We start from the raw sequence: 288,358 nt of genomic DNA on the forward strand, positions 1-288,358 counted from the left end.
TGGTGAAACATAGTGTATAGTGCAGGCACTGTAGTATTCCACAGTATTGGTTTTATATGTGATATGAGGTGATGCTAAAGTGCTAATCCCACCACAGATGATGCAGCAGCCCTGCTGGTGGGCAGATGGGTCTGAGCCATCGAGATTTCTCTGTCTCAAACCTGGTCCTGGTTTTGCCCCTTGTTAACAACTGACAATGAAAATCCACAAAGTGGGAGTATAGTAATTTCTACTACACTTCTGGAGACACAACCTTAATAGATAAAAAGTTCATCAACAACACTCTCTCCCTGCTGGGAAGCATGACTGGAGGGAAACTAACAGCTTCTGGATACCACTGAAATCTTCCAGATTTCATCAGGATTTAGGCCGCTGATTCTTAATTTGACACTGAGCACTCCGTATTATTAGAGTTTTTGTGTAAGTACGTAGGTGGATATGAAACAGCTTCATAAGACAGCTTGGGACATCTGACTGTGGTGGTTTGTTAAATGCTACTAAAATTGTCTGAAATGCTCAATGTAGGGTAAACTCATTGACTGCCAGGGCCTTCAGCACATGTTTTCTCCTGTCCAGAAGAAGTTGCACAAAACAAAGGAGAAGTCATTTCTTTATGACAGGGCTCTTCCTGAATGGTAAGCAAGAAAAGCAAGTCCATGAATAGGAAAAGACACCCTATACCGACTGTCCAAAAGAAGGAAGGGCTGAAAAGTTGAAAAGTCCCCGAGCAGAAAAACACGGACTTGAACTTGTAAAGGAAGAGTACTCAGCACCAAAGGAAGCTTGGGAGGTAGAGAGGAACTAGATGACTCAGTTGCTTAGCAGAAGACAGTCTGTAAGACCAGACAGGAAAGAAAAAAGTCTGCTTGGTAAAGACAGAGGCTTTGTAATTTGGATCAGACTTCATATGTAGGAAAAGAGGATATTTGCTTAGGGGGCTCTAACTCCTAAACTTCAAGGAAGAAATGGAAATAACTATGTACAGAGCATTGGAAAATGGCAATAGTTCATGCTAATTTCTGCGTGGTCTGTGGAAAATAAAACCCACAGCTTGATGCAAAATCATTGTATTATTTGAAGGCCCTTTAAAGGGCCAGCTTCATTATCTGTTGCCATCTTAGGGTATTCCTTCAGATGTTGACTATTGGATGAGGGCTGGAGGACAGGAGAACAGAGGTTTGCATGTAGAAAAGACATGAAATGGCATAGGAAAGAGAAAAACCCAATAATAAATAAAACCAAACCCAGTAATTTAAAAGAGAAAAAACTCTGGCTTTAGCTCCTTGAAATATATGTTTCCAACTTCAGCCTCTGGCTTCCTCTAAACAGGGCATTCTGTGGATTTTCTAGAAGTTCCTTTTTGTCTTAGAATGAGCCCTTGGAACTTGAGCAATGACTTGCCATGTCAAACATGTAACACTCACTGGCTTCTAAACATGCAAAACTAATGTAACACAGGCACGGTGCTCTGCTGCTGTCTGAAAAGTTAGCCATACTCAGGGGTGATTTAATCTGCATTCATTGTTTCTGCGGGAACAATCCATTTGTCGGATGTTTTCCATGTTCATGATAACATCTGAGAAACTGAAAATGAATTGCCATCGAACGGAGATGACTCCTCAGGAAGGTTTGCCAGTTTAGCTGTCATCATATAAGCAAAGCAGAATCATTGACCCTCCAAGAATCAATACAGCCATACTAGTGCAAAATTATTTATAACAGTTCTGTTTAGGCCATGTCTACAGTACAGGCTTTGGAAAGCATCAGTCATGGGTGTGCTGGGCTGCAACGTGTGACAGACGTAACAGAGTTGGCAAGAGCACCCAGCCTAAACTGACTGCCAAATAGCTGTACTTCAACCTGCGCAGAATACTACACTAAGCTATAGAGGCTGAAGAGGAGTTTTGCCCATATAACCTGCACCCCTTTTTCTATGCCAGAAAGATGCTCCTTGAAATGACCTCATCTTATTGTGGTGTAAAACACTTTTTTAATAGTATAGGTCTCATTTGTGCTGACATAAAAAGCCTTATCATACAAGATTGTGGAGGCGCATCCTTTTTTGATTTCCCCATGTGCAGGGCAATGACTTATGTCTTCACAATCCAGGTTCCTCCTTCCACCTTCTCAGGTCAGCAAGAAACGTGCCTAGTGGGCAGGTCTGCAGGCTCAACACCTTCAAATGGGTGAGTGCCAAGCAGGGCATCCCCCAGAATATCTGCTGATATTCTACTGTCGCTTCTGCATTTGCATAAAGTAGGGTCCAACAAGACAGATGAAACAGCCTCTGCTCTGTGTCCAGATTAACCCAGCTGATTTTAATAACATTTTAATAATTAATTTTAATAATTTTGTCTGAGGCATCAGTAAATACCAGCAGGAAACCATGACAAATACCTCAGAAAAGTAACCTCTTCTACAGACACGACTGACCTGGAAGGATATCTGTCCAGTCCTCACCGGGTTTTCCTTTGTCTCTCTGTGTCAGAGCAATATGTTATCATTGCTGTTGTTTTCTTTTAGCCTTCCTTCCCAAGAGTATGAAGCCTATGTAATCACACTGTGTACAATTGGGTATACCTGTATGCTGGCCTTCCCTTGGATAACTTTAAAACCCATTATCAGTTTAAAAATAATAAATACATTGATAGAGAGGTGGAAGGCTCAAAGATAAAAATTATGCAAATATGAAGATGAGGAAGAAAAAAAAAAAAATCACATAAAGAAAATACCTATATTGTGTCTTCTTTTGGGACCACCACCCCATTATAAGAGGGAGATAGACTGGAAGGCAGCCAAGCGAAGAGCACTAAGACTGTGAGGGCACTGAAGCTCATAATGTACAAGGAGAGGCTGGGACAGCTGGCTTTGTTCAACCTGGAGAGGAGAAATTTAAGGGCAGGGGGATTAAGTTGCTGTTTTCTACTGCCTGATGGAAGGAAAATAGGGAAATGGAGCCAGCCCCTTCTGAGAGATGCACAGTGAAAGGACAAGATGGAACAATTGCAACTTGCAACAGGGGCTATTCCAGCTGGACAAAAGAAAATAGTTTCACCTTCAGAGGGGTTCAGTGCTGGAACAAGAGCCTTGAGAGGGTGGGGACAGTCCAACCTTGGAGATCTCCAAACCTGGCTGAACAAGATGCCAAGGAACCTAATCTAACTCCAGAGTTAGCCCTGCTCTGACCATGATGCTGGATTAGACACCTCAAGGAGACCCTTCCCCTCTAAAGCAGCCTCATATTCAGCTATCATTAGACACCAGCGAAACCACACAAAAATTCAACCTCAGGATACAGATCTATAGGAAATGAAACTTCCTTGGCTTTGTTACTCATGGAACTATCTGAGCTTTTCCATACTGCTTTTCTCTTGGTTTGCCTTTATTAAGAGGAAGTTGTATTAAAGAAGTAGTGTGGAAAATAAAGAATGGAAATATGTGTTCAGCTTTTCCTTCAATAGAGAGAAAAAGAAAATGCATCTTTTATCATAGTGAAAATCTGCTGCTTAAAAGATGAAAGGAATTTTGCTGTACAGCTTTGAATTCTGGAGACAATATGTAAGTCTCTGGAAAATTAGGTGCATGCCTTCATTTCCAGTGCAGGAAAGGAAACAGCATAACAGCAAGGTACCAGATATTGTTAGTGGTCTATCCCCAGAATGGTTTTTCTCTCTCTGTCCCATCAGATGGGCCCATTGCCTCGGTTTCCCCTCTGAAATCACTGCCCTTAACTTCAGGTTATCTGAAATGTGATGCCATACCTGGCTCCAGACAAACTGTATGTTATTGCTTTTGCCCCAGGACAACCAGTTGCTGAACAGAAACACTAAGTAAAACACTTGACTTTACTTTTCCCCAGCAAGATAGACCTTTGCTTACAGTAGGATGTCTAGCTCTGACCCATGAGGGCATAGAATAGAAGTGGAGCAACTCCACAGTCCTTTCTTGGCACTTCCAGATGAAAATAATTGCACTCAGCACCTCATGGGCTCTCATGGGGTAGCCAAAATCTCATCAGTCTAGAAAGAATAGGGCTTCCACTCCAGAAGGCTTTCAAAAGCTAACTGGATAAAGCCCTGAGCAGCCCAATCTGACCTCAGAGCTCCCTTAGCTTTGAGCAAGATTCTGAACCAGAGACATCCTGAGGTCCCTTCGAACTTGGGCTGTCTTGAGATCATACAGATATTTATGCAAAAGATTTAACGCTCAACCGACAACAGTCTAGTTGTCTTGCACATCTCCATTCCCCTGCATTCACCAGTTTCAGAAAAAAAAAAAAAGATAAATAAAAAATTCAGCCAAATGTGGGGGTTTTGGGGTTTTTAACCAGCAAAAAAAAATATAAATTGGGGCTGGCAACTCCTTTCTTACGAGTTTCTATCTAATCCACTGAATTGCTTTTGTTTAAAAAATGACCCCCAGCTCTGGAATAATTTCATTTAGGGTTTTTTATTCAGAAAACACATCATCTTTAGACAAGATTTTTAACAGCCTTTAATTATTTTTAATTGAGAATTATTTGAAATTACTTTGTTTCATTTATTTTGACCTAACAAGATATTTGTAGCCCTCTACCAAAGTTTGTTTATATGGCGATGAAGACTGCAGCCTTGAGTTTTTAAGGTGTGCATTGGGGCTGCTTGTTAGCTCACCAGAAGTAGAGATTAATGTAATTTTTGTCTGTTTGAAACAAATGTTTGTCAGAGACTTTGAAAGAGCAGTCAAACCAAGAAGTGGTTATTCCTGTGCCCTGAGCAGTTTCCTTATGTCTCCTGACCATCCCCAGCTTGTCATGGGTCCTTCTCTCCACCTTGGCCATTTCACTAGAGGAAGGCTTCTAGGGCTGTATGTCTTCCCAGCTTTCTGACAAAGCTCCCCTAGATAATTTATCTGGAACAACCAAACAGTGCCTGCTATGGCTCCAGCTTTGCTCTCCCAAAAAGATTCCTCAGCAGCCTCTTGGTGGGGAAAAGGACCCTGCTGCTATTGCATATCATATCCCAGCTGCTGCCTGGAGCTAACAGCAGGACCAGATCACGCTGGACTTATTACTCCTCTGGAAAGGGCCAAACCCTGAAATCCTGACATAATCCCAGGGGGATGGCTAAGTAGGTATGGTTACACAACACACTGTAAAAATGCCAGCAGACCTCTAGGACATTGCCTACGCTTCCATTACCTCCCCAGAGATAGCAGCAGTCATCAGTCTGGAAGAGGGAGAAGCAAAGTGTCCCTGAGACAAAAAGAACAAAGAAAGTCTGTGTTGTTAGATAAAACAGGAACTTGCTCAAAATAAGGCCCTCATGTCAATTTTCATGCATTGAGTGAGGCGTTTGCGTTAGGTGAGAGACTGACCACAGCTGTGTAGCTTGCAAGGGACAACAACTCCTAGGCAAGACATCTGACTCCTTTAAATTTTGCTGAAAAAGCCACACGTTGAAACCTAGCCAGCTGGTGTGCCTTCCCACCTAGAAAATAAACGTGAGCAATCTTATATAATTATAATAATTAGCATTTGTAGTATGATGATGCTTTGATGTAACCCATTTTATGTGGCTTTTTATCATTGTTCTTTAATTAAAAAGATCTCCAGCTATTGAGATCAGCACAAGTGCGTCACACCCAAATGAGTGAGAAAGCAACTTTACCCCAGAACCTAAAAATAAGGGGTATTCAGAATTTAGATTACCCCTGAAGCTGGCAGTACTTGTAGCTGGGGTTTTGGTTTGCACTTGTGTCTCTAGGTACTAGCCTATGCTTGGCAGATAAGGAAAAGGACCAGAGCCAGTCAGTTTCCTAAAGCCACAGCTGGAGCTGGGATCTGCCGTGCTGGGTCTCGGTGCTCTGCCAGATCCAACAGACTGTGCACCTTTCCTACTGCAAAAGTTGCAGATGTGAAAAACAGACGGTGAAACAAGACAGATTTTTTTTTTCTTTAATGTGTTTAAAAAAGAGAATCCATTAAAGGAATCGCTATGTGGTGTATTCCAAAATGTATAGATTTCATGGCAGCTTGTGAAGTACAGTCATGGGACTGAAGCACGCACCAAGTGTTTGAAGGTGCTTAACATTCATTCCATCTTTGTTCTGATTTAATTAGTAAACATCTTCAAAGGGAACTGGCTGACTGCTCAGGCAAAGGGCACAAGCAGTCCAGCACCTCAACAAGCAAATAAATGTTTAAAGGAAGATATTTGGAACATACAAGAGCCTGGGGTTTGTCCATACAGAAATGAGAACCACAGCCTTCTGTGACTCACAGCCCTAGTTAAAGACATGGCAAATCTGTGCCTTATTCTGAAAGGAGCCTGCTATGGAAATTCATTTACAAAGAAAGGACTGTGTCTATATGCAGATTTGAACTGAAGTGCATTACGGATTTGCAACTGCATTAGCTACATCAATACTGTTTTCCATGTAAACAGGGGTTTTGTCACTGGTTATCATAACAACCTAAGAAATATTGACCTATTGGAAAATAGTGCCCCAGGCTCATGGTAAGCAGTAAGCTGTTTCCAGGCTTCTGAAGAATATTTCTATGCACATCTCGGCATTAAGCGGGCTGCAGAAAGGGCTGGAGAAAGCCATCATTGTGTAAACCAGAGACCTCTTGAAACCAAAGAGTTTCTAAATGGAACTCACAGGAGGACAGTGTCAGGCTTTGACCTTTAAAGTTAAATAGCAGTCTGCTCTCCTCAGTGCCTAAACGTCCTGAGAAGTCTGGTTTGCAGGCTTGGTGACCAGGTCCCAAGTACCTGTGGGGATCGGTGGAAGGCAGACACGTTAGCATCCCTATGGATCCAGTTGGTGGCCTTTCCTGGCAGAACCACATGGTACATCTCCAGCTCCAAGCTGGCATGGGGCACTGGTGAAGAAGCTGCTGTGGGGCTGGGGTAGGGAAGGGAATCCAGGCTGTGAAATAAAGGGGTGGAAAGACAGGCATCTACTCCCACACACCACTCTGCCAGGGCCAGGAGGGACCAGGTGACTGTTTCTTAAACCATCCCAGAAACCCTCAGCAGAGGCCTTTTCATCACCACACCAAAAGGGATCAAAGGGCACTGCCCAAAGAAACATCGCCAAAATTAGGTTAAACCCTTTCCCCCGAATACTATAGCTTGATATGAAGACAAAATACCATAGTGGAAAGAAGAAGGAGGGATGTTCTTCCATCATCTGACTGTCATGGTAAATTCAGTCCTGAATGACCACAAACTTTCCCTGGGCTTTTGAAACCTTTCAGTGCAATCTGGATTCACTCTGCAATTCATATTCTATAATCCTTCCTCTTTGCCACCTGTCAATCGTGTCTGGTTTGAATGTGTGTTCTTTTTGGCAAAGACACTTTTACTACATAGGAAAGTGCAGACCTGCCACACTGCCCCAGCTGGAATGTCTATATACCCCTGAAATGCAGTTTTAAAAATCAATGGGTTTGCAAATCCTGTGAAAAGAGCATTTAAGCAACCGCAAGGCATTTTAGGACTCTTAGATACTGATGATGCAAGAATTAATCATTGCTGATGGAAAACATTTTAGAAGACAAAATAATGGAGTAACAAAAATCCAGAGATTCTTTACTTCAAAACTATTATCATGTAGCCTTATTTTATAATCATATTAACATAGCACACACAACCTGTATGGAATCTGAAAATAGGGCTTACATTTGTAATTAAAAAATACTAATAAAAGCTAGTCAGGAAGTTTTGTGTCTTAAAATGAATAGTTGCAGGGGATTTTTCAGTACCTCCTCCCCTGAGATAGACCCATAGCAAAGTAAAAATTTTCAAACATTAAAAATGTGAAAAAAGTGGGGACTTTTCTTTTTTAGGCTTTGTTCTTTTAGTGGAACTTTCCCGTGATTAAAGGAAAAACAGAACTGTTGCAAATGTTTCCATAGGAAGTACTTATCATTTCCCAAACACCTCGCATCTTCTTTCTTCTTCATACTTTAGATTGAAGCTGACTAAACTCTGAGTCCTAAAATGATACTTAAGCACCATGAAAAAAGGGGAATAATAAAATAGTGCTTGGCGGACTATATATAACTCTATGTGACTTACTGGCTAATATCTGTCCTGTTTTTACTTCTCTGCTGTGGGTAAGCAGATGACCTCAGGACAGCAGTGAGTTAACTAAAATAATCCTTTCCTCTCCAAGAGTTAAAACCCCACTTCTTGAACATACAAACCAGAAATGAATTCAACTTTTGCAGCCTTCTGTTTGCTATAAAACAACTCCTCTCTGCAGCCACCAGAGTCCATTAGCTGGGAAAGCAGGCAGGTGGAAAAGAAGTTCATGTTTAACCTCACTGGGTTTGAAAGCCGGCGCTGAAGTTTATCAGTTCACAAGTCCATGAAGGGAGGAGGAAAGGCAGAGAATGGGATTTAGTCAAAGACTTACTCAGAGTTAACACAGGCCACTGGCGCTAATAAACAAACATTGCCAGACATCAAAAGGAAGTAAGTAAATCTGGGAAGGTTTAGTCCAAACAATGGAAGGGCAAGCTAAGCCCATTGCAGGGTGGGCAGCAGGGCGGGTGACTTTGAGATATTAACCCTTGCCTGGGCCACAGTGGCATCATAAAGGGAGGGTTGGACCCCAAATTTGTTCTAGGGAAGCAAGAGATGGTTGCCCTCAAAACTGGAAAACCTCTACAGTGATAACTTCAAATTTCTTTGGTTCTCCAGCTTAAATTAATCAGCTCATGTAAGCTTAGGAGTCAGCCTGGTACAGCCAAGAAGTTACTCAACCAGTGATTTGCCAAAAGATTTGCAGAGATTGATGAACCAAACCTGATTTCCAGGGTTGAAACCTGGCAAGTTTCACACAGTGCCTGGATAAGCGGTGGGCAATGGCCTTAGAGCAGAAGGCATGGCTGCTCAGCACACAGGAGCATGGAGGTTTTCTGTATTTGGGAGACAATCTCCACTGCTACCAGGTAGTGTGACTGCAACACATGGAGCTTGGGGATGGGGAAGCCATGAAGATGTAGCAGCACTGCCTTTTGCAAGCATCCCCTGAGGTCTTCAATGGCTTTTTGAAAAGCACAGGTCCCAAGTCTTCCTCATTTAAACGGCATCGCTTTACCCTAGGTGATAGCGTCTCTACCCTAGGTGGGGGTGATTCAGCACAACCTAATTGCACACCTACACACACAATTCAGCGGAGAGGCAAAAGTGTCATTCAGTCATCTGAAGCTTCCTGATCTGTGTAACTCTGTCTTTTTTTCTTCTTTCAGTTTCTATTCAATTATCAGTTTTGCTCTGCTCATAGCATATTGCCTTGTGAACACAGCTGTGATGGAGGCTCCATGGATGACATATGTACACCCACCCTCAGAAAAAGACTCTTGCTGAAGGAAAAGGGTTTGAGGAAACACCCAGAAGGTGGAAGAAGGGAAATATCTTCTCTTCAGGTGACAGCGCTCAAAGAGTTGGGAGTCTTAGAACTACGGGTGGTCTCTGACCCATCAGGCTTGGCCAAGGATCCCCTTCAAAGCCCAAGGAGCAGGAGCTGCTGCCTTGCACGGGGTACCCTAAGGCTAACCATCTTTCTGCAGAGCCAAACCTCTTTGTGATCACTTGGCAAAGCTGGGAGAAGCTGCTTCTCACTGAGGCACAATCACACTTTTTTTGGAGGCAGCATCTCCAGCTGAGGGGGAACAGGAGGCACTGGGGTGAGTAGAGCATTGCTTGCTGAGGTCACAGACCACCTCCCTGAGCACAGGGTGCAGGAGCCTCAGCAGAGGCAGATCTCTCATGGGGTCCTGCTGTACATCTTCCCAAAGGCTTTTGGCATCACCTTGTTCCTGAAAGAAAGACCACATGGGGACAACTCCATTGTAAGAAACAGAAACTTGCCCCTCCACTCTGTACTTCAAGTGGGCAGATCAAGAGCTAAAGAGGGATGCCTTTGATGCATGCTTTTCATCCAGAAGGGTGTTCCTCTGGCTGGAAGCACAGGCACTACCTCCTGCAGGCTGCCTGCAACATATCCCTTAGGAAAGGACAAGTGTACAAAAGGGAGAACAGAGGAGAGAGCTTGAAGGATCCAGAAAGCACAGAGGCCCCAACAGGACAAACAGCCAGACGTAATCAGGTAGGTTTTTCTGATCACCGTGGCATTGTACCTGCAGGGCTTAGGGCTCCACTCCCGTAGCTCCCTCTACCCTTTCGCCAGAGCAGTGAGGACAGCTGAACCAGCACTGTCTTTCTCCCAAAGGCAGGTGATACATTTAAAAAAAAAACAAAACAAAAAAAAACCCACCCATAGAAACCATGATCAACACAGAGGTTTAAATAACATCATGCATAATACATTGCAAACTCCCACCTCTGAGTGAGGGAGAGATGGCTGAAAAGGAGTGTAAAATGAGCCAAAAACAAAGCAAGGCTTTTTCCAAAAGGCAAGGGCTGGCAAATCTGTAAAAGCCTGCAATCTGCCATCATGCAGGTTGTTTGGAGGCCAGGATGAAGAATAGCAAGCCAAAAAGGCCCCAGTGCCTGAGGATTATTAACCTTGTTTTCTTTCTTCTTTTTTTTTATTTTTGTTTGTCATTCCTGCTTAGTCAAGGCTCAGCTTGGCACCTCACGGACTCCCATCTGCTGCCGGGAGTGCAGACACGGACCACCCAACACAAAGGAACCAGCAAGCACTGAGCCACAGCTCCGGGTGGTTCCAGCCCCGCTCCCTTCTCACATTCCCCACCTCCCAACTCCCTTTCCATCAACTGGGATGCCTTGTCAGGCACCATGTCACCTCATATCTCTTCAGATCATGGCATGCCACCTTCCTTTGTCAGGCAAGGTAGCGCAATGACAGAATGATGTGCAACGGGTCCATGTTTCTTTTATTAGGATTGTGTACCTGCTGTCACTTTGGATAAGGTCTATCTATTTCAAGTGGTTTCCTGCAAAGCCAATGGAGCTGAGTTTCTTTGAGAGGTCATGAGAATTATCTGGAACCTCCAAGTGTGTCTATTCAGACCTGTATCCTCCATCATAGCTCGGCCAGCTTTGTTATTTCAAGACCATGTCAGGCACATAAGCATCTAAAGCAGCCACAAGAAGGCCAAAGAACATAAGCATATATTTAACTTTGAGCTAAAGGATTCCTTTAGACTTCAGTTTTACTACCCCTGTGCTTAAAGCTAGGATGGATCCTAACAGCATCAATAATTTACATTATGGAAGCAGCTAGAGGCCCCATTTAAGTTGAGTTTGTTTGTTGTACAAACAAAATAATTGACAGTCCCTGCCCTAAAAATCTTTCAGACTGGAAAGTGAGTCTGCAATTCCCTTTGTAGCTTGCTCTTCCCCGATTTATTTTTCCCTCATATTTAATCCAACTTAAACACTTCCATGCAGCAACATCAGCATGTTATTTTTAAATTCAGCTCCTACTGACTAATGAGAAGAATTGACCCTCATCTTTATTGTTAGAAGAGGGCAGAGGCAGCTGGGTGCAAATGCTGAAAGATTTACTGTAGAGCTACCGGTTCTGCTGAGGCACTAACTAGATATAAGACATGAATTAAGATGCTTCTGAAATACTTTTGTGAGCTTTCAGCACTAGCAGAGGCTTCTTGTCAGATCAGCTGTTTGCCAGTCAAGACAATAAAAACCACCCTCCAGATGAACTCTTCCCCAAGGAGTTTGGGCTTAAACCACCCAGGATGGTTTTCTGACTGTATTTTGCTGTGTAGGAATTGGTATCAGTCCTGCAAGTTGGATCAGATGCAAAAGCAAAATAATAAAAAGAATCAAGCAGCTGGGGCTCCATTTTCTGATTGACAGAGTCTTGTGTATTCAATGTATTTTTGCATTTCTAATCCCATACAGAGCAGGGTCCTGGAGATAAAGCACCTCTGATTATCAGGTGGCTTGCTGCAGAGTCTGAGTATTTCTGTGTGTAATAGTCATGAGCTGTCCTTGCTCACTTCTCTTCCCGTTGGGCCAGTGCCCCTCCTCTGCAAAAATACTGATTCTCATTTTCCACAGCTGCTGCAGTCTCCTCTACAGACTGCCCCTTGTCCTCTTCTATAACATGAAGACCCAAACTGAACCTCATGGTCCAGCCACTGCTGAGAAAAGCAGAAAATTGAGTGTCTGGGTACTTTTTATTTGGTTTTTGAAATACACCCCACACTGCCTGCAGCCGAGTAGAGCAGCTTCCTTTAGCACCATGTTGCCCCACTGACTCATAATGGATTTGTCATCCTCTAAAATCCCCCAATCCTATTCCATGATAGGAAAATACTGGTTAGAAGACAGCAAGTTTCCTCTTTTTTTTAGGAAACTGATAGAACTATTTAAAGGTTTTTACAGTAGCTGTTGTTTCTATAACAGCCTTAGTGTGCACAAAGTTGACCACATCCAATATTCTTCTTAATTAATAATTCTGTAGCTGCAATATAATACGAGCTGAGAGAGGGAGCCGAGGTAAAACAATAAATAGACAAACAGTTTTATTAGATTCCAAGTTTTCTATGGAAAAGGACAGGAGCACCCACAGCTTTATTACAGATTCCCCATCACTCCTCTGTGTTAGATCCAGTGTACTCCAGGCAGACACAGATACCATCCCCAAAAGCTAACATCCCACTCAGCACAAGGAGATGAAAAGAAGCCCTTGTCCTTATGCTATATAAGCATTTCAGTACCATCTAGAGGTTCCAGTCAGGGGTTTTGAGAGCGAGACACAGCTCACATGTAACCCCTCTGCCAAGCCTTGAATGGGTCAGGTTTAGTCTCCAAAGGCCCCTGCTGAAGAGCAGCAGTAAAATCAGCACCAGTCCCAGCCCAGATGCTTAGGACAACTGCTGAGATTTTCTCTGGCACAAGCAATATTCATCCTAGCAAGTACTGAATCAAAGACATGAAACCCTTTCTTTACAGAAAGGAGGGAAACAACACACAGCCACAGTCCCTATCACGCTATCTGCTGCCCCTCAAACCTGCCATCCACCCCATGGAGTTGTCCTTATTGAAAATTTTTCAGCCCAAGCAGAAGCTGAGTTTGCAGCTTTCCCGGCTTTCCCTCTTCCAGTGGAGGTTCCTGAATGCCCAGGGCTCTCAAGAAGCCCCATCTGATCCTCAGATCAGAACCACCCTTCATGCATGACCCATCTGGCACCAAGAGGTACAGCTCAGATGGAGAACAGCTTAAGTTTTAGCTATCTCTGTTTCCAGCTCAGGTACTCCCGCAGCAGCTGAACCCATCCACCTGGAGTGACTGGTGGTAGCTGTCACTTTTGCCAGCCACCCTTGGCCAGGAGCTGTCATGAGCTGTCCTCTGTGGTAGTTGCCCCAGGGATGCTTTGCTCCCAAGTCAGGGTACAGTTGCACATGCCATCCATACATAAACCCTGACACAGAGGAGGCACCCTGGAGCTTGCTCCTCAGTCCCTCCAGGCTCCCGCTATGCTTCCTGGGTCCCCAGTGAAGCCACCAAGGACCCTCTGCCCTTGTGCTGTTCCATCCCTTTGGGACTTCTCAAGATCGGCTGCTCTTTTAATTTAGACCTGCAGCCATAGCTCAGAAATAAGTAAAACTTCTATCTCCATGAAAGACACCTCCTTAGAGACAAGGGTATTAAAAAAAAATAAAATCACTCATTGCTGGTTCTGAGGTAAGATTTGAAGCCCATTTCCTTAGTTCCTGCAGGTATTTGCCAGTACTCATTCAGACTCTTTGGCCCACTTCACCATGTTGGCATATATTAAATGGTGAAAGCTGACTACTTTCATAGGCCTTTTATTACAGCAAGGATGATTAAAGTAGGGGTGTAAGAAGTTGGTCTAGTGGAATTTGTCCATGGGGCAGAGGAAGCAAGCTGCATAAAAAAAATATTTCTTTGTCTTCTATGTTTTTCAATTGAACTGTATTTAATAGAAAATATTAGAAATCATACTATATCCTGGAGAAAATCCTTCCTTTGTCATCTCTTTTTTATCTCTTTCTTTGGGATGAGCAACCCTCTGACAGATCTTTTCTAGCAGGCCATTCAGGTGCTGCATTGAAGTTATTTGATTTCTGCCTTCCTGAGATCAGCTTTCTAAGAGTAAATTAAATGTGTGCCTTCTCATTTCCGAAAGGGGTGCAAGCAGAGGAGATGATCAAAACCCAGCTGACAGTACTAGAAAGACTCCCCTCAAACTGAATGGGTTTTGGCAGACCCAAAGCCACTTGGTCTGAAGAAGAGGAGCAGAATTTGAGTTTTCCCCAAGTGTCAGAGACATAAGCAAGGCTGCGTGTAATGGAAATAAGGAAAGGCTGGCTGATAAAGATAGGGCACCAGTTTCCTTACAAGCTTTTCTTTGTTCCTATGATTTAGGACAAGGCAGTTTCTGACAGATTAGTCAATTATCCATTCCATTTTTCTTCTAGGACAAGCTGTGGTGAGCATCAGTAAAGGCTGAATATACCACACTGCAGAACAATTCTGCTGTTTGCAGTAACAGCCTTCAGCAAGGAGACCAGCCAGGTGGTCTGACCAAGCGGCAGGCACACAGGCAGCGTGCTGCCAGACACGCAGCTGTATTTGCAGTACACAGTTACCTGCAGTACCAAACAAGAGGTACAATGAAATTTCTCTTACCCAAATGCTGATCAAAGGGCACTGAGATATTCCAGGCCAAGGTAATGATAATCCAGCAACATATTCCCACTGTTGGTACAGAAGCAATAACCCCAACACAATCCTAAGGTGACTTTACAGCTGGTGCTCTACAGCCCAACCTGCACAGACCCTTAAAAAATCCCATAGCTCTTTTACAAGAGTGAACACAAAGTTCTGATAAAATTAATTTTTTTAATTACATGCTGCCTACCTACATCTTCCCCATTGCTGTCCCCTGAAAAAAACAAGACAGACCTGTTCCTTGGTGGTGATTGCATTTCAGTGGAAGAAAAGCATGAATCAATTACTATTTCTAAAATGCTTTTAAACCCTAAAAGTCTATAAATCCCTCTATAATCATATCACCTTAATGACTGATGAACTTCTGGGCCAGAAATGTCATTTTGATCAACTAAGTCAACCTTTGGAACAAGACAGGTCAGACAATTTCCTGCAGCAGGCCTTATAATCAGATTAAAACATGTAGTTATAGCTTAGAATCATGGAATCAATTAGGTTGGAAAATACCTTTAAGATCATGAAGTCCAACCATCAACCTAACACTGCCAAGTCCACCACTAAACCATGTCCCTAAGTGCCACATCTATACCTCTTTTAAATTCCTTCAAGGATGGTGACTCAACCACTTCCCTGTGAAGCTTGTTCCAGTGTCTGACAACCCTTTCAGTGAAGAAGTTTTTCATAATATCCAAACTAAACCTCCCCTGGTGCAACTTGAGGCCATTTTCTCTCAACCTATTGCTTGTTACTTGGGAGAAGAGACTGACACCCACCTCACTACAGCCTCCTTTCAGGTAGCTGTAGAGAGTGATAAGGTCTCCCCTCAGCCTCCTCTTCTTTGGGCTAAACAACCCCAGTTCCCTCAGCTGCTCCTCATAAGACCTGCTCTCCAGACCCTTCACTACCTTTGTTGCCTTTCTTTGGACACGCTCCAGCACCTCAATGCACCTCTTGTACTGAGGGGCCCAAAACTGAAGACAATATTCAAGGTGCGGCCTCACCAGTGCCAAGTGCAGGGGGACAATCACTTCCCTACTCCCGCTGGACTGGACTGACCACACCATTGCTGACACAAGCCAGGATGCCATTGGCCGTCTTGGCCACCTGGGCACACTGCTGGCTCATGTTCAGCTGACTGTCAACCAACACCCCCAGGGCCTTCTCCGCTGGGCAGCTCTCCAGCCACTCCTCCCCAAGCCTGTAGCGTTGCATGGGGCTGTTGTGACCCAAGTGCAGGACCCAGCAATTGGCGTAGTTAAACATCATACAACTGGCCTTAGCCCATCAACCCAGCGTATCCAAATCTCCCTATAGAACCCTCCTACCCTCGAGCAGATCGACACTCCCACCCAACTTGGGGTCACCTGCAAACTTACTGAGGGTGCACTTGATCCCCTTGTCCAGATCACTGATAAAGATACTGAACAGAACTGGCCTCAATACTGAGCTCTGGGGAACCCCACTTGCGACCAGCTGCCAACTAGATTTAACTTAACTTTGTTGTGGCAACAGAGGTAGCAAACAGGAATGTTTTTGTTTTTTCCCAGTGAAAGAATAGACGTTACCTGAAAGTTTTAGCATCAATCTCTCAGTGATTTTAATTCTGAAAAACATTTCAAGAGCTTTACACTAGGTTTTCATTCAGGGAACATAGGTCTGTATTGCATGTTGTAACTGTTTCTGTTTAGGGTAGAAGGTTTTTATCCTTCTTCTTCCATGGCCCAAGAACCACAAAATGTCTTTTCCTGGAACAGCTCAATTGCCTGTAACTATAAATTAAAGATGAGCTATCCCTATACTGAAGCCCTGTTCAAGACCCACATCAAAATATGTGTGTCCCACATTTACAAAATGCATTTTTGCTTCATGCTAAGAAAAACTGACATTTGCAAGCAGCTGTGTGCTTTGTGTTTCAGTGAAAAAACAAGTTTTCACTGTGGTTTGTGAAAGGTGGGCTTCTCTCACCAGAGGTGCATTCTCTCCCAGAAAAGGAAGGACTGGTCTCATTAAGATCCAGTTGAGAATGAATGGCCCTGCTAAGAGGTATGTTTTGCAAGTTCAGTATCTAAATAACGAAGAGAAACACAGAACACTCAAAATAATAAGACCTGCCATTCATGCACAAGTTTAATCTGGAAAGCTGAAGAAGGCAGGTAGGAAAAAATGAAAAGCATTTCAAAGTGCCAGGCAAAACTCTAAATGTGTGGCATCTGCCCACCCCTTGCCATAAAGGTAAGGGTGTCTCGATCTTATAAATATTTTCCACAAGTCCTCCATGCCTACATACCTATAGGAAAAAAAAAAATGTAATTCAACTAAATGTACTGGGGTTGAAATTCAGATCTCTTAAAATCAATGGCAGTTTTGCTGCTGATTTCAGCAGAGCCAGATTTCACATACAGCCAACAAAGCAGGTCACTGATGTCAACATCAGGCCACTTCCAGATTCCGTGCATGGAAACTCCTCTTGGGAAATGGAGCTGTCACCCACCTTTCTAAAGTCCTATTTCAACCTGGTACTTAAAGCCCTTGAGAAAGAGATTATTCACAGCTTTACACTAAGTGCTTATCTTGTCCGACTGCAGCCTAAGATTATATCTTCAGGGAAAACACACAAGTGGAAAGGAAGGGACATGTCCTCACTAGAAGGATGACAAGTCTGAGTTCTCCCTAACCATTGCTCTCAAACATCTGTTTCTTTCTGGTATTTGAGTGACTGAAGAAAAGGGTTTTCACTTTTCCCCAGTTTGGGGACAAGTGGCATTCCTGGATCCTAGATAATGGGGGGACTCAAGGAGGAAGTGTCTCCAGGCTCTCTGCTGAGTGTCACATTTGTATTAGCCATGGCACCCTCAAAGCTTGGCAACAGTCCTCATACTTTGGGAGTCCCAGAGACCTGGAGAATCCTCTGAAGCCAGAGGTTAGCTAGGTATGACCAGAGGCCAGGGTGACATTCAGATTGGCCTCTTCCAGTCTTTCCAACTCCTCCCACACTGAAGCAGCCATCACCTACTCCGTCTCTAAGGACACCTGACCTTACTCTCTGCAGGAGCCTTGAAACCTGTTCTCTCCATTATTCCCTTCCTCCAGAAGGAAAAAAAAAGTCCACAAAAATTCTCTTTTGGTTGAAAACACCTCGCTGCATAAGACAGCACAAATTCAACCTTTTGAGCTGAGATGGTTTAGAAAAGATCAACCAACACCCAACAAATGAGCAAGCTGTTCTTCTTTAGTGTTTCAAGTTTTAGAAAGTTTCGGTCAGTTCTCTGGACAGAGCACATTTTTAAAGAAAAAGGGCCAGAAAGTCCTCTACAGATGAGTCACACTGACTGAATATCAGAGCGGAACAACGAAGCTGTTGTCCTATCAGGGCTGAGCCAAAAATAGTTGTTTTCACAAGCCTTTTACCTGATTCTCATTCTCATTGTGCTGAAGTCCAGTGGGGATGGGAAAACCAGTTTTACTTCAACTCTAAACTCTTTCAAGATGTGTAGCAGAAGTGTATTACTGAAAAGGATGTAGCGAATGCGGTTGTTGGCAAATGACTAAAATGTTGGCAGAAGAGGTGTCCTTAGAAGGTGGTAAGCAGGACATGGCATCATTCTGGGTTTCTGCCTGCCTAATAAAATTTTTTTATGTGCATCATAAGTATTCTTCTTTCCATGTAGATACCCCAACATTTGCTTATTAGTATAACGAAAAGCAGGACCACTCTGGGTATGACTACTGACCCCAGCAGTCACATCGCTCCTGAAATAAAAATCCATAATGACTGCAGAATTGTCTTCAGCTGTCTTTTTATTTCCAGTACTTCATGCTTACACACGCCTTTCATAAAGAGCAAAACTCACTGTCTCGGAGGAACATATGAGCATGGCTCCAACTAATGTACACAGGACAAACCTTTGTTATATCCTTGCAGCCAAGATATGTAACATCCCATCTTCTTATCACTCTCACCTCCGTACTCATTTGTGCTGAGTTAGGTTGTTTGCACAACCAAGAGAAAACTGTGTCATGCCATGGCAGGGGTGTTTGGCCTAAATTCAAAATGGGCCATGGTTTTAAATGCCTGAATTAAGACACAATAAAAGGAGTAAATTTTCAGAAGTATTAAATGTCTTTTCATACAGACAGAAAGAAGGAAAAAAAGGCATTAATTTTCAATTTGAACATTAAAAAAAAAAATCACTAAAGCCTACATTAAGTCTCTGACATGAAAAGACCTTCAATAAGCCACACAACACTCAAAGTTGTCAGATAAAGAGTACAGTATTACAGATCAACTGGCTGGCATAGAGAAATCAAATGATTTGCTCAAAACTGCTGTGGAGATGAGGGCAGAGCCCAGAAGTTAGATATTTCAAGTGGTTACCACATATCCCTCCCCTGGAAGCTGGCAGCTAATCCCATATGCATTTTTTAAAAACCATTATGGAAGTTGTCATGTTCTGTGACATGTTGATCAAGCTTTCCCACCAAGCAAGGGGCTTTACTTAACCTCAGACCTGCTTTTGAGTTGTGCACACATCCAAGCACAAACATATAAGCACAAGTCAACAGACCCGCAGTATCATGGAGCCAAATGTTATTCTTTCAAAGCATCAGGCTGGGAGAGGGGGCCAGAATCCTTTGGCAGTGCTCAGACCTCCCAGCCTGAGAAGACAGGCTCTCAGGTTGCTTTGTGGCTGCACACATTTTTTTAAACGGATTTCAGACCTTGGGAACATGACAAGAGCCTTATAACCTCCTCCATCTATCGATCCCCTTCACCTACCTTGGTGAGCATAGTCAAAGGATGGAATGTGAGATGATGCAAGGCAAGGAGAGGGGGCATTTTTCCCATCCTCTCAATTTATCCCAAAGTGTTTGTTTTCAGCACTTTAGGGCTACTAATTTATTCACTTCAGCATAAACATTGTAAACCCTTGTGCAGTTCCACTAGCTAGAGCAGTTCAGCTATATCAAGATGCCTGAGTCAAGTATCATGCCCCTTCATTCAAGGCTAGTTTTGTTAAAAAGCAGAAGATACAAAAGCCTGGATGGATACAGAACCATGTATGAAGACCATTCAGAACTGAGAAAGGACCATCCTACACCCTAAGCCCTCTGAGATACCAGACAAATCCCTCCTACCTTTAGATCTTGTCACATACTTGGCTCTTGACCACACACCCTATGCTCATGGGACTCCATTTTAAGAGGTCATGCAGATACAACTACGTATACAAGCAGAACCCAGGCCACCTTCTACTTTTCAAGTCATATTTCTAGCCTTAGTGCCTTAGCCAAAGACATGCTAACTCCTCTGAAGGTAACCTGGCATGGTCAGTGTAGACAAGCAGAGTGCTGTTAATCTTTTGGCTGTCCAGCCAGGCTACCTTCTATGATGAGACAACTGTAAGTTGAAAGAAGGCATCATTCCCTTTTTTCTGACACTCATAAGATTGCATCTGGAGCATTGTGTCCAGTTTCAGGTTCCCCAGTACAAGCAACACATTGACGCAATGGACCAAAATACATTTCATCTATAATTCAGCTGTGCTGGATTCCAGGACTAATGGTTTATACAGGATGAGCTTTGCAGCATTGATTCAAATCACAATACAGTTTTTTCCCCAGGAACATCATTCCTTAGAGGCAAGGCTACTTATTTATTTTTATCAATTTCAGCTGGGAATTTAAGGGCAGAAAAAGAGTCATTTTTTCAACAGGTTCTACAGGTATGACCAGTTTGACTACAGTGAATTGCTATGAGTTTATGCCTAATAAAGAAGTAGACACGAGTACAGATGTGTACAGACAAAGCCTAGACATTTTTATGTGACAAGTAAGACCCTGTACATGAGATTGACTACCATTTCTGTTTGGTATTTCCATGTTTTTGAGCTGTCTTTACTTCTGTTCTCCATCTTCTCACAAATAGGGAGATACAGCGTGCTTTTCAATTGTATCAGCAGCAATCTATCAATCTCCTATAGTTTCTCTGTAGATCAGAACAAAACTCCTCCCCAGTCGTTTCACATTTCTTTCACACTATTTTATGTCTGTTATCTGAAGTTGAAGGATTTCTTCCCTTCCTTGCCATATGGGAGCAATAATAGGTATTCAGCAAGTGCAGGGTTTTTGAGAGAGACAGTATCTGAAAGCAGTACCTGAAAGTTCAACAGAAATATGTATTTCAAAACCGCATCTAGAATTGCAAAATTCACATATGTTGTCCCTCACCACTGAGGCTCCTGTATCCCAAAGCCTTCATCTTGTCCACGCATGTAAATAAGACAAGCCAGGGACTGTTCCCTGGCACTGGAGTCAACTGCCCAGCAGCTCGTATCCAGACAGCTAAGCCCTTTCACCTCCCCAGAACAAGGTGCCTGCAGCCAAATTACTACTGGGGATGGCCCCTGGCCAGTGCAAGTCCCCAGACAGCGCTCGGGCGTTGTCTGGAGAAGTGCTAGCCTGTGTGGGCTGGAGCTGTGCTAACAGCTTACAGTGTGGACAGGTATACAGCACTGCTCAGGGCTATGCCTTGTCCCTGTTTAACCTGTTGGGATAAACCTTGCCACAACCTCCTGTGGCTCTTGTATTTGCAGGTTTTTCCTCTCTCTCTTGGTCATCGCAGGACAATGGCCTACATTCAGCCAAAACTCAGCTGCAGTTCAAGAATCATGTCAGCAAGGGCTGGAAAATAGCGGGACAGTACATAAATTCTTAGCGTTTATTGTTAGTATTTATCAGAACTGACTGTATAAGGCATCTTTTAAGGGCTAGGATGACTCTTGTTTTTCAGGAAGCAGATTGGTAATCACACAGGGGCAAATCGGGGGTAAAACCCGAAGTATCTGTCAAGTTCTGGAGATACAATATTAGACAAGAGGTGACAGATGAAATACTGCATGTCTGTCACTTACAGCCTGGTCTGTAAACCTCCAAAAGACACAGCTCTTATTTTAAGGTCATGTTTCCACACCCTTCTAGAGTATCTTTGCAGAACTTGATGGAGACACATCCCTGAGGCACCAACCTTGTACGCACTGGCCCTGCCTGCCATTTATCATTGCACTGGAAGTGCTCATGAATTACTCTCCACATATACTAGTTTATTTAGAGATAATTCGAGTTGCCGCATGTGTGAACAGGGCCTTTCATTCAAAACCTGTAAGCAGCCAGACGGAGGGAGGGCTCGTGGGGAGGCATGATAAAGTGTTTCAAGCAAACGACACCCCAAACAGTTCCTCCTCTGCAATGCCAGCAGGCAGCCTGCAGCACAAGGGAAACACCAGCACAAACAGCTGTCACTTTTTGCTCGGTCAAAAAGGGAGTTCTGTGTATTTGTTTAAACTCAGCTGACTATTAAAGTACACACATGTAATACTGACCACGGGTACAGCAATGACATGTTTCAGTGGTATCTTGTTTTCTATTGACTCTTTCCAGCCAGACCAGAAATGGATAATTCTCGTGAAAAAAAAAAATTAAAAGACTGGAAAAAGGGAGGAAAAAAGCACATTTTCCGTCTTATGATCTTGAAATAACTTGGGGTTTGTATTAACAGAGCCTGGGTGGATGCCAGCTTTCCACCCTCCTAGAGGGAAGGCTTGAGGATATGCTTCATTAGTAAAGACATAAGAAGTCTAACACAGCTCAGAGCTACCTGCTCTGTGAATATTTATAACAGCGTTAAGCAATGTCATGTCAATTGCCTTACAATTACAATTGTAATTACAATTACACCTTAAAATTTGAATCCATAGGTGTGGAAGAAGGACACCCATGTGCAGCTGCGCATTGGCAAATCACTGCCTTGGAGGTTAGTACCATTCACTGGCCTCGCGTGAACCTCCCTGGCCTTTCTATAATTTCCCATTCAGCCCTTGCTATTCTCCTCTTACTCTTCTCAGAAGCCAGATCACGAGCCACCAACAGCTAATATATGAAGGACATAGTCAGTTGTTGAGCTGGAGCAGAAAAACCTATCCTTTGGTAGTGGAGAGCACATATTTCCTAGCTTAGTCAATGCGGTGGTTATTAAAATGTAGAATTAGCAGGTTCCAACGCAACTATTATGGTATCATTGGATAACTCCTGGTATTCCAAAGCTGGAAAGTCTGGGCTAAAGATGTGTAGCTTGTTTTGCAACATGAAAGAAGCATACAGGTCTGACAGTGTACGTTGCTGTACAGCTGCTGTAATAGTGCTGAGTAACTGCACTGCCTAAACACATACTGCTATCTATAATTATTGATATCAACATCAGTCCACTTACTACGCTGGTCTGTACAAACTTTACCCAGACCTTTCAGCTAATAACTGACCTCTAAAAGAACTCTATCCACCTCTCAGGTGGTGATAGCTCCATCTAATGACCCCCATCGCGGTACCAGACACCAGCATGCAATATCATGATTGCATTGTGAAACCAAGCTCACTCCTTCTTGGAGAGATCTGGCTTCCAGATACTGGCTGAGAGGCCAAAATCCTGACTGCTGAATGCATGCTAGACCAAAGACCAGTCCCTGCTAAATAAAACCTGCAAGAATAATATTAATGATAGCTTATGCTACACAGAACTGCACTTTACTTCACCTAGATCTGCAGATGGGATTATTCCACCATCAACAAGGGCATCTCTAGATCTAGACTATATGTCACCATGAACCATTGCCATTTACAGCCCAGAATTTGTCCTGTTTAACTAATTTGGACTGGTATCACTACACACAAGGACCTTCTGTTCTTTGCATGTTGTCATCCATAGTGCTTTAAGCAATTTGTCTGGTGTCAACCACATTATTCCCCCATGCAGGGAAAGTGAAAAACAATGAGTAAACAGCTTTGTGTAGAGAGAGGTCTTCCAGTCTGAATACTGGTGAAGGAAAAATAGTATGTCCACCTACAAAAAGGGCAAAAAAGGAAGACCCAGGAAACAGCAAACTAGTCGGTCTTGTTTCGGTCCCTGAGAAAACTATGGAACAGGCCCTTACAAAAGCTATTTCCAGGCACACAGATGACAAGATGCTGACTGTGAAAAGTAAACATAAAGGGTCCGTCATGCTTGACCAAGTTGTTCAGTGGATGAGGGGAAAGTTGTAGATATCATCTACCTTGATTTTAGCAAGGTGTTTGACACAGCGTCTCTCAAAATCCTTTTTGACAAGCCATTAAGATATGGACTGGACAGATGAAACAAAAAATGGTTGAGAAACTGACTAAACCTGCTGAGCTCAGAGGGTTGTTGTTAAAGGCTCAAAGTCATGTTGCAGCTGGTCATAAATAAAGTTCATCTGGAGTCAATGCAATTCAGCTTCATAAATGATCTGGAAGATAGGATTGAATGCACTGTCACCAAATTTGAGGACGAGCCTAAGCTGGGAGAGGATGTAGATGTGCTGGAAGGAAAAGCCACCATATAGAGAGGTATCAGAGGTTCAGCAGAGACAAACATCGAGTCCTGAACCTCGGATGGAATAAACCCAAACAGTAGCACCAGATGGGCACTGGCTGGCTGGACACTTGCTCTGCTGAAAAAGTACAGGGTGTCTTGGCAGACGGCAAACCGAACACGAACCAGCCATGTACCCTGGCAGCAATGAAGGCCAGCAGCATCCTGGACTGAAGTAGTAAGACTATTGTTGGTAGATGAAGGGATGTGATTTTCCTACTCTGCTTGGCATCTGCTAGGCCACACCTGGAACACACTGTCCAGTTTTCCTTCCCCCAGTTCAAGAGAGATATTGAAAGCCTGGAGATGGTTCAGAGGGATCAGCAAGATTAGGGGGCTGGAGAACTTCACAATCGAATGAACTGTGCTTGCTCATCCTTGAGAACAGAAGGCTTAGGGTGGGGAAATCAAATCACTGCCTTCCAATACCTAAAGGTTAGTTGTGCCAAAGATGTGCCTTTCACAAGGATACACTATGACAGGAGAAGCAGCAATGGGCACAAGTTGCTTCAAGGGAAGTTCCACCTGGCTATTAAAAACGTTCTTTGCTGTGAGAGCAACTAAAGAGTAGGATCAGTTGCCTGAAGAGAGTGGACTCTTTCTCACTAAAAATATTGAAGACTTGGCTGGACTGGGCCTTGAATTACCTTGTCTAAGGCCCTGCTTTCAACAGAAGTTGGACCAGATGGTCCTGGGAGGTCCCTTCCAACCTAGACTTGTCTGTGTTTCTGTATTTCCTTTCTGTTTCTTTGCTATATACTTTGCTATGTATTTATGTCGGGGGGAAAATTGTCCTGAGCTTTTGAATTGTGAGCAGAAAGCAGGATGCAACAGTATTTGTTTCCCATGAGTGTCCAAGATATAAAGAGTTAAAGATCTCTTGTGAGCTCAGACAGCAGCTCCAGCTCCCACATACCCAGACTTTTAATGGCCTGGGTTGCACCCTAACCATGGGCAGACCTCCTCCCTGCCAGGTTTCTGCCCAGTCTAACCCTGCCCAGAGGGGCAGTGAGTCTCATGCTTTTCGCTGGCCATGGTTGCCCTGACTGCTGACTTGTTTCATGCTCCACATTGTCTGCCAGCCCAAAGCACAAGCCCTGCCCTTCCGCCTCCTGGACATGAGCTGGCATGCATGGCCTAGCTTCTGAGTGGGTGCAGCAACCTCCCATAAAGGTGAGGAAAAAAAGGTGACTGTTGCCGGTAAAGGCAAAACTGGCTGCAGCCAAAGGCCTCAGCCCACCAGAAGCCCCTGTCATGGCTTGAGCTACAAGCCCAAGAGATAAACAGAGCCTCACAGATAAACCACCTCAGGGCCAGTAACTGAAGGGTTAACTGAGGTACAATAACGAGGCAAACCTATCAACCTCTGTGATTTTTGGCTGAGCATCTTTGAACTTGCCATCCCACCACCATTTCCTTGCTAGGATCCATATTGAGGGGGACACGATAAGGAGGGTGGGTTTGTCATTCACGCCAATGCTTTGCCATCCTGCATGGGGAGGGCAGGAGGAAAGGAGACCTGGCTTTGGCAGGAGCAGCCAGCAAGTGAGGCAGCGAGCAGGATGGCAGTGAGCTGGGGCAGCACCAGTGGCGTGTGCCTGGGGAGGCATCGGGTCCACCAAGCACCATGGCACACCTTTGGAGTGGCTTCCGCCAGTGTGAAACTGTCTCCATTGCGGTAGCCACACCCGAAATACCACTCCAAAATTGCTTCAGATAAGCAGTGATTCCTACCCGGAGGAGCTGGAGACATGTCTAATCCCAAACTCCTCCCTTCCCTGGCCCCAGCTCCTAGCTTGCCATAAGCAAGAGTGATACAGACACCTCCGTCGCTATGAAGAACAATGAGATGTCTGAGACAATGGGACCCGCTCGGTGCAGCAATCCTTGAGGTACTTGGGGTGATGCCCAGCTGTGTTTTGCTTGGCCCCATCCACAGGCTTCCAGGAGACCCTACGTCACTGCTCCCTGTCCCAGCAACATGCCAAGGGCAACCACACAAGCCGAGGAGGAAAGCGGGACCATTAGTAGCAGAGCAGACAGCAGCCAAGCAGCCACTGCGGAGCCACTGGGAAATTAGAAAGTAGGCAGAGCAGGCACCTATTTTTGTGAAAATTATCTTCAATTAAATTGATACTGTTTCATGCACAGGAAGATAACATAGGCTTGAAAACAGGCATGAAGCACAATTTCACAAAGGCAGGAAACTGATGTATGCTCGTATTTATACCAGTTTCCCACAGAACGCAGTCCAGGAGACGTCTGTCTGTCTGTCTTCCCTCTGCTGACTACACTGGCACCAAACATGCCAGAGAACTGAAAGATTATAAGATTTCAATCCATTGTGTGAAAACAGCTGAGCAGAGGAGCAAAACCCTAAAGCTGCCAGCCCAGCCTGGGGATGAGTTCATGCACTATCAGAGATCAGAGCCTTTGGATGGGGACCAGCTGTGGTCCTGGGGCTGTGAGTGCAGGGAAGGCACAGATCCTGTCTGGGGATATGAAATGGTGGTCAGATGTCAGGACAGGTGACTGACTTGAGTGGGAGATGGGACATGGGCCTCCTGTGTTAGAGAAGAACTGCTCAGTGCTGGTCTCTGCAAGCTCTCATGCTTAGTAAAACATGGAAAAAGCAGGCACACCCAAAGAAACAGCCGAGTTTGGTAAAAATAGCATTGCAACTTCCTCCTTACACCGACCTACACCCCCAGTGGGATTCACTGGGCCCTACTTTTCACCCACCAGTTTCTCAGCTCCTGAACATTTCCAATATTTCAAAAGTTTTCCTATGTTTCATAAAATCAGAAGTCTTCAGCACAAACACAAGCAAAGAGAAATACGGGATGGCCAGAATGCCCAGTGCTCACCCAGTGCTCTACCCCTCTCCCTGCAAGCACAGGGGTGGCCATAGGCAGTAGGGAAGACCTTGGGCTGCCTGAGGAAGGGGCAGCCCCAGCTCCTGCCTCTTCTCTTCCCTACAGAAGCAGCCATAACTGCCGAACCGCCTGGGGTTGCAGTAGAAGCATTTTGTGAGAAATTGCTATGGATCAGGGGCCTCCCCCAAAATACTTAGTGAACAAATAGTGATTTGGGAATACTTTTACGCCCTTGGATGTGGGTATCTGCAATTCAGCTCCTTGGTACACCCAGGCATTTTAGGTTCTTCACCTTAAAAATTTTCCAGAGCTTTATTGAATTCCCATTCACCACCTGCTAACTGGTTGCTCTGGGACCAGGGCAATCCTCTGATTTTTATTAGAAATCTCATCCTGTATACACAACTTTGCACAAAAGAGGGCAACACCCCAGAAGGACCAAGTGTGGATGACAAGCCTGACAGTGAGGACGATAAACACTGCAGTCCTGGTTATAAAGAAATTGTAGTGGGCAATGCAGTTGTCTTTGTGGGCTCCCAGTTGGTCCAAGGCTCAGCCATAATGCCTAAAGTATGATAGAGACACAATATAATGAAGACAAACAGTCTGGTGATGTGGGAATGATAAGAAGTTGTGAGGATTATTCCTCTTATCCAAGCAAATCTTCCTGTGTCTTGTCTTAGGGAACTAATTCAAATATCTCACCTATGATGAAAGGGGGACTTCCTAATTGAGGGTTAAAAATAGGAAATCCTACGGCTGAAAGAAGAAACATCCATCACAAGGAGGCATGCAGGAGATGGCACCTCCACATAAGAGAAATATCAACAGTTTCACAAAAGCTGCAGACTACTCAGAAAGTGCTACATTTTAATGCTTCTCCTGAACCTGGAATGCTTTCTTCTTAACTTAGCAGACCCTGAGGTCCTTATCAGTACTGGATGTTTAGATGACTTGGCAATCTTCCCGAACATTTTCTTTAAAATGAATAAACCTGACAAGCACAATGCGAGTTACAAACTGCCTTGACTTCCAGGAATAAGAGGATGATTCAAAGAACACAACCCTGGAGTCCCTGATGGAAAAAAGAGCATATCTTACGGCAGAGCCTTCCCATCCCCACCCGCATTTTTTCATTCAATTTTCTACCCCCTGCACTTTTGCTACGAGGCAGTCGGGATGTCTCTGTGCAGCAAGACTCATTCCAACTGGCAGCTCTGGATCAAAGAGCACTGGAAACATTAATCAGTGTGCCTAATCATTTCCAATCGCAAGAAACTTTTCTCTGTGACCTGGCATATAAACACCGAGTCATTTCATTCACTGGTTGACGGACCAGAAACCAAACAATCCTTATCGTACCTAATTCATCTTACTCCTCCGGGTTATAGATGGATCAGCCTGCAATCCTCCAGCAGCAGTGGCAAACTTTAGGTGCTTTACTTAATCAAACTGATTAGCAACCTGTCTGTAGCACCTTTTATCTGTTGGTGCCAAAGTAGTTTACAAACATTAAGTGCATCTAATTTTGTGATAGCAAAGCAAGATGTGGTTACTATTTTCAAAAGCACCTCCAGTAATGAGGGAGAGCTCTTGTTTTAAGGGGATGGGGAGGTTCAAGGCAGCAAGTTTTGCTGATGCATAAAAACTGCTTTGAAAATTAAATGAGCGAACGGTGAAGTCAGGGAGGGAGCCCAGGAATTTTGATTGCCAGCTATCTGTGCTGCCCGTACTGCCATATGGTTTGTTCCAAAAAGGAAAAGAATAATCAAACCAGACATCTGTGCCCAGAGCCTTATCTCTTTGGGCACCATCCTCCGGACAGCCACACTCTGAGCACAAACAAAGGGTGATGAGATCTCCTCTCTGCTTGGCGGGTCTGCAGGGGGACGTGGTGCCTCCTGCTCTCGTTCAGGTTAATTTGTGTGTGATCGCCACCTGTTTGGGAGTTTGCTCCCGCAGTAACATTGATTTCTTGCTTAATGCCAAGAGCGGAAGAACAGCCCTGTCACTGTTACAAGGAAAGCTGAAAAATTCAGGTTGCTTTAGCCCTCTTCAGTTTTCACTCAAGTGCCCCTGACTTGGGGAAAAAAAAAAAGAAAGAATTATGCTAAAGGTCAGCCTGTTCCAGGGCAGCTTTTTTCCCTCTTTGAAGAGGAGAGAAATGAGGGTGGCACAGAAACCTGCTGCTACACCTGACAGGCTCTCACGGACAACAGCCATTGACGGAGCCCTGCAGGAGCACTTTGCAAACCTGCACGACCTGCCTTGAACCTTGCCCAAAACTGTCCCATTCCTTCCTCTGGTGCACAGTGCCAGAGGCAATCCAGATCCCTTTCTGCTCTCTCCTGGGCACTGAGTAGTATTTCTTTTCCTTGAGAGTAGGTGCCTTCAGGGAGAGGTGCGGGTAGGTGAAGAAGGGCTGGAAGAGATGCGCGAGTGCACGGAGACTTCCCTCCTACATCGATGCAACCCCATCCACTGTGGTGGAAAGTTAAACGAAGGATTTCCTGGTGGAAGGGCTGCCAACCCCAAGCTTGGGAGAGCTAGATTTCAACACCTGCTCAGCCACAGGCTTGCTGCCTGGCCTTGCACAAGTCACTCAAAAGCCACATGTATAATGGTACTGACATATCTGGCTCCCAGAAGAAAGTCCACGACACCAAGCTGGTTGGCTGAAGAGGATTAGGGATCTATGAATAGATTTGGCATGAGGCAACACATCCAACAACGGCTGCCAACCAGGGCAAGAGAAGGTGCCAGAAGACAGGAGCAAATCTCCCCCAGGTGTCCGCTGTTTGAGTCGTTCGGCTCGGCAGGAGCCTGCTGTTGGTGTGGGCAGCAAGGGGCTGGTTCACCCTCCACTGATCCAGCACCTGCAGTGGCTTAGCACATTATCACTCCTTGCTCCCATCTCCCTGCCCCAGGTTTCTGCAACTGTTCACAGACCCCAAACTGCGTTTTATCCCTTTGATTCCCAGTCCCAATCTGCTGCAGAGGCTAATAAACACGACTGGACGGGCAGGGCAGCTGGAGGCAGTAATAGCCTCACCAGCTTCAGGGAGCAATGCCAGGGCTGGTCCCTGGGTACCTCTTCTTCTCTCTCTGCAGACGGCTGGGGACATGGATTTTGTACTTCTGCTTGTCACCTGGTGCTCGGGCACTGGGAGGAGGGAGACAAGGCTTTGGATAAGGAGTCACTCACAAACTCTGGGCAGCTCTGAAGAAGCAAAGCAGAGCCATATGTCCCTTCAGTTACAAGCAGTGAGTGGTTTTCTTTATTGACCTGGTTGAGACAGCACTGCATTGTGGTAGCATCTCAGTACCCTGGGGCTACAGAGCCCCAAGTGGGTAGGAGAGTCCAACGGTGTCACTGCCATGCTCGCCCCAGGCTGGGCACTCCCAGCATCGCTCCAGGCACCAGGGCAGCTGTACCAGCATCCTGTGCACCTCTCGGGTTCGCTGCCCAAGACCTTTTCTGTAGCTGCTCAGCTGGCCTTTGTCCTACCACCAAAATGGGAATAAGGACAGAAAGTTATAAAAAGTGTCTCAATCTCACAGTGAGAAAAGCACAGACAGGCAGAGGCTGGAATATTCCCACATACTGACCATTCTAAAGACCCCTCCTTTTTCATAGGTAACAAACCTACGTTGCAGCTTTCCTAGCATTGGCTGATGCCTGTTAGGAAGGTCTCAGGAGCTGCAAACCAAGTTCACCCTTCCCTGCACCTGACAAGCACCAAAAAAAGAAAAATCAAGGACTTACAGAAGGAAAAGTGCTGCTACTCCTGCTGTAAGACTGAAACTTGGAATGCCAAAGTCATCAGAAAGTGAACAATTTTGATAATGATGAAGAAGGGCCACTAAGGCCTCCTGAACAAAACATGAGCCAAACAAACCATGCAGCCTGTGTGTGCTGGGAACAGGCTTCAACAGAGCTCATCACAGCAGGGCTGCTTCATCTGGGCTGTCAGAAAATACCCTGTGCAATGCTAAGCCTATCGTGAGTAGCCATGAAATAATTACATTGTAGATAAATACAAATACCTGGCTGCAAAATCAAGTGCACAGGAAAGAGTCTGTTCCCTGGCATGGAAAACTGTACCTGGAACAGTGAAGTTTCCCAAGCACTAAGCAATTTAAAACAAGGTCTTTTAACAGGATGTATCAAGCAACCACCTACCAGCTGCCTCTAACACACACTGAAGGTCAGCTTCTCAGCTGGCACAAATCAACCCAAATTCATCAAGGTGATTGGAGATGCATTGATTTCCTTACTTAAATAAAATGTGGTTCTCCTGCTGGTTCTTCAGGAAGACACTAACTCTGGGATAGACTTTTTCAAACCCTGCTGAAGCTGCTGGTGTGCTTTTCCTGGAATTAGAAAGGCAGAGCTGCTGTGGAGAAGAGAGCTTTGCAAAATCTTGGATCAATCACAGCTAAAGGTCCATATTCCCACAGGCCAAGCAAGCAACTGGTGAGTTTGCTCAGACTGGGGAGTATTGAAACCATGCTCCTGCACTGCTAATTTGAGTTGATATATCCTTCCTCTGGGCAAGGCTTTTGAGTTCAGCCTTGGTAATGATGGCAGGCTCCAGAGCCCAGGGACTAGAGTGAGCACGTGTCTGTCCATCTGCACTTATGTGCATTGATGAGTCCTACATGAAAATAAAGACCTTGATGCAACCATGGTGACTGTGAGATGCAGGCTGCTGTCATTTGGAAGGGAGACAAGGAAAATGGGGAGAGGAGCGCTGGTGGCTCCTTCCTCCTCATCCCCTTTCACTCACTGGATGTCTTCTACTGCTAACACAAAAAAAGATGAGATACATTAAAATAGCGGGGTCTGGGCTGACCATCAGAGCAGGATTGCTGTTAGTCTCTCCTGTCCTGATCTGCTGTATTTTTGATGTTCCCATGATCACACCTCCCAGCCTCTCTTCATTGACTAATGAGATTTGAAAGTAGGTCAAAATGAAATGCTTGCCATTTTGCTCAAATCTAAATAAAATTGAAAAAAACGCGGAAATAACCAAAACCCAACGCTTGTCTTCTCCTCTGTTTCCTTTTGCTGCCAACTTACCAGGAACCATTTAACATATGGAAATCTTCATATGTGAGTAAACATTTTGAATGAAAAAAAAAAAAACCAAACAAAACCCCTACACTGCAGCAAGAATGGGGGAAAAATCCCAGTTTTTTCAGTCCCATGAAACATGTTTGATTCATTCCAAACTGAGACTGAAACTCAGGGATTAAAAAAATGTATCCCACAAACCCCACCATTCTCACATTCTCTGTAACGACTCACGCTTTTCAGATGGCACCAAAATATACCATGAATGTTAGGCTTATAATTACATCATCACCCTACCAATTAAAAAAAAACAACACAAATCCTTTAGTCAACCACCAGTGAACAAATGACAAACAGGTGAAAGAGGTTTGTACTTCAGTTTGTCAGACAAAGAAAAAGAGAACAAAAGATCAGAAAATCAAGGTGTGCTGTACACAGGGAGGAGGCGGTTTGTTCTCCTCTCACTTTGCTGGACTGTTGTCCACAGGCCCTGGAGCGTCGCTCTGCCGGGGGAGTCAGCCAGGCCTCGGCATGCCGGCGGGTGCCAGCACCTCGCATCCTCCCAGGGTCTGGCGAGGACTAGTGGCATCCCAGCTGCAGCTTGTGGGACAGGTACACACAGGCGGGTGAAAGACCGGTGCTCATTTGGCAGCAGAGCGGCCCTTCCAAGGAGCATGTGGGAACCATCTTCCCAGCAACACCTTCCTGGAAGGGGATGTGGATTACAGTTTGCTGCATAGTCCACTGCTATAATTTTCTCAAAGCCCAGAGATTTTGGATTTGAGTTTTACCCACTGTCGCTTTTTTCACTTAGATGCCCCAATCTGAAGCCATTGCAAAGCGGTCACATCCCTTAGAGACCTTACGGATGGGAGCCTGGGTTCATCCCAAGCCTCTGCGCAGGCAGGCTTGCCTGCAAGCGCGGACATCTGGCAAAACAGTCATGCGGCTACTTGCTGGTGGCAAGAGCCCTTGCTCCGTCACCGCAAAGCGGGCTACAGCCTGGGGTGGGGGCAGCCAGTCACAGTGCTGGAGCTCAGCCCCGAGGACACACGCTCACAGCAGCTTCCCCAGCATGGTACGGCTGGAGAGACTGGGATGCAGCAGGCGGGTGCACGGATGGAACTGGGAAATCATTTGATCAGGCTGAAAACAGATCTCTCCGAACACCTCCCTCCTTTCTGAGCAGCTCAAAAAAAGAAATGCTGCAGAAGGTGGGTTTGCATTTAATAATGATCAAAATACCCCAACTAGTTCTTAAAAAGTCTTACCACTCACTGCCTTCCCCTGTGCTCCCGTCTCTTTTTAGATTGCTGTCCTTTCGTTCCTCCGAAGCCAGGCGGAATGCCCAGTGCCGCGCTGCTGGGGCCCAGCAAGTGGGTCAGGCTTGGTATGGGACCTCCAGGGACCGCTCGGCTTGTGAGAGCTGATTAAAGTTTCTGTATTATTTTCATCTCGGACGGTGTCAGATGGATCTTCATTAGCTGCTTTGTTCTAGTAGCTCCTTCTCACTCATGCAGGTGGTGAGAAGGGGTTCATCTCATGGAGCTTCAGACATCCAAAGTGCAGTAGTCCATATCTCAACCAGCTGTCTGGCCTCCCCTCAGAGTCACTGGAGGCAAACAGCCATTACCAGGGGGCAACCTACCTATTTTAGATGCCTGCCTTAGGAGGAGATGGCTCCGAAGCCTTTTGACCTGATAGTTTAAACTCTGCCCAGCATTGTCCGGTCCCTGTTGAGGTCTGGTGGAAGTTTTACTATAGGACAAGAAAGGCATCGGAGCTCTTTCTTACAAAGGGGAGTGGGTCCACGCTGCCGCAAAGACAGGCCAAACCTGGGGCAACCAACCAGGGATGTCCACTGAACTGCTAAAACCGCTGAGTGCCGGGTGGCACCATGTCACAAGTCACATTTGGCAGGGAAGAAAAGGCTGCAGATGGCAAGTGCTCTGCTCACACCTGCATTTTCATCCCAGTTGCATAAAGGGAAAGAAAACAAGATTATTTCACATTATTTTTATTTTCATTACATTTCTGGCTCATGATTTTCCCCTTCTTTTCTCCAGCTATTGCATTGCTCTGGGCTTCCCCAAATTTCCCTGTTTTCACAAGGTGCTGTGTAGAAGTGTGGGTGCTGAGTTCAGCTACTCTTACACATCCAGGCAACAAAAGTGTCTCTTTCCTGCCAGTTCTGGCAGTCCCAAGTTCGGTGGCTTGCAGATGAAGTAACTGGACACTAACAAAAGCACATACGCTGCCTTTGGAGCTTTCCTCCCATCTTTGCCTCATTGCAGGATCCCATGGTGCACAATTCCCATGAGGAACAGAGAAAAGCCAGTTGTTGGCTTTGCTGTGGTGATGAGCCGGTCCTCAGATGTTTGTTAAATCAGGGCTGGCATTAGGTACCATCCGTTCCTGTGGTCATGGGAGGCCCATAATAGTCAAGGTAGAGTTGCCTTTGCCACCCATACTGAAATTTGAAGCCCAACAAGCCCAACTTTATCCTCCTCCTAGGACAATTCGAAAGCAACACAGTATGATGAAAGGATGAGAGAACAGATGGGGTTTGTTTTCTGCATGCTACCAAGGCAAACTTTTCAGGCAAACTCAAAAAAAACCCCTCACTATGTGATTCATAAATTCTAAAAGCTGAAACCAGCTAAATGATTTTGTCTGACCTTCTGCCTAATAAAGACCACAGAATTTCATCCAGTGATTTCTGCCCAAAGCCCTGTAATTTGTGGTTCAAACGGAGCATCTTGACCAGCGTGCTGTCCAGCTTTGATGTGAGGACGTCAAATGAGGCGCTAACCACTTCCCATGCTTCAAAAACCGGCTCTTCTACAGGTTGTCAGCATCTCTTCACCACTGCATAACTTGCCATAGCCTTCCCAAGGACAAAAATGTTTATGTTTTTGCCATCTCTATTAAAACTCTCAAACCATCAAAAAGAGGGAAAATGGAAATTCTGAAGCACAAAATATCAAGTGAGGACACACCAAGAGAAGGATAACAGAGCATCTCAATTTAACCTGCTGCAGTCAAATGGATTAATTCTATATTAAAATGAAACTCAAGGTCCACTCGTTTTGCCACACTGGATGGCACAGTGGAAAACTTATTTTGGTTCAAAACAAAAATTTTCCAAACATGCACCTATGTGAGACTTGTAAGTTAAACACAATTATTTGGTTACAAAAGTAGTTTTTTCTGCCACTTGTAAAGTGTGCTACAGTTTCACAGCAATAAATACTTCCACAGCAGAGACCCTGAGTGGCCAGAGAAAAATGCACTTCAGAGCTATCCCCTGCAAGACAGGCCCAGTAAAAAGGTAGCTTACTGCTGACTGCACCTTATGACCTTTTGTTTCCATATGTCTCTGGTTGGAAGCACTGATGGGGAAAAGAAAGCGCTTTTTTTTTTTTTTTTAAGGAAACAAACACAAAATGGCAAGCAGCCCAGAAGGCTACAAGACCAGACTTCTGTCAGGTGAAAAATACTTACGTTGAGCACTGAATTAACACCAGCTCTTCCTTCCTTGTATCTTGCCAGTGCGGCATTTGATGACAAGCAAATGATTAAAGTGATTAAAGTTCCTCCACCCACAGACCCACAACAGCCCAGGTGACAGCTGTGAGATTCCTCTGTAACATCAGCCTGTGTTAGAGGGTGGGAAGGGGTTTCAGGCACCACATCCTAAATCCACAGAATCACAGAATGGCAGGGGTTGGAAGGGACCTCTGGAGATCACCTTGTCCAACCCCCCTGCTTGAGCAGGGACACCCAGAGCAGGGGGCACAGGAACGCATCCAGGTGGGGTTTGAATGTCTCCAGGGAAGGGACTCCACAGCCTCCCTGGGCAGCCTGTGCCACTGCTCTGGCACCCGCACAGGGAAGGGGTTTTTTTCTCATATTGAGGTGGGACTTCCTGTGACAAGGGGCCCATTGCCCCTTGGCCTGTCACTGGGCACCACTGAAAAGAGCCCAGCCCCATCCTCTTGATACCTACCCTTTAGATATTTATAGGTATTGATGAAATCCCCCCTCAGCCTTCTCTTCTCCAGGCTAAACAAACCCAGGCCTCTCAGCCTTTCCTCGTAAGGGAGATGCTCCAGTCCCCTGATCATCTTGGTAACTCTCTGCTGGACTTGCTCAAGCAGTTCCCTGTCCTTAAACTGGTGGGCCCAAAACTGGGCACAGTACTCCAAATGTGGTCTCACTAGGGTAAATCCAGTCCCATTCCTGTTCATCATGAAATAACCATATTCACCTTTATGTAAAACCATGCCAGAAGGTTAATTCCTAACGTGTCTCCTTTATTGCCACTTTCAAAGACGCTTTCTCACCCTCTGCATCTCACCCTCTGCCTGCACTCACGCCGTGGCCAAACCCAGGCTGAAAAGTGAATTCTCAGGGTGGGTATCTATGGCCCCATGGCTCAGCCTCTGCCAGGATGACCCTGGCTCAGTTTTCTGCTCCCCCTGCAGAGGGCTTAGTCTCATCTGCAGAGAAGGTGAAGGTACAGTTCCAGCTTGCCAAAGTGCTGAGCTGGCTGTGGCCAGCACGGTGCTGCTGATAAAGGTACTGAGTGTTTATGCAGGGTGTCTCACTTCCAGACATGCTCCTTTTGGCACCCAAGCTAGCAAGGTGATGGCAGTAACACCTCTGGTCGTAGCTTTCTCAGCTATCCATGAGCTCCTGCTACCTACACAGCTCATAGGACTATGGCAACAGGAGCAGCACACATGCCTGGAAGAACAGGCTTATGAATTAGACACCTATCTAACAGGTCAGGTCTACACGAACCATCTAGTGCCTTACTGCATGTGAAACTTCAGACTCTTTTAAGGCACAGTTAAGGTGCTCTTTAAGGTTGAAGGCACTGTCATTTTGTGCGTGGAAGCTCTCAAATCAATTAAAATCAACTTTGTGTTGAAGTGTACAGGTGCAAACCAACCTGGCACAGTCTGCTTGAAAGCAAAATAAGTGCACTTGAAGCAAGAGTAGCTGTATCCCATTTCTGTACCCATAGATCTGCAGAAATCAATGCTGCTGGTACAATGTAAAGATGCTGTATATCCACATAACTGCACTGACACTGAAGGGTTTTATACTTAACAGTGGTTCTGCTGAAAAGGCATAGCTTCTGAAAAAAACTAAAGCGCTGTTTTTTGAGGTTCTGGGCAACCAACAGTTGAAGCTCTGCTTTTAAATCATCCATCCTGAAGCAGTCATAGCAGGCAAAAGTAGTAACCCCAACAGCTCAGCAGCGTAGATGATGGGGTGAAACCCCACAGCCAGTTTAAGTGTAAGCCTCACAGTTTCCATTACTGCTACTGTAATGATTTTGCAACTCTCATTTATTTTTCACTATTTCAGCTGCTAGTTTGTGGCAAATATTTTGCCAAAAAAAAAAAAAAGAACCTAAAACCCCAGAGACTGCCCCTCCTTGACAGGAACAGTCCTGGCATGCCTGGAATGTGTAAAACCACAGAAGAGCCATTTCTGTTCATATTACTCCTTATGAAATCCCCTTTTAAAGAAGACTCAGCATTGCAGGCTTCAGCCACTCGACAGAGCCCCTTCAGGATTGCCTTTTGCTTTGAAATGCGACTTATCAGTTGGAGCCCAGGCGGGTTTGGGTGCCTGACTGTTGTGTCCTTTGCTTTGAACTCCAGGACCGTTAAGTGCACGGCCACCAAACTGGTCAAGCCATTTTCCTCTCCTCCTTTGTCCCCAGGTTCGGGGTAGATAAAAGCCACACCAGGCTCGCTGCCCTACCAACGCCAATTTGACTGTTAATTTTACATTTAAGAAAAACCAAAGAATAAAACCCAACACCACACACAGTGATTATCACCGTTACCCACACAAAGGCCAGAGCAACCACAGTGTGATTCAACAAGACCCGGGCTGCAGTGGGTATCTCTGGACTCACACGGGAATACTCTCTAGTTTTGTAGCTCCTTCTTGCTCTGACATGTCCTTTTCTTGCTTTGCTTCTAAAAGTCTTTTTTTCACCCTCACAACCTGTAGCATTGATGAGCTGCTGCTGCTGGCAGCAGGGTGGGAGCCCAGCTCTGATCAACCCCTTGCACATGTAGTGATACCTATAGGGCACAGGCTGGGCAGATGGGAGTTTGTTTTGCTGGAGCAAGGAGATGACCAATTCACACCACTGCAGTGCAGTGTTGAGCACGACATCTCTTGAAGTGCCTCGGGAAGGTCAAATCCTGCTCCTGTTTAAGTTACTAGACAAACTCTTGCTGGCTGCTTCTTGTTTCCCTCCTCTCCTCTTTCCTTTCCTGAGGTTCCTGAAGGTTTCTGGGCTCACCTTCCAGGTCGACCATCACTACAGGCACGTGGCAATCTGCAGTATGAGGTTCATCTCTTTCTTGAACACCAGAAAGCACCAGAGCAATGCAGGGCAAAGGTGAAACACAGTGACTGTTAACCCCAATTCCCAGCACTTACTGCCTCTTATTCATGTAGACTGACATGGAGCTCTGCAAAATGCAAGAAGCACTGTATTTTATAAGCAAGAGGTCTGTCAGAGCAAACATTAAAGACTGTAAGAAAAAACAGGCAAAGAAGTATCTAGTACAGAACTGAAAAAAGAAAAGATAAAAAATGATAAGCAGGAATTCCCCGGTGGTCTTAGTTTATCAGTGTGATTGCTTTCAGGACTTTTTTTTGTTGTACCGCCTTGATTTGCATACAAAGCATCTCTAACAGGAAATATCAGCTGTCCTGGAAAAAACCACAAGAAGGATAAGGATTTTTGCTGTCAAGGGTAGCATGGCTTTCAGCACCGTATAACATGCCAGAAAGCCTCTCTCCTTGCTAAAGCAACTCCCGGCGGCACATTGTAGTTCATCCTCACTCCCAGCTCTGCATCCCATCCTTGGGGCCAGCAGTGCATGATGCAGCTCCTCAGGAGAGCTTCCATAGTTAGAAAACCTGAAAATGAAAGAAAAACAAGCAGGTGAGTTGATTTGCATCCCAGATTCACAATTAACACAGCACCGAATTAGCTGGTAGGAAGTGGAAGAGTAAAAAGGAAAACCGCCAACTTGAAAATGCAAATCTTCACCCTACTACAATTGCAAGCCACAGCCAGGATTCCTACGGGCTGGGAAGGCGCTGCGCTAGTAAGAACACATTTTTCACTACTTTTTCAATGTGGTCACTTCATGAACTCAACAGTGGCTTGTGATATGTGGTTTCATTCCTATCCCATATATAGTCAGTCTCATTTCCTGAAAAGAACATGAATGGAAAAGCAGAAGACCTTTAAAACGATTGTATCGGTCTTTCTGTCTTTTCTTTATCCTTCTTGTCTTTTATTTCTACCATGCTGCACTAAAAAAAAAAACAAACAGCGTTTTTTAAATTAGTACAGGATAAAAAAATGGATCTTTTCCCAAGGCTCCTGGATCTTAAAGAATATAGGTTGATGGTTTGAAACTCACACACTAACTGTTGGCAGCACAGAACGAAACCACGCCATTTTGTTTCAATAGGGTATACATCCATATATAAATACAATTCCTCCACACATGACTACCAGGAATCATGCTTCGTCCTGAGCAGCAAGCACAGCAAGTGAGATTTGCTCCACAGCCCTTTGCACTGGTATTGCAGGACCTCAGCTCTCTGTGGCCATCAGCAGTTGCAGCCCCACGGGAAGCACAGCATCAAGTAAAAACTTGCTTTTCAGATGAGTAAGTGAGACAGTGGTAATTATAACGCTACACCTCTTTGTGTTTTTCTGCAGAACTCAGTTCATTGCCTTATCTGTCCAGGCTCGGTCCCTTTCCCTGTGGGAGATGTCATTAGCAGTGAGAAGAGGTCTTTGTCACCCCAGGGCTCCTCCACGCTCCTCTTCCCTCCTGCCTGCAGAGAAACACTCGAGCTTTCCAAGGACAATGACAGGTCCTATTTAGAATATCATCTAGGCACAGCCCAGCATCCCAGCTGAAGAGCTCTGTTACTGCTCAGTTGTTGGGCTGGCATTTGTTGGGACCACGGGCCAACTGGGACCTTAGGAAAGAAACTGCAGCAAAGACCAACAACATCCTGGGCTGCAGGAGCAGGAGCACAGGCAAGAAATCTCAGCACTCATTAGACCACATCTAGATGCTGCATCTGGTTTTGGGTGCCTCTGTAGAAGAAACACATTGACAAACTAGAACAAGTGCCGTGGAGGAGCACCAAGATGGCCAGGGACCGGAGGACTTGCCTGGAGAGAAGAGGCTGAGGGAGCCAGGCTTGTTCAGCCAGGAAAAGAGATGGCTTTGAGGGATCCAGCAGCAGCCCCCAGCACCTGCAGTGGGGTTACTGAGGATACAGAACTAGGTTCTGTGTCTGGCAGAAGACTGAGAGACACTGTGCATTAGGTGAGAAAAGAGTGGTTCAGACCCGATGTTAGGAGAAACTTTTTCCATGTGATGACAGTCAAGCCATGGAGCTGTCTGTGCACTCTCATCCTTAGAAGTCTTCAAGACTTGACTGAATGAAGTCATGAGCAACCTGGTCTGCTCTCACAGCTGACTCACCTGAGGTCCCTTTCAGCCTGAGTTAACCTACAGTCCTGCAAACCACCTTCTAATTGCCACCAGTGCAGTGACTTTGGAGGAAAGGGTGGGAATTGCTCAGTGCTTGGGTACGGTGATATCACCCAAGAGAAAGAGTTGAAAGAACCACTTACAGCCCTAGACTGTGAAGGCCCAGGTCCCCCTAAGCACTGTAACTTATGTTCTCCTTGGGACATGACAAGCCCCACTTCTACATCCAGTCCCATGGTGACCCAGACACAAACTGGGCATCAGTGGCCAAGGAACCCCTGCCCATGTCCCACCCGCAGCACACACAAGAGCACTATTGGAGGACAGTTATACCTCCTTCCTCCCCCATACACACACGTATTTACAGAACAAGCAGGATTTCCTCAACCCAGTGAATAGCACCGACTATACAAGGGCTCTCTGTACTGCCCAAGGCTGCAGCCTCTGTTCCACAGGGTGGAGATGCCTCAGGAAGCCTTCCCTCTGCCCTGCAAGCTGCAGTGCTCTGGTGCGGAATGAGCAAGCTACACTGCCAGCATGGCCTCCCCCCCACTCCATCCCTTGTGTCGTAAAGGGTATTGGAGCAATGTCTTGCTTCCAGTCAAAATAACTTATGTGGCTAAGAGACAGGAAATGTCACAACTGAGAAGATGAAAAGGGAGCTTACAGAGAGAGCTGTTGAGCTCTGGCTTCTCGGAAGAATCCATACAAACCATGAGGCAACTGTCACATGTGCTGGGTAGGCAGGAGAGGAGGAGGTGGAAGAGGAGAGGTTCATCAAGTGAGGAGGAGGGTCACCCAGGAGGTCAGTGGCAGAGCCGTGAACTAACCTACTCCCCTCTATCCCAGAGTCTTGATGCTCCCTGCCCTCTTCATGCCTCTGCGTGACAGCCAAGCTGTGCTAGGGGGTAAAGCTGACTTCCTGATAGTGCACATAACCACACTCCTTTTTGGAGACCAAAGCCTAAGGGATGCCAGCTCTGCACCAGAAGTCAGTCCTGACCAAATAACATCTTTTAAAAATGCAAACCTGCATTTGCATTAAGAAACTGGTCCAGCTTTGAAAATACGCTCACCGACGTGTTTTGAGATGTGGTCTATTCTCACAGGGCCTTAGAGGGCTCACATGTGGGGTTTTTTTTGTACTTGGAAGTGAGACCAGTAAGCATTTTACACCCACCTATTCATAGGCTTTTATTTTCAGTACAGGAGAGGGTATCAGATCACTCAGTTGCAATTTCTGCTGAAACTCCTGCGCGGCCCAGGATGGCTAATTTCAAGCAGTTTCAGAGCCCCCGTAGTGACTTGTGCTGGCCTAAATTTCTGTAACTGCACCCATACCAAGCTCTGCACAAATCAGCATGAGAAACCACAGCTTCAGCCAAAATTAGTACCTTGGTACAGAAATAAAGATTAAAAACCCCACCTCCTCCTCCTCGTTGATAGGTGAAGTGTTGAAGCCAGATATGCCTTCAGAAACATCCTCCCCCTCCTCTTTCCACCCTCCTATTCCTCCATCCTTCAAGCAAGGTCTCAGGGCAATACTTTGCAGCCTTGTTTTGCTGGAAGAGAAGGATGCTTTCTGTCTGGGAAGCCGGGAAGACTGTGTCAGAGCAGAGCAGACCCTGGGCATGCAATTACCCAGGCAGCAGCAACAATATGTTAATTCACTGGATCCCTCTGAAACGAAGCACAGTGCAAGTCCCTGGAAAAAGTGAAAAGGAGCCTGTTAAGGAAACTGTGTGAAGGCCTTGTGCACAGCAGCCCCTTGGAGTCCAGACAAGGACGGACTTTGCACAGCCATCGTTTTTAGAGCTGAACTGGCAGCCAGCACCTCTTCTTCCAACCGCATTGCATCCAACAGGAGCAAGGGGAGCACCCTCAATGCTGACAGGTTGCTCCTGTCCATGGTACAACATCCTTATTTTGAAGAGTTGCAGACACACAGAATAGCCCCTGCAAGGGATGCCTCATCTGTGGTGAGTTCACCCTGGACAGATCATGGTCATACGGCCATCATGCCACACACCCTCTCTGTGTCCAGAGCTTTTTCACACTTCCAGGAGCACAGTCTCCTCCTTGGTGTCTTCAGATGCCAAGTTCACATCCTGACCTCTGCCCCTCTGTTCAGGGGCCCAGAGCCCCTTAGATAACTCCTGTCCTCCAACAACAAATAACAAAGCCAACACAGCAAGGACAGAAGAAAACTGAAACGGTGTTTTGATGAGTTTATTGTCAGAAGTCAGTGCCCTCAGAAGGTCTGCACCGACCAACCACCTCCTGGTGCATCATCCTTTTGACTACTACTAATTCCTCTAACACCCAACTAGAAAGTACAGTCTTATGCCAGCATCGTGATGGAAGTAGTCTTCCACTCCTAAACCAGAGGGATGCCTTGCTGCAGCAGGACAATTTGCCTTCCCTCCTCAGCGAAATGGGGCAGAGGAAAGGTCAAGAAGATCTCTGCTACCTCCTTATGTTGGACAGGCTACCCATTCGCATGCTTTCAGTGCAGCTTTCAGTTGACTACAAACCTCCTTGAGGAGCAAGCAATGATTTCCATCAAAGGCAACCATGGCTTTAAATCTGTCTAGCCTCTTGTAGAGAGCTTTCTGTTGTAACCCATACAAAGATTAAACTGCCAAGCAGAAGGGTTGCACGCAGAAGCCCTTTCTGCATAAGGCTGTTGACCATTGAGCTGATATACTGAGTTAAGAGGCTCATCTGTGCTGACATACTTCAGCAGGGACATAAGCATGGCTTTCACGCACGTATACAACTGTTACCCTGAGGAGCAGGGAGCAACCAGTTTATCTACAAGAAGTTTAAATTAAGCCCTTAGGTTGCACCAAAACTCCTGGGTTCCTTCAGAAAGAGGATCAACAGCAGTGAACATCTAGAGAAAGCGTTTACCAGCTCCCGCCACGCACTGGCTTTTTTGGAGAGGTTGTTTTCTGAGTGCAAGACTAAGAGAAATCACACTGTTGGCTCTTGTTTAAAAATACATCTGTTTTGCATGGACTGACTTTTGACTTCCAAGGAGAAGATGGGGAAAGCAAAGCACAACACTGAGCTGCAAAGGCACTCGTGCCTCACCATGAGCTCTGGCCTTCACAGGGCTCCTGGTGGCTGTCCCTGAATTGGAGCACTTCACCGCCAGATGACGTGTCTCAGATGAGATGAGTTTCCTGAAAAGCACTGACAACATGTAGTTAAAAGCTCGGTTCAGACAAGCAGCGAAACAAGTCCGCTTCTGGTTTTTCAGCTGAATATTCAATGCTTTCCATATTTGCTCACTCACAGGTTATCTGGGCTGCATAATCAGCAAAACTCCCACAAAAACACTTGCCAGGGCTCAGCTACTAGGCGGTCTGTAACAGAGCTGTTCTAGAGAAAAACAGAAGTGTTATTGCGCCCGTGGCTGTCCCAATACAATTAGTCATACCTGATGGAGAGATACGCATCCTCACAGGGCTCTTACCACCTTGTCAACAGATGAAGTCAAAATGAAAACATCCTAAGTATCAACAACCAACTTGAAAGCTGAATCATGAATCCTGAAAGCAGCCTCAACACTACAGAGATGTCTTATCCACAGAAGCAGGCAGCTGGGTTCCTTCCACATAGCTTCTGTTTCCTTTTCCCATATAATTTCCTGACGTTGCTCAGTGAAATAGTATTTTTTCTTTCATCTCCCCACTCAAGTGACCCTTCTCTGCTCTGGCTGAGGGGTGCTGTGGCATCAGGAGAAGGAACCACACTTGAGGCAGGCAGAGGAAAAGGCCAGAGCTTCAGTGGTGGGAAACGATGTCCGGTCGTCTCCTTTACATGATCGCGGGACAAGTTGCCCAACACTACTTTGCCTCATTTCCCCACTGAAATAGCAAGTTCCCCACCACGCTGGGTGACTACCACTAGGATCTGTGTGGTAGGCCTGGTGTTATCAACTGGGGGTTAACACTGATAATAATCAGGGGAGGCTGATGGTGTGTCTAAGCTTCCCTTCCGTGTTAGCGTCCTGTTCAGTCATATGTCAATCTTCAACACAACCTAGACCATGGCTTCATTCAGCACTTCTCTACTTGTATACTTTGCAAAGGTCTCTGTTGGCATCTTCTAGTTCCAAAGGTCTTGAAAAATGTTCCCTACCAGAAGAGCACCGCTGCCAGCCTGGTGGTTCAGGAAATCATAGAACCACAGAATGGCAGGGGTTGGAAGGGACCTCTGGAGATCATCTTGTCCAAACCCCCTGCTTGAGCAGGCACACCCAAAGCAGGGGGCACAGGAACGCGTCCAGGTGGGGTTTGAATGTCTCCAGGGAAGGGACTCCACAGCCTCCCTGGGCAGCCTGTGCCCCTGCTCTGGCACCCGCACAGGAAAGAAGTTTTTCCTCATATTGAGGTGGAACTTCCTGTGTTCCAATTTGTGCCCATTCTGTGCCCATTGCCCCTTGGCCTGTCACTGGGCATCACTGAAAAGAGTCTAGTCCCATCACCCTGACACCCACCCTTCGGACACTTACAAGCATTGATGAAATCCCCCCTCAGTCTTCTCTTCTCCAGGCTGAACAAACACAAGTCTCTCAGCATGTCCTCATTAGGGAGATGCTCCAGCCTTCTGATCATCTTGGCAGCTCTCTGCTGGACTTGCTCAAGCATTTTCCCCATCCTTCTTGAACTGGGGAAACCAGAACTGGACACAGTACTCCAGATGTGGCCTCACCAGGGCAGAGCAGAGGGGGAGGATAACCTCTGTTAACCAGCTGGCCACACTCCTTTTAATGCAGCCCAGGATACCATTGGTCTTCTTGGCCACAAGGGCACAGTGCTGGCTCATGGTCAACCTGCTGCCCACCAGCACTCCCAGGTCCTTCTCAACAGAGCTGCTTTCCAGCAGGTCAGCCCCCAGCCTGTACCAGTGCATGGGGTTATTCCTCCCCAGGCGCACCTTCTCTCTTCCCCTTAACAGACATAATTCCACGGGACATTTTTTTTGCATTGACACTAATGACAGATGGAGAGGACTGCCAAACGAATGGGAGGAGTTTGGCTCATAGCTGGTACCGGAGGCAGAACATCAGGATGCAACTCAGTATTGAACCACAGGTGGGAGGTTACCTGGCCAGGAGGCACTGCACTGACCTCACAGGGATCCTATGGTTGCTGTCTGCACAGAGGACCCCGCGCTCGGCAGGGTCTATGCACGCATGCATGATGGTGCGGCTGGGAGCAGACACCCAGCAGTTCCTCTTGATCACCATTATGAAATTCATTTGGAAATGAATTGATTTTTCAGAAGCCTCCTCCCCAGTGCTGACAACTCTTTTGAGATGCAATCTGTACCGCCAGGGCACAAGGGGAAGCACACTCTGCTTCGAGGGGTGGCCAGCAAGGCTAGGAGCTTCTGAGCAGATCCACATCCATGGCAGAGCTCATAACCAAAGCCAAATCCTCCAAATTTGGGTAATTCCCAGGCACGTCTCAGCCACAACCATACATCTGTGCTCACACCAAAGAGCAGAGACACATAGAGAGCGAAGAGCAATTGCTGTAGGTTGCCATGGCAGCGTGCATGGATGATTTTATCACCCTTATCAGCTGCAACAGCATTTAGACCCATTATCAGAGGATACCAGAGTATTTTTTAAGGGTGGAATAGGTGGGAGAAGCATAAAATCAGAGTCAGCCAGAGGCCAACAGTCAGCACACAAAGCAGGAGTCCTGGCTTCAAGCAAGCTGCCTCCCTTGGGCACACGGACATCTATGGAGCCCTGGGCTCATGCTGGAGTCCATGGGTGATGTAAGGCGCCCCAGCAGGCCCCCAGCCCAGGAAGAGAGCTCTCCCTTGCACGGAGAGATGTGCAGCCCTCCACGGAGTGCAGTGATGGCAAGCGGAGGGCGTTTGCCTGTGCTCCCCACAGAGCCGATGGAAGTAGGTCAATCCTTCTGCTTTGCTGAACCTTTTGGCAGGTCGGTGCTTCACTGCTGTTGCTGCTCGCAGCTCGTCATTTGTGCCGCACAGCAGCCACATCGTTCAGAAGTTAACGAATTCAATACATCTAATTAAATCAACCTTGGCAGCAGTTCAAAACCCATCTCACTGCTTTTTTTTTTTTAACTTTTTCCTTTTTATTCCCTACTGTTGGTGGCAAAGAGACACACGAGAGGAGAGATGCAAGAGAGGGCTGCTAAGGGCTGAGCCAGTTTAATCTCTCAGCTATGTCGCCACTGCTCTCCCATCACCGCAGATATGCTTTGTTTTCCTTGAGGGAACATGACAAACCCACGTACCATCACCCCTTTTTCCCCTTTCCTCCTCCTGCCCCCCACAATGAAATGACCTTTCCTGTCTTCTCACAGGCTACGCAAGGAGTCCAACGCAGGCTGGCGATCCTTTGGCTCTGCTGCTGATACTCACCACGCTGAACGCGGGCTTGGGAAGCAAGCCAAGCTGGCACAGCCAGCAAAAGGAAGGCACATCAAAGTGTGGCCTGCAGCAACTCATCTGGGCTGGACATGTGGCAAGGTGTGAGCACCGTCTTCCACCATCAAACTGAGCAAAGCCAGAAAGCAATGGGGAGGCCAGAGGCCACCAGAGATGTCTCACCCCAGCCACAGTCTCCTCCCCCCGCTCTCCTGTGCAGCTCCCAAGCCGTTCTGTACACCAGCGCTGCTTGATGGATGTTGTCATAAACATGGGCTCACACTGGAGAAGCCATGCAAGACGTGCTAACAGACAGCCACGGTGCTCTTGCCGCAAAGCACTGCAGGATGGGGAGCCACCATTTGGACATCTTCGGTGCCATAGGGATGCAGCCAGCGAGCTGCCCACGCCTGCTCTCTTCCGCAGTGTGACGTAGACACGGGGTCCGCCCTGTCCAACCTCTCTTGCCTCTTCACTGTGGCACCACCAGCTCTTCCACTTCTGCCATGTCCTCCCTGCCCCGAGACCACCGCCTGGAAGGCAAGACGGTGGCACAGCCTGCCACCTTTCTGTGCTGTGACTCGCAGATCCCAGCAAAAGTGCCATTCTGGCTGCTGAAGTTTAATTAAAGGCAGTTTGATCATACCAGAAGAGCACAACTCTGATCCTTGGAGCAAACTTGTTGTGTTTTCCATATCCTTCAGGTCTTCTACAGCCTGCCTGGGCTGGGGAACCAGGACTAGGGAATATTCCAGGTGCCATCACACCGAGGCTATGTTGTTTCCTCCAACCAAGTGTTGTTTCCTCCTTAGCTTGATATGAAAGATCTCTCTGGCAAAGAGAGAACAGTATTATATCTGAATGACAGCACTTTGCACAGCAAATTCATCTACAGTCTGTTCCCTGCTATCAACTCAAAGCCAACACTGGCCTCCCTGCTCAAAGCGCAGTTGTTTACCTTCCCATACCGGTGCTATTTCCTCTCCTTTAACCCACCCTCCCTCAAAATAATTCCTAAAATACTCAAAACAGTCCTGGGCAGCTCTTCCTCTGGACTCCTAAAATGGCACCGTGCTGGGGTGTTGCTTTGCTCACCAGCAGAAGTGGGGGCATTTGAAGAGCCCCGGCTCCCTGCGCGGCAGCTGCAGCAGTTCGGTCCTGCTCTCCTGGCAGGGAAGGGCATTTCGTGCAAAACCTTGTGCTCGACCCTCTCTCAGCAATATGAAAGTAGTCTAAAAAGCACTTTGAACTCCTCTGGGATGAAAGGAGAGTGTAAAATATCCCTCCCTCCATGGTAGCGGATGTTACAAGACTCTTGATGAGCGCAGAAAGGCATTTCTCTGTAAGCAATCCCCCCCCTCGCACAGCGATGACGACGTGCGATGCTCTGCCAGGCTCAGGGCCAACTCTCTCCTGTGTCCCCTTCCTCGGCTTCTGCATGTGGGCCACGCACACCCAGGCTGCACACCAGCAGAGGAATACTCCTGGATCAGAGGAAAGGAAGGGGAGTAGAGGATACCAATTCAGGGCAACTACCTTGGCTGCTGTGCATCAGCATGCCTTCCCCGACACCGCCACTGCCAGCGCCTCTCCCATGCGCTGACCTGCTCTGCGAAAAATGCATTTACATGTTTATTTACATTTCCTTAATACTGATCAGAAATGAGCAGGGCACTTACGTCTCCTCTGTACTACAAAAGCCTGACCCAGCCGTGCTGGGGGCGCTGGGTGCTGCAGGAATGCAGAGGAAGAGGCAGCCTTGGAGGAGATGCTGATGACCCCAAGAGCTGAGAGAGGCCAGAAAGCCCAAATGCCACATGGCACTGAGTTTCAAGCAATGGTCTTTCATACTGGTGAACTAAGGGGCAACTGTCCCTTGCACAGCAAAGGCTAGTGAGAGAATCTGGTGAGTTTAGCACCGGGGTTGATGGGAGCTGCTGTGACTTTCAAACTTAGAAAGAAATAGGAGGTGGCTTGTTGAGGAGTACAAAAGTTCACACACGTGTTGCATTAAGAGATGGATATCTTTCCTGCACCCCTTCAGGCAGGCCAAATCCGGAGGAAGGCTGCAATTGTGGAGGTGGGCTTCCATATTTTGGCTTGCCTGCTTCTCCTCACCCTGCCAAAGGCCTGCAATAATCACCTTCTGCTGCACGGCAGCTCCTTGCAAGATGACCCAGAAGGGGACGTGCCCAGGGTCCTCCTTGCTGGACCACGTGCCTGCGGTGGGACCACAGCAGAGACCCCAGTTTCCTACTGCAAGCCGTTGGCACACCAGGTCAAGTGCTGCCTTTGTGAAGCCACGTGGCTACAACCATGACAAGGGGCATGGAGAGGGGAAGGAGCTACAGCTCCTATTGCAAAAGTGGAGAAGGAGCTGATTCCAGGTGCTCTGCACCCAAACAACAACCTTCTCTCTATTCTCCTTTTCCTCTCTACTTGCCACCACCTCTGGCAGGAAGGGGCTTGTTCAGCTGCTCTTTTGCTGAGACATTAGATGGGTCACCACTAAGCACAGAGCAAACACCAGGGCTGATGGGGTTCTGGCCTCTTTGCAGTGGGTTTTGCAATTGAGGTGGTACAGTAAAATCCCACCTCCGCATTGCACGGCATTGCTCCATTAGCTATTGGAAAGGATATAGTTTACAATTATGTGATCTGGACTGCTGAAACACATCAGGTTCAGTCCCCTACAGCACGGACCTAGGAGCTGTGGGAGCACACACAGGGTGAGAGAAAAACCAGAAGCTGCCTCTGGCACTAGTGAGCACACACTGCATGTTAGTGAGTACATGTGAAATACTGTCCTCGGAGGAGCGGCCATCAGCTCAGCATCTTCTTTGCACTCAGCTGTTTTCATTTTGCACAAACCTCTTGTGCAACCAAGCCAAAAAAGATAAACTAATTCTCACGTATTTGCTCTTTTATCACATCTAGGTAAATGAGGGGTCAAACAGTAGGACAGGTGAATAGCCCACATGCCCTTGCAGCTAATAGCACCAGCTAGGGAACTTCACCATGCCTTCAGCAATTTCTCTCCCTTGCGTTTTCCTCTTGCCCAGTGCTAGACAGTGAGTCTAAAGCAATTTATTGGCAGAGATGGGAGGAAAATCCAGAGGACCAATGTCCCCAGTGTTCCCAAATCCTGTGCACTCTTTCAGCTCTTCTAGATACCACAAAGCAACAAACACCAGCCTGCCTCAGGGCTGGCCTGGGTCTCACCATGGCTTCCAACCCCAACTCAGCCAGGACCACCCCACATGGGTTCTCTACACTTCCCTTCTTCCTAAAACAGGATCCTCATCGCCTCCCCAAGCACAGCCTAGCATGCTCACCAATGTCTACGAAGTACTCAGATAAGTAAGCAGCTTAGGAGAGCCTGTGAGTGATTCAGCCAGGCCAATGGCTGGGGCGTTTCACACCGCTGCTGTCGATGCCACCAACGTCTCCATCACTGGCGGGAGCCCTGCGGGGCCACGACAGGAAATCGGGTCTTAATCACTGTCTCACTTTTCACTCCCCACTTCAGTTCTGCTATTTTAGCAGCTGCTGCGAGCTGGCTCCACACTTTCAGACTAGCAACCGTTAGGGCACAGGGTTTAGCTTGAGTGTTTTCAGGCTGCAACTCCAAATGCAGAGAAAAATGTGAAGCTGGGGGAGGTTGGGGGAGAGAAATCATGCGGCGATCAAGGCTTTAAGACACAACCAAGCAAGCACCAGCCTCCTGCCCAGGTTGACATTGCCTGCACTGCCTGGAACAGGCAGCCAGGCTGGCAAGTCCATATGGGCAGGACACTGGCACTGTGCGGACCTACTGGCTGGGGTTCCTTCCTAATTGGGACAGTCCTGCGACATGGTCTGATGCAGATGTGTCTCCAGGTGCTTCCCCTTCTCCTTGTTCATGATACAGCTATAGATCTGTTGCGATACCAGGGTTGGGCTTTATCAGTGTAACTGCCCAGCTTCTGCGGCAGCCAGGGAAAATTCCCCTTGCAAGGGGGGAAGTCTGCTGCCACCGTAACCCATGCAGATGGCAGAGCCAGCCTCTGTACACCTGCACCAGAGACCATCTAAAAGACACAGAGGGCACTGGGACCCAGAAAGGGATGTGGTGAGAGCTCACTGGCACAACGATCCCTGTGAACCAGTGCAGGAATGCTCGCCAAGTGCCCATCAGCTCACGCTGCCCATGCTCACACAACCCATGGACCTCCAGAGGCAGCAGCCAGCCCAGGAAAACAAGAGGCTGCATTCTGTGCCCAGCTTCGGTCACCTTCTCCTTCTGCAGCCCCTCAACCTAGGCACAACAGGAGGTAATGAGAAAGCAACCCCAAATCTCCCCAGTCCTGAACATCCAGACTGGTGCAGGTGACTCCTGAAGATAACAAACCACCTGTGCATTTTCATGGGTGCTCACACATGTGCTAGTATGACAGGTCCCTGCCATGCCCTGGGGAATGAGGAGCTGTTTGCAGCCTGTGTACCCAACAGCCCGCCTCCTCCCTCCTCTGTCTCCCCCTGCCAAACACTGCCTGCAGTTTGGTGTTCAGCCCAGCAACCCCCCATTCCCCACCCCTGTTGGCCTTCCTGGCATGAAGCAGGTTCGACAGTGTGTTATCAGGAAGGCAAAAATAGCCCCTGCCCAGCTCCCACCGCCACTGCCACTGTCATCCTCACCCAAATAAACACCATGCCATATCCTGGGACAGGCTGCTGTACATGGAGGCAGAGATAACGCCAACAAAAAGGGGATGAAAGAGCTGGTTTTTACAGCAGGACAATGGTCCCAGCTGAATCAAGTGCAGGATGAAACCTTCCCCACCTCTTCCACAACAGTGACCCTAAGGTGATGCTTTTGCTGCAGCAGAAAGACCTCATGTGTTTATTTTTTCCCCTTCTGACCCTCCTGATCCCAGCGGCTGCCTCCCCCTGCGCCATCAGTCCTTACAGCGTGAAGAAATCAATATGGGCAAGCAGAGCCCAAGCAAAGAGGTCCTTTCCCTCTCATTTCAAGCTGGCAGTATTAAGTGGCATCCTGTGGAATCCCCCCAGTTTTGTGTTAAAACTGTAGATCCACAGAATTACTACCAGAATAGCATGATGGCATTGGCCCAGTACATGAAGGACTTGGCTTTCCCAGGAAGGGATGACCAAAGTGGCAGAGCTTATGGGGACGCTAACACAGAAGTGGGTCCTGCAGCCAGCATCACTGCTTTCCCTCTTCTGGGAAACCATCCCATGGCAAAGTGAAAATCATACAATCACAGAACGGTTTGGTTTGGAAGGGACCTTCAGAGATCATCTAGTCCAACCCCCCTGCCATGGGCAGGAGCATCTTTCACTAGATGAAGTTGCTCAAAGGCCCATCCAGCCTGTCCTTGAACGCTGCCAATGATGGGGCATCCACAACTTTGCTGGGAAACAGGCTCCCATGTCTCACCACCCTCATCACTTCTTTATATCTAACCTAAACCTACCCTCTTTCAGTTTAAAACCATTCCCCCTCATCCTGTCACTACAGGCCTTGGTCTCTTTCTGTCGCCTCTCTTGGGCCCTTCTCTTCTCCAGGCTGAACAACCCTAACTCTCAGCCTTTCTTTATAGGATCACACCCCAGGAGGATGCAGCAACCTCTGTGAACCTCGACTGGGCAAGCAAAGCCACTGAACGTCTCTCTTGAACACAGTTCCCACAACCCTAGAAGTCAACAAAACTCTTCCCTGTTCATTGTCACTACCAAGATGGAGGCACTGCAAGACTTATGCTTCTCTCCCATTAACACAGGATGTTTCTATCAGAGCCCAACAGCACGATGCCTCATTTGGCAAACCCAGCTCCTCCAGGATGCAACGGGAATTTCACCATCAACTTATCAGGGATCTTAAGTTCACCCTGCTGACTGAGCGACCATCTGGGCAACAGTGGTTGACCTCCCAGGAGCCCCATGCCAAAGGGGGAAGTGGGAGCAGAGGAGCTTGCGACCTTTCCCTTGGTGAAAACACTGAATCGATGAGCCAAAAGGAAACCTCACACCCTCTCAGGGTGCTCCTCCATTGTGATGAGTGTCCTGAAGTTCATGAGGCCCCTTCCACAGTGATTGATGGTAGGTCACAAGAATTTCTACACTACATTGATGCAGCACAGCAACACCCTGGAAAGAGCATAGGAGAGGGAGTAGAAGTGACAATGAGGTTCTCATGACTGGGCTAGTGCCTAGAAGATGATGTGTGCTGGGATCAGAGGTCAGGGCAGACTCTGAGCCTGTCATTTTCCTTTGACTGAAGTGTCAGTTCCTCTGTTGGCTTCCCATCAGTTGCAAGGTTTTCCCCTAAGGCCATCACACAAAGCTGGTGCTGTTTAAAATACACTTCAGATGTCTGCTTCTTAGCTGGCCACCGATTAGCCTATTCATGATAAACCACTCTGGTTTCATCAAAGCATCTTGTGACACTTGCCCAGCACAATTTACCCAGACATGGTGAAACACCTGGGGATCTCTTCCGTGTGACTTAGGTACCAATGTCAAAATAGCAAGTCTTAAAATTATGGAGCCCTTGAGCCAAGACCCAAAGCAGCCTTTGCCACAAAACTAACTAAGTCTTTGGGAAAGAGGATAGTATTTACCACCTGCCTTCCCCATACTGCCTCAAGCAACATTCCTCCTTAAAAAACCCCACATGGTCCTTGTGCCATGTCCTCAGGTCCTACCCTTGATTCCCCACCACCTTCACGTATCACAGCTGCAGTGGGTGCGGAGCCGGTGGGTGACACAGCCACAGCCAAATTGGCAGTGCATGGGCAATACAGGCCCATGACCTACAGGAGTCTTCCCTTCTCCAAGTTGGCCTTGGTCTGACCACCTTCTTCGTCAGAAATGGATGGGAATGAAGTCTTGCTGCAAGAGGGGCTCACAAAACTTGCTTTACAAATCCTCCCAAACAGCCCACCATAGCCTGGGGTGCGAGCATTGCTATAGCAGGTGTACGATTCGCCTCACCTACCCTATAGACATCTAAAGTATATGTATCTAGTCTAAACTAGCTGGCATGGGGCAAACAACATCTGATCAAAGAAAGGTGTTTGCAGCTGAAGGTGCAATTCATCTCATTCATCACATCCATAGCACCTTAAACCCCACGGACAACGCTGACTAGGTCTCCAGTGACTACAGCAGAAACCAAACGCTGCGCTGCTGACCCACACGGTGGGTACCATGCAATGACTCCCACCATGCCAACGAGTCAAACGGGAAGAAGCAGAGACTTCTAGAGTGCAAAACTGCTCTTCAAAGCCTAACTTAAGCATCTGAGATGCTGCTGCACCCACCCTGGTGCACTTCCAGCAGCTAATCCCCTGTCCTTCTAGCAAGGGGAGGCAGAACAGATACACCACATTTTGGCTTCCCTGCCTTGGACTCTAGCTTTTCCAGTAAGCGAAGATGGTTTTGTGCTCATACGGAACAATGGATATGGTGCAAATGCACTTGTAGCCCATCCCATAGCCCTGCCTCTGTGGGTAACAGCTTTTGGCAACAGGGCAGGTGGGAACCGGGAGCGGCAACGTCTCAAATGGCTCCATCAGGATTCCTTTCACCTCAGAAAGGTTATCAGAGCATGCGGATTCGAGTGATACATTCAGCATAGCTGTATTAACACAACTCAGTAAAACACCCTGAGACCCCAAGACAGAAAACGCTGCATGGGCAGCTAATTTGCTCCTGATATCGCATTTACCTCTGGCAGAAGTTAGAGACTGCGAGTGCTTCATGAGCCATTCACAGGAACATTTGTAGGCATTACTGAGTAACTTGGGAACTTAGTTACCTCTTTTAAAATGACCTGTGCAATTTAAAAACCTATTTGGATTTTGGGTGCCCTGGGATCTGTGATCTCCCATCTAGTCGCACACCTGGCACAATCTCAGAGTTACCAGGCAGGCCACTCATGTTGCTCTAAATTGTTCTACCTACCTACCAAACCCACAAATGTGCCCCCAGATCCTCTTTTCCAAATAAACAGAGAAGCAAAACCCCAGCAACCACTTCTTTATCCGCTACCTGCTCAAGCTTCCCAAACGAGAGCCAGCGGACACACCCCATCCTGGGCTCAGCAAACTTTCAGCATGAATGTATGCCTGAGCATCTTTAGATGTGAAATATATTTTTAAAATATTTTTTTTAAATATTTTTAAAAATATTTAGGGAAGTCCTTACATTTCTCAGAAACTTTTTGCAACATTATTTACAAGGCTCAGCAGCAGTTTTTAGAGTCCACTGGCAGTTCAGCCTGAACCAAAAGACACACCACGCGTGAATTCTCTTACTAATAATGGCCCACGGGGCTGGAAAGCCCCAGTGCATCTCTCAGCCCCCTGCAGCAGGGAGGTGACACGCCTGGGTGCTCCATTTGAATACGTATGGCTGAGGCCGCCCACGGAGGGAAGCACCAGATCCTGCCTCTGAGCTGCAATCCTGACCCCAGAAAAGCAAGGTGAGCAGGGCAGGGGCTGGTGTTTTCATATCTCTACCCCAAAAGTATTTCCACTGAGCGATGGTTAGGAGCAATCATTGGGCTTTTGGGGTTTTTTTTTAGGCATATAATTATAGGAGGACATGCCCAAAGTGGAAAAACGTGACGGTAAAATTCCCGATTCCCTCCATCGTCGCATTCACTGGCTGATGCTACACCATCCCTGAGAGCCAAACTCCCATCCCTCTCCCAAAGAGCAATGCCAGATTATCACTCAGAGCAATTTAGTCCTGAGATCAGTTCATGGCACATGAATATCTGATACAGAGTCTAAAGGGAGAAGGCCTTAAAGGCATTTTCTGCTTTACTGGCCAGGGACCTAACTGAGCCTACATTATATGCCATCACACAGGGGCTTCTGCTACAACAGTTGTTCCTGGAGCCAGCTGAAATGTAATTTATTTTTATAGCACAAGCAGGATACAGCTCTTTACTCCAAAGTGGCGCAACAGCCTTAAGAACAGAAGCTTTCATATAGTCCTCAGCACAAAACACCTTGCAAAGTAGATCCCTCATCAGTTCTTGCAATGGGAGTAACAAAGCATCAAAATCATAGAATCAAATAATGGCTTGGGTTAGAAAGGACCTTTAAAGATCATCTAGTCCAACCCCAATGCTGTTGGCAGGGACATCTTTCAGGGACAAAACCCCATCCAACCTGATCTTGAACACTTCCAGGGGTGGGGCATCCACATATTCTATGTGTAACCTGGTCCAGTGTCTCACCACCCTCATAGTAAATGCAGAGACCCAAATCACACGATCGGGACACAAGCACAGATCCTCAAGCCTGATTTCTCTTCTGTATTAATGCACTGGGGTTCTAGTTCACATTCACTGAGAAACTGAGTGCAGCACCTAGTATAATGCCACTACTCTAGAGGAAGCTCCTGCTCCAGGTTGGCACTGGTGAAAGAGACGTGCTCCTCGTGCTGCAGCTATTTGGGGTCACAGTCCAGCATCTTAGTGGAAACCAAACACCTTTGGCAGTTTAAGCCACGGTGTGAAGTGCAGGAGATGATGTCCAAGTGTGTGGTCCAGGCAGGGTATAAGCTGTCCCCAGTGACACCGCTGGCACATCCTTCAATGCCATGCTCTCCATCAGAATGTTTCCTTTTGACTCCGATTTTCGCTCATTCCTGCATGGACCCTTTTCACCCCTCCAAGCTGTCTACCACCTTCGACTAGTGCCACCACAGCCCCCTGCCAACCCACTCGGCTTAACACCTCCCCAGCACCTCCTGCCATCTTGTACATACCCCACTGTCACAGCTCAGGCCCTCTGCATCTCCCCCAAAGGCAGGCTTCTCCCCCTTGCTCATCACTTCTTAAATCTCATCACATATCGCTCGCACAGCTCTAACGCCAGTGTTTTTGGAAGCAGAGGGAGGTTCAGGCACACACTCCCAGGTAGCCTGTGAATTTGGGCCTGAACACAGTTATTCCAGGCAGTTTCATGGGGCTGAGCATGTTGGGTACGACTCTCACTGCCAGGGAGTCAACAGGGTTTTCTTCCTTTGCTGCAACCAGTATTTTGCCCTTAACGACTCAAAATTAACACGCTGCAACAGCAGTTGCCTTACCTGTTTCTGCACCTTCTGGGTTGTCCTGCTGGAGAAGGGGAGTAATGGCTCTGGAAAGAAAACAAAAACAAAACCCACAAAGAATCGAGGAAAGCCACTAACGGCATCTATTAAAAAGACAAAACCTGCGTGCTGTCCTGGAAAACAGCTACAGGCTGCAGCCCTTCAACACTAGCTTTCATTTTAAGGTGACATCCTGAAGTGTGACTTGAAATGACCTGAGCTGCCCCGTACTCTGTACCCCATCGAGGGATGGAAAACCTCTTCTGTGAACCCTTGAGATGGGCAAACTAAGGGGAAAAAGGTGCCAGAGACCTGAAGCACGTTTGTGGAAACGCATGGACAGTGGAATTAAGGTTCCTGGCTCTTGGCATTGTGCTACAGCTGTTATAAAACAACATATTCATCTCAGCCGCACAGCTATCAATACTCTAGCGTGAGTCATCCATAATACTTATCTAACGGTGAGTAAGCTGCTCCCGCCGGTCATACTTTCCAGATAAATCTGTAAAGAAAGCAAGAGGGGAAGAAAACTTATCAGAACATGTTATCAAAGAAGTGAAAGGAAGGGGATGGTACCTGGGCAGCAAGACAGCACCCAAAGTGGCACAGGGGAAGTTGGCTTGGGGTCATCAGATGAAACACGCACACCGGGAGGAGCAAGACAACTATAAGGGTCCATATGGGGTATGCGTGATGTACCACTAAACCAACCATAATGTGACCCTTCCTGCTGGCAGATGCTGCAGCAAACACCTATGGCAGTGATGGTACATGACACAGTTTTGGGGATTGGGACTCAAATTTAAAGAAAATAGGGCAGTCTGGAGGTCTGTGCTCATCACTTCCTTGAGGAAAGCAGTGCTTGGCAGGGAGTGTGGGTCCAAGTAAGGACCCGGCACCCAGGAAGGAGATGCGTGGGTCAGTGTCTATAAAATCCCAAACAGCAGAGAAACCCCAACCTGCCCATGCACAGGGTGCAAAGTGTTCCCGGACATGGGGGATGCTTCCTTACCTAACCCTGTTTTTACTAAAGCTCAGCAACTAGATTGCAAATAATTTCATGGTGCAATTAATGAAAGAAAAAGACAAAGGTGCCTTGTTTCAAATCTGTCTGATGAAAGCAACCCTGGATGACCGTGCTTGCTCTTTCGCACCTAGCCGTACATGACCTTTACATTCGCTGCTTGCCTGCGCCTCGGCAGGCTCTGGTGAGCCACAAGAGCAGAGGCCAAGCTGTGGAGGACTTTCTCACCAGAGAAATTGCTACTGGGGAGACTGGGGAAATACCCCCAGGGTCTCCCAAGGGGGCTGAGTCATCGCATGGATGTCTCACTGAGATTTCAGAGGGGTAGCTGGGGAGTGGGGGCAGAGGGGTGAGAAAACTCCAAACACCTCCCCAACTTCACACAGCAGAAAGGAAGAGAAAACCTCAGGTATGAATCACACTGCCCTGACATCTCAGAGCCACCAAAGCATTTCACACGGGCTGCCGCAAAGGATTCTGCCAGCAGAGAGCAGCTGGACTGCTGTCCTGGCACCCCAGCTGCAAGGCTTTTTGGGGCAAGAAGCTTCAAGGGTGGGCACAATGCCTCTGTAGGCTTGCCCATAGTGGGCAGCAGGTGTGAGAGCACAGCCATGGGGACAATCCAGCCCTCAACACCGAACCCTGAGACCTCCACGCCCAAGGGTGAAGTCCAAGATGTCCACCTCCATCTTCTCCCACCTTCTGGGAGTAGAAAACAAAAGCTCTGTCTCAGCTAGGAGAGCATTTTGTAGAATCACAGAATGGTTTGGGTCAGAAGGGATCCTCAAAGATCATCTTGTCCAAACCTACTCCCATGGGCAGGGGAATCTTTCATTAGATCAGGTTGCTCAAAGCCCCATCTAACCTGACCTTGAACACTACCAGTGATGGGGCATCCACAACTCCTCTGGGCAACCTGGTCCGGTGTCTCACCACCCTAATCATAAAAAATGTCTTCCTTACATCCAAATTAAACCTACCTTTTTCCAGTTTAAAACCATTGCCTCTTGCTCTGTCACTACAGGCCTTGGTAAAAAGTCTCTCTCCATCTTTCTTACAAGCTCTCTTTATACAGTGAAAGGCTGTGACATAGTCTTCCTGGAGCCTTCTCCTCTCCAGGCTGAATAACCCCCAACTCTCCCAGCGTGTCCTCACAGGAGAAGGATTCCACCCCTCTGAATATTTTGGTGGCCCTCTTCTGGACCCACTATAACAGGTCCTTGTCCTTCTTGTACGGGGGACCCACTGCTGCGGCAGTTTCACACTGCACCCTCCAGCACTGCTCAGGGCTACCTCCATCTTCCATATCTGCCCTGAGGATGGGGGTTCTTGTAAGGCAAGTGCAAGAATTTACCGCATCAAGAACAAGCTTGACTGTACTTTTTTCTTCTGGGTTAAATTTTGTTTAAGTCAGTGTTTCGACCCAGGTTGCTGCAGGGTCATGTGACCCGTAGCACCAACACCAGGGATGGGCTGGAAACCAATCTGGGAGAGGAGACTTGGCGGGACCAACGTCTTTGGCATCAGCACACTCACACCAAATGAAAAGGGCCATGTAAACGTGGCCTTGGACAGTCACTTTCAGCACTTAACCATCAACCTCAGAATAAAACTGATTCTTTCATTTGAGCACAGGCTCTGTATGGGGACAGGAATTTAGAAATAAAACCAGGCCAACTTATTCTCTCCTGAATCCTCAAACTAATTTTTATTATATATTTTTTCTTCTCTCATCCCCTCCCCTCCACAGGATTGAGAAGGCCTCCCTGGAGCACGGTCTCCATCTGCATCTACCTCAGGCAAACACATAATCCTGCCCAGAATCCAACCAAACACTTCACTCCCACCACTCTTACTAAAAAGCTTCTCCAAAACCTCTCTTCTGACACAGTTAGAGCTTTCTTATCATTTCCAGCCTAAGCACAGTCATGCCAGGTGAGATCCATTTGCTCCTGAAACAACAGTGTCCTCCTTGCTTCAACAGGTCATCACCTCCCTGACGCACCTGGACTGGGCTAATCAAGCCATGCTGCTCCAGGCTCTACCCTCCCAGGCCTTCCCGTCCGCCTCTTGCTATTTGAATTTATCTGGACAACACAAGAACTGGATCCAGTCAACGGCCGTTTTCAGGAGGGTGAACTGTCCTCTAGGAAACCTCCCCTACTTTTCTAGGTGCACATCTGCGGCTCTGAGACCTTTCTAGTAGAGTCTTTAACTCTGCATTTTGGCTTTGGTAATTTTTTTCTTTTTTGAGCTGTATGATCGAAATTGAATAGGCCTTTTAAATGCCTAAATATACCTTTCATAGGAAATCAGTATACAGGGGAAGAGGGGGAAAAAACGCCACATCTTACTGTCAAGATGCAAATAAAGTGCTGGGTAGGAAGTGAACCGGCCACAGCTGTAATCTAGCCCTAGCAGTGCTTTTGCAGCACGTGTGATACAAAATTAGACACAGATTAGGAGATTCCTGAAAAAGAAAAGACCGTTTTGCCAGCCATAAATAATTTTTGGTGAAAAATAAGAGGAGAGGTCTTCAAACCCAAATCAGTTGAACACTTGGTCTAACACAGCATTTAGCCTAGCCCGTTTTTCTGGGGAAAAAAAAAAATCAATAATTATCTATGTATCAACCTATCACAGCTCTACACATTTCTATCAGTAAATAAACGTAGCCGTATTACAAGGATTGCTCATCTGTATTGTGATACAAAGGCAAATAAATGCACACTGCCAGCTTTGGACCAAGGCTCTGGAATTTACAGAAGCAAGGAAAAATCAACAGGGGCTTTGCCTGAATACAGACCGCTGCTTTACGCATACATGGCTTGTGCCGATGTTCAGTGAACCGGCTTGGCGTGCATGCGTGTGTGCACAGTTAAAGATAACTATCTTGATATATTTGTATCAAAGAGGGAGAGAAAAAATATCTTGCATGCAAAACATGGTGACGTTTGCACAGATCTTGCAGATCTGGAGGCAACCGAGCAGTGCTCTCACAAGAGGTCACAGCTCTGGAGTTGATAACCTCTCTGACGTGGGCATTTTCTGAAAGGTGAGCTCATTTGGCTGCCCCTGCAACTTGTGCTCTACACACCATTGGTGCAAAAGTCACATAGGGAGCACGCAATGAGGTGACGCAGCACTGTGGTCATCCAGCTCCTTGTTTTCTACCATTTGGGTCCTTTATTTTAGGCTTGGAAGTTTGGAGACTGGATTCTTAAGTAAAATGTGTCCGTTACTCTTAACCACTAATGTGACCATTTATTTAGATAGCACCTTTACCCTGGAATTGGTGAAGCATTAGTGTTTTTTATGGAGCAAAATCACAGCCACTGGTGGCATATCAGGGAACTGCAGGTCAGCATCACCTCCTCTACAGTCAACTTCTGCATTTGCATCTGCTTTGGTCACCCAGCTTCAACCAGCTTCTTCAAGCGCACCTCCCAGTCCTACAGTAGCTAATAATTCCTATTGTACACCAGGGTGTAAATAATGCCGTCATCTAAGACGTTTGCAGCCATTAATTAAATTTCCGGCTCTAGGTAATGAGAGATGCTATCTGTCTTCGAAAGCAGCAGCCTTGACTCAGCATACGGTGCAGAGGGAAGACTGCTTCTTCACTTTCTTCAAAGGTCAGCAAGGCAACGCCCCGGAAACCCTGAGTAGTAACAGCTCATCCTTAACCAAGGTACAGGAGCTGTATTTAGGCAGCTTCCTGAACACAAGAACTACAAGGGCACGTGTCTGCTCAGCAACAACCAACTCCAAATACGGATGCCTTTTATTAGCCGCCCTTGTATTTAGCTTTGCTGGGAAGAGCGTGCTGCTCTGCTGGTGGGACCTGCAGCGTACGGAAGAGCAGTTATTAGTGAAGCTAATTACAGACAACGTGGCTACTTAAGAGGGCTAAAAATAGCATCGGTGTATTAATAGATGGAGCACAAAACTGGGACACGGAAGATGAAGATTCTCATCTTGAGCGTGGCAACATCCTATACGATCTCGGGTAAATCTCTTCATCTGCGTGTTTTGTTTTCACGGTTTACAAAGCAGGCAGAAAAATCACTTCTCAGAAAGGCTGCGAGGATGAATTCCTCAACATCCGAGAGCACCAAGAGGTCCTCTCCTTTATCTCCATGCAAGTGTAAAGCATTCCTCTGTCAGCTGGACTGGCTCCCTGACAATAATTTCATGCCGTTTATGTGGCAACTCAGGTGACAGTTCCCAGAAAGCTGTAACATTTACCTTAAATAGCTGAGTTCACTAATCGGTGATCAAAGAATCGCAGGCTTTGGAGCCGTTTTGCAGTTGACCCAGAGCTGCTGGAGCAGAGCAGCAAGCGAAGCCCTTGGTGCACTGGCTCGCACCCAGCACCGATCTGCAGGCAGGAAGACCAGGGTGAAGGGGGAAATGTCTGACTCATTTACTCCATGCAACATTTAGCCATTTTAAAAATCTTATGATTTGCATCTAGCTAATGACCAGAGACACAAAGACTTGTAAAGACATAAAACCTTCTGCCTCCCCACCAGACAAGCACAGTCTCAGCCCAGCGCCTGAGAGCAGACAGCAGAAATCAAGCCCCTCCTTCCCCCAATTTGCAACCCCTCAGTCAAACTAATTACAAAAGCAAACAAGCCCCTGACTACTCTTCCAGGCTGGACAAATGCTACCGCCGTGCTGGAGGACATCTGAACAATGGCCAGGCAGCAGGAAACCATACCAGCCACGAGAAGAAGGAAAGGACATGAGGACCCACAGCTTCTCTTCCAAATTCCTGATGTTCCAGAGAAGCTCCGATGCTCAAACCCTGACCAGCCCTGCAGGGGTACCAAGGCACCCTTGTACCGCTCAGGCTGCCATCTCCCCAGCTTCCAGGATAGGTTTGAAACCACACTACTGATGGCTACGTGCAGGGCAGCCAGATGTGAGCAACCTCTGGCCCACCTGTGCAAGCTGCAGTTGCATGGATGCAATCCTGACATTGTCCCAGGATGCCAAATAACCCCTCTACATCTATGCCTCTGATGCAGCTGTTTGCGCAGAAGAATTTTTAAAATTGTCTTTAATGATGATGCAACTGCTGTGCTGTAAGAGACCTGTCTCCTAATAACTATAATGCAACATACCCTAATGAGTGAGAAAAGGGAGTGGAAAATTATGTGCTCCAGCATTTGCAGAGGGCTTCATTTCTTTATTTAAAAGAGAGCCTGTGTCTGAAAATGAGATGATGCAATCCCACGGTAAATGACAGTAGTTATCCTACCTTTGCACTGATGTAGGAGAGATAAGATTCTGCCCTTAAGTGTTTTGTTAGCTTCTGCTCAAGGGTTCAAGATAAGAAAAAAAATCAGCAAAAAAACATAAAAGCCACAAACCATACCAGTTTCAAAACAAACAAACAAGGATATTTTCTTTAGCCATTTTTACCATGGCAGGAGTGAGATAAGCAGACCTTTCATATGAGTATTGTGAAAATAGCTGCAGAAAGATATCAAAAACTGAAATATTTGCTAGATGTAACTGTCAGTTACCATCATCTCAGGCTGCAACTGTACCCACACTTCATCTTTAAGATGAGCAAACAAAAACACCTAGCAGGGCTTCAAAAAGTCACATCCATCAGCTGCACAACTGGCTTCCTAACCAGGAGGGGTGGTGGGACCCACTGGAGCAGAGGCTGTGTCCTGGAGGCAGAGCGCAGGGCAGGAATAGGAAGGTAGGAGGGATGGAGTGGGGAAGGAAGAGACACAGGAAGGAGGAACAGTCTCTTTTCTCCTCCATGTTTCCCTTCCTCCCCCTCTCATGGTACCAAGTTACTTAAGGCTTCTGCCACCCGACGTGTTTCGTAGTGGGCATAAAGTCGTTTACCACTCTCAGGACCAGGCACTTGGAGGAACCAAGTTGCTTCAAGAGTCAAGGGTGGGACCAGGAGCTTAAGCTGCCTGGTCCCAGCAGAAGCGGTGCCAGGAGAAGACCCAGCTCAAGGCTAAGGTGCTGGGCCATCCTTGGTCAGCAGTGCTTCAAGCCCCAGCTTTACCGTGCGGTCAACTCCAAGTTTGGGTGAGAAGTTTGATCTCCCACAGGGCTCTGCAGCAGAAAGGGGGATGACCCCTCTCTTCTGTACTTCAGAATTCTTCACAGTAATTCAGCTGTAGGACAGCTGCACCCCAGGACCTTGGCAGATGCATGGGGACTGTGCAGCACAGCAGGCCTTTGCTGTTGACGGGGACTCAGGGGCGATACTCTGCAAACCACCAATGGGAACATGAAAAGGAAGCAGCACCAAGTTACGACCCTGGGAGGAAAGAAGTGACATGCCTGGTGCACGCTTCTTTCTTCGTTTTCAAGCAGATGGAACGTTTTCAAATCTATGACCTAAATTTTTCTAAAATATCCCTTTATGTTGGAATAAAGCAATTCACTGAGATGGAGGTGCTCTCCAAAGCCAATATCCAGTGCAGCTCTGATGGACAAAAGGATTTTTATGTACTTAAAGGTAGAACAAGACACTTCAAAGTGACACAAATACATAAACTGTCAAAAAAAAGGTTTTTTTTCCCCTTTTTTTAAAATAATCACCTAACTCATAAGCAAAGTGAAATTAAATTAAGAAAAGGGAAACTTTAGCAAGACGTTGGGAAATATTTAACAATTTCATGCATCTTCCTGTTGGGCAAAGCTTCCCATGGGAAGGTTGTCGGCGGGGGAGAGCAGTCACCACCAGCTTCCCAGCCCAGCTCTGCGCTGCCTAATCCGGCGCTGGCAGCATCGCGAGCGGCGGATGCGGCGGGTCCTTCCCAGTTCGCCTGCTGCAGCACAGAGTTGGGCTGACTTCATCGGAAGCGAATCCCCCCCCTTTCCCCTCCTCCCCCTCCGGCCCCCCATTCATGTTGGGAAGGAGCCTGGCAAACCCTGGGGAGATTACAAGGCAGGGGAAGCAGGAGGTTAAAACGCTCTGAGGCCCCTTTCAGTCTAAAAGACAAAGTAATCGTGAAGCTAAAACAGATGCTTTGCTGAAAATAAAGAGTGGTTTACCCGAGTCTCAAAGAGAAGCCAAAACTCAAAAATACCGTAGAATCCCAGGAAACTGTGAGCATCCTGCTCTTATAAATAACTGTAATACTTGAGTCTACAATAATATTATTGCAATAGTTTGAAATGGTGCTGAAAGATTGCATGTGTTGTTTGAAGGATAAATCTGAGACGGCACAAAGAGGAGACCATGCCGCTGTGTCTGATGTAATGAAAGCCAAGTTTAAAAATATGTATATTTACAATTAACTTCCATGAGTGACACTGGGAAGACTGACAAGACTAGCCACCCAGGCACAGGGATGATCAATTGCCCATCTAAATGAGCTCTCAACAATCAGAGCAAGAAATGCCAAGAGAATGCCCATGGAGACATAAGCCAGCACACGCCACTTCTCAATATATCTATGCTCAACTCCTGCCCCATTTGGTGGGCTGACCTGTTTCCCGGAGACCCAGAGAGGAGCGATATTTTGAGAGAATATTTCTGTAGGTTCACGGACATTTGTCCATGATCTTTTGTGGTGTTTACCCAGCTCACCTGTGCAGGCAAAGGGATGCTCAGGCTCTGGGCTCATCCACTCCTCCACCTTTCTTCTGAACCTGCACCTCCAAGTCGCAGCAGCTGCAGCAGTTTCTTGGTATGAGCACATCTCTGCTGCTGAATGGACTGACACTGCCGTGGTTCTTCTGTCTCAGTTAATGCAAATGGATCAATTGCAATAGGGGATCATAACTTGCAGGATTTGTAGAGCCACACACAGAGTGGTTTGGGTCAGAAGGGATCCTCAAAGATCATCTAGCCCAGCCCCCCTGCAATGAGCAGGGACATCTCCCACTAGATCAGGTTGCTCAAAGCCCCGTCCAACCTTACCTTGAACACTGACAATGATGGGGCATCCACAACTCCTCTGGCAACCTGGTCCAGTGCTGCAACCCTCACAGTAAAAATTTTCTTCCTTACGTCCAGTCTAAATCTACCCTCTTTCATTTTAAAACTGTTGCCCTTGTCCTACCACTACAGGCCTCAGTAAAAAGTCTCTCTCTGCCTTTCTTATAAGCCCCCTTTATATATTGAAAGACTGCGATTAGGTTTCCCCGCAGCCTTCTCTTTTCCAGGCTGAATAACCCCAACTCTCTCAGCCTTTCTTCACAGGAGAGGTGTTCCATCAGTACACCAGGGTAGGTAAAGGCAGCTTTCCTGGAGGTGAGCCCAACCCTGGAGTTTGGGCTCTATTTATTTTATCTATCTTTCTGATGAACACCTCTGGCTCCTGCGCTTGCTAACTCAACCTTCCAAATGGCAAAAGGACTCTGCATTGTCTTCCCCCAATCTCTGGAGCTCCAGGTGAGGAGCAAGTCTGCCAAGCGAGGGAAAAGCACAACTAGCAAGGTTTGGCTCTGCTTTGTGCTGCTTTCCAGAATGCTTGAAGCACCCGTGCAACTGTCCTGGGACCTGGCAGTTAAACTCTGATGCAGCTGCACCACAGGTATTCACACTAGACCATGCCCATTGCCTCCAGATGGGTTTTACATTCACTGCCTACTAATATACTCTGAATTCAAAGACAGAGATAAAGCTTCCTACCTAACTGCCACCTCAAGCCATCTCTCATCCTGCTGCCAGTGTGGATTTCTGCAGACTTCCCTTTTGCATCCACAGGTGAGTTTTCATCCCCAAGTTCAAGCCAGACCAGTACAGAAGGGACAGCCCCCCTCGTTTAGTTCTTACTTGGCCACAATACCCATAGCTCAATTACAGCCAAAAACTCCTCCTGCCTCGCAAAAAGAGCTGCCTATTTTTCACATGCAGAATATAGTGGCAAATGGTGGAGAAAAGTGAAAAACAGAAGGGGAAAAAAAGGGAGGATGAAAAGGATGAAAAAAAGGAGAAGAAAAGGAAAATGGGGGGGGGAGGAAGAGACATGGAGAAAAGGATGGAAAGAACAAAATGACGAGGTGGGGTGACTTTAATAAGGCTCAGGCACTTGCTCACCTGCCATAATGCCCATAAAGAACAGGCAGTGCATTAGGTACCAGGTCCCCTGCATGCTGCCAGGCCCTGGGCTTTAGCCTTCCTCCTGCACAGACAGCCCCATGATCATGTTTCGATCCTTTTAAATTATTTACATCAGATAAGAGGAAGCAGAGACATTAGAGACGGAAAAGATGCACCAGCCCATCCCCTGGGGAAGCGAGCTGGATCCTTCCCTGCGTCACATGAGCGAAGCAGTGATGCTCTGTCTCTCCTTGGGAAGGTGTTTTGCTGCTCAATGCCCTCACCAGGCTGAAATTCTTCATGATAACTTTGCATAAATTGCCTTTGTTCTGACCTCTAATCCCTTCCTCCTAGCATTACCACCTGCCTGTATCCCATGCAGTCCTCTGGATTCTCACAGCATCACTGGGACACTTCCTCCTTTAAATTTTTCAAAAGGAATGATTCTGCAAACCCCAGGGAAAGATACCTTAAAGAATAACCCAGAGATCAAGTATTTAATAAAATAATTAAAATCAGATTGATTTTGAAAAACAAGGACCTTCAGCTAGCACTTCACTCTTCCTGCCTTCACCGCCCAGAGTGGGAGGGCAATCGCTAGCTAGGGATGTGGTCAGCAGAAAAATATTTCCTGAGCTACAGACCAACTACTTTGTAAAGCTACTCCTGCAGCACCAAAGGAAATGAGTGACTCCAACACAGCTTCATCCTGCATCCCGCGATGCTCAGGCAGCTGGAGTTCGTGGGACAGTGCAGCACCCACCTTCCTGAATGCTCAGCAAAGTTCAGAAAGCACAAAACAACCCCGTCGCCATCCCCAGCATCACATTTTAGGAGCTAACTCCCTCCTGACAACTGAGACAGGGTACATAAAGGAGCGTGTCATGCTTTGAACTCCACGGTAACTCACCTCCTTGCCAGGATTTGCACATTCTTTCTTTTGGCTCCAAGAGTTATCGATGTTTCCTTCACTTGCACAGAGTTTCATGCAGATGAAAGACTCATGCCGCAAGTCATCAAGATTTACTGTAATTTTGGATCAGATCAGGAAAGCACTTGCGCGTGTGCTTAAATCACTGCCAAGCTCAAGGGCACCCGGTTGCATGCTCCCATACTCCAAAGCAATCAAGATGAAATCCCTTTTTTTTCTTTGAGATAAAAAGGCATGGAGAATCTTAATTAAAACTAGATGGCAATTACCTAAATGAGCTGTTTGTTACTGTAACAAATCAGGTGGGAAGATGATCAAGCACAGTTTGCACGTGAAGACAGAAATTGGATGGGGAAAAGCCAGCACTGAGAGTTTGCTCAAGCAAGCGCGGGGAGCAGGACACAGCGTTTGTCTGCAGCACCTTTGAAAATGGGTTCTGTGTTTTCAAGACACCAAAGCTATAGAGGAGAGGCTCCCAGTTAATTTTTGATGAAGATTCCTAACAGATGTTTTCTGACCTGTTCAAAATGAGAGGGATCAAGCTCATCTGCTTCTTCCCCATGGTGTAGTGCATTTCTGCCGGCTTGCCCTGCTTCACATACACGAGCCTATGCTAGTACTGGGAAGCCCTGAGCACGGAGCAGATGTTTTGGAGGCTTTTCTAGACTCAGTGACTCCCATCTGGCTGGCAGCCATCTGTGCAGAACAGATTTGGGGATTCAAGTATTTGGGAAAATTTGGTAGTTCAGCCCTTCCAGTCCACAGGCCTGCACTCCCAGAGATACACGTAGGACAGCTACTAGCCACAGTCAGACACAGTCAACCACAGGCCCAGCAGGTTGCTCCGCAAGGTCTCTGCTGCAAAATCACCCGAGGCTGCGCTAGAGCAGGACCAAAACTGGGCACTGACAACATCCTGGCCATGCACCGTAATCACTTCAACCTTCCCCCTGTGAATGTGCAAGCCTAACCCAGAAAATGGTTTCTAGCAGGAGCACTGTGGGTTCCATATTGACTGTGCCCCGGGGGCTTCTAGGAAAAAATTACCTCAGCTGACAAATAAGGTTTGGGGTTTTCCTGCAAACTCAGTCTGGGAACTGAAAGCAAAGATGTGAGCTCTCCTCATCACCTCAAGCACTGCTACCTGCCATGTAATCTTGACATGCTTGAGATGCACACGCTATGGGTACACCGGTGCGTGCGGTGGGTATGCGGGGTACATGCCAGGATGCCATGGGTGCGTGGGTTGCACGCCATGGGTATAGGGGGTGCACGCCATGGGGATGCAGGATGCTTGCTATGTGGATGCAGGGTGCACGCTGCGAGTATATAAGGTGCACACCATGGGTATATGGGGTGCACACTGTGGGTACTCTGCGTGAGGCCAACTGAGCCATGGTCAGCTACAACAATTCAGAAGCCACAGCAAGACTCAGCGCCTGAGACAATGCTCAGACAGAGCACATGGTTGGCAGTTAGAGGGAAACCCCCCTCCTCTCTTTTAACAATCCAACATGATCCTGCAATAGGATGAAGAAGAGGCACCCGGCAGGACAAGCCAGGCTGACTCAGCTGTGAGAAACCTGGCTGTGCTGGCTGGTTGCCCCAGCTGGCCACCAGGCCTGAGCATTGCTCTTCCCCATGACCATCCGCAATCCCCCCCCCTGAGGTAACGACCCATTTCCACAGGATGGAACAGCCCTGCACCCAAAGCCAAACTGGTGATAAACAGATACATCAGCAGGAGCTAGGTAACGGGGTAAAACCTGACTGTGGTGTGATTTAGTGCAGACCTGGCCAAGGAGTGAAGCCCAAGGGCTGGCTGGTCATCCACCGTGCCAGAGACCTCCAGCCCAGTGTGACCTCAGGGCACCAGCATTTGGGCAGCAGTTGCTCAACTGGTGGCACAGGGCCAGGGGTTGATGGCTGGCCCGAGGTCACTGTGGTGAGGCTAGGGTGACTTAGTGCTTTTCGGGGAGGAAAATGGTGAAGAGAGAAAGTCTCAAGGAAGAGGGACCCAGCCCACATGTGACAGCACCCGGAGGTGCCTGGGACTCCCATGCTGTGAGCTATGATAGGTGCTGGGCCAGCAACAGAAAGCAGGAGGCAGAACACAGAAAAAACCTCAATATCAGTCTGTGGACGTGGTTTCAGGAGAAAGAGCAAGGCTGCATGTCCCCAGGGATGGTGCCACCCATGAGGAGGGTGGCACTGTCCTGCTCTCTGACCCCTGCTGCCCTGCCTGAGGGACCAGGCTCCCTAGGGGTGCTGCACCCATCAGCCCCAGCATTTCTTGCAGGTCAACAAAGAGCATGGCTGCTACAACTGGCAGAAGAGCCTCCCTGAGGAGTCACTCACGGTGCAGTCTTGGCCCACTGCCACACCACAGAGGGTTGTTATCTCCGGGCATCTCAGGGGGCACTGCAGCAAGTGGTGCCAGTGGTTTGGCTCTTCAAAACAAAGTGGTCCTCTCCAGGCAGCATTGCTCCAAGACCCACGCCATGCTCCCAAGAGCATGACAGGGCTGAGATGGCAAGGGTGCTCACAGTGGGACCTTCAGCCGCAATATACTCACCGTACCTGGCATGGCTGTCAACCTTACACCAACCTAAAGAATGTCTTTTGCTGGACACCTGGGACTTGACCTCCTGCTGTGCATTATGTGGCTGCCACAGGCAAGCTTGAAGATACTTGTAATGAAAGGGTGAGAGGCGTAACTTGCTATGGTCACAGGAAAACTGAGAAACTCACATGAGACGATTCAGCAGAAGAAACCCATGGTGCACATTCAGACAGTCTCTCTCAGTGGAAGAGGGCATTTTACCAGATTTATTCTGAGCTGAGAAGATGACCCTGCCCTGTCCAAAGGACAACACTGTAAGACAGTATTTACCTGGCGAAGACAGCCCCCTGCAAGGAGAAAATAGAGATGCCAATACAGAGCTGCCTTTTCAGGGAAACTCTTATGATGAATTTGACCACAGCTGGGTGGTCGGGTGGGTGGCTGGTCTTGCTTTCTGCCCCAGAAGGGCTCCTAGGGACAAACTTGCCTTCGTGGACAAAACCCAGCTAGAGAAAAGGACAGTCCACCAATAGGTCCCTCTGCTCTCCATCAAGGCCTTTGCTCGGATGCGCTGCAGAAGCCAAACGCCCCATGCTGTCAGTTCTGCACTGAAGAGGCAAAGAGAAGGCAAAGGGAAGATGCTGTGTGGGAAGAAACTATAAGGAAGAGGAGCTGTTTCTCCCCGGCTCTCTCCTATCTGTTAAACACCCAGAGAACACCTTGAATCATTGGCAGCTACCAGATAAACTCCAAAGCACGCAAGAAAGGGAAAGAGAGGAAAGAAAATAGCCTGTTCATTAAAGAGGCAGGAGGATGGGGAGACAAAGCTTTTTGCAAGCTGTGTAAGTCCAGAGAAAAGCTAGGGCTGCTGTCAGAAGGGGATGGTTACTCACACCACCTAATTTGAAGCAAAGTCTGCATGCGCAGTGGGAGAAGAGGGTTCCTGGCTCCTACTGGCTGCGAAGCCTGAAGTTATCAGCCATGCATACAAGGACCTTCCAAGCGAAGATGTGTTTGCACAGCTGTAGGCCCCTCCATTTTAGTTAAATGAACGGCCTCGCTTCCCCTCCTCAATCCCATGTCCTCCCAGGCACACTGACAATCCTCGGATCTGCAACAAAACCTTTACGCAAGTGCCTCTGACCTACAGACACAAATCCATTTACTGCCGGGCCAGGAGGCTGGACAAAGAGGAGCGGTGTCTCAGAGCTGGGTGCCAGGGCCACTCTCTGATTCAGCAAAGCCCTTGATAAGAAATGTCATCCTCCATTGAGTAATTTTAGCCTGAGAGATAAGAATCTCTATCAGGCTTAAACATATGGCTGGCTGCAGAGCACGCAGCAAAATGAGACGGGTAATTTATTTGCTTGTGCTAAGAGCACTCCCAGACTCAGAAAAGCTGATGCAATGAAATCGTAAGTGCCAAATTACACTCCATTCTTCTGTGGAGACCTGAAAGAGGCTCCTGCAACACACAGGGGGTTGTATGTCTCCGAGCATCAAGCCACGGAGGAGACAACAGTACAACACGACTAATGAAGATGGGGCTGCATGGGATTTTCTAAGGTCTGTCCCTCTTGTTAAATCCTACTTGTTACACAGAAACTTACACCCACAGGTATGACCGGTGCTTTGTATGAAGTGCCAGTAGATGCAGGGGAGGAAACAGAGGGGTTAAGTGACAGAACTACACGGGACCAAGGGCTGAACTCCAGTCTCCTGAGATAAGCCCTAGTCTTACAGCACAGTTTAAAATTCATGGCCTGCAGCACCATCAGTGCACTTGGTGCAGCAGTGCTGTCCTGCCAAGTCCAACTTAGCACCTCTGATTTAGGTGACCTGAGCTAATCCATATAAACATGACATTGCATGGCTTGGGCTGCTTGGAGAGTAATGAATTCCCTAACCTGAGCTGCGGCAAGAGCATCTGATCCATGGGGACAACTCAAGGACACTCCCAAAAAGCACTTAGCATGTTCAGCCGCTGGTTGCTGGGAGGATCTGCTGGGGAATTCTCACCCATAAAGAGCTTTCTTCCTTATATTCTTCTCTCCCTTGGTTATCATCAAGGGAAATACCAAACTAGATGGTCTTGCTCTGTACAGCCACTTCTACTCCCTCTCATCTTCATTGGCATGGCTGCTTCATTGGCATGTATGGATCACATACTTCCCCCCCATCACCTTTAAATGGGGGAATTTCACTCAGACTGAAGATTAACAACCCGATGTCCACTCTGAAACAGGAACTCATGCTTAACCTGCAAATATTTCAATTTGGTGCTTTCAAGTAACTGGACCAGACCCAGACTTTGAAAGTGTCCTTCCTCTCTCTGATTCAAACCTGCTGTAGAAATGTAGTAGCTACACATTTGGTCATAGAGAGACTCTTCATTGACGTGAAATCAATGTTGCTTCCTGGCCAGCATTATCTTCCCATCACCAGATCTACCCAAGTCATTGGCATTCTCACTGGAAATATCAGCAGTTACACCAACGACTGAATGAGTCACAGAGATTAAAAACTTCTCACTAATACTAAAAGACGGTCCTTCCAGCTCAGTACTGAGACATGGGGGTGAGGGGGAGTGGGGAAACTTCTGATCTGCAAAAAATGAGGGGATTTTAATCTCAAGGGAGTTCAATCCAGCCAAATTTCATCACTGCCGAATTTATTATGGAATCTTAACATGATGATACAGGTCTACATGCACACGCTGGCATGGCCTTCATGGCAACATCACGCACAGTAACCTCTGAGGAAGAGTCTGATGAATACTTTCCACCCTTACTACCACACATCCTTCATACAAACCAGCCGGACTGCACAAAGTGCAGCAGTGGAAAGCCACATGTCCCTCATGCCCACTGAGTTGTATCTCTAGAACAGACAAAGCCCAAGACACCCTCTGCCACCCTGGCTAGCCTTCTCCTCCAAGGAATGCTTCCAGCGCTCCTGAGCCCAGGGCACAACAAGTGAGGAGCCCCACAGGTTGATGAGGAAAAACATTTGCAGCAGGAGGGAAGCTAAAAAATAAGTCAAGCTTCAACTTTCTTTTCTGCAATCAATGTTTTTCAATTCTCCAAAGGTGGTAAATTGAAACCAGGTAACTTTGCTCTATTTTTTCCAGTTCCTGCTTTCCTCCTGTTGTGGTTTTGGATGAGGCAATGCGATAAGCTCATTTATTTCAGCTCTCTTTGAATCTCATCAGTTTGAAAAATACATCACTGCCATACTCTGGAGCCTGAGCCACAAACAGTGCAGATGAGTGTGAGGGACTTGTCATCCTCACTTCCAAAAATAAAGCAGCAAGTTCCTTTGGCATAAAGTAAAGGCACAAAGCTTCCTCTGGAAGAGATATATTTAATGTGTGTGTGTAAGCAGAGATGCTTGAAAAATTAAGTCTTAGATACACAGACAAGTCAGATTGTAGAGATTTGCCGATCATTTTTATATGAAGCCTGCACAGGTGTCTGCTGGCCTCTGCGATGGGCTCTGCAGGCAGGCACAGGTGACATAGGACACAGGAAGTAGGGAAAGGAACAGGAGGGAGGTTGTGGGCAGTAGGAGAAACTATTCAATCAAAAACCAACGCCTGGACTCATCCCACCTCTTGTCTGACAGATATTCCAGTGAGGTGGGAAGAAGGGAAAATGTTTGGTGGGTTTGGGGTGCTTTTTACCTTGTTATGAAGCTTCAGTCCCACTCTGGAGGTCAGGAAGCTGGCTTGTAGTATCACCTCTCCTCCTTCCTCCTACGTCTTCCCTTGTGTCCCCTCCTCCCAGGCAAAATCCATCTCTAAAACATGGGCTATACTCCAGGCTTTTCTCATTTTGAAGGCTCCCAACAGCAACACAGCAACAATTTTGTTTACTTGTGCGAAGCAGCCAACTCCCTTCTTTCCGCTTGTATGATACTGGAGATAGGAACTTAATCCCACCCATCCCCACAGTCTGGGAAGGGTAGCCTGGAGAGTTCAGAAAGTCTTCTGAAATACGATAATCCAAGCCCAATCACAGCTCATCAAGCTTCATCATGCAAACAGCGGATGCACCTATAAAGAGAATACAATTTCAATATCTGGATCGGGACAGACTGACAAATTTCAGGCTTTCTACACGATTTCTATTAGTATTAAAAGAGATTAGATGTTTACCCCTACAGGAGAATAATGTCTGATTCACCCTTAAAGGGATACCCTGACCTTGCAGTACTGACGGAAGAACACCTTGTTCTTGCCTGCACATTCAGCCACCAGAAGGTACTACTCAAACAGAGATGAATAAGGGATATCAAAGAAAGCTGAAAAAAAAACCTGATTCTATCATCCTTGGAGGGTTTCAAGATCTTGATTTTTTTTTTCCCCATTCTACATGAGTGCAAAAAAAAATATAAAAACCTTGAAATTTTGAAGGTTGCTAAATTCAAACTCATTTTGATTCGAAGCACTTTGTTTCAACAGTTGAAAATTTTCCCTTTGGCATCCTAAACTTTTACACTTTTCATTGTAACTTGCATTAGAAACACAGAGTCATTTCAAATACAAACCAACATACAAACACGGTAGGAAAGTTGACAGATACTGTCAGCAGCCAACCCTCTCCAAAATTTTGCTGCACTTTTCCCAAAAAGGAGGACTTATTGAAGCCGATTCAACTTCAGCATGGTAGCATATTAGTCAGCTCAAATGCCGACAAAGGGAACGTTGAGCTCCTTTAATCAAATTAAATTGATTTTAATATACAATGCAATACAGTTAGTTTTACATGCAAATTATATCCTAAAACAATTTCAGTGCTCAACTACAGATTCATATAGACTAGCAAAACTACTACATTGTATGTTGTATGTTGTTTAATACCAGTGCAGACATTGCACCACCGGGTATAAAATACTGGTCCAATAAGGAAGTAGAAAAGACTCCAAAAAACAAATCTAGATTAAATTCTAAGTTTTGTCAAAAATAGGTTTTTTTTGTGTACAGACAGCAAGAGAAACACAGGATCTAGGTACTTTATTGGGAACTAAAGGTTTTCAGAATGTCCAAGAGGCCTTCCTGTGAACACTGGCCAGGCACAAGCCGTCCAACGTAATGGTCCTGAGAAAGGAATAATAAGCCTTCATCTGCTTCCAGAGGACGTTTGAAAGAGATGGAGAATCAACACAGTGGAGAGGGCTACAAGGCTTATTTAGATGGCAAGACATGCAGAAGGAACCATCAGCCCCATCTCACCAGGAATGAACTGCAAACAAACTCCAGTCCAGCAACGAAGGAGGACTGCCAGGGCAGGAGACACAGAAACTAGTTCAGGTTTAGGAAGTAGCTGGGAATAACTTGTAATTTAGCCTCATAAAAGAACAGATCCCTTCTATCAATGGATGTTTGTTCTTACCCAGATTTAATGTTATTAGTTATGGAGACCCACCATGAAATGACAGGCTGGCAGGAGAAGCAGGAGGGCTGGTCCATACTGCTGAAGGAATTCCTCCCTTGGCTGCAGAATGTGGCACAGGAGGCATAAAGCCACCAAAGCTCAAACACACTTTCCCTGGGGAAGTTGGCAGGTGAGGGTCAGGGAAGCTAAGGGAGATAGATCACCTCATAGCCAAAGGAAACAAGGTCGTAACTGCTGTGGTAGAAGCAAATGGCTTTGGCACTCCCTGGGAGCACCGGAAGGACAGCTAGGAAGACAGGAATTGGAAACAGGGCCCTAAGCCCTGTGGCAATACCAACCACAACTCCATAGAGATGTGTCTGTGACCACCTCTTGCTGCTTTCTGTATTTACATGTCAACCGTTTACATGCCACACTGTCTCTCTTGCTCCAAGATCTGCTGTGCTGTTTTGGGGGCCTGGCTCTCTAAAGGCCCCACACACACACATACCAAGTCTCTGCAGGCTCCTCTTGGGCTGTACAACGCTATTCATCACATCCATCTCCATCCTGTGAATCACTGGGCCAGGCCTGCTCCCTACCGTGTAACCAAATGCACCTCATGACCCATCCTTGGCCAGGTCATGATGCTGTGTCATGCATTAGAGAGGAAGAAACATGAACGGGATGAGATCTAAGCCTTTGGGCCATCCATCTCACACGCACCTACCACATCAACGTCTCCTCCCCACTGAAGTGCTTTCCACGACCCAACCACACGCTTCCACCTTCTTCCCCCACTTTAACCTGCACAACCTCCGACGTCCCCTCACCATCCCTGGAAAGAGGTGACACACTAGCCCTAATTTTGAGTGATAATCGAGGTTCTTTTTTTTATTCAAAGACACTGTGGCTGCCGAGTACCTTTCAAAACCAGGTATCTACATCAGTGCTTTCCAATGAGCACCAGTCTGCTCTGAAGACATGCGCTCTGGGACGTTGAAAATTAGCCACCAGCAGGAGTCATTGAGGAAGAGGGAGAAAGAGCAGTGTGGCATGAGGAGCTCCAGCGCACACTAGGGCCTGGTACGTATCAGAAGGGCTGTGGCCATAAATCAAGGGTTTGCAATGTGCAGTCTATAAAGAGACTGCATAGCTCAGGGCATCTGGAATTACGGAGTGTTGTCCTCAGGCTGCCAGCGATATTCCCCTGGGTAGGGCATGACGCTGACACAGTGACATTAAAAGCACAGCTTCCAGTAGCATCATGGCTGCCCAAAGCCCTGGCACGAGGCAGCCGAGCTGTCCCAAAGCTGACCCTCCCTGGGAGGAACACTGCATGCTGACAATCCTGGCAGAGGGATTAGCAAGGCAGTGTTGAAGTGCTAAACACAGATACAACCAGGGAGCGAAACAGCTTCCTATGAATAAGGGGGCAGGCAGGAATATCTTTTCACACATCGGTCGCTGCACAAGTGGAGCTTACCCTGTTCTCAGCTTAAGTCAATGTTCAGACAGACAAATGCCTTGCCCACATGGCTGAGCCACAACAGCACAGGTACACAGTGACCTGTAACCAGGCAAACCTGGGGTGCAGTGCTCACAACAATTACATGCAAGACTACCTCCAAATACACTAGCCGAATGGTAAAAGCAAGAATAATTTGTGTTACGGTCTGGATTGCCTTCCTCTCCCACACCTCCTTGGCAGCTGGTTGTCCCTGCTTCTGCTGCTGCCTAAATTTCCCCCTCCTCCATTTCTGCATTACCAATAAATTAGCATCACACACAGCAGCAGGCAGTAAAATGTATGAGCAGGGCTGCTGAAGGCACTGACTTCAACAGGGGCTTAAGCAGATGTACTAAGGAAACATCTGGATGTTATTACCAAAAGGCTTTCTAGGTTCCCCATCAGATCAACACCTCTGTTTCCTCTGAGTCATTAGACGCAAGAAACAACATAAAACTGATAATAAAAGGTGCCCAAATTGGAAATACAGTCAGCCCTCTGTGTCTAACATCTAGAAATACACGAGCACTGACCCAAAACCTCAGTGAGGGCAGCCAACCCATGACTCCCAAGCAAGGAGCTTGGTGCTACGCTCCATAGCCAGCAACAACAGGTTTGGCTGGCACAGGGCTTGCACGTTAACCATCTTCACCATTAATCTGCATGGGAGAAAGCGATCTGTCAAGAGCTGAAGAGGTCAAAAAAAGTTGCAGGACTCTGGAGCCCAGTGACACGCAGTCTGTCCTCTCCCACCATGCACTGGAGATACATCTCAGTGTTATTTCCCTCTTGCGAACCACTTTCCTTCCCCCAGCTCTGTAAAATACATTCCTAGCAGCTCTCAGCTATATACAGATTTTTGACATGTGGCTGGTACAGTGAGAAAGGTTGGACTAAAACTCCTTTCAGAATACAAACCAAGAAAAAAATACATCAAAAAGACTAATGAGATGCTTGGCGTACTAAAGAAACGGCTACATGGAAACTTTTCAAACATACGAGACCTACAGGACTGGCTGAGTTCAGAGGTGTAATTAGCCCAATGTGAGATCCCAAGGCAGGCCCACAATGCTTGGATACGCAAACGAGGGATGTCACGTACCAGCCGAGAGGCCCTGTTATCTTTGGGCCTTGGGTTGGCACAGTCAATGGGAGTGCAAGCTTTAATACTTGTACCCACTCTTCAAGAATAATGCTGGAAAAACTGGAGAGAGTTCAGAGGACAGCCGCAAGAACAAAACCAGGCTTGTACCAAGGAGCTCAAGGAAGTCAATCAAAGAGAAAGTTAAAAGGTACCTCGCAGCCTGTAAGTACCTGTCAGGAAGAGTGCTCTTCAGTCTACCAGACAAAGGCATAACAAGGCCAAAGGTTGAAAGTTGAAGCTCAACAGAAAACAAACCAGAAACAAAGGTACCGTTTTTCAACACTGCAGATAATTAACACAGGGAAAAGTCCTCCAACTGGCATGGCCAACGATCCAGCACTGGCCATTTTTAAAGTAAGATGGGATTCCACCTTGCCTCTCTTGCTTCCCCCAAAACGGACATTTGGGTCCATGCACAACTGCTGAACCCAGAGTGGAAACTAATTCAAGGAATCTCTGTTATACACCATGTTGGACTAAACAAGCACCATGACCTTAAAACCTAGAAATCAATGAGGAACAAAGAACAAGAGGCCCAATTATCCGTGGTTGGGCCCCTCCAGCCCCAGAGATCCCTGCCCCATCTGCAGGTTCTCTGCATCCCATCACTACAAGGACATGGATTTTACCAAAGAGCAGCAAAAGTGCCAGACCCCCCCCACAAGCAGCAATGCGAAGATGCTGTTAAACCACAAAACTCACACAAATTTTTTTTTTCCAGCTAAGGAACTGGGAAAAAATCACAACCAGACAAAAGCAAGCCAAAAAATTACACCGACGGGGCAGAAACAAAGCACGATATAAGAAAAAAGTTTTTTACAATGAGAACAATCATTCACTGGAACAACCTCCCCAGAGATGCGGTGGAGTCCCCATCACCAAAGTGTTTCAGGATACAACTGGACAAGGTGCTAGATAATCTCATCTGGGCTCTATTTCCCATGAAAGGTTGGACCAAATGATCTTTCAAGGTCCCTTCCAACCTGGGCTGGTCTGTGACTCAATGAAAGGCACACAAAACTTTCCTGATTTTTTTTTTAACTCCAAGAGAGGAAGACTTAGATTCTCTTTCATAGTCAGAAGGATTTCTTCTCCAGTGGTTTTCCAGCACACCTATTTCCTTCCCCTCCCCAGGAGCTGAGGAGATGGGACAATTGCGGCTCTCCAGCACTAGCCATCGTTTGGAGGGATGTCCCTTCAGTTAGCTTCTGGCAGTACTTGCCACAGTCATTTGGCAGCCAGATTTACCAGTTGATGTGGAAATGGAATGGAAATTTAGAAAGCAATCACTTTCCCCAGATGCTTACACCAGAAATTCCTGTCATGGAACATGGTCCTCCCATCCCAGGCAGCGGGAACAAGCCAGGGACGCCTCTGCAAGTGTCATGCCACTGTGGGCAAGAGGACAGTCATCTACCAGAGCAGGGTGACTTTCTAAGCTTGTTAAAGCAGCAGTTAAAACCAGTGGAGACCAGCTGTGTTTTGACACCATTCCTTAATTCCTGCTTTTGAGATTTCACCAGTTATTGGTAGTTTTTCTGGACAAGTTACCTGAGAGCTGCCGGGCTTCTCCACTTTGGACGTAGCTAATCCGTTTTCCCAGACACGGTTGTGTTTTAGCGCAGAGCTGTGACGCCTGCAGACTGGCACTGCAACCTAATGTATGACACACTGGACCAGGAGCCTTTTTCTCTCTTTCCTTGTGGTCTGGCTTATGGCAGTAGCGATTCAATTAGCTTGTGCCTCAGTGCCCCATCTGCTAATGGTTTGCTCTCTCACGCAGCGGCCACAGCGATAAATATCAAATCATGCCTCTGGGCTAGAGACGATGTTCAGGAGGATCATATAGAAGAGCACAGGCAAAACGGCAGACTGCCCATCGCTCCAGCACTGGTTAGCACAACCACATCTTCTCAGTAAATCTGTGGCTCCCTGAAATTCAAGAGATGGAAAGGGGAGATTTGAGGATCCCAAACTGGCATCTCTGATGCCCCTAAATCAGGGGTCAGCACAGCGACTCGAAGGAGCAGTGCCAGCGATGACTGCGATATGAGTCAGAGCTGGGTGCATTTGTAAAAGCAGCTGTTAAAGAAAACCCATTAATTTCTGCTGATCCATGTTCCTCCAAGCTAGTTTTACATTACATTAATACAGGTGTTTCAAAGTCACTCTGCTCAAATGCTGTGAAGCCCACAGGATTACAGAACTGTTTTCCGGCATCTGGCATTAGAAAGGCTCTAAATATTTTAATAACGAGATTTACTTCTGACCACACTTGGTCTTAATGGCTTAGGAAGAGGGTGGGGAAGAAAAGGTGGAAGTGGGACGGCTAATTAACCTAAACTGGGAATGGAGGCCTGCCAAAACTGTCTCCAACAGCAGCAGTAATGACACGTTGTCATCATCATCATCATCATCATCAAAAGGCAAACCACCACAATCCCCGTCAATGTTATGATAAGGCTGGCGGGAGGCCAGTTTGGGATCTGAATGATGCAGACGATCACGTTGACCTGGTTCCCCCATGCCCATTTTGGAGGAGGAAAAGAACCTACTCTCCCCTGAAGAGAGGACACAGCTCTACTTAAAAAGTTGTTCACACGATGCATAGCACATAGAGCTCCACCAGCTCTGCTTGGCAGAGAGGGCGATGTTGTCTTGGGTTTCTTTCTTTCTTTCTTTCTTTCTTTCAACATGAACCTCACCAAATAACACCATGCAACTGCATCCAGACCTGCACTGTCTCTCAAGACACCCAGTCTCTCAGGATTTGGTGCACTTCTCAAAAGCTGTTGCTTCTGAAGTCATATGAAAATATTCTTTCCTTCTAAACAGGGGAGAGACTTTCTAGATTTTATAGATTGGGAAGTGTTTATAAATCACAAAAAAATATTTAAGAGTCACAGGTATGTAAAAGTAATCTTAAATATCTAGCTTTATGTACATATGCATATATGCATATTATGCATACACACACACACACTTTTTAAATCTGTTGTCTTTTTATACCTTGCTGATGATTTTGCTTTGCTTCTATTATTGTCACACCTTAATTTCTCTGTACACACAGGCTGAATGAGCATAAGGAAGTCCATGCTCGTGGACTAAAGGCACTTGAGCTAAAGGAACAAAGATCCCAACTCTGAGGTTCTAAAAACCCTATTGATATTAATCATATTTAGGCTTCCATGTTACTTTTGTGCTTCGCAACTCCAGGATTTTCACATCTGCCGGGTTCCTCTAAGCCTCAAAAGCATGTCCCAGGATGTGGTCCCTCACTGCATCCTCCATTAGAGAGCTGAAAAGCCCTAAGGATGCAAATGCCGTGCTCCAGCCCTTCCTGCAAACAGAAAGCAAATTCCAGCTCCTGGCTGGTTTGTATGAAGTTTTCATCACAATCGTGTTGGTTCGTGGCTGTGCATTTGCAATACTTTTCCTCACCACTGTCTCTTCTTCCTTCAGAGCCCCACTGTGACAGCAACAGGATTAAGAGGGTGAACTAAGCTGTGGCACAAAAACCAAGGAGTTGCTATCGTTCCCTAAGAAACCTGGAGGCTGCAGTCAAAACCCAGCCTCCTCCAGCCCCGGGCTTGCAAGTGGTAGCTGGAAAATATGGGGGGAACTAGGGATAGGGATGAACTTTTGGGGCTGCAAAGCATGGGAATCATTTCCTAAGACTTTAAGGGCCATTGGGTCACACAGGCTGAACCTTGCGTAAGGGAGGTCACAAGTTTCATTCATTTACCTTTGATTTCAGCTGTATTGCTAGTGTTTGCCTAAGCCCCACCTTCCAGGGAGGCATGCAGGCTCCATGCTAAGATCTCAAGATATGGAGATCGTAAGTCACCTTTTTGATGACTGGCTCGAATACTTAAAAGCCTTTGGTATTTAAAAAAGGCACTTTAACTCTGATTTATTTGCATTGCATTTGCAGCTAGGGGTGCCTGTGATATAGCTGCTGGCTGTGGGAGGTGCTTTGCCTGGTGATTTCCTCAGCTGCTCACAAAATCCATCTCCAGGAGAAACTCTGGGGCCCCTCAGCTCTCTTCCTCTGCAGACAGCCTGTCTTCTGCCCCCACCCTTTTTTATTTTTTTCTAATTGCCAAAGGAGAAGAGGAGCTTTCAAAGGATTTAGCACAAGTGCCTGGCAGGGAATCATTGCTGCAGGTGGCTGGGGGTGACACCGCAGTAAGAAGGAAAAGGGGGGAATGGAAAGCCAAGGCAGAGCAAACACTTTCATCCCCAATGTTTCCATACCAAGATGAATACACACATTTCTCCACACCCACTTTTCTTCCTGTTTCCCAACCGTCTCCTGCTCTCTACCAGCTCTTCCATATATGCACACATATAAGGATACTCACATGTAAGGATGCCCTTCCCCAAACATCCTCCCCGGATGCCTCATGACCACAAAATCCTGTGACCCCATGCCATTCTCCTACAGCCTCTCATTAATAATAATTATTGCCCAAGTTACTAAACCTTCTCCTTAGTGCTCACATCTCAAAGGGCAATTCTAACCTGTCTGGGTAAGCAGCGCTCGCCACTGAGCAGGGAAACCTGGGCTAAAGAAGATGCTTGTGGTCACACCGAATACTTCTGATAGAAACAGGGATCTCATTCCAGTATCCAGAGCCACATCTGCACAGTGAGCTCCTCCTGCAAGCCCAGCTGCTGCCTGCAGCATCTTCATCCCATGTGCAGGAGCACAAGTTTCGAGAGCTTCAGCACTTCCACAGAAAACACTCTCTGGTATTCAAAAAGTTTATTTTAAAAATGTTTTGGTTTATCTCAAAGCACAGACTCATTTCCAATTTATGTCAGCAAAATAAAAACCGAAACACAAAACAAACAAAGAAAAAAGACACCACCACCCCCCAACTTGGAAGCCTAAAAATAGACCTGCATATCACAAATAGTGAACTGTCAGGTAAAGGCTGCGGATTGAAGGTTCAGATGAATAATGTGTTTGCTTTTCCTGCTTCAATACTTTCCTGCTGTTATCACTGTACAAATAAGTCAGCACACGCTAATTACTCTGATGGCAATTTCCTGGGATCTTGTACTTAAGCATCAGGCCAAATTTATCCCAAGCATCACGGGCTAGTCCTCCCCACGCACTCCCAAACAAATAAACAGCCCAGTTGCCAAATCACCCCATCCTTTCCTTCCTTGCCACAGACCCAGCGCTGCCAGCGTGGTCCCATTCCTGACTCCAACACCGGCTGCAGGATCTGCCCTGAGCAACACGCCATTCCCGACAAGCCTGGCAAAAGCTGAGATGCTGACATAGATGGGTCTGGCAGAGCCTGAACTTGGCCTTATCTCATTTGAGGTCTTCAGTGTATGTACACATTGGGGATCCCAAGCAGTATTCATGCAGTAAAAAGAGCTTAATCCTGGGAGCTGAGGGTACCAGTGCCTTTTCTGCAAGGCACATGCGTTATGAGAAAAGGATGAGAAGGGAAACTTCTGTGAAGTGTTTTTATAAGGAACCCAACCAACTAGTCTCAAGCCCCTTTTAGCCCAAAACCATCCCACAAGGCTCACAGAGTTTATATTCATGGCTGAACTACATCAAAGAACTGCCTAAACAATGCCTGTGGTTTCTGCTGGGTTTTTTTTCCCCTACTTGGTATTTATACAGCCATGGATTTGCACTGTAATTCGGTCAAATGCATTAGAGCAAAGACGAACGGATGAGAGAGGAGAGGAAAAAAGTGCTGTTACCTGTGTTACATCCCAAACAGCACTGAATTTCTGTATAAACCTCTGGTGCAACCCCAACCCAGATGCAGTCTTTTGCTGAACAGGCAATACAAACCCAGCATCCTCCTTTGTGGGTTTTTTCAGCCTTTCAGTGTCTTTTTTGGGGATGGTTGGCTTGCTCTGGATTTATTGCATTATCATTCCTTTTTGCTTTCACTGCACGGCAAAGGGTAAAGCGACCTTTCATATCCTTCCTGGATGCAACTCCATGCGTAAAAAGAAAGCTTCCAGCCCAGTGAAAACAACTTGAAAGAAGGGCAGTGACCCAGCCACAGGCTTAAGTTTCGGGTCACAACACCCCTGCTCAAAACCATCCGTCTTCCTCTGGCCACAAGTTTGCAGCGAGCCACCTCCCATTAGTGCGATTTGTCTCCAGGATTTATAGGAAAACACCTTTTTGGGACCTAACTGGTGTTAGCATCCTCTCTTGCACCAGGGGTAAGATCTGTGAGCCAGCGAGGGACACAGCAAGTATGCACTAATGCAGCATCCCCTTGCATCCAGCAATAAGTGCTAAAAACACGAGCCATTAGGAAAAAATAAAATAACAAAAAACCCCAAACCTTCAATAGTGAGCTTTGGTTTCATTTACTCTCAACTTCTGCAAGGGAAACTTCTCAAGGAAATGGGTGATTATAACCCCTGTCAACCTGGACACATGCGCACCACATTGCACAGCAAAATCAAAGCCAGTTGGCTAGCACAGGAGCATCACGCTGCTCTGTTAAAAGCCCTGGATCAAAGAAAAGAGAAGGTTTGGTGTTACCACACACTGCGCCAGGGGAAATGGTGCATCTCAGAAATGCCACGTGCTGGAAGCAGGCTGCAGAGGAGAAGGACGTGCCTCCTCTCTCCTTTTCCAAAAGGGGCTCCCTCAGGCTGGTTAGAAACAATCACCTGCTGGACCACAGTATTTGAAACCATAGAATCATAGAATGATTTGGGTTTGGGTTTGGAAGGGACCTTTAAAGGTCATCTAGTCCAACCCTCCTGCAATGAGCAGGGACATCAGTGACTCCATCTCCACGCTGCAGCAAGCATGCTGGCAAGCAACCCACTGCTGAGAAAACAGCCAGCAAGATGTTAAAAACCCAGCTCCACACAAGCTGTACAGAAACATGGCTGCTGGGAGGGGGATCTTGGCTCATATGGGGCAAGAAGGACAAAAAAGGCCAGTGTGGGCATCCAGCATCGAGCCCGGCACTCGGAGCAGCTCCTCCCAACCTCACACCTACCAGGGGGTGGTCTTGCTCTGGACTGATGGTGGTAGAGAGTTTCAGGATGGGATGCAAATACGGAAAAAGATGAGGATGTGAAAAGAAATACCAAAAACTCTCCCAACCTCCAGCTTTGTGCTGTTAACTCTAAAAGCAAGAGTGTAAAGGAACAAACTGTGTGTGCAGGTACTTGGGTGTGGAAACTTTCCCATTTATCATCATTTAGCAACCGCCCCAGGGAGCGGGGCAGAGCGGAGAGGCAGAAAGCCCAAGGAGGTTCCTGGTTTAGCTGCAACTCCCAAGGTTTCGATGTGATTACGCCTATGACTCTCCCCCACAAGCTTTTTGGCAACACAACCAACCCATGATATTGTTTCCATTTGTTCCTCCCTCTCAGCCGTGCCAGCACACGCCGGTTTGCCATGAAAGACCACAAACTGGATTGGGGAACTGAATCCATAGAATAACAACCTGAGGGAGAGAAAAAATATAGTCATGTTGGCCGGATGGGCTCCCTGTTGTGAGGCGGTTCAGCGACATCCTTTGCTGTCGGCAGCCTGAAATGGTTTTGGGTACATCAGTGCAGAAGGATGCCTGGGTTTCACAGTAATGCTGCTCGGCTGCTGAAGGGATGAGCCACCAAACATTGCCACAGGCTTTTAACATGGCCACAGGCTTTTATTTGTAGTGACTAGCCATATTTATGTATACTCTCCAAAAACCGGACTGAATTTGGCTAAGTGGTCCCATTTCTCAGCTGACTGGCTTACCATACAATCCCGCAGCACTGGAGGAACCAGCTAGAAATATCAGCTGCAAACCCAAGGCAAGCTATTTCTGACTAGGTGCTAAAGAGTAAAACCCACGGTTGAAGCTTGGTACAAACTGGGGACAACGCAGGCACGAGCTAAAACACCATCAAAGGACACAACAGCTTCACCAGTTTCCCTGACCAACAAGCAGTAGAGGAGTAACAAGATGCGGATCCCTTCAAGTGCAGTTATCTTGTACAGCCTTGTATATATATATTCATGTGGGGCAGACACGCGTATTTATTTTATTACTTGCTAAAAGAATTCATGCTATGTCTCAAAAAATGCAAAGATGCCCTTTGGTGCCCAGAAAGGCGTGTCCTGTGGGAAAATGCAAAAAACCCCTTGTGCTTTGCCTCTGCAGCCAGCTTTGAGACTGATGCAACCCACTATCAAAGAGCAGGCACAGGCAGGGTCTGCACTAATTAGCAATGGCCTTTAAAAAGGCCCTGAGCCACCCATTTTCAGAGGAATTCCTAACTGAGCAGCGTGAGTGCTCAGACCTCCCCTCCATGCACACAACCATCCCTTTGCTGCCCACACCACCCGTGCTGGGTCAGCCTCTGTCCTCCACGCCCACAGCTCCTGCCACTCTGTGCCGAGGCCGGGGGATGCCCTGCACCCCACTTGCCCCTCTGGGTTAGCCAGGCTGGGGGTTGCCCTCACAGAATCATAGAATGGTTTGGGCTGGAAGGGACCTTTAGAGGTCATCTAGTCCAACCCCCCTGCAGTGAGCAGGGACATCTTCAACTAGAGCAGGTTGTTCAGAGACCCGTCCAACCTGACCTTGAATGTTTCCAGGGATGGGGCATCTACCACCAATCTGGGCAACCTGTTTCTCCTCCTCCTCGAAGGAGACAAGTGAGCAATGCACACACCCTACCTCTTAAAAGCACCCGAGCCACTCCGATTGCTGCACTTTGATGGACCTGAAGTATGAGTGACAATGACACAAGTCAGTGGGAAGATGTGAGGACAGGACCATGGCTTTTCACCCAGTAACCCCAGTAATGCTGGGCACTGTCAAGCTAGGAACCATTCCCCGGTGGCTTCTGAAGCCTGGCTCTCTCCACTTGGTTTGGAGTGGGCAGAACAACTCAATCCTTGGCTCTGGCACTCATCGCCACACCTCTATTTCTATCAAAGTACCCAGTTTGGGTTTTTGAGCTACCCCAGGGCCACAAGCTCTGGGAGAACCCTGGAGGACAGCAGCACCAGAACTGGGGGCCATGACTTCTGCCCAGGAGATATCTTTCACCACCACAAAATGCATGGGGAAACTTGGGACAAGGGGTGAGACCTCCACCCCAAACCACAGAGCGGCTCCGATGGGGCACCCACCCAGAGGTCCAGCAGAAGAGCCTGTAGTGCGCAGGAAGGGCTTGGCTATCCAGGGCATGGCCACCATGCCAACGTTAATCACCGCTCCGCGCCATCCAGGGCTGCCAGCCAGGGCGAGCACCGGTGAGAACAAGCCCTGGGGAAGAAACCCAGCTCTGTGTCCTGGCTTTGCAGCCCGGCTGCTACACAGCGAAACAAAACGAGAGGCACAGCTCACCCTCCCCGAAGCACACGCCCTTCCTAATGAGAGTCGACCCAGGAGCTATGCGGGAGTCGCGCCCATTCTCAGGCAGGCTTCAACGCCACCGAGAGCCAACGCTGGAGCCAGGCAGCCTCCAAGAAAAGAGACACAGTTGGAAATTTTGCTTTGATGCTGGCTCGCCAGCCAGCTCCGGCACCGGGGAGGAGGAGGAAGGACTGCCGGCGCTCGCCCCGCTCCCCTGCATGTGCGTACACGCGGGGCTGAGCTCAGCCGGAGATCCCAGGAGAGGGATGCAACAACCGCTGAGCAAGTGCAGAGTCATCAGCTGTGCCCTGCCTGACCAGGCACAGCCCAAGCCCCCGAACGGCAGCCGAGCACCTGCCGCCAGACAAGAAAGCCTGCGGAGGAGGGCTGGCGTGGCAAGGAGGCTGTGAAAGGATCGCCTTGTACCACCGTGCATCACCCTAGGATGTCGGTAGGAAAAACTCCATTATCTGCAGCTAAATATGGGCAGAGCACTGTGCCAGGACCTCTTCTCACCCTAAAGAGGTTGTGTTCCAGGAGACATGCATGTTTTTTATCAGCCCTGTTGCTGCTGTTAGCACAGTAATGATGTCAAGCATCACCCAGCAGCAACAGCAAGGTTCAGGGCCTTGCAGTTACCACACTCTTGATCTAGCTCTAGAAAATCAACAGCAGAAATGGGATCAGAAGAAATACAAAGGTGATATGATGAAAAAAATTTCCCAATTAAAATTCCAGACACTTGCATCCTTTCCCTTCCCCCACCCCCTCCTGCATCTCTTTTAATTTGCTTCCATAGATCTCAAAGCATTTAAAAGACTACTTAAATGCTGTTAGCATTGTCATCCCAGTGGAGAAACTGCAATTCGGAAAGGTTGAGCAACCCATCCAACATTGCCCAACAACCTGCTGGGAGAGGAGAAGGCAGGACTGGTTTAGCACAAGTCCGTCCATCCCACCGCGCTGCCTTGCCGCAGGGTACGAGTTACGGGCAGGCGAGCCGGGGCAGTTACGTGGCACTGCCATATTTCCCAGGGTGGGGCGTGCCCCATCATCACACAGGGTGGAAAGCAGTGGCCACCATCCTTGCTAAGAGGATAGTCCAAAATACATGACTTGTTTCTTTTCTTCTCCTCCCCTCCCAGCCCCCCCAAAAGGAATTCGTTTTTTTTAAAGCTTAAGAGTGCTGACTTTGTAGAGAGAACAAGAGCTGGCAGAGGAGGTGGCAGGTGTGCCTCAGTTTCCCCATCCATGAAATAAGATTGATGCCTGCAGGCCTTTGCAAGCAAAACAAACACCAAAAAGGGCTGAGGATTTCTGTTCTGTTACCACTGTCCAGTCCCAAACCCTCCATGTCCAAGGTCCAGGTTAAACAACAATGCGCCAGGGTGACTGGGAGAGGGCATTTCAGAGAAATAGGAGACACATGGTGTGGAGTGGACCTCAGTGTACAGAGTCCCTATCGAAGCAAACAGGACCTTAGAGTTGCCTGAAGGTTGCAAAGCTGGATCATTCCAGCAGCAGGAGACACAAAGCCAGAGGCTGCAGCTGTGATGGTGCCACTGTTTGAGTATTTGAGCCACTGGTACAGGTGACCATGAAGAACACCCCATGGTCAGCAGGTCCATCCTGACTGGAGGACCACCAAGATATAAGAAGCAGCAAAGCACTTCTATTTGCCATATGTATTCTCCAGCGCGCTGTCAAGCAACTGCTTCTTCTCAGTCCAGGGCAGTGAATGGGCCAGGTGGAGAGAGCAGCCAGAAAAGTCTCTCACCTCGCCACAGACTTATTTCCCCTTCTTTAATTCCTCCACACTTGCTCTAGTGACCCCATCTTGTCAATCCTATCCCCTTACCTTCCTCATATTAATTAATCTGGCCTTCTCGTAACCTCTTAAATTACCATATAATTAAACAATTAAAGGATTATCGTCACAGCTACTAAGGATGATGTGTCCAAAGGTCACACCTCTTGAGAAGTCCACCAACTTGACCATGAGAAAACTGGACAGGAACTATCTACCAGCGACACAACCAAAAATGAGCCTGGTACAGAGCATGGAAGACCATCTCTGCCCTAGCTCTCGCTGTACAGCTATGGACCATGGGCACGAAGCAGCTTAGGGGCTGGGCCTAAAATCCAGAGGCTGAGTACCGAATTACTGTACCTGAGCATCCCAAACATGGGGCTGCTACACAAACCTCTTTACCGCTCAACTCTCCATCACCCAGTCCTGCCAGAAAAGACGGTTTAACTAAAAATGTCACAGTACAACAAGTGCAATTGATATAGTCTGTCCAAATGCATCCCAGCTGTTGAAGCATGACTAATTTTATCTCATCTTTTAGGCACAGGCTGTCTTCTCTTCAGTGCTGTGCAGCATGAGAAACCTTGGTTAATGGCTGGTCCCCAGCTACCTGCCTGGATTAGGCTGCTTCCATTCTCATTACAGACCCGCCAAAACAGTGGCCTTTAAACACAGACCGTAACACTATCTTCAATAAAACCTTCTACGTGTCTCTGTGGCTCAAATTCAACTGTACCAGCTTCTATTAGGTCGCCAGTGCTATCAGATCCGCACCGCTCGCTTCTGCCAGCAAACTCTCCAGCCGCCCAGCCTGTGCATCCACAGCTAACACATAATGCTCGTCTTTGCATTACGGATCCAGCACTACCGGCTTCCCCAACTTCCCAGGCCCTTTATGTGAAACTCCAGCAGCGGAGCCGAGAGCGGTGACAGCAGCAGCTGCCGCAAGCAGCCGGGTCATGCACAGCACCGCATTCCTCCCCTGGGAACGGACAGCGTGAATAAACCTAAAAGCCGATTTTATTGCATCTTTCAAATTCTTAACAAGCCAACAAAAATTACTGTTATCTTCTTTTTTTTATTTCCCTTTTTTAAAGTGACATGGCTTTTAAAATTAAGTTAATTTTTAAATGCCAGGATATTTTAGATGCATCTGAGCACAGTTAATCAGAGGCACTAAAGAAATAATAATAAAAAATTGCAAAATAGGTTTCCCAGCAGGATACAGAAGAGTTCGGCAGTGACTGTCCTGCTCCTCCCTGCCCAGACTCGGGAGCAAGAGAGCATCCACCCTTCTTGCTGCCCGTGCCGGCTGAGGGGCAGCGCGGTACAGGCAGGGCAGCCCAGGACTTGCAGGACAGGCTCTTTGGGAAGGAGGTAGGAGCCATTCAAACCTCGCCAGAGGCCGTTTGCAGGGCTGAGGGCTTGCCAGCGAGGAGGTGCCAGCAGGTTTCCTCTCCCTGGCAGAGGTAGCACCAAGAGGAGCACAAAAGCCTTTTGGAAGCAGGCAGCTGCCCGCAGCAGAGGATCCTGGGACGGGGTGCAATGCGGGACGCAGGGCAGGATGAGGGGTGTAGGAAGGACAGCCTTGCTCTAAAGCATCAACCTAAGCTCCTTCCCAGCTCCAGCCATCCTTCCCAGCACGGAGCCACACACATCTACGCAGCGTGGCAGAGTGCCAACTCAACAACTCAAGAGGTGCAATTATCATTAAAGGCAAGCAGGCTGGAGCAGGGGAGAGGAGATGCCTCCCCGCCAAATGAATAGGTTTAATGCTGCTCACATTCCTGCATTCCTTTGCCGCTGTGTAGTGAATAAACCCTCACAAACTGCTAAAAACGAGGCGGTTTTGGTTAAGCCGTGCGAGTGTGCGGGTGTGTGTTTTGTAACCTTACACCTTTGCAGACAGAGCCCTGCTATGTTTGTAATCTAGGAGCTGAGGTTTCCCAGAGCCAGCTTGTGTAACCAGGCAGAGACGTCAGCACATGCCTGTTTTATGGGAATAGCATCCCCACCACAAGTGTGCGGCGATGGGAAAGTGCATGGAGCCAGGCAGACACCTCGCTGGGCAGGGGTGCAGCACAGGTCCCTGACCAAAGCACACACACAAAATCACTTATGATGACATTACATCCAAAGCTTCTCACTATCTGCACAGGTTTATCCGCAGAGAATCTGGAAGCAACAGTATTATTTAGTCATGTTTTTACTAAAAAAATTAGCAGCTCCTTAGCCAAAGGTCAGAATCCAAAGGTCCCTCTGCTTGGCCTTGGCTCCTCAAACCTGCTTCTGACTGCACCACCTCTTGCCTCTTCAGAAACTCCAAAAACTGTCTCTTCCTACCTCTTCATCATTCTCCAGTTCAACCTCAGGCTTCCCTCCCATGGGTCCTGTGGCTGCAGCCATGGTCCTTCCCTACCTCCCCTTCACCTCCAATAGGAACACACATCTAGCCCTCCTCCTCACAGACTCTCCTCTCTACTCCACACTGGTCTCATTATGTTTAAAAATTACGTCTCAGGGCATCTTTTGGATGTTCTTTTGTCCAGCATCCAAATCTGCTGTGGCCATCAAAGCTCTTATTTTCCCCCATCACAGCCAACACAACTAAACTTCCCTGAGAAACGTAACTTCTCCTGACCAAAGGGTATGCCACCACATAGGTCATGTTTTCTATCCCACTTCACCTTCTCAAGGCTCCCCCCTTTCCCTGTCTCATACACAAGAACGCTCTAACTTTCAAGGCATAACCCATGCCCTACAGTATCCACTAGGTGCTGTTGACTCTTACAACATTGACTGCTACTTAGGAAGCTGGTCTTCTGGGCCATTCAGTAGAAAATGTCTTCGCTATCGAATGATATTTTCTCCCTCCTGCCCCTTTCTTGCCTGGTAGGAATTCATCTCTAATGTCTGCCAAACCATCTCATCAACCTCATCAAAACTCTCCTTTGCTTTGACATTTACAAGAAAACTCAATAACTGTGAGGCTGCTGGTGTCCTGAGATGCATCTGTCAAGATGATCAATAGTGCCCTAGCATTTTCATTTTACTCCCCCATCTGCATGTATCCAACCACAACCTCCCATCATTGATCCAGACCATGAGCTCCTTGGGGGATGGGCAGCCTTTGATTCAACATTTGTACAAAGCATGATAGGCTCTGGGGGCATGGTTAGTGCTCCAGGTGTCACAGTGGTGTAAACATGTTTAAACACCCATCAAGGCTGAGATATCCATTTGTCCTAGGTATGATCCTGAGATTTAAAGCACAGAACACAGCCAAGAAGTCCACTCACATAATGTTGCCATGAAGTTACCTGAGGGCATTTCAGCGTGCACCAAGATCCAGGTGCCCTGTTGTTGCATCTATTTACAACAACATCCTATTTGTTTCCAAACAAATCACAGCACAAAGCATTCCCACCAGTTGCTACTAACATCTCTTGACACACCACTCTTGGTAGCATGGAAGGCATCCCATGATGATTTTTTGCACGTGTGGAAGAACACAACGTTACCCTTGCTTGCAAGCACAAGCTCCACGCTGACTACTCGACTGTGACCGCTTGACCATGACTGCGCTTCCGTGACATTCTCTCTACTAGACTGGAAATCATAAAATCACAGAACAGGTGGGGTTGGGACTATTAAAAGCCATCTAGTCCAACCCCCCTGCAGTGAGCAGGGACATCTTCATCTAGACCAGGTTGCTCAGAGCCCCATCCAACCTGACCTTGAAGGTGTCCAAGATGGGGCATCTACCACCTCTCTGGGCAACCTGTGCCTGTTTCACCACCCTCATTGTAAAAAATTTCTTCCTTATATCTAGTCTGAATCTACCCTCTTTTCCAGTTCAAAACTGTTATGCCTTGTGCTACTGCAACAGGCCCTACTAAAAGGTCTGTCCCCATCTTTCCTATAGTCCCCCTTTAAGTATTGAAAGGCCGCAGTAAGGTCTCCCTGGAGCCTTCTCTTCTCCAGGCTGAACAACCCCAACTCTCTCAGCCTGTCCTCATCAGTGTCACTGTGCTCCCAGAGACCAGATGAGCTGGTCCGGGTCTCTGAATCTTAGCCATCCCTCCACTTCTGTCATCCAAAGGTGACAGCTACCAAGCAGCCCCTGCTGTCGTTCAGCCCCAGGCATGGGGGCAGCCCTGAGCAAGACCTCAGAGGGCTCTGGTTCAAACTCTGCCCACAGCTCTGGCCCGCGCGTATGCACTGGCATCTCTACTCACAAATCAAGGACATACCCAACCAGCTGGGACCACAACCTGTGGGCTCACACCCCGGGCAGCTCTGACACAGAGTCACAACTTTGCATGGCTCTGTGGATGCTTCCTAGTAGATTGAAAGACACTGGAAATAAAAAAGCAAGCCCACGTGGAAGTGACTTTCCCCCCTGCTGTCCAGAAGAGGCTTGCAAGGCAAGTTCTTCCACCAGGCTCCAGGGCTGGCCACGCAGCACGGCACCGCCGGCTTGCTGACTGATGAAAACCCAATAGTCACGAGACCTGTGCATTGCAGCACAAAAAGGAGATGCACACACAGCAGGGTTGGGTTTTTTTCCCCCTTTCTCACTCATCCTTTATTTGAACCTGGCCTGAGCTGTCACTGTAATGAGAGAAGGCAGACATAAACCACAGGCCTTACAGACCTCAGACATATGAGTGCTCTCCTATCTCTTTTAGTGCTTTTCACCGGGGCTGAGCCACATCTCTGCAGATTCGGGATGGATTGGCCCCATGCAGAGGGAGCCCATGGCATCTGCACTGAAGGAGGCACGCTCTGCCTTCCCCGGTGGGAAGCATCTCCCATGGCCTACACCAGACGTTTTTGCGCATATGCATATGAAAATGTTTCTTAGGCAAGAGCTTGTGCCTATCACCTTGCAAACACCTGTCCTCTAGGTCAGCTACCAGCGTTTTGGATCAGGGTTTCTCCAAGGAGTGCAAGGCTGAGAAAACACTGTTCTCTGAGAAACAGCAAGATTCTGCTTGGTTGAACACAAACAACTCCCTTTGTTTTTATTAACATAACAATTCCACATTACAGGCATTTTCAGGCTCACTTTGATTATTTTGTACATCCAGTGCTACACAGTTCACAGGTACAGCCAAAGGCAAGGTCCCTATAAGGCTTTGACGAGCAGGGTTTTCACATGATCCAAGTGGGATGTGTCTACCTAAACATGTGCAGACAGACCTGGGCTTGCTCTGCTTGCGCCCAAAGCTGACTGGGACTCAATCCAGCCTAAGACAAAAGCCACGGAACCGCATTAGTACAGCACTCTGCCCAAACTCATATGCCCAACGTGGGTACCCTGGGCAAACGCCAACCAGACCTTTGATTTTGTCCTCCACAAGAGTTACATGGGAATGGAAAGGATATAAATCATCAATGACCCAGAAAATTCCTAATAACCATAACTAGTAACTATTAGAAAGAACAGATACAAGTGTACAAGTGTACTACTCTGCCCTGTTCAAATGGTGCCTTTCAAGCTATTTGGTCCTTGGGGAACCATGTACCATATTGTATAGGCCTGTGGAAAATAATACAAGAAATGCAATTCTATTGTCAGAAGACTTAAATTTCCTTGAAAGGATCCCACACCTCCATTGAAAAAAGTATTTAGGAACCCACAAGGTGAGAAGGGTTTGGCGCATCAGTTGTAAGGTGCATAATAATGGGAAATCCACCCTTGGGTAGAAACAGGTGCTAAAAACCCGACCAAACAAAACCCCCACAACAGCACTAACCTCATTGCTACGGTTTGTGAGCAACAGTTTATTCAACAAAAAGGAAATTGTTCACAGGGAAGAAAGTGAGTTGAAATTTAGCCAATACAAAGATAAATGTGAATGTACAAAGAAAGGCTTTAAGATCCTGAGTGATCATCAAAAGGCACCTCCAATAACATGTGTCCCTTAAAGCTGGGAAAATAGCCATTTGCTGTATCACCAACGTCCTTGTGCACAGATGGCACCTGGAAGTGCCTGATGAACCATCCAAACAGCCACCAGGCTCAATCACATTTAGCTTGAGCGCCTCAGTAAACACGAGAAGAAAGTGTATTTCTAGATGCACATGGGTGACAAGACAACCATATACTGAAATAAAAGGAGCCGATAGTGTACTAGACTTTTCTCTTCTGTTGAAATAAAATTACACCCTATGCTGTGTTTACCTATGGAGGGCTTGGATTAGTTTCAAGATAGTTTAGAGGGAAAAAAATCAATGACCTTCTACACCTGGGTGCTTTCATGACTCTTGAAGAAGTTGAACTTTTTGGAGAGAGAAAAAAAACAACACACATTTTTTTAGCTTGTAAAATCATATAGATGCAGCCTCAAAGGGTGAGGTGGACTGGGCTGAAACTCCACGTTCAGCTCCACAACGTGGTGCAAGTCTAACACCTCACCACTGCCAAAAACCAGGTACCCTTTCCCCACCTCCCCAGAGCCACATCTGGCCCTGGCGCTCACCAAGCCTCTCCAGAACCTGATGCAGCTCACCAACCAGCAGAAAGCTCACCCAGCATGGATACAAGCTCATTTTCTAATAGCACAGTGAGCTGTGGATGGATCAGTGCTGGAGCCAGCACAAGGGTTGAGGAGGGCTGGAGATGTAAGCACTACTGTCCCCTTCAGCAGCAGGAATAGTGACAGCCCAGCACCCCCCAGAACAGCCCACCACCTGGCCAATGAGCAGCAGAAGGGAGAGGTGGACAAAGAGGAGGAGGAGGAGGAAGGGAAAATGATAATATATAAAAGGCTCGTTTTGGCTTTGGGAAACTACCTATAATTAAAACCCCAAATCAGATGCAAATTTGGCAGCTGAAGAGAATGGTGCTGGGTTCGGTTTTGGTTTTGCTTGGGGTTATCAGAGGCAACACCTCTGATTTTCCTTAAGGATTCCAAGCTGCTTCAAACAAAGAGCAAAACCTATTGTCAGGTATCACCCAGCTGGATTCCCTGACCGGACAAACACTTTTGTTTTATCTCTGAAAAAACTACTTTGCCACTCCCTACCTCTGCATGAAGAAACCAGCTAAGAAAAAGGAGAAGACAACTGCTTAGTCCAGGAGAAGAAAAACAGAATATGTACGTGATGCTTTGAAAATTGCAGAAAACACTCAAGCAGGAAAGAAGAGCAAGTGAGCACACAGGAAAGTGGCTCTCGCCCCTGGTGCCCTTCATGTCACAGGACTGGGTATGGGAACATGAAGCTCTGAATGCTCCTACAGATGCCTACAGCTGGTAACTCCTGCCTTGCAACCTGTGCGTGCCCCACGCTGGGCTTTCTCTTCTGTTTATTAAACCACACTGAAACACCCTTTTTGAAGTGGTTTGCCAGAAAGGGCTCCGACAGATTTGAGGTGTGGCTCCGCCGCCGCTCCGTCGATCCGAATTAGGGATGCTGCCCTCTGGGCTGCACTTTGCCTTCCAGCACCAGTGCTGCTGCCCGTGAGGAGCACGGCCACGACACAGCTCTACGAGCCATCTTCTCCAACAAATAATCTCATTTCATTTTATTTATGATTTATGGTATTTATTTATGATATTCATATATCATTTCATTAAGGTTGCTTTTAATTGAACTAAATTCATCAGAACAACTCTATCAGCAGTAACATGCATTTGCACAATAACCCCACTCTGTACAACCAGGGTTCATTCCAGCCATCGCTTGTAAAACTGGCGTGATGGTGCCGTGCATCCCACCCCCACTCAAGCTGGCCCACATGTCCCTTGCACGGCCAGGCTCAAAGGGACAACGCGGAGGCTGCAGCTGTAGGGTACAGACAGCACCAGTGATGGCACGGGGAGACCACGCTCCGTGCTGGGTTGTGGAGGGTAGGGATACAAGGACCAAGGCAGGAGTGATGAGTTTGGTGCAAAGACTTCACCGGGCATCGGAAATGGCCTTGAACGAGCACCCAGAAATCCACAGCCCCGGGCACTGGAGTAGGGATGTTTCAGCAAGGCTGAGTCAGGGCAGGGGCTGGCACACAGCTCTGTGCCACGGCAGTGCAGGCAAGGAGCCAAAATTAAGGGGAAGGACAGAGGGGTTGGAAGCAAACAGCAGGTGCTCAACAGGAGGAGAGGAGGCGCAGGGGCTGCGCCGGCTCCTCCTGCCCACAGGACGCCAGTGGCCCTGGGTGGCGGAGGGAGGACGAGTCACTGGTGGGAGAGCATCAGCTCTGCGCAGGAAGCAAAGATGGATGTACCAACCTGCAGCACCCAGAACCTCATGGCCCAGCATCCCTGCCGTGTCCTACGTGCAGCTCCTGCTCCCTGAACATCTTTGTCCCATGGACCACATTAATTCAGACATTGCAGACTCTGGAAGATTTCTGGTGGGAAAGATTGCCAGCTGTCTCATTCTTTTACGCAAGTTTTGGTGGTCCTCTATATTTTGGCTTCACTCAAAGATATTATGAGTATGCAGAGCGTGCTTCAAACACAGAAGGAAGCATTGCAGAACAAGAGACCTGCAGAAAACCAAGCAGTAAAAAAAAAAAAGCAAGTATGTTTCCAAACCATCAGAAAATACCACGAGGATGGCAGATTCCTACAAGAGGTAGAAAAGCGGCAAGAATTAAAACACAGGGATAAATGTCAAGGGAATGAAGGAGCCTCACTGCAGCGTGGGGATGTCACAGGAATGGGGGAAGGCAGTTAGATAAAGTGAGTACCACGGGGGCAAATCAGGCAGCGTGCAGCCATGATTCATTGGATTAACAATCTGAGCTGGGATGGAAATACCTTGGTAATTGACACTGTAAAATCCACTCAGTCACTTTAAAAAAAAAAAGTGTAATTTGTGTATAATAATGTCACCTGCTGCTGACACAAGACCTGAGGCCACGGTTCAGCAGGACACTGGCACAGGCTCTGCAGCCCCTGCTGCTACTTTAGGACCTCTGCGAGGTGGCGCAATGTGGTGATGCTCAGCCTGTCCAGCTCTGCTCAGAAACAGTGCCGGGTAAAGCCACATCAGGCATCGTCCCTGATGCGGTATCATCTGTCCTGCAGCCAGCGTGAAGCCAGCCCAAACACAGCAAGCCAACATAACCTTCGTGGGGCGAGTTCAGCCCGATCCCCCGGAGAGGCAACTGAACGCCCAGGGCTGATCTGGATCAAAGCCACGCTGCTGACTCACCCCATGGTGCCAGCAATGGGTTATAACCATCGTGAAACCAGTGCCTGAGAAGGGCACAGGATCGGAAAGCAGCACAGCACCTAGTTTTGCTGCCCGAGAGCAGGTTCACGCAGAGGAGGAATGAGACAAGACGGTAATTGCTGCTGCTGGTTTACAATCCGGAGCGCTTGGGGAACAGCAGGTGTAAAACAAATTAGGTTACAGTTTTGTTGCTTTTTATTGTTTTCTGCATAAACCAAGTTTGAGTATTAAGAAAGAACAGAGGAAAAAAAAAAAAGAAAAAAACAGCAAAAAATGATGAATGCCTTGTGTTTCAAAGAAACAGTGCTGCCAAAATAAGCCACGTACAGTCCCACTGCTAACCTAACTTTGTGGAGAAATATATACAGCAACCAAAAAAAAACAAAAGAAATGCTGTATTCCCCACACCTCTCTTGCTCTTTGTTTTTCAGTGAGACACTGACTCCAAAGACCAGCTGGAGCCATTTGGATGCTAATAGTAGGAAGCATCTACAACCTAAGAAATAAACTGTTTTGTGAACCAATGCACCCACCCAGTCTACTCCCTCCTCTTGCTTTTTCACCAAATGGTTTTACACCCACCTTTCCCAAGGATAACTCTTCTATCTCAGTGTCCTTCTCTGGACTTGGACCCATTCGAACTCCGCCTCTCCCCAGCTCCCTTTCCCGTAGGCACTGCAAAATGCCGGAGGCTCATCCCCAGGCAGGAGCAGCTGCAAGATCTCAAAACACTTCAACATTTCATTTGTATTTTCCTTTTTTTAATATTATTTTTTCAAATAGAATTTTCTTTGGAAATTATTTCAGTGGGGTCACAGTAGACCTGTTTACTGCTTCACCCACCTGAAAAAGCATCGCTTGTCTCTGAACACAACAATGCACATGGGGCATCTCTGCAAACCCTCTCACTGGCACAGCCCCCAGCATTTCAGAGAGCAGCACGTGAAGAGCCACCAAGCCCCCATGTGTAAGGGAGGAGATGCTGGAGGTCACTCACTCCAGCCACCTTTGGGGTGACACCTCAGCCAGGGAGCCTCTGCTGGCAGCACTGGCAGCCCCTGCACACCACCCACTCAATACTTGTTGACCTTGCCTACAGTGGGAGCTTTCAAGCTGTGACTCCCTGAAGCTTCCTCAAAGCAGGAATGCCTTCCAAACACGACAGTTTGGAAAAGCTTTGGACCTAACTTCAACCAACCTTCATGTGCAAGTTCATGTCCAAAAGAGCTTCTACCTGGATGAGGTGATGCTCGGGCTTTGAAGGACTCTGCTGGCCAGCAGAGTGGGCTGTGCAGGGTGGGCAACACAGCCAGTGAAGGAGAGTTGGGCTGAGAGGGGGTATCACTAGCTGAAAGCGGGGATCTATCGCTATCTGTATCCCTCAGGGTATCACTGAGGAAAGTCAGCATGGTAGCACAAGGCCAATGTGTTGCGCAGAAGCCCATGATGCTCCTACCCAGCCCACATCAGCTGCAGGGCTGGGAAACGGAAAGCAGTCTGGGATAAGAGAGGAGAGGTCGCACAGGGAGAAAAGGTGCAGCAAGTGGTAAATTTGGATCTATTCCCAGTTTCCAAAGGAGGGGGCTCAGCCAGGCAAAGCATACATTTCCCCTGTAGAGCCTCTCCAAACCTCCCAGCCACTGCTGCTGGTCCCCCCAGGGGGCCGCTGCTTCGATGCTTGCCTCTGTGGTGCCCACAACAGGCAGCGATGCTGCAGGCTCGTGTGCATGCCCGAAAGTGCCTGCAACCATCATCAACCAGTCTGCTGGACATACAACTACAAAAGTAGCGTGCATGCAAAGCCACACATGTGCAATAAAAATGGCTGAAATCAGGATTCCTGCTCCTTTAATCAGCTTTTAATTGCTACGGTAAAACAGGATAGATGCTCAACAGGAGTTGTGCTGAAAGTGTTGGAGGTGTAATGGGCGTTTCTGTGGAAATCTTCCTTTTTTCAACAAATATATCTTTGAAATCAAAAGCAGCCTGCAGGAAGACATGGGGAAACCTGAGATAACATCAATGATCCAACCAGCATGCACCACTCAACACAGCAAAGGCAAAAGCATTTAAATTCAATAAAGTTAACAGCACACCATGGAAGTTTTTAAGTGAACAAAAAGTTAAAGAAACACGAAGCAGAAAGACTTGAAATTATCAACAGACGTGGACAGGAAACAGAAAGAGAAACGGAGAGAGTGGACAGTAAATCTTCACCGATCGCACCAGCTGTTTGCAAGGGGCTACAGGGAATATTTCAGCACCTTCCTTCAAATAACAACACTATTTTATGAACGCAGCGAGTAAACTGGCACAGCTCTGCCGCCATGAAACCCTTTTATAAACCCCTCTTTTACCATACTAAATACTGGCAGTTTATGGGCAAACTGCCTGGTGGGCTCCTGCCCAGGGAGCAGCAGCCTCAGCGCTTCATCCAGGGAGCTCCAGCAGATGCTCTGGCTGTGGGTCTTTATCCTGACTCCAGGCTCCTGGAAAGACATCAGCCCATGTAAGTGGAGTGTTGTAAAAAAAGCTGAGCTCATCCCAGGAAGGCGAAACCCGTTTTGGTCTGGGAAGGCTCCTGCCACAAATTTTTAACTCACGGCCACGCATGGAGCGGCACCCAGGCGCAGGGCTGAAGCTTCAGCTCCTGCATGTATTCTCCATGGCTGAGCATCGTGGGGATGAGTAATATCCCTGGCAGCCTGTTACACAACACCAGGCTGTTTATGTTTTTTAACTAAAATGCTGAAAACAAAGGGAGGGGGGAAAAAATTCACTGCAAGCTAGCATATTAACCAGCCAGAAAGGATGCATATGATGCCTGTCCCCTCCACACCATATAGTACCCCAGTATCCTTCCAAACCCACATGGTTTGGATTAGCAATGCATCCTCTGGAGAAACAGCCCCGGCTTGGGGTGGAGGCGGGGCACAGTGCTCCCCTTGAGCATGGCAGAGAAGGGGAAGCACATCCCAGCTCCCAGCCCTCACCTGCCATCAGATGGGCATGGATGTGGGGAAAGCACAGTCCATCTTCCAGACCTCGAATGCTGGATAATGCAGGTTTGATGGGATATCCTGGGAAGCCCTTCACTGGAGCACCCCGCCACCCCTGTGCCAGCCGAGTCGCTTCATCTACCCACTGTGCAGTGCTGGCCATGTGTGTTTGAACTGCAGCCCTGCAGTATCCCAGATGGGACGGATGAGTCCCATGATCAGAAAACAGCTCTGGTCTGGCAAAACTCATCAGCCAAAAAAATCGGTGCAGGATTCTACTTTTTGTCCACAGGCTTCTTTCCTCCCCTCTCAGACTGAACCAAAAAGGCACGGGGGTTAAGTCCAGTCTGGGATGCTCAGCAGCCCAGCCCTTGCAGAGGGGCACAGCGGGAGATGACGAGGGCAAGCACTTCTCTGGTCCACCTGAACACACAGGTACCGCACTGCTGCACTCCCACTACTCCTCTCAACAGCTTTATTCACCAACTGCAAGGAAAGCTCCAGAGCAATTTTCAGCGCAGATTCAGAGGCCTGTGAGATATTTCCAGATGATTATTCTTTCTTTTTTTTTTTTTTTTAACTGGCTGCATATTTCTGGGTAAGTCAACAGATCCAGTCATTGCTGTTACACATTGTCCTCCGTCTGAGAGCTATTTTTGCTCATGGTAAAAGAAACTGCAGTTCTTTCTGATTAACTCCACAGAAATGTCCATTGCTCACACAGGAGTCTGTAAAGCTGGCTTGAACTAATTATCAAATTAGTTTAAAACAATTACATTTTGAGGATGAACATCCTCTGGCATCCGAAGTATCACTCTGAGGTTTTTATTCACTTTTAATTTATTTTTTTTTTAATTGTCACCATCAGGTTAATCACAGACAGAACAGAAACATCATCAAAACCAGTCAGCCCATCATGGTATAACCCAAAATAACACAATTAGTTTCCGTAACTGGCTTCACTGCAGAAACAACGTATCCTATTCCAGTCTTGGCTCTGTAAGTGCCTCGTGATTCAGTTTTGAGGGGAAGAAGTCCACAAAGAAGCTGCATGGATTAGTGCAAAACCCAAAACTGCATCATGCAAAAGGCAGTATAAAGCTGACGCCAAAGGTGATTCGGCAAGCACGGCGCTTTGGCTTGCAGCAAGCTTGCCCAGCTGGCCAGGCGTGGCCGCTCGCTGGTGGTCCAGTACAGCGTAACTCATCCTTAGGACTGGAGGAATGGGTTTCTGCAAGTAAGCACACACTACCTGACGGACGGGCACAAAAAGACCCTAAACAAGACTTACAGCATAAAGAAAAAGCCCAGGCTGTCAAGCCAGAGTTGCACAGTGCCCCTTTGTGCTCCGTTCCCCTAGATTTGACAACTTAAGAAAAGGAGGCTGCAGGTACTTCCACCACCAGCTGGACTTTCACAGGAGCACAAAGCCTGAGCTGACAGTTTCAGGCTGACCCAGGGTCACTGCAGCTCACCAGTGGCGAAACAGCCCTGGAGCAGGACTCTCTTCTTTCCCTTTTGTCAAAGCACCACTTGAAGCAAAAGCCTGAAAATGCATTAACCAGGAAAGAAAAGCAAGCACATTACCAAGCGCACAAAGCACACCATGACATTTACAAGTGAGGTTGGTCTTACTCATTTGTATTTCAAAGGCCAGGTTGACACAAGACATTTTTCTTGTTCTAGCTTCACCTGTAAAGGGAATAATACATATTTTCAAGTGCTGTTACCACAGTGTCAGCCAGAGCCTTCTTGCAGAGGCAGCTACAGTGACATTCAGCCTGCCTCGCTTAGAGAACCTATGGTCCAACCTGGGAAAACCCCCTTTGGCTGATGCGACCCACACCGATTTCAGGAGGCTTGCTCATGCCAATACACTCACCAACCTGTCCTAAACTCCCTATAGCTTGAGTGAATATTAAACTAATCATGTTAAGTGTTCTTCCTCCTTCACACTGCCAAAACCTTTCCATCGTCAGAGCTCTCGCCAACTGAAGATGATATTTAGTGACAAACTCAGGCTCAATGTTTTAACACCTTTGTGGCCTCTATCAAACTGTAAGGTCTCCTCTTTTGCAGAAAAATGTTATTTTTGATCCAGCCACCAGTAACAACCGCAGCAGAGAGGATGGAGGACCACCAGTGGTGATCAGAGTCACAGCCCTGCGGGTGGCAAGCTGCAGTGCTCCTTAGACCAAGAGCTGCCTCTTCCTACAGCCCAGCAATCTGATGTAAAATCAAGCTGAAATCCAGTTTACAGACTGCCCTGTCATACCAGACCTACCAAGACCCTTGTTGGAGGTGGCCATACCCTGCTCTGGTGTAACACCTGCCTCAGCTGACAACCTCAAAGCTCGCAGTGAAGGTACATGGCACATTTACCTCTAATAACTTCAGTCTCATATACTACCCCTAGCAAAACCCAACTGTCTCAGAGGAACAAACCATCCTTTCCACTCCATACCACACACATTTTTATGCACCCATTTCAGTCATCAATCTAGAAACTCTAGAGCTTCTTGGAAACCTTTACTTGCCTACAACAAAGCCCATCACAATTTAGCTGGACTGTGATTCACATTAGGCAAATATGTAAAACTGACAGAGTCACAACAGAACAGGTCTCCATCTCCTTGGTAGATGCCATCACGACCATGCAGAGGCCTTAAAGAGATGCCACCATAATAAATGCCATGAGTGTCCATTCAAGGAGAGCATCCTCTTCCAAGCAGGACCAAAAGATTTGTGCATTAAGTAGGCATCTTGTTGCATGAGCTCCTTCAGGTTGGAGTTGACCACGAGGCTCCTCTTTTCCTCTGTGACTCGACCCGTGGTTAACTCCAGCTCCTCTTCTGCTCCCAAAGCATGTTGGCTTTGTCGGAGTCCTTCTACCCTGTTCTTAAGTTCATGCACCTAGCGTGAACCCTAGCAGGAACACTAAGAAAGCAAAGTAGCTGCAGTTGCTTCCCCCCCAGCCAGCTCCCCCCAGATAATATACTGAGCATGAAGTTACATGGTATGGAATATCCCTTTGGCCAGTTTGGATCAGGTCTCTTGGCTGTGCCCCCTCCCCTCCCGGCTTCTTGTGCACCTGGCAGAGCATGGGAAGCTAGAAAAGTCCTTGACTAGTGTAAGCACTACCCAGCACCAACTAAAACATCCATGTGTTATCAATATTATTTTCATACTAAGTCCAAAACACAGCACTGTACCAGCTACGGTGAAGAAAATTAACTCTATCCCAGCCAAAGCCATGACAGGTGTATAAGAAACAACGCAGGAACCAGCTTGCCCCTATTAATGATCTCTGTATCCAAATCAAGATTTTCTGTTTGTTTCCCACACAGTGTAGAGTTCTTCCCCATGACCTTCTCCTCCACCCACCACCACACATTCCACCTCTGCCCCAGCTGCTGCCTCCAGCCTTCATCCACGCCCATGAGGCTGCAGGCATCCTGCTCACAATCCAGCATGTTTCCCCTCTTCTTTCAGGGCAGTTTTATCCCAATTTGTAAAGCCATTTTCCCCATATATGCTTTGACCTCGTTTGCGGACCCATGCCCATTTGCACACGTGGAGCTGACGAGCATCTGTTACTCAGAGCTCTGGGGGCTTCTACCTAGCAGCTACAAAGCCCACGCACTCCTCACCTACAGGCAACTGAAATGCCACTGGGTGGTTCATGTCTCCTCTTGCCTGAGTGGAGCACTGGTCTTATTTGGGGATGAAGGGAAGCAAAGTGGGACAGCTCTCAGAGAGGTCTGGCAATGGACTGGTTGGACCCAACACATGTGACCTGAGATCCCACCACAAAAGTGAGTATGATTTCCTCGTGACAGCGCAGGCAAGACAGGCTGTATGTAAATCACATACAGTAACGCATACACGCACAGAGCTATATATAAGATATATATAGTACACACCAAAATAACACCAAGGAGTACAGATGCCAAAGCAGGGATAAAATTAGCTTATTAGAGAAGCGGCAAAATCATGGAAAAAAAGCCTATTTGGAACAGTAATGATCACATGTCAAAAACAGTGGATATTCTTGGCTTGGAGCCCCACATACCACAACAGACGACGATCAAGTCAGATCTCATGAGAGAAAAATCAGCCAGAAGGTCCATGGGAGATATCCCAGGAAAAAACAAGGATTGTATGCATTTGGGTGCTGCAGCAAATTATTTCCTTGACACAGATTATTTCCTTGGCTGTCTAATCAGCCTGCTGCTGAAATGCAATTTTCTTAAAATCACACAGCCCTGACATGGCAAAAATCAGCAAAACCTCAGAAATAACTTTTTGAAATCCATTCCTTGAAGGCTAGACCAACATTAACTAGATAACAAGTAACGTTGGCAGGGAGTGCCAGGATGCCATCCTTGAAACTTAACCCAGATATGGCAAAAATGTCAATAATGTCAAATGCATATAAAATAGACAAGAGTAGCTCAATTACTCCATAAAAATCAAGTTACGGTGCAAAGCAAGGCTGAAAATGAACAAAAATGGGTCGGAGGGTTTTTATCGCAACTGAATAATGTGCCCAAGGGCATCAAAGGGGGCACATGAGCATCCCAGGACTGGGAAGCATTTAACAGCTCCTCTGGAAAGGTGAGACTGATAAATACAAGGTGGTACTCATCTGTAATAAAGCACACTACAATATTAAACAACAATTAATCAAATTCAAATAAAGACAATGCTTCTATTGAGCAATAATAAATGCAAAACATAATCAGAATCACTGCCCCCCAAAATTGTTAGCACGAGGGGCAAGCACAGCCCATCTGAAAGAACCATGCTCTGCTCCATGCTTTATGGACGTCAGGACTCTTATTGCAAAACCTTGGGTAAAATCCCTCCCAGCACTTTCTGAAGAGAAATCCGCACCCAAGACATGCGGCTCTGAGCATCATTTGCCCAGCTCAGCTTACAGAAAAAAGTTTTCCTAAGTTTCCCATCCTTTTTGCTGACGTTTTACTGGACTATTAGGTTGTGGGCACAAGGGATGAATTACAGGCGAAGGGTAACTCAATCCCTCTCTCCTGTGGAGGAGCTCTACTAGCAGCTTGAAGTGAGGTGCTGACCTTGGTTATCTTACCCTCTTTTTTTTCCCCTGCAAGCGACCACAACAGAAACCTCAAGCGAAATTGTCTTAATCTCTCCTGGAGATTTTGATTTCTGTCCGATGTGAGTGCTATTTGAAGCTTCATGAAAGGAACATCTTAAATAAAGAGGTTTGTGGTGGCGTGTGGCAGTAAAATTGCTTTCAAAGCCTTAACGAATCAGTTCATTAGAAGAAACCCAAGTGTGGTCATTAACCCCTGGCATGCTGGCAGTTTCAAAGATGCTGCCCATGGCCAAAATCAGCCTTCTACCCCAAATGCAGTCACCCATCCACTGCTGTAGCCAGGCAACAGCTCCAAATTTTATATTTATCCTCTGTTTCAGGGAAACAAGGACTTAACATTAAACTCATTTTTCATACAAGCAACACAGACATCAAAAAATTAAAAGGTGGGACTGCTCACTCCGAAACCTTAGCTGTCTAGAAGTTAGGCATCTAATGTAAGCCAACTGTCTGGAACCTTTCCATGGTCCATGGAAGAACAGGCTGCTCCAAAGCATCATTTGTTCCCCCTCTTCTCACTGAATGTAGGTGGAGCTTATATTAGAGATCAGGTTTCTTTCGACGTCTCACTTAACCTCACCTGAGTCCTACCCACAGCCATTCAGGAGCTGTAAAGTCCACCAAATACCAGCCCCAACTGGCACGGTCATGTCGGTCCAACATCTCCAAGTGGCCAGCATGTTGGCTGCCAAGTCATCCTTTTGGACACTTCTGGTCCAGATGTGAGGCCTGTCCGAGGTCACATGGGAAGTTGTGGCCACATCAGGACCGGGCTGCCCCACGCTCAAGCTTGGGCTCTTGCCCCTTTGGAAAATGAAATTGCTTTAAAAGCCTTCATTTGTGCTCTCAGAAAACACAAAAAATGAATCCCATGAAACATCAAGATATTTTTTTTCTTTTTTGGCACAACTGTTACAGAAATATGAAAATTCAGTTCAGCAAGAGAATCCATTTTCCCCCACACCAAGACATCTCTTCCCAGGTAACCTATGTGGTACACGACTTCCCAGCAGTCGGACATGAGGAATGCCCATTCTGCCCATTCCCAGCTGGTTCTGCTCAACTGTCCAGCAACTCTGCCCACACCAGCAGCATTCCCCACAAGCAAGAGCACAGGGAAGGGCTGCAGCTTCTGCTGTTTATCCAAGATACCAACACATTTGGGAGTAACATAGAGTAGCCAGAACAATCCACTTTATGCTCTTTGGGACTATGCCTGGATAGGAAATCTGCCCAGGAAAAGATAATTTGTAAAGCATTATCTATACAGCAAGGCCTAATGAGTTAATCCCCATCACAATCTATATCTGATGCCTTCCCACATACAAGGATGCAACCCAGTAAGGAGGTATTCCTGGCATGTCACTACGGACTGCCAATTGGCAGGAACATCAGCTCTCCCTGTTGTGACCACAAGGAACGACAAGATGGGAAACCACCCCCCATCTCGTTCTGAGTAAGCAGCTCCCCAGCGTGCCTGCCTGGGGCAAAACACCCCCTCTCACAAAGGTGCCCCTTTCCTCCATCTATTGCTGCTAAAGACCTCTCAGGTCCTCTTGTTTTGGGAATCCAGTAGACAAATTCAGACAAACACACTTGAACAAGAGAAAAAAGATCTAAGCCCAACACATGCAGCTGTTTGGCAGTTCGGTTTGTGTGTTTTGACATCAGTTTTTAATCTCTCCTTCCATGAAGGTATGTTGGCTCCCTGCACCCTCCAGTCCCATCAACATGGACCCCTCCAGCCTCTTGGCTCCAGCCAGCATGCCACCTTCTCCAAGCCAATAGTGATCTGGGCTGCACATTGCAATAGAGCAGGCAGTTATGACTCAGGGTTATCATTAAGAAACATTACCCTCAGAGCGCTTGGGGATTAACAGAATACACCCCTGGTAAAATAATTAATCCTTCTTGGCCCCCTTTACTCCATATTGGTTTTCCATACACAGCTTCGTAATTCAGAAAATTAATACAGTTTTCTGCAAAGGGGTCAAATTTATTAAGGACAAACATCCCCACAAGGACAACATCTGAAGAAGACGTCTCTGCAGGACACACTGCACATGCATTTGCTGCCCACCCATGCCATCACTTGTTGCCCACAAGTGGCCCAGAGAAGACCTCTCTCTGCCTTCTCCCAAATCCTCCAACATCCACCCCATCGCAGCCAAGAGAGTAGACTATATAACAAAGGGCAACATCCACAAGTTGTGGCCCGGGACGATCGTGTAGGACACGGGGGAAAGCTTTCCTACAAGCTTTCAGTAGTACAGTGCTGAAAGGGATCACCTGGAGAGGTGAGGACATCTCCATCCCTGGAGGTGCTGGCTGCCCTCCCTCCAGTGCTGGTGGCACTGAAGACCTCTGGCGGTCCCTCCTGGCCAGCATTTCCGGGGCTTTCCCTTGGATCCTCTTGTGCTGTAGGAGATACTGATGGCCAGGTTGCTCCCCCGGGACTTCCCTGCCTCCCCCGCAGTTTTGCTCCCCTCAGGTCCCCACCATGGACTACATCTGGATGATCTCCCTCAACTCCCTTTGTTACATCCCCAGGCTTGCCCTGGGGTGACACCAAAATCAGGGCAGCTCTGTGCATGGTGAGGAAGGCAAAGGCATGGAGCGGGTGGGAAGACACTCAAGAAAAACATACAGATGATGCAAACCACCCTATGAACAGCTTTTTATATGCCTGTGATTTAACCATCCATAGACACCATTAACTTTAATGGGAAGCAGCAGAACTGAACAACTCTCATTGATGCAAAACCTAAAAAAAAAAAAAAAAGGACCAGAAAACACCTGGTTTAAGTAAATATATGCAGTTTGCTACTGGACACCCCCCACAAACACACAAGACCCACTCAGCCATACACACCCTGCGATTTGCAAAGGAGACTGTACAAATCTGTACCGATCCCGTGCTCTCTCTAGGCATGGACACGTGCAACCACTGAACGTGGCAAGTCGCCGTCTGGCCCAGATGATGCTGGGAGCTGCTGACGAGGAGCAGCTGAATCCTGAAGAGGAAAATGCAAGGAGCTGAGAGAAGACCAGCCTGAACAACATCACCATTTATTTGTTCCAGATTTATAGCAACAGTTCTGGGAGGATGTAACGCCTCAAAACCTTTGATCAAAGTTCTGGGTGCCCATAGGAGTGAGGATGGAGGCTGCAGAGCGTGTGGGGCTGCCCAGCCTGCTGCTCCCTCCCCACCTCCCCCGCCCAGGCATCCATGCACACACTCATCGCCCCACACAGCTAAAGTAAATTATTAAAGTAAAATAGCCCGAGATAAGAGACAGCTCAAATGGATTGTATCATCACATCCTGCACATATCAAGTGAAATCAGAAAGGGGGAGGAGCAGCCACAAAATAAAAAAAAAAAAACATTTAACCCTTGTGGTGAAAAAGCCAGCATCTCGGCTTTGGGGGTGCTGAGGAAGTGCTCATTAATGCCGGGAAAATCAGTGAAACTATCAGTGAACTGAAGCAGGACATGTTGCACCGCAGGAGAGCACAGGCGAGAGATGACGGGTGGGACCAGCCACCTGCGGCCACGGCTGAGCTGACAGTGCCCGAAGGGACACGTGTGCAGCTCCAAATCACAGCAAAAAATATTAACTTCATTGAAAACCCCAGTTAGGTGTAAAATTTGGCTGTAGCAGAATTGTGGGGCAGCACGGGAAGAGCGACAGCTCAGCACTGCTCCCCACCACACTCAGCATCGCCACACTGGTCAAGAAGGGTCCTAAATCTGCAACGGTTTCAGGCTAAGGGATGCTATTGCTTAATCAGTTACCACTTGAGCTGCGGCAACTGGTTAGGTTTGTGTGCTGCACCTACATCAGACATGACGCGAAGCACAGCCTGAAAGCCCTTCCAGGTAGGTTTAAACTAACTGGTCTAATGTTGTACTTGCAACAGTCTAATGGGCAGCAGCTCAGCAACCCAACACTCAGACTGCATTAATCAAAGAAGGTTTTAAGCTGTTACACACAATCCTATATTGGGGATCAGCACTGATTTATTTAGCTGAACTACTGCGAAACCTGGAGGAAGGTTCACTGCAGGGACCTCACAAGTGCCAACTAGCCACCGTTCGCAATTACTTGCTGCCAAAGACGCTGCTGGTGCCTGAGCACCCTGCTCACAGCCCACCCTTTCACATTTCTTTAGCAACATGGATCTCCCGGCCTGGCCTCCGGGCTTTGCCGTTTTTGCCTCTTTACAAGATCCTTAGGCTCGACAGAGTCGTCTAGTCATGTTGGACCCAACTGCCTTTTCTGAGAACTGATCAACTTGCATCATGCAAATCACTCAGGGTGGAGTAAAACTTTGTTACTGACAGAAAGGGGCATTCGGATGGTTGCTTTTATGTTTCACAGGTCATTTGCATCCGTATTCTCTGCCTTTAGGGCAACTCCCAGTTGACTGAACACCTGCTTTTAGCTGCTGGGAAGCAGATAACAAACCTCCATCTCCACCCACTCCCAATTCACACCCTTTCCCAATATTTAGCTGGTGTCACTGAGACTTGCAAAACCTTCCCCATTTCAGGCAGGCTGCTCATTTTATTTTGGTCAAGATAGAAATGAGCACATTCTTCTGCTTAATGCATGCCAGAATCCCAAAGCACCCCAGCAAACCAAACCCAAGGAAATCAAAAAGCCTCCTATCACGTCATGGGCTCGGTGGCTCCGCATCTCTAAGCCCTGAACTCTCTTGCTGTCTGAGGTGTCAGCCTGGCACAAAGATCCTTCCAAAAAAGGAGGCATGGAGAAGGGAAGCCAGCTGGAGTGAACGTTATTGCGGAAAAGGCAGCCAGATGGCCAGACTCCAAGTGAAAAAGAGGCTCTTCGCTGGGAACCACTGATACTGCAGAAAGCATCACCCCTGCCTAGACACAGCACAGGATCTTCTGTTATATCGCTTGCCCTTAACATAATCATCACCACAACTCCAAAGGCTCAGTTTATCCCTATTCCCTGGATGGAGAATCGAGGCATGTCCTAAGAGCAAAGAGGCCAGTGGCAGAAGCAAGCATAGAACCCAAGAGCACCATGAGTCCCTGCAATATCTTCTCATCCCCAAGGTAGACAGATGGAAGGCGGAAGACACATGTGTCCCCCATCTGGACGTGGCCAGGACTCAGGCAAAGGGCAGTCACCACTCAGTGTCACCATAACAGTGTTTCCCTCACTATAAAAAGGAGTGTTTCCTCTCTCCAGGGCTGCAGTGAAAATACTCCAATGAGTAACACAGAAAACCTAACAGTAAACTAAACTGCAGAAGAAACCCTGTATATAACAAACACATGCGCATTTTCTTTGTCCACTTAAAACTGAACAGGAGTGATATACTGCAGCGAATGATATTTGTTCCTTGATTTAAGGTGACAATCTTGAGGATGCACTACCAACATCAATCCATCTTTCTTAATACAGGGCAACGGGCTGCACCTCAGAGAGCATAATGAGGGCATCAGCAAAAACAAGCATATCAAAAATCCTCCAGGCTTGCAGCTGCTTAGGCGCAACAGCTTGTACACCTAAGTTTTAACCTTTTCTACTGGATATTTATCCACACCACACTATGAACTAGCCAGCACAGGCTGAGCAGTCTGCAGAAAACAACGTTCCTGTCCCTCAAAAACTAAAGCGTATGATGAGGAGGTGAAGTGGAGGAGGTGGGCCAGCAAAGCCAGACAGATATCTGGAGGGGAATTTCCCCTGCACAGGAGATGCAGCAAAGTGCACAAAAGCTCTCAAGGGCGATGCTAATCAACATAGCAGGTCTCGGCTCTTCACATTACCACACCTGTGGGCTGCTGCACAGTAGCCAAGTTACTGGGATGCAGATGCTCCCGCTACAGGTGTCAGTCTCCCACAGGGACAGGGTAAGCTTCACTCCAAACCTTCCCGTGGCTGAAAAGCCACAAGCCACATTACTTGCAAAGCCAGAGTGGCTCCAGGAGGTTCGTGGGCAGCCCCAGCAGCCTCCCCAGGCTCTCTATGCAACGGCTCCTGGGGCTGGAGTTGTCTTGCTGGTCCCCACTGGGACTGCTACAGCCAGCATGAGATGACCCAGTTGGACTGAAACTGCCTTGGTGATGATACCCTATGCTTCAGGAATGTACTTACGCTGCCAGTCAGGGTGTATAAACGCTGAGAGCAGGCTCAGACAAGTAGCTCACAGATTTAGGCTGTGTCCAAACATTGAAGAAAATTTAAGGGCAGCTTAGGAGAGGCCCAAGCTTTCATCCAATGGGTTTGGACACCCCAAGCCACCAGTAAGCACCCTGAACTCCAGTCCTCCTACGCAGGGTGCAGACATTACACATACGTTGCAGACCCTATATCCAAACAAGCCGTCCTGGCTACACTGTCAGTGCAGAGAAGCAGGTATTGTAGGGAATGATTCATACCATGCAGATGCCTACAGCAGGTCAGGGTCAGGCGCTTCCTAAAAATATCTATTTCCCTCCAGCAACTGTAAAAGGAGGCAGGGGACTGGTTCAGTTGCAGGTAATTGCAGCAGAGGTCTCTAAATCTAGAGAAGCAAAGTTCCCTGCTGTGAACCCCAAATACAGCCAGAAATACAGCCTGCGTGATGCACAGACCTCAGCATACTCGAGACAGACTCATGGGTTCTACTTCTGAGACGCCTGAGCACATCAGCAGTCTAAAATCATCCCCTCAGCCCTGAAGAGGCAAAATACAGGGAAATCCATAACAAAAACAAAGCCTGGAGGTTCAACAGAAGTGGTCTCACCCAGGGGGTGCAGGGAAGCCCAGGAGGGCTTGTATCTCCAGGCTTACAAGTGCTGAAAGCCATCACCACTCACCTCATTTCCCAGGAAACCCTGGCAGGATCTGACCTCCCTTCCACACGCTCCTCCTCTCTCCTTTTTGCAGTCAAATGAGACCTATATGACATTACAACAAAAGAAATGTCAGCAAGCCCAACCTTGTCCCCTCCCTCCAACTGAAAAGCCTAATTTCCTTAGTTCTTCAAAATGAGGCTGCACTGGAAAGCAATTATATATAAATAGCAGCTTATACATTTATTTAAATATTCATATGTATATTTTTATATATATATAATCTATTTAAATATATATATAAATTGGGGAAGGAATAGGAGCCCCCCACGAGCGGCCGAGGCAGCAGCATGGTGCTCTGTGGTAGCAAACAGAGCAGCATCAGGGATGGAGCCCTAGAGCCTGTGCCATGAACACCCAAGATAGCCCAGCAACAGGGCACCAAAGCGAGCATGATGAGGTCCTCCTGTGACGTTCACTGTCTGCTCTAAAGCAATCCCTCAAACACTCCTAAAGAGTAATGGGAGGAAACACCGCCAGGAGGGTCAGGAAGCTAAGGACAGTGAAGAGACGCCCTTCTTGTGGTGCTTACCCAGGACTGGCGAAGAGCTGTGAGGAAAAGGGGTAGAGGCGGCGGATCCCTGCTCCACGACCCAAACGTTCCCAGCAGCATCACCAGGAGGATGTGGGCTTTTCCCAGCAGTGACCTCCAGGCCTTGCTGACACCCCACGTTACAGCCTGAGGGCTGCACAGGACAGTCAGAGGGGCATCAGGCTGTTGCTCAGGTCCCCAGTGCCGTGCTGGGTAGGGGTCCCAGCGGTCTGTTTTCTCCCAGCATCTCCATCCCCATCCTCTCTCTTCTCTCCTCTCAGGCCATGAGACTCCTTGTCATATATCACACAGTCATATATCACACAGCCACTCTGGCAGCGTAAGCTTGAGGCAGAGCAGGGTAAGGGGACTTTTATTACCATCAGAATAGCCTCATCACTCAGCTTACTTAACCCAGCCACATCTGCACTGCTAAATTTGGGAGAGTATGAGAAGAATTCCTGCAGAACGGGAGGTGGGGGAGGGACAGGCAGGCTTTTGGCCTCCTTTAACTCCCTGCCAAGCACTTTGTAATTCAAAGTCCACGTCAGGGATGCCACCCCAAACTGCACAGCAATGGTCCAGAGCCAGCAAACCTGGAGATCTGGTGCCTTAAACCCTTCTAGTTGGCATCTGAATTTGGCTATTTTAAGAAAATAGTTGAGCTGGGCTCTCTGAAACAGAGAAACAGTGAAACAGCTCCTACTGAAATAACAGGTTTCCAGAAGGCACGTGAGAGGAACTCAGAACACCTCCATGCAGGAAAGGAGGCCCTCAACTTCAGATAGCCAAGTCTGAAGGCCCTGCCCTAAATGGGTGCAGTGCTCAGCTTGTTAACAGCTAGCAGCAATCCTTACACTCAAACTAATTTAAGAAGTTGTGGATTACTATTTTTGGGTGCAAAACAGATTTAACTCCTCAGGAAAGGCAGGATCAATAGCAGCAGCAAGGGAGGCCACCATCCCTGGCAGCATGCAGAAACATCGCCCTGACCTGCAGCACAGGCACCTAAAAACAACTGATCACCAAGCTTTGATTTTGAGATTGTAGAAGGAAATTAAACCTCTATTTTGCTCTTGTTGCTGGTGGGTATGGTAAGGAAATGCAGGTTACAGTAACCTTTCTGGGCCCGTTTTCCATAAACACCATCAGCACCTGCACCCTCCTGAGGGTGCCCAGAGAAATCTCCCCCTGGAAACCCAACCCACGAAACATCTTCGGGGGAATGTTGCTGCCCACATCCAAGAAATAAACACGGTAATTAATCCCAGAGAGTGCCAAGTCCAATGGTGTACAAGGTGAGCCAGAAATTTTCCGCGGCACCCACATCGAGATGTTCGAGGGAGCTTTTGAGGAATCCAGGCGTGAGCCTGCGCAACTGGCTGCAGTTAGGGCTGCTCTCCCGGGACCTTTCCCAAGTGATTCACATGCACACCAAAAAAAAAAAAAAAAACCAAAACACAAAACTAGGCTTGTTTGCTGTAAAAGTGGGCATCAAACGCTCTGACATCAAGAAGGATGATTAAAGACAGTTGAGTTACAAGGAAAGATTAAAAGAACTAAATATGCCCAACCTGGCTAAGCAATGAGCAAGAGGAGACGTGATAAAAGACTCCAGGCATCTGAATGAAGGGAGTGGCATGGCATTAAAGGACTGAATAAAATATCTTTCTGAGAAATGGATCCCTCAACGATCTCCCAAGAGATAAGGTACAAGCCTCATTTTTAGGCATTTATAAAACAGGTTGCTAGAACTGAGGCTTTTGAGGAGAAATCCACATTGCCCCAAAGGAAGCACGCACCAAACCTTTTCATCTCTGGTATGAGGTGCTGCGAACGAAGCATGCGATGCCACAGGGGAGTGCAGGAAACTTGGGAAGTGGCAAGTATTTCATTCTCCCCCATCCAAGAAACAGAGATACGCTTTTTCACTGTAAACTTTAAAAAAAAAATTCATTTTCACCCCTTCTTTTTAATTCAGCAGCCATAATGTTGAGGTTAAAAAAAAAGGGGGGTGGAAATAACCACCAAACCCACTCAAAATAATCAGTTCTGGGGGTCTTATGAGTACTTGACCTTTTTCCCCAGTACTTAAAGATACATGGGGTACCGCAGGGGCAAGAGCCCAGCTTGAGCTGGGCAGTGGCGCTCCCGGGGACCCGGAGCCTGGCAGCCCTCCAGACCCAGCAAGACCCAGCACACACATGGGCAAGATGACAAAATCCTGAAAAGCATTTCAATACCTTGCTCTGCTGAGACTGTACCCCTCTGAGAAAATACCCTCTGAAACCCAGGGACCCGCTAGGCTTTATAAAGATTAGAAGTAAGCCCTAAGCCCTGAGAAAACTGCCCGGAACCGAGAGCTAAACCTGTTACGCTGGCTTTACCCCAAAAATCCATGTATAATGCATGCAACATACATACCTATCTAAATACCGAGCCTGTGAAGCCAAAGCAGTGGATTCTGTGTAATTTCATATGATCTCCAGGCATACAAGGGTCTCCTGAGCATCTCCCCCCAGCATGGACAGAGGGGTGGCCTGAGGGAAGGCCCCTGACCTGGCCAACAGTATTCACCAAATACAGACATGTGCAGGGTGAGGTTTCCAGCAACACCAACTTATCAGTTCTAATGATGAGCCTGGGTTGCAATTAACTCCCAAATGTTCTTTCAGGTATTTCTGCCCCAATATTTTTGATGCAACTTGGCCACTGGGTATGAAGCTCAGCAGCATCGCAGGTTTGGGTACCTGAGAGACTCCTTCATCCTCAACAGGGAAAAGCCAAAAGCCATTTGCTGATGGCACAATTTTAAATCACAGTTAAATTCACATAATGGCCATAAATCAAGAAGATGGTCCTGCCCGAGCTCCCCCTGGCCCCCCTGACGTGGTGAGTCAATGCAGGGCTATTGGGTCTACGAGAAACCTATCTAGGGAAAAAAAAAAGGTGAATAATTTTCTTCTAACCAATTCCCTAAACCAGTTCAGTGGGGTTCAGGCAAGTACTAGAAATCTTTCCCCTTTTGGCATGAGCAAGATCAGCTGAACTGCAACATGTGACCACAATCCAAGGCAACCTTTGTTTGCAAGACCAAGAGTGGATCTTTTTGATTTATTTTTTTCCCTTTCCCACAACAAGCTCTTAAGTCTGCAACTGCCTTTCTCCATGGGAACAGGAGATCCACCATTTACTGACCAGTGAGCTTTATTGCAGAATTGAAACAGGATGTTCACAGAGGATTTTATTATATTTTCTTTAATAATTGGAGCAGTTTAGTACGCAGTGAATCTTCTTGCTTTATGCTTGTGCGTCTCTTTGGGAGTCTGAAGTACAACACCACGCTGCCAGATTCATTTCATATATTGAAGAAACATGGTTCTACCCAATCTGAAAGGCAGGCCAACATAAAAAGACCTGTTCAAAGTAGAGGAAGCTCTGCATTTACAGTTTGGGATGAAAAGAGGAAAATTAAAACATCTAAAAGAGATTATTATACCTTCCATCAAACCTTCCTCTTTCCACACAAAATCAGCTGCTTCCATCACTGCAGCAACAGCGATGCTTGAGATAACCAGGCTCAGGGTATCACTGTCACAAAGAATTAAAGGCTTGCAGGCTGTATTCAGAGAACTCCTTCCTTTCTTTTTGAAGTTAATTTTGGGTATCCCCACTCTGGCCACGACTGCAGTTTTACTCTCCTCTCATCACGCATTCAGACAGACAGACAGCTCTTGCAGGAGGGCGAAGCCCCTCTCTGATGCACAACTCATCCTTACGTGAACAGCTTTGGGGAGCTGAAGAAGGAAATGTAAAATTTTGTCTCGTGCAATTCTTACTACAAGGAGTGAGCGATATTTTTTTCCCAGTTCAGCTAGTTAATAAGAAACAACTGTCTCCCAAACACAGGCAAGTTCCTACTACTTAGAACAGTGGGTTGGGGTAACCAATGTGTAAAAAAACAAATGGAGAGGAGCCTGAAAGAGCCTGAAAGAGCAGCAGGTGCAGGTGTAGCGGTGCATCTCCTGCATCACTCACCTCACGGTGCGGTGCTCCAGCAAGGAGCGACGGAAGAAGGTGAGCCCAGGTGCAGCCCACGTACCCCACCACGGGTGAGGGGGGGCAAGGGGGAAGGTGTAACCCAGAGAAAACAAAAAGCTGGATCCCTGTGGCTGTGCACAGACAGCGCGGATGCCCTGGTACGCAGCAGGGCTGCACCTCGCTCCTGTGCAACGGAGCCCTGGCACCTCCGTGGAGCGGCACAGAAGCCACTCTGCACCAGGAACAGTCCATCTGAAAGCCAGGGGAGAGATGACTGTACAATTAACGACCTATAAAAAAAACCCACTTGCTGTTACTCTTTTTTACTTGCAAAGAGCAGCAGAACCCAAACCTCGGTAACACAGCTCTGCAGGGTGCAGATGCTTCACCGCTCACACACTTGCCCAGCCTCCCCCGGCGCAGAGTCCCGCTGCCAGCAGCAGTGACTGCTGCCCCAGCCGTGACAGCCATTTCTGTATCCCTCCCTTGCTAAAATAATGTAGCAGGGTGCCTTCTGGTCCTCAAGAGAGGCAGTTGCCAGCACAATCTTGGAAAGCATCTTGCTTTCCAACAGACCAAGCCTCAGGATACCTTCGGAGCTGCCTGGGAAAGACAGGCTAATGTATTCTGCACGTGGGCTGCGGAGCAACATGCACCAAACCCGGCTGGGTAGGCAGGCGGGAAGGGAAGCATCTTCTGAGAGATGTTAGAAAAAATAAAAAGCAGGAACTGGCAAGGACAGCCCGTTCAGCACCGAAGCACAGAAGACAACCAGCCGGAGCGCCACCTCTCTGGGTTCCCACAGGATGCGCCCCAGGAGGGAGGTGCGTGCTGGGAAGCTGCCAGTTCCCTGTGTCCTTCCCGAGAAATGCGTTTCTCACCCTGACACGTGCATTTTGGTACCAAAGTCAATCCCTGCTCCCACTCAGCAGGGCCTTTGCCAGCAGCTGTTTTCCCTGGTTATTCTCCAAACACTTCTCCAGAGCTTCCCATCCTCACTCTCTCACACGACAATAACTGCTATTCTATTTTTGCTCCAGATCTGAAAAGGTGCAAGAGAGAAACGAGTGGGTTTTGAGTTTCATGAAGCCGATGACCTCTGCCAGCACAGGCAGCTGCTCCTTTGCTGGGGGAGAGGGGATGCACTTGCCCTGTGCACAAAGCTCTTGGAGAGGGAATGGAGCGGGATGTAAGTGCCTGGACCACTGCTGGCAGCCTGGAAAGAGTTACCGCCAGGCTCGGAGGGTTTCTGCCTTCCCAACAAGGCGGACAGGGTGAGGAATGCAAGTGACGCAGCAGCATCCTGCTGGGAGAGAGGGAAAGAGTGAAAAAAAAAAAGGAAAAAAAAAAAAACCCCACTAAAGCTCTTTGGATGAGGTTCAGGATGACTACACTTTTACGGTAAGTGTTTAGTAACTCAGAGTCACATAACCCTTCTCTACCCACTTGAGGCCATGACACACAGATTACAAGCTACAAGAAACGCTTCACACACACACACGCCTGGCCGAATCCCCCATCCAAGGGAGGACAAAAAACCTTTAACAAATTTAACAAATTGAGCTGCGTTTCCCATTTAAGCAGAGCCCGATTGCTATTTATTTAACAATTTAAAAGTGTTATTTTAGCCTTCCTGGTTTGTGTGTGTTGAGAGGCTGTTCCTGGGACAGGAGCCAAAGTCGATTAGAGCAACCCGGCAGCCAGAGAGGGAGGGAAAAGCAGGGTGGAAGAGCAGAAGAAGGTGCCGGGGCAAGGCTTCACTGCAGGGACGGTCACTGGCAGCCCCCAGCCACTCAGCCAGAGGGAGGCAAGCAGAAAACTGGGGACAGCAAGTGAGAGAGGGAGCCAGGGTGGAGAGAAGCACCCAGTCCATCACCATTCGGTGGCTGCCAGCAGAGGCTCCCTGCTTTTGGCACACCGATGCCTTGCCCTGAGCAAGTGTGCCGGGAGATAAGCAGGTAGAAGCAAAGCCACCGCAGACCTGCACGCACAAGCATCCATCCCAGGAGGATGACACAGAGCTCTCTGCAGTGGGGTTGCCCCACGTGGGTAGTGCCCAGACAAGGTGCTGAACCTGCCTGAGAGATGCCTTCACAGGAGAACCAACCAGAGGATGGATGATCCACTCGGGTATGAATGCTGTTTGGTGTCCATCTGCTCAGCACGACCTGCAGCACCAACAGCCCTGGGACAAACACATCAAGGGGAGAACAACATTAAACATCCCCCCAGGGTACCAGATGAATCCCACTCTGGGATCCTGCATCCTGCCATCGCTATGCTTCCAGGTCAGCCTCCAGGAACGAGTTTTGGAGCATGCAGGCAGAGGTGAGACGGATGGCAGCTAAGCAGGATGGATGCTGCCCACAGATGAGCAGCTTTTCTGCGTGGATCAGGGGAAAACCTACCTGGTACCCACTGATGGGGGCTGTGAAACACATAGCTTGGACCCTTCCACCTCCACACTCCCAAAGTGAACCTTTTATCAGTTAACATGAGACCCCCTCTTTCACCTGTATCGAAGCACAAAATAGTGCTCATGGGCTCCTCACCCATGGTAGTTCCAAGCACAGGCACTTCCTCAGGCTCACATGCCCCACCACCACCGCTGCCATCAGCCCGGGGCTGGCCGGCGGTGAAACCATAATGGCTCTTCTGCATCTGCAGCACAGGCGGAGGGCGATGCGAGAGGGAAACCCGGGCACCCGCTCCCACCCAGCTCCTCTCCTCCTATGCATCCCTCTGCCCATTAGACGTAGGTGGGTGGAAGGACGGATGCAGATGTGGGCTCTCCACTGGACCAAACAAGAGCAGACTCTTCCACATGGCTTCTCAAGCCAAAGCAGACAGAGGAAGAGCACACATGTAAGCAGGAGCCCTGTTAAAACATGCTGATAATAATGATTATGAGATGCAAATCTACAGATGAATGGAGCCAAAACACAGGGAGCACCAAAGAGGAGCCAAAACACACTGACAGGTTAGAGGAGCCAGTGACAACCCCTGACACATGCAAGAGCCGGGCAAAAGGGCTGAGTGCAGCCAGAGATCTCAGCAGACACAGCCATCAGGACTACCTCCCAGACTCATTAATACAAGAACAGCAGCGTGCCAGGGCGTCATGACCCCATCCTCCAGAGACATCCCCAAGCAAGGTCCCCATGTGAGAACTGGGAGCAGAACTCGTAGCCACGACGGTGCGTCGGGCAGAGCAAGATTCGGCGCAGACCCAGCGGCACCCTGGCCGGCAGCATGCAGCCAGTGCTCTTTGCCAGAGGACTCGGTCACCGTAGCTCTGTAGGAAGAGTATCTGCTTCCCATGCTGGCCAGGCAGAGGCAGTGACCCAACCCAGCCCAGACACCTCACAGCTCCTGCTAGTCCCATTTTATTTTTTTTTTTTTAATATGACACGTGTTATTGCACAGAGAAACACCTGGAGAACACAGGGCAAGGGTGATGCTAGCAAGTAGTACGTCCATGCATGAAATGAGTGACCAGCGGATACAGGCTCCCCACAGTGGCTCTGCAAGCCATGAGCCTGCCCTGCATCTTAAGGCCAGTGCGCTCCCCTCCAGCCCCCCATCACCAGCTTGGAGCTAAGCTCAGCACCCTCCAGGTGCTTATTCTCCTTTGCTCTCATTTTAGGGTAGTACATAGCACTGAGGAAGGTAACAGGTGGGAAAAGGAGCAGGAGGCAATCCTAGTCCAAAATCCATCGGGTGGCTGGGGAAGCAAGCAGCCAAAGGGAAGAGAGCAAAAGTGAACCAAGAAAGAGGCACAGCAAGCCCGAAGACAGTATTCTGTGTGCTCCAGTGCAAACCTGGAAGGAGCCATGGGGGAAAAAAAACTCAGCCCTGGTGCTCAAGCCTCACCTGGCCCATCCTGAGCATTTGAGAAAATAGACTTTCAGCATCACCCAAACCACCACTGCATTTTGTAGAAGATGCCTTTTCTGTGTGCCCAAAGACACGTCCCCGAGATGCCACTACAACCTGACTGACCATACTGAAGAGCTCCGAAGCTCCGCTGTCAGCAGGCCTGCCACACCAGCCCTGCCACAAGCTTGCCATCCAGCAAACCTCAACTGGTGGTCACTCCTTTTGATATTATTTGGTGTGCAGCAACTGCCCAGGGATTTGTCTTCTTCCCAGTGTAAGCCCCAGCCTGTTAGCCTTGAAAAGGGAATGAATAGCAAATTGCTTGTTCTCTTCTTCACTTTCTCTGTACCCTTTTTAAGACAAAGTACTATGCTTCTTTTATTTCTTAAGCAACCTTGATCAACACAAGTCAGATTCAGCGCCAGCATGTCACACATGTCACAAACAAGCACAGCAAGATTTTTTTTTTTTAAGGGGAATTTTAGCATCAACTAAGCTAGAACCGAGCCTAGATTTTCCTAGCAAGGCTCACATCTACATCCTCCAAGACAGCAGGCACAGGCACTGTGACCTGCGCTGTGCAGGGAGGCAGCAAGGCAAGGGAACCTGCAAACCACAGGGGAAAGCTGTGCACCCTACGACAAAAGACCAGACGTATCCAAGTACATCTGCCTATCTATGATCTTCCTCTTCAAGGCACTTTTATATCCTCCTGTGATTTTAAAACCCAGCACACACTGTTCTGGCTTTGATGCTATGCATTCTTATTATCAACGAACCAATACCAGAATATCCTTTCTTCTTGCAGTAAAATCCCTCTTTTCCCTTGGGGGTGCAGCTGGTAGGGCAGAACAGACCAGGCATTTAGCATTTAATCATAAGCATAAGTATCAGCTTGAATCATCTAGGCTCCCATGGCTCCAGAGCATTCCCACCGGCTGCAGACACCAGCCGAGTAACATCGCTGTCAGACGGCAGTTGCAGGGGTATTTGGTTTAGCATCCGCAGGGGAGGAAATAATCAGCTTGCATCACAGCACAGAGTGACCAATTTGTGGTCAACCAAACTACTCCCAAGAGCCCAAAAACCAAGTGCAATGCAGTAACATCGGAAATTTGGATTCAGAGCAGCAGGAGGTGTTGGGACACTTGGCCTCAGCAGGACTGACGGGGTGGAAGCTGTGCCAAAATCTGGATGCAAGGACTGCAGAATTGCTGGGTCAGAAGCGACTTCAAACAGCCACCCAGCCCCAAACCCTCTCTTGACTTGTTTGTCTTCATGCCGCTCTCCAAGGCAACACCGGCGCGGCTCTGCCAAGAAGGAAGCAGGACTCGGCTGCACTTCCCAGCGACGAGCACCGCTCGCCCCACCATCCGGGAAGGGCTGCTGTGCTGCTAACAAAGCAGTTTCTAACGCTTTTTGGGCCAGCTCCAGCATCACTCATTCTCCTTCACCACCAGGAGCTGGAACCTACGCCTTGAGAAATGCCAGCCCACCCCGCTGCTACCAGGCACGACGGAGGTCATGCGCTGGAAGACAGCATCCGGAGAAGCACTTCCCTGTATGCAATTTCCTCCTAGTCCTGTCCTCAGACATGGAAAGACATGGGGTGCTGCACTCCTCACACCACCTTCCTGGATGTCTCAAATCTGCTGCGTTCCTTTCAAGTCTCAGCTCTACCACGTGCTCAAACAACCCTCCTCTCCCTGCTCTCCTTCCTTCCTCCTGCATGGCATCTGTTGTCCAGGCAAAACTGCATAGCCATACTTTGAAATAATTCTGGGGACACTTTTCAGCTTTTTTCTATATTAAGAAAAGTTCCTTGTCCCAGCTCACAGTGTGGACATACAGGTTGTGGCCACACAACTGACTGCATGGTGAGCCGCAGTACAGCCAACATGAGGAGAGCAGAGATACCTGGCTCCAAAATTACTGCTGAAGACAGCATCCCATCAAACCATGGCCTGACACCTGTGGGTCGGGTCCCCCCACCGCACTGGGTTTTTCATATGCAAATCTTCCAGCTATTCCTCATAAATAAAGTTTCCCAAACAGAAGCTTCACCTTCCCAAGCCACCTGCTTTCATATGAAAAACAGAGGGCTGAGACTGGATGCTGTATTTCAAGCGAGGTTTTATATGACAACCAAGATTGAATTATTACCTTTGCCATCTTTCTGGGGGCTATTCGAGATCTGCCTTTCTTGTAACAGCATCTGACTGTGGATTCACAACCAGCCTGTAATTCACTGCAGCTCCCAGATCCCTTTCTGCAGTTAACCTGTTACAGCTCATTTTGGGTAGGTGCATCTGATTTCCAAGATCACTATTTTGCACTTGTCTTTATTGAATTTATTTTTTTTGTCTTTGAACCATCCCCGCAGCTCATTAAGACGACTGTAAGAGAAGATGCCATCACCTAAAGTACCTGCAATGTCTCCAGTTGCATTTCATCTTCTGTATCCTCTGCAGTCGACCATTTAATCTGCTACTGACCCTCAAAATGCCTTCCTGATCCACCAGCAAACCATTTCTTTTAGCTTCTTAAGTACCCACTTCTGAAGATTTCATCTTCAGCACATTTCCTGAGTTTGTTTACCGAGCTGTCCGGATTTTCTCAAGAACTACTCAACAGCTTTCAGCACTTTATTTTCTGTAAGGTCACTAAAATATCAGAATTGGTATGAGTTTGCCCAGTAGTTCTGCAAGCCCTCCATCCTTCAGGAGAACTTGCTACACCAGGAGGCATCACAGTTAAGAGCTGGCAACTCAGACAATACCAGTTCTGCAGTTATCTGAGGTTTTCTTTGAAGTCAGATTAAGCAGATCATCCATTCTGCATTCAGGATCAGCATCACCGTTTTTCTTCAAGTCTCACCTACCCAGCTGTCTCTCCGTTGCTATTTCCCTTGGCTGAGCTACGACTTCAGGGCTGCAGGAGCTTACACAGAAAAGCTCACGCCCAAAGGGTTAAGACTTGTTTTTTCATGATCTTTAAGTCATAAATATGATTTCCACTTGAAAAGGGAACACCTCATTTAGCAGACACAGTGGCTCTGAAGAGTAATGCAGGGCTTTGAAGGAAATTAAAAAAAAAAAAAAAGCAAGGGGAGAAAGCAAAATAACACTTCCAGAAAGTTTTCCGAAGGAAATGAGTAACCACTTGTTATTAAATTATAAATCAGAGTCCTTGGGAAGTGGCATTGTCCGTGGTCTATTTTTAAGAAGAGAACACCCCTGTCACTGGCACGAGGGCTGAACGTGCTGATGGGACGTGTCTGTGGACAGCAGCAGTGTTCACTCGGAGCCATCATCTCAGTCCTGTCATTCCCATCACTCATCAGCAACCGAAACGGCACAAAAATAAAGTGGCTTAGAGCAAAAAAATGCACCCAGGACAACGAACAAGGGCTCCTGTTTTCCATGGACGGAGGATGGGAGGAACCGCTAGAGACCAAGCAGAGGAACCAGAGACCAAGCAGAGGAACCAGATCCCAGGAGAGTCTTAGGCTTTGCTTTTGTTTTCCGTGTGTGAGGGACGCACACAAAGCCACCAGCAAGCAAATCTGTGCTGACCTCAACGTCCCCGTAGGGGTTCAGGTAACCTTCTACGTGCACTAGCATCCTCTGTGTCCCCAAGATGGGGACACGTTGGGGACGCAGCCATGAGTAAACCCCTCAGCCTCTTTTCCCCGGGGTCTGCCACTGAGACAGGGCTTTCTGAGGCAGCACCTGATGCTGCAGCTCTGCTGATACTGAGCACTTCAAAGGCGTAATTAGCCTCATTTTATCCTGATGAGTCCCAGATTCCTGTGAGACTCATTGACAGGGAATAAGCACACGGTGTCAATGGAAGGGAAGCAGAAGTCAGCACAGCTAGCTGGAGGCTCAGCTACAGGCACAGCCTCAAAACCAGATCGGAGGGACCACAAGCTCTCAGACACCCCACCATCACACAGCAAACCTCCTTGCATACTGGCACAGGGACTATTTTTGGCACCTTGGGCCAGGCCCAACCAAGCATTGCTGAGCCTGAGCCACTGGGTTCAGCTGCAGACCCATGTCCTGGGCAAGCTCAAACCAACTCAAAACCACACGTGCACCCCCACACTTTCCAGGCTGCACCAGGAACGAGCAGGAACCTACAACCGGCTCACTGAAATACAGCACACTATGCCTAATTTTACTGTGAGGGTAACTGAGCACTGGCACAACTTGCCCAGGGAGGTTGTGGAGTCTCCATCTGTGGAGATATCCCAAAGCTGTCTGGACGTGGTTGTGGGCAACGAGCTGTAGGTAGCCCTGCTTGGGCTGGGAGGTTGGACCAGATGACCTCCAAAGGTCCCTTCCAGCTTCACCCACCCTGTGATTCTGTAATTGCAAAGATGTACTGCACTGCAATCCTGCACATTAAATCAGTTTTCACTGACCTGGTGCAAAAAAGACTGTAATTATTCAACTTCTCAACTATTTCTGACATTCTTTCCACAGATGAGGTTTAAGCCTTTTTTTCCCCTTCCTTTTAATAGGAACACAACCCCACAGTTTGCAGATTATATAACACACACACACATCACTCTTCTAAAACAGCATCTGAAAGCGTTTGTTTGATGATTTTTTTTCCCCTCCCCCCCATAAACCACCACCCTGCTGGTCTCATTCATTGTGCGGCATTTTGCAACGAAACGTAAAAACGGTATTAATCATAGCTCTGAAAAAACACAAACTTATTTTCTGAGGTTTGAAGTAACCATTTGGAAGGAAAACTTCCAGGAGCCAGAGGGACTGACAGGGCTGGAGACTAAAGTCCTTCTTTTCAAAGGCCATGTGTATCCCAATATATCCCTTGGACAGCTGCCCCGAGCCAAAGTTACAATACTTTATTCTTCAGTTCAAGTAGCAAGAAGGAGATTTGGTACAAAATCAGGACAAATACCCAAAGTGAATGGGGAGGTTTAGCGGGCAAATATGTTGTAAATCTAACCAGAGGCTTGAGCTCTAACCACAGCTTTGGTGAGGATGAATGTCTGAAGGCTCAGCTGTCTCTCACCTCCAGGATGCTGCAGGGATTGGGGCCAAAATGACCAGATAAGGGCACCCTCCCTCACAGGCAGCACCCGAGCATCCCAGACCGAGTGCTGGCACTCATCCGCAGCAGAATGTTGCTTCAGCAACAGTCAGAAGCACAGAGATCTGTAAAGGTTGTGCCAAAAAAAAAAAAAAAAATCATTATCATCTGTATGTTTTCTGGCCAAACACCATTGGAGAAAGTTACCTTCTACATAAATCAAGCTCTTTGTCCACATCCACAGATTTAGTGCTCCTCGCTTCTCATGGACACAAGGAGGGGCTTCTGCCAAAGACGGAGTTGGGAAAAACCACGAGGCTCTTTTCTACATTAGATGCTTTACCAGAGATTTGCCAAAGGCTTTGGAATCCCTCTGATTCAGAGGTAAAACATTAATAATTTAAACCCTTCCTTTTAAAATAGGAAGGGCACTAAAAGAAACTATTGAAAGAGAAAAACCATCAAGTCCACCACCACATCCAACTCAAACACCGACATTTTCTCTCAAACCCCAAAAGTGGTTTCAATGAGCTGGCAAACGAGGATTTTACCTTTTTCTTACCCATCCTTCCTTGACATTTTCCCCTCTGCCATTAATCTTCCAGGCAAAGCAGTCACCCACAGGGACAGGGCACATTAAGCACCCCATCACAGAAAGTCCCAGGATGCTGCAAGCAGGGGCAGGCGTCCTGCAAGCAGTTGCAAAGCATCTCACAGGGCATGGCAAATATTTTGGCTTTATTGTTTTACTAGTAGGATAGGATAGGATAGGATAGGATAGGATAGGATAGGATAGGATAGGATAGGATAGGATAGGATAGGATAGGATAGTTCAGTTGGAAGGGACCTACAACCATCATCTAGTCTAACTGCAAGTACTTTGTATGAGAAAAGCAAGCAGAGAGAGAAAGAAAATAATCGATGATGGATCCTTTTTTTTTTTTTTTTTCCTTTTTTTAATCAATAATCCCAGACTCTTGTGTGCGGTGAAGTTCCCTGCTTATTCAAAGCACACATGCCTCTGCCCATCTCGGCAACTGATACCATTTCTTATCAGCACGTTTCATTCTTTCCCATTCTTGCAAGGTAAAAAAAGGATTTTATCTTCATATTTAAGAGGCAAAAAAGGCTGACAGGGATAGGTCCACCTCACTATCGAGGCTTTTGCAAGAGCAGGAACAATGTGGCAACCCAAGATCTAGTGTTGTCTACACCAGCCCCGCTGGCAACCCCAGCTCCTTTGTCAGCAGCCAGCCCAGGCGCAAGCTGCTGCCCTGGTATTGAGGTGGCCAGATAAAACCACGCTCTCAGAGACACATCCCCCTCTTCCACACAGATGTACGTACTTCAGATGACCAGTCCAAATTTGCAAAGAAAGACGCGTAGGGCCAGGGAATATTACTCATTTACTCCATACCATGGCTCCTCTTGGGCACCCAGCTCAACCAGCCAAGCCGAGGAAGACCTTTGCAGCCATGTAAACACTGCAAGAGTGCAACATCATGCCTCTGCAAAGGATGCTTAAATACATCCCTTTCTTGAGGAAAAAAGAAAGAGGAGGAATAGCTATTCAAAACCTCCGTGCCAGCCAATCCAGTGATTGAGTGCCACTCTCCAATAGCTTTTTTAGACAGTCATGAACTTTAAATTTATTTTGTCTCCTGCTCCTGGCAGCTCCTAAACAGTGCGAGCTAAATATTTACAGAAGAGTCACTGTTTGTTTAAGTTTCAGTCCGTACTCACTGAGGTCCAATATGCCCAGATCCTGAAATGACAGCTGATTACAGAAGAGCCTGAAAACACGGCAGAGGGGACCCTGACGCTTACCAGACTTTTCATCTGGACACTTTCTCCAGTGGTTGTTTTGGGGCACCTTTCCCAGCTTCTTTCAAAAGAAAAGCAACGGCAGCTCCTGCCAGCCAAGGGCCATGTTTCACCAGATGCTCTGGCACAGGCCTGCTCAGTGCCACAGAGCCTCAGGTTCTGGGGAGCCCCCGACACGCTCCAGAGCCCACTCCTCCCCGAGTCGCAGCGAGGGGGCTGGATGGCTTCTGGAAATGCAACTCAAGCCCCTGCACACCAGGTACCAAGGCAGGGCGCAAACACCATTGAGCCCATGCAACCAACCTGCCGCAGGTGGGGCACAGCATGGTGTCATTCCAGCTCAGCGAGTCTCACCCCAACCTGCCCCTTTTGTCTCTCCTGGGTTCAGCAACAGCTTTTCCAATTTACCATAGCGTCCACTCCCATGGCACAACAAAGTCCTCCCATGTCTTACCAAATAACTGAGGATACCCAAACTTTTTGGCTAACTGGACAACCCGTCAGAAGTTGAAAAGACATCTGTATGTGCCGATATGCTTCTGCTAAAAGCTAGCTGAGTCCAACAAGCCATGCTGCAGAGGATGACAGCACCTTCTTGCATGTCTTAGTACACAGCTTTATGAGTGAGCCAAGAAAAAAATTAGACCATGCTTCAGACACAGCAATTTCCATTTATTCATCTCATAGCCACATGTGGGCCCAGTTAAACACTCCTTAGAGCCTTCCATTTGGGGTATAACTGGGGATTCATCACCACGAAGGTGCACATGAGAGCCGAGGTGATCGAGCAGGCCTAGTGCCATGACGGTATGCCCTTGATAGAGCATCTCACCCTGTAGATGTTCAGCATTCAGCTTTGCAAGCTCCCAGAGAAAGAGCAGAAGCAGGGAGACACCACTGAAGCAAACACACTCCTCAGCATCTTCTGCCCAAGGATGGAAACTCCCTTCGTTTTTATGTTTCCACGTAAAGTTCCATCGTGAGGAACTGAGCAGAAGGTGCTTATTCACCTCAGGTGGGTGAGAGGCTTTTCCGGCTTTGCCTGAGTTCAGCAACTTCAAACCCAGCACCTGATTTGAATGGCCCCTTGGATGAGCGCACATTGCTGAAGAACTCAAAAGCACAAACAACAGCTATTGCTGTGCTCCTCCCATCAAAATAAACTCTCATTCAGTGCTGCAGCAAGGTGGGACTCAGCAACATTGCTCTGTCCTAGCGTTCTCTGGAGACCGACAGGACCCATTCTCACCCTGCACAGGGTGTTTCAAGGCTTTTCTCCCCAGTAAAACAGAAAACGTGGTGTCAAGCAAGAGGATGACTTCTGTCATCAGGTGGGTCTCAAGGTCAGGTTTGCACGCTGCCATCATTAGGAGTCTTGATATGCAGCGTGAAGGCCCTTGCATGGATGAAGAACCCAACCGGAAAATGGCCGTGCCAGTGCCATGGGTGCACGTGCTACCCGCCCTCCTCCTGACCTGTGTTTTCCATCCGGGCGTGCCTACGCACACGCACACAGGAAAGCGCCTCATGGGGTTCTATGGATGTGCTTGTATGTACATGCGCATGAATATGCATGAGTACCCAGCCCCACCACAAGCAAGCCATGCTGACAGATGAGATTAAAGAGAAGACTGCAACATGGAGGAAGCTGGAAATAATGACAAGCACTTTCATCAGTAAAACCCCAATTACCCAGCCTGTACATAACCTCTCATCTCTATGGAGCACGCAAAGCTACTTATTACAGAGATGCCTTGACCATAATTGGACTTTTAGAGAAAGGAGAGGAGCTGCCCCGGCTTTCCCATGTTTTATTTCTCCAGGTCCTGGGGGAGGGACCTGTTGTCAGAAGCGCATGCCTCACCACGCACACCACCACAGCTGGTGGGTCCACTGGAGCCACTCGTGACCGGGAGGTTGAAGGCACAAACCTATGACCAAGGAGACTTCAAAACAGCAGCTGATCTCCACCAGCATAATCCACACCATTAACACCATGGCGACGGCTTTACTGATTCTTCATGGAAGACAGACACAGATACTTCGTGGAAGAAAGTAAAATTATACTGGGGCACAGAAGAGAGACACTTTTCTATTGTAATTCACCTGGTCAAAAAAAAAAAAAAAAAAAGAAGAAAAAAACGATATACAGCCCCCCCTTTTTTCCCTTTTACATAAATATTGGATCTGAGCACTTTATGCTCTTAAGAAGTTAAAAATAGGAAATAATATGAAGTCTATGTGCTGCATCTTTTATCAAAGCCTTTTATGAACATCAAAAACAGCTCTTCTGCGCTCTTTTATACTTTCCTGCCGTCACTCACAATTCATAAAAGAGGACTACAGAGATACAACGGGTAAAGCACTTCCCAGCACTGTCACAGAGAGCTGGGAACAAAAAACAGCTTTTCCTCAAAGCTCTGAAATCTAAGAGCAATTTTATGATATAATGTCACTTTTAGCACAAGAGATGAATAATGGATATTCAAAATATAATAATACTTTCACAAGTAAACAATGCTTTGCAGTGTCAAAGCTCTTCAGCAGCACTGTCAAGCCTTTGCAGGACTGACAGTGCAATCAGCGTAACACCACCAAGAAGCAAACACTGCGAGAATAAACACATGTTTAACCAAAAGGCAGGGTCTCCCTGGCCAAACTCCACCTGTTTTCTCTAGAGACACACATTCAGATCCTCTCTGTAAAAAAGGGGAGGTCTGGAGATTAACAAGATGAACCAGAAACTCTTTACGTATAAACTTGACTTTGACCCTGCCATCTCTCAGAGACCTGTGATAAATCCAAACCTCCCCTCTATCTGTATGACGAGAGCACCTACACTCACCTATATTCAAGAGACATGAGCATTAATTAACTTCAACATTTAAAAAAAAAACACATTTCAAAGACAGTAGCTGCTAGAATATTCATGAATCTTTCCCAGCCTGTTTACATACCTGGATATGGAGCGAATCCCCCAGCAAAATCCACAGCAAACCTAAGTGCACCATTTAGCTGTTCAGCATCTTTTCCACAGAAGACAGATTCCATAACTTGCAGTCACCCCTGATTTTTTTCCTGCCTTGCACAGTAAGAGTTAGGAATTCCAAGGGAGGAAGTGATAAGCTCATGATAAAAAAAATTCCAGCAAACTTTCAGCATTATCCTAAGCAAAAAAGAATTTCCTCCTTAGTCATCCATAGGCTGGGTAAGCCAGCTCCCCCATGAATTACAGAGGAGCAGAGAAAAGTGCTTATCTGGGAGGTTACTTCCCTTCCTACTACCTCAGTATTTAATTTTCAAGTAGGGCAAAGGTCAAATGAAAACCACCTGACACTGATGTAAATACAGCCCTGGATAAAACTGCACAGGGACCCCAGCAGAAAGAGTTGCTCCTTGCAAAAAGCTTAATGAAAACCGAACAATGGTGCCAGCAGGGAGGGTTTGCTACAGGGATGCTGCCAACCGCCGGGAGGGCACCTCCACGCTGCGGAGGTGGCCGAGCCGAATGGCAGTGACAGCCCCTGTGGCCTGTGGGGAGCCGGGGCACCGTGGGGGTCCCAGCATCGCTTAGCGACCCAGTAAATGGCCCCAGCACTCCCCTTTGGCCAGGAAAACCGGGGTGTCAAGCCCGGGCTGGAGCGGGACCTCTCGCCTGAACAATGGGCAGGAGTCCACCTTCCAGAGGCCCCAGGGCTGCGATGTATCTGTGCCTCATTCCCCAACTTATCCATGATAACTTATACAAAAATACATAGGGTTTTTTATTGCACAGCAGTAGAGCGCATGCTCAGGTCTCCTTTTTGCTGCTGGAGCCTCGGGTGTCTCATTCGACCTCCTGGCTTTGATGCTGCAAAGGTAAAAAGGAGGCAGCGCAACGATGGTTTCCTGCAAAAGCAGAGCCACTAAAACCACAGGATCACCAAAATATTTACAGGGGAAAGCCAGGGGGATGGGTGCAAGATTTGTTTCCAGATCAAGAAACAACCTCAGAATAAAAAACTACCCAAAACAGTATTTTTTGTTTTTGAACTGGGCTCCATGCCACAGGATCAGAAGATTGGGCAGATGCCCTCCCTTGGTGGCAGGCTGGCGCGGTGGTGGCTGGGTGGCAGTTTTTGTCTGCTGCCCGAAATCAGCAACCAGACCAGCTTAAGTACAGACTCTTCAGATCACGTCCCATTCACGGCTTCGAGACAGTGCAATCCTGCTACCTTTACTGAATGGCCCCTCCGAGGGCCTCTCGCAGCCTTGGGATGCCAGCCAGCTTCAGAAGCTTTCCATTTTCGTGGCATGAGACAAATTTCACTACAAGTTCCTCAATATTAATCCATATAATGCCGCTCAGCAGAAAGGAGCCCAAGAAAGCAGCCTGTCGACACTTCCAGCTCTGCAGAACCCCTCAAAGCAACGTAAAAGATTTGGGAGCCGAGTGGATATTGTTGCTTTGCTGGCTTTAGCAATGACATGTCTTGTGATAGTTCACTGCTTCTTTGCAACCTGAAGCAGCACGGTAAGTCAGCAGATAGTTAAGTATTTACTGTGCATAGTAAGTCACCACCTGCAGATGCAGGCACCCATGGAAAAAGCAAAGATCACACATTAATAAAGATCTTTATTCTGAAAGCGACGACTGTGATGCTTTAGTCGATATAAAGAGCCAAGTAACATATCAAAGTGATAAGTAGAGGCCCATTTAACACATATTAGCAGGATTATTTCAGACCTTTAAAAATATTTATTTATAGAAATAGAAATAAATAGAAATAAGGTCTGATGTATCCCCAGTTAGATGATCTGCAAAGAGGGCACAAAGTTTGGGTACGAATGGCACACGCCGAGATGCTGTCAGCAAGCGCCCCAAGAGAAGGGTAGATCTAAGGAGCGAAAACACACACTGCAAAAAGGGGACGAAGGGTTTAGCACAGCCTAAGAACCGAGATACACAATTATTTTTCTTCACTCAAGCTGGCTCTCACCGCTGCCTGTCGAGCAAAAGCCAGCATACTGCAAACCGCAGTCCTGGGGTCAACAGCAGCAGGATGAGCGCAGGCCCATCAGCATCCCTCACCCTGAGCACACTCTCCTCCAACCCACCCCAGGCAGGACAGGGAAAGAAAGATTGAAGCAAAATTTCAGCATCAGCAGCTTCAGCACTTTTCCTGAGCAGAGGAAGAAGCCAATCCAAAGATTCAGCTGTAAATATTTTAAAAGTGGCAATTGCACACTGGGCAGCCAAGGTAAGAAACTTTAAAAGCACTTACTTGCATTTGCTGCCCCCAACCTTTACAATTCCAGCCTGCTGAAGTGGTAAGGTAGGTTGCCCACAAACTGAAAGCTAAAACTAGTTTCAGACCCAATTCCAGAGAATTGGGTGTAATTTTAGAAACAGGAAACCATCAAGCAAGACACAGCATCTGTAGATTAAATCCTCTTCCTTTGCCAGGCTTTGATACATTCGACTCACAAAACCATACAGAAAGTAAGACTCCCTAAAAAAAGCTTTATTGTCAAATTTATTTTATAGCTTTGAGGTTACTGTTTTTCCCTTAAACCAATAAATACTTGCAATTCCTTTATTTGCTGCCAGCTGGGGAGAGATTTGAAAACTTCTGCAAACCTGCAATTTCAGTGCTTTTCTGTGCTGGGCACTAAAAAATTCCTCTCAGGTGAGAGTGAGAGGGGTTAGTTATGACAAGAACATCCCTGCAATATGGCAGGACTGCTTTTTGCTGTCATCCAACCATCGTTAATACTGACTTAGACCATCCGTGATTTTTATAATCAGTTATGTGCTTTTGAAACACAAAACCAAATATAGTACCCTCAAAAGCAGCCAAACTGGAGCTTTCAGTTTGTTTTTTTATTTAATAATATGCATCTGTCCACAGACCTACCCCCGAAAGGACATTTTGACCAAATGCTCTGCACCCTGACTGAAAGGCTTTGCTATTTTACCAGCAGTATTTTAAATGCTGATGGGGTTCATCATTTAACTAGCACCCAGGGAGGTACCTAGCAGCCCCCCAGCCCAGACAGTCACACTGACTGAGGGAAAAGCCCTTAAGTTACCCTCCCTTTGAAGCTGCACCACATCTGCGCAGGATGAGACTGGCTCTGTACAAACCCCAAGATTATTTTTCTTCCCCATAAAAGACAGCTGTAAATTTGCAACTGAAACATCACTCTTTGCCAAGCCCTAAACCCCGGGGCACCCCCCAGGTACCAGCGGGCTCTCCGGTTCCTGCAAGGCCTTGTGTGACTCCCTTTGCAAGGGACAGTGCAGAACACAAGATTCGGGGTACACCTACCATGGCTTTTCTCCTTGCTCGGTGTCAGCGCAGACCCAGGCAACACAGAGGGCAAGCACTGCCGGGGCTGCTTTAGGTTACCCAGGTAATGGGCAGGTTTTGTTCGGTCTCCAAACAGGTATCTCCAGAAGCACCAAAGCAACTGCACCACTGGAGCAGAGCAACTGATATCCCTGTTTCTGTGGTGACCTTGAGTACTGCTTGCACTCCAGAACTGTAGCCAACGCCCCTTCTCATACTCAAGATCCATGAAGAAATCTGTGTACAAGTGGTGATTACCCCTTTTGTGGCTCTCTAAACAGGAGGAAAGCCAAGGAACTCCCTCGCATCAAATTATAGAGATGCTCTTCCTAAAAGATTGAGCAACAAGGATTAGGAGGTCCAAAATACATTTTGCACATACACTCCAAGTCTTCTAAAGGTGTTCAGGGCTCTAATTAGGTTTTTTTTTCCCTGCCAGAAGGAAAGCCCAAGCTCCTAGTTACATAAAAAAGATAAAGGTCATTCCACCGCAATGCACTGGTGACAAGGGACCTTTTCACATCTTACAGGAACAAGCGGAGATCTGGTTTGTAATGTCTTTATCAAACAGCCGGCCGCAAAAAAAAACCAAAACAAAACAAAAAAAAGGACTTCAGATACCAATGATGTTTGCTTCAATTGTAGATAAAAAGCTCACACTGCCAGTAATGCTTCTTTCTTAGGTGCCTTAGAAGTCATTAGGAGCTAGTTAATAAAACACCAGGAATTCTGATGATGGGAAAGCTGTGTTCTGTATACCTGAGAGACAAAAAGGGGCTGAACAACCTTCCTGATCAACACACACAGTGGGACTTGCCCACCTGTGAAAGTTAATTCAGATTATGGAAGGAAAACTTGTATCTCCAAATGAAGGGCTGAGACCCCAGCCAAAGACACACCCATATCCTGGATTTTTTAGTCACTTCTTCATTCAGTGCACAGGATCAGGAGGCTGTGCGCAAAGTCCTCGCCGGGGCTGCTCTACAGTGTCACCCACCCATCTGCTCACCCAGGGCCGGATCCTGCGCAGACCAGCTATGCCTTCCCTCTGGCTCCACCAGCAGAAGACCCGGCAGGGCTGGGAGGACAGTGGGATCCCAGGATGTCCAAGCTATCAGAAAGCCCAGCCAGGGGCATCTCAGTGGGTGATCCCAGCTCTGCTGCCCAACACACAGCAATGAACCAAACCTGAGCTGCAAACCAGCATTTTGTGGCAGACATAAATGCGTGGAGTTTGGCTTGGTGAGCCCAGGTGAATCTCAGCAGCATTTATTTGGGCTTAGTAAATTGATTCTAAGTGCTGAAGGACAAAAAGCTAGGGCAGAAGAGAAAACCTAAATCCCACTGTACGTGACATTATCACCTTTCACATGTGGACCCAAGCAAACGAATAATATTATTTGGTGACTTCACCAGAGGAACAGATGGAGTCACTGGAGGAGTCAGCTGCAGAATATAGATTTCCTAACTGCCCTTCTTCTCTCTCCTGGCCATCAGAGAAAGCCTTCAGATGTAACACAATTATTTTTCAGCCCATTTTCTACATCGTTTGAGCCAGCCTGCAGCATGTTGAGTGAACAAAGCAGGAGCACAGTTTAGTGGGGGGAAGTCAAACACTGAATGTCCCAGTCCCAGGGGATGCCTCTGCAGCAGAGCACAAAGCCCAGGCAAGGAACGCCAGGGATCTCCACCCTCCCTGAGGGGTGGGATCCTGCAGATGCCGCTGGGCTGAGCCTCCAGGCAGTCCTCCTGGAGAAGGTCCTGTCTTGGCACATGACCATGTTGCACGGCGGTTGACCGCCGACCATCCCCACCAACCTGGCACAATGCTTTTTTTTATACCTACCGTGTCCAAATCCCTGTGGTTAATTCTAGTCTCTCTTACAGGCACAGCAAATGCTTGAATTTCCTGCTAGTTAAAGCAAAGAACCTTTTTATCCTCAATCTTTGTCTACCATCTCCATTTGGCCTACGGGTCACAGTCAAATTCAAGAGCGAGGCAACCGATTTTGTTTCCCCTGAACATGCTCTACCCCCCGTTTCCTTCCTTTAATCTGATGTGAAATTGCGCTTACAAAGCAAGAAGATGAGACTTGTAATGCCTCACAAATGCTGGTGGGAATGCAGAATAAATGTATAGCAAAGCATTTTCAGCCCCTTCCCCTGGGCACCTCCTCTTTGTATAGTAAAAATAGATAAGTTAAGCTAGATTCAGAGAGCTAACTTTTTCTCTGTCCTGTAGAAGGAACGATCTGTTCACCAGCACACATGAGCAGATTCAACCAAAACTAGCGCAACTGCCAAAAAGGATGATTTTCACAGCAAACTGATACCCACAGAGCCCAACACAATGAACCGGTTCTGGTATTAGAGAAAATGGAAAAAAAAACCTCATCACCTTCACAAAAACATCTAACTCATTGTAAATGACTGTAAAAATTGTAAATTTGGTTGTTATCACTACAGCTAATGAGTTATCCATGTCTACACGGAATAGGAATAGGTTTAATTTTAAAATTTAAAGACATCTCCTTTTTATTGGGATAAATCAACGTTAAAATGACGTTCCTCAGCAGAAATACTGTTAAATTAAGAAGAGGAAAAATGGATTAAACACTTGCGTCATCTCCTTTGAAACCAGATGATGAAGCCTGATAAGCTGATCCACACGCGGCTGGTGCCAGCTGTGGGTTATAAACACAGCAGGCAGCTGCCCAAGAGTCCGGGGCAATCCAGGAGGAGGAATGAGGAGCAGCAGATATGAGCACCTCCATCCCTCTCCTCAGATGCGAGGCTCAGGTTGGGCATCACAACCTTCAGGAGAAGCTGACCCCACCGCTCCACACAAACCTACACCTCAAATTGGGTCTGTGTCCTAATGAAGAAAAGCCACCTTCAGCTTCAGAGCATGGCACCAAGGACTTTGGAAGGTCTCACTTTTAGCAAAAGCTAGTAAGAAAACAGAATGATTGAACACCTAAAGATCAGGAAAGCAAACTGGTTAGTGAATGAGAAAACCATCTACATACCTGCTGGACATGAGTGCTGCTGCACTGGAAAAGGTCTGGGAGAAGAAAAAATATCCTTCTGCTGGGTAAAGCAATGGCTCCATCTTGATAAAACGCAAGTGGAGGTATTCCAGTAAGCGACCGGTTTCCTATAATCCTCAGGACAGAGAGGCTTCTTTCCCAAATGACACAAGGTGACCCAGAAAAAAACAGGGTAAAAACCCAGCAGGAACTTCCAGATGCTTTTATCCACAGCCAACATTCTCCAGAGGGTTTTGGGGGTCCATACATCCCATGATCCTAAAAATCCTTGGGAGCTACTGAAAATACCACGCTGCCGGGCTCCTCCAAACGTTACTCCAGACTGGTGGGAAGCGTGGGGCTGGGACCTTCAGAGAGAGGAAAGGGACAGGCTGTTACACGACAGCTCCCACCATGCTGGACGAGGTTTACTCCCATGCAAACTCATATCTTTTGATTTATTTTTACACAGTAGGAAGGTTTTGGTTGGGTTTTTTTTCCTTTTTTCTTTCTTTTCAGTTTGTGTGGTTTATTTAAATGAATGTCACACCGAGCATAGGCACACTATGGGGCCATCACCTCCAGATGCCGCACAGGTGCCAGGCGATGTGAGAGGAGGACGACAACCCAGAAATTGGAAAAAAGTTCTCACCTAACCAACATCTCCTTCCAAAACCCTCTTCTTTTTTTTTTTGGTCAGAGGAAAGGAGACAGTTTTCCTTCCCTCTCTTTTTTTTCCAACCTTCCTACACCTAATGAGGTGTTTTCTCCACCAGGGAAGAGGAGGACAGAACAGGCTGTAAGGTGGCAGGCCAGCAGGACTAACTACCTTCCTGATTTCTGAGGAAAATGTCCATCCACCATCAGGAGAATCCCACCAAGGTCTGGCCCAATCCATTAGCGGGCTCCTACCCACAACATCACAGAAACACGCAGCTCTTGAGAACAACCACCCTCTTTGACCTCCTACCAGGCAGACCCACGCTTCTCACCTCTTAAGTTCAAAGAAAATAAACACATCCCAGCAAAGTGGCTCAAAATACCCAGGGAATTAGTCATAAAGGTTCTAGTATCTGATGTATATAAAACAATCATAATCTGGGGAAGTTTGAGGGTTGGTTTTTTTTTTTTTTAATCTGATCTTACTAATTGTGCTGGGAATAGAGTTACTGGGATTTTTGTTTGTTATTTTAAGATATGAAAACTGTCGCACAAACACAGGCAATTGCCAGACCCGGAAATAATGCCTAGCAAGCACTGAAAGGAAACACAAATGGCTTTTTGCTCAACGCTACTTTCTAGTTCATCTGTAATAAAAACAGCAGAGAACAGCTGAGAGCCAACAGGCTTTTTTTGCACTTTGTTTAGCTGCAGCAGCACAGGAAGGTGATATCACTGTGTAATGTAACCAAGCAAAGGAGTAATGAAAGTGCAAGCAAATAGATCAAATAGCACAGGGTTAAATAAAAGGTGTGATAATCATTTGTTCCGCTAATTGTGTCAATAAAGTCCTATCTATCCTCAAATAGCGGAAACGTCACCAGCTATCAAAAAACAAAAAATCAAGTGAATAATTAAATGTAAAAACCCCATCATTTTTTCCCCAGATGCTCTCTTTAAGGGGTTGATTAGGAGAATCATGTGTTTATTTTAGATAAAATTCCACTGACTTTGATCATGTTTAAATCACCTCAAGTACGAAACCTTCTTTGAATCAAACCTTTTTCCTCCCTTGGGAAAACAACAAAAATTGCCTTCTCTGCAGCAAAAATGCAGCCTTACCGCAACCCAAGCTAACCTGGTTCGCGATGCCACCAGAGGGACTGGATGACACCGTAGTCCATGAAAATCCAGTCTCTTTGCAATGTCTTTGGCTTGTTAACTACAACACCCAGCACGCAAGTCAGTGCAAGGCCACTGGAAGTCTGTAGACAGGCTCACAGATGGAGTTGCAGTTGAAGTCTGCTAATTCATAGAAAAAGAAACCGGAATTGCCTTGCCCTTGCTACTAGCTTTTTCCACTGACAGGGAGAGTTAGGAAATGAAATATTCCCTAAACTCCCTCCCATTAAATGAACCAAAGCTGGAGAAGGTCTGACCTAAACTCCTAAACTGATGAAAACATTTTGGAAAAAGACTTGAATCCCCCAAAATAACTCCCGTCCCACCAATTACACAGCAAACCTCAGCAATTTTGATGACTATATGACACTCAAAATGCCTGTAAAACCTATTTCTCTACTGCAAGAACACCTGGTAAAATCCTTGAGCTAACAGTCTTCTCTATAAACCAATTACCTGTAAAATATGAGCATGCAAACAGAGATAAATCTCTGTCACCAGCAAAATGAGCCTTGCCCCATAGGTCCAGCCCCTCGTCACATCGTGCCCAAAGCAGCAGCAGGGCTTTTTGTCCCAGCTCCACCACGGATGTGTCAATATGTACTTTGCTCACTTCTCCTGGGAGACGAGCCCAACGATCCTCACCGTCCAATGAGCAAAACCATAATTTTCTTGTTTTCTTCCTTTTCTTATATACCACACCACTCGCATCACTCCCATCACCTGCCTATAAGCCCAGCCGGCTGGCAGCAGGACAAAGCGCTATGGAAGTGCTCAGTGACCAGCATCTTGCACGTGTTGTTTTTACATAAACATATGGGCTTTTCTAGCCAGGTTGTAAGGGTTGGGACAACTGATGAACCAATTGCGGATGACTAATGTTCATTTTTAGCATCTTCCTTCATGGTATGGAGGATCCTCAGCACCTTCCACCCCTGGACATAAGAAGATACTGTCTCAGTACTTCGCAGTTTAGGATGCAGATGAAGTTCAAACTCTTGCACCCAGGAGAGATGCTGAAGTCAATTTCCAGTTCCTTGGACTCTACCCTTAAAAAGCCCCAGGTCATTAAGGCTAAGCACTCTGCCTGCTATGGAGATCCAAGCTCCCCCTCCAGCTCACTGTACTCCAGGCTCTCAGCAGCTTTCTGCTTCCCCCTGAAATCAGAGGGTATTCCTTGCAGACTGCCTATGAATATTGCCTAACACCAACAGTTTATGTCTTGCCCTAAATATCTTCCTGAAGGTCATGTGGTAGGTTGGCAGCAAACCCCTGAAGAACATCCAGATTTTGCAAGTCATGAGCCAGCACTTGAAAAACACATTCATCCTCCCCATCCCTTGATGAGGAATAACTCTCTTACTCATACACAACAAGGGTTCAATCACCCACACAAAGAAACACAATGCACTGAGCACGCGTCCAGCTCCGAGCAAATAAGAGAACTGCCTCAGCACAGAGAGCAGCACTCTGAGCCCAGGGCTCCTCTCCAAGGGCAGCAAGAACAAGTCAACATGAGCTGAAGGAAACCAGCAGCAAGCACGGTGTGCCCTGCTTCAGAGAGCCCCCGAGTGATTAACAGCCACATGAAAAAAGCTAAGAGACTCATTGCTAATTAGCTAAGAAATACAGGGGGAAGGAGAGAAGAATAAGGAGTTCCACCTGTTAAATGCTGGCCCTTAAAAGAGTCCCAAGTGCAATGGCTCATTTTAAAAAAACAAAGGGTATTTTCTGTGCCTGTGTTTTTTGTTTTAGGGAAAGGGCTGTTTTTCCACTTCAGCATGTTCATTACAACCCAGCCATGTGAGTTAAGTGCAGTAAGGGACCTGTTAAACCTCATGATCTGCCGTAGTAGGCTCCAGCAGTGACTTTATGATGGGCAAGAACGCATTTGCCTCTGCTGCTCTATCCACTAGGCACTGCAGGTGGTGTGTGCTCAGTTCACCAACGCCAAAATCCCTCCTAAACACAAGGTGAACATCCCAGAATGGTTTCATTACATCCCCATGCATAAGAACACTTCCAGGTGCAGAGACTGTTTATCAAAGTCAATGCTACCCAGCAGAGGAAGGAAAAAAAAACAAAACAAAAAAAACCCCAATTTTTCTATTTTGCTACAAAATCTCCAGTTTGTTTTATGTGAACAATTGCGTGTGTATTTTCTGAAAGGCAGCAGTTCACTATAGTGGGTATCCCAGCTACCATGGGGGAATGGTTTACTCCTGTTTAGTGAGCCAAAGCAGGCTCAGCACCAGTGCTGGTGGAAGGAGGAGGGCAGGATCAAGCCCAGACTGACCTCTGCAATAACAACCAGTTATTGAATCAGCTCAAGCTATCTCCAAAACCTCTCCTTGGCTGTCACCTCTTTAGGGGTATTCAGGTCAACAGGACTCATGTTTTGTATCAGTGAGGAAACATGAACTTGTTTACTTTATGGAGTCATGGGAGGATACCATTAACAGTCTCTTCTACCATGTGCCTATAATATTTACGTCCTTGGAACAGAGAAATAAATAAAACCCTAAAAACAAAATATTCCCCAGTGCCCCCTGCCAAAAAAAAAACCCAAAAAAGTCTGCTGCTCCTTTTCCTCCTCACTCAGCAACACCAAGTTCTTGGAGTAACCTGACTGCTTTTGAGGGCTTCACGAGCTTGGCCAACAGCCACATCCCAGACAGTCTCTAGAGCTACAGCTTTTGCTCCTAGATCAGAAAAAGCAGCTATGGCTGGGACATGATTAATGAGGGAAGGGAACTTCAGAGATGCTCCACCTGCCTGTGACCAGGTGAAGACACATGCACACCTGAACAGCAGTGCAAACCAGGAGAAGACCATTACAGTTTCCTCATTAACCCCAAGAGTTGGTAAACTTACATCAGTCTGAGATACTCTCTGTAACACAATCCACTGTTTGTATTACAGAGTATTTTAGGAAAACAAGGTGGAGGCAAAAACCATTTATCATGTCCCACCCTGGCATTTTTCATTGTAAAAGTCAATTTTTTTCTTGCAAACTCCAACCAAAAGATGCCTGAAAGAGAAAGACATGCCTGGTAGATTGGGAATCCCAACCTACGCTCTGCTCAAAGACAAGTCATTTCATAACGCATGAAGTACCACATAAAAATGCTTCCAAGAATTGCTGACTCTTGTAATAGTTCCACAAGAAAGTACACTTTTTAAAATGTAAGCCTAGGTATTCCATTGAAGGTATCATCACACAAATTCTTCTCCCTCGCATCCATCCAGCACTCTTCACCCACGCTCAGTATGGATCTGCCAACCAACCTGAACCAACACCTGAGACCAAGGGGCTGTACTTTCACAGCTCAAGTTCTCACACAAAATGCAGGTCATGCCTATGATATCTTGTCTTCACAAAATTATTCCAAATGAGGATCACAAGCAGGGATACTATCATTTAAAACACTGCTGAGATGTCTTACAATGAACCCTGTTCTTCCAACCCTTTTTTTGTTGTGAAGACAAAAAGCAACATTTTAAGCAAATGTCCCACAATCTGACATTTTAAGCACCTAATGTCACCTTGGACGATTTTCAAAGTAGGATTTAACAACCTTATCACAGAATCATGGAATGGTAAGGGTTGGAAGGGCCCTCTGGAGATCCAACCCCCTGCTTGAGCAGGTACACCTAGAGCAGGGTGCACAGGATCATGTCTAGCAGCATGATGGCATGGGATGTGCATGAGGGGAAAATCAGACTTGCAGAGGGATGTAAAGCAAGGGACAGCACTTCACACCTCCTGCTCTCCCAGGTAAAGATTGGCTTGTGTGGATTCTGGCTTCAAAACTGTTCTACAGAAATGCTGGCCCCCAGGCTAGCCTTGCAGAGATAAGCTGCGTCCCTTCAAGTGCAGGAAGAAATGGATTTTTCTTTTGCTTGTTTGCTTGCTTTTTAAAAATAAATTCTTATTTAAATTAATAATTTCTACTCGTCAACTTCAACTACCAAAAGGAAAGTCAAGAGCTATGCATCAAAATGAAAGGCAGGTTCTGGCACATGGGTGGAGGAAGGGCCCTTCCTGACAGTTTTTTTAAGTGAAGCACATCGCTCAGCCCAGGAAGGACCAATGTCACCACCCCAACATGGTACCCACCATCCCCACACGGTACCTGGCCAGGCTGCAAGAGCAATTGTAGATCCTTCAGCTCTCTCTTCAGCAGATGAGATATTTCACACTTACTAGGGGTCTCCTGCCCCTCTGCATTGGCCAGGCAGGAGGTACAGATGGGTCACCACCCTGACAAAAGCAAAGCCACACCAGTCCAAGACACATCTGTCTAATCTCTGCTTCACACGGGCCTTGAGAGATACAGGAGGGCATCCGGTAATAGGTTGTGCGGTGCTGCAGGATGGAGACAGTGCAAAAGGCCACACAAGGGCGCCTCACATAACTCACCCCACACTTGCACAGAAAAGCCATTTTTGCATGAACATTGCTATGGGAGAGCCCTCCCAACCAGCTGACAACTTCTCTTCCAGAAGAAACAAAAGGTACTTGTTATATCTGGTGGGGATGGTTGCAGTTTGGAGTTTTGCGTATACCCAGTGAAGCCTGTAACAAAGGCACACAAACCATGAGGTGATTATGGTCCCACCCACCAGAGAGTAGAAGCTCCAGATAAGCCTAATTAGTACAGTTCTTTAAAAAAATTCTTTAATTCTTTGAATTCCTTACAAAACAGACATTTGGTGTTTGTCCATCTGCTGGAAAGTGGTGCTCACCCAGGTTTCCATCCCACAGTTCACACCCAAGTGGGCACCATTTCACCTTGCGTGCCACCAGCAGGCTCAAACAAGAGCTTCTTTCTTTCCTTGGATCCCATGTGCAGGCACATGGCAGCAAGGAAACCATTAGCTCTCCCACTGGTCCATGTCTAGCCCCAAAGACTACTTTCCAAAGATAAAAGTCAACCAACTCAAGGCCTCTCCTTTGCAGTTGATGTTTGCTTTCATCAACCTCTCACCACTGCAGCCTCCTGAAATCCCTCTGTTAAACTGCATTTGCAATCCTCCCCGTCAAACCATCCATACTGCCACTGCTTCAGCTCCACGAAGGTAGAGATTTGCCAGCCACCAGAGTTGGGGTGGTGGGGTTGGTCCTCTGAAGGCACTGGTGGGACAAAGACTCCGTGTGAGACCCCAGTGCTGGTGAAGTTTGATCACTGTGGCATTGGACCAACACAGCTCCAGCCCCATGAAAGCCAAATTGATTTGCTGGTCCAACAAGGCCAAAAGGGGACATTTCTGAGCCCACTGCTCCTCTCCATCCTCCTTTGAACCAGCTCAACCCATAAACCCAACGGAAACCACACACTGCTCTTGCTGGGAGTGATTTTTGCGAGTAAAGCACAACAGCCCAAAGCTAGCTGAGCAGCAGCAAGGGGGTAACGGGCCAAAAAGTAAAAAGCCATTTTTTAGTGAGTGTATACCACCCTTTGCACGGCTGATGTATTTCAAGCTTAATATTTGGCTCCTTTTAAAGCTGCCTCCTCCCCCAAGAACCGGACGGGAGCCCAGTGGTAATGACTTTCCCTGTGCACTGTCACACTTGGCTTGAGGTCCGAGCATCCCCGCGGAGCCCAGGAGAAGCCCCACGTGCTCCAGGGCTGGCACACGGCTCCACAAAGGCAACTGAGGTGAAGATTTCAAAACATCTCTGGGAATAGCAGCACAGAGACATTTTGGCAGATTAGGCTCTCTTCCTGTTACTTTTTTTAAAGCTCCCACTTATTAAGGGCACATGTTCAATATTCCATAAATAATAACAGAAAGTGTTTGCCATTAAACCGAAGCCCATGGAATAATTTGACTCATTTCAGCTGGGAAATCCAAATAAATGCCTGCCCTGCTCCTGCTGTTACGAGCAGCTTTAATGTGCAGCTTAGTGAAGTCAACGGGCACAAGCTCAGGACCTTCTTGAGGTGAAAGAAAATATTATTATTAGGAAAGATTTCATAACAGCATAGGATTAGGCTCCATCTAAACATAGATGTTGCATTGGTTTAACTAAATCCAGCATGGAAAAGTTTTATTTATTGCATCATACAGTTACATTACGAAGTTTCAGCCCAGGACTCATTTTTCTGCTGGTGGCCAAGAGCAAATCCCTTTTCTGCTGACACAAAGTTTCCCATCAAGGACTGCGCTCCATCTCTACCTGCCCCATCCCATGCCTTTGCAAAAGGATGTTTTGCTCCCTGTTTCGTACCTGCAGAGCACTCCCTACTGCACACCACAGTTTTAATCCTCCTCACCAAAATCAAGTCAGTCCTACCAAGTCTCTGTTCCCACCACTCTGCTTTTGCCTCCATCCTTTGTGAAATTATTGCAGCCACATCAAGAGGAAAAAAACAGAAACACAAAAAACAAGACCCCTGAAAACACGTCTGGCTCCTGTATAACCCTTTCTGTGTTTGCCAAATAAACATACAGCCTAACAGTGGCAGGAAGCTGCAGGGAACCAGCTGTTTGCTCCTCACCCCCGAGCTGCCTCCCACCAACCCTGCACCGCGCACACACAGGGCAGCGGTCAGGCTCCAGCTCAGCTGGGTGGATGGATGATGGCATCCCCATCATTTTGACGCCTGAACGTACACACAAAACCAACTAACCTTCCTGCAACCCGGTTTTATTTTTTTTTAATTCCATGACTGGTGATGTATTACACCTCTTCTCACTCATTTACTGCTAGTAATATTTTTATTTTAGTCATGTCCAGGCTTTTAAATGCTTAATGGCCAGGTTTTCTGAAGAGCTTGCATGCTGTGAGAAAAATAAGGGAGAAATACAGAAAACCAGGATTATTTTATCACTACATTAGCATCTAAAGGCATCAAAGGAATTCCTAGCCACATACCACTTGCTGCATGTGAATGCAGTTAAATACTGTATTTACACACAAGGCCTGCACCTTGAGTCTCAGCAGAACTTACAGTCATATAATCAGAATCACAAAATGGTTTGGGCTGGAAGGGACCTTTAAAGATCATCTAGTCCAACCCTCTTGCAATAAGCAGGAACATCTTCAGCTCAATCAGGTTGCTCAGAGCCCCGTCCAACCTGATCCTGAATGTTTCCAGTCCAAAAGGTCCCTTTTCTTTTGCAGAGATGATGCTGCCTTGGAAGGTGCAGGGTTCACTCTGCCGAAGCATCTCACGGTTAGGTATTACTGCCCCTTTTGCTCTTTGCGGCAGCCCCGTTACGGGAAGCACTGCCTCTGCCGCTGTGCCAAGACAATGATGCAGGTGAGTGCTCTTTGATTTGCTCCAGAGAAAAAAACACCGTACGGTTGGATGAAGCTGTTTAAACATCAATTTGAGCTCACTGAATGGGGAGGGAAAATGCCTGGAGCCTGTACAACTGGTCCTGCAGCACTGACCACCCACCACTTCCACCGCTCTCCTGCCCCAGGCTCAGCTAAAGCATCCCCATGGGCTTCTTGGCAGGAAAAGGGCCCACCAGCACGTCTACCAAACCCACACATAAAGTCAGGGATGTCTCTTACCTATTGTGCAAATACATTAACACCAAAGGCAGATCCCTCTGTCACCATCTGCCTGAGATGTGCCTGATGAAAAGCTGCTGCCTGTGCTCTGAGCTTCGCTCCTCTCCTTCCCAAGAGCTGCTTAAGAAGAAAATCAGCCTTTCTTAAGCAGCAGACTTACCCTTGCCAGGAGCAAACAGTCCCAATTCAGCCTCTCTATTAATTTCAATGGGATCGGGATTTCTCTCACATGGTCATAATTTGCTCGAGGGACACAGCAGGGGAACAGAAGATCTGTTTTCATGTAGATGCCCATCCTTTATCACAAAGAATGGAGGGAGATTATTGCAGGTGATACTATCTTTCCTTAAGTGAAACAATGTTAGCCTCAGTCCTTAAGTCCTCAGGGCTATTCAGCTGAAATATCTGAAATAACTTCCTTCTGAACACTGCTCATGAAGGCACCATTTTTGCCAATCTCCTTCCTAGGCTGAACTCATTTCTCTTGGGGATGATGCTGGAGCAAAAGTCCGTGGCATTTCCAGACCACCTCCCCCGTTTCCTTAAGATAGCAAATGTAGAGCTGATACACACGGTACATAATCAAACCACAGGATGTATTTGATGAAGGAAGCTCCCAAGGTTAAAGAGAAAGAACAGAAGGAAAGAGGGGTCACTTAAAAACACATCAAGAATATCACAGTAAGTGGCATACTAACAACTTTGTGATTCAGGGCTAACAAACAGCAAAAAAAACCCCAAAATTTTAAGAAAGTATTATAGGAGATTAACCTTAATCAGTTTTTTCTCAAGAAGATGACACCTCCTGCCCTCCTCTGACCTCAAGATAAGCTGCTTATGTGGGAGTCAGGCTATCAGATTAGACACGTTTGTGGCTGATGCAACCCAGCAAACCTAACGCTGAGGCATACTCAGCTGCCAGCGCGTGCTCCTGCATCCAACACGGCACACGCAGTCCCAACACTGCCCCGTGATCCCGGAGCTGCCGGGAGGTGGGTGGCAGCTGCGGCATGATGCAGCAAGGCTATAAAAAGCCGAGGACGCAGCCGGGAAGGCAGCGGACGATCTGCGCCAGCAGCGTGCCGGCATCGCCTTTCACCTACATCTGCCGAGCTGCTTTCCTGATATAAGATTATCTTGGAAAAACAAGCCCCATCACGGCTGCTTGCTCCAACAGGTCCCAGGATCAGAGTTTTGTCCTCATAGGACATGGCAAGCTAAGGGCAGGGAGGGAGGGACCCTGTGCTCAAAGCCGTCCCCCAGGTCAGAGGGGTCGGAACAGGCTGTCGCAGGCAAAGAGCGCCCATTCCCAGGCCCGTTCCCATCCCCGGCAGTTCCTGCCAGGGCTCAGCCCCACTCCGTCCCTCCACAGAGGCTGCCCCCACACTGCGGTATAAGCAAAAGCCCCGGCAGCTTCAAGCAGAAGACTGATGCCCCCCTTCCCAAAAAGGGCCACCAGGGAACAGCACAGCAAGAACATCACTGGAGGTGCATGTGGAAAAGCCCTGACGTCTTTTCCAGCTCCATCCCCGTGGCTCCCTGGCCCGGCAGGGAACACAACAGACTCAGGGCCTGAGAACCAGCAATGGAGATCTGCGAGATCCAACTTAGGACACTTAGAGAGGAAAAACATACCAGAAGTGCATCAGCCCCACAGAAACATGCCAGAAACTACCATCAAGAGGATGTTTAGATCCTCACCTGACGCTGATTCCATCAAAATACTCTCACTGCCTCCCATGCTGGACCCCACAGTTCGTGCCTAGTCATAACTCAGCTTCGCTCTTCTCCGTGTCCTCCCCAGTGCCCAGCTGGCTCTGGTGCCCGGCTCCTGGGCTGCCACGCGCAGCATCCTGGGCACGGCAAGGGCGATGCCAGCTAGGCAGACAAGACCAGCTGAGCTGATGTGATCACAGGATGGACTTCTGAGCTATCGGAAATGCTGAAGGCAGCCAGTAAGACATGAGAAAACTCAAGAAGTCATGTTAGCTGTAAGTTGCAATGTTTTTGATCTGCCTATCTGGGTTCACATTGATAGCGATTTTTTATTTATTTATTTATTTTGGTATCCATCTTTTTAAAGCCCTCCTATACCTCTTGCTAGTCACCCATATGCTGTCACTATATATACATCACCATACCCAAAAAATAAATTGCCAGAGTCTGGTTTATACAAAAAAGCATGAAAGCAAAGGGTTTGGTTTTTTCCCTGATAGGTAAACTGATTTATCAAAGGAAAAGAGCCTCACACAATATAGCAACAGGTCTGCAAACATAAGATAGGACCCCTTAGGAACTTATTTTCAGGAAAAGAGTGGAAAGATCCTGGTAGATATTACCAATTTTCCTACTTCAAAAGCAGCACGGATTAACAAAGCCAACGAAAATGACCTGGAAACCTATACTGAAGTGCCTTGGCCTCGATTTTGATCTTGAAATAACCTGGCCCAAGCTCAAGAATCATTTTAATGTTTATTTTTAGAATGCACTACCTTCAAACCTCCAGACCTATCCTTTAAATAGCTTGACACGTTCGATACCTTTTCCATTTTTTTCCATGAAGCTGAAAACATGACCTGTGAAGTCACATTTATCAAGAGAGATTTGTCCATCATCGCTATCTCAGTAAGTACTTTTCCAAGGAAAGCAGTGCTCGTTTCACAGCAGATGTAGGTTTTCCCAACACCTACCACCAGGAAATGCATCATGTCGATATCCAGACATGCCAAAGCCAGCCTGCTCTTTCCACAGCTACACCGAAGTTCTGGCCTTGAGTTGACAAAGCCCAGTTTAACTGGTATCTGCTATTCGCACCGACATGAGCCCAATCTGTGTAAGTACTCACTATCTCAGGGCAATATTTTCTCACAGCTGCCAACCTTGGTCCACCTGGCTACTCAAGTTGGATGCAAAGGGCTCATTGCAAGTAAGACTTAAGTATGTGCAGCAACATGTCTGAGCATGTTTTCATTTTATTTGAGGAGGTCTGTGCACTCTCAGCCAGGTTTGGGAACATGCACAGCTGGCACACGGTTCCCCATGCAGTGTGTGTACTGGCACCACCACTAGTCAGGACCCAAAACCAAGGGAAACTGCTGGTTTTCCTTGAATTGAAACAGTCACGTTGGCAGAGGTCTGCATGAATGCATCCAAGCCAATGAGGGCATCCTACCTTCCTGTCTTCTCATGAGTGTTCTCAACAAAACAAAGCCATTGAAGACCACACGTGGAACTGGGAGGGATGATGGAAGCCCATTCTCCAACCCTAACGCAGCGCAACGGAACGGCGTAAATAGCCCTACTTGTGGGACACCAGGGGATGAGACATCTTGTGATCCTCAACTGCCTTAACATCAGCACTTCCTGCCACCCCCTCCTCCGTGTGACCCCCAAAGAGGGACCTCTGTGAAACTGTCTTCTAAATCCAAGCCCTCAAGCATCCCCATGGACGCGTACAACCCGGAAGCCTGCAATAGTTCACTGTACATTATTTTAAGTGGTTCAGCTGCACTAATGAAGTCTTATTCATTAGCATGCCCTGAAGCACATTAGGCCCCAATACCTAAAGGTCATAGCCCTGCACATCTAAAGAGACCAGGAATAACTCTGATGAATGTGAATGCTCCAGAGACCATGCGATAAGCCTTCCAGTGAAAGGGATGGCTTTTAAACATAGTGACACAGGAATCACCAGACAGGATCAAAACCAACCACCACCCTTGCGCAGCATCCGGTCTCCAACCTCAGATGTTTTGGAGAGCAGACCCACGCAACTGGCAGGCATGAGAAGACACTCCTGGCCAGCACCCACCACCGGCATGCACAGACGACTTGCTGCATTCTGCAGCCTAATTAAATCAACAGTTTAAACTAATTTCTCAGCTGCAACTGGTAGCAGCTGAGGAGCTGACACAGTTCCTCTTCCATGACAAGCACAACAGCCTCCAGGAAGCACAGCAGACACCTGACAGAGATGACAACATCTACCACGGCAGTTGCATTGCTGGGAGACCACCTGCCACAACCCCTAGAGGTCCATTTAACCACACAGTCACTGCTTAAAACAACCATGTATTTCCATGTAGATATATATATTTTACCTCAGATAGCTTTCTTGTGGTTTTGCCCCATCCGACCTATTCTGAATCTCAGCAGGGTATAACTTGCTGTCTGGCAGCAGAGGAGGGTGCTGACCCCCTAGCCCAGGTGAGTCAAAGTGAAACAGCTCAGGCATTTGCTACCCACTGCTCTCCACTTCACCCTCCTCCTACAAGAGATAACAGCTCCAACAGCAACCCATTTCAGATGACTTTAATGTGCCGGGTTACCAGGTATGACAATGCCTGAGCTGTTTCATGCGGTGGTCTCCATTCCCATGTGTCCCCAGACAAACTCCAGGAGAAGGCACCTGGGTCTACAGGTGCTTCAGCCACTGCCGGTGAACCTCCTGCAAGTCAAACCTTGCATATTATGTCACTGTGGTTAGGTAGCATCATGACCTCAGCTCTGCTGCGGACTCTCTGATTTGGTAGCCCCGGTACTGGCTCCACAGAGATAAGTTCCCATGATTGCCTTGTACCTATAGCCCTTCATAAAGGCAGAGCCACCCAGCACACCGGGAAGCAGCGAGCGTGAGCAGGTTCTGCGCTTTAGTAAAAGGGGGTACACCTGGTTTCAGGGAGTCACCAAGGTAAAGCACCAGGTCTTAAGAATGGTCCTTGCCACTGCCAATACTAAGAAATAATAAAAGCTGGATGAGGAAATGAGGGGCAAAATAAACACCCACACCATCACATTGTGGTTCATTTGTTGTTTCAAACAGTTGCAGCAGAAATTCTGCTTCTGTTTTTGATGGCTTTTCTCTTCTTTTCCCCTTCCCTTCCACATAAATGAAATGAAGTACGGAAAGCAAGGGCCCTGTCAGTGTCTGTTCTGCACTGACTGTTCACTCCTAAGGTCTAGCTAGAGAGATGGACTTCAAGTTACAACCACCACAAGTACAACTGGATAGATAAACCTCTTTGAGAGATAAAGCCCTTATTTACAGCAGAGTATACCTCTACTTCTAACTGCATCGCTCCAAAAAGCATCTTTGCCCATCTACAGCTGGGGCTTGTCCTGACTTCATTGCATGAGTAGCTCGAGTTGCATTAAACCCACAGCACTGAGGAGGATCTGCCGAAAGCCAGGTGAACAATGGTGTTGTTTAAAAGCTTTGGTGTTTCACTTCAGCTCCTGTGACCCTCATTTAAAAAGATGCAAATAGTTTAAAGAAAGAACTAAGCACCTGAAGTCTACAGAAAAATTGGAAGCAGAATTTTCATCTGAGCAGCAGAAGGTCTATTATGAACAAAACCATCACAGAATTACAGCTGTATCTTCTCAGTCATTACTGCCACAATTATAACCAAAAATAACGATGCCACCATATTACATGTACTTTTTATACCGCATATTGCCAAACAATCCAGGTAAAGACGACTCAGTCATTTAAAATAAACAGCTTTCATTGATGTTGCTTCTAAGTACTTCACGCTTTTCTGCAAAGATGCCAAAGTTGGTGCTTGATGCCAGAGTTGGGCAAAGGTCAGTTTTAGTTAAGGCTGGTCCCACTAGAAATGTCAACGCTCTCTGCAGAAGGCCTGGAATCAAACCCCCCATTTCTCCAAGCAAAAGGCAGCAGAAGTAAGAAGACCAGCACCTCACCCCTACCACTGAGCACCCCAGCCGGCGTCAAAGGCTGGGAGGAGAGCGCCGGGAACGTCAGCGCAGCAGGGCTTCAAAGGCAACGCCACTCTGGAGAACACCAGAGAGCAAAGTATTTCTGGCAGATCTAAAGAAGGTGTAAGGCTACACCAGTAAAAGCAGGATGCCCTGCCTCCAAGATGCTGTGTCCCTCTCGGAGCTCACATTCAGGAAGGATGCATCTGAACAGAGCCCATTAGAGGAGGTTGCTGCCAGGAGCAGGTGGGGAATAACGAGCCCCTCTTAGACGAGAGGACAGAACAAGCTGCCCATATTGGGCCTGCACAGCTCGGGGGGATGAGGCTGCTGTCTGCATCACAGAAAGTACGATTTAAGCTAAAGGACAACATTGGCACAAAAACATACGAAAATGAGCTGGCTTTGAACGACTTCAGGCTGGAGCAAGAAGGTCCCTACCCATGCCCGGCTCTGGATGCCTTCCAGGAGCAGTGGGGTGGGCAGCCCTATCAGTTTTAAGATGCAGCTTACGAAGTTTTTTAATGAAATTATACCCTTGGCTGCTCATGAGGGTAAGGAAGAGACCTTCATAATCCCAGCAGCATTTGTGTTCCTCCTCCCATTAGCAGCATTTCTTAATTGGCTCCTGCTTACCCTCTATGACCTAGACACCACAACTCTTGCAACCATCCTGACTGAACCTCTGATGGGAGCTCACTCTGGACATGTAACAGGACACTCTGGAAACCCAGAGGTTTAAAAAGCTACTGCAGAGAAAAGTATTGTTTACCCGATATTGCAGTAATGAGGACAGGAGGAGTCTGCTTCCACACCACAGGGAACCACTTCTCAGCACTGGACTACATACCACTGATAGGAATTACACATCAAGCCTAAACCAGTACAACTACCAGCAAGGGCAAAACCACACCATCGTAGGGATTACCCCACTCCTCCAAGGACAAGAACTCCCAAAGCTTTCAAGTGAGCTTGCTCTGCCTGATTTTTGTTACCCTTTGCCAGCACTTGAATGCCAAGCAAGGCTCTGCCACCCGTCTTTCACTGAGTGCTTTTCACATGCACGCTACAGTAAATCCCATATAATCTTCTCTACCTGACTATGCTTTAAAAGAGGGGTTGTCCCTACCACCTCCCAGCGATTGTCCCTACCACTGCCCAGCAGCCCCCCTGCTACAGCAGACACTCAGGTTTCTTATCCCCCAAATACTTCCATCATTTTTTTGGTATTTGGTCTTTGGAGATTACTGCTCAGTGCTCTTCTAAGCCATTTGTTGTCAAAGGCACTCAGATACTTTGCCTGTACCTTTGATAGGTTTCCAGCTTTCAGATCCATATATTTAGATAAAAATTACTTTCAAGTCCAAGATTCATAGTTTAGCCTTTCAGCTGCAGATTTTCAATGACCAGATCTCAGTTAAGCCAGTAAATGCTGTTGTTGCCTTGCCAACACGTGACACCATTTCCTTCTGGACATCCCCAGTGGCTCCAATACAACTACCAGGATACACGAATGGATTCATTTCTTGTATTCCACTGCCTTCTAACGTAAGGCTTGACTCAGGAGCTGTGAGACCAGTGGGTATGTACCAGTCAGGACACCTCCTCCTCCCTAGCAGGCTGGGAGGTCTCTGTTTGCACATCATCTGAGCAGTCCCGTGGGTTCCACGGCATGCAGTGAACTTGGGAGCCCAGGTTTGCCTTCAAACTCTCAGCCAAGCAAACGGAAAAGCCCGGCTGTATATACGCACAGCTGCAGCACAGGCTTTACCTAGGCTGAAATATATCTTAATGGCACTGAGGACATTGGAAAAAACCTGGGTACAGGTGCTCCAGCCTCCATAAAGCATGGGCGCAACCCGGTAGGGACAAAACCGAAGCCACCCCAGCACAATAAACCACAGGGCACATCTCCTAAAACACTCCAGTCATAGCTGCTCAGGAATAACCAGGAGTTTTACTTTTAATCCAGATTAAGGTAGCACCTGAGTTTACTCTGTAATACAACAAGCCTGAGCTTAGACAGGTTTTGCTGGGCACGACTGGGTTGTCCCCGGCGCTGGCGGCTGGGTGCCAGTCTCTTGGAGGAGCTCCACCTTCAGCAAAACCTCACCTAGCACGAAGCCTCCCCACCCTTCAAGACAAGAAACTACAGCCACTGACAGCCCCAAGCTGCCAAGGATTACTTAACATTTAGACGACCATTGCCAAGCAGGGAGCCCTACAAAAGCACAGGGAATTATGCAAATATAAAGCAAAGAGGAAACGTCGGCATCTCATACAAGTTTGCCCTCATTCTATCAAAGCCTTGCAGCGGTAATGCATTCCCCCCAGTAAGGCTGCTGGGATCATGTCACCTGCTTTAATGCACTCGTCTTTAGCCTCTTCTACATGCCAGGAGTGCATGAATTTAATTACTATCTCCATTTTATTTAGGTTTTGTATAAGGGGAGGGGATGTTTGCAAAGGGAAGCCACTTCTTATTTCAGAACCTTGACCAGGCTCAGCTGGATGAATATTTTTTTAAAATGTTACCACCCTCCCTGCCTGCTCAGATGCCAGGGGTTGCTATCATCACAGCATCGCAGGTCACGTCACTTCGGCGGGCAAGGCTGGCCTAAGCAGGCTGGCTGAGACAGTGACTGACGGCAGCGATCAGGCAGGCTGGGGGAGTGACCCTGTGTTAAGGTGCTGTATTTGACTGCGAAAAGCTCTGTCTGCATTCCAGGTCAGCAAACCACAGTAAGGGCACTTACTCCATTGCTGTTAAGTAATGTGGCAATAAAAATTAAAATAATTAAATGTCAAATCACTGAAGATTTTTCATACAGGCAAATGCTATAGTATTTAAAAAATACAAATTTCAGGGTACTATCCAAAGACTCCCTCTCCCCCTTAAATCTCATACACACAGGGGAAGAAAAAAAATAATCCACACCAAGAGACTTGCAAATTCCCCATCCTCACACCCAAAGGCATATTAGTTCCTTTCCACAGACAACAAACCAAGGCATCTCACATTTGCCTTGGCTTGATTCATATTTAGGATGTGCCAGGAGCCGATCAAATGATGAAAAGAAAATTAAAAGAAAATCCAGAATACACCCACAGCCCCAACCACTGTAGTTATGCCAACGAAATGCAGTGATATAGAAATAGCTCTATGGAGGCAGCAGGAAAGGAAAATCAGAAGCAGCCTTTTTTTTATTCTTCTTCTTCCCCCGCCCCCCCCCTGCCCCCCCGAAGAAGCTTATTTCTTTCTGGGAGCTGGTTTGGCTGCCCCAGAAGAAGAGCTGTACATGGGGTGGGGGGAGCAGGTAACCTCACCTGGTATAGGTGACATCTGCACCACCCAAACATGCATTGCCCCCCCCAAAGCACCGCCACCTCCTTTCCTACAGGGAGGCAGCCAATGCTATCAGGGAACTGAAAAACAGCCTTATACAAGGAAAAAAGAAAACAAACCAAAACAACCTATAAACTCCACACCGTGTATCGTCCCTCCATCAGAGCAGTTTTAGGTGTAGGAAACCCAAGGGGCAGTGAAACTCAGATCCAGCACCAGGAACTCTGAGCTCCCACTCCTGGACCTGGATGCTACCAGCTTTTCTCTGGGGAGGAGCACTTATCCTACCATCATACCTGCGATAATGAAAAATTAATTAAGGATGCTGTAAGGCAAAAAGAACAGTCTCATATCCAAATGAAACACTTTGCTCACTGAAATTTAAATCACCCACACCTCCTTTCTGTGTGTGTGTGTGTGTGTGTGTATAAGTATGGGTGTGCATCTATGCATTAAGTTTTCAATTCTGTATGCTTCAAGCAAAAGAAATACTCAAAAACATTTTTAAATACATACAGAATCTAAAACAGCAGCTCATATTGGTAATATAACATAATTAATTGTCACTTAGTCACTTCATCCAGGAAATTAATCTAATCAGCTAGAATAACACGACAGCCAAAACTCGGCTCCCAAGGCAGAAGCTGCCCTTCCTGCGCGGACCAGCTCTGCCACCCACAACGTAACCCCCTGCAACCACCGCAGTCCCTCAGCCACATCCCTGGGGACGCCGCTGCCTCTTAATGCTGCTGCCTCTGCGAATGGCAGCGGTGCTGGGGACTTGGTTCAGTACTCCATCCCCGGCCCTACTGCGGTGCAAGCGAAGGCCAGGGGCAGGTATACTATATTAAATGAGTACTGATTTTATACACATCTCTTGGGAAGGGAGATCTAATCAAAATTAATTTAACAGAGTAAAAATCATGGCACCGTATGAATCTGAAAGCACAGTAAGAGCTGGTTGACAGAATAAAATGCCAAAAATCAGATGCCCTGTAAAACTACACAGATATCACATTCCTCGGGGTCTTAGGCTCAGGTAGCTGTAGGAACATCTCTGGCGAGATGACAGCTAGTCCCCCTCGGTGTATTTATATCACTGAGCCGAGGGTGCTGAGTGACCGTCACCGTATTAAACCCCCTTCGTAAATAATTTTGAGATGCTCAAAGAGCAGGTGCTGGTTGCAAAATGGGGGTGTTTCAAGGGTGGCAATGCTGCAGGGGCACAAACAGCTGCCGGCGCGTGGTCCTCCCCTGGCACGTCCCCTCCGGCGGGAAAGCACCGGGGCCCACCCTGCGGCCACTGGCATTTGGGGGGTTTTGAGGAGGGGGAGCGGTGCCCAGCTGGCCGGCAAGGGGTTTGCAGGGCTCAGGCTCAGCTGGGAAGCCAGGGGGACACCACGCCCGGGTAAACCATGGAGACGAGGAGGGGGGAGACAGGGCTGCATTCTTCATGGATGAAACAGCAGAGAATGGGCTCTCGCTGCTTCTCTGCGCATTAGTCAGCACACAGAGACACAAAAAAAATCCTAAAGCAAATCCGCTCTGTAGTTTTGGGGACTGACTCAGATTTTTTTTTTTCCCTCATCCCCATGATTCATCTGGTGCAGCCTAAAATCTCAGATTCAGAGCAGCCTCATGGTTTTGGGCTCTGTCTGCCCAAAATCCCACTAAATAATTGTCCTTCAGAGTCAGCAGTAAAGAATTCAGGGGTTTTTTTTTCCCTCTTTCCCAGCCAAAGTGGGGGCTGCAGGGGGCAAGTGCTGCACGCCGGGACCACGCGCCCGCACAGATGCTCAGCGCTGGCAAAGCTGGCGCAGCCCCGTGGGAGCCGCGTGATCGGCTGTGAGCGCAAGCGCAGCCCAAGAGGGGAGATAAATGGGATGTTATCCACGGTGCAAGGGACGGCTGCTGCGAAGTGCTTCCCGGGGGGCGCAAAGGAAAACACCAGGAGGGGGTACGACTTCAGAGAGGCGGCAATCACTTGCTGGAGGCAAAAAGCATCCCATGCAGCAGCACTGCCTCCTGGAAAGGACCTGGTTTAGCCCCTGGGATGGGATAGAGTTTGCTTGGAAGGAAGCCAGGAGCAGGATGGTGGGGCTGCCCAGGGTTTCTAGCTAAGGAGACCATCCTCTGCCTCCTCTGCACCTTCAGCATCGCTGATGATGAAGGATATCTTGCCACATGGAATGACACCTCCAGAAGCATCCCACACAGCCTGCCACCCCACTGGTGACTGTAAGAGAAAAAGAAGTTGTAGCTGCAGGACAGGCTGCTGTAGAATAATAGGAAAAAACATTATTTTGCAGAGGACATGGCCTGGACAGCCCCATCCTGCAGCCGGGACCCCAAACACAAAGTGATCTGGGCAGGGCTGAACCAAACAAAAAGTCTCGTGGCCCCTTTGCACTGGGATAATAATAGCAGCAGATAAATTCCACATTTCAAACAAGGGGAAGACATTAAACAGAGACGCTGTAGAGAGATTAGGTGGAATTAAAAAAAAAAAACAAAAAAAAACAAAACCAAAACAATACATCCTTATGTTCTTAGACTTGAACCAACTGGCAGCGGAAGCCAGGGAGCTGGGCCTCCCTTCCCCTGATACCACCACGGTGCCCTGCATAACTAAGTGCCTTGGAGTTCGTTTGCCCAAAGGATAAGAGCTGCAAAACAGAAGTATCTGAGAGACCCTCCTTCAGGTCCACTCCCAAAATCACTCGGTTCCCAGGCTGCCATGCATCTGTGAGGTCCCTGCTCATGCTACCCAGCTCTTCCCAGAAAGACCACGTAAGGGCACTCAGGCAAGCTCAAGATGCCAGGTGGGAAGCACCTCACCTTCTCTAGGACAAAAGGCTGGGCAAGCAGATGATCAATAAAACAGGGTGAAAAAGTAGCAAAGAAATTGTTTTGCTTTATAGGGCTGTAGAGGGAGAAGTTACAAAAGCATTAACCCTTTCCCAGGCTCCTACAGGAGGGATTTTTGAGTCAGAAAGCCAGGAACAAACATTAGCGAAGGCAGGGAAGAATATAAGGGGGACTCTCTTATCTGGATTCTTTTTTTTTTTTTTTTCACTCAAGGCTATTTCTGTTCTGCATGCTCTAGAGGAAGCCACCAATTCAAAGTGCAGTTTTCATCCTTTCCACATACCTCTTTGAAGCTGAGGTTCACATCTCCCAACCTAGTGTGGAGGCACCTCTCGCTCCTCCTGCCCTCCTCACCTCCCAGGGCCAGACTCTGCATGAGGCAGATATATAGCTTCAGCCAAAATAATGAATATCAAGAATTAAGATTCCATCTAAATACCCTTTTCTTTTTAAAATAGCTTTTAGATTAAAGATCTAAGACAACTGACTTCAAAGACTGAATTTACTATATGGAGGTCAAACGAAGCTCTACCGATTGACGCCGATGTGCTGTAGGGCAGCAGGCAAGCTAACAGACACATTTCCATGTTTAAAACCGCACCGTGGAAAGAGTGTTTCTGCTGTGTGGAAAAAAAATGTGCTTTAATGACTTAAACTAACTGGTGTAGAGGGACTCTCATCTTCTGCAGAGGGAAGCCTACCCTGTCACAACCAAATTATCAGTTAACATTGCCTCATTTTTCAATAAAACCCAGCTACAATATTGCATCATAACATGGGAGGACGAGCACGCCTAATGCCAGGGTTGTTCATGCTTCCCGTTACCCCTGACAGTAAAATTAATAACATTAATCCAAAAAATATTTGCTAGAAAGAGCTCTCAAATGTACTTAAGAGTTTCTAAACCTTATTTCCTTACCCGGATTACCACGTCCCTTACCTAAGTGCTGGTGACACTGCGAGTTCAGGTACCTGTCTAGAAGAAAAGACACTTCACCCTTACACAGCCAACGGGTCACCTACGCCGAGGGGGAAGGCAGCAGGAGGTATTGACAGAAGGACAAACACTGACTGCAAAAAGAGAAGCAAGTGCTGGGAGAAGACAGGCAGCAAATAACAAAAGGAGGAGAGAAGGTAGTTATGAGTGTGAATCACACATTTCCCCAGACATCTTTCCTTTAATGATGAGTATCATAATTCCCCTAAATAATGCAAGGAAAATGTGGTTAATCATTTAAAGGCATAATCAATAATAAATAGGTCAGCTCCAGATGCTAACCTCATTGTTGCTCCCTGCTCAGGGACTGTTCTAACGAAAAGACTAAGATTGCTGTCACTTTTTAATTTTGGATAGGTGCTTCAGTATCAGAGTTGGGAGAACAAAGGAAGTACCCGAGACCGAGGAATGGAAACCTGAGTGCGCACAGACCCTGCGTGGAATAAAAGCTCTTTACACCACGGCTGCCATTCCTGTGCGATAAAGCAGCACTGAACGCGCAGTTCTTGCTTACTCAGGCAAAGTGCGTACAAGCAGAGGTATGCACTGAGATAGCAAGGGCCAGTTAAGAGGAGAGCCCTTCCCACCTGCCAGGAGAAGGCTCCCCACCAAGGACCCGCAAGGATAAGGAAAGGACTGCACCAGAGCCAGCGCAAACATCACCTGCAGCACAGAGGCACAGGGGCGATACCGTGTCTGAGGGGTACCCAGCTGCTACACCAGCACTAAGACCAGCATCTAGACAAGAACAAGAAGGAGAAAATGGTGCATGCCACCTTTCAATACTGGATTTCTCACAAAGAGCAAAAGGAGATTTAAGAGCTTTGAGCTACATTGCTGCCTGCAAATACTACCGTGCATCCAGGAGCATCCTCTACAGCACCAGAAAATTGGACAGGTTTCCCAGCTCATCTGGACCTGGGCACCGACTCCTCTGAGCCACCCACCACCTCAGCAGCACACAAGCCACACCCTCCCTGAGATGTGGACTCTCTCAACATGATCCTCTGTCGTGACAAAATCATAATCCCAAGGGCCGCTGCTGCCATGGCAACTCCAGCCACTGAAAACAACGGCATTGATAAGGTGTGCGGGACTGGTGGGAAGAGCTACGGCCCTGTTTGGGGATGTCCAACTCTCAGTACGAAAGAGGGAAAGGAGAAAGAGGTCAAAACCCAAAATCATGGGGACACCAAATTTCCAAAATGCTAGCACATTTTCCAGAAAAGCCTTTTCCCTGAAAATACAAGAGGTATGCAAGAAGCAGGGGAATAAATCTGTGTAAAACTGGCATAGTTTTGACTTCCAAAGTCATATTCTGGCATCCCCAAAATAAAAGTGGGGTGACCACCAGCAGAGAAGATGGAAACCCAACTGCACAGAGAAATCACAAGCACAGCGAGGAAACCCAGCCTGCTGCCTCTACCAAATTTCTGTCAGGGGTTGGGGTGGGACGAAAGGTTTGTGCCACCAAACCATGATAAGTATTGTTTCAACTTTTCTCTTTTCCCTTGGAGTCACTCTTCCGATTCAGAATCTACTATTTTAAGCAACTCCGCTAAAAAAAAACCCACAAGATTTAATGCCTGTTGGGGCCGCCTGTAAAAATCTTTTCCACTGGAACAAAGATTTAAACCTGTGACTCAAAATGAGTTTACAATGGGGGGCTGATTATCAAGAGGACCAGAATATCCTCTTATTAGAAAACTGTTCACCAGGCTTTCCTGAACTTTACACCGGGATATTAACTCAACAGCTTGTTTAGTTGCACGCAGGCAATATTGGTTGTCTTTGACACAGGGGGAGAATATATGTATTTTATAATACAGAAAAAGAGCAGGTATGTGTGTGTGAATGTATGGTATGTGTATCCATACATGCACATACACGCATGAACACAGGCATCCTTCTGATTATTGTCAACAAAAGAGATACAGGAAACAAAAACAAGAAATCACAAAAAACAAAGGTTGGAAAGGATCAAAGGATGCACTTTGCCTGCTTGCCTCAAGTAAAACAGGCCTAATTAAGGCACTTTTTAAATTATTATTATTATTATTATCATCATCATTATTATTATTATTAGTCTCTCACAGTAGCAAGCATCATGGGGGGAAAATCAGGGCCCTATTTGTACGAGTCCTGTGCAAATACTTAAGGCAGTCTGGAAGAGATCTACAGTCTACTAGACTTCAGTTAAACTGATGTAAACCCCTAAGGGTACCCTGAATTCATTTTAGCTGAAAACTATTTGTTTTAAAGACTTATTTCTATTGGTACAATATTTATATGCAGATCAATTATTACAGAAAGGGGGAGGGTAGGTAGGCTGGCAGCAGCCCAGGGGGAGGCAGGACCACAGCCTGGGTCTGGGGATGCCTATCTCAGCACCATCCTTAGGAAGCATTTCCCGAGCTCTGCTCATTTTGGGGGGGCTGGATCAGTTCCAAGGGCCCCTCGCCGTAGGCCTGCCGGTGCATGTCCCCAGGGTGAGCTCTGCCCCAAAGCCTTGCACCGGCGACAGCCAATGGCACCCATGTGCGTGGTGCCACCTCCCAGCCCGCCCTGCACACACAGCCCCAGCGCAGCCGCCTGCCTGCTGCCGGGGAGAAACCCTGCCCTTGCTGACAGCGCATGGAGTGAAAAGCATGCGTAAAATGCCCTGCTCGCGGTTATGCAGCAGGACAGATAAGATTTTAAGGCAAAAAGTCATCAGCTATGAGCCTATGAACTTGGCTTTATACATGTCAGAGCAGCACCACATAATAGGGACTTCTCTCTCAATCCCCCTGACCCGGATCTGAACCAGCATCCATGAAGGAGACGTTTTGGAAGGTTTCCTAGCCCATTCTTTAGGTCCTAGAGCCAACAGTTAGTCAGAGTTTGGCCTCCTGGCAAGCAGAGAGAACAACTGCATCCAAACTTTAAAAAAAGAAAAATTTTACCCTGGGGAACAGCAAAGTGTAAAACTCCTATTTACAAGTTTTCTGGCTGGTCTTTCATCAGCAGAATTTACTGGAAAAACTCAAAAGCAATCATCATTCTACAAGCATGTTCTGCTCCGCGCGGTTCCTGGACACAATTCTACATGAACGTCAGCAGGGCGACACGAGCCAACTGCCTCCCCAGGCAGCTGCCGCGCGCGCCCCCCTCGCCACGTCAAAAGCCCACCTCTCAATTTATACACTGTGAAATAATTATTTTGCTAATCACAGGGTGCTCTGCGCTTCTCAGCCCGAATTATTATTATTAGAGCTGGCTCAGCTGCAAACGCGCCTGCTTTCCAAACACACCGTGTTCGGCTGAAGAAGAGGGGCGGGGGGTTTAATCCTTCACTGGTTGCAGCATAAGGCAGTGAATGGCATTCTGGCATGTAATTTATTTCGATGGGAAAAATAACATCTTTCAGGAGGTTTTCCATTTTAAGTTAGCACAGAATCACCACAAAAAGAAAAAAAAATACTGGGTAAGGCCACATAACACATACTGTGGCCTTCTTTCAATTCACCGGCTATATTTATCTCTCAACTGCAGCGTAGAAACATATTTCACTTAGAAAAACTTTTTAGCTGCTGAAAAGAGACACTGAAGTAGCAAAGGCCACACACTTAGATACTGGTGGGGTGAAAGAAAAAAAGAATTATTTGTTTAGATGCTGTAAACTGGCTGAAATCTGCCACCTACAACTCATCACCATCCCTCCAGTGGGCAGGCATGACTTGAGCGCAAGCCAAGCTGAGCTTGTTTTGGTAGAAAACTGTTCATGTGATCTGGCTACTTTTTAGCCAGTATTTCACTTTCACACACTGTTTGTTTTTTTTTTCCTGAAACATCTGCCTTTGACCAGGGCCAGAGACAGGATGCTGTCTAAAAAAACCACAAGTATCTGCCCCAGTATAGCAAGTCTACCATAGCTGAGCCCAAATATGCAGGACCAGCAGCACTGCAAGCCTCACCATCAAACCTGGGACAACCTGCAAGGTCACAGCTCTGCATTAAGCAGACCTGGCTTTTAAAAACAAATTTTCCCCGCTGCCTGCCAGGCTACCTCAGCCATGACCTGCTCCTTATCCTTTCCAAGGCAAGGTCTTCTGCATCCACCAAGTCAACCAGCATCATTGAGTGTCCCATCCCAAAGGCTGCAGCTACAGAAGTTCAGGTGCTACCGCCATGTGCTGCGACTGACAGCACCAAACTTGTGAGTAGATAAACAGCCCACTCCCAAGCCAAACTAAACCAGGGCAAAAAAATCCCATTTGGGCATGCAAGAGAAATAAGATCAGGCCCGAGTGTCTTGAAAATAGCAAAGCACCCTAACAATTGGCAGTAAATGATCCTTGGGTGCAAGGGTCATCAGCAAGATCAGATTATGAACATGGCCTGAAATAACCCCTCATCCAACGGGAGCTGAGGGACGGGAGTGGATGACATGGGACACTTGCACCACTTGTGAAAGCAGTCTGCATTGCAGAGGGGAAAAAAAAGAAGGAAAAAAAAATGAAGAGTCATCCTGAACGAAACACGACCCTGAGTGTTCACATTTCACATAAGAAGCCTCACGTATTATCATCAGCAACGTGAAGGGGAAGGTCTGGAGTTTGATTTCTGTTTATTCACCTTGATGATACCCCTTACGATTTTCTGCTCATGTTACATTTTTCCAATTTAAAAAAAAAAAACTATTCCCATCTATCCAAAGGAACGTCCCCTCTGCAGATCTGCTTGCCTAAACCGCGCTCAGCAGAGCTCACCCGGCCTGACCTCCACGGAGCGCAGGCTGGGCACATTCAGGAACTGCCGCCCATTGAAGAAACCAGCATCACAAACTGGGGCTGGAAAGCATCGTTTTTCCAGCATGGGAAACACAGTGCTAAGTCCTGGGACTTTTTTTTTTTTTTTTTTTGGGGGGGGGCGGGGGGGGGCGCGGAGCTAAAAAACAGCTGTGCAAGCAAAGTTACCCAACCAACTCGCTTGTTGCAAGGCTGACGTGGCCGAGAATAAAATGTCTGCTGTCAAGTGATATTGAGCGCGTTCTTCAGATCACCAACTTCAAAGAGTTTCCTAATTTCAGATCTCTCCGTTTCTATAATCAGAAGCAGTTGAAACACTCAGCATTATCGGTTACTAGTCAATCTGTAAAAGACGCTGCACTTCGCAGCCCCTGCTGCTTGCACAGAAGTGGGAAGCACTGTGCAGGACGTGACCCCAGCTCCATTTAAAAAACCCCCTGCTCCCAGCACTGCCCACCTGCTCTCACTGGGCAGCATTTTCTTACAGGGATGGGGATTGCTCAAATCAAGCACCACCGAAACATGCGCAAACCTGCCTGCTCAACTGCTCACGCACCCGAAAGCCCTCTGCCATCGGGGCATAGCAGCCCTCGTAGGACCACCACAATCTGGGGCCACAACCCTCCGGCGGGCAGAAACAGGGCTGAAATCAGGTGGAAGAGCCCTGGGCTTGCAGCAACCCAGAGGGCTACTAAAATTAGCAGCAGGAAGGGAAGAGTGGTAACAGCGGGAATGCAGAGCCTGGGCTCGGAGGGCAGACCGCAACCGCCAAGGAAGGAGCATCGCCAAGGCCGGGGTGCAGGGGAGAAGCACCATGGCCATTAACCCCAATTTTATTCTTAACCATGAGATCTGAGAAACACCTACTCGGCCACACCAGCTGCAATCTGGAGCAGGCAAGGGAAGCCAAAACTGTCGGGTTGAGACTCATTTAGAGAGAAGGGAAACGAGAGCAGCTCCGACTCCTTTATTCCTTTTTTCCAAGAAATCAGGGGCACAGCTGTGGCCACTCCTCAGGCCACAAACTCTCAGGGTGTGCTGAGATGTTAACAGGGTGCTTGGCTGACCTGCCTCGGTGAGAGAAAGGAGGAGCCATGTGGAAGAGGAATTATAAACCAACTTGGAGCAGAAACATGTGGACAAGAAGATAAAGAATGAAAAGCCAGAATAGGAAAAAAAGGGGAAAGAAGGTAAGAAAAAAAGGGAAATATGCCTATGAAAAACACCACAGGCATAAAACTCAAACATGAAGTGGAACAGAAAAAGAGAAGCAGAGGGAAACTAGGAGGAGGAAGCAAAGTTAGAGGCAAACAGGCGACGATGCTTTCACACACATGTTTGTATATATATAAAAATACATATAAAAATTACTTGGATATAGATCTATGCATACATGCACAAGTAGAAAAACGGTACCGTGCTTTATCTATGCTGCCCTGAATAAAAGCAAAGACTTCACCACCGGCCACCGGCTCTGACAGGTCAGCACAGACAGTTTTCACCTGCACGGGGACGACTTCTGTATGCTTCTTGTACCGAGCCAGCTCCTACATTTACTGCTGTTCAGAGCTAAAAGAACACAGAAGCCATGTAAGAAAATTCACATTACAGCAGGATATTTATGGCCATCACGTGTCCATTGTCTGCACAGATAGCTACAGATCCCCAGGAGGAATATCAGTGCTATTGGATATTGGCATTACATATAGCACCACCAAGAGCTTGAGGTACCAAATGTGTCTGTTCTCTATTCTATTTTTATATAGCATCCATAGGACAGTCTCTGTCCCAGAGACCCAACAACCTAGGGTAAAACCAAGATATAGACAGAAAGTACACGCAAATAAGGCAGGCTGACCAGAGAGGAGCAAAAGACATGCCAGAGGAAATCATCTCACCATTCGCGGTAGTCCTGGATGGGCACATCTAACAATCTTGCTTTAGACATGAAGCCAGGAAGGGGTCAACCATGATAGAGGATGAGCAAAGACCCACCCATTCCCTGTTCTCTGAAATCCCACTTAAACCACTAACGGAGATGAATCCCCCATTACTGAAACAACCAGTAGTAAGTAGTAACCCACATCAGAACCACCACATCCATCAAACCACACAGAGAACAACCCCTAACTAATGTGGCCACAATGCCCACCATGATCCTGACTTCACGGTTCCTCTTCTGTTGGTTTGTTTAAATATCACATTTTGGGACACATAACAGATGGGGAGCAAGAGTCATGCATGAATTAACTTGGAATCTATGAGCCTGTCCACAAGGTGATAAAGGAGGCAACGTAATATAAAAAAACCCAATAATTTAACATTTAACAGATCTCTCAGATAAAACAGCTTGCTCTGACCTGTTAATACAACCGGGTGTTACCAACCGGTCTTGTGTCTGCAGAAAATTCCTGGTAATTAACCCTAGTTTGAAAGGGGTCAAAAGAAAAAAGGAAGGCAGATTTAAGGATGTCTGGACGGGTACCTCAATCTTGCTATTTCCTAACTTTTTTTTATATTCTGAAAAGGCTCAGATCACTGCAGGTAGCTGGAATTACAGTCAAATGTATTTTCCTCAATGCTCAGTTTAAATACTGCAGTCATCACCAGATCATCTTTCACGTACTGTATTAAGTGATGAAGTAACATCTGATACATGGTATTTCTCTTTCCTCCAACCAAGCAGTGGAGGGCCTTGCTTTGCTTGTGCATTCCTCAACTGTCTTTAAATATTATACAAAACATTGCTATGTATTTAGAAAAAGGCCTTCAGCTGAACATACATTGCACATGGAGCAGAATATTTTGAGGTTTATGGTGGTCCTTATCTCCTGGGGTTGCCCAGTCCATGTGAAACTGGTCCCTCAGAGAGCAGAGCTTCATTTCCTTGCAGAAAGCTCCTATGGTCTTTGCCACAAAGTCTGAAGCAGCCTTTCTGCTACCTGAGGCAATACAGGGAACACCCTAAAAAGAGAACAAAAGACCTCACAACTTTACCTGTATTTCCAACAGAAGCCAGCATAGAAAGACATTGCAAGCTGCCCACACAGCAGTGGAGATGGGCTGCAGCTTTCTGGACTGGTTGGAGCTCCCTTTGCTTGCAGGGTCCCTTCACAGGCATGTCATTGCTGTTGTCAGGCCAAGATGCAATGAATGTCAAGGCCAAGACCAGAACTCTTACCAGGAAGATGGAGCTGCACCTCCTAATTAGCTAGAGATGACAGAATCACCAGAAGAAGAGCTAAAGGAGAGCTTATCACCAGCTGTGGACAAGTACCATCAGTCAACAGAGCCAGCACGGGAGCGGCAGACTCTTCAACCCCTTCCTCATGCTATTCTGCATTGCTGGAGCTCTGAGGGCTGTTGCTCACCAATGAGCCAACAATGTCCAAGAACTCCGCTCCCTGGCAGCAGCTGGGTGCAAAAATGTATGGATGCAAAGAGCTCTGGGTGCAAAGAGCTATGGATCATCTTCATGCCATGGTCACCTGAGCCTGGGTTGCCCGGCCAAGTCACCTACTGCAAGGCAATGTGGGGCTCCAAGTATGAAGACTGGTAGAAGGCGGCAACCTCATTGCTTCTCCTGTGGTACCAGCTACCCCAAAGCGCTCAGGCAAGAACCTGACTTCAGGTTCCTTCTGGAGCCACTGTGGCCTGCCACCATGGAGGAAGGTCAGGAGCCTCTCTGGGCAAACCCGTTCTGCTGGCCAAGCCTCCAGTGAAACCACAGCCGTATGAGCTCAGCCTTAACGCTTGCCAGCTTCTAATGGATATCGAAATCCCTTAAGATCTTCAAATGAAATATTAATGTTATAAGCACTATTTCATGGGTCTACAGGCTTTGTCACACCTCAGGGAGGCCTTAAACAGATTTAGCCCAGACTTCAAGACTTTCAAGAAAGCGCAGCTCCCAGGATGCCACGCACCAGCCCCATCCCTGATGGTATCTCTTACCTTCATAAGCCACAGCAGAGACAGCATTTTTACCTGCTCAGCATCCAGATCTTCTATGCAGAACAAGATACAAGTGTTTGTCACTAGGAATATTAGCACTCCTAGTATTATTAGGAGGTGAAATGCATTTGCAAGACCAACTGTAAGCTCTCCCAGTCATGGTGGATCAGCACAAGTGACTGCAGACTGCTTAATCCCTCCCATACTGCCTCGTTCCATGAGGTGGTGTTAGCAGTTAATTAACAGAGGGAGATATAGAATTGAAATCCTATTTATTGTCATTTGTCTCACAAAAGTACCAAGAAAAATACTCAGTGAAAGTTACTAAAAACATCCTGCAAAATAAGATCTTTGCTAAAAGTCTCTTAGGTCATCAAGATTTGTAAGGAAGACAGGGACACCGGCTACAACAGCAGTGCGCAGGCTATACCACCAGGCAACATAATGTTATGCCTTATGCTAATGGACAACATCTTGAGCTCTGAACAGGCTACAACCTGTCTCAAAGATTGTTACACCGAAGTTACCACCCAGTAACCTGTAAACTGTACTTGATACACTTATCTTTAAAATTAAAATTATAAAACTACTGTGAACTTCCCTTCCCCTTTCCCTCCTCCATATGAAGAATGTCCACGGATTCTGCCACGGAAGTGAAAAGCCAGTACTCACATTTACCTGTCATGCTAAGCTAGGAGCTAAGCAAGGTCTTATTTCCAGACCTTCAACACTTGTAGTTGCAATATATGCCTGGTGAGAAGTTTTCAAAAACCTTTTTCCTGTCTAGCTGCATTGGTTGCAGCCACTGGACCGCCCTGTCCGAGTCAGCAGCCTATAGAAGCCGCCATTGCCATTTCCAACCATGTCAAGCAAAAGTACAGAACCTCAACCATTTCTGTGAAGCTCTGAGGGCCTACCTGACATCAGGGCTCTACTGTCCTACGCTGTGAACAACCATACAAAAGAGAGTGTCTGCCCTGACATGTTCACAGATGAAAGAGGCAACCAGAAGAGTAGAAGGGGAGGGAGAAGAAATGCTTGCCAAGGGCAGAGCCCCCAAATCCTACCTACAGCCAAGCACTGGGAACCCCATCATCTCCCCATGCCACTTGTAACAAGTAGGACTGATGGGTCTTAATACTAACTGCCCAAGGTAAGGAAAACATTTCAAGACAAACTCCTCACTCCTTCAGTGTCTTGGACTGCAAAGAGCAGCATCTTCCTTCCCCTCTGAACCTGCTCATCTTAATCACATTTATTTACTAATCTTGAGCATTCAGGAAAGCAGGGACTCCTTCCATCTTGTTCCACAAACACAGACTTGAAGCTCAAGCTTTTCAATTTTTCCTCAGTTACCACAGAAATAGAGAAGTGCTTGTGGGAAGAACCCTCTGCGGTCTCCAGTCCAACCTCCCAGCTCATAAACAAGGCTGATTATTTTCCTCTGTAACATCAAACACGTGCATTTTTTTCTTAGTATTTCTATGTAGTCTAATACCAGCCTTTTTAACATTTAAGAAAAATGTTGAGCTTTCCCCACCACCACCCCCAAAAGAAAACAGAAGAACCAGAGCCACATGTGAGATACCAGTAAATCAAATGATCCAGCAATTCACACAGCAAATATGATCTTCTAAAACCCCTGAGTAGCATCCCAGCTGCCTGTGCCACAGCACAAAGCTCTTGGCCTTTGCTCCCCCCATGGTCATTTCTGGGACAGTATATTTCAGACTTTCCTACTCTTTTGAAGGAGGAAAAAAATAACCCATTATTATTAAAATATGGCTGGAAACATTATTAAATTTTTCCAAAAGGATGAATGGTAACTTTTTGCTCTGCCTGCTAAATTACAGGTCATTGCACTGATAGGTATGACTACCTATTTACAACATCAGCTGAAGCATAAAGGGGTTTGGTACATCACGTCTAGAGACTGCTATAGCATGACTACATTAATGTATAATAAACTTTATGTCTGCAACACAGCTCATGTAATTATAATAATAATGATAGTGATAATGATTAGGATGATAATAATAATAACAAGAACAATGTAACCAAACTTCAACATTAGTGAAGAGAGACCCATGACAGACCTTCTTCCATGAGAGGAGATGTATATAAAGGGTTCAAGCACAGCCAGGGCTTTGGCCATTGCTCCACGTCCCACACGCTCAGCCTTGAGCCCACGGCTGCTGTTTCCACCACGTGAACCAGCACGCACATCACCACATGTACGTCAGCGATGCACCACTGCCGGGGAGAGCGATACCTGATCCGACACCAAGCCCCAAGGACACAGCACCTGGCTGAAAGCTGGCCAGGAAAAACCACCTTTCCTAAACCTACACAGGCAGTAATGCTCCAACCTCTTGCACCACTCCTTCCTTGCACAGCCTGCAAGTCCTTTCCACTTGTGCAGGGCTCTCTCCTTACCTGGGCAGGGAACTGCACAAGGCAATGCAATGCAATTTATTTTGGCTGGGATTTTGCTCGGCCAACATTTTCAGGAAGAGATGGTTGCAACATGATCAAATCTAGGCCTCAAAATACAAAGTGTTACTCAAGAGTCACAGGTTGTTTTTGGTTTTTTTTTCTAAATACTGCTAAGCTGGATTTTTCTTCTCCTTTCTAAGTTACTGGCAATAGCTCCTCAACCCCAGCTAAGATATAGACCGGACCTCATGGGATGCTGCCCCTGCAGCACCAGTGAAAAGATCAGAAGTTTTAGTCCTCCTGACTGGGAGGAAAAAAGCAAGGCAAGCAATCTCTTAAATCCAGCTGTTGGGACTTCAGGAAAGGCACAAAATGTTCTGAAACCAAAGGCAAGCAGTATGTAAGTGGGCAGCAGAGCGGCTGGCCCGGATCTGCTCCTGGCTGACTTTGAACCTGTCGGGTTTGCTACCTTGCAAAAATCCCCTGATGCAGAAGAGCTTACAGCAGTACTAACGTGATGGCACCTACCAGTGCGAGGAATCGGGACGCTGCATACACATCAAAGGCGTTACCAGTGTGACATACCCCTTAACCAGCTCAACTCCACCGGTAAAGCTAAAGCAGAGACCAGGAATCCAACCAGCAGTTATCCAGGGAAGCTGGGCAGCACAGAAAGGGTGTTCAGAGAAAGCCAGGGAGAAGTGGACTGGACCGTACCAGCTGGATGGAGGGAAGACAATGGTGGGTGGTTAGGAGGACTGGACCAGAGTTTTCCACCTTAAAATCCCTACACTGGCCTGCTTCAGAGCCTGGGGGTTGGAAGCACAATCTGCATTGTGCTGAGGGCCTCCACAAGCTGCTTAATAAACTACGTGACGGGACGTGGTCTTGCCTCTCCCACCCACCTCTGCCCTCCACCTGCCCTTTGGGATGCACCCTACAGCTCTGGGCACTGCTTTCGTGGGAGGGACCCCCTCTCCCCAAAGGGAAAGCCTTCTGGGGCTTCCTTTGGGGTTCTCTGCTGTCCATTCCTACCCCCAGGAGAGTTGCTGGGTTCTGTGCCTGGACAAGCTCCCAGCTTGTAGGCAAGAACCCCAGCAATGTCATCCTCTCTCCTCAGGCACCTCTTCCAGTCCTGCAGCTCTTGGCCATGCACACATTTTGGCACTGGGTATTCCTGACCAAGGGAAGTGACAAAAGGGGTGACAAAACACCATCTTCCAAAACATCTCATGGCAATGACACTTTCCTGTGTAACACACAGTCCGGCCAGGGCTTTGGGCTGTTATTTCTTGCCAGGGTGCTCCACACGCCCCATCTCAGCTCAGCCCACTCTCCAGCAGCACAGGTTTGCTCCAAGCACCCACACAAACCAACCTCCAAGTGGGGGGGGGGCATGGTCAAACCTCCCCTTTCACATCAAGGGACCTTCTAGTGAGCTGATTTGCAGGAACCTACCCAATAATTTTTATACAAAACAACTTCTACTGCTTTTTACTACTCAGTTTTTAAGGCAGAAATGACTGAAAAAGACAATCTGCCCCTTCTGGCAATTTTTTCCAGTGGCTAGTCACCCTTGCCATTAAAGACCTGTGCCATAATTTCGAATTTGAATTATCTACCATAGACCGGTTGTAGCTCTGCCTGTCACTGCTGCGTTTGAGAGCCCTTTGCTGCCTGATGTACTACACCAGCAGCAATTCACCGACCATTTTAACTTTGAGGTGATGGGGGATGCAACTGTAGCATCTGCTGACAACTACAAGGTATCATTAGCAGGGAAGATGTGACAGCACAGGCAGCAGAGTGGGTGGGACAAACCTGCCTGGAAAGCCTGGGTGATACTCGACCGGCACCTGATTTGCAGCTCCGCATTGATATTCACGTCCGTACCTTATATTCTCATAAAGAATGATACCACCTAGGGATGCATTAAAAGGCATTTGATAACACAGATCTGCTTGCAAACCATCCAGGCTGCTCTGTATGCCCAGCTGGACCCCACGTTTCTGTCGCCCTGCAGACTGCTGTCTTCAGCTGAGCAGAGCTGATGCACCAAGTAACCATCTTGCTGCTTCTCATCTGTCACCCTTGGAGTGACAGGGGGAAAAGCACCACCAGCAAGCCCCGTCCTAAACGACCTGTGGCACTTGCCAGAGAGAGAACTGAGGAAAGACTCAAGAATGCTACTTCATCAGAACACTGATAGCTCCAAAAAAATGCTGTCCTCCACTGAACTGCACCAAGAAGGCAGGCAAACAGCAGGCACTGCATCTCCGCGTATAAATAAACCACGCGCAGACGTACAGGAGTATTGCTTGCCAGGGCACTAAGCACTTTGCTACACAAGACGACAGACCAGCTCTGGAACAGATACAGCTGTGACGAGGGAAAATGTGCCCCATATGCAGCGCTAGCGGGTCCAAGAGGCAGATTATGTCTTTATTCCCTCCTCACTCTTCATAAATCTCGCCAGGAGCTATGCAGGTGTTCAGTACTAAAGCTACCAGCCAACAAGGAGAGAAAATAACACACCATGCTTCAAAATAAGATCTATATCACCTTGCTGCAAACAGGCAAAAGCTTCCTGACCAGGTATGCATTTTCCTCTCCGCTAGTACAGTTTGCAGCTCTGCACCCTACTTGGCTCACAGAGCAGGACCTCAGACCACGCCGCCGTCCCCCTGGCCAGCAGCGAGGGGTCGGGGCAACATGCCCACCACCTCGGCCTCTGCAGCAGTAATGCACTGAGATCAGCACAGAGGCTCCACGGAGGCTCTGACAGACCCACTGGCATGCTTAACTGATGGACATACAGCTGCAGTGCCCTGCTCCAAGCTGCAGTGCACGGCACCACGGGTACCTGGCACCAGCCTTCACTAAATTCATGTACTGGGAGCAAAAGATGCACCCCCAGTATCCCTGCAAGCAGCAGAAATACCCTCAGGTCACAAAAAACAGCATTTCCCCTTCCCACGGCCTGCCAGCACTACTGTCTGCATACAGCAGTGGGGAAAAAAACAAATTTTTTTTTTTTATTAAGATGTCATACTTGTAAGCCTTACCTTGCAATTCCTTGCAGAGCTCCACCAGCATAATTACAGAAAAGGCCTGAAGAAGGAGGCCTGTACAAAAATAGTGATACTGCAGTAACCCACTGAACAGCTTCAGCTGAAGGGTGACAAACAAACACAAGATGCACTGATATCTTAAAAGCATGTAGATATACAGGTTTTTTTGCCTAGCCTTGCTCCACTGCATCATCACTATGGGTCACTTCCCCTGCCAGTAATCCCTTGTATAAAACTTAGTGAAATACATACAGCCAGGAAGCATAAGCTGTCTTTGTAAAGCATTCTGATTAAAAACAGGAAGATACGGTTTGAATCTTGCAAAGAATTAAGCATAAGCTCCAATTTTAGCAGATAACGTCCTTAATTAAACCAAAACTTACACTTTGGTTCGGCAGGGGCACAGAGAGAGAATGCCATGACTGCAGAGCTGCGCAGACGTGCTGCACTGTCGGAGACACAACTCACCATCGTCTCTGCAAGCTGTTAGCTCCCACCAAAGTTATATTCCAAGCATGCACATTCACCCAGGGAGCCAATATTCCATTTTACAAACTAATTCAAACACGCCATTCATTTCTGCGACAGATGGGCCTTCCAAGGGCTGCAGGCCTAAGCCCTTCCTTATTTTCGGTATTACAGAATCGCCCTGACGTTGCGTGGGCATCAGCGTGCAGATGCAAAGGATGCAAAATCCCTCAGGCCTTGCTGAGGCAGAGAGCTGGCACTGCTCTGGCTGTCCCCGCGCAGTCAGACCGGCACAGCCCCTCTTCCAGGGATGCCCGACGGTAGATAGACGGCATATTTTACTCCTAACAGGTATAAAGGCATTCCCGTTGCTGACAAACTGCACCTGTACAACTAATTACCTTAATATAACTCAAAATACACAAAGGCACAGTCAGATCCATCAGAATTCTAGCAATGATAAACTAGCTGTAAGCCAGGCTCATGCCTTATTGCTGTGAGAGAGAGAAGAGAGAGAGAGGGGGGAACAAATAAAGTTAGAGGTGCATTTTTAAAATGATGCAAAGCATGTATAAGATCATTTGAAACTCCCTGGTGTGTGAACTGGCATTTATCAGAGATATGCAGCACCTTGCACAAAAGAGCATCTGACTGGTCCACGTGCTTGGAAAATATACATATTTATTAAATAATTTGAAAAATCACAGTAGAAAGGAAACTGGATGTTTATGACTAAATATCAGACTGTATCCTTATTTCTTACAGTGAAGTCAATGATTCTGAGTTAGATTTTTTAAACATCCTCATATTTTACGACATATCTAAGAGCTCTCATGATAATCCAGACCAGTTGGCACAAACCGGTATTAGTGAGGTTGTATTTCTGCTCGATGAAGAAATAAATACTCCCATTTCATACAGCCGTAACATGTACATAATACACTGTGCTCTTTGTATTTAGGAATGGCTAATACATTCTAACATACCCCCAGAAAAGCTCCTTTTTTCCAAATCAATGACTTCAACAATGTATATTTTTTTAACATATTGGTAAAAAGGAACTAGCGTGGGATTCATGACTCACTGTGTCTGACCAGATACGTGGACAGGCAAACATGTCTAAACTTGTCAACATGAACGGGATTAAAAACATGTCGCTGAAGGCCTCCCGCATCCTTCAGATACAATTATCGGTTCTGCTGGGATTTCTCTGCACAGCATTTTAAGATGCAGCAACCAACAGTTTAATAGTTCAAGACCGAAGTCCTAAAGCATCCTGTCAATGGAAATGTTTTTGTATTATTTATATATAAAAATAAAATACGGCCTATTAAAGTTGCACTTTGAAAATCCACAGGTTTTTAAGGAAAAGAAGGCCTAAAAAACACTTTGTAAAAACGGCCTTTGGAGCCTCCAGAGAATCTTCCCTTTTTATTCCTCAGGCCCTCGTGCTGCCCAGCTTAAAATTAGATTGCCCGTATTAACGGCGGCCCAAGCAAAACAGCCCAGCTCCGCAGATGAAGAGCTCAGCTCACCCCGCACACAGATGCGGGCGGGAGCGGGCAGGAGCCCCGAGCCCCGCGCCCCGGCCCAGCGCACAGCGCGCATCTTCCGCGCAGTTGCAGAGAGCGCAAAGAGCCACCCCCCCACCCCCGGCCCCGGGGACCCACCATCACCCCCCGGCCCCCAGCTTCTCCCCAGGCCAAGGGGCGGGGGGGCACCCCTCTCCCACCTCTGCGCCCCCCCCCCCCCCGCCGCCGCCCCGGGTCCGGCGGAGCCGCCGAGGCAGGCCGGGGCCGGGGGGATGGGCACATCGAGCAGTGTCATTTCGGAGCAAAGCCAGACCCCAAACACCCGCGGCCCTCAGCGCCCCCGCTTATTTACGCTGGAAGGCATCCCGAGCCCTTCGCCTCCCCATCCGCACGGCCTTCGGCTCGAGATTGCTATTTTTAGCCCACCGTCGACCCAGCGCTTTACAAATAAATAAATAAATAGATAAATAAATAAATAACCCGAAATGCAATCCCCTCCCCCCCCCCCCCCCCCCATCTGCACGAGCCCCCGCGCCTCAGCTGTAAACTCCGCCGCGACCTGCAAGCCCCACCGCGGAGGCAAGGCGTGGGGGGGGGGAGAAAAATAAAAGGGTAAACAAATAAAAAACCATAAACATGCAAACAACCTCCCCTCACCCCACCGCCGGTAACTGCAGCCCCGGTACTCACCGCGCCCCCTCCCCGGGAAGGGGTCGGCGGGGCGGCGCGGGGCGGCGCGGCGCGGAGGGGCGCGGAGCGGAACGGGCCCCGCTGCCCATGTGCTCGCCGGAGCACGCGCTCGCCTCAATGGAACGTTGTGCTGGCGAGCGGCTCTGTGACGTCACCGCCCCCCGCCGCCGCCGCCGCCGCCGCCGGCCGCAGCCCGGGGCATCGCGCAGCGCCCGCCCCCGCGCTCCTGCCCCGCACCGCCGCCCCGCACCGCCGCCCCCCGCCTCCCCCACCCCCCCCCCCGGATCTAAACAAAGGTGTAAAAATTAAGACATAAATAAACGGTGGCGGCGGCGGCGCTCCGCAGGTGCGGGGGCAGCCGGCGCGGAGGGGCGGAGCGCGGCGGGGAGGCTGCGGGGACCCGTCCCGCGCGGGATGGCTCCCGCGGGCCCGCACACGCCGCGGGAGGACGCGGCCGGCTTCGCCATCAGCGGGCGGGAGCCCCTGCAGCTTGTCCTCGGCTGCTTTTAACCCCAAAAGATGCCCCGGTCCCATTTGTCCCGAACTCCGCGAGCTTGGCGAGTAATAGAAGCCAGAGATTTGAAAAAATATATCCCGAAGTTCGAGCGCCGAGATATCGTGGGTGTCTCCAAATAAGCACACGAGAGAGGGATACAAGCGTCCCGCATACAAGCAGAGAAAGTAGCTTTGCAGTCCTCTGAGTGCTGCAAGAAACAACATCAAAAATAGAGAACAGGCTGCACGCTGGCGAGACAGTAAAACACAAGCAAATCCCCAGTGTATGGACAAAACAACCTTTATTTTCCTTTTTTTGTTGTTTTTAAACAAACTAAGAAAAAAAGTATCCTCCTCGATTCCAGGCTGGAACTGAAACCAAGCAGAAGCTTCAATGCCACATGATTTTTTTTCCCCTGCGCTATTTTTGCTCTGACTGGGAGGGAACCTAAAATGCCGCTGTGCCAGCACCTTTGCAGCGACCCGGGAGCTGCGGTGTGTCCTTCCTGCCGTGTGTCCTTCCTGCCATGTGCACAAACTGTTAGCACCGGCGTGGGCTGTGGTGGCCAGCCTGGGAGCAGCCGCTGCCACACAGGGCTAATCACCCCCTGCATGGAGTCAGTCTGTATCCGGCATAATCAGATTTTCAAAGCAGTATTGAAAATGTGGATAGCACACGCCGTTTCGTTTAACTAGCAAATATGCTCCCAATCCCCCTACAACGCTTTGAATACTGCAATAAAAAGCCGATCTGCAAGAACAACTCAGTCATTACAGGAAAGGCAACTGCTAGTGCAACAGGGACAAAATTATGGTATAAAATGTGGCTTTATCCAAACAGCAGTTCCGTGGTCCTGCAGTTTAAGCAAGGTACAACGCTGGGTTGGAAAACGAGGCTTTGTGTGCTCACACTAAGCGAGATGAGAGCCCTCCGGCTCAGGCAGATTGAAGGTCTTTGTGCCGTTCCCTTCAGCAACCTGCTGCAGCAGAAGAGGGGTGTAGGTGGAGATCTTACAGCTGGGGACCAAGTCCTAAATAAAGGATCTTCTGAGGCCAGTCAGCCTGGGAGCAAGACCAAAATCTACAGTTACTCGTGAGACCAAAGGATCATTTTGTCAGCTGAAAAGAGCCCAAGTGCTGGAGCAGCCTGACACACTTTTTCTCCAAGCCCGTTCCTGCTCCAGAGTTTGGGAGGGTGGCATAAAGCTATTACTCTGGCTTTGCATGGGCATTGCCCTGGAATGGGGCCCTGATGGCTCCTTCACAGCTCCCGGCTGCCAGAGCAAGAGAGAAATGTGTATCAAACAGCCCTGAAAATTGAGTTTTCATTCCTTTCTCCTCCAGATTCCCTTCCTTCCTTGGCAAAACACAGGCAGAATTTGCTGTTAAACATCAGCTCAAAGTAATACTGTTTTTCCCAATGCCACAGACTTGCCCGTGTGTCACCACAGTGCCAGCAGCACGCCGTGAACACAGCTCTGAGCACCACGATGAGAGAGAGGTATCTCCATGTACAATTCCCGACGTGACAAAGCCAGAAAACTTCATGAAAAAGAGAGTGAAAGCATTTTCCTGCCTGTTCATACACAGAGAAGTCAGACCACAATCACACGAGCTTATCCAGACACTGCTCCAGGAGGGACCTCTGCAACCAGTGGCAGAAGGACAGGCTGCTCCCATCCACTACAAGACGGCCCCAGGGTTTGGAAGTCAGTCTCCAGATTCCATGAAAACGCACAGACCATCCTTTATACGGTACCCCTTAATGGGGAGACACAGGAGGCTGGCAGGGGGGTGGCAGTCGACCACCAAGCGTTTCCCCCAGTGCCGGCACAGCTGGAGCCTCAACACCCACGGCGGGACCCACCACTTCCATCACATCCAACATCTCTCATTGCAGGAGGTAGCACAAAGACGGTCTTCCCACAGGCATGAAGAATACATCTTGTGTTCGTATCACTCAGCCCTGCAGCCTTTCTAGTGTTTGTACTCTGAAAATCATCTAGTATTATGACCTGAATATACCAGCCCATGTCAATAAACCACTTGAGTATAATCATCTTTACGACAGCTTAGCACACTTACATGAGGCAATTGCTTTGCTCCCAGTTCACCCCTGCAAGTTAAACACAGCAAAGTCAAGGCCAAATGACACAGCGCGCTCTTTCGAGGCCAAAAGAAGATCTGAGGCAAAGATCAGGGGTCAGGCTGCAACGAGGCTGTGCCAGCAGAAGGCTTTTGCCCTCCAGCACTGTGCTGCTCCTTCTCTGTCTAGGGCCCCACCAGCTTTGCCAGCTGCAGGGATCACACAAGTGCTTCTTAATCCATGTCAGGCAAAGCTGCCCAAGTTATGTGAAGCACCAGTGGAGCCAACCGAGAGCTGCGCTCCCCGTGGCTCGCACAGCGCGGAGGTGACAGCCTCTAGCTGGTGACCACAGGCAGCTGGAAAGTGAAGTGTCCTCAGCCAGGGCTGGGAGGTGCAGCAGAGTCTGGGGCAAACCACTGCACGTTCTCCCCCTTCCAGGGGAGATCTTCCAGGGAGAAGCACAGCAGAAAAAGCAGCTGAGAATGTGTAATCATATCAATAACTATACCTTCCCTCATCCAAGGATTAATCTTGTTTCAGGTTAATTCTGGAACTGTCCAAAAACCTAAGTCATCGCAGACACTCAGAAGAAAGGGCTGGGTAGTTGCATCTGCTCCACTGCTACTAGAAGCCATCATTTCACACCAGCCTGCCCATAAAGGCATCAAGTTCAGCATCAGTGTTTTGTCCTGACTACACCTTCTTGGATATTATCTTGGAACTTTTCTTCTCTGAAGGTTAGAAACCACCTAATTTCCATCCTGAATGCATTCAAAGCCAGCGTACGCCCATTTGTTCTGCAGCAGGTGTTATGATTTGACACAACTGGATCTTCTCCTCGCCCTTACACATACCTCCCTGCTGTATTTACCAATATCAAGTTCATTCTGTGATAAAATAATAGTATAAGGCAATGGTGCTTTTCATAATTTAGTTGTACTCCCCAGTCTTTTAATTTAACTCCTCATATTAATCTGAAGAAGATCCATTCCTGTCCCCAAAGTGATCCATCTCTAGGCAAGGGTGAGTTGCCTCTGATTTTGATGGGGACGAAACTCTCAGAGCCAGGAGCGGGTGACAATAATAGAGCTGACACAAAGACTGGAAACTTTCTGAAGCTGCTGGAAAGATTTCCACTGCCTTCCCTGTGCTCTCAGTGTTGAATGCAAGATGAAGAATAGAGAGGGGGAAGGTGTTAGAGTAGTATGGTGGCTACGCAGGTGTATAAGAAATCTCCCCATCCAGAGCTGTGGGAGCAGATCGCACCATTGTCATTGCCAGTTCCACTCCCCAGAATTTATGTAATTTTTTTTCCAATAAAATTATGTCACTAGATTTCCACCTGTCCATTTCTTCACACAGATTATCCATAAACATAGGCTGGTGCCTCTCTTGATGGCTATTTTGAGCATAAAGAAAGATAATGGGTAGAGGAAACAGAGACGATCCAGTTGGTAATGCAGCTATATTAATGAAGCTGGGCTCAATTTTGCTAGGGCCCCCAAACTGCATCTTTCTCTGCAAGGCTGTAGGGAAGAGGTTTGGCAAATAATTGGGAGCGTGTTCCAAGGAGCGGGAGATTTCTTAAGGCTCTGATTTGGGGTAGCTTAGCGGTGATTTGGGGTAGCTTAGCGGTGACTCCAGGGCAGAGAAAGAGGATATGCAGGGTTGATATGAAGCACAGAAGTAACAGACTTGTCACTGATGGCCTAACTACTGCAGCTTGTGACTCAGGTGCTCCATATATTTCCCAAGTTTATGGAATTAAAAAAAATAAAGGGACATTTTAAAGTGATGCCTTTCTGAGTCTGCAGCAAGACTGAACTTGCAGGACGGAGAGGTGCAAAAACTCAGTTTGAGATTATGGAAAGCATTTAAGATGACTAGCTGGAATGTGATTTAAGAAACAAGAAAGCAGTGTAATAAAGTGAAACCAAATGTCTGCGTTACTAAATCTGTGTTGGACTGACAGGATGGAAAGTAGATCCAGAGATGAGCATGCTTGAGTTTACGGGAGAGTTAACAAAACTGTGAGCTGGAGGTTTAACATCAGTAGTGAAAAAAACAAATGTTGTGAGAAAAAGGAGAGAATTTGAGAGAGAGAGAGGCAACACCATCCGTGTCCCAGTCAGATTTCCCAAGGAAGCCCCTGAGAAAGGGAATGCCTGAGTCCCTGGGGAGAAGGAGTCGAGTTTGTTTGTTTTGTGTGAAGGGCGAAAGATCATGACAAGTTGCAAGCCTGAGAGAGGATGTGGCAAGTGGTGCTGTCGGCAGGGATAGAAAACCCAGGATGTGAAGACATGGTCGGATGAGAGAAGAGAGCCGTAGGTCCGGCCGCAGGAGACAGCGCAAGCCCACTAAAGCCCATGCTACGGCATCAGGGAGATGTCCCACACTAAGCACGGCGCACCGCGGGGTTGTCTGCCAGGAGATGCTCAGTTCGAGAAGACACTGCAGACACCCAGCTATGGGCATGTGGGGGTCTATGGTACATATATTTAGGTTCCTTGGGCCCTGTGAAGAGAAGAGGAGACCAGAAGAGCCCTGTGCACCCAGCAGTGCCCATGTAAGGACTGTATGCCTCAACAGCAGCAGAAGACACACAAAGCATGTAAAACACCACCAGCTTCCAGAGAAGACCTTCATGTCTGCTTCCCCATTTCTGAAGCCCTTGTCTCCTGGGAAAACAGCAGGGCCCCTGCCCTCCTCACACAAGGATCCCATTGCTAAATTGCAAAGAGGAAACTGTTTAACTTGTCAGTTATTCTTTGGCACCTGTGATTGTGTTAGACATTATAAACAGGTTGGACCAGCCAAGCTGGCATACACCACTGCAGTATCCCCAGGGTCCTTCCCTTTCTGTTTACTTTCTTCTTTAGCCTTTATGCTAATCTCTCCATCTATAACAAATATACAACATTCATGTGAGTGATTTTCAAGGGAGAGTGACACCGGCAGCCCCTGGAGTGTCACGACAGGCGTGTTGACGCAGCCAGGGTCAGGAGCGACTCACGGTGCTCCTCCAGCAGCAGGATGGGAGCAGGGCACAGCACGTGAAACTCACGCCGGACCTGGTGTCCCTCTCCTCTCAAGCCCAGTCGCTGTCTACACACTCACATTTAGAGTTCAGCCATCCCAAAGTGCTTGTTTATGGATGTCCCCCACACTCCCCGTGTGGGCACAGCCATGGGGCAGGCATTGGGCCTGGGTCCTCCGGGGGCTCAGGCAGGCTGGTTTGTGGCTGCAGGGCTGGGATGTTCCTCAAAGGCATTTGGGAGACTTGTGCTCTTTTTAGCACAGATGGTGACAGTGGTACCACTGCCCACAATTCAAATATCGACCCAGCACTTCCCTAAGAAGTGGGAGACCTGGTTCAACACCCTCCTTTGCATCTTTTTACTGCCCAGAGAGCAGCTGCACCCTGGGTGCAAAGAAGAGTCTCACCCTTTGGCCTGTGCTGGTCCCTTTGTTCCCACCTCCCATCTCAGAGGTAAAGGTGTGGACTGGAGCAGATGCTTTCCTGGGATTTGGAAACCCATTTCATAGCCACGATGATCCTACATCTACACTACAAGGCACAGGATTCCCCCTGGGATGGGAATGTGACTGGTTAACAGCCACTAAATGAACTCCACAAGCACTAGAGAAAAGACCTTAGGAGGGAGGAAGGAGTATCTGGTGTGTCATAAGCTGCTCACCAGCTCACCAGTTCCGTCCCAGAGAGTGTTCCATTTAAGCCCTGACCTTGTGATGGACATCTGCGTAGCTGGTATCCTCGCTGTACCACAAAGAGATTTAAGCAATTGCATATTCCAGGCTAAAACTGAAATCAGAGCAGCCACGGTACTCACAAAGGTAGATAAGCACCAGGCTGTGCCCCTTCCACATCGCAAATGATGATAATCAGTTTTGCGTTGTGCCGTAGAAACAGAAGACATGGAAACAGTTCAGGAGCAGTAGCTATCAACAAAGTTTTATAATGCCCCTAAGATGCATATATAGGCTATATACAAGTTCACAGACATGCAAACTGAGGTACAGATAAGTAAAATATCTTGCTTGCAGCCATACCAGGAGCACACATTGACTTCTGGCTGGTGTAACTGGGAGGTACTGGAGTCCTGACTCCCAATCTCCCATTCTCAGCGTTGGGTGACCGACAGGCTTGCCTAGGTGAGTGGGATAACCACGGCTGACATCTCTGCAGTATCATAACTCTACAAGACCTAATCACTGTTAAAACAGATCAAAAATGAAATTACACATAAAGAAATGGGAACTACAGAGCCTAAAAAATGCAGACATGTTCTTCCCCATCAAATCTAATTAGATGTGCCAAAATCAGTGTGCATTGATCTGTGATTCAAACAGTATGCTGATAACAAATTTTCATGATAGACATGGCTATGAAGCTACTTGACTAGACTATGAATTAGCCCCTTCAGCAGAAGCTCTCAGCACATTTTCTCCACGCGCTCTTCCACAGACAGCTTTTAATCCCCAAATCAACAGGCGATCCCATTGTTTAGGGTTTGCCAGGCTCTCTGCTGAGCGTCCAGCAGAGAAGCGAGGCAGGCAGCATATTCATGTTGACTATCAATCTTTGTTAAAATCAACACACCATTTTTAGCCAGCCATCTAAGCAAAATGTAGTATGTGCTGGGAAAAGACCTTTCCACTACTAGGCAGAGCAGCTTATTTTGTTGTCATGCTGCATAGCTTCACCTCGGCAATGATGGATAGAGAAAGCAGACCTTGTGTGAAAAGCATTGCTTTGGAAAACCAGCGCTGCACAGATGCTGCGCGCTGTTATTTCCCTTCCTACTAGTGTCCAGTCTCTGCCCTCAGGATTTAGGGGTGGTATTTTTTTCCTCAGCTCATGACAGTGAAGCCACGGCGATCTGTTTGGATGGTTTGTCTTATAGCCAAATGATCCTGACAGGTACAAGTGAATGGAAGTGACAAAATGAGGGCAGAGCAGGTAAGTCAGAGCAAATCCTTGGCGTGCCAGGAGAGACCAAAAGACAGGATTTTCCATTTGTGCTCAGTTTCAGCTGAGCTTTGCATCCACTGACATCTGAGAGCTGCTGAAAATGTGCCTCCCATGAGAGCCAGAGTGCATCAGAGTTTAAAGTTACCCAGAAAACATTGGCAGAGGGCAGGCAGTGCACTTGTATCTGTCTGTACCCCAGATTTATCCTTTCTCTGCTATCTTTTCATTGAGAAATCATTATTGCTTCAGGAGAGGAATACCGCAGCAGGTGTTTTGCCCGACCTTTAAAGGCAATGAGCATCCCCAACAGCAGCTGGAGGCACTGAGACCTGCAAATGTTCAGCACGTCTGAAAATTGACATACTCTCTGTTAAATCGTGTGTAACAACCAGATCCACCTTGCAAAGCAGTCATGACCAGGATGTTGGTCAGTGGGCGCCGGCACAGGTTGTTCAGGGAGGTTGTGGAGTCTCCATCCTTGGAGATATTCAGAAGCCATGGTCATGGTCAGAAGGTCACGGTCCTGGACAGCCTAGGAAGAGATTATACCAGAATAAGCATTTTTATTGCAGTGGACAGGGGGCTAATGGGAGGTCCTGGTGCACGTCCTGCCAGTCTGCACCCTGCCCCCTGGGCTTTTACCGCCCTGACCTGGCTGCAATGCCTGTCCTCTTCGCTGGGTCCCTACTTCACACCAGCTGAGCCACAGTCACACCAAGGCCAAGGAGAAGAGGGGACAGCTTGTCTATACTTAGGTGGTGCCACTAAGGTCAACTGTATGTATGGCATCACCATGGTATTTTTGTGCGGCTAGGCAAAAAAGATAAGGCATCAGCTGAGCTCATTTAATAAACCAAAGTAATTGGAACAACAGCACAGTATGGATTGTATGCTCTACAACCTCAACTGCCCACTGCAAGCTGTGGGTTAGCGCATTTTCTCACCCACACCAGAATTCTCCACCCAAGGTGGTTACAAGAAGAAACCCCCCAGCAGAGACAATACAGGTCCTGAAATTAGTTAAAACTGGAATGGGCTGCCTTGTAAAACCTTATGGAATCCTGTCTGCCCTTCAGTTTTAAACTTAATTTGGCTGAACCAGTTTTAAAACTGGCTGAAGAGCCAGCACAGGCCAGCAGGATCACCTGGAGAGGCAGACGGTGCAAATTTAGCGCCTCATGCCTACGTTGATCCGAGCAGTGCCCCCTTCTACCAGGGAGGGTGGAGTGCTTTGCCTGATAAAAGGCTGAGCTCAGCAGACATTAAAGGAAGGTTGTTAGGAAAGATCAAAAGGTAGGAATGGGAGATAGAGCTGCAACATTTGCAAGGTTACCAAAGCCTTCCAGTGAGAATGAAGAGGTAGATGCTGTGATGCTAAATGAATGGGGCAATCTAGATAATGATATCAGAATTAAATTAATTAAGGGAAGATTAAAGAATGATTGCAAAATTAAGGTTGTAATCCTGGTCCTGCTGGAGTCAGTAAGTGTTTTGTGGTTTGTGTGGTGCTTCGTGAAGAGGCTGAGATTTTGCTCCCAATGCATACCGAGACAAAGGAAGGCATGAACTGAAAGGTAATTTACAATAAGCCAATTGAATTAGGGAATAAATAAGTTCTGGTGGCCTCCTAGTCACAAAATCAAAACCATGCATGGCTGGAGCATCCAGCAGGATAAATACGATTCGGATCAACATCATCGCTGATCTGTACACTGGGGGGTGTTCGTGATGGCTTTAGACTCTCTGTGGCAGGATACCAGATTTGTCGTATCGTCTGGCAGGACAAAGCTTTCTATTCAAAGTGTCTTAAACAGATTTGATCTGGCAGAGTGAGTCACACCGGATCGGCACTTTGCGTCGTGTGGACACGGCGTGCCTGTTCCAGGAGCCGGCACTCTTCGGTGGGATTTACTGTTCCTCCGAGCAGGCTCCCCGAGAGCCAGCAACGGGCATATTTACAGAGGAACCTCATGGAAACATCAACTGAGCATAAAACCTTCTGGCACGTAGCATTACTGAACAGGAGTGCATGACATAAATGGGAATTTGGCCACCGATTTAAAAAAAAAGGGGCTGAAAAAGGAGTTAGAGGGGTGGGGGAACCCCCACGGCCAGGCAACGCGCTGCAGCCGCACAGACATTTGTGGCATTCACGTCGCTGCCCAGACATTTTGCTCCAGCTGCTAAGCAGGTCATAACCATGTCATTTTGGCCCCTGGAGCCCCTTTAATACTTTCGCAGTTTGTGTTCACTGTTTTCGGTGTCACACTCAGGTCTCAGTTTTAGGGCAGCGTGCTGAAATGAATGGGGAAGGGCTGGATTCATTTTAATCAAGCACCAAAATTAAAATGTGAATAAAAGTACAGACACTGATGAACACTTTTGTCCTTGTAAAACATGGGAAAATGCTGGTTTTTTCCATAAGTGCAGGAGACTCATTTTTTTCTCTCTTTCACAAATGCAAAAGGAGGAAAGCGTTTTTCAGTAAGAATCCAACTTTACAGGGAGGAAATAATATGTTACATAGTTGAATCACTTTGATGTCAATTTTATTTTGCAATCACTTCATAAGATATTCATATAGCCCTTTACATTCCCTTAAAGTGTAGAAGCCTAATAGGCACGATGCAATATTATCTTACTCTTTACCATAATGATGAATGGTAATGAGAATGTATGGTAGGATTTTACTTGTGCCCAAAGAAAAATCTGCTTTACCCCAGATGAGGGGAATTTTGCAGCTCAAATTAATATTATAAAACAGTACAATTTATCAAAATAATACTGCTCTTCTTCTCTGAATCCACTGCGATTCACAATGTCTGCAGCCAATACATGGCAAACTATTAGCCTGATGTATTTTTTTTGGTAAAATCTCTGTGTATGAAAAACACTTGGTTGATGAAAGTAACAAAACCCCAAACCTCCCTTTTCCTCTCCTGTCCACCATATTTATACAGTATAGAAAGACTAATACTTGAAAGCCAGGTTGCAGCTGTTATATAGCGAAGTGAGCTGATGGAGAGCGGGGGGTGGTGGTGGTGGTGGTGGTGTTGATTTTTTTTAATACCTAGATTCTCCAAAATCTCTATGAGACTGTAAAGCTTTATGTACTAGAAGTTACTTCCCTTCGTATCACCACACTGAGTAACAGCAAAAGTGCAAATAAACATATATAAAGATTCATTTCGTTAATAAGTCTGAATATTTAAGAGGTTGAAGAAATTTTAAGATGATGATGAAAAAATAGGAGGTTAAACACCTGGTGCACGTGTGTCAAACAAACAAACAAACAAACAAACACCAAAACCCAAACAACCCTCAGGCTGATTAACATGACTGAAAACATGACTGAAAGTGTTTCTTAAAGGAAACAAATGCTTCTTTGGACAAAGTCACCCATCCATTTCAGATCTTGCTCTAACTTAATTGCAAGGTCTTTTTTTTTAAATGCCCAATTCATAATTGCTTAAGATCAGTGATATAAAACCACACTGTTTACTTAAGAGTGAAGGTATTTCACATGGAGGTAGTTAAGTGAGCAGTTCTTGCAGTTAGTTGACTAGCTGTGGCTGATCAATCTAAAGAAATCTGGGTTTGACGCAGAGGAAGGATTGGCGGGATTACTGGAGTGGAGTTGAATCAAAGAGGTTCATTTTGGGAACTACTTCTCTGAACCACTCCCTAGCATTTATTTCAGCTCCAGACTTACATTATTAACAAGTGATAGGACAAGAGGAAACTGCCTCAAGTTGCACCAGGGGAGGTTTAGATTGGATATTAGGAAAAATCTCTTCACCGAAAGGGTTGCCAAGCACTGGAACAGGCTGCTCAGAGAAGTAGTTGAGTCACCATCCCTGGAGGCATTTAAAAGACTTGTAGATGTGGTGCTTAGGGACATGGGTTAGTGGTGGGCTTGGCAGTGCTAGGTTAATGGCTGGACTTGAGGATGTTAAAGGTCCTTTCCAACCTAAATGATTCTGACTCTGTGATGCTGTGTACTGTTGAAAACACAGCCCAGTCCAAGGCAGAAGTATCTTTGTTCAGGTTCCTCAGAAACTAATGGATCATATTTGATTTCTCTCTGAAATTTGTATGTATGTGGAACACGGATTATAGAATAATGCTTGCAATATACCTTATTTCAGCCTTTCAATTTAGATTCTGGTTACTCCTCGATTCCTGATTTTAACATGCGGCCTAAAAGGAAATTAATAAAGTGTGGAATAGTGAAAAAACCCTGATAGAAACAGGGGGTGGAAAGGTGGTCTTTGTTGTCTGATCCATCTGTATTTTCTAGCACATTTTTACTTAGCTTTAAATACATCTACACCAACTTTCCAAGAACGCTCTTGTTGGAAAGCCTTGTTCTGGTGGCAGTTCTTACCGAGCAGGTTTTCTTTCTTGGGACATATATGACATGAATAAAAACAAATTATTTAAGGAGTTATTGTAGTCCAATCAAATGAAAACCCAAAGAATTCTAGGAAACAGCATTGCCCAGATCAGACTGAATAAACCTAAATAAACTAAATAAATCAGACTGAATAAATTCAGAAGCTGAGCAATGTGAGGTCTGTCCAGTGCTGTGGAAGGAGCCCACCTACTATTCCAGACACCACTTTTCTGCCGGGGAGGGAAGGGGGGGATCTTTTTGTACTGTGGGGAAGCGTGCAAACCTTACATTTGCTGTATCTGCACAGTTGCAGAGTTGAACCCTCTTCCACTAATTCAACCGTAGCACAGCACAGCCTTGGTCACAAGCCAAAAAGGGCCTTGTCAGACACTCAGCCAGGCACTAGATCACAGGAACTACCTGCACCGAGGGGCTTTGTTTGGCTCTGCTGTCGTCACAGAGCAGATTAATAGGAGAAAAAGGAGTGGAAGGAGCGCTCTCACTCCAGCAGCTGCATCCCTGTGAGCAGCCCCTTGCACACACGTGGCGCCTGGAAGAAAAATGTGCTGGGAAACAGGAGTGCTGCTGTGCAACTGGAACCTGCATGCAATCCAGAGAGGCGTTCAAAGGGCTGCAGGAGCAGGGCTTTGCATTTGGTCATGCACGCTCACAATTTAGCCTGCAGAATTTTTGAGGGTTTGCCTAGTCATAGTAGTTGTATATAAAGCACAATTCCTGTAATTTTTAGGGTTTTTTTTTCCTCCTGCTATTTCTGTCCTCTTTCATCATGGATAAATTAGCATGAAGGCAGCTGATGGGGCTAATTAGTTCCAAGCAGTGTTAATTTGTCTGCTTGGAAATCTTTGTTACCCAGTTAGATTGCTCCATTTTTGCAGCTTATATTTTAAAACCTCTTCATTCACAGCACCTAATCCTTTAGGTTTGTTCTTTTTTTTTTCCTTATGATCCCATAGGGAAAACATAATTCCACATAATTGGCACACAGAAGCTTGCGATGGAAATTACATGTGGCTGCAAGAAAGGTTTTGCCTTGAATGGAAATGTATTCAGCAAAACAGTAGCCATGGCAAGACCCATGGAGAGACCTACGAAGGGTGAGTTTGACAACAAAATGCAATCACCATAACATATAACATCAGGAACTAACCTACCTAGCTGCTTTCTCCTGGACTTCTGTAGAACAAGGAATAGCTCTGCAATTCATACATCAAGCTGGAAGCTGCAGGTTGTGTGGGAATAAGATACTTTGCCATCAAAGTCAGCCAGAATTGTGCAGCTCCACCCGCAGCCAATGACTTCTGCCTCCTGTTTCATGGCTTCAAGCAGGACCATGCAGATGTGCCTCGTAGCTCAGGCTCCCATGCACTGGTGGCAACTTGAAGCAAGGGTTGCTCAGTAACTACAAACCTTAAATAGTTTTGGCAAGTGGCAAAAGAAACTTCTTCATAAGCACTAATATTTAGCAACAAAGGTCGTATGTTTTATTATCAGAACAATGAGCTTATCTCATTTCGTAGGACACGTCTGGGCACACTTAGGGACAAGGTCCTTGGCCTCTATAGAGATGTGAAAAAAATACCTTGTTGTATAGTAAAGATTTGATTAAAAGGTGGTATCGTCACTGCCTGGCCAATGTCTCACCCAACCCTGTTCCATCTGGATGTGTGGTAACTGCAACTCTTCCATGACGTGCATTACTTGCACCGCTGAGTCCACTGCCATCAGCACTTCTCCCATCAGGATCCACTCCCAACACTTGCACCCTCCCTTTGCTCAAGATGTCTGTGGAAGGTGATTGGCAGAGTCAGGAAATCCCCCTTTGACTTCCTAGGTGCTATTCTGAATCTTGGATAACGTTCTCGCCGGTTCCTGTCCCCACTGACTCTACAGCTATGCCTGAGATGAGTAAATGGCATGAAGGCTGGTAAAACCTGCTGAACATCAAACATGTTGTACTGGAAATGAAATTTGGCTTCTATTGCTCATCTATCTCATTTCTTGATTTTTTTTTTTTTTTTTCTGGGCAGGTTGAGGCCTCCTCTGCATGGAAACCTCAAGGGGAAATCAAAGGTTAGTTTTCAGTCAGCAGAGCCTTTTTTTTTTTTTTCAGAAGGTCCCATAGTTGTCCTCTCAAAATGAGGAAATAGCAAACCTGTAAGCTGGGAAGTAAATCCTGAGTCTCTTCCCAAGCTGTCTGGTTGTGATAGGATTGTTTATCATCCAGTTTTATTTTTCTGATAATTCGTTGACAGATGACTCTAACACAGATCATCAACAAAAACTTGTTAAAAAATAATCCAGCGTATTAAAAGATGGTTCATCTCTGTAGATGAAACAACCACCTCTACCTTCCGTTTTGAATAAATTCAGATGTTAACTGAAGTGGCCTGGCATATTTCCGGTTTACAGTAATTCTATTCCACTTACCTGAAATTCTCCTTTTAGTACAACTCTGATGAAACATTTGTCATCTCTCAACTGCCTGCAATGGTTACAAAGTGCTACAGGAGCAAGAGTTGTTACAGCAGTGGCAAGTAAAGTGATTTCTTTATAGGCAGTGATAAAATTTTCAAGAGCATCCTCCACTGGCACGAGCCTGTTTCCCTGGAAGAAACATGGAATTTCCACTGACTCAGACAGGAGCTGAATTAAGCTGACACAGGTGCTTTTGTACATCCCAGTGCTCCCCCAGCATATTCTGTATTGATACGTTGAAGTCATTCAGATTATTAGTTGGCTGGAAAGACAGAACTCATACAGATGGAAAAAAAAATTAATCTGGAACTTTAAAGATCAGTATTATTAGTGGAGAAAAGTGAGAGTATATGATAAGGGCAATTTTATTTTCACCAAAATGGTTTGCTTCTACTTTCCTCTGATGCCATATTTTGCCTAATGTTTTTCTGGAAGAAAAGGCTTGAAATCTCCTGTGGAAGTAAGGAGCACCCAGATGAAGCTAAAAATGCTCCTCATATTTCAAGCAGTGTTTTGGTACAGCTGTTTGGCAAGCGCTGTAAATGCTTACTGCATTTTATTTCAAGGCTCAGAAGCTTCTTTATAAGCTTATCTCCTTTATTGCTCCAAAGCAGCAGCAAAACCCAACACTTCCCTATCCATATACAATGCGTTACTAACTGAATCCAGCCCGGAAACTCCGGTGGGACATCGGTGTCTTCCAAACGTCCTGACCTCTTGTGCAGAGACGAAAAGTGGAAGCCACCCTCCCCTTCATTGTAGCAGCAGTTTAATGACCAGGAGCGGTATTTTACCCCTGCATGTATAGGCTGCGTTAAATTTATTTCTGTTTTATTACACTATGTGGGTACTTTGTAATCCTTCAACAAAGTAAGAAATGCCATAAATATGAAACGTCATCCCATAAAATCATAGTCTTTTAGAGTGGCAGGTGGAGACCATGTTCATGATCTGGTGTACTCTTCCAGTAGGAAAGTGGCAAGCAGAACTGATGCTTAATTAAAAGATGGGAGCAAGAAATTAAATAACTGCAAGTATCCTATTCATCAAAAGACCAAGGACCTTCTGCAGACAGAAGAAAGCAACAGACCTATTCTCCAAATGATTTCAGAAGCCGACAAATAAGGAGAGGTTTACTAATCATTGTGGTCTAACCTCATTTAATGGGAAGAAGTGAGGGGGTTTTGCTAATAGATGAAAGTGGAACCCAAAAGTGACAGATATTTTCATAGTTCATGGATGGAGCTATACCTGCCAGTTTGTTCCGGAGGACGGGGATGCAGGTAGAAACTCTCGAACAACAGCTTGCTTTTGTTCCTAAGTGATATCTAAGACAGAGTGCATGCCAAAAGGCAAGAGAAATTAACATTCTTTTAAAGTAAGTTATCCTGTCTAATAAAAGGTAGAACTTTCCTGTTATTCAGAGCTGGAAGATGTCCTAATTTACAGTTCAGATAGAATTAACAGTTTCATTTCACATAATTCTTTTTCCTCGTAAGTAAATATCTGAATCACACACTGAAAAAAGCAGCTACAGACCACTTCTATAAACCCAGTTACAAGCCAGTGGTGCAGACAAACTGAAGAAAAAAGCCTTGCTTCCTCCTGGTTTTCTAACAGAATGAATTTTCCCTCAGTAAATCTTCAGCCCAGCACCTAAAGCACCTCATCATGGTATTACGCATGGTATTAAGGCAATGATTTTCTTTTGGGAGTCCCATGTGCAAAATTGTTGGGATGGTTACCCTAGGCTTTGCAGGGCAGAGACCTCTGGCGTCTCCCCTGTCCCTAAAATGCCCCCACACCATGTATGCCCACACTCAGCCCTTCCTCTTGCTCCAGACTTGAAAGCTATAGAAAACCTGAACCCTCACTCTGAGTTTGGTTGCTGGCACTGCTGTTATCTGGCAGCACTGCCACTCAAACGGTTGGAAGCCAAGTAAATATGTGTTTAACGGGAATTATGAAAATCAAAAAGTACCAGGTTCAACTTTCTGAAAAGCACTTTCTTCCCCCACATCAAAGCACTCATTGATTTCTTGCTCAAGTTCTGACCAAAGTGGAGCTAATTTGGTGAAAGGAGAGGAGAAAAAAGATCAAATCTAATCTTAGGAGCTGTGTCAAGCACTTCATGGTGCATCCAAAGCTGATCATGAGACAATTCCTGAATGTAAATACGATTTAGTGTGTCTGGCAAATGTTAGGAATCTGTCTGAGCATACTCTCCAGGTGAGAAATAGCTGTTCTTTTCCTCTGCTCCCTTTTGTGTGCCCTTGAACTTTGCATTCCTTGAAATCCCGAGTAACTATTCGCATTAATAAAGCATTAAGGTGCTTGTCCAGGAAGATTGGCTCTGCTGATTTCAACACTTAAAAAAGGGAAACCGCTCTGTTGTTTTAACCACTGCAATGCTCACCCTCTTGGTTTATTTTGTTATCCCATTTACCTTCTGTTCAAAACCAAACAAGATGCAATTAAGGTGAGCCTGCTACAAAGGAGCCCTCAAAATACATAGCTGGTCCAGTGCAGGGTGAAGGTTATGTCCCGAAAATTCAGTTAAACGTATGTGGAGGGAACGCAGAGCCCATGCACCGGGGTGACTGCTGTACAAATACAGCACCTCAGCTCAGGCAGGTGACCATGGCCTAGGCAGATGTTGCCACCAGCACCTTCAGGGAGGCGCTGGTGGAAACGCTGATTGAACCGACAAAGCACACTAGACCAATGATCTTATCTACTTGAATTAACACAAGAAGAGGGGGGAAGGAACCAAACTCCTTACTAAGCTGCAAAACTATCATCATTTCCTCTCACTTAACTCCCCTTGACTTTTGCCAGGTCACTGCCATGATGACAGCGAGAGGGATGTCATGGAAATAAGCATCTAATAACAACAGCAGGAGACAAAGCAAAGTCTTTACACAGGATTTATCTAATTAAATTTTGGGCAAATATTTATTTATCTAAAACCAAAATAAAAATCATTTTTGAAAGAAAAAATGTATTTAAATAAAAAACAAAATTGTGAAATGTTATGGCACAGAAGTTCAAGACAAGTATAAATCCAGTTGCCACAACTGTTGCCTATTAATGTTGCACATTTTTCTATAAAGACTTTATTAAAAGGTATTTACATGACAATAAGATGTGGAAATATATACAGCAATCCGGGCACAACTTTTTTGGGGGATTCTCATATGAAAAAATGCCTTAAATACAAAATCTTTAAAGAAAAAATCTTGAGGACTTCATCCCCAAGCATGAAGAATATTCCATCATCCCTTATGCCCAACGTATCAATTATGAGGCAGTTTTGAGGTTCTGGCCAAACCCTTGGGAGATTCAGCCAAGGTTGTGTAGTCTCGAGTGAAATCGCACAGCATGCAGTTGCAACAGTTCCATACTCAATAAACTGGTGTAGTTCATGAGTGATATTAGAGACGTTAATATTTTATCATAGTTCAGTCTAGTTTGGGTTATTCTATGCGATGCCCAAGAGTTCCTATGCACAAGAGTTCCTTAGCTGCTCGAGTTTGTGTTTCAACTGTTCTCTCCTCCGCCTCAACTGCTCTTTCTCTGCGATCAGTCTGTGTTCGTCCGACTGGATGGAAAGAACATATTCCGTGGCTTTTTTCAGGATGACGACCTTGGGCGCCTTTTCGTTGTTGGCCACCTCGGGTATCTGGTCACGCAAGGCAAAGAAACTCAGCTTCAGCTCATTTCTCCTCTGGCGCTCCAAGACGTTGTGCGTTCGCCTCTTGTCGTTCTCTTCCGAATCTGACGTGCGGGGACTCGAGCATTTTCGGTTATTGCTGATCTGTTTGAGAACTCTGCCACTGTCCAACTTTAGCCTTTTTGCAGCTGGGTAGTCAACCTTGGTGGAAGGAGGAGCGGCATAATTGTGCTGATGGATGTTGACGTGACACCGTTTGAGAACCAGCGGGCTGTGGTGGGGCTTACTGTGCTCTTCTGATGTGTCCGTGCTGGATTCTGTGCTGGATTCGGATTCATTCGCTTCAGCTAATGTAACGACATCAATTTCCTCATCTTCCTCTTGTTCTTCTTCTGCAAGGGGAAGAAAGTAATAATAATAAAAAAAGACTTATAAGCTGATGTGTGCAAATTGTCTCACGACCACTGTATTTAGGAGGGAAGGTTACTCTGAGCTGCACAGCCGTTGCTAAGCCCTTATTAAACCCATTTGATGCTTCCGGACTCCACTTTCCCCAGGAGCCTTTCCTTTAAAGATGCAATGCTTCAAGTGCAATAGGACACACAGTCCGCGCTCCAAACCCCGGCTCCCTGATTTCAAAAGTTGCAAAGCTCTTGCACAATTTCGGGGAGCGCATTGAAAGATAGCAGGGAAGTTTAACCTCGGTTGTCAGCAGTACAGCGCAATAAAGCTCCCAGACTCAAGCCGCCCTTAATTAAGGATTTAGAAGGCTTTGGCCACGCCTCAAAAGAAAGCTTACTTAACACACATGTGTATTCAGAGGCATTTTCTGAATATCTCTTGATCTGCTAATTTGTGGAAAATCCAAAGGCGGGGGGGCGGGAAGCGCTCCGAGTAGAAACTCACTTTCAAACCAAATTTACGAGGGAGCGGAACACGCTGTCAAACACCTAAGGAAGCATTTCTAAAACTTTCCCAGCCCCGTTCACTCCTCTGCAGTCACTTTCACTCGCACCGCCCGGGCTCCACATTCCCCCCGCGGCTCTCGGGCGGGAGTTATCGCCTTCCCGGCCCACGGGTGGCACCGGGATCCAGCTTCACCAGGACACCGGCCGCGCTGGAGACCGACTCTGACCCCGTTATGAAAGTTTCTCCCTCCCTCCCTCTCCTCTTCCCCCCCCCCCCTTTCCTGCCTCCACCCCGGAGGAAAACTGGGCTGGTTTTCCAGGAAATAAATTCGCTGGGAGCCTCTCCGTGCCTCGCTAACGTGGCATTTAAAAAAGCCCATGCGGGGAGGGGGTGCGGAGGGAGGGAGGCCGGGGAGGGGCAGCGGAGCCTCCGGGGGAAACCCTGGGCGCCGCGCAGGTCTTACCCCCCCCCTCCCCGAACACGCGTGGGGAGCCCCCCCCCCCACTCACCCGAGTCGCTGCTGGTCGTGGGCGGCGTGTCGTCGCCCAGCAGGGACGCGGGGCTGGCGCCGGGGGGCCCGGCCCGCGGGGCCCGCTCGCTGAGCGGGTAGGGGAAGACCACCGAGGGGTCGATGCAGTCGGCGGCGGCGGCGCACACGTCGTGCAGGTAGAGGCCGGCCGAGGCGGCGGGGGAGGCGGCCAGGGCGGGCGGCGGCGGCGGCGGGCCGGCGGGCGGCGGGCCGGGGCGGGCGGCGGGGCCCCCCTCCCGGCGGGCCGCCTGGTAGGAGGCCAGCTTCTCGGAGACCACCTTCTCCAGCTTGGCGGCGGCGGAGAAGCCGCTCCACATGCAGTCCTGGATGATGATGGACTTGACGAAGGACTCGTCGTCCGGGTCGCAGATGAAGCTCTGGTTGACCATGTCCCCCCCGAGGAGCTCGGTCACCATCTCCAGCTGGTCGGCGGTGGAGGGGAAGTAGGAGGCGGCGGCCAGGCTGGAGCGGCGGCTGGGGGAGAGGGGCGGCGTGGGCAGCAATTCAAACTTCTTCCAGATGTCCTCGGACGGGGCGGGGGGCTGCAGCTCGCTGCCCCGCTGCTGCGCCGCCAGGTAGAAGTTTTCCTCCTCCTCCTCGAAGTAGAAGTAAGGCTGCACCGAGTCGTAGTCGTAATCATAGTTCTTGCTGGGGCAGCCGGCGCTGAGCGGCATCGCAGCGGCTGGTGCCTGCGGGGAGGGGGGAGAGGGGGGCGCCTGGGTGAGCCGCGCTCCGCCGCGCGTTCGGCGAGCCCGGGACCCCCGGGAGCCCCGGCGCGGCGCAGCGCTCCCGCCCGGCTCCCCACGCCGTGCCGGCGGGGAAACGCGCAGTCGTGTTTCGTAATTTAAAAAAAAAAAATAAAATAAAAAAAATGCACGCCCTCCCTCCCTTCACCCCCCTCCAAGCTCGGCAGGACGACCGGGCGGCGCGACCTCATCGACCGAGGGGTCGGCTGCCGGCTCCCAGAGCACCCTCCCCGCCGCCGGCGGCTCCCCCGAGGGGCTCCCGCCGCTCGGCCGCCCCGCGTCGCTCGGCTCGGCCGGGCTCGGCTCGGCCGGGCTCGGCTCGGCCGGGCTCGGCTTGGCTCCGCGCCCGCGCCTCTCCGCAGCCACCGCCGCGCTCGCACGGGTCACCGCTCCGGGCGGGAAGGGGCGGCGAGCGACCGGCAGCTTCCAGCCGTCAGGCAGCTGCTCCCCAGCCACCCACCTGGGCAACGCACGGGGACCGGCAGGGACCTCGGCAAACTTCGCCAAATCTTGTCATATATACATATATATACGCATATATATACGCATATAAGCAATATGTGCACTAACCATAACCTGCCCGCGGGAAAAGCAAATGCTCCCCCCCACCAAAAGAAAAAAAAAAAAAAAAAAAAAAAAAAGGAAAATTAAATTCCGAGCGCAGGGAAAGGGCTGGGGAACGCCGGTGCCCGGCAGAGGAGAGCGTCCCTCGGGAGGGACCGTCGGTGTCCGCGGCCGCGCAGCGCGGCCCCGCCGGCAGCCCGGGTGTCACCAGCCCATGTCAGTCCAAACGCCAACAACCGCGGGGGATCGAGTGATGGGAAACGCAAAGCTCCGCAACTCACCGGCTTCTCCAACGCGCCAGCTGCGAAACGTAGCGAGGCAATTATTGCGGGCGGTGCGGGGAACAACAAAACACGGGGAAAAATATTATGTAGAATAATTAAAAAAAAAATAAAATCTAGAAGGAACCGCCGCAGAGCACGGGGGGGGAAAATCAAGACAAAACGCCGGGAGAATGTAGATCTCTTCCTCCCACCACGGTTCAAAAAAACCACACGGAGCAGCGAAGAGAAGCCCCCTTCCCGGCGTGCAGCAGATTGTAGCGTCCAAGGCTGAGCGGCGCGCTCTGTCCGGTACAATAGAACTTTAGTTGCTTTCCCCCTTTAAATCGCCAGCGAGGGGCGGGCAGAAGGTGCCGCCGGGGGGCGGGGGCAGCTCTGCGGGGCCTTGCGCGCTCCCCCGCCCGCCCCGGGAAGCGAGACGGCTTTAGCGCTCCCGCCGCCGGGAGGGCGCGCCGCGAGGGGGCGGCCGCGCCTCTCGCGCCCTCCCGCACCGCTCCGCGCCCCTCCGCGCCCCTCCGCGCCGCCCGGCTGCGGGGAGAAGCTCCGGGGGGAGGCGATGCACCCGCGCTCCGCGGCCCTTTTTATGTATTTCACTTTTTTTTTTTTTCTTTTTACTACGAGCCGCGCAAGGAGAGGTCGGAAGTAAACATAGTAAAAAAAAAAAAAATACTATCAGGGATTAAAAGGCAGCTCCCCGCCGTTCCCCTGCTCCCGCGGCTTTCCAGCGGGGCGCGATGCCCCCCGATGGCGGCGGCGGGGGAAGGGGCTTCACCCTCCCCTGCCCCCGCCCTGGGGGAGGCTGCGGCGCGCACCCAGGGCGGCCGCCCGCGGGGGCGGGGGTGGCCGGGGGGCGGCGGGGGCGGCGCTGGCTCCCGGCACAAAGGAGCGTGTGTGGCTCGGGCACCCCCCGCCCCGGCCGCCGCTTGATTATCCCGCCTCTGCCGGCGCCTGCGGAGGATTAAACCGGGAGAAGAAGGCTGCGGGGGGGGCGGAGGCAGGGCCCCACGGGGGTCACCTTGCAGCCGCCCTCCCTTTGACTGTCCCACGGGGGTGCCCCCGCCCCGGCTTGTGCCGCCCCCACTCTCACCCGCCCTCGGCGGCCCCTTCCACCCCCCCCCCCCCCCGCGGGGTGACCTCCCCCCCCTTCTTTCGGCCATCCCCGAGGGGGCGCGGAGCCGCGGCGGCTGCCGAGCCCCGATGGGGCAACCGCCGCCCTCCCCTTCCCCCATGGCGGCGGGCGACCCCCGCCCCGCCAAACCGTTATCACGGAGACCCCCCGACCTCGATCCCCCCCTGCCCGGGCTAACGCAGCTCCCGCACCTGCGGTTCCCCCGCCGCCCCCCGCGGCCGCCGCCAGCCCCCGCCGAGCTGCGCCCCGCGCATCCCACATACCCCCCCGCCCCCCGCCGCGCTGGCGTCCGCACCCGCGGGGGATGGAGGGACACCCCAGGGTGCCCCCCTCAAAACGCTTCCAGGCGGCCGTCCTGCCCCCACCGCGGGCACCGCCGCTGGGATTTTTTTATTCCTATATACATATTTATTTATTCCCCCTTTTTTCTAAGCCCACGGGGAGCGCAAGACCTGGGGTGGGGGGTGGGGGGAGGTGATGCGGAGTGCGGGGCCGCCCCGCACGGCGGGAGGACCCCCCTCCCTCCCCCCGGTGAGGCTCCCTCCGGCGCTGAGAAGCGGCCCCGGTTTCCCACGGCCGCCGTCGCTACCGTGGGGCCATCGCGCCCTCTCCCGGCCGGCCCACGCCCGCGGCAGGCAGCGCCCGGCCCCGCCACCCGCACCTGCGGCCCCCCAGCCCCGCGCCGCCCTGGGCTGCACACACACACCCCCCCCCCGAAAACCAAAGTCCCCCACCCCAATATTTTTCGGCAACCATTTCTGCTGAGCCGCGTTTCGCCAAGCGGAGCACTTGCAAACACCGATCTCACGGGGCAGGGTCTGTGAGCGAAATTTGGACGATTCTTCACCTGCCCCGTGTCCTGTTCGTAAAGCAGGGACAGTTTTACGCAGAAAAGGTGACAATACAACCAAGATCCGTTGTACAGCCATGATGTAGATGCTTCACCTACTGACATTTTCAGAATGGGATTTAGCCTTGCTCAGAGATCGCTTAAAATACATGGAGCTATTTTTAAAAAACATCACCCCCTGTCTATAGTGGGCCCTGCTGCTGTGAATGGAAATAACGTGACCAAAGGCAGGCCTGAACTACGCCGGAAAGGTGCAAGATCCAAATTAATCTAGTTACAACTGGTGTAAGCTGCCGTGAGGGCACATTTATCTGCTTAAGGACAGTATCAGAATAGCCGGGTACACAATAAATGTCCTCAAAACTGTAAAAGCCATTGAAGTTCAGCCAGAGCTGGTAACAGTAGAAATATTTTGAAATTATTCCAGTACAGATAGGGTTGAAAATCATAAGCCCGTTTGTGATGCAATATAATCATAGGCAGAGCAATTAACCATAGTATCACAGAGGATTATGACTTGAAGTGAGGAATAAGTAACATGAGCAGATGGACTCTTAAAATACCCCGTATTCACATGAATGGAAAAACAGGAAAGGAGGATTGGAAGAAATGTGCTGTTGAAACAATACAGCCTTCAGAGGAAACAGTCTTTAAAATATTCTATGGGATTTCTCCAGGTCTCGTGCAGACTGGAAGTTCGCTTTTTCTTGGGGAGCCAACTCTGAGCTGTACCAGCGCTGCTCTTACGTGGCAGTTTTAGCATGGGTGAAGAAAGACATTTTGCTCTGATTTCTTATGTTCAGTCCCAGCTGTAAAAGAACAGAGGCAAGGTATGAAACCTGTAAGTATAAATCTCCAGTAAAAAGGCCATTTTGACAAAATAGCTGTTATATGGAAGAATAAATACCCAAGTATAACACTAAGGAGACAGCAGAGTCACCACAATTGTTTTGATATCAGGGGTTTAGTGATAAATAGGAAATGGGAGGGGGCTGAGCTGGGAGCCTGGGTGGAATTTTTGCGTGATGGCAGAGCGAGAAGCAGAAATGAAAGCAAAACCTGAGAGAGAAGTGGAGATAGTGGAAAAAGCTCTCACACCTCTCTGCATCTGGAAACCCCTGAGACAAATCACAATGTTATGCGTGCATGTGCCACCTACTGCAGGTTCTATTTCCAGGACACATCTGTGATTTCCTTTTCAGTGGCCAATAAGCCATCTAATAATTGTAGGGTCACTGTGAACTTGTAGCTGTCGTCAGAAATTTCTCCTGAAATTGTCACTTGACTTCCCCACAGCTTTGCAGGTTGCTGGTCTCCCACCAGTGAGAAACAGGAAAGTACGACCTAGATATTAATTAGTCCTGGAAAGTCCTAACTCCTTGTATCAGAGATTTATCCCCCCAAAAATGTGGTCCTTGCAGTCAGAGCCGTTAAAATAGGTTTAGTGCATGTACGTGCATCTGATAGCACCCGTGCAGGGAATCATGTCTCCACAGCTGCCCCAGTGCCCCAGAGGACCCCAGTCCAAAAAGCAGGCGAACGATACAGGGGCAAGAAGAATCGGATTTGCCTTGTTACTACAAAAACCAGAAAAGAAAAACATGTTTCTTTTTCATCTCTTTCAGCAGCTGTAATTTCTTTAACAATAGAAGGTGAGAGGTGTGTAGGCAGAAGCTGACAGTGTTTCTACAAGCAGCACAGCGTTGACTAAATTAATAACATCTTCCTACCCCCCTCTTCCAGGCTGAGAAAGACTCATACGCTGCACTAACAAATACCTTCTCAGCGGACTTCCCCAGCACGAAAGAGAAATGCAGGTGTCTGGGAGGGCCACTGTCCTTGTCTGTGTACTGTGGTGGAAAACAGCGACCGAAATACACCTCCTGTCAAAGACGCAGAGGGACCAGCACTGCTGCAGGTTCCACCATTGCTAGCAGAGTAGAGCAGCCCCAGCCACGGCCTATGAGTCTTCAGAATGATAATAAAGTGCGCAGAAGCAAGCGGCAGATTTTGCGGGTGGTGTGTCATCAGTAAATAGGAATGTGAGGATCACAAAAGTATCTAAAATAAAATACAACAAAACAAAACAAAACAAGACAAAACAAAACAAAACAAAACAAAACAATAAAATAAAATAAAATAAAATAAAATAAAATAAAATAAAATAAAATAAAATAAAATAATGCTAGGTTTAAACCAGAGGTAGTGCATATCAAATACTAAACTTTCGTCTCCTGTTGGAAGCCGAGGCTGTGCCTCCTCACTTGGTGGGTATCCACCTTCAGACAGTGATGTCATGCGGTCAGTGCGAGTGGTGTCATTTATTTATTTTATTTTCCCGCATGCTCTCAGCGCTACCCAAAAGCGAAGCAAACATGGCAGCTTCTTCCTTTGCACCATGTTTCTTGTAATCTGCCAGCCTTGATCCTCACTGTAGAAAAATTCAAACCATTTACTCCCAACAGGAAAAGGGAAACGCGTAGAAGGAAATAGAAGAGAACTAAATGGGGAGAGGGCTGGGGAAAGAAAGTGCTATGCTGGTAATAAACGACTCCCCCAGCAGTGCAGCGAGTACCACATCCTCCACGGAAACCCACTGGAATCCCAGAAAAATAAAGTTTTGTCATCAAGAGAATTAGGACAGAGCCTGAACTGCTCCTTTGGCTTGGGCTGCAAACACCAGCCTTCAACCCAAACCAAGGGAGATTGGAAATGACCCTGCCCAGGATCCAGAGTTAGGGGTTTGGTTGTGGGGTTTTTTTTAATTTTTTGGTTGTTAAAACCAAACACTTTAGATGTTATTTTTCCAATCCGACAGTGCATATGAAATCAAGGCTTCAGTGAAACAAAAACATTAGCAGTTTTTAAAGGTGGCCTGACATTAGACAAGTATGTATCGGCATGTATTTGTCCTGCTTTATCCTACTCCATGTGATTGTAAAATTGAAGAAGGCATCAGGATTGAAAGAGAGGAAAATATCCTCATTGTAGTGTAACTAACTTTTTTGAATACAAAGAATAAAATCCTTTTCACCAGCTTTGGTCCTTCCATCCTGGGCAGCCTTTACCTTTTTTGCTTCAGGGTAAAATTACCACAGCTGTTAATTTAAGTTTGTTTACGGAGAGTTTGACTTCACAGTTCTTTCAAACCATCACAGTTACTTGGGAATCAAGTTTTAGTTTGCTTTCAAACAGGGCAGCCCTTGATTAGTTTATTCTTAACTAAATAAAATAAAACTATTCAGGTGGATATATACAACTATTTTAAAATCTCAACACCAGCGACGTAATTCTGGCTATTTTTGTTGTTTAAATACACTACCTGTAAACTAACCTAAGTCCCATTGAAGGAACCCCAAAAATACGAGTTGAGCTTGAATCAGCCCTTCCTACACAAATTAACACCTTTTGACATGGATGACTTGGAGGGACTGATCTAACACCAGTAGTTTTGGCATTCCTTGATAGAAGAGAGTTCTGTCCAGCTGTGGATTAAGGGTGAATTACAGGAAATCTGCACTGATTTAAGTGCATGATAAATGAGAAGATCTTCAAGGCTCTTGTGAAAGATAAACAGTTATTTTTGAAAGTCTGGGTAATTTAAATTTCTCTTCAAAAAGAAAAAGGAGAGCTGTTTCAGAACAATCAGCCCCCAAAGGCTGGTCATGCCTCTGCATTCTCTGAATTTTATGCTGCAATTATCAGATTGTCAAGACATCCCAGCTCTGCTTGATTAAGTCCTCTTTAAAGTATTAAGGCTATTTGCAACTACTTAATGATCCTTTCAGGTACCAACACTGTCAAAACTTACTCTAATTTTAAAAGCCTTGATCTTTAGAGCTAAGATGGGATCAGAGCCTCTCCCGTTGTGTCTCCCCAGCCCTTCGACATTGGCGGGCAAGAGTTTCTGAATGATGCTCCCCATTCTGCGCCCTGCAAGGACTGAATGTCATGCATGAGGCAGCAGGAATGAGTCCTTCTGCCTACCCATGCATGTGGAGCCACTTCCATATTGCACCTGCAAGTGCAGGGAGTCCTCCTCTGCTCGGTGTGACACGGAGGGGGTCTGCAGAGCCTGTGCACCCCATGGAAAGGAGCTCCAGAGCACCATCACAGCTGCAAAGGAGGGAAGGGTTGGAAGTTCCTAGGCAGGTTTCTTACTAATGTTCAAGAAAAATAGACAACCCCTTCTGTAGCAGCTTCCTTGCAGGTTTGCTATGAAAGCAGAGGAGTGCAGAGCTTGCTGTAGTTCTTAAGGCACATCCTGTGGAGGCACAGTTTCAGAAATATCTGAGTGTATCAGATATTATCTGGAGGAAGGAATGTGTCAGCTGACAGCGAGGCTGGAAACTATTGAAACTATTGTCAGCTGGGCCATTATTATAATTATCTCTTGTCTCTTCGAGAATTAATATCCAACAATCCTGTTCCGTCTACAAACAGGTGAGAGTATACAACCCTTCCAGGAATAATGCAGCTGGTTGCAAAATAGCTGCTTTAAAGATGAGGCATCTGATTGCTACCAAATTAACAGGTTCAGCCCCAGGAAAACATTCTGGGAAAGAAAGTAGCCTGTAGAAGGAGAATCTCTAAAAAAGTAGATATGTATGGGCCTTGGAAAACACTGGAGATTAGAAGTGTTAGCGCTCTTGTTGAAGCTCTTAGGTTGTTGTATTTGATATCTTGGGGGAGGTGGAAGGATATATGCCATCTACTCATCCGAACCAATCCAAAGTCCAGAGCCCTGGTTCAAGCAGCCGGTGAAGACTCTCTGAGCTCTGTTGCCTGGCTCCGTGCTGAGCAAGCTCAAGAGCTCTCACGGGTTGCGCTTGTCTTGCTCAGCAGGTGAAATGGTGACGTTCCTGTCGTCAACCCTTATATTAATCTTGGAGCTCCTGTTTGATCATGTCTTTATGGTAGGGAGGAAGATGAGCTTGTGGCAGGGGGTTTGCAGGTATTTACAAGAAACATTTCTGACTTAAGGTGTCTGTCCTTCAGGACTTTATGCTATCAAGACATGTCTTTTCGGGGCTGGTTTATGGAAGAGAACAGTCACATTTAAAAATTATTTTGGTGAGCGGGGAATGAGCACAGCTGGCCTCTGCAGTCAAGGACAATTTCTCTTCAGTGCTAGCCCAATGAAGTTAACTTTCCAGCCACGCTCAAACAAAACGATACTGGTTCCAGCACTGAGAAATACATACCAACAACTGAGAGCATTTGTGCTCTGCTCAAGTTAGTGTGATGCTGACACCTTTCTCATGGGTCATACTCTGTGCAAAGCCTTTCAGAGTAGCTGCTCACAGCACAGAGCATCCCAGCGGGGAACATACCATCAGAGTCCTAAAAAGGCATCAGATGGTTTCTAAATCTTCACACCTAAAATCCTTTTCATGCATTCAGCCATTGCAGTCTCCTATTAATGTCATGTGGCTGATAACCCTAACTTCTCTCTAGCTTTAGTATGCTTTGCAGTTAATTCTGAATGGGTTTGGGAGTATGTAGCCAGGTATAGGAAAAGCATTACCTTGGCTAGATCAGGGCTTGCACTTTCCAAGGTTTCTGGGTCTTAACTGTCTCAGGTCAGGCACCCAGGAGCAAGGGATAGCACTGAGATGTGTGGCCTAAGCCATCACTGATGCTGATATCAGCAGCCTTCAGTTCTGCATTCCTCTAAGTTTTTTGAATGACTGTTTTAGCATCGGTTTTGTTACTTTCAGTGTAGTTTAGTTTACCAGCAATCAGAGCAAATTCAGAACTCTGTCACAGTGCTCAGACCAGACATCTTGGGGATATGAAACATTCTTATCTGTGACTGCTGCTGCATTTTGAAATGAGCATAAGAGAGGGAAATACATCCATGAACATTTGCTGCCAGTATGGATTTAAAACCAAAACGCAGTCAGAAAGGCTACCGAAAAACTACTTCACTTGGCTGATAACTCAATTTGTTGATAAGGAAGAGGGAGTGTTTTGTCTCTCTCTATCAGATAAGGGACTTATCACTCCCTGCACTGTTGATGATGAACATGTTCATCTGGCAGATAGTGGCAATAAAGCCGCATCTCCCCTTTGCACTGCAAGACATATGCTGCGTCAAATGAAATTAAGGGAAATGGATTTAAAACACTTCTTGGTAAATGCTTTTTAAACCAATTTATAATTAACCCGTGGAACCTCCCGCTGCATTTTATTAGAAAGGGAAATACCATGCTTGAAGATGGATGTTTCTTATGAGTTATAATATAGGGAGATGAAAAGTGTAAAAAGAGGGGAGAACGGAAATCATTAGTACGGGCTAGGATTGCCTCATTTAAGAGGTTGGCTGTAAATGAAAGTGTGAACTTGTATTTTCTTCCCACACTATCCAAATATAGGTTCTTGCTAGATATAGATGTACTTCTGATCTGGTTGGCATTTTGTTTTCATATTGTGCAACCAGACCCACACAACATTGGGGCCCACCTTTGCCAAGAGAGCAAGCACGTCTGGGATGGAGGGACCTTCTGTCACAGCTGTCTTCTGAGACGTTTAAAGCACAGTTTGATCCTGCAGTGCAGAAAGAGCCTAAATGCACGTGTGCTTTATATCTGTGTTTTGTTGCCCGGGCTGCAGAGGCCTCAGCGAGGAGATGTCAGGGTGCATTGCAGCACTACCCAGACTAACCATCTTGGGTCTGGCTGCAGAGCCAGACTGTCAGTACAGGATCCCAGCGTGGGTGCAGAGCCACATGAATGGCATTTACTTCCACTGCTGAGGGTGGTGAGGACAGAGGGAGCCTAGATTTGTTGGTACTCTCCAATGCAAATCAGTGCAGTGGGTTGTACCCGCACATCTGCATTGATCCACTCCTCAAGATTAAGTCTAAGCTTCAGGATGCTTGTGGGCTAGTCCGGGCTTTGATTTTGTAGAGCAATGATATTTCACTGGTCCTTTTTCTCCTTGCTTGTGTTAAGTCTGCGCATGGCAGAAATTGGCCTAAATCTCCAGAAGTAGCTGTGCATTCTGCATTGCTGGGCAATTCCAGGGGCCTGCTGAGACACAGCGTACCAAACCCAGCTACCAGGGAACCAGGGCTATGACCCCCAACCTGAAAACCCCAAAATTAATTCCGTCTTGCTACTAACTGGTCCCACTGCAGGGTGTTTTTGTTTTATTTTCTTACTTCAGAAGATCATTCCTGTTGCCTAAGTCCAGTTGCCTTCCTCCTACTGACATTCAGACTATGGTCCTTTCTCAAACTGGGGAGCGTTACAGAGGGTTGCAATTATGACTGCAGTGGCAAGAAAAGCTTTGATCAGAATTGGCCTGACAAGGAGTGTGCTGAGGGATTAATGCAGAACTGACTTCATCAGCAGCTGAGAGCGCTGTGGAGGAGGAATTTAGGTGCTTCTAACAGCCTCAACAATGCAAAGCAGCCATCATCAACAAGGTGTTCCCCAGAGGATGCTAATCACCCTCCTCCCTCTTGATCAGCAGTTAAGAGTGTCTCTCTTCTTTCTACTTATCGCCTAGTCAGAGATGCCAGAGGTATTTCTTAGAAGATAAGAAAATAATTTACACCCAGCCTTAGAAAGGAAAGAGGAGGTCGTGAGTGAGCTACAGCCATTATTGATACTGTTATCATTTGTATTGCAAAGGCACTTAACCATGCTCAGACCCCATCTTGTAGGGCCAAGTATGTTGTACTGCCCATACTGTCTGCCTTAGCTCCAAAAGGGTTTGTGAGATGTGCAACAGGGAGGGAGGAGGGAGGTTTAGAGGACCAAAGTACGTGGTCCAACACTGCATAGAGAAATAGAGCAAGGGAGTCTAGGAACACCCAGGTTTTCTCTAACCTATCACAGCCTGTGTGTTTGGGAAGCAGGGAACATCTCTGCTTCCTATTCACTTCTATTAGGACTTATCTGCAGATCCAAGCCATAGCACCCAAAGGATCTAGGATAACCCTCCTACACCAATATAGCCCCAGCCTAGTTCTAGTGTAGATGTACCCTTCCGTGAGTGTCATGGGAAAGGATGATGAGGGATGGATCTTGCTTTTTGTGAGAACAAAAATAGAAAAGTAAGAATATATCACTTTAAGACCATCTAGCTCTACTCCTTGCTAAATACAGTGCATTCTTTGCTTTTTTTAAACTTTTTTTTAATGGACCACCACAAAAATTATATAAGTTAAGAGCTGAGACTACTGAATGCTTCAGAATATCATGTCCTACCTACACATATGATGAGAAGTTTAGGTAGGTATGTATGCCAGCCCCCACAAATAATATGCTAATATCTACAGCTATTACATTGTTTGTGCTCTGGTGTTTAACCAGAAGGTATCTCTGCCTTCAGCTTAATGATTTCCTCAGTTTCCCTTGTTATTCTCCCCCCAAACACAGAATGATCCTTGATGATATTAAGTCTATGAAGCCAAAGGCTGCGTGTGTGCGTACTGTGGAATGTAGTCATATTTCTAATTGGAAGGTGCAAGGTCATCCTTACATGCTTGGTCATTCTCCGCTGCACTGCTGGCAATGTGACAGCTGTTATACACCACCCTCAGAGTCCCAGAAGCTTCTGTCTGCTAAACACTGAGAAGATGGGGTTCTCCAGGAGTCCAAAAATGGGAAATCTCCTGGATTATTTTGCGTGATGAAGGTTCTCAAGTAGCCCTTGGCTTTTCTGTACTTGGAAAATTGGAGAACCCATTTGTAGGTCATTCAGTTAAAATGATACAGCATAAAGAGTGTAGGTGTTTTACTTGCCTGTAATATTATGATCAAGACAGACACTGAACAGCTTTAAACCATCAGACCTCAGTACCTGGAGTACTATGGCAGCTCAGAGCTTAGACAAAATTCACTTACCTTGCTTTGCCCATACAGGTTTTGCAGCCTCTTCTGAGATCAGCAATTGGTGGAGGAGGGCCTGTACCATAAGCTGGGTAGCTCTGAGATGCCTCAGATATGTCAGTGCATCACTGCATTACTGTTTTGCGTAAAAGCTGCAGTCTAGACCTACCCCCACTGCCAGACAGGTTGGTACTGGTGAAAACGTAAGGGAAGGATCTGGGAGAAGAGGAGTGATCATCTACAGATGTGTGCTGGTAATTTGTCTGAGTAACTTCTGTCCCTGGCATGGTGCTGTCTCTGGTAGTTATCCTTAGCAGGCTTGTTCACTTGGCAATGCTGACTCTTACTCACAGGTTTCCCTATGCCGTTGCAGGGGGATGTTTTGGTGGCCACACAAAGACCCTGGAAGAGGGCAGTAGTGAGGATGGATCTCTGTGTGCCTTCCAACTGCCTCGGGAACCTCAGGACCCTTTACACATTCATAACCCCAGATGTTAATGAACATATCTGTCTACCAAGCATAGTAATGTGTAGGAGAGACTGCACCATGGACGAAGACACACTGGAAGTTCAGATTCGGCTTGCCTCATAGCACCTTGGTGGTGAGATGGGCCACCTGAGGAAGAGCAGAGGAGGTCATCTTGTCTCCTCTGGCACCTGTCTTTGACCTTGCAGCTATTTCAGAGCCTGTGGTATCAAAGTAACTATCCTGCTGCAAAATTAGACTTATCTATCACACATACACATGAAACTCAGTAACACCTAGCTCATATATTCATTCCTAAAGTGGCTACAGAGAGATTTAATGCCGTTTAACTCATCCACTATCACTGCTCCCTTTTTGTTACATCATTGCCTGAAGGCAAAGACTTTGGTTAAGCTAGAAATGCTAGTAGTTTCTGAACTGCTTCAGTATCTGAACCAAATGACTGTTTGGTGGCTTAGAGTTGGGAAAGCAGGGGAAAGAAATCACAATGACTGTATATTCAAGCAGAAGAGGGAAATCTGTGATGGGGAGCCGCTGCTATCCACTGGCTTTCAGGTGCTATGTGAGGAAGGGGTGACTACACCAGGCTCTGGTGCTAGCTCAGCTCCTCCAAACATGAGAAAAGCCCAGATGCAAACTCTGTGGCTTAGCCCCATGTTAATACATTCCCGAACACTGATTAAGAACGGTGAATGAAGACAGAAACGCAGGTTAATGTAGCACGCTGGCATTTTCCAGACTGCCTGCCAAATGAAAGCTTTGGAGGTGACGTGTAAATAGAAGCCAGCAGCCTGCACACGAGCGAGCTGGAGGGTTTGGATGGGTGTAAATGCTGCTTCCTCTGGAGGGAAGATAAAAATAAGATGCAGGGTGAAAGATTGTGGGCTAGAGCAGTGTCCAAAGGGGAATGGGAAGGGAAAAGTCTGGGACATAGGAATGGTTCAATACTCTTCCTGAGGGCAGTCTTTGGTTCCCCTCACTGCCTTCAGCAGAGTCTGCTGGGAATAAGATGGAAGTGTGGGTAGCTGGGAGCTCAGAGGCATGCCTGAGGGTCTTGTAAACTCTGCAAGGACCATGATGTCATTGTGGGTCCCACCTGCTGATCCCACTCTTGATGGGGCGCTAAAGAGGTGTTCTTAAATTCCCAATCTGTGTGCTGGGTTTCCACTCCCCGAGTAATCCCTATTTTAGAGCAAGCCCCGTAGGCAAGGCTGCATTCCACTTTTGCCTACAATCTCCTGATATGGAGACAAAATAGGCAGCTGGAGAAGAACTTTCACTCAGTAATGGGCCACCTGTGTGATTCGTGTAGCTGGAGTGGTGCAGGAATGACTTCAGCAAGTAGGAGAGGGTTTTATGCTCAGCAGTGAATCAAGAGCTCTCTGAACTAAAAGCCAGCAGTTTTCCTCTTCAGTTCAGCAGGTCAGCCCTATCATTACTGAGAATTCATAACATCAGCTTTATGACAGCAAAATGCATTGCTGGGCAATTACACTGCATGGGGTCGCCTGTGACGTCCATTCCTGTTTCTGCTGGGTGCAATATTCCTTGATTTTTGGTGGTTTGACATCTTTGAGTGGAAGGTTGTAGGACAATAAAGCAGTGCAAAGAACAGATTTTTGAGAAAGTGGAGAACACGAGGCAACACTACTACAAAAAAGGGAAGGAAAGCAGATCGACTTCAGTGTAAAATATTTACAGTAAAGCTGTTGACTTAGAATTCTGTCACAAATTCCTGTTTCAAAACAGGCTTCTTGAGTGGTTTGCTAAAGCTCACAAGCCTTTGGGGCAGGCCTGTTATATTCACTAAGTTTCTACAGGCTTATTTTCAGCAAGTCTGGTGCAATTTTCAGAGGGTTGCAACTCTTTCTGGTCCAAGTGCAAAGGCTTTAATGTCCCACCAAGTACCTGCTTGTCTCCTTGCTCTCTCTGTGGCTCCCACAGCATCAAAATCTGAAATCGTGTTGCAGAGGTGGGAGAAGGGATAGTATAGGTTGCAAATGGACCAAACTGATTCTTTTAGCTCTCACCATAAAGGATATTTTGGGTTTTTTTTTCCCCTGTTCTACTTTCATGAGTTGAATCATAGAAAAGTTTAGGTGAGAAGGGACTGCCAGAAGTCAGCTAGCCCTCCCTGAACTTCTGCATATTGTCTTTCCACACAAGTACTCCCATCCCAGCTTTGGAGGGTGAGGGTTGAAATTTCTTAGCGCTTTGCAGCACTGGTTGTGTTACCTCTATTTTTAGCTCCCTCTGTAGTTTCTCATGTCTACCTCCAGGCAAACAGCATCAGATGGAGCTGGTCACCAGGTGATGGGTCAGAGTTATTTCCACGTGAGAGCTTGTACCAACATCAGTTTAAATTTATTCTGAGGTCAGCATGTTCCCATGCCAATTTTTCCTTTATATTCCCTACTATCTCTTCTTCCCTCCTCCCAAGCCACATGGATCCTGAAGGCTCTTCTAAGCATTTATGGTATCATAAATGCATGTAATAATTAATATGAACAAAGGTAATGTGCTGCTTGGAGTATATAGAGGTAAAGTGCTGAACGTTTCCTTGCCTGATCAGATCTGGAACAAATGCATCAGGGGAGCAATTTGAGTTCAGAAGGAGGTGAAGCACCATTGAGTTGAGGAATAGCTCAGGCTCATCTCTGAGTGGCAAGACCCAATCTGGTGTTGGGTCTCTGCAGGCAGACAAGGAAAACTAAGATTTGCATAGGTCCCAGTTTACCCCAAGTGGAACAGGAATGAAAGCTATGGTAAAGTTTTTTTTGACTGATTGCAGCCAAGAAAACAGGCAAGGTCAGCAAGCTCTCGCTCGTAGTTTTGAGGGGAGGAGAGCCCATCTGTCCCTTTGCCTTGGGCTCTGCAGGCAGCCATCTGCCTTAATAACCGAGCTGTGAAAAGCACAATCTCTGCAGGATGAAAGCAGAAGCAAAGGAGGAGCTGGGACCCACGTCTCCTACCCACAGCACTTCGTACAGGGTGTATGTCAATGCCAAGCCAGTGATAGGTGGCACCTGAGTGCCACCAGGGCACAGCTGTCCCAGCAGCGCAGCAACAGGGGCTCCATGGCACTGCTTTAGCCATCACAGAGGATTCCAGTTGGGATCTGTTTGGGCTTGGCCTCCACAGCAAACGCATTCAGCAAACAAGGGCTGCAGTACGATAATTTCTGGTTAGCTTCAGTGGGCGGGAAAGTGTTTCTTCTCAGCAGAGGACCTGTGTTGTGCTTGGCTTGCTGAGCAGAAATGCCCTAGTGACTGTGTTGTCACTAGGCTGTGTCACAGGGAACATAGTTTAGGTTTCACCAGTAGATATGACTATGGTAGATATGTTATAAACATGGACTCTCATGGGGATATGGACCACACAGACCTGGTGAACTGTGGGGACACGCAGCACTTATGTCTGATGTATACTTTCTGTGTCTGAATCAAATCTCAATAATTCCTGGAAAATGGTTCAGTATCATGATTAAACCCCGTTCATTAGCTGGCCAGTCTTGAGGAAATCTTGTTAAAGGTAATCTTGCCTGTACTGATGATTTTAGCATAGCATGCTCATTACTTAGCACAGCCCTGAGTTTTAACAAGCTGCCTTACAGTTCAGTTGTGTTTGTATTAAAATAATATTTGCATTTTCCAAACTAAAAGCAGATAAGAATCTTTTACTCTAGCGTAAATCTTTAGGAAGTCCACTGCTATTAGTAGCTTACTCCAATTTTGCATGAAACCAGGATTTAAGCTGTGATGGAATATATAGGAATTAGATTTTTTTTGTACAGTGCATTATACCATTACTATTCATACAAAGGTATTAGACTGTGTAGTTTAATTTACAGAGATAAATTTAGTATCATTTATCTTAAGAATCTCACCTTTTTTCCCCCAATAGAAATTGGAATGTTTTGGCTGAACTTAAATTCCTTCCCAAATGACATAAATGAAACCAAGACAGAATAGAAAGTTATGCCTATATAATTATATCCATTTGTGCTCTTGCCTTAAGTTACAGGGGAAATGCTTTCCCAAGTATGTCGCTTAATTTTAGAAGAATTAGTAACAGATATATCGCTATTTATTTCTGGGTATTCACTGGGGCTCTGCAACACATCAAATACAAAAAAGAAATATGTTTTCATTGTGAAAAGATAAAAACCTGTAAAACCTTGTCTCTTGCATCCCACTTGAGGGGTCTAAAAATGTTATGCACTGTACATAATCCCAAAATTTTACATATATATGTGAGTGTATCTATATATATATGTATATGTATTATTCTTCTAGTCCTTTTCAACATGTGAAGAAATAAAGTAAAAAACTGAGAACTGAGGTAAGGGATGGTGAGGCTGCGTGAGGGATGACAAAAGGGGGTGACAAGTCAGTGGTTTGTGAAGGGCAGCATTTGCACCGTGATGGATTTTTCAGAAACCTTTTTCCCAGGGCTGCAGAACCCACTGAGCACCTGGAGGTCAGGTTCATATCTGGCTGCCTAACCTGTGCTGCCCTGCTGACCAGGAGCACCAGCCTCATCTGTGGGGAAAACCCGCTGTGTGAACCTAAACTGCTGGAGCTCGGTACTTCAGTCCCTGTCGTGGATGATTGTAGCCTGGTAATGTACCAGAGCGGAGTCATCAGCACAGACATGGAGGATGCTGTCTCAGCAAATTCCTCCTAGTCTCTGCCGTGGACTTCTGCAGGCACAACAGCATCTGCTGGGGCCTGCAAAAGGGGGACTCTCACTGTCACAGCTTTTCTGGCAAAAATCCTTCGCATGGATGCTATTTATAGAAAAAAAATTGCACTTTTAGTAGTATAACTTTTCCCATGGGGAGTGGTTTTGCTGCAGCAATGCAGTAGTTCCAAGAATGCTTTATTTACTACTGAAAAATATTGATATTCCTGCAGGCCGGAGCACCATACACACAGCCCTTGTGCAGCTCCTACCTTATTGCAAAAGAAGATATTTGTAATATCACTTATTTCACTATTCCTGAACAAAATAGACCACCTAAGCAGAAGCCTGTAAAGCTTTCTGGGTGCTGAGGACATCTGCCAGCAGAGCTATCTCAGTCCCGGATCGTGCCTCACTGCTCCTCCCTCCAGCACAGCTGTGGCTGAGCAGGTTTGCTGTGCAGGTTTCTAGCATACTGCTGTGTCACCAGTAAATGCCTGGGTAATTTTTAACCTCACACGGGATTGGTTTATCAAATGCAAGTGGCCAAAATAATTATACACATCGCTCTCTATGAAAACTGGGTCAACAGGATAGTACTTCTTTTTATGTCCTGTCAGGCTTCTCCAATTTATACCTAGGGTCAGACTTCAGGGAGAAAGACATTTGAGCCCTCACATCTCTTCAGGTGATGCCACCTTTCTAATGCATTTACTTCCCTCTAATTTTGCATCATAATGTTGACTATGATGTAATCATTGCTCTTGACAAAACAAGAAAGAAGAGCCCAGAGGAAAAAATATTGATATTTATTTAGAATGGAGTATAAGAGGTAAATGCACACCCTCATTATGTCAGGGCATGGAGAAGCATAGACTTCCAGCACTGCAGCTTTCCAGGCAGAGATCCTAAGGGCCAGTGTGGCTATGCTGGCAAAACTGCACGTTTAGGAGCATATCTTCCTTTGGCCATGGGATGTGGTTTTCCCACACCAACCCAGTATGTGCTATGTATGTGTGTGCTACACCTAGGAGAGCCATAAAGTGACAGAGCTACTTAGCTGGTGGGATTGTGATTATTTCCACTGGGAGGTGATGGCTGTTTGCTTCAATTTTGGAGCACCGAAGCCTGAGAACTGCAGTGTCAGCCCAATGGTTCGCCAAACCTCGATACTGATGACTCCTGAAGAGGAGTAGGGAAGTGTCAGGAATAATATGACCCTAGAGATTGTTTCTTTGTAACCTCCACCAACACGTGGTTGGCTTCTGCCTTCGTGTTTTCCTTCCCCATTGAGTGCAACGCTGGGTCCCGATAAGGATCTTGCACCTTTCGGATTCCGGCTAATTTCTCCACAGACTGGCCGTGTCTGTGCTGGTGCACAAAGCAGGCCAGAGCTTGCTCCAGGCTGGAGGGCAAGGGGCATGGCATGGCATGTGCTCAGGGAATTAAGCCTTGCTTCTCCCGAGAGCAGGGTAGTCTTCTCTATAAGGTCAACTGGGAGCTATCCCCGTGGATGTGCTTTGTCTTCTGGTGCTATTCTGGTGTTCACAGATGATGAGAATGGGATCTGCAGGTATTTTTACCCTTAAAATATCTATCTGCTGAAGTGCAGTTGTCTCTGGTTTGCTAGGAGCTCTTGTTTGTTGGGAGACATTGTAGGTACCCACGAATTCTTTTATACGCTTCCACTATGTCGCTCCTTGTTTGCACAGTGTCCAAAGGAAACAGATGCAATCTCTTCCGTCTCTCCCCATGCTGACGTCTTTCTGCAACGCTCATCACTCTCATCAGCTGTTCCTGAACTGCCTCTTACCCACAGGTAGAAATTAAATCTGGGCCCCTCCCCAGCTGCCTCTTTAATGCCCATTTCTCCCCCTCTACATCACCAAAATCACTCCCTTTGAACACGGACATCATCACAAGGTTTATGAGATTACTTCGCATGAGGATGAGGGCACCCAAGCCCTGCATGGCTGAGGACCATCTGCTGCCTCTGAAATGGGCACGGGGCAGTAGCCTCTAGCAGAAAGACAAGGTTAGGTTGCTTCAGTGTGGAGTTGCCACAGTTTGTGAATCACTGCCCTCAAATACATGCATAAACACTAATTAAACCCAATTTAAAAGTGTCTGATATTTATCAGGCTTCATTTAGTTAGGGATCAAAATTAAATTATTGATTAGCTACTGAGTTAAGCTACATCTGTGTCATCCTCTAAAGCAAACAGAAGAATACGTACCTGAAGGGACTAATTCAGTTCTCAGTCATCTTCAGAAAACATTTGATTTGGTGCCACTTAGGTGTATTGTAAGCCCGAAAGCCACAGGTTTGCATTTAAATTATATCTGAACTGAAATTTCAGAGTTTGAGTTTGTCACATAATTCAGTTCTCCTGAAAGTCAAAGCCTGGATATTTGGATCTGGAGGTTTTTTCTTGTTTTCTTTCTTTTTTTTTTTTTTTTTTTGGCAGTTTAACAGACAGGAGCCAGCAAAGCCTGCTTGCTCAGCAGCTTGCAGAAAGTTTTCCAAACCTGGCCAGATGAGGGGGGTGCATCAGTGATATCACTGACGGATTACGTTATAACAGTTGTTGGAAAAGGCCTTCAGAGAAACAGGACACAAAAGAAATGCTGGAGCAGAGTGAGAATTACAGACGAGGGTCTGGGATCTGGTCTTGGAAGATACCCAGTATTAGTAATGTCACTGAAAGGCTACAGCAGACCGTTAGGCGATGATCAATCTCTGTGCAAATGTTGTCTTAATCCCCAAAGATTTAGGCATAATCTATACCAGCTACCACGGGAGAGTTATCTGGGACTATAAAGAAATTTCTGGAGAGGAAGAAAAAATAATATTGGCATTCTTTTCCTCAATTATTCCATCTTGCTCTTCAGCACTACTTCTGTTTTAAATGGGAAAATATTAGCTGCGGATCTGCTGCTACTGCTAATTTTAAAATTAATAGCTCCTTTTTTTTTTTTTTGTTCCAAGTAGGAACTTTTAACTTTTTAGTAGTTGGTGAGATATGTGGTCCCCGGAGCCAACTGAAGTCTCACTGTTTATGTTATGGTAAAGCCTAGAGATCATAATCAGTCTTCCAGGTGCTGTGCAGAGAGAGAGAGGCTGTTCCAAATAGCCTCAAAATAGGTAAGGGGTGGAGGGGAGACAACAAAGATAGGGGAAAGCAGTGTGAGTTCAGGCTGCCAAGCAGGTTGGAGCTGGAAGCAGCAGAACTGACTTATCTCCTGTGTCCTCCATCACCCTATGCTCCAGGAGGGGTTTTCCACTCTTCTCCTAGGTGTTGTCTTTGCATCGTTCAAGCTGATTTCTAATTCATGTCACTGACATGCCCAAAACACAGCCTATAGGGGGGGTGTATGCGTGTCGCTCCCCCTTGGAGATACCAGCCCCATGAAGTAGAAATGCTGCCAGAATTTTCACTCTAATGGTACAAAGGACAGCACTACAAAAAGCCCCGCTGCTATTTTTATCCCTCATCCAGCTGCCCTCCATAGCTTTCTGTTTGTATTTTCCTCCTTTAATAGACAGCCTTATCACCACGCAGAGGGTGGGGGCTGGAGCTGGGAAGAAACACCTAAATAAAGCTGACTGCAAAGCAGAGGTGGGTCGGCTGTGGGGGCAGCAATGGGGAATTCTTCCTCCAGAGCCTAACTTTGACCATAAACTCTAGTTCCACTTAGTAACCTAAATTGCCTCAATTTTGTCCAGCTTCCCCACTTTACTCATATAAAGAGCGATAAAGGAAGACAAGGGTGAAATAACCTCTAAATAAAAGATGAGGTAATTCTGAAGGCACATTAGACTTTTATGTGTATTATGGCTTTTTATATAAGCCCACTGAGGGCTGCAGCATCTCCAGTATGGAGCTGTCACCTGGTATTTTCCACTTTACAGCAGTTTGCATAAAATGTGAGTGCCTCTGGTGCAAATTACTCAGAATTCTGTGCTAGCTTTCTGGTGTGGCAAGAGAAGTGCATTGAGGGAGATGGTTTTGTTGTTGTCTCCTGTTTTCCTCTAGCCTTAGCCATCGTTTTCAGAGGAAATACAAAGGAAACATCTGTATACGAATCAAAGATCTCACTGAGCTCAAAGAAGGTGTTGCCCAAGCAATCTGCAGAAGTGAATGTATGGGATTGTTGTGGGTGAAATTCTGGCTGAAATTCAGCGGTTTGTGTTATACTGACTGGATGATCCTGAACATCTGACCTTAAAATCTGTGAACCATACTTAGTGAGATTAGGGCCAGTATGGATCCTATAACAATCTTACATGTATAAATGTCTCTTGGTCCTATATCTTACAAGTTTGAGAGTTTCAGGTTATTTTACCCTTGCTGAAAGAGAATAATTCTTGCAGGGATTTCTGGCTAGGAAATTTCTAATTTGCCTCTTTTCTCCTTCATTTTCTATCTTGTTTGGAGGATGAGCAGACGTGCTTTTGGCAAAGAAGAGCATGAAGCCCAGGCATAGGACAGAAAGGCCAAATGCAGTAGGAGTGTGCTGTTAGCCATGATATGAACTACTTTGTAGACCAAGTTCTGTTTCTGCTCCTCTCCTCTTCCCTGAAGGGCATGGGGGAGAAGAGATTAGCTGTGTCACCTTTGGTGGAAATCAGCTTGCTTGAAGGGAATCCCTGGAAGGTCTAAAACCTACTTAGCTACCTTCAGACTTGTCAATTCTCATGTATTGTCTGGGAGAGGCTCTCACTTGCTCACCTTACACCTCATCCCAGACACTGGCAGCAAGGTGACCTGACCTCACTCTTGCCCAGGGACCAGTGTAGCTTACTGGGAAAGCTACCACCTGTGTCAGGATTAGGAGAGGCAGTGCTTGGAAACCAGAGGGTATGTGCACTCAAGGGTGACCTCACATCCATACGAAACTTGGCGGAAGAGACACTCTTCCATTGCTGCTTGTCAAAACTACCTGACTTGTGAAATCTCACACGTAGGATTAGAAAAAACAGAATGAATCATAGAATGAATCATAGAATCATAGAATGGTTTAGGTTGGAAGGACCTTTAGAGGTCATCTTGTCCAATCCCCTGCAGTGAGCAGGGACATCTTTCACTAGATCAGGTTGCTCAGAGCCCCGTCCAACCTGGAATGTTTCTAGGGATGGGACCTCTACAACCTTTCTAGGGAACCTCTTCTGGTGTTTCACCACCCTCATTGTGAAAAACTTTTTCCTTATACCCAGGACCCTTGTCCTGTCACAACAGGCCTTGCTAAAGAGATTGCCCCCATCCTTCCTGTAGTCCCCCTTTAAATACTGGAAGGCCACAATAAGGTCTCCCTGGAGCCTTCTCTTCTCCAGGCTGAACAACCCCAACTCTCTCAGCCTGTCCTCGTAAGAGAGGTGCTTCAGCTCTTGGATCATTTTTGTGCCCTCCTCTGGACCCGCTCCAACAGGTTCATCTCCTTCCTGTGCTGGGGGCTCCAGAGCTGGACGCAGCCCTGCAGGTGGGGTCTCACCAGAGCGGAGCAGAGGGGCAGAATCCCCTCCCTCGCCCTGCTGGCCGCGCTGCTTTTGGTGCAGCCCAGGATACGGTTGGCCTTCTGGGCTGCGAGCGCACATTGTCAGCTCATGTCCGGCTTTTGTCCACCAGTACCCCCAAGTCCTTCTCTGCAGCGCTGCTGTGTTGATATTGGGGATTGCTCTGACCCAGGTGCAGGACCTTGCACTTGGCCTTGTTGAGCCTCATGAGGTTCTCGGAGGTCCATCTCTCCAGCTTGCCTAGAAATCCACAGGTCCTCCAACACTCTCCCTACCTCATTATTTTGAGAAAGGAGTAAATATTTCTGATCTTGTTGCATCACAACTGTCATTAGTTATGGTATGTTCAGAGACAGTTGTATTCCAGGTCAAGAAGGAGGCAGTGATTAGCAAACTTCACCCCCGTCTCCCCTCTGGCTTACTTAGACTGTAGAACTTCTCCCCAGAAATGGGATTAAGTCATAGGTTTGACAAAGATATCTAATCTTATAAAGGATCTAAGCAAAGTGGATCCTCCTCTCACTTGGCAAACTGTTCCAGTGTTTAATCATCCTTAACTCCAAGAAACTGCATCTTGTTTCAAGGTCAAGTTTATCACATTTCCACTCCAGCTACTGAAACCCTTCATGACTTTCTAGGAGGGAGGCTCCTCAGAGTGCTGTTTTTACTCTCTGTCCTGAGATGGCCAGCAAAAAGTGATGGGTAGTTTTCTGTCACTTCAATTCTCTGAAGTGACCTCTGGATTAGTCTAAGGAGCTCACAGACTGGCAGGAGGGGACCAGGAGGGAGAGGAGAGGGTTCCTCCACCTTTGGGAGTTAGTAGTTATGCTTATGAGGTGGGGTGGTAATGTAGGTTTAACCCCCCTTGTTAGCTCTGTTCTGGTGTATCCATCATCCCTGCTCTTTGATCTCTGAAGGGAAAATTGCACTGATTAAAGGGGCTGGATTTACAACAGAATGCAACCAAGGGAGCTGGGGCTCCCCCATTACGTGATGTGACACTGACCCCACTGCTGCACAACCCCTGCCTCATTTCTTTTGGGGTGGCTGGGGGCCAGGTCCACCCAAGGAGTCTCTGCTGGTGTACCAAACACCAGATAGGGCTCTGGGATCTTAGGCAATGCTTCTAGACTGACCCAAGCTGTTGTGAGCATGCCCTTACCCCCTCACAAAAGTGCTCTGTTTATTCTGCTTGGAGACTTGGCAGAAACTCTCCTGGCAGAAACTTCTTTTATATGGGCTTGTTTTGGCCCATGAAAAGTGCATCTACATGAGGAGGTTTTGACTTGCCAGCTGTAGCCCTGGAGTTAAAACCTAAGACCTTTTCTAGCATGGCCGTGGTCCTGGAAGAGAGTCAAACTTGCTGCCTGCTGTTGGCCTAACAAATCCCTGATTATTCCAGCCATAGCCCTCCAGGTCCCCTGGCCTGCCTTGACCCCATGCTCCTCAAACAATTATTGCAACAGTGACAAGGGAAGATTCAGGCCAGCCACCCACGAGGGGCCAAAGCAAACGAGGAGGAGGCAACATGTTCTGGGGCCCCAGAGCCAAACCTCCATGTGCAGTCTGCAGGGAGTCAGAGACCAGGGTCCCGGGCTCTGGCCATCTCCTAGTGGACCCAGAGCCAGAAGCCAGCTTCATGTCACTGGAATCCAGCCGCAAGGGAGAACTCAGCGGAGGTAAATCTCTGGAGACCTCTGCTGAGTAGTTTATTGATGTCTTGGTTAACCACTTGTGGGATGAGCCAAGTATGTCTGTGAAACTGAATGCTCCAGAGCTGCCAGACTAAGTACTTGCCATCTCGAGAGGAGGGATGGATGGATGGGGGAGAAAGGAAGAGCATATATTCCTGTTTCTAGTCCTGTTGGTTAGCATGAGGGAATGAGAGACGTGTGTGGTGGATTGAGGGCATTTTTAACTGTATATTCATTATTGCAATGAAATTAATATTTTTTTCCAAGTAAAGCATATAGTGCCACTAATGTCTTGCACAGCACTGGAGACATAGAAAAAAGCAATGTCCTCAAATGCCTCAAGAAACTTTTCCTTAAGTGTGTAGGGCCTTGGATCAACTCCAGATGAAGATACTTGGTCCAACATCATCAACATCACTATTGAAGTGCCAGCCTGTTGGTGGTGGCTCTTCACGTGGTCTTCTAAAAAATTATTCTCTGCAGTCTTTGCTGTGTTAGCCTGGAACTGTCTAAAATAAATGGCTTTACAGAGGCAGCTGGCACATATTTGTGCCACTGGCTTGGTCCGCTTGTTAAGAATTGCTAATGGGTGTGGACAGCCTTGTCATCCTGGATGTTCCTGTCTTCCCCTGGCTCACCTTCGCTACTGAATAATCTGCACCCTTTCATCTGTGCAGGAAGGAAATGTTGTGAAACTCCCTGTGCCATCTCCAAGCCGGCTCCTAGGTAAATGAAAAGGGGAGTGTCTCCATGTTCCTGTGTGTTGACTCAGTAAATCTAGAAATGATCCTTCAGCTATCACTGTATTCCTTAATGATTTTTTTTGGGGTGGGTAATCTGTTGAAGCATAGGAAATGTTGATAATTAGTAGGGCTAAAAAGAACCCTCTATTTGTATTTATTTTAATAAATGAATGGATTTTGTGGACAGAAGAGTAAATACTGGTTAGAACAGTACAATGTTTTGCTCATAATAAGCAAAATATTTGCATCTCTCAGTAGATGAACTAGGGTTGCAAGTTCAGCATTCAGCTGACTAAAATAATAGATAAATAAAGGTAAAACAATTACTCTCAAGCACCTGCTTTTCAACTAAAAATGTCATTGAAGATATTTACGCTTGTCGCTGAAGGGTGAAGGTCACTCATGAACACAGGCAGATTGAACCGAGATGGCTGAGGCAGTTACTGCTTCTAGGGGGCCTCCCTGTTTCTCTTCTGGTGGTCATTATCCTGTTGAAATGTTTGTGAGACTAATCTTGACCTGCCATGGGCAAAACCCCAAACCAAGTTTTACTTCCATATGCCTTGCTATGCAGTGGTTTTGGGGCATTTTGTTCATCTTCTCCAGTGGCAGAGGTGGCAACCTGTGTGAGCAGTAACTGCTCCAGCCATCTCAATTTTGTTTGAGACTAATGTGTTGATTGAACAATTTTAATTGACAGCAACTGAAGATGTGGTCTTGCCTTGTTTGATTTCTAAAGTCATGTGTGTCTCCAGTGGGTAAATGTAATTTGGCCACTAGTGCAGGAGAACCAAGTCATTAGATCTGATCCATATGTAAATAAATACCCATCGGTAACTTGGCCTCTGTTGTCTATTCCAACCTTGTTTCTTTGTATAGGGACCACTGACATTAACAACTGGGGTTCAACCTGTGGCTGTTTAAATAAGATCCTGAGTGAGTTTTTTCACAATAACTTCACCTTTGGAGTCTTCCCTCTGGAACCATTCAGTCACTATCGTCATTCAGAAAATCATCATCACTCTCAAGCAGTAAGTGTGTATGAGAGAAACACACACACAGCACCATCAATGAACCCGTAGGCTTCTGCCCAACTTATGTTGCTGTTTGGTCCCTTCTGTTTGCTGGACCAGAGCCCTGTCTCGATGGCACATGGGGACATCTAATGGCTGAGTAACAGACCACAAGGAAACCTCCCATTGTACATCTGGGTTGATGTTTTTATCAGAATTTGTTTTCTCTCACTTTTCATCTAAAAAGAACTGTCAGTTTTACTGGTTAACTTGTTTAACTTGCTCCTTTTTAGGGGCAAACTGTAATCATTAGCTGTAGTTTCAATCTAGTTAGAAAACTCCTTCCTTCTAAGCAGAAGGAGGAGAGAAAGACCTAAGGATACTCATCCACCTAATTTAACAGGAGAGATAGAGGGATGACTTGACTGCGAAACAGAAATACTTCTGGGAAAGAGAATACAGGGTGTTCAGCTCTGCTCAGCCTAGCAGAGAAAGACATAATCAGAAACAAAAGCTGGAAGCTGAATTCAAGTTTTGCCACTAAGGCAGTTTGTTTTTTTGTTTTGTGTTTGGTATTTTGTTTGGGTTTTTGGTTTAGGGTCGTTCTGTTTTTTTTTTCTTTTTTTTTTTTTTTTTTTAATCTGGGTTAAAGTCCTGAAGGAAAGGATTGGATCTTCCATTTCTTGACATTTTCAAATCAGGACTGTATGCATTTCTGCAAGACAAGCTTTAGTCAAACCTAAACTCCTACATTCAGCCAAGGAGTGTAGTGTGTGGTTTGATGGAGTACGTCACGCAAGAACTAGGCTTAATCTTTTAATGGGCTTGTCTGGCTTTAAATTTATGAAGAAATATTTGGTGTTCTTGATGTGCTTATAAGACTCTTGACTGCACTCTTGGTTGGCATAAAGCTTTGTAGTTCCTTTGACCACACTTTCTTGTCTTCTTGCTTCGATGGAGCCCTTTATATTAGCTGGCAATCTGTCTCCCTGTGCTCACGTTTAGGTGCTTGTTCTGTCCTACTCTGACACTTCAACATCAACTGTTTTATTGCCCACAAGGGATGAAAGCTACTGATGTTAAAATGTGCCCAGGATATGTAGTCTTTCTGCTTCTGCTTTGGTTCTTGTACATCCTATCTTTCAAACTGGACGTGATGTCCAGATGTTGGCCTTCAGATGACTGCAGCTATTGAAGAAATTCTTACATAGTTCACCAAGTTTTCTATCTGGACCTTTATACTGTGAGGAATCCTTCAGGTTAGCGCAGTTGCAGGTTACACAATATGTGGGGATGTTCTGCTATGGCTTGGGTAGGCAATCACATGGCTGAATTACTCATTGGAAAGCAGAATAATTAATAATGTTAAATCAAATCTAACCTAATCTAAAGGTGTAGCTGATTATGTGCTTATCAACACACTTGCTGATTTTTATCAGGTGGAAAGTTGTATCTTCAAAGATTAAAGGAAAGAAAAAGAAATCTTAATACCCAGTGATGAGAGTATTGATGGCATCAGTACAATCCACAGTTCTGACACAATATTATTTTGGAAAATGAATTTGTTGCTGGGTCCTTGCTGTTTCAGAGTATTAGTGAACTTGCTTGGCTTTGTGCACATGCCTGAGGTTTTACTGTCGAACAGAATACCTTGCAGAGATCATCCACATCAGCCCTAATCTGGTTTTTGCATGACTGTAAACAAATCTTCACACCAACATGGAGCCGAACTGAGATGCCAGGCTCCAGAGAGGCGCAGGAATCCATCTGAGCAGATGAGGTTTTATGGTCAGGCCCTGCATTTAGCTGTGATATGGCAACGGGTAGCAAACACAGGGAATGAGGCAGGATTATGGGATACTGTTAGCCAGAAATCAGAACACGAGCTCAAACTTAGGTATCCACCTGTCTTTATTCTTAAAGCACTCATTACCATTGCATGAGCTGGGATTGGAAATGAATGTGTGAATGCAATGTATTACATCATGTCAGAGGGTGGTGTCTCAAATAAAGGCCAAAGCAGAAGATGTTGATGGAAAAATGTATTTACTAAAGGTATTTTAAGGGAGGAAGAAGCTTTTTCTGAGATATTTAAGTTTGATGTAAATAAATACATATATTTTAGCTACTTGATTTGCCAGTGCAAGAAGAAATAATCAATAGATTACTAAAACAAAGCAAAATTAAGACAATGAAGCACCACTTATTACATTTTTTAAAAATTCCCGTTCTTGCATCCTGCGGAGAGGAGGAAATCTGTTCAGTCCCTGGGTGAAGGTGGTAACCATGACCAGGCTGAGCATGGTTTGTTAATGATGTTTGTTTGTCTGATTTTTTAACCGTGTGATTAACTAGCTTTAATTTTTACAATTACATTCAGAAATTAAAAGCCTTAAATGACTGAAAGTTAAGGGCAATTTGACATGCACTTTGTGCAGTGTCAGATAATGATACTTTTTCTGGAGGGATAGTTCTTTTATGACTAACATTTCAAACATGTCATTCATGCTGGAACATATGACTAAAAGCACAAAGGACTTTAAGTGTGTCAGGAAGGGGCTTTTGTAACTAATATCTAGGTAACACCAATTTGAGGAAGGGAAAAAGATAGGTAGATTAGCTGGAACGAAGTCACAGATTTCAAGTTAGAGAAGGTTGCAGCCATATGTAGTCAGGCAAAATATTTGTTGTATTAATGCATACCAGTGAAATGTAAAGGTGGCAAAGTTGATTCAGTAGGCTTTGATGGTACAGAGTTACATAGATCTTTGGATCTGCACCAGGTGTTTACTCAGAGGCTTAAACTTCAAACCTGGCAGGGCTGAAGTCTGACAGTGCACCTTAGATTGTCTTTTTTCTCTCTCACTTAATACCGTTGCATTCATTTTCTCCAACAAACCATTCTCACTGAAGAGGACCTCATCCACCTTCTATCATTAGATAATGGCTACCCCCCAAAATGCTTTTAAGATGAGGTATTAATTCAGAGACTGGTGCAAAATATTTGTAACACGATCTGAAACTTGAAAGAATCAATTTAATGTTTTTATTAATCCTCAACACAACAGCTGAGTTGGTTTTATGCTTGGTTTTGAAAATGACTTTGTTTAGTCCATCTCTGTCCAGTGCCTGCTTTTACTCTAGTACGGGAACACCTCAAAATATATGTGGAAAGCAAAGGTAGGGCAAGAAAGGCAATGTAATTAAGGCAAAGAAAGGCAATGCAATTTAAGGTCATATAGGAGGCTTGTATTCAGCTCCCTGTTCTGCAACAGGCTTTGTAAACTCTGTGCTAATACTTTAGCTACTGGATTACCCTTCCTCTTTGAGCCAGCCCTTGTTTTCTTTGACTGAGTGCAGCTCAGAAATGTTGCTTTTATTTGAAATATCTAAGAGTGGGCACCCATTTGAACTGAAATGGGAAAAGAAATGCAAACGTTCTCTCACAATTAATCTTTAAAGTGATTCTCCGTTTCCTGAGGCCAAAGGAAGTAGAAAAAAACAGACTTTCCTGACTAGAATTTGTTTCTCAAATTTTGTGCTTTTACAGATAAAAGACCCTTTGGTTCTCTTGTCTCTGCACCACAATGAAAAATTTCCTTAAGAAATCCTATGTGGTTTTTTGACCAGCCCCACATTCTTTTTGCCTTACACACCCTGGATTTAATGTGCAAAGACAGAGAACACTTATAAAACCTTGCTTTGGCACAGTAAAAATGGCAAATCACTGAAAAGTGGGCAGAAATTGTTTTCCTTGTGCCAGAGCTACAATGGAGGCAAACTGGTACCATCAGCATAAATGATAGAGTTGCCACCTGTATTTAGTTGCCGTCCCCCTCCATTTCAGAGACCCAGCATGCTCTGCAGTGGTTATGGGCCCTGGATCAAGTTTTTGCTCAGAGGCTTTTGCAGCTCTTCCAGAACAATTTGTGCCAGCGGAAATGTCGTGGTGGGATGAACACAGTGCTCCAGCCAGAGTCAGCATTTGCAGTTACAAGGACCATAATCACTCTGGGCTTTCTCTGTCACCAACATAGAGAGGAAAGCGTCATGGGAAGGCAATTCTGATTTTTTCCATCTCCACTGAGTATAGAGGGAGTCTTCAGCCTACACGGGATGGGATGAATCCAAACCCTGCTCTGCTTCTATGAGTGCAGGAATTACTCCTGTGTCCATCATCTAGCTGAGTGGTAGGAAGGCTTTTTGTATCCCAAGTCTCGAAAACAAAAATAAATACTTTTGTGTGTTTTAAGTTATTTTTAGATTTTTAGGACAAGATTTTTAACCTTGTTTTCAAAGAAAAAAAGAGGCTTATGATATTGATATCCTGAAGAAAACGGAATTTTTGGAATTTGCCACTAAGCCATAACAATGAACAATATGAGCTTGGCAAAACAGAATTTGATGGCCACAGACGGGACCTGAGAGATAGAGAAGCACTTGTTTTATGACTATATCCTTGAGGAGAGCTGAGAGACTGATCAAAGCAAACATCCCACCTCAGAAGACGCTGAGAAGAGGGTGATAAAGTGTATAGTCAAGGAGAACAACTAATTGGGATGTTGATAAGAACTAAAACAAAGTGCCCATTAGGGGAACTATCCTCATTATAATACTGAAAATCAGGCCCATAGGCCAGGAATCTACCCCCCCTCTAGTAAGTCCCCTACTCTCTGAGTATGTGTGGTAAATTAGAAGTGAGCTGTACCTTTACATCAAAGCGAGAAAGAAATGAACCAATTATTAGCTGAAAGAAATGAACCAATTATTAGCTGAGGCGTGGGAATATTAGCTGTGACTGACACATTTAGCCGTATTAATGCCTCGTAGCTTCTCGGCGTGGGGTGCTAGCCTTGTGGGTTACCACCGAGCACCAATCTTAGCACAAAAGTGAGACAAACAAAATACCTTTTCTCTGTGTGCAGTTTGGTGTTTTGTGCACCGGGTGAATGAGCCTGCTTTTCAGGATAACAATATGATGCACTATTTAAGTATGTCCATATACCTTATGCTGGTACATTTTGAACCTGTTTGCTGCCTCTGGTCATATTTGGTGGAAGGGAAGGCTGGCGTTCATGCTGATACGGTTTGAGGCAAAAGACAATATATAATGTCTCTGTCCCTGTCCTTAGATATGCACATAGCTATTAGGGCCTGCAGGTTAGGTCTTCTGAGGAGATCCGGGTTTAACAAAATAGCAAGTGAAGGTGAGTTGGAGGGGTCCAATGCCAATGTGAGTTTGAACGCCTGCTCACGGTGACTCTAACTCCACCGTCTCCAGTACCACCACACTGGCACAAGGTCAAGGCAAGCCTGACCGTGGGTGAGCACCTGAGCTGTGTGTATCCTGGCTAGCACAGTTTCAGCAATTTAGTTCCAATTAATTGATGCGTATGGTCTGAAGAGAAAACCTGATGTGTGCCTTGCAGAATATCTGTCTCTGCCTTTCTTACTCTTTTAAATTCCTTTCTGGAGAAATGTTTCTCAGAGCACACTTCTCTAAAGGTTCTACCTTTAAATTGGGCAGGACAAGCCTACATAAGCACTAAACTAGCAATTTTCTACAGCAAGATCTGGCACTTCCCTTCACCCAGAGCAAGTATTATTTTTCTTTGTCATATTTTCTTGGTTTGTGTTCCACATGTAAAACTCCTGTCTAGCTGAGGGAGCCTGACAAGACACTGTTTTATGGTGAGGGAAGAACTAAATGCTGACAGTGATGTCTGAGATGGGTGTGATGCAGATGCTTTTAATCTGGTGTTTGGAAGATCCCACAAACACCGGAAAAAATATCTAAGCTACATATAAAAATCTAAGAGCCAAACAGATGTGTGATATACAAGTTATGTGCCATGGGTGAACCTTTAAAATTTTAGAATTATTTAAAACTCCTGTAAATGTTCAAATTGTAGGCCTAAAGGTACTTAAAATTTGAGTTTTGCTTTTTGTACAAAGGGTGAATCTTAGTTTAGACATAGAGTGTGAAGTGACCTCCTGCTTCACTAAACCTGTTCCCATTCTGTTGGAGGCAAATATGTCATAAAAATGTCTTTATTAAATGTATCAGGTTCCACCATAACTCTGTTTATGCTTTGGGGATTTTCCTATGGAAGTTTCTAGAGATTAATTACTCTGATAGAGTTTTTCTTCTAACTTCCAAGCTGACTGTGTTCATGGCTGGTGTGTACTTGATTCCCTCTGCAGTCAACGAAGTCCTTCAGCTAAAATATCTCTTTTCAGTCCCTAGTTCAGACCCTACAGTTACAGGGAAAATACTTGTATTCCTGACAAGCTGTTTTGCTGGATTGAGCAAGAAAAAATATTTGACATTTGATATGATTATTGATATAATTGTAATTGATTGTGATTATTGCTACAATATGGATTATTGTAGTAAATTTTCTTTCTAACCATTCCCATTTTCATTTGCTTTGAAAACATGTGGCTGGAATAGTGCACATAATTCTCACAGTTTTGTGAGGTGGCTTTAATCCCACTTCATTTTTTCTTGAAGTGTCTCATCCCATAACATGGTGGCATATAGTTCTCTGTTGACTGTATACAGAATTTCTTCTGCCTCTCTTTCTTAAGCACCCATTCATGACAAATATTAGTAGTGTTAATTCCCACATGTGGAATTTTGCATTTAGTACTTTTGCATTTCAGTCCATCTTTAGTATTTGAGGTTCTCCTGTTCTCCTTGTATGATAGTCTTGTGCAGTGCAGTGTAAACAGTGCCTCCCATCTCTGTGTCATCAATTTCTCAGTTAAAAGATTGTTTTGAGGTTGATGATCTCTTAATTTCTTTGTGTCTCTCAAATTTCCTGTTTACCACAGTCTCTTGTTTTTACCCCAAAGAACTATGAAGATGTACAAAACCTTATTTTTCATTTCCCATTTTGTTCAGTTTAAATAATTTTCAAGATACCAAGATCCCAAATTACAGCTACATGCTAAATGTTGCCTATTGCGCTGGAAAGTATCATAGTGCAATTGCACCTCCCTGTTGAACGTACCTGTTTGAATGCAGAGATAGAGAATAACTGTTTAGTAGACAAGGAAGGAGGAAAGAGAAGGACTTTGGAGCTTGTAGTCTCTGCAGGCAGAGTGCAGCCTTTTGCTTTTACAGATGTGACATGGCTCTTTCTCCAGGCGTTTATCCTGAGATCGTGGTGGGTACCTCTACTGGGAGTTGTAGAAGGTATTCTTCATGAGTCCTGATCTAAAGATTAGGACTGCTTTGGGCTCCCATCATGCTGGGTGGGCACCACAACATCAATTTCCCATGAAGTTAGCTCTTTGTCTTTCCCTCCATATAAATTCTGTTCTTGTCATGGCACAGCTGTGTGTAAACATATGATATGACTGATAATCATTTGGTGGCTGTAGCACCTACCAGCGAGTTCCTCCCACATAAACTAAGTAGACATAACTTTGTCACTCTATCATGATGGTGTGCCACCACTAACTTTTTGTAGATCCAGTTATCCCTCATCATATTTACATGTTTGGTTTCCTTCCCTTTCTCCTTCCCAGATTTTGCCCATTCCCAAGCATATTGCGTGTATAGACATTATCACTCCTTTGCTGCAGTTTTGTGATACCAACCCGATTAGAGCCCGACACTGCCATGTAGCTGTACAATGCCGAGCACTGGTGAAACCCCTGGTATGCTGCCAAAGCTTCTAGGTGTTACTGAGCTACAAAGAAAAAGAGTTAATGATGGTGTGGGAGGGAAGAAAAATGTAATGTGTGGACAAAACTTCCCTCTCTTTTATATTAGCCTGGATCTGTGTTAGGACTGGGGAAATGATATTCGATGTTCCTGTAGGAAACATGAGAAAAACAGAGAAATGGATGAGTTTGGGATAGATGGGAAAGTGCTGAATAGCTGCAAATATATCTGGTGTTTAAATGAAGATGCTCCTGATGAATGCTCCACAGTATCAGCTGTATCGGGTGCATTAGCCTCATTACCAGGGGGGATGTTGCAAACATACCAAGCCTCTTCTAAAAGCAGTTTCACTTAATAGATAAACCATGTTACTGAAGGGAAAGATCGCTTTTATCACGGAGACAATCCAGCTTCCTGCTGCACCTGGCAGCTTCCTTAAGATAAACGACGTGATCTGAAGGGATGGGAACTGAGCTGCGTGTTCAGGGTAGGAATCAGAGTGCCCTTCTCTCCCAGGGACCTGCAAACCCAAACCACACAAGGAGTGACAGTGTGGGACCATCTCTCCTATTGACATGGGCTTGTGATTTACATGCACTCAGTATCTCGGTTGTCTCTCATACTGCTCTATCTGGAGATAATGTTCTTATCCTTCTTTCTGCTCTGATTCAGTCATTGTTTTTCCAATTCCATTCTGACTTTCTTGCCTGCATCTCCGTATGACACAGATGGCCGGTACCACTATAAAACTGATAGCAGTGAGACCAGGATCTAACTTCTGCAGACCTTTTCTGTGGTTAATATAGGTGTGAACCACAATTTCTGGGAAGTCCTTGAAATAAAGTACACTGTAAGGTTTTTAACTCATCTGCCCGCCTTTTTTTCAAAGAGTTTTGCGGCTGGCAGCCTCCTGTTAATCTCTTCTGTTTGAACTAGCAACATACAAGCCAACAAAAGCAATTAAAGTCTGCAGTAATGATCAACTCTGGGAAATGATCGGCATGGATTAAAGCAAATTTAAGGGGTAATTGCTTGGCAACAAGTTCCATAACCCTGAGTGTTAAGTGCAGGAGGGGACTTTGAAACCCTGGTAATTAAATCAGGAAACCTGTTTGTATAATGCATATTGTTCTTCTAGCTTGATTGAACTGAAAAAAATATTCTTTTGAAAGAATCCAGTATTTTGTTTGCAGGAGATTTTATCTATCTGAGATACTGCTACAACTTTATTGCCAAAATATGTGGGTACATCACAACCTTTGATGTATTCAGCCTTAGACAGGGAAGTGCTGTTCTCCTTGCTTTGCTGGTGAGGAGAGGAGGGAAAGGCACAAAGAGGCTTGGCCACACACCCAAACAGGCATAGGAAGTCTGTGGAAAGCCGTGATTTGACCCAGGTAGCAAGCCCTGAAGATCCAACTTCTGAATCTCAGTTTTATTTATGTCTCTGAACTTCCTACACCTTTGCTTCTGGTAAGTATGGGTAAAAATGTGCGGTCACCGTTCAACAGCGCTGTGATTTATTGCCCTGTTACACAACGCTTCGCGCTCACCGTCGAGGGAGTTGTTTGCGAGGGCCGCTAACATCATGCTGATAAAAGAAGTCACAGCTTGTGCCTTGAGAAGGGAGACAAGGGTCATGTTCAAACTAAAAGTAAGAGGTGTTGCAAAAGCGAGGAGGTTAATCACAGATAGCTCGGCACCCTGGTCGTTCCCAGTTCGGGCTCTTTGTGAACTTCAGGGCTCATTCACGGGCAGGTCTAGGTGGAGTGACCATCGCGTCTGCAACCTGCAGCTGCCCTTCTGCTGCGGCAGTTGGACATGCCGCGTACCTGTTTGTCTGTCTGCCATATAGATTAGGGCAACAGGAAGGTTTCTGGCCTATCATCCGTATGATACACACATGGCATCACAAGGATGTTTGGGGTGATTTTTTTGTTTGTTTTTATTTTCTTCAGCTGTCTTATGCCTAAACTATGGGATAGAGGCAAATGATTTCATGTCTTAGATGTATTCATAATCTGCCAGAATGGAGTCTGTGTATGCTGGGCCATGGGGTATTTGCAGATAAATTCTTCCTGTGTTCTTTTGGTTCATTTTTGAAGAGGTGATTTATGAGCAGTTAGGCTGGTAGTGGACAAGCTGGCATGTCAGCATGTGTCATGTACCCCTACATCACATTTTCAATGAAGAATTTTCAGGAATGTGAATCTTATTTAGGCATTGTACCCAGTGCAACCTCTGAAGTGGACAGTGTTTACAGATTTGTACACACTGGATCTCAAATGGTTACGTGTGGGTCAGAAAGGCCTCAGCTGAGGATTTCAGTACAGGTTTCCAATGGGGCAAAGATTCAGACTAAAGCAGATGTGAAAGTGAACTTTATTATATATGGACCACAGTGAAGGTCCTCTGGTGTTGGAGAGTGGAGAACACCTTGCAGATTAGGGTCATTCTTAGATCTCTGCATCATGAACATCTATTACAACCAAGGGAGATCTAGTCAGAGCAGTTAATAGAACTGGGAAGATGCAATTAAGAATGTAAGAAACTGATGAGCTTAATTGTGTCATCATCTTCATTAATTTGTCTAACTCTCTGCTGACTATAAAGACATCTTCAGGTGACCTGCCCACATACAGACACGTACTTTGGTAGATACTCATCAAGTTAACTGAATTCCACTTCCAGAGTAATTTTTTTTCTCTGTGGATTTTTAAAATCTTTTTGCCTGTTCTGTATGTATTTACATATCTGGGGTGATATTTAGAGATTTGTTGCTTTGGTCACAGAGTGAACAACAATTTGTGTGTTGTTTTTTTTTAAACAAGGTTTTCCAAGCACTGCGTTCAGCTCCCCTAGGAGAAACTGTTCTAGGAAACAAACTAGTCTACTCATTTCCATAATCACAAAATTAATAGCTTGTTTGATGTTTTAAGTATCCTCACAGTTTTCCACAGCTGATAATGTATTAAACCCAAGAGATAACGGGGTGTGTGTGTGTGTAAGCCTCTAATACATATTAGTTAGAAACATTTTAAAGATACAAGGCTACCTGTAAACAGCAATATCTTTACAATATTACAAATAAAACTTAACAATATGAAATTATTCCTTAGGGGTGTTTAGGTGGCATTTTACGTCCCTCTATGATTTCTTAATCTGTAACTCCAGAAGTGAATTGTTCATTGGCCTGGATGATGTGCTATGAAGGTTTGATTGAGCCACCCACCCCCAAAGCTGAACAGGATTCTTGTGATGGCAGGAACAGCAATTGTTTCTTGATGTTGTTATGGGCTGCAGTTTCACTGGTTGCATGCCAGCGGCAGGCCGTGTGCTGGGGAACACCTAAAGGGTGATACACTTTTGCATGGAGGAGTTTAAAGAGTGGAGAGAGAGATCAGACAAAAAAAGAAACCTGATCTTTGCTGAGGGCATGTGCAGAGGAGAACTTTTCTTCTAAAATTAACTGACTGCCAGATCATTAGAGTTAATTAATATATTAGATAAAGGCAAGACAGACACTCCTATAACATTTATTCCAGGACTGACGGGGTTCTATGTTACCCTGTGGAAAGGGCAGCTCATTTTATTCTGCTAATGCTCTGCTGAAGTTAGTATAGAATGAAAATCTTCAGTTAGATGATGCTCTACAAAGCATTTCTGCAATGTGCTGCCCCCCCGGAAATATTCTGCAGAGGACACATTACCTACAGTACAATTTTGTATTACACATTGTTCTCCTACAAAAAGCATTCCTGCTCCTTGTGCCTCCAACTGTATGTTGCCCTTCTGCCCACCATGTGTCTGACGTCGGGTGCTTGTGTCTCCTGGATGACCAAGCTCAGATCACAGTCCAGACAACCAGTGGATTATTTTTCATTTGATGAGCAAGGCAAACTGTCTCACCTTGCAGCCTCAGGTCGTCTAGATTTGCTGCAGAAGGATGGTGGGAGCACAATGTCACTGTGGGAGGGGAGAGGTGGCAGCCTGTGGTCAGAGGGGATTTGGCCTCGGAGGTTCAACTCTATGCCTGTGTCTCATCTGGGAGCTGAGGGCAGTGATCTGTGAGAACCCTGTAAAAGCAAATCCCCTTCTCATGGCAGGGGTGAAACCTGTGGAACCCAATCCTACCTACCTCATTTGGAGAAGAAAGGAGGTAGAGAGAAAGGCAATGAATGATGGCTGCAGACCCAAGCTCTGGAGGTGATCATTCTTGGTCTAAAATGCAGAACTAAGGTCCTTTGTGTAGCCCTCTGGGAGGAGGGTGAATCAATGGGACCCAGAAACACATAGGCAGAAAGCTTGTGATAGGAATTAATTATTTCGAGATGCTGAATCCCTGATAAAAACACTGACTTCTGGGAAGATACGACTGCTAAGCAAATTCTGGCCCAAAGGAAATTTCATAGAAGAACCACGGGCAAAGCAGCACAAAAATCCAAAGGCAAATGGTGCTTCCTGCTTTGTAGTGAAGCTAAATAGGAAAAAGTGGGAGAAACCGAGGAGGAGTAAGTAATTTTATCTCAAGTCTTTCATCCAAAGAGGTCTTTAAAATATATAGATTAGAAATGTTTTCTTTTTATTTTTTTTTTCAACATATTTCCTTTGGTTTTATTTGATACTTCAAAGTGGTTTTTTTCCCCATCACTTCTCTATTCTAGTATCTATTTTGCTAGTAGAAAAGAGGGAGACATTCAGTCCAGGATTATTTTTCTTGATTTAGGTGGAATAGGCTAATTTTATAATTTTGTCCCTGGGATTATTACAGTAACTTTTAAAAACTTAATCTAGGAATATTTTTCCCCTAGACATGTATATATGACAGACATAGGTAGCAGATTTTGCACGTTAGTAAGAATTTCCTACTAATGTATATACCCCCTCCCCCCATTAACATTTTGTTCATTTCTTGAATAAGTTGGCTATTTTATAAAATTTGAAAAGTTTTTATTAAGCATATAAAAAAGACAAATACTTTCAACTGCATCTCACTGGAAAGTTTGGCAGCTTTTCTTTCCTTGCTGTCATTAAACAGCCAGTGAGTTACAAAGCCAAAATTACACCTCAGCCTCTCACTTCAGAATTAAAAAATCCTGAGTGAAATTACCCATGTAAGATTAGAACCTCATATCTTAAAAGAAACACAATTATTCTCTGCTGTCTAATCTTGCTTCAATATTTTAGTTAACATTTGGCCAGTGCTTTTATCTTTTCTGGGAAAGTATATTTGCATCAATATTTTGTTATTTTAAGGAATATCAGAGCGACTTTGTGTAGACTTCTTCTCCACATTCAAAGACACATCACGAGGAATGAAAAATCGAGACTGTAACAAGTTTTTCTTTTTGAAAATTTTAGTGAAATGGACTGTCAAATTTACATTGAAAAGTTAAGTTTTCACTGAAAGTCTTTCTCTATTCCTCTCTCAAAACCAAACCAAAGGAATAATTTTCTTTTACAGTTTTGTGTTTAAAGAAATCAACATTTATTAAGCAAATCAGAAACTGAAGTTAATTCTTCTAAAAGAGAAGTTGGCACTCAGGACTGTTTTCAAGGGAATTGTTTGACCTCTTCTACCAAAGCAGTTTAGCTTCATCACAGTGAAAGCACTTCTAGGGTGAATGACATTCCATGGCCACTTTTTCCGTCTACTGGAGATAACAGCACCAAGGATTTGGTGATATTCAATTTTTGTTTGGTGAGCAGCCATTAGCCATTTCAGAAATACTTGGACTAATCAGGTAAAAGCCACGCTTCCAGTTCTTCACTTGTGTGAGTATGAGCAATAACAGGTCATAACCTCTTGCCTTAACTTGGTTAAATGAATGTGGCCAAAGCAAGAGAGACCCAGAAATTCATGTCATCAGCTGTTTTTTTCAGTGACTTCTGTAAAATGTATTGGTGACTTCAGTGGAGTTGCTGAGACATCATGGAGCTGGTAAGATTTAATCAACTTAGAAGTAAATTAAAAGGAGATTTCGCCCCTACTGATTTAGCAATAAGAGGCATAAAAATCTAATTGAAATAATACTGGGAGACCCTGCCAGTAATATTGATGCGGTATTCTGTATTTACAGAGGTGTATTATGTAGACGTTTCTTTAAGACTGGGAAGATTCTGAGCCACTGGCATAGACTATGTCAGAGTTTCCCAAATGCAACAAAATAATGATGGAGTTATCTGAAAGTGGACATCCGCAAAGCCAAGGCAGCATCAGAGCTGTGATCCTAACTTTTCCATTTTACTTTATTTCTCAGAGGAATAGCAGCAACATTAAAGAAGTTAGTGGTGTTGCCCCAGGGATGGATTTCCCACACAGAACACCATAACCAAACAAGTTGTCACTTACTAGCCCAACTTATGTCTCAGTTTTAGTAAGGTAGGGATAAGAATATGCATTCACTCCCGCCTTTCTCACTTTAAATCATGGTGATAAATTTAAAAAAGCTGTTAAAAATCCATTGTTTTCATATGGCACATTTTCTATTACTGTAATTTGTAATCAGTAAGAAATTAAAAGAAAAAATCTTCTCCTCAGGTTGATGCAAAGCTGTCCCTTGCAATTCAGGGAGATATGATTAGTTTATTTGTTTACAGATGTACAACCAGTTAATTAAGATTTATCTTATCTCCATTTTAATAACAGCTGTGGTTCTACAGTCTGTGTTTATGATTAAGTGTGAACATTCAGCAATCCTAAAATCAGAGAACAATTGGAATGGATGTCTTTGGGCTGGGCTGCTGATTTGAAATATCTTGAAAATGAGTTGCAATATAATTACCTTCAAAAGCTTTGCCTTGGCATATGCTGTGCAGTGTTATAAAAAGAGTGCTAAAATCTATCTAATTAGAGTGAGAGCTCATATATTCTAGAAAAATATTTCCTGCCAAGTTAGAATTCTTGAAATTTTCTTTTTCAGGAAAATGCTAATTTTGATTGTTTTCTATTTTAGAGACGATTCAAAGAAATACATTTATTTTTAAACTTATAGAATTTTAAACTAACAAAATAACAAAACTTAAAAGTGAATTGTCATTCAACATTTCAGATTGCAACATTCACATTTAGTGTCCAGAAATCCAAAACAAGGCTTTGGGGAGATAGGCTTGAAAAGTCCCCCTCCTCCTTGTAAGTCTCATGCTATTAATTATGGAGAAATAATCAGCTGTTAATTACCTAATTGTTGATCTAGTGGAATAGTTCATCAAAGAACAATTCCCCATTGCTGCCTCTCATTGTAGAGAGTTTAAGACCCTTTTTTCTTTTTACAGCCTTATTCTCTAAGTATTTTCTGAGAGCGTGAAGATAACCAGAGGGGAATTCTGTGTGTGAAGCGTTCCTTCACAATGCCAGATTGTCCTGTCTGTACCACTCCCCGGACAGTACCACTTGGACACTCATAGAATCAAAAGAGCAAGGATCCTGTGAATGGGTTAGCAAACTCTCCGAGAATGACTAGAAACAACCTACCACATTAGATGAAATTGGGTTAAGGTTTGGTTTCAGGTGCCTTGCCCTTCCCATGAACGGTGGGTGTCCCTCCCTTCATCTTGATTATACAACCTCATTCCTCCCTCTCTTTGACTTTGGTCCTTGAGCCTCCTTCCCGTGAGCTCTTCCAGCTCACTGCACCTGCAGAAACTACTATCTGGTCTCTGCCTCCTAGCCTACAGCATAATTTGTGCTGGGTTAGTGAAGTGAATTGGTGAAAAGGAGTGGCTCAAAGGACATCAGAGCCAGCCCAGGAAAACTGTAGGGGAGCGGGCGAGTGGCTTGGGAAGGAGAGGGAAGATGGGTAGGAGGTGTCAACACCATGGTGTTGACAGTGAGTTGTTATGTCGGCTCATCCCACCTCATGGGACTGCACCCTAAAACCTGCTCCTTTGGAACATTTGCCCTCAAGCCTTTTTCTGTGCTTTTTTGCATTGCTGATACCAGGGTATGGAAAATTTCTTCAGTATGGTCCTTGGCAGTGTCAGAAACCCATGTACTAACACCACCAGAAAAATGTCATGCATAGTTTCAGTGGTAAAGCACTAAAATGCCAGAGGATAAAATTGAGATCTTACAAGAATTGAAGAGAATAGTGGAGTTAAAAAGTACTTGTCACTGTCTAGGCATGTCACGTTGTATTTTAAAACCAGAGAACTCATCTGACAGCAGCTAGGACTTTAGCAGCTCATATTTTACCTGCACTGGAGGAAACCTGGAGGAGAAGAGGATTGTAAAATTGTGTTAAGGGGAAGCTGTCGTTAATAAGCTCCTTCAAATCCTCCTGGGCAGCTGAGAAGATAACACCCCCAGGAGGGAGACGGAAAAGTGGAGTGAGTGTTGGCACGTTGGCTGCTGAAATTCACAACTTAATCTGTCTTTGTATTTGATTAAACTGAAATGGTAGGTTGCAAATGGTAGTGTCTGCTGAGGGAATGCCTGTGTGGTCCTGTGTCTCTGTCAGAGATGATATTTGCAGCTGGCAGGCAAGGTGGGCAGCCGAGGGGATCATCAGCTGGCGAGGCAGGATTTGGAACAACTTGTCTGTTGAAGCCCTAAAACAAAAGGAGACCCTCTAGGCAATGAGTGTTACATAGTTTTCAAAAATTTATTTATCATTTTGATGGAAAAAACATAGGGCAGGAGGTCAAGATAACTTGCATGAAAGCTGTAAACAGGTTTTTCTTCAGTGGGCTTTGACTTCATTAATTCAAGGTGTTTGCTCAATATTTTTTCCATAGAGCATGCACTCCCCCAACAGAATATACATTAACTGCTTCAGACACGAAGCTTGCAATGGATCAAGGCATGGTGGTGTAAGAGGTCATCCTTCAACCAAACATGGTTTTAAATTAAGCTATTTACATTTTTCACAACGGTCTATGAACCAGCATCTTGTTATTTACTGCATTTCAGCTGAGGGTCAGTGACTTCTATAACTGCATTGACTGATTGACCATGTGTTTAGACATAACTGATTTTAAGAGTAAATGGATTTAAATGTTAGGTAAACGTGGAAATATCTTGTGTGGACACTTTAAAATTAATTTACCCTGTATTTGCATTTGAAGTCAATTTTAGGGCATTGGTATGAAGTAGAACTTGTTCAACTAAAAATAACATCTTTAGTTAAATCAGCGCAGGTTCAGGTTTAAACCAGGTCTTAGATGAAAGACACAGCAGCAACGTATTTTACTCACAGAAAAAAATATTATGGTGATTGTTTTATTATTCATCTTTAGCGCAGACCTACTCTTACAGTGATAAATGCAACAAATAACCCTTTCTCCCATATAGTTCCCCCACTATAAAGAAGCAAGCAGATTTAGTGTTTCACTGGCAATAAGTCAAATGTTGCTTAAGACATAAGTCAGTGCCATTTGACACAATTGATAGTTTCCACTTGAGTAAAATTCATAAATGTTACCAGCATGAGATCTGAACGGATTTTTAATCTCTGGAGTCATTGGCAGGGCAGTCTGGGGAAAACTAGGGTTATTTTGATAGACTTATATTTGGCCAATGGATAAGAAGGACCTTTCTGAATTCCCTGCCTGAGAGCTAGCCTGATATTTATCCATCTATCATTGTCTGTTTTTCCTGTGCATTCCTGTTTTATTCAATTGTGAGTTGCTCTGTGTTTTTCTTTAAAAGGGCTTGTGTGTATGTGTGAGTAGCCACACTTAATATTGTAGCTCTCTCCCTTCTGAGATGGAGATTGTAATTGGTTATTGATGGCCTATTTGTATGCTAATGTTGCTCAATAAAAAAAGCTAAAGCATAATTAACGCTCTTGCTTCACCAAAAAAGAAAGGGAAAAAGGAAAGCTTGGAAAGGTCAATGGATTTCATATAATAAATTACTAAATAATGGAAGACATAGGATCCTACATCTTGGAATGTAATGCTTTCACTATTTATTAGCTATTATTTATTACAAATGCTGACTATACTTACTTTTTGGTAACTATTTTCTATATATGATGTATTTAGACATTATGACCCTGTGGTTGGTGGTATAACGTACTGCAGCCTGCTAAATTTCAGATGTGGTGGCTTTCAAGAGAACAGCATCCCTGTTTATTCTCCTATATTTCATTAACCCACAGTTCAGTAAAGCTGCAGGTGTGGCTGGCCAGCTCTTGGTGCGGAGGCACGAGTCTGAAAACCCAGCGTCAAACCCTGCAAGCACTTATTCACGGAGTGGTAAGCTGCAGCCCCCAAGGCAACACATGCAACACATTTACTGCTGGAGTCGATAAATGTTGGCAGAACGGGCTCCTTGCAAGCTTAGAAAGCAAGGAAATTTTAAAGCCCAATCCTTTGTTCATGCAAGCGATATAGTTGTCTTTGGTGGATTTTTGGGTCATGCTGTCGGACAGCACGAGAGAGAAATATTTGGGTGTATGGGCAAGTGTGGAGCTGAAGCTGGTTGAACAAGTGACCGTGCCCTATTTTTTATGCTGCCTCAGCTGTGAGACGAAGCAAATTGAGCTGCCTTACCTGAGATGAATTAATGTGTATAGCCTCGTGACTGGGGTTGTGTGGACCAAGTGTGATGTATAGGTACTTATCTCTGCTTGGGCAGGAGGACAGTCACAGTTAACTTGCTAAACAGCCACAACGTGATTGCGTTCAGTCATATGACTGAACCTTCAGGTGCTGTTCAGGTTTTAATGTTAAAATGACACCAAATTTCTAGTTGGAAGAGAAAAAAGAATCCAGATTATGATTGGCATGGTTACACACAACTTTTAAACCCAGTGACTTGTAACGGAGGTGACAACACTAGAACACGGCCATCCGTGGCTTCCTAGTAGCATAAAACACATTTTCAGAATCAACACTCGCAAGTTATTGGATCTTAAAATTGCTTCTTCAAGACAATTTCTTTCTGTTTTATTTGCAGATGACAGAGCACAGGAAACAGGGCCTCCCCAGCTGTGTAACTTCACCTCTTCGAGCATATTACAAATTACAGTTCTTGCGTCTACTGTTTTTCATGTTGCTCATGTAAAGTAGTTGTTACATATTCATGGACAGTTGTACAGTTTAAAGCCAAATAAAAGACTGTTCCAGGAAAAATATTTCCTTCCCTAAGAAAATTAGGGATAACAATATAAAAATTAGAACATATGTTCCTATACTGAAAACTGGCAAATCCAAAGTCTGTATACTCAAAAAAAAAAATCAGCAAAGTTAAAGATTCTTTTAAATTTATTTTCCCTTTTCACTAGACCTCAGTCATAAAAATTGAATTTTACTATGTTGCAGAGTCATTGCTGGGTGATAACTACACATGGAAATTCAATTTATATGCCAGATTTTCTGCTAGTGTTAATAAAAATGTTTCTTTTACAGTTAATGGAGCTATTTAGTAAGCAGGCTGTGATTTGTTCTATACCATAGCATGTGACCTTTGTTTCTGGGAAAACATATGTGATAAAGTTTATGTGTTACTGTACATAATTATCCTCAGTTAGTGGCACTTCATACTGTTTCTTCTTGCCAATCTCTGATGAAAGGTAAATGATGAAATTTAGGATTTTAGTCTAGGCATAAGGAACAGCTTATGTTGAGTCAAGGAACACTTGCATGAAATAATTGACTTTGTTTATATCCACCTGCAATTTATGTGCAACAACAACATTGAAAGGTGACATTTATCTTAGGAGTTTCTCATTCATTTCTGTACTCTGATCTCATCGTTCATGCAGCTCAAGTGCATGATACATGTAGATGAATATTTATTATAGATGATGAAGTGTCCTTTTGGCAGTCTAATATACTTCACTATAAAAATAAACAGATTGTACATGAGGCTGTCTGATTTGAGTGTTGGCATAGACAGTGCCTCACTCTTATCTAGTGCTTTTCATCAGCAGATCTCAACACAGTTTGCTGAAGAGGGTATTACCATTATCCTTCCTTGGTAATTCCTCACCCTTTACTGGATTGTGCAGGGCTTGAAGTTCCTGGGACCTCAAAAGTCCCTCTCACAATGCCCAGAGTATTCTTACACAAAATTATGTTTTAAATTATTGGAAACACTGTGGTCCCATAGAGACAGAAGAAGGTCTGTATTTTGATATTCCCAGAGGTAAATACAAGTTTCTACTGAGGTTGTGCCTGGTTCTTCAATAAATATTGTAATCCAGATAGTCTAAAATAAACTTCTCTTAAGAACACTTGTGCAATCTGCTCTTTTATTCAAAGTCATGCCTGGGATGTTAGTGGAGAGAATTTGCTAAGTTTAGTCTTTAGTTTAACCCTGATGTAACCCATGACTGGAAAGGAAGGCCAAGACTCCCAAACTCATACCACATCCAAGACAATGAGAGTTTACAGAATGACAAAATTTTGCTAGAAAAAAAAAAATAGAAGAATTAAAAATGCAGCCAGACTTCACCCTGAAGGAGAGGAGAACATAGAAACTTTGTTTTAAAGATGCATGTTTGTGACTAGCTAGCTAAAAAAGATTGCCAAGAGATTTATCTGTGATTTATGCTCTTTGGTCTTTGTTGTTTGCTGAGGACTACATCTTACCTGGGATATTTACTGTGTGAATAGTATGCTGCAAAAATATAACCTGCTGATGGGAAATTGGTGGTCAGAAAGCCTGAGAATCAACCCATCTATTCAGATGGCCAATGTGAGGTTCCTGGCTTTAAAATGCAATGCTGCTAATGCTAAGCTTGCTCATTTTCTGAAACAAATTTGTGCAGAAGGTGCACAGTGAGTCACTTGCCATTTACTACACCGTCTGTCATGAAGGGCTTTTTCTGATGTGTGGGCAAGAAAGAAAGGAAAGTAAAATGCTGGATGGGACTTACAGGATATAAGTGTCCTTCCTTGCTGGTGTTGGCTGCTGAAAAGACTGTGGAGCTGAGGTTACCCTCATGGAGTGAACTTGGCCAAACAGGTGAGAATTTGCATGGGAGGGGAGAACTGGCTCCAGGAAACTGTACTGCAGTAGTTGTGTTTGTTGGTGAAAGAGAAAAGAACCATATTCAGAGCCATTGGATGTGTTTTGGATTTTAGACAAAGGAGAATGAGCAATAAAGACTTCATCAATACCTCATTTAAAACCTGAGCTGTTGGCTCTCAGCGTCAGTGACACATTACAAATCTCAGAAAAAAAGTTGGTTTTGGTTCTGGTAGATGCAGTCTGGCTGGAGTCTCTCACTACCGTAGCATGATTTTGTTCACTCTTGTAATCATAATGGCATGGCTGCCACAAGTCAGGGATCACTCAGGTGAGGAAATTGTAGAGAAAAGGAGGAATTGCAAATAATCCAGCTCTATTTGAACTGGATCAGATAACGTATCAGTGCAAAATACTGCACACTACATCTTTAAACCTCTCTGAATTTTCAGTAAAGTTGCTACATTTTCTCAAGCAGCTGAACTGCCTGATCCCCAGAAATTGCACCATGATTAGATGATGCTATTCACTTTCCCCTTTCATCTAGAGAACAGAGTTAACCTTTCAGTTTGTCCATGACTGAGCTTTAATAAAAACATTGGGGAAGTTAATGTGCTTGAATAGATTTTATCCAGTGAGTACTAAGGAGCCTCTGTTAGTGGTGTGCATGTCACACTGGACATGAACCTCTCTCAAACTCCAGGATCGACACGGATATGTACTTCTCAGCTCAGCATCTTCTCAAGCTTAAAAATCCCAGTCCCCTGTAATGCTTTCATTTCTGCAGTGCTGTTTACAGTGACAGAAAATGATGCCCTGTTGGCCCAGTTACACCTGGTATGAAATCAATTACAATATCTTCATCATTCATGGCAGATTTAGCTCAAAAAGAATTAATCTAAACCAACACAATGAAATTACAAATAGTACTGATTTAAGCGATTGTATTAGTGCAGATTACAGCCTTTAGGTTCTAACATATTTGTTTTTACAGTGGAATCCTGGTTTTAGTGGTTGTTGGAAGACCCACATCTAAGGGTAACAGACACACAAACATTTAATTATGTAATAAGTATAGTATATCTCTGAACATGTGGGTTTTTTTTTTCCCCAATTCTGTTCTACTCATAGTGAAGTGACTTGATGACATAAAGAAATGAAATATCTCTGGAATTTCAATTTGGGTTATCACTACTGCTAGTACCTTCTCTTTAAAGTGTCAGCTCTTTCAGGGACAGATTTTGTCTCTCTACTACGCCAAACACAATGAGGTCCTCGACCTGGAAAGGGAGACCTTTGGGAAGCTACCCCAATACAAATAAGTGTCAGTAATAACATAATGACATTCCAGGGTGCGGAATGTACTGCGAGGTCCCATTGTACCAGCAAGGACCCCTGCAAGAGGGGTCTGGGCAGACTTGTGCACCGAGGCGAGTGGCACTGTGGCTCGTCTCATCATAGCCAGCCTGCTCAGAGAGAGAAGCTGTCGCCTGTATGTGATATTTTCTTCTCACATGGTTGGTTTTCTGAAGATGTAGGAATGGATGGGTGAGCGTCCTTTTCTATTTTGCTTTCCTGTATTTTTTAATTCCAGTGCTTGTCAACTGAAAAGATGGAACTCATCTGAAGATGTATATATTTTTTCTTCAAGTTTCTTTATATTTCTGGCAGCTGTGACACCACTAAAAATTGCATCCCAGACAACTCATATACATGCTCCTCACTTAAGCTGTATCCTGAAATACACTGATCTGCCTGCTGTTCTCCTTCTTCTGCAGATGAAAATAGTGATTTCAAAGGCTGAGGTCTTAAGTGATACTATTAAGCAAACTTTCTTCAATGGGAGCAAGGAAACTGCATTTAACAGAGATACAAACAGTGCTCTTGGCTGTATGCTGAACCGTTATGCAATGACTATCACTGCCAAATTTTACCTTTCCCATGATTTCCAGAATTTTATCTCATATGATGTTGTGTTATGCTATCAAATTAAATTGAATTATTATTATTATTATTATTATCATCATCATCATCATCATCATCATCATCATCATCATCATCATCATCATCATCATCATCATTTATATTAGGGTCTATATAGCGCCTTATAGAAATTAAAAAAAAAAAAGTGAGAGATGAAAATGACAGAAGTTGCACTGACCATTACATTTCTAATCTGTGGAACCATTAGATGCCTGGAAAAATTCTGTCACTTCCTTCAGGGGAAAGAACTGGAAAAGGGGTCAGAGAGGGTACTTTCTGACTTCCAGTTGTAATGTATAGCTCCCAAACTCTCAAAGCCAGTGTCTCATTTGAAAGCCTAGCCACGTTTGAAATCAAGATGCTGTTTGATTAGACTTGCTGAGGAACACTACTGTGGCATGATGCAGTTTCCAAACACATCAGAAAGGAAAAGTGGCTGGAACAACCATGGCTTGAGCATCAAGCTGTGATATGGGCGAAAATGCAAGAGTTTAAGTTGTGGTCACTGTTCTGATTTCGGACACACACATATACAACCTTGCACAGGTGTATCTCATGGAATGAGGTATTCGGAGGTCTTCAGGCACTTGTATCTTCTGCTGTCCCGTTTTTCTGCTGCAGCACTGGGACGTCTTTTGTTCATACAAGAGTGTTGCAACTTATCTCTGGGTCTCTCCTCTCTTGTGATAGATGTGGAGTTTTCTTCTTCTCTTTCTAACCCCAGAAAGCAATGAAAGGTAGGTGTGGAGAAATCAATCTCTTGTAGAAAAGCTGGGCTCCATCTGTTCCTGCATTCAACTAGCAGAAGGGGAAATTCCATCAACGTCGATAAGATTTTGCCTAGATTTCAGAGGGACTGTACAAGGAATATGCACTGCTCACTGAATGTGTTAGTAAAGATTTACCTTTTGTCTTGAAGGACTCAAGTAGCAGAGAGACTTGAGAAGAGAAAATGAGGAGAAGCACGTGTTGGCTGACCAGCTTCTGCAAAAGCATGGAGAGAACAAGGGCACAGGACTGTGCTGTCATGGGGCTGGGAGTCAGGAGATGTGGTTCTCCTCCCAGGTCTCCCAGTGATCCTGCATGCCTTCTCATCTCTAATCTCTCATCTAGCTAGGTGGTCAGTTTTCTGTTGTCTGTCATATGTGTGTACAGGACTGAGCAGAGATGGCCCTGAGCATGGCAGGGTAGTACGATCATAACAAAGATATGAAGAGCAGAAGGGCTGAAGCAGGCCAGTTCTGAACAATAAATTTTATTCTGGAAATTTCTGAGATAAAAATCTCCCAGCTGCAGGGCTACTCTGGGAAGGTATCCCATACGCTCACCGTGATTTTTGCTCTTTTCCTTTGTGCCTGTTCTTAGCCCCTGCCAAGAACAGGATCCAGGACTAGATGGACTTTTGGTCTGACCTAGTGTGGCTGCTCTTATGTTCTTGAATTTTTTATGCTACCACCCTCTATTTTCGAAATATACTGGAGAGGAAGAGGTACTTTAAAGTCCAGTTACTCTTCATAGGATACAGAATGAGACCCAGGGGAAGGTCAGAGGTTTAAGAAGTAGAGATTGGCTTAACACAGACAATGAAGTCAGCAATATTCCTCACAAGATTGACTTATTAGCTGTATAAACTTTATTATCTTTCGACTAAATGGCTTTATATCTAATTTACTATCTGATGAAGGGATAGCCTGAAAACCAGTACTCTTCTGTAGTTATTCAGTACGCTGCTTATGATTCCCTGCTTTTATTTATGCTGTAGTTTATCATTCAAGCTGTTTGTTTGTCATAGACAAAAATGGGAAGATTATGTTCATGCCTTGGCTTTGCTGTAGTTTGAAAAGAAAGTAGGTGATGACATATTCATCTTTATTGAGTTGATGGAGAAGGGGGACATTTAGACAACACATGCACTGAAGGAGGGAAGCCTTATGGAAACAGGCCCTATCCTGAGTTACTGTGGTGTCATCCTGAGAGTGTATTTGAGATTGCTGGGTGTAAAAGAGAAGAGTCTGTTACACTTAGAGAGACTTTGTTTTCTGACATTACAGACCTTATTCTGAGGTCAGCTGAGGGTCTATATGCTCCCTTTTGAGCATGGATCAAGTTCCACACTCAGGTCTGAAGCCCTGCCCTCCAACAGTGCAGACCCTGGGGAGGCTTGCCTGCAGGGGGAATAGCTGGGACGGTGCTGGCCCAGCTGAGGTACCACCACACACCACAGAGTGCTGTCATGTGATATCAGGCAGCTGGGGGTCAAGCGGGGAAGTGGGATGAGTTTCTTTCATCAACTGATTTAGCATACAGCCAATCATTTTGGGTTTTGTAGGCAACTAATTACTCATGTCCTTTAGCTGGCAACATCAATGGAGCATGTAGTTCAAGGAATACACTGTAGATTAGCTTGATCACTAGTTCACACTCCCCTGCCTGAGGGTCCGGTTTGAAAAGATCAGGTTCCCTCACGCCTGCTACCTTACTTACGTGGGGAACTCACGGACCAGTGCACATATGCCACTGCATGTCCCAGAGTCCCTTATCCTGCTGCCTGCTACCAGACACCTCCACACCTTCCCACCTTAGCGAGAGCCAGCAGAAGTAAACCAGTGCTCACATCCTGCCATTTTTCTGCCAGGCTTAGCATTTTGACTTAGAGCGGCTGCCACCAAAGACACTATGTTTTGCATGAAAATATGTTCATTTTCCAGTGCTTTTACTCTGAGACCAGCAAATTCAATCAGAAGGGAGAAGAAAACAGTTGGAGGTTTATTATTTCTTGCATTGCCATGACAGGATTCCTCAGAACTCATTTTGGAGATTAAACTTCCTGGAAAAGGAGTGTCCATTGCATGTATATATGTGGGTGGTATGAGAAGACACTTACATGACTTCAGTTCTTCCATTATGTGACTTTTGGATTACTGGCTTTGTAATCTTATTATCCGTAGGTCCTGTGTTATTTTATTTCCTTATGAAAAGAGAATATAAAGAGAAAGGTGCTAAAATCTCATGACCTAATTTAGTTGGAGCCATGATCTTCAGCATCACAACAGCTACGTCGGTGGGGAATTCCCAGGCCTAGTGGTCACTCCCATATTTAGATACCCAGTTGTGCCTATGTATATTGCACATAACCAGTCTCATACCAGCTTTCACAGCAGTCTGGGTGGAAATAATATCTATTGTGCTCAAGTGTTTTATTCTTGGAACAAAGGAAAATCTAGAAAACACTGAACCTCCCATCAGTTTGGGTTGGTTTTGATTCACCTTTCTGACAGGGGCAGGTTGTATACACCTGTATCACCTTTTCTCTTTTCTAAAATGAAAAACTGGGTTTGACATTCCTGATCAGCTTTAAGAGTAAGCTAGATGCCAAGTTTAATGCCTCGTGGTATTGTGCAACACTCCTAGAGCCCTCAAGCAGAACATTAAGATCCTACACAACCTTAAGCTGAAAACTAGAGGTGTTTGTACAATGAGGCAACAATTTTGAAGATTATGCCCTTGACTGTCAGTGTTTCTTTGTACATGGTCAGAAAATCTTCATGTCCTTTTTCCCAGTAATGCAAGCCAGCTGGGTGCAAGCCAGATGCTGTCTAGAAGCTGTGCATCGTAGTTTTAGCCTGGGCCAATAATTCCTGCCTAGTGACAAGGCATTTTAACTCGGGCTCAGTGCCATGCTAATGCAACTGGACTAAAACATGTCTGTTTTCATGGAACATGCATAGAGCAGAAGCAAGATGGTGAGCATCCACCCTGACAGCCTGTGTCTTCTTCACGTTCATCTGAGGGTGTTGCCTGAATTGATTTTGCTTGCATTGACACAGAGAATTGAGCTCAAATAACCTGAACTGAAGGATTCTGGCGGCAGGACTGTCCTTTCTCATAACCACATAAACAGAACGGTCCTGCCTTCTGCATTTCTGCTCTGCTGATACCTCAGACTAAAAATATCTAAAGTATCTAAAGTATCTAAAATATCTTAAGTATCTAAAAATGTAGAGGTTTTAGAGTATCTGAAGATAAAGGTTGCATCAATCTATTCACAAACTCTCATGACTATGTCTTCCTCAAAATAAGTCTTCATTTTGGGGGGCTCTTCTGGCCTTCCATCAATACTCCATCTAAAGAAGAAACCATAATTAATTTTTTTTCCTCCTCCACTGCTGTGTTTTTAGTCCTGGAGGCCCTGAGTATGCAGGTGGAGAACGTGTTGGAATTTTGGCTTATATTCTAGTTAGAAATAGATAAATCTGTTTATACCAGGTAGTGATTTGACTGGAAGACTCCTTACCACACCCAAAAGAAATGAAATGAGTAGTTATAAATATTCCCTTTAATCATGGAAAAGAGCCTTGTATCCAAATTTATGCAGGCTCCCTTAAAGACATGGCCAAGTTCTCCTTTCATCATCAACAGACTTACTTTGTGCCTCTCAGTTAGCTTCCTTTAAGTTGCACCACTTGTTTATGCTAGAGTTATGGAGAGATCTTGCTCCCAGGCAGCTGAGGAAATGCCTCCCTTTTCCTCATTTTTTGGTGTCTTTTGTTATTTCTTGTATGAACTGCTATCATAAATATTTAGATGGAAATGGCTAATAGGAAAATTGTATGGTTTCTAAGTTCAATGAGCCATTAAATAGGTTCTAATAATCTCAATAAAAGTTTGGAATATTTAATAATGAGAAGCAGACATATAAGTTACTTGATTACTACCAGACTCTCTCAGTAAATATTGTCAGAGGCTCATACACTGTGTGTTCCTCAAACACCCTCAAAGAAGAGCCTCTGGGGATGGGGGAGGGAATCAGACAAAGCATGTATAAACAAAGTGCTGTTCAAGAGAACATAGCCCATTTTTTTAAAAAATGCTGTTCGCCACATGCTGCTTATCATCACTGTAGAGGTTTAGAGGTTTTCCAATAAGCAATTAGAGACCTAATCAGACTTTGTATTTATAATATTCTGCACTTGTATTGTATGTAACAACACCATGGGCTTCAGGGGCCTTTTCTAGAATTGACACTCTCAGAAATGAGAAATTTGAGATGTACAGAGTCACTTTCTCCAAGGCAAAGCACCCTTCCCTCTAAGAGACCTGGGAAGATGTTAGTTTATTCAAATTACATCAGGGAACAGAGCCAGGTGGGAAACTTTGGTTAGCAGCATCTCCCTCCAGAGCCCTTCTCTTCCTAAACTATATAGTTTAGGAGTTGCTTAATTAGGAAGTTGAAGATTAGGTAAAGTTAGGGTCCTAACATACATTGCAGGTCTCTATTTGCTCTATGCAGTACAAACAATGAAATATTTGTTGGAGCAGGCGAAGCTAGTCAGAGGCCTGGGATGTGTCTCTGCAAAATGTTCCTTGAATAAATGTGAACGCGTTCCATACGTCGGTCTGTGAGATAAGGGATAAACTAACCAACATGTTTTTGTAACAGTTTGCTTACATCCTCATGGGATGTTGGATCTTGTGGCCTCTGAAAGGTGGCAGCAAAATGCCTCTGACTACAGAGACCCCCGTGCTTGCTGCATGTTCTTTAGAGGACCCTTTCTAGTAGGCAGGACCATGTCTGTCCATCTTTACAGCCATTTATGATATTTGATGAGATAGATGAGAGCTTCAGGTAGTACAGCTGCAGGAAGCAATAAACTAATTATATGCTCTCCTACCTTGTGTTAACTAGATAAAAGGTGCTCATGTGAGCTGCATTGTGCTGCTTTTAAGTTTGCACTGGAGGAAGTGAGAGGGTGGGGAAAGAAGAGATGCTTTATCTGCCCTACACCTTCTTTGCCCTTATCTCCTTGTGAAAATGATAGATGAAGTTACTATGCCTGTAATCCCTGCTGACTGAACAGAAAAAAGAATGAATGCTGTTTCCAAAACATTTACAGCAGGGTTGCATAATCTTCTTGCGATTCGCAGAGATCTCGCAGGCTCCACCTGGCCAACTGTTTGTGCAGCTGCAGATCTTCTTGGAGCTCTGGCCATGCCCACCTGGATTTTCTCTGACTTAGCAGGTGGCACCTGCCATTAAGCAACATTGCTCCGATGTTGTTTCCGATGTTGTTTGATTTACCACATATGGATGCACACACCTTGTGTCGGGTGGGACAGTTATCCCTGTGAAGACATTAATTCTTTAGGTTTGTGCGTCATGTTAGCGTTAAGCAGCTGACAAGCTAGGTTTCCTGTCCATCAGACCACTATTTGTTTAATTGTGTCTTGGTGTTTTCTCTGTCTGATGTATCTGTCCTCTACCCATTTGAAACATATTGCGTTAGCTGTTCAGTGTGGGAACTGATTCTTTGTTGTGCCTTGCATGGCTTAAGAGGACTCTGGGGCACAAAACCTGTAGAGGTTATGCTGATAATAAGTAAGCCTGCATTTCATGGCATGCATACACATGTGTAATTGGGTCCCTCTTGCATATTTTAGAAGCATAAGCACTGCCATTAAGGTCAGTGATGGACACCCAAACCTGTTGAACAGCTTCAATGAGCTAAAAAAAATATATCTAGCATATTCTGACCTTATTTTCAGTGCTTTAACTCCAGTGATGTCGGTGAAAGTACATTGCTGGAGAGAACAACCAGAATTAGACTGAGTAACTAGTATAATGCATTGCCCTTTCAAACAGCTTGGGGTTCTTTACAAATAGTGAGTCCTATATCTGCACAGAGTTTATGCTATATTTAGGCCCTTGCCAAGAAATCTGATCTGGGCAGGAAATCTTTCATGCTTGCATGGAAATCCATTAACAACAGCAGGGGCCCATCGAGGCAGCAGGACCCACAAGCATCCAGCTAAAGGACAGTGACATATATATAAAAATAAAGATGTAAATAAACCCCAGGCATTAGTCACAAAAACGTTTTGCTTCCAGGTTGGAAGGAAACTGCCTTCACAAGTTGCGCTGCAGCTCTTCAAGGTAACTTGGAGTCTCTTATCGAGCAATGGCACTAGAATGGTGGGGAGGCAGACTGAAATTATGTGCCTGGAGTTTCACCAGAGCCACTGAATCACATGCTTGGTTCTTTCTAAACGCGCTTGGGATCTTTGGTATCCTGTACCGTTAAAGCTGTAATCACCGTTAGGATGATGTTTGCTTTTCACAGCTAACTATGAAATAGGTGGAAGGTTCCTTTTTTTTCCTTCATTAATATCCATGTGGCTGGAAATTCAAGGAAGGCAGAGGCTGCCATTCTATTCCTCAGTTCCATTCAAACAGCTGCTCCGTGATGGAGGGCATCAGCATCTATACTTTCTTATGTCTTTCAGGATAAGATATCTATCTTCAAGACATGCTTTTGAGAGCCCAATCAAAGGGAAAAAACTAAAGAAAAAACTTTATCAGCAGCACTGAACTCCTGTGTGCTAATTAACTGATAGGCAAATGAGGTGGGGACTGTTGTCTGTACCCTGCTTTAATCGGTTGCTGGTGGAGATCTGAGATTCTTCTGCATCATGCTAACAAGTGGAAAAATGTAGCAGAAAGAGGTGAGTGTTTTCTGTGCCAACTTGGAAACGTGGCAAGCTCAAAAAGGTCTGACTCTCTTGCAAAGCCTCCGCCACTCCAGTGGCAGTTCATTGAAGCTGGGCTGTTAGTAGTAGTGCAATTATTTGCAGCATGTGTATACCCATGCATGTCTCTGTAGTCCTCCATCTGGGCTGCCAAGGTCTTTTCCTTGCAACCCCTCGTGCTCTAGCTATAATAATAACCTCATTGCGTAGCTTTAGCTGGCACCTTGCTCGTGACTGTTAGGCAGGGCACTGCTCGAAATTGGATACAACAGGCCAGCTTTCAAAGAGTGAATGCTGAGCCTGCAATTATGAATTCAAGCCTGCGAAACCACAGATGCAGCATGGTTAGAATGGTTTCTCAGAGGTGTGCTGCAACAGTGTGGCTGGGCGTGATGATTGACATGAGGTAGGTAAACTTGTACCTCTAGATCTTCGTTCGTGGTCTCAGGCTGTGATCAGACATGTTATTCCAGATAGAATTGAGTCAGAGTAAGAGGTTATTGTCCCTCTCTGCCTGTCATGGTCATCTTCACTGCTCTGGGTACTCCTTTCCCCTTACCTCCTGAAATAACTAGTTATGTAGTCCTTCCTACCCTGAGCTTCCCTTCCCCCTAGATGATGCAAGTTTAAACTCAATAATGTAAACAACATCTATCTATCTATCTGTCTATCTATCTATCTATCTATCTATCTATCTATCTATCTATCTATCTATCTATCATCTATCTAGTTAGTTATCTATCTATTGATGGATAGATTGATTTTCTGAATAGGGTGTTTTTGAAGAGGTAGGTTAAGGCTGGTCTACAACAATGGGTTGGTGAGATGGATTACACCAATTTACTGTCACCAGGTGAAGACAGCCCCACTTTGCCACTCACGTGGCCAGACACTCCTGTTGTTTCTCTTGTACGAGGCTCATGTGCTGGTCACATCCATGCATGAACTTTTTGCTAAGTGAATGAGCTGAATCAGCTCTCCAGAAGGATTAGGTGAGCACCAGAACTGCCCGAGGAAAGGGCTGGACTGTGCAGTTGGGGCAGAAGGAGAAAAAGAGCACAATAATTTGCTGACAGCACATGGCTACAGGTGTGAGCAGATGAGACAGCCCTGGGAGCTGTAGGGAGCAACTCTTGTACAGCTGCATTGCTAGATCTGGTGGGTTGGTAACTTCAGGACATGGGAAGAGAGCTGATGACCCCCCCACTAAGGCTGGTGGATGCCCAGCTCCTTATTAGAAGTGTTCAGTGAGATAGAGGTCTCTAAATGCAGCCTTTTGAGAAACTAGTCAGGAGTCTGTGGCTTCTCCAGGCTGCAGTTGGAAACACTATCTGCATTTTGAAGCATGTGTCAGACATGGTTGATGAAAGGTCTTGAGCACACTTGGTTGGAGGGATGCTTCATCTGGTGTGATCCTGGTGGGATGAGGAAACATAGTTATTGCTGATCCCTGCCTGGGTCCTCTCCCTAAGCTAGGTCAGAGTGGTTTGGCAGGCAGCTGATCCACTGAATTGCAAATACAAACTGCCCTGCAAGAAGTGATGAGTATGAAAGGGAGGAACAGTAACCATGGGATTTAATTGCAGTATTTGAATTTGTTTGCCTACCTATGCCCTGCATCTTCAGGCTCCCCAGGCTCCTGCAGGAGAGTGGAAAGCTGGTCTGTGACCTGTGTGACACACCTCTTAGGGCAGATGGGCACCCATGTGCGACTGAGGGACAGATAAATACCTTTGTTGTTCTAGCTCATAAGTGTGGGTAAGTGAAAGGACTAAACTCTGATATCCCTTGATTTTCAACCCAGGCATGTCTTTGTAACCCAGCCTGCTCCTATTTATACAGAGAAATGCTAGCTCAGCAGTATAAACAGCATGATACCCCACTCTCCCTGGTGCTTTAGCTGGCCCATTTTGTTACAAGTGATTAGGCCATTAACTCACCAACTCCAAACAGGACTAAGCAGGAATTAAATGCTGTAGGGAAGATTTGTTCAGTGGTGTTTTAACTTGCTCTGTTCCTCAGGGCAAGATCCATAAGCCTCCTTGTTGTAGCCAGTGACCTGTTCAAATACACTCTGACCCTGGGCAGTTCATTGATGAATGCATTGTGCAATTTCACCCTATTCTTGCCATCAGACTTTTCAGTCATCTCCTATGAAGTTGCATCCTTCATAGGAGCTGAGAGCTACAGTAACTATAAAACATGCGGAGTGATGCAGCTCATCCCTAACTGAAACGAACACCTTAGATTATATGCTGGAGCCTCCTGTTTTATTAGAGGCTGTTCCCTGCCCCTGTGTTGTCATTGGAAAGGTTACGCCACGGGTTTGCAACTTCCCCAAATAATAAGGGTCTTCTGGTAGAGGGACCTGGGCTGAAGGAGTGAGAAGCCTGAAAAACTTGACGTCCCAAATACCCTGCCTCCCACACACGCAGGATGTGTGTGAACATGGAGGATCTCTGCAGTGGCAGGTGGTGATAAGGCAATGCTGTTCCACAGCCCAGCCACTGTGGAACTGTCTGTATCTGTGGGATCCCTTCAGCCCTGTTATGAAGGAGGTCAAAGCTGCCAATGCAACCATAACTCGAAACCCGACAGCCCAGAGAGTGACATGGCTCAACCTTGTGGCTCTGCTCTGTGCCTACCATGTGATTTTGGGAGACGGGGGTGGAAAGAGCAGTCCCCCTCCAAAATTTTATGTTTCCTCTATTTTCCAGCTTTTCTCTCCCTTGCAGACCACTGTTGAGCCAGATTTCCTGAAAAGGTCCTTACACTCTTCTCCCAGCTGCTCTGGCCTTGCCTCTGCAAGAGGCCCTCGCCTCTGCACTGGTGTGGGCTCTGTGGTTCCACGGGGGACATGTGTGCACGACCCTTGGCAGGTAGTCCCCGAGCACACCAGGGAAGGAGACCCAGCTCCCCATCTCTGCCAGCTGCATGTAGCCTGGTCAGGATTTATTTTGTACCACCTTTGTAATTAAAATATGTAAAAAAAGGATGTGCAAGCTCCATGCTTTTTGTAGACACTTGGTTTTTTCATGGCTTCATGCTGGCGGTTGTGTGTAGGAAAGCAGAGAGGAGTCTGCTCTGATCTTATGCTTGGCTTTCACCAGCTTTTCTCCAGAGATACCCAAAATCTTGTCTTGCAGGGGCTTTACAAAGGCTTGAAGAGCTAAGGAAATGCTCTACAGAACAGGGAGGGTGGAGACGTGATGCACAGACTCTCCGCTTCTAATCTAAATTTTGTGGCTGAACCTAATTTTTGGCCTTAGATTCATCGTGCCCATCTGTGAAGTGGGTCTCGGGAGGCTGCAGGTGGGTGCCACCGGCTTGGCTGGTTGCTATTCCCACAGCTCAGTGTATAGGAGATGTTGGGGGAGCCCTTCATCAAGCAAAAGGCCAGGCTGCCTGTCTCTGTAGGTTAAGATGCTCACTGACTCACTGCAGCAGAGGTGGGAAGGTGACCTCCAGCAGAGATAGTCTTCAGCTGGCAACAGGCCTCCGCAGAATGTGTGTCTCACCACAGTGTAACATTTTGCTGTTTCTTTGCAGTGACATAGGCATGGCTGGTGTGACGCTTGCAAATTAATTTCAGTCCCTGGTGGAAAACCACCAGGGAAGCATTAGATAATGAAGGCTATAGAGCCTCCATGCCTCCTCTGGGAGGGTGAAAAAGAGACCCTTGTGTTTCCTCACACCATGATCGGTGCCATTCAGAGGATTTTACTGAGTTACACTGAAAGAGTTAGGAGCAAAACAAGGCAAAAAAAGGCAATCCTCACTCTCCTGTGAAAGTGGAGCCATGACAGCCCCCTGTACCTAGATAGTCAGGACTGGAGAAGAAAATGGCCTCACCTGTAATTTATGGTTCACTGTATAGCCACAGAAGCTTTGCCGTTTGCAAATACGACCCTTAGTGGGTTATTAACCTGAGTCTCAAGAGGCTCACGTTAACACAGCCATCCTCTTGTTAATTAATTAGCTGAAATATGCATGCCTTCCTCTGATGCTAGCTTGCAAAGGGTAACATGAATTTTGATTATTTTTAATCCCATGTGAAATACAACAGACACTCACACTATGTAAATACTGACGGGAAGCTTAGAAACCTCTGTGATCCAACAGGATCTGAGCACAAGTGCTGGTGTCTGGCAATCTGCAAAAATATTTCAACACAGAGCTGCCGTGGTATTAAAAGTAAAGTGGTGTTTGTTTCATCATAAGCTTGTTTTTGGCAGGAATGGAAGCAATCCTAATGCCAGTCAGGCAGTCATTTTACTGAGGCATTATCAACACACTTTTCGAACTTTCTTTGTGAAAGAGATATAAATTTATTTGCACTCAGAAACCTGCCATCTACAAAGCTGCTATAAAGCTTTGGCGGTGAATAGCTGACTTCGAATGTCCTGCTACACACCTTTCTCAAACATTTGATACGCAGCAGGTGAATGCGAAAGGCTTATCAGTCCAACCCAGCATTATTTCCTGTCATAACTTTGCACAACAAAGGAAGTTTCTGTCCTTGCCGAGCTTTGGTGTTGCGATATGTACCGAGGTTCCCTCAGAGAAACCACTTTAATCCTTGGGAAGCCGAAGTCACAGAGAAGGGGACAGGGATATTGCTCCTGCTAACCACAATTTTATCAGCACCCAGCCGTATGAAAGCGTGCGGGTGCGACCTGGGAGGCAGCCACGGGTGATGGAGGGATGCTCGCCCTGGCTCCTGCTTCAGCGGAATACAAAGAGAGCCGGGGCCACATTTCCAGTGTTATATTTCAGCATCCTAGTGCAATAAAACAGGAAACAACAAGGAAGCCTGCGATTTATATTTAAACTTACTTGATTAGAACTTTTTTTGAGGAGGAAGGCATGATGCATTGGCCACTATGCCACCAGAGTAAATTTCTGCCTTATAAAACTGCTGGGGCTTTGCAGCGTAGGCAGTTGGGTTCTGTAAGGCCCTGTGTGTTTGGCATTGGCACAGTAGGGAGGAAAAAACTCATCCATCTGAAGGGGACTTAAGATCTGCTGCTTTTGCAGATGCAGAAAGAGTTTTGGACTTCATGTGTTTTCATGCCAATGGAAATGCTCTTGCTGAACCTGTTGGCCTTCAGATCTGCCCTCTTGCCTGCCTGAAATGCTGCTAGAGGTAACAGAAGGACGTCTGCTCCCCTATTCCCCACCAGCCCCAACTAAGGAGGGGGGAGAACAATGTTGTGCCCAACCCCACCTCTGACCAGAGCCTGGGAGGTGACGGTGAGGAGGTCCTGACCCCACTTCAAATGGACAAGCAGCAGCACCGATCAATGCAGCAAGGACTAATCTAAACATGTTCATCCTTGGCTATTCTTTGAAGTGCTGTGGCTCCTGTCCTGAGGAGCTGAGAGTGCTGAGGCCCCGATCCTGCCCTGTGCATGCTGGGGCATCCTCCATCAGAGAGGAGCAGGAGGAGCACAGCATCCACGGGCCTGGTATGGTCTGCACGTTGCTTCAGCTGTGCTGGAGAAGAGATGGAAAAAGAAGGCAAAACATATCCTTTACAGACACCTTACATGTGAAGTGTGAACCAAAATAAAAACATTCAGTATTCATAAGCATAAACAGGAATTTAAACAAGTATATTTCTTTAAAATGTCAAGGGGTTGGGGTGAGTCAACTTCGCTGGGTATTAGGAAAAATCTGGAAAATTTTGACTGAAGGAAGGCTCTGTAAGAAATAGTGTCTGTAAGAAATGTATGTCCATACGTGGACACACACCTGTCCCCTCCAACTGTCTTTAAGATGTAGTGCCTTATGCAAGTGTAGAAGGAAGTGTGATCTGCAAGGGATTTTACTGTTTCAAATGAAGTCAGTGAGAGAGTGTGTGCTAAATGGAGGTTTGTCTACATACAGAAATTGTTCCAATTTAACTAAATTGGTTTCTAAATTAATTTAGTTAAATCAGTGCAACCCCTGTAGTAGCTAACATTGATTCAGCTTAATTGAGTTTGTTCCCAAATTAAGCTAAATCAGCATAAAGCGCTCATCAACCAGTTTGAGCATTCACATTAAGGACTGGCAATTTCTACATGTACGCCAGGCTTGCGTGACTTGGGGGAATATCTTGATATCCCCAGTGTCCTCATATGCTCCAACGGTGCAGTAACCAGGGAGAGCTGCTCTGTCTGCTCAGTAGAGGTGACATGGGGATGGCCATCTTGAGGAAGATGGCATCAGCAGCTTGACTTGCTCTTGGCCCTAAACAAGGCTCTTGGTGGATGATTTTGTAATTTTGTTAGAGGCCTGTTTCACCCGGGAGTCTTTTCCATGAAAATTATGTGTCAAGTGAATGACAAAAGTTTTTATTGCAAGCCATCAGTAGTGGATTTCAATCAGACCAACATGGTCACAGCTTAAAATACACCAAAACCATTTGTTTTTGAACAGAAAACCACAGAAATTCCCTTCTTTTTCTTTTGACCTGGAAAGTCAATCTTTTAAAATTGTGGGCCGACAATATCTCCTTTATGTTCAAGAAAACATAAAGCATTCCTTAAAAAAAGAGACACAACGTGCAGACAGAGTTGGCTTTTCACTGTGTTATTTCCTCCAGAAATTTTTCTTGGATATCGCCTTTGTATATATTAATAATGGGACAATATTTCTTTATGGGGTGAATAATTCAATTAAACATTAATGAGACAGTCACTTTAAAACAAACATATTCTTCACATACACTGACAGAAAAGAAAATGTTTTGTTTTGCAGATGAATCTGATACTTCTTAGCCTGAAGTTGACTGTTAACCAAGGTAACATAAAAGCTACTGTAAATGGTACTGGAAAACCAAGGAAAAAAAATCCCTTCATATTCCCTTAGAAATATTGATTCATTATGTTGGCTTTAAGACAGAGTACTACAATTCAGCAGATAGGGTAAGTGGATGAGTCTGTAATAGGTTATGTTTCAAACGAGTATTCCCACTTCATTTTTTTTTTAAGTAAAGTAGGATTTCTGTCTGACAGGTCAGACTGGAAGAGAAAGAAGAGATCAGTGAAGGGGGACTCAGCTCTGCTTTTACACCAAAGGCTTCCTGGTCTTTTATAGCAGGAAAGTCTTTAAGACTTTGAGAACTTCAAGAGACCATGAAGGCAGGACAGCAGCAAAACTGCCTCTTCAAGGGCCCCCTAAAAGGTTTCACGTCAGGCACGTGTTGTGGACAACAGAAGGTCCTTGTTTAGTAATGAATAAAAGGCCAGCAGTTTTGCTTCTCTGCGGCCAGATTTTTAAGCCATAATTGGATCTTGTAACACTGCCAAGGTAAAGGCAGAGGGCCACGACAGGGAAGCCTGACACTGCAAGTGAACTGAAACTAAATATAGTTCTCATGCAGTTTAAAAAAACATACATCAAAGCCCAGAGCACCCGGCCCCATCTGAGACTCTTGCAATGGAACAAAATGAGAAAATGATGATGATAACATATGTATTTTACTGCACAGCTACGGGCAAGCAAATGAAATAATCTGAGAGCAGCTTTGGCTGGTTGTGATTAAAGATCATTACGCGCCAAGCAATCCGAGACAGACTTCAAAACCCGGCTGCTGAGGGAACTGCCGGGCAGAGGGAGCTGGGGCGAGCCCTGCGAGGGTGCTGGGGCAGCGGGGTGCTGAGCACAACCATGCTCGGCAAGAACCTGGCGTGCGTGCCTCTGCTGGCACATCAAAATTGTTTGGTGCTGCACGGTGAGATTGTACCAGTCCCCCTTGGAGTAACAGACCTGCTTCACTCAGGCTGTTTCAATTGCTGGGTATTATTTTGAAAAGCAGTCGCTACTTTCCAGAGGACAGTGGTGTCTGCTGCGATGCACATGTCTCGCTGAGGGCTGCAGTGCCAGCCCTGAGACAGGGTGGGTCTCGCTGTGCAGTGAATGATTTGTCTGGGTATGGTGGGTGTTTGATAAGTCATCCCAAAGTGCAGACTCTGTGTAGAAAACGCAAGCAGTATTTGCAAAAGGCATAGTGCTGTGAATATGGACCTGGTTTACTTCGGGATTTTTTTTTAAGGGAGCATTTATTAATGACCTAAAACCCCAGATAAAGACTACTGACGGGTAAGAGCAGATGGGAGCAACAGTCAGAGAGAGGGTTATTTTTTGCCTTAAGGTCAGGGGCTAGAATAGATAACTAGCTGATACTCCTCCTAGCCCTACACACTACAAAGTTTGGATGCCAATTGTCATGCCCTCTAAGGCCAGATTTATTCAGAATTGGGAATTTGGTCAGCACCACTCTTCAGACAAGGAGCTATTTGGCAAATTGGAGACTGGGTTGAGGCTTCCCCTCACTCAGTTGACATACATTCCTCAGTTTGATATGCACCACAAAAGTGGAAACGAAAGAAAAATGGAAATGAACATCCTAGATATTTTCTAGCGTGGGAACGCAAAAGCGTTAGAAGTGGGAAGCTTTCACAGTGTTTTACATTCAAATTGCACCTTTTATCCTAAGAGATCAAGTACTTCACACATAAGTACAATCAGCACCCCACTCAATGCAGCCATTTCTGGGGTGGAGCACAGGAGAGGAAGATTAAATACGTCTAAAGACGCTCATAGGAAAAGTGAGCATCCATAAGAGTCCATGAAAACAACTGCATCTAGAAAACCTATAGAAGTTATAGGCTCTGTGGATCACCCTAATCTATTGAAGTGGAGAACAGGAGTGAATTTAATCCAGTGGAAACTGCTGTAGACAGTTTCCCTGCTATTAAGGCTTCCAAGCCGTCTTCCAAGAGATGCAGTACATTTATACTGCACGTGAAACGTCTGTCTGGCGAGCAGGAATTGCATGCTTCGCTTCTAAAGAGAAACACTAAAGAAATAGCGTTTTCATGAAGAAAGCATCTGTTGGCTTTCATTCTTCCCTTTCACAGGAAAAAATGTGTTATGAAAAAATGAGGTTTTCCTCATATGGTCAATGAGGAGCTACTGCCCTTTAGCCCACTCCTTCCCTCTAATATACAAGGGGATTCCACAGTCATACTGCTGTTAAATCAGTTGATGTTTAACCTAGGACGAAGCCTGTGGGGGGGGTGTCTGTCCAATAAATTATATAGTGGCTTTGTCTATCCATTGCAATACACGATCTCCAGCTTTTCAGCAACCTGCATGCCAAACCTAAGCTCTTAAGATGTTTTTTTTTTTTAGTCTCTGTATATGTGTGTCTTCTTTTTACCGCACATGCAGCTTTTTGTAGATTTGGAGAGCAAGACCTTCCTGTATCCCTTCATGCCTTACCAAATATGCTTTGTATCATTTAGGTCTATTAAACTTTTATCTGCTTTAATCCTAAAAGAAGATAATAAAAGTAATAACACAGAGTGGCAGACCTGTAAGCCTTAATGGCAGTCTGGTGGGGCACATCGTGGGAATGGTATGGAAGGTATAGAATGATGTTGTGTGTTCAGGAGGTACAAGGGAGGAGAAGGGAGGTGCTGGGTACCAGGTGCTGGTGTTTGAGAAAGAACAGGAGAGAGACTAATTGAACATTTCTGGTAAAGGAAGAAAACCAGGGGCAATTATCATGGGCTTTGAACCTGATGTTGATCAACTCATTGGGACAGGTAGTAGATAGTTTTTTTCTGAGCAACAGGAAGACACATCAGTAGGACAGCTCTTTTTTGTAGTAAGACACGATAATTGCTTTGATACCTCCACCAAAAGTAACACAGCTAGATATCGATGGGCTCTTATGTTCCTGGATGTGATGAAGATGATATTGTTTTGGCAAGTAGGAGGACATGGCCAGGGGAGCAGCTACTTTAAACCCATTTCTGACTGACAGAGAAGAATAGCCTGAGAATCTAAATGTTGGGTGGTAGTTTGGATGAAAGCGAGCATGAAATGATAAAGTTCATTATTCCAAGGGAAAAAGCTAGACCAGCTGAATATGGATAATGACTCCAAAAAAGTAGAATTCAGCAAACTTGGGGAACTGGTAAGTAAGGTCTCTGAGGGAAATAATCTCAGGGATAAAGGAATGCAGGAAAGCTGGCAGTTACTAAACCTATTTTAAAGGCAAATTCCTCTGATGCAGAAGGCAGACTGGAAACAGAGTGAGAGACCTGTATAATTGCCTTGGGAACTCTTCAAAGACCTGAAAATGAAAAAGACTTGACAAATGGAGAATGCAGAGACCCCAAGCAGAGTTTCCACTGGATTTCTTTCCCTAGCATAAGGTGAAGTTAAAAAGGGAGCAGGCCAGAGACCAGCTTGGAAGAGTCCTGGCTGAGTGCTGCAGCAGAGGGGGATGCCATGGGACATTGTGTGTTTTGTGGGAGAGAGAAGTTGGTGAGTTAATGCATGAGTGTGGCACTGAGTAAAAGAACGACCTGAAATGGGGTGATACTGCATCATCCACAGACCATAACAAGCACCTTGTGAGACTGGCAGAGCACGGTAGTGTTTGTTAGTCTAGTGGGATAATGAACTTCGTTTTCCCCTTTGACTTTTGTGCTCCAGCTTTTGCCCTTCAAATAGCCAATATGCTAAAAAGGGGTCCTAATGCAAAATGGAGGTAGAAAGGTGATTTCCCATGCTTGCTGCAGTTACAAAAGCCAGGTCGGTAGAAGAGACTGATTTGCAGACTCTATGCGTTAGAAAACTCTGGTTTTTGGAGGAAGAACTGACTGTGCAGCACTGCACAATGGGATGAGCCAAGGGCATTTATCTCTGTAGCCCATCCAGTGACACAGAAACTGCAGTAGCTTTGTAGCTGCCTCTTCCCAGGAAGTATCATGGGATCACTGCTGGTGTAGGAGGAAGGCGACTGAGAGTTTTTCACAGGAGAAGGTGGTTTGGTTGCCCAGGCACCAGGCATGGCCCATGTGGGATGAGCAGTTGAGGCTGTAGCTGGTGGAAAGCAAGGTGAGGTTTTCTGCTAGGGAGTCACTGCAGCATGGGGCAGGAGCTCTGCGGTGCAGAGCTGGGCAGCAAGATCCTGAAGAGGGACTGTGGGAGGCCAGGGGATGGGGAGCAGAGGCTTTTCCAGGAGTGGGTGAAGTGCCCCTCTGCCACTTGAGGTAGGAAGCCAGAGCAGTTGTACCTGCTGTCCCTTCTCTGTCTGACCCTATGGCTGAGCGAGGGGGCTTTCTGCCCACCTCCCCTCGCCTTCTTTGAGCACGAAGAGGTAGAGGAGCCCTATCAGACCAGGAGAAGGCACAGTCTTTCCTCTTTGCCCCCATCCCAGCATCCCTCTGAGGGCTTCCTGCCCTGGCAGCATGGTGGGGAACACCACTGTGGCACACCCACTGCATGGTACTGGGTGGGTCCATCTGTCCTTTAATTAAATCTATTATTAATGCTGTTATGCCCAAAGATGTCCTCAAACAGGAGGGTGATTCCAGCTCCCTAAGGAGCAGCTGGAGCCCTCCTAGTTGGAATGGTGACCCACCAATCTTCACAGGTCTGTGGGGTTATCCTGCGCTGAGCTGTCCTGGTGGGGATGGAGACCTGCCAGCTCTTACAGGGCTGCAGCAATAGAGGAGATAACGCAGAGATCAAAGGAGCCCAAACTAGCCCTTTCACTACCATCAAGCTTTTGTTTAAAGCTGGTGTTTTACGTTCCAGGATCAACTGCTTAATTGCTAATGAATTTGCTTGATGGAGCAGAGACAGGGAAGGGAAAACAGGTCATGGCCATGTGCATGTACGTGGGGAATCAGGACTGTCAGATGAGGTGCAAAAGTGAAAAGGAAGCAAAGGGAAGGATGAGTAAGAAAGGCCAAGTCAATGCTGGCCATCGGAGGGAGGGCGGAGTAGGTCACACTGTGAACTGGGGCGAGCCCTGTGTCTGGGATTTACAGCCAGACGTGCTAACTTTCCACAAGTTAAATCTCTGCATCTGGCAGAGCAGAACCATTTTTCTGGGCCACAGCCCTCTGGAATCTGTTGAGAAATCCTTAGGTCTTTCTGAATAAGGATTTACACCAGGAGGTAAATGCACACAGGCATAAGCACCATAAAGGCATAAGCATAGTCATCCTACTAGTATGATTTTTTTTTTCTGGACATCTTATGGAGGAATAGAATTGCCTTAATTTCTGATGCTTTGCAAGCTGCATATGACTTTATGTCACTGAATAAACAAGTGTTAAATGATAATGAGCTGTTTATTCATTACCTGCTTCCTTGATTCTTGGCTGATTTCCACCTGGTCTTCAAGAGAGCTCTATATTGATCAGGGGGTTTATGCTTTGCAAGCTTTATACAACTGGTCACTCATTTTAAGGACAGCAGACTTCAGTGTTCTTTGAAACTGTGACTAATATGCTTGACTTTAGGGTGTCAAAGATACGGTATTAGGAACATGCTTTCTGTACACCAACATCTGATTGTTTTCCTCTCAGTGATGTTCCTTACTTGGCAGGCAAGCTAAGGGCCTAAGAGTGTACACTGTAAATAATCTTCGGAAACTTTAAATGGCTACGGTCAATCATTGTGTGAATAGTAATTTCCTAGATACATTAGCTGCTGAGAAATAAGTTTCCAGCAATAGTTGTAGGGGTGGAAGAGTTGAAAGTCTAAACCCAGAAGGCCCTGACCTCAATAGGCAAACACAGAAAGTCCCTGTGAGCAAGTAAAATGCCACCTGTGTGTGCAAGAACAAATGGATATCAGAAATTCCTGCAGGCCATGTCACAGCCTGCCATTCCCCAGACTGCAGGTGAAGGCAGCAAGCAGAAGTACAAGAGCAGCCCCAAGCCCCATTAGGGGCTGAGAGCTCGGGGGAGCAGGCGGCACGTCCATCAGCGGCGGGCAGAACCACTGCCACTACCGCCACTTCAGGCAAGAGTTTTGGTCTTCATTTATTAATAAGCAGGATATAAGTTTGAACAAAACCTTGACTAAATCACTTCGAAACCTTATGAATAAAATTCCTGGGGAGGTTCAGGGCAGGAGCTCTGACAAAGTTTGCAGGACCTAGTTATATTGCAAAACGCATTGTTTGGCTTGGTTGCAGCAGAACTGATTTTTTGCATTGCTGTTTTCTCTACCTGGTGGTATTCTTGATGTATGCTATTTGTTTTCACTCGATCAGGTAGTATTAATGGCAATAGAATTCAAATGCACACAGACCTTTGTTATTGAATTTCAAATGAAATATTTTCGGCAGCCATAAGAACTTGTCAGTGTGTGTTAAACAGTTTTGCTTGTTATGGTTTCAAATGGATTAAAGGACTGATGCAGACCTCTCAAGATGACAAAATTTGTGACGTCCATATCAAGAAAAGACAGGGATTTTGCAATGCCTTGGTGAACGCAAAACTCCTCCTTGAGCCAAAGGCCATCTAAACAGAGGAACCTAAAGTATGGTGATGGCAGCATTTGGCAGTGAATGCACAGATGAAACATTTGCTAGGAGCAAAAAACCCAGCAAGTGATAATTTGCTGCACACTTTGAATAATGAATGCTTGAAGTCTGAAATGCTCTGTGTATTTTCTTTGTGCTTTGAGGGTTGGGGTCAGAAAATATCCAGTTGTCTTCTCCTTGAGTCATGAAAAAGACTGCAGCTCAAATCCCTTTCTTTTTTTAGACCATGAATACTTATAACACAAGCTACAGGATCACCTGCTTTAGTACACAGATATGAAAAGTTCTTAATGTTTTGTGGACTATGCAGTTAAGAGAAGCAGTGTTTCACACTTTTTGCTACATCTGTACTTTGCTTTGCATAACCGTTGATGTGAAGGATTATTATAAGGTGTAGGACTTCCCAGATGTCCAGAGAGAATCTCCAAGACTTCTGCTTAGCTAAGAGTGAGAGCAGAGGCTTTTAGACTAAAAGTAAAGGCCTGGAATGGGACACCTGGGGTCATCAAGTTCAAACTTCAGCAAGTGAAGGCAATGCCGAATTGTTTGTATTTAATTCAAGAGTCAGGAGCTTTTCAAGTTCAAAACACTTCCCGACTCTATGATAAACTACAAGCAGTGAGTACAAAAGGCCAAAGTCTGAACTGTTTTATTGTATATCTGTGAACCTGTGCAAGCCTCTTAATAAACAATGCATGTGTTGCCACTTTATTGCTACACTAGGGCAATTCACATTTCTGAGGAATGCTTCATTCTTTAGAAGGAGGATGCGATAGTGAAAAGGAAAACACTTCTTGTAGGGTACAGAGAGTATATGGCGAATGAGATGCTTCATACTTTGAAAAATGTTGTTATGAGTACTCACACTAAGGAATAAAATGCTGCACTTTTATCCTGATTGTTTAAGGGGCCTGACAACCCTGAGGATGACCAGTCTGACTATTAAAGACTGAGGCAAAGAAAGCATTAAGTACCTCAGCTTTCTCCTCATCTTTCATGGCAAGGTTACCTTCCGCATCCAACAAAGGAGGGAGATTCTCCCTGGCCCTCCTTTTGTCACTGATGTATTTATAAAAACATTTTTTGTTATCTTTAACGGTGGCGGCCAGTTTAAGTTCCAGCTTGGCCTTCGCCTTCCTAATCTTTTCCCTGCATAACCTCACAACATCCTTGTAGTCCTCCTGAGTCACCTGCCCCTTCTTCCAAAGGCAGTAAGCTCTCCTTTTTTTCTTGAGTTCCAGCCAAAGCTCATTATTCAGCCTGCTTGACTTAAGGCACATGGGGATGGCCTGCTCCTGCACCTTTGAGACTTCCTTCTTTAATAACACCCAGCCTTCCTGGACTCCTTTGCCCTTCAGGACTGCCTCCCAAGGGACTCTGTTAACCAGTCTCCTTAACAATCCAAAGTCTGCCCTTCTGAAGTTCAGGGTAGTGGTTTTGCTGACCCTCTTCCTTACTTCTCCAAGAATCAAGAACTCTATCATGTCATAGTTGCTGAGCCCAAGACAGCCTCCAACCACCACATCACCCACCAGGCCTTCTCTGTTCGTAAACAGCAGGTCCAACAGGGCACCTCCCCTGGTTGGCTCGCTTACCAGCTGCGTCAGAAAGTTCTCTCCCACACACTCCAGGAACCTCTGAGACTGCTTTCTCTCTGCTGTGTTGTATTTCCAGCAGATATCTGGTAAGTTGAAGTCTCCCATGAGAACAAGGGCTAGAGATTGTGAGACTTCAGCCAACTGCTTGTAGAGTACTTCATCTGTCTCCTCATCCTGGTTGGGTGGTCTATAACAGACTCCTACCAGGATGTCTGCGGTACTGGCCTTCCCCCTGATCCTTACCCATAAGCACTCAACCATATCATTACCATGGTTGAGTTCTAGACAGTCAAAACACTCTCTAACATACAGGCTACCCCTCCACCTCTCCTTCCTTGCCTGTCCCTTGTAAAGAGCTTGCAGCCATCCATTGCAGTGCTCCAGTTGTGCGAGTCATCCCACTGTGTTTCCGTGATGGCAACCACATCACAGTTTCCCTGGCACACAATGGCTTCCAGAGCCTCCTGTTTATTGCCCATGCTGCGTGCATTGGTATAAATGCACTTCAGTTGATCTATGGATCTCATCTCCAACGCAGGCATGCCACCGCCAGGCTCATCCCTAGCAAGCCTGGTTTTATCCCCTCCCCACTTCATATCTAGTTTAAAGCCCTCTCAATGAGGCCTGCTAACTCCTGAGCCAGAATCCTTTTCCCCCTTTGCGACAGGTGAACCCCATCTGTCTCCAGCAGGCCTGGGGCCATGTAAACTGCCCCATGATCAAAAACCCCAAAATTCCACCGCTGGCACCAGCCTCTGAGCCACGTGTTAATGAGATGGGACTTCCTCTTCCTTTCCGTATGTCTCCCAGCTACCGACGGGATGGAGGAAAACACTACCTGCGCTCCTGATCCTTCAAGTAATCGCCCCAGTTCTCTAAAGTCCCTTTTGGTTGTTTGCGCCTCTCTCAGCTACCTCATCACTGCCGACCTGAACAACCACTAGCAGATAATAATCAGATCCTTTTACCAGCCTAGGAAGCTTCCTGGTAATGTCTCTTACCCTTGCATCAGGGAGGCAGCAGGCTTCCCTGTGGGATGGGTCCAGTCGGCCTATTGGGCCCTCTGTTCCCCTCAGAAGGGAGCGGCCTACGACAATGACCTGTGGCCGTTGTAATGCGTGGGGCTGACTGGTTCCCTCTAGTCAATCCCTTGGGTCGATCACTGTCTGTATCTTCATCGTCCTGGCCCTCGTGTTCCAGAGCCTCATACCTATTGTGTAAGGGTGTCTGGGGGGGGCAAAGTTGGCCAGGAGAGGATTCGCCTACTGCACCAAGCAGGGACCTGCATCCATCTTCTGTCTCTTGGGTCCTTTCCCTCTGCCTGGACTCAGAAATTTACCTGAATTTTACATGTATTCTAGCTATTATTCTGGCTTTGGTGAAACGTCTAAACCTGAGAGTCTGTCTAGTCTGATAACAAGACTAGAGCTAAGGAACTCTTGACACCAAGAAAAAGAGATTCTGAGCATCCAGTGGTAGAGGAAAAACCTTCTAACTCTGGTCTTCCTCAAGCCACTGGACCTTATATTTTCAATCTCCATAGACAAACCAGTAAAGGTTATATTTAGAATTTGTTTGACTTTTTCTTGTCCTCCGATCACCAGGCAATTAAAGAAATATAATTTAGCTTTGCATTTCTCAGCCAAGGGAAATTCTGCAGGGATCTGGTCCTGCCTATGGTAGTGTGAGTCAGGAGCAATTCTGCTGAAGTTTGTGGAGTTCCACTAGTATTAAAATTATGTTACTGAAAGGAAAGCTAGACCCAGGGACTGGAGACTTTTGCTCATGGTAACTAAAGCTTTGTCTAGACTGGGGATTTTTCCTGATTACTGCCACTGGCTGCCAGCCATTGGTGTTGCTGCACCAATGTGAACCCTTGCATTGGAGGGTCATGGTGATATTGGTCGTGGTAGATGTTTGTCAGTTTGAGGCATGGATAATCTCTGCTGGATATGATGGCTTTCTCCATTTGTACCATGTGAGATCTATTAGTTTAGTTGTCTGGGACTGCAGCCTGGCAAACCCCTTTTACACATGGAGCCTGTGGATACAGAGACAGGGGAAATGTCAAATTTCCCTGAACTTTTCCAGAAATTCTCAAAGCCTTTCTAAATTAGCTTTGCTGTCCCATATTGGTCAAATGGAGAACACATGAAGGTGTTGGTGGGGACAAAAAGTGGATATTAGCATAAGAAAAGGTTAGTTCTGTTATTTGAGAGTGCTGTAGGACAAGAAATTTAGAAATGCCAAGTTTATCAGCCCATCTAGCCCCTATCCCAATAATATATTAAGTCATCTTGCTCTACAGTTTGCATTGCTTTGTCTAGTCTAGTTCTTAATGACTCAACTTACGGAGTCTGCATCACTTCCCCAGGGAGAGAGTTTTCCACAGTCTGAACTGTTACGATATTTTTCCTGATATCCAGCCTACGATTTCATTTCATCCCATTATTCTTAACCTCCTCCTCCCTTTCAAGCCCACCTAAACAATACTCTTTTCTGGCATTTACACATTTCAAAGCCTCACAGATATTTCTTCTCTTAGCTGTCCCCCATCCATATGTTCTCGTATTTAGCCCATTGATGCTTTCCAATGAAATATTCTGGATTGTATAAATACAGAGCACGTCATGTGTAAAACAAGCAGGGTTGCTTTTCTGCTCCACTTGGCACTGGTGAAAGCCTCAGCTGGCGTAGTGAATTCCGTTTTGGATGCTGCTCTCTAAGAAAAGACACTGACAAATTGGAGAAAGCTCAAAGGAGAATAACAAAAATGATAAAAGATTTGGAAAATCAGACTTACGAGAAGCAGTAGAGAGAGACAGGCATGTTCAGTCTGCACAGAAGACTGAAGGAAGACATAATAGCTGTCTGCAAATACATGAAATGATGTGATAAAGGGAACAGGGGCCAGTTATTCTCATTAGTCAGGGAAGAAAGAAGAAGCAGAAACTGATTTAAGCTGCAGAAGGGAAAATTCTGGCTACATATATGGGAGATGTGTTTCAGCTACTCAAACAATTAGGCAATGGAACAAGCTGCTGTGAAAGGTTACAGAGTTAAAATGGCTAGAGAGATTCCAGACTAGGCTCAACTGCTGAGGCTAATGAAAAAAAAATCCCACCCCGGTTTTGGAGAGGTAACCAGATGGGCTGCTGCTGAGTCTCTCTCAAGCAAATATCTTTCATATTAGGGATACCATGCACTTTAATATTAGGACCCCAAAGAGATAGGTATGTGCTAAAAAACTGTGCATCTCCCCAGCAGTCCCCAGCAAAGCAGAGAGAGGAGTGGCAAATGGTAGTCTTGTGGAGACATTGAGATGACATGGAGATGGAGGTTGTGACTAATCACCTGGATATAGACAGGTGGAAGAAAGTTCTTCATGCACAGACATGTGGGAGCTTCAGTTCAAAGTTCGAGTAGCTGAATGTTAACTGCACATCAGCTGAGTGAATAAGCCCAGCTGAGAGGCATAAGAAGAGTCCAGGCCAGGGCATGGGTAGGGCAAGCTTTGGGTATGCATTTTTATGGGTCAACTTATCCTACTGGACTTGCCTGGAGACACTGAGGAAATCTAAGGAGAAGCTCGAGCTGGATCCAGGTGCCTGTATTCTCAGGCCAGCACTTTAACCACAAGCCCATCCTTGTCTTTGTAGTGCCGCTTTCTTACCACCTCCTTATGAACTCAACAGCCAGCTGTCTGATCCTGCCTGGCTCATGCATCTTCAATTTCTGCAAACTTTTGTGAGAAATTTTCTGTGCATTAAAAAAAAAAAAACAACTGGAGGAAGGAATGGAGAGCAAGCTGATGCTTTGTCCTGATGTTCTCTACCAGGCAAGAAATACCACTAGGAGCTGGCATGGCTGTGGGCTGCATATAAAAAGATCAACATTTCATGACATGGTAGCTGATGACTGGCAACAATAAAAACGAAAAACTTAGCCTGCTGCTTTAATCAGAGTCTTCACTGCAAGTCTGTTCCCCTGGAGCTTTACCAGTGCCATGAGCCTTCTGCCAGCTGAGCAGCACTGATGCCAGCAGTGCAGAATAAGTAAGGCTTTTTGCTTGCTATTGTAGACCGATTCTTGTAATTGATGGCTGTGGCTTTGTTCCTCAGAAGTCTGTGGGGCTTAGCCCTCCTTGAAGTGAGAAAGCGGTATTTTTATATTTCTTGTGGTATGTTTAACATATTATGGGGCGTTACTTTCTGGCACTGAGTATTGAACTTAAAACAGCATTGCATAATTCCCTAAGATTGCATTACTATGGGTTGGTTGGACATTCCACCAAGTCAGGATAATGCACAATCTGAAGACGGTTTTAGCACTGGAATCACAAAAGTGTAAGCTGGGCAGTATCCAGACTGGATGTTCTGCATGAATTATCGTCACTTGTCAGCCAGTATGTCTTTATTCTTGTGAGCTACCACAGTGGAATTACAATTCTTCCCTCCCATTAGTCGTCACCACTATGCAAACTTTTTTTGGAGGAAAAAGGTCATGGCAAAGACTCTGAACTGTCCCAGCTGTAGCTCAGCAAAAGCACCCAGGCAATTCCCTGGAATAAATTAATGGGACTGTGAACATAGCTCTGTGTTCTGTTTGAGTGGCATCTGAAGCCCCTTCTCCTGGCTGATGAGAAAGCTGTACCTTCCAGCACTACCTGGCACCATGCCACCCAGGAGTGGAAGGGGAATTCCTAAACGGGCATTCCAGGGAGGTTTTCTCAGATGCTTTGGGCTGTTGGAATTGGTTTTGCAATCTGTGCTTTGGTCTTTCTTGTGATTTTCCACTCAGAAAACTAGGAACTCTGGTTCTGGTTGTATCCTACTATGGGGAAATGGAAGGGGGAAAATTTTGTGAGGGGTGATGTGAACACTGCTGAAACCTAAGTTGGATGCACACTTTTAGTTTTTGTTTCTCATTCTCTTAAAGTGACTATGCAATCCTGATAAGAAGCTGTTTTGGCAACAGGGTAAGAATGAGGTGTGACCATAGTCCTTGTGATTTATTTTTCTCTAAGCACTATACATGTGTCAGACAACATTACCTACAAGCAATCGGTGCTTTTCTAGATAGCCTTTCTCCCTCCTAGGATCATCCAGTGTGTGGTACTTCCGTTGGCTTACCTTGCTTTGAAAATCTCTAATTGTCATAATGGTTGCCTCTGAGCTCAAGCCTTGAATTTGGCAGTTTTCAGATGTCACCAGTCTCTTCTTGTAGCCTGCTGCTATAAAGAAGGATGCTGATGAGTAGTGTGAGTCCTTGGGGCTCAGTGCAGCTATGGGGAGGCATGAAGAGTCATGATATGACTTGATTTCCCAACATGCGTGATGAGGAACCTCTGTTTTTCCTGTTGTACAGAACCACCTGGCTTAGGGTGTTTGTAAAACTGAGGTCCAGATCTGAGACTGGGCTTTCAAGGTCTCAAGTCAATTCACAGAAGGTCTTGCAGAGAGTCTCTCACATGCAACATTGAGTTGTGCTACCATGTATAGTACCATGCTAGGAAAGATTTGTTTTTGCTTTTGGCCCTTGTGATTTGGAATAAAACTCAGGGAGTTAACTCAAACATATCTAGATGTATGTGGTCTCCTTCTGGACTTTCTCTGCAGAAGAGCACAAAATGGTCCACAGCCTCTCCTTTCCGCATTGCAGGCCAGGCCACTTTAAAGTCTATCAGTGCTAATAATGGTTTCCCACTGATATCTGTAGCATTTGAATTAAATCACAAATAACAGTGTGATTTGGTCTCTAACAAGACCACCTTCAGTGGTTTATGGTGAATTACGGTTGGCAGAGTTTGTCCTTTAGACTTGATGCCTGCTTCAGTTTAAACTGAGCTAGATACACGAGGCCTTCATATGGGTGACTGAAGCAGCGCACCTGAGCTATTGCCACTCAAGGAACTGGGAGCAGAGCAAATGAAGCGCTCTCTTCCAGTACTTCATTGGAAAAGAATTTCTAGGCAAGTTGCCTAGCAGGCACACCGCACTATATTCTTAGAAAGCAATAGATCTATTTAGGACTGCTGTATCTCTTTGGAATTTACTGTATGAAAAAAACCCCTTTTAGCAGGAACTGATCTTTAATGCTGACTGAGATTTGCAGCTCATCACTGGCAAAGTAGTTTGAGCATTTCATTAGAAACTGCTTCCAATTAAATCCTGTTTGCATTGCATCTGAATTCAGGAGGATCATTTCAGAATGAGAAATGAAGATCTCTTGCTGAATCGTTAGCCCCCCTTCAGTCACCTGGACATGCATGTATAAGTATATTCACCTGGGTGGATGTACAGGTTTTTTTTGTGTTAAACACAATAAATGTATTCCTGCTTGCTTGTAATACATTCCTGCTGAGAATGCATATAAGCTAAGTGACTGGTGACTTGTAATTATTGAAAAGGGCAGAAATGCCTTTTTTCTTTTTTTAAAGTGTAGGTGGCACAATCTCCATTACAAACACCTGTTCTTGCTCCAGTTTTTTCACAAAGCTTGTGAACTTCAGTAGTCACCTCACAGAGCCCAGTTCCAGCTTTGCATATTCTTGAAATCCACAGCCTCAAGGGCAGGCTCTTGAGGGAGTGCGCTGTGCTCAGCATCTATCCAGCCCGGATGCAGAACAGCAATCCAAGGCACTCTGTGGGCACAGTATGAGGGTAAATCTAATGTCAGTGCTCCAGACTAAGGAGCAAGGCAGATCTGGGAGCCTTCCAGGCAATTCCTAAGTAATCAATACACTCTGTACAGGCTTCCTGGCACAGGAGCAAAGTATGGTCTCCTGAAAACCTGCAGCTGCAGTTCTACAGTCCTTGCTGGAGTGAGACAATTTAGTCCCCTGTTCATGGGACTGTCACTTATAGGCATAGTTTGGCCTTAGACTGAAAGTGAACTCTAGTAATATATGTTCAAGGATGGAATGGAGCATTAGGAACAGCTTACTACATAGGTGTGGGTGATGATATTTCATTTTAAGGCATATTTTCCAGTCCTGTTTGGAGGACTCCAAGGTAAGAAGATACTGACCTTCACTTGCAAAATTCTCAGACAGTCCTTGGGGAACTCAGCTATGTGAGGTCTTTGAGAATAAGAAAATACAGGGAAAAGAGTAAACAGTTGTCTGGCAGAAGAGAAGTGGCAGATGATACAGCAGATCTGCATAGACTTCTCAGGCATTAGACTGAAAGCTCTTTAGAGCAACAGAGCTGTCACTCACAATGTGCTTGTAAAGCCTCCAGCACTGTGAAGCCTGTACCTTCTTGTGACCTTTACATGTTCCATGAAGGACAGGCTAACCAGCATAGTGTGAAAAAGAAAAATCACAAATGGAAATAATTTCCTGAAATTTGGGTTGGCTGTAGTCTGGCAAAAGAATTTTGCTTTAAGTCCAGCCTTGTAAAATATACAAACTTTCTGGTCCTGTTGCTAAATGTGAGAGTACGAGCAATCAGTGTCCCACAGAGAAAGTGGCTTACGCATGTAGTGGCTTAAAGGGAAAATGAGAAACATCTAAATCTCTGGTTCTGTAACGCTTGCCACTGCTAGTTTGGAAATTTAATGGAATTATTGTCTATGAGAAACATATATATCTTTCCCCTTCAAATATAGCCACACATATGATTTTGAAATTGTGGTATTGTGAGTATTGTCAAAGTTGTGATGTTCTTGTGATGCAGACTATAATTGTGAGATACAATTAATTATTAAAATTTTAAATACTTTTCTATGCTAGTGTTTGAGCCAATGAAGAGCTGTGTGTTCATTTAATAAATACATTTTAGAAGCACTTTTGTTTAAATTTTAATCGCAAAGGGAGATATTGTTCCTGGCTGCTGAAAGGCATTTCGCTGTTTTGTTTTCCTTTTTCTTTTAATTTTTAAATATAATTCTTAAGGTATACCTTCCCAGCAGAACAGCTTGTCATTTACGTGTGCAAATCCCAGGGTTAGCTGCAGCAAGAAGAAACAAGTGAAAAAGCTGTAAATGGAGATCATATATCACCTAATTTTCGTGAGCAGCATTTAAGTGTATCAAGTTTGCTCTGATCTCTTAGCTATGCTGACACCAGCATTTCAACTAATACACCCATGAATCCAGAAGGACCACAAATGTGCACATGAAGAGTTCAGATTTTATATGAGATTCTGGAGGAGGATGTCTGGGGCAAGGTCGTATTCAGTGTTTGCTGGTTGCAGAGGAAATGTAGATGGTGGCGTTCACAGGTTGGGTTAGTCTGAGAATGGAGCTGAGCCACTTATCTTTCATCGTTAAGTGTGAAGTGGAGAAAGTAAAAACTTTTCATGTCCCCCTTCTTTGTAATGGAGAGACGGGCTACCCTACACCTCCCTTCCCCTGGCCAGGACGCTCCAGGAGCTCAGTGCTGCTGGGGAAAGTGACTCAACAAAGGTCTTTGCCCAGATCTGCATCTTTACACTGGCCGTGGCTGGACCTTTTGTTTGGAAAACAGAGCTAAGCCATTTTCTCAAGGGAAATGAAGGAAGTGGAGAACTCATTGTGGCTGACCCTGGTGTCCTCTTTTTCTGGAATAAATATCATAGCAAGATTTCTCAGTCTGAGCACCTTTTCAGTTCGAATGCATCAAAGGGTCAATTTTCCTCCACATGACTGCAAAAGCCAAGCATTTTCCAGATCCTTTGCAAACTGTGTGCTGGGCTAGTGCCATCTGAAGCATAGTTTTTAGCAGCTTGATGGCAGGATTTAGAAAACTTGTTGGGTGGCTTTTCTTGTGATGGAGTAGCTCAGCAGTGGGCAACTCTATCACCAAGATACAAAATGCCTCCCAGAACGCTAACTTGGAAACTAGAGTTTAGTGCTGAACATCACCAGTGGCATCATTTTCTCTGGGATTTGAGCTGCTTGAGTGGAACTGTCTTGAAGAAACTGTGCAGAACTGCAGTGTTTGGCTGGAGAGAGACCCTTTCCTCCTGCTGTATGATAGGCTCATGAACCTATATTTTCTCAGCAGCTCCTCTTCCTGAGTGAACACCTCATTTCAGTGCTTGTGTGGCACAGCTTCAGATATGGTTGCAGCTGGAAGCTCAGTTGCAGTGAGATAAAGGTCTGGGACACTTGTTTAACTGCGCAGCCTTTCAAGGGCATCAGCAGGGTTAAAGCAGCAGACAACTGCCAGGGCACCAAGATTTCCTTGTTCCCCCATCTTAAGGCTTTCTCATCTCATGTCTCACTTTCTCTATTTCCTCATACATGAACTAAGTTTAGGAAGAAGACATTATCTCCCTTCCCAGAGTGATGTGAGGCTGATTTAGGGGTTTTTATGCAGTTCTTTACAAATGTCGATAGTTTATGGGGTAGGTTACTGTAGGCTGAGGGGGATGATGGAGTTAATGAGATTTCTGTTCAGGAAACTGTACCTTTTGAACTACCAAGAGATGTGCTCCAGGACTCAGTGTAATGAGAAGTGAATCCTACAAGGTGTTGAACACCTCCTGTGAGATGCTGACAGCTCTCAGTGCCTGATGGAAGATTGTCACAGGAATCTGGCTTTATAATCATAAATTTGAAATTTGAAATGTAATCTCGCAGAGGATCTGTGTGGAGGATAACAAAGACAAAGAAACCTTTCTGGTGCTTAAAAGCTTATGAGAGAAAAAAAATCCACTTTTCTTTTGCTGAGCCTTTAAAAAGAAAAAAAAGAGGAGGAGGAGGGGACAGATGAAATATGTTTTATCTATTTTACCTACTTTGGCAATTAAGATTGTAATCTAGATGATTACCAGAGCTTGTAATGAGATTATACCCTCCATTAAAAAGAATGCTTCAGTGTTGCAGTGAAGAACACTTTGGATCTGTTTAGTATGCTATCTGTCTTAGCAGAAAGCAGCAAAATACATTAAACACACTAGGAGACGATCTTGTAGACATACACTCCCGGTCTGATTTTCAATAGGGTGAGCTGGCATCAGATTTGTATTTCTCTTCTCATCAGTACCTTTAGGCAGACCCACTTAGAAAATAGTTTCCATAATTCTCAATTGTTCCACAAGTCCCATTTGGAAATAACCCCCCACTCCTTTTTTTGAAGAACAGAACTTTCCTGAAAAATTTGCAGACTGCTATTTCATCACAAAGAAACCCAGCAAAGACATTGTTATGAAAAGATAGTTTACATTCCTGTTGATCGGTTGGTTCTACAGGTCTCATCTTGTAGAGTTGTAGTAACAATTCTGTTTCTACAGTGTAAAGAGAGACTAAAAATCAAGTGTAAAAATGCCTGGTTTGTGCTGGGCTTTGTTGGTTTATAAAGATGCTGAAATGTTGCTAGAAGGCAAAGCTGTCCCTGTAACTTCTTCTTTCCCTGACTATCCATCAGTGGAGTTTTCAGTAAAAATAAATAACAATAGCATATTGAATAGTGCATAAAAGTCATCTCAGAGTAGATGTGGAGAGAAATGGGTTTTCTGCCTTTACAGTGTGGGTAAAGCAGTGTCACCCTTTTCAAATCCAGGGACAAGCACAGGGCATGGAGTTCATCACATAGGTGCTTCTCTCTCCTGCTTCTCCCAAACCTGCCAGCCATTGCTTTCTCGCAGGTGCTGTTACCCTCCTAGGAAGTGCAGCACGTGCAGTACTATGATGACCTTTCCCTGGTCCTACTGTGCAGTTTACTCACCATTAGGACAAGCACCAGAAATTTTATTTCAGTAGCAAAGGCAAGGAGAAATTAATTTTTCAGCATTGGGACCATATGCAAGATGACTTCTGGAAAAGCTTGCTGTAGTTTTAAGAAGCTATTACCCTCCCCACAACATCTGCACCTTCTCTGGATGTCATTGCCCCCATGATAGCAACAGAAAGCCTGACACGCTGCAGCTGCTCCAGCTCATGGTGTCTTGTATGAGCTTAGCACGTTGCTGGGTGTTGGGCAGCAGTGGCAGAGGTCCATGGGCACGTGTTCCCGTAGCGCTGTACAGACAGTGACAAACAGCTGAGGGGCAAGAATATTCTAAATTGCTGCAGCTGTTTAGGCAGAGAACGTGAGACAGAGCTGCAAGTGTGGTTGGTTACTGATCTCAAGACAGAGACACTTTTATTTAGGTTGAAAGCAGGCACTGACTTCTGGAACTAAATTTGGCCTGTAAGTGTAGGAAGGTGCACAGTCTTTCGATGCAGGGGCACCTTCTTGCACCTTCTGCAAGTGTTTCCACGTGCCAGCTGTTAGAGGCTGATTCTTCACTAGTGCAATTGCTGGTGATTTCTCTGCTGGTTTCACTGGGAGTAACATCAGAATCAACATGAGAAAAAAGTATGCTTCCTTCCATGCTGTTTTGTTTTGGTTCCTACATATTTAAAAAACTTAATGCTTTTCTTAGAAAAAAGTCTTGGTCTTTGTCTTACTGAGATCAATGAAATAAAATGAGTTGAATCTGAGGAATAGCTTTATTAATTAGATACTCCTTAGTTTCAATAAAATTCTGAGTTTTTAGAAAATTTTCAAACCTAAGATCAAATTTGGTACCTGAAGTAAGTGGCCCAGCTAGATCTGCTCTGATCCAAGTTCTGCAAGGATCAGGGAGTTGGACTTGGTCCTTATGGGTCCCTTCCAACTTGAGATACTCTATGATTCTGTGATTCTGCCTGACACTTCATGACTGGTTATTAGTTGAACCTCTGGCATAAAAGTGTTTTGGTGTCAGTGGAACAGAAAGTGGAAGATGGGAGGGAAAACCTGGGGAGGTACAGGCCAGTAAATCAAACATCTACACTAGGCAAGATGATAGAAACTATGTAATAAAGTGTAACATTAGCAGGCATGTGGGTAAATATGATGTATTGGGGAAGAGTCCCTGCGGCATTTATAGAGTTGCGCATCATAAATCTATCCTTTGAAGGAGCCAATAACCAGGTAGACAAGGGAAATCCAGACGGTACTTGGTTTTCTAGAAGGCCCTTGACAAAGTTTCTCATCAAAGACTTTTAAAGAAACTGAGCTGCAACAGGATAAAAGGAAAGGTCCTTCCATAGATGAAAGAGTGGTTAAAAAGCACAAGAAAAAAAGGTAGGATTAAGCTGTCAGTTTTGTCAATGGTGGAAAGCCCCACTGGTGTCCCATAGACATTCATGGTTGGAATGCACAGTTCAGTATTTTCATAGCTGGGTTAGGAAAAGATGTAAATAGTAATATGAGAAAGTTTGCTCATGATACTAAACTATAAGAAGTTATAAAATGAAAGCTCATAATAAAGAGTTTAGAAAAACTCTCATGATATCAGACAAGAAAGAACAAATATAAAATAGCACACGTGGAGAAAAACATGAAGAACAGGCTATGGAGTAGTTCTTGCTCATCATGAATTAGGTCTTGAGTTTATAATCAAGAACTTGGGAGAAAAATCTCCAAGAACTTGATGAAAAAATCAACTCAATGTTCTTTAGAAACCAAAGCTGTTTATTATAAATTTTTAGGAGGAGAATAGAGAATGATAAATTCTGTGTGGTGTACGCAGACTCATGAGAAGAACGAAGTGCATTTCTGGTATTCCCATCACTAAAATGATACAACAGAACTGGAAAGAAAGCAGAGACTGGACAACGGGGGTGATCAAAACTATGAAGTGGCTTCTGTTTAAGCAACACCTAAAAAGCCTAATGGCAGAAGAGGTTGTGGGAGCTAAATGTTTACACAAGCTTGGAAAATGATTAGATAAATTTATGAAAGCAAGATACACTGACAGTTATTACATGCAAAGGTACTTGAATTGCTGAGCAAGTTCATGAACCACAGACTGCTAGAGACTGAGCTATATAGAGCAAAATATAATTTACCTGCTTGCTTGGGTCTTACGCCCTTCACCCGAGCATCTGACCACAATGGGATATTGGGTTAGATAGACCTTTAGTCTGACTTTACAAGAACACTCCTACTGACTTGATGCCTCCATATGTGAAACTTAGATGGAGTTTAAGCTGGTTTTGGTTTGTTGCCTGAGGTCAGTGAGGGATCAGGAGCAAAGCTGGGTGTGGAACATTAAAAATCCTTTCTTCATCTCTAAGCCTTGTAATTTCATTTTTGAATTATATTGCAGATCCAGGTTTGTAATCAGCCCTGGAGAGAAGCCAGAGTACATACTTTAGTTTGGTCTAGTGACAAAATTTTAGGAAAAAACTTATTTCTCTTTTTTTTTTTTTTCATTTACAATAAAATAGTAAAGACAAAATTTACAGTGGGTCTGACCTGCAATTTTCATAGAAAACTGAGATTCTTCTCATATTGCAATCCTAGGAGCTCACAGTTTAAAAGAGCTAGTGATCAACTCTTCTCCCACCCCTTCACTCCCCAAAGGTTATGATGTAGCAGTATGCTTTCTGTAGAAATCATAGAATCATAGAATAGTTTGGGTTGGAAAGGACCTTCAATGGTCATCTAGTCCACTGGGAAACAAAATGACTGTCACTAGGTTATACACAGATCCCACGGCAAAGAAATAATGACCACAGGTCCTCTGGAGTAATGCTGTGGTCCTGGATCAGCCCTCTTCCCTCCTGTAACACTCTACAGTCTGCTCCACCTCTACTAGGCTGTGGCTGAGACGCAGCAGAACAGAGCCTCAGATGCCTCAGCTTTGGTCTTTTCTCTACCCTGCTATGGAAGCACCATGGAAGGACACACCATGGTTGTCTTCTGAGCACTCTATGGAAGCTGGTGCAGGGAGGAGTCAGGGGAAGCAGTGCGGCGAGGCAAGGCTAAAGCAAGACTTGCAGTGCTATGCTTCTGAAGCGGCCTGGGGATGTTGTCCTGACTGGGACGCATTCCCTGAGGACCTGCCTCAGCCCTCTGAAGCAGCCGTAATTGGACAGCACAACTGTGGCTCAGAGTCACTTTGGTCTTGGCTCTTGGGCTACAGGTCCTGTGCTGTGGCTCTTTGAGGACTTCCTCTGGGGAAGGCTTTTTTTCTGCCACTGGTTTTAGTAAGACGTGGTTCAGGCCCTCTGTGATCTCTTTTACACTGTATTGATTGTTGCTTCACCACAGCAAGTGATTAAGAGGCAAGGGATAGTGCAGTAGCCATGAACTGCCCCAAGCAAAAGTAATTTTTCTTTCCTTTCTTTTTGTAGTAATTGTGAATTTCTTACTAAACCTGGGAATAAATCTGTCTAGATCAATTCTGTCTCAGTGTCACCTGTGGCAATATGCTCCCTTTGTGTTGTTCCCATCAACTCAGGGGTTATTGTTTATTGGAGATTTTTAATAGAGAAAGAATAAATGAATGTACACGATATGGGGGAAATCCATCAAACACATACGAATCTGTAAGGTATTTTGTGGGGGGACATAAGTCTGCATTTCTGTATGTGGTTCTGCTTTACTCTGTTAGTATTTACTCACTAAAAATATATGCAAAAGATTTATCCATTGCATGTCCACTTTTGGTTTTGTGACTTCACCATTAGGATAGTTTTTCTTTTAATTCTCCATACATTGTTGTGGTCTGTGGTCTGATCTCTGTGTGTTCGAATCCTGCATTCCTCTGCCAGCTTGATTTGTGTTACTTCTAAATTATACATTTGTAAATAAGAGAATAATTAATCCCTGGAAGTTAGTTTATTTTTAGTTTCTTAATTTCTGCTCAAGAAGTTTCATCTACAGGGCTTTACAGCATGCTGCTGTCTGCTTAGTTTCATGGTGGGATTAATCCTGTTAATTATTATCCTGACTTATTTTTTGAAGTGTGAGCTTTATTGTACTGTTTTTAAAGTTGTTATCAACTTGCAGATTGAAACTCAGGTACAAAGGTGACTAGAACTTGGTATGAAGCTTTTAAGAAACCTAATAAAAAAATAATTACCCTAAGCATGGTGGTAGCATGTAGGCAGTGAGTGGATTCTCACTATCCTCTTAGTATCTAGCCTCCCAGGTCAATCTGCTTAGGATGCCTCTGTAGCTGACAGAGAACCTCCTTCAGGGAGCATTTCAGGGCTCTGGAGTTAGGCTTTTGGTCTGCATTGCCCTCTACCCAATCAAAAGGGAAACTTATGGAGGCTTTCCCCAGCTGAGAGGCATGGGGTCTTTTTTTGAACCATGAAGTCAGTTCCTGGAGAGGCAAACTCATGCTCACCTGTGTGATTGAATACCCAGCTCTGAGGAAGGATGCTCTTGGGCAAGGAGGGAATCCACACACACCTCAGCAGCTGTGGAGCTGCATCTTGTGGTTTTGCGTTTTGGCAGAATAATGGAGAAAGAAGCAATGCTCATACATGGTATCTACCAAGGGTACAGGTCACAGAGTAATCTTCCATCATTTCATTATTCATCCTGTTCCCTTGCAAATAGAGGTTGGCTTGAAGCTTGGAGCAGAGATGCTTGTATACTCCCAGGTTAATTCTGTGCTGTTTTTATGATTTTGAGTGTTCTTATTCATTAAAGAATACCTTCTGTCTTTGAATTTTCTTTCATTTCTGAGGTAGATGGATATATGCCTATATTCTTATAGGCCAGTAACAAATGAACTAGAGGGCCACAGCTCATTTCAGAGCTGGAACAGATATTGGGCCACTTTTCTGAACTGTTCTAGTATGAAAGTAGTCCTGGGAAAAAACTGAAGCTCTTGGTCCACTTTCTCTAGACTATTAACTATTCTATACTTTTCTCATGTACCCCTCTGATTTACTCTCTGAAAGATTAGCAATGCCTATCTTTATCAAATCTGTATTTTGTTATGCTCCTTTGATCCCTACAATTCCAGAGTTCCCTTCTGAAGTGCTGTAACAAACACTGCATTCCCTTTTCCAGGGACGGCTACGCAATTGGTTTATTATTCATTGTGTGTCTTGCACTACTTTTTATGCTGTTCCACATGCTTGCAATGTCTAGTCAACATTTTTTCTAATCTTTTTTTTTCTTTCCTGTAGCTGCATATTGAGCTGAAGTCTTCATTGGCTTGTCTTGAAATAAAGGGATCTTTATTTCATTGAAACAAATAATTTTGAAATCTTTGCAGTGTGTGACTAGTTGATACTTTTTAATGCAATGTGCCTTATTTTGTATGTAGGTCCACTGCTCCCTAGCATCAATATTGTTCCTGGTGTTTAAATGACATAGTGATGGGAACTTTCAGAAGAGTAAAACGCTGACAGTTCTGCCTGAAGGCTAAGGGATGCTGTAGGGACTCAGTGCTGTCCCATGTAGTAAAACTGACTTATTTTACTGACACAAGATGATGGCTACACACCCATGCTTTTTGGGCAGAGTTGTTTTTTCTGCAGCTTCCAAGATAGATTACTGTGTGCCAGCTGTCAGAATGTGGTGCTGAAAATTTATCATTTCATCAGAGAAGTGATGTATGTCACTGGGCTAGTGATTCATAAAATGAGGAACGATTTGTATTTTAAATAATGCAGTGATACAATAGGTACTGAGAGAAATGTGAGTTGGATTGTTGAGAGCATCTGAAAAATGGCAATAATTTTATCATTAGGATTTAAATGTCACTGGAAAAGTTCAGAATCTGACCTGTCTTGGAGTGTCCGGCCTTAAACTGTCCTTGAATAGCAAGCAGCTGATAGGAAGAATAAAATTGTTTAAAATGAAAGAACACAAATTTGAAAGGGCTCCAAATAAAAGTGTGCTTTTGCTGGCTAAAAACTCCACTCAACATTCAAAATGTGAAATGACAGTTCTAATGATGAGAGCTGTCTCCCCTATTGCAATAGAAATGATGGCTGCAGTTATGATGGGCCAAGTGTATAAGAGGAAGCCTGTAAGTGGAAGTGCTGTCTTTATTACACCAACTGGTAGGAGGTTTAGGTCTCTAATTATGGCCTAGGACTTTAGGTCCTAATTAGGGGATTAGGTCCCTAATGAGGGAAATCATCTCAAATAAATTTTCAGACACACAAACTCTTCCTCAGGTCTCTTCTGTACTGAGTGGGTGGATATTCCAAGATTGTTCTTAGTTTCAGAACATACTAAGTGCCAGTTGATTTCCTCTGGAAGTAAATTAGTTCAAGAAACATGAAAAGGGGTTTTATTTCCCGGACTATCTGTGTTGCTTTGTGGTTCCCCACACCAACTTAACTCTCTACACAACTGGCTTAGCTGTAAGTTAAAGACAAATGTGTATCTTGGGATATACCTTGGAGCAGCTAAAGTGACAAAAACTTTCAGAAACAACTAAGTCAGGATTACTGTGCACCTCTTTTGTTGAGATACTATTTTGCCCTACCTTTCTGAATGTGGTAAACAGCCCCAGATCGTTACTTCAGGTTATTCATAATCTTACAGTGTTCTTATAACATAAGAAGGTCAAAAGTTCTTCTCTGAGTCTTGCAACTTAACAGCTGATAAAAATTGTTTGTTTCCAATGATTTTACAGGTACTGTTTACAAGCATCTGCTATATCTTTTTTTTTTTTTTTTGTCTGTTTGTTTGTTTCTAGTTTTCCAGTCACTGAGAACTGATCTGATGCCTAAAAACCCAACCCAACTTTCTCAATGCCGGGCTAGGAGTCAATTTGTACTGGCAAGAGAGTTAAAAATCAGTCTCTGCTTTGCCTAGCGAACTAACACCACTGAGCATGAGGCTGGCATAAAGAAAGTAATTTGTCATTTAAATTTTTGGGTTATCGGAATTATCAAAAGCCAGCTTCTAGAAAAGCTGACACTAACAGAGCCTATTCCATAGATTATGCTTCATTGGAGAGCTGCTGTTTAACTTGCATTACTGCCAGAAGACTGCATCCAAATCCACATGGGAGGGGGAAGGGTATGGATGGTCAAGGGTTGTTCCTTCTTCCTTGAATCATGTAGGTAAAGAGGGAAAATTAAACTGCTGGGCACCCAAGCTGTCCCATGAAGGAGATTTCCCTCTCATTCACCTGCACATGCTGTCGCACCAGCTTTAATGCTCATGCACGGGATCTGATACAATGATGCAGTGCTGAGCGCATCTCACCAAAACCAGACACTGTCCCTCTCCCTATTGGTGCTATGAAGTGGTAAACAAAACAGAGATTTCCTCTCCTTGTACGTGATCCTGAACGGGCTGATTCAATGAAGGGAAAAAGCTTGGCACCTCAGTAGGTCTGAATCTTTCCCTAATTTTTGGCCTCAATGCTTTTATCTCTCAGCAATTGCTCTACTTGCTTCCTAATTCCTTTCTCCCCAAGGCTCAATGAGGCACAAAGGGAGGAAGTGCAGGAAGCCAATGCTGCTCTTGAAGTGAATTACATCTCTTTCATTTTGTTCTGCTATGTACAATTTGATCTTTCTGATCAGTGATATATCCTGAGGGACTTACAGTACTCTGCTCCACGGCTCATGATGGGAGAGGTTGCAGGCTTCAGGAGCCATGCAGTACAGCACAGCCCAGGTCCCTCTGCTCTGTGCTTACAAGCAAAGCAGATTAAGACATCTGCTTTGACTGACCAAAGAGAAAAAATGGTTGCATTCATGGGCGTTGAGATTATTCCAACTGGTTGAGTTTGGAGCCAGCACAAAATGACATTATAATTTTAATTTTATTTTTGCCTTTAGTTTGACATTTAGTGTATGAGCAAAAATACCCTGGCTGTGGTTAATCATTCCAATATAAGGAATGACTTTGGGGAAACCACAACTAAGAATCATTCACAAGATACAGAACAGGACAGAGCGAAATGCTATTTATCTGATGTGTGAGGAAAATCTAATTAAACTGTTTGCTCTATTAAAGTAAACAAATGCCTCTATAAAAGTGTCTTTTGTTGGTATTCTGCAGTGCTTGTCAAATCATTCTTACAGGGCTAATTGGGAATCCAAGAGCAGCTTCCCGGTGTTACGTTACGAGCTGTTGTTGGCTGGTCCAGGGGTCAGACATTGGTATGAGAGAAAGGAGGCTCGCTCTGTTGCTGGCTTAGCCGTTGCTTTGCTGTGAAAGCCGGGAACACTGATTTTACCTTGTTGTGTTTATTCCTTTGACTATCTTGTGCATTCAGATTCCTCATCGGGGCAAGGACTCAGTTCCTGTTACAGTGCCTGGAACAAGAAGGTGTTTGATTGATATTGGGCATCCTAGGTTTTCCAGCCAGCCAGTGTCATGCATGATGCCTATTTCATCTTGACCCTGAGAGACATACCCAATTTCAGAGGAAAGCTTAAGAGAAAGCTGC

The 288,358-nt window shown here is 46.1% G+C and overlaps 1 protein-coding gene and 1 long non-coding RNA gene across 4 annotated transcripts; both read right to left on the reverse strand.

Annotated features, from left to right (window-relative positions):
- Window positions 1-18,432: 18,432 nt before the first annotated feature.
- Window positions 18,433-178,192, reverse strand: LOC135311848 (uncharacterized). 3 transcript variants are annotated; one of them, XR_010371377.1, is made up of 8 exons: window positions 178,060-178,192; window positions 138,814-139,181; window positions 114,074-114,154; window positions 101,453-101,584; window positions 98,144-98,403; window positions 74,382-74,753; window positions 31,243-39,001; window positions 18,433-30,468 (listed from the first exon to the last, which is right to left on the reverse strand). It is a non-coding gene; the product is annotated as an uncharacterized LOC135311848 (long non-coding RNA). The 3 variants fall into 3 exon arrangements; XR_010371379.1 differs by lacking the exons at window positions 18,433-30,468; window positions 101,453-101,584 and having other exon boundaries at window positions 32,299-39,001; XR_010371378.1 differs by lacking the exons at window positions 18,433-30,468; window positions 98,144-98,403; window positions 101,453-101,584 and having other exon boundaries at window positions 32,299-39,001.
- Window positions 178,193-195,452: 17,260 nt separating this feature from the next.
- On the reverse strand, window positions 195,453-199,556 carry MYC (MYC proto-oncogene, bHLH transcription factor). The gene is made up of 3 exons (XM_064442095.1): window positions 199,228-199,556; window positions 197,617-198,325; window positions 195,453-196,590 (listed from the first exon to the last, which is right to left on the reverse strand). Exons 2-3 carry the CDS (start codon window positions 198,308-198,310, stop codon window positions 196,028-196,030), a joined length of 1,257 nt encoding a protein of 418 aa, XP_064298165.1. The 5' UTR covers window positions 198,311-198,325; window positions 199,228-199,556; the 3' UTR covers window positions 195,453-196,027.
- Between the last annotated feature and the right edge of the window lie 88,802 nt (window positions 199,557-288,358).

The sequence above is a fragment of the Phalacrocorax carbo genome, chromosome 2 (genome assembly GCF_963921805.1).
Source record: "Phalacrocorax carbo chromosome 2, bPhaCar2.1, whole genome shotgun sequence".
Classification (NCBI taxonomy): Eukaryota; Metazoa; Chordata; class Aves; order Suliformes; family Phalacrocoracidae; genus Phalacrocorax; species Phalacrocorax carbo.

Excerpts from the sequence above, each read along its gene's own strand:
- MYC (XM_064442095.1), bottom strand. The coding sequence starts at position 198,310 with ATGCCGCTCAGCGCCGGCTGCCCCAGCAAGAACTATGATTACGACTAC. Across the intron at positions 196,591-197,616 it reads CACGACCAGCAGCGACTCGG|AAGAAGAACAAGAGGAAGAT; the intron begins GTGAGTGGGGGG and ends TTCCCCTTGCAG.